The sequence below is a fragment of the Falco peregrinus genome, chromosome 6 (assembly GCF_023634155.1).
Source record: "Falco peregrinus isolate bFalPer1 chromosome 6, bFalPer1.pri, whole genome shotgun sequence".
In the NCBI taxonomy this organism is placed as follows: Eukaryota; Metazoa; Chordata; class Aves; order Falconiformes; family Falconidae; genus Falco; species Falco peregrinus.
In genome coordinates, this window is record NC_073726.1 from 45,985,631 (window position 1) to 46,257,656 (window position 272,026).

The 272,026-nt window shown below is 39.2% G+C and overlaps 2 protein-coding genes across 7 annotated transcripts; one reads left to right on the forward strand and one right to left on the reverse strand.

Annotated features, from left to right (window-relative positions):
* The first annotated feature begins 7,551 nt into the window (after positions 1–7,551).
* SLC5A8 (solute carrier family 5 member 8) lies at positions 7,552–34,745 on the forward strand. The gene is made up of 15 exons (XM_055808284.1): positions 7,552–7,884; positions 10,036–10,101; positions 14,015–14,066; positions 15,643–15,710; positions 16,599–16,753; positions 18,217–18,357; positions 22,095–22,224; positions 23,548–23,636; positions 24,953–25,065; positions 26,440–26,507; positions 26,807–26,893; positions 27,959–28,152; positions 29,359–29,462; positions 31,175–31,260; positions 32,766–34,745. The coding sequence occupies exons 1-15, from the start codon at positions 7,552–7,554 to the stop codon at positions 32,883–32,885; spliced, it is 1,806 nt and encodes a 601-aa protein (XP_055664259.1). The 3' UTR covers positions 32,886–34,745.
* Positions 34,746–34,900: 155 nt separating this feature from the next.
* Positions 34,901–232,967, reverse strand: ANO4 (anoctamin 4). Of its 6 annotated transcripts, none has more exons than XM_055809048.1 (27): positions 232,186–232,966; positions 172,880–173,086; positions 147,150–147,286; positions 140,431–140,589; positions 112,697–112,797; positions 109,472–109,516; positions 104,679–104,810; positions 93,956–94,062; positions 91,970–92,025; positions 91,297–91,418; positions 83,746–83,880; positions 82,905–83,001; positions 82,425–82,485; positions 75,740–75,822; positions 69,793–69,933; positions 66,997–67,161; positions 63,347–63,383; positions 60,080–60,191; positions 58,961–59,018; positions 56,160–56,257; positions 51,701–51,843; positions 49,875–50,027; positions 48,098–48,245; positions 45,554–45,673; positions 43,113–43,218; positions 40,098–40,293; positions 34,901–36,998 (listed from the first exon to the last, which is right to left on the reverse strand). In XM_055809048.1, exons 2-26 carry the CDS (start codon positions 172,947–172,949, stop codon positions 40,102–40,104), a joined length of 2,778 nt encoding a protein of 925 aa, XP_055665023.1. In that variant the 5' UTR covers positions 172,950–173,086; positions 232,186–232,966; the 3' UTR covers positions 34,901–36,998; positions 40,098–40,101. The 6 variants fall into 6 exon arrangements, with proteins under 6 accessions (XP_055665023.1, XP_055665027.1, XP_055665024.1 ...); XM_055809052.1 differs by adding an exon at positions 112,339–112,440 and having other exon boundaries at positions 34,904–40,293; positions 232,186–232,967; XM_055809047.1 differs by having other exon boundaries at positions 34,905–39,265.
* Positions 232,968–272,026: the final 39,059 nt, after the last annotated feature.

A 272,026-nucleotide genomic window follows, 5' to 3' on the forward strand; every position in this document is an offset into this window, starting at 1 on the left:
TGAGGGAAAAAAAAAGTCACTGAAGCAGGTAAGGTCCTCGTTGCTTGTACTGGGCAAGCACTTACAACAAGGGTGAAGCTCACCTGCATGACTATAGCCACCTGCTGCATGGAGGGCTATATTTGACCTGGCGTTCATAGCCAGTGGAAGAAGATGAGTACTTACAGGGTGCCACATAGATGAGTTAACAGGTGCTCCACCAGTGCCTGTTTTGAAGTGGAATGATGTGAGACCCCTTAAAATGGTGACAAGCTAATACTATTGTACAGATACAGAGCATCTGCTGTGCCAAGAGATGGATTCCCTTAAAACCAGCCATGGCCAAAATGCTTCTCCCCAACTGTCATTTTTACCTTTGTGCTTCCTCGTGCGTCATGACATTCACTGAGTTTGCAAATTGCTAACGCTATCCCATGATATCTCCATTACAGGTATTAACCTGACTGTTTAGAAGCTGTGGGGGCTTTATGATGCTGTATCTGCACCATTCTTTTTTGCATCTTCAGAAATGCATGTTAAAGTTATTATTTCTTCCCCTTTGCCTTAGCCCACAATACACATTTACATCAACCCCCCTCAGTAGCCTGTTTGAATGCATGCTAACTCTGGATACCAGTGTACCACTACAATAATAAAGACATTCACTGCAGGAGTCCCCAGTGTGCCTGGATTAGTAAAGTCTTCCTCCCATGGAGTCTGGTCATGAAAAATCCACATAATACATGCTCACTGTCCCCCACCCACCACAGATGACCCACCACTCCCCAGCATCCTGCAACAGCCGTAAGACTGTAGTCCAAGAGGCCACAAAAATTATGGTGTGTCCCAGCAGCATACTGGGAGAGACCAAGGATGATGGCAGTATTTCCACTCTCCGGAAACCCAGGGATTTTCTATTTGAAGTGTCCAGATAACATCAGAAATAGCTGCAATGAGCCCCATGTTATAGAAGAAAACAGAAGAAACAAACCAAACCAAAGCCAGCAGCTGCAGACAGTTGGACCTGAGGGGAAACGTCCTATCTACACTTGGAGGTGAATGTTGCTTTGAGGGTGTCTGACAAGCAAACCAATTAAACATATAGTGCTGGTGCAAATATACGTAACTGCCTTCAAACATTTCCAAGCGATGTATGCATCTGTGTGATCTCCAGTGTGGGCAGCCTTGACAGAGAGCGCAAGAGGGACTGAAGAGGATCAAAAAGGGCTTTAAAAGAGAGAGAAGATAGTCAGTTCATAGAGACACTTGAAAAATGGAAGAATGAACTGAATAGCAAACAGCAATTTTGGGGGAAATGCCTCTTGGGACTGGGGGTCCAAAAAAGAAAAAAAAAGATTCTGGCAGAAGAAATGTGAGAGAAGGGAAAAAAGAGAAAATTAATATGAGACGGGAGGATGAAAGGAATGAGGGAGCACAAGAGATTTAGCAGTTCAAATTGCGAAGAAGGATGGAAGGCAGGTAACCAGGGAGATGTCAGAACTGGTGATAGACACTCTGGCGTATGAATGGAAGAATAAATCAAAATAATCAAAAAGAAGAGCTAGTTAGGGCACTGGGACAGTGGCAGAAAACATTTTTCAGCATATTTTAAGTGCCAAAGTTAGCAGGCTCATTTCCAGAGGCTTCCTCTGTAGGAAATGGAAAGAGACAGGCTCCTTCAGGGAGCATATCAAAGCAGCAGTTTCTTTCTGAAGAGCCTATCTCTCCTTCAGTTAGAAAGGAAACGTAGGGAACCAAGCTGCATAACCGAAGTACATACACCGTACACCTAAAGCAAACACATCTCAAAATAACACCAACTAGTACATGTGAACAGAGATGGTTTGGGTAGCAGATAGTGGAAAAAGGGAAAACAGCAGAAATAAAAGAAGGAAAGTCTGGAAAGACCTACTCAGAAAAAAAAATAATTTTTCATTGATCATTCTGGTGAACATTTGACAGTCCTTTCTCATACATTAACTGCAAGTAAACAAACTAGTTGAATTGTAATTCTGTTGATGCAAAATTGAACACCTTAAATAAACAAAAGATCCCAAAGCCATGAGAATAAAGTTCAAGCATGTAACTTATTTATCCATTTGAGTTAAAGAAGTAAAAACTGTACCACAATTTTATTTCCATACTAATTGTTCTCTTGAGCACATAATTATGCATGCCACATTTCACTGTGTGGGCAGTCCATAAATAAATTTTGAGATTTGTTTTTTTTTAAATGAAAAAGCAGAATTCTCCAGCAAATACATTATAGGCTCGAAATCATTCAGATTTAAATGCCCAGTATTCAAGGATGACTTACTTCCTTCAGTCCTGAGGCACTGACTATTAATTTTAAATGGTGTGTTTGTATTAGGGATCTCAGTCTGAAGTTTCCTTCTCAAGACCGTTAAGCACTCATGTTTAAATTATTTTCCTTGCAAATTGCATTCGTTCAAATTTCTGTGGAATGCAAAAAATAAATAAAAAACCCACACAGCCAAGAAGTTTTCATTCAAAATGTCAATATTTATTGTCAATGTCAATGAATTATTTCTGGGACTTCTGTGCATCTCTCTGGCTCTTTTCTCCCTATTGGTCTCTTTCTTTGCAGGTCACTCTTTTTGTCTTTGTGTCCCAAACAAGCTAAGCATGAGAGGACAAGCACTTCAAGCGAACAAGTTGTTACCCTGAAAGACTTCCCATGATTAGGGTGTGAAGCAAAGAACTTTTGCAAACCTACACCCCTTCAAATTTAGGATTTGGATAGGATGAGGATTGGAAATGGTATAGACATAGAATTAGGGTACTATGCTTCTTCAGTTCTTCAGTGTTAAGTTTACTGTGGTGTGTTAAGGCGTAAGACCCTGGCAAATTGCATCGCATTCTTGTGGTTGCCCACAGACAGCACATAGTCTGTGCAAGAGGGCCTTCTAAACATACTGTTCTGAGCTTTGGGCACTGCAAATCCAACTAACTGGAAAGAAGTTTCTAAAAGTATACTTAGAAATGTGCTGTAGTGGTATTCTTGGAAATAAAGAGGTGATAATTGTGGGACATCTCTGTACCAAGAAAATCCCAGTGCTCATAATACAGGTGCCATGTGACTATTTCTAAAGAATGCAACCAGATTTCACAAGGAATATTGGTGATGATAATGGTCTTCTGAATAGCCTTGCAGAGTCATTTTGTCGTGTCCAAACACTATAAACAGAAGAACTGACAAGAAAAATAATTAAACAGACAGCTAAGAACATCACCAAATAACACTGTGGAAGATTTCTCTAAGGTAGCGTTAAAACAGGAGAAGCAAAGTCAATGCTGATGGTAGTCAGGTAACTAGCTATACTAAGCCCAGCAATTCAAAACAGCAGTGTATGGACAAGCACAGCCAGTCAGAGAGGTTAGAGTGGAGCCAAACGCTAACTGATCTTTGGTAACATAAAGCACCATCAGCAATGAACTTCCATTTCACCAAAATCTGAGCAGGCTTTTCAAGGTGATAACTGATGCTGTGCAGGAAGCAGTTGTGGTTTTATTAATTTCACTGGAATCAAAATCTTCCAGAAGTTAAAGAAGTGCATTTTGACTTAAAGCATTGCATTGTGAGAAAAGCCAAACTGTCTAATTAGAAGTCAATGATTAATGTCGATATATTATTCCTAATAATAACTACAACCAAGAGGAAATTTAACAGGCAGCTCCATGAACAGAGGAGAAAATGGAATGTGGATCCCCATTGCTCTGTGTCTTGGGGTTGGCTGGCTTGTGTGTTTAAGAAGATAAGAACCTTTTCCTGCAGTTGGATGTCTTTCAAGCCTTTCTTTTTCACTGTTATCTAATAGAAGTTCAGCTGCTGCAGTCTTCCTTTCAACAAAAACATTTATGGGATCCCTATTTTTTGTTCATCTACTTTCATGAAACTGGTGGCACCTTAATATCGCTGAGACCCTTACCCCTCTGTAAATTTGGTCACAGTGTTCAATGGTTATTGGATGGAGGGCAAACACCTTCCACATGCATACATGTATGATCCCATGCCCCTGATTTCCTAAGCAAATCATCCAAACAAAACTAAACAGAGTTTTTCACAATGACAAATCATAACACTGTTCCCAGAAAAGGCCAAATGGAGTACAAAAAGGCCAAAGATTTGTTTTGGCAGATTTTGTTTGCTTTTACCAATGCCCAGCTATTTTCTGATGAGGTTTCCAAACTGATTCCTGTGTAATCAGAAGAGAACAGAGCTCAGACTCCCAAACCCAGATCTGGCACTACACAGGAGAGTACCATTGAGCATGAACTGCTCTTCATCTGCAAACTCAGCTCAGCTGGTGCAGGTACAGCTGAATGCCACACAATCTGAAACTGCACACTCAAGCAAGGAATCACTGGAAGTCAGAGGGCTCCCAGGCTGCCAGGGCAAATTGCAAAGGGTCTTGCATCACTGCCAAACAGCATTCACTGTGCCTCCAGTGCTCTCCTGTCTCACTTTTAGTTGCTTTTGCCCATGCCCACATTTGCCTACAAGCAGGAGAACCCCTTAAAGTGTATTTCTGCAACTTAGTTCAGAGAGGTGGGCAGCATCTCTCCAAGTGCAGGGCTTGATATATTTGTCTCATCTACAGAAGGAAACCCATGGCACCAGTCCCTCAGTGCCAATTCTCTTGAAAAGGAGCAAGGAGGGACTTCCTTCCAAGCAATGCAGACACTACCAGTAACACCTCACAGAGCTGTCCAGTAATGGAAAGGAGCCTAATACCAGCACAAGGAAGGAACTGTTTGGACCCCATAGGGCAGTCTGGGATTTGTTTAGGCAGATTGGTGGCTTTTTTAACTTGAGGGTGCTGGAAGATGTGGATCTTTTACTTCCTGCTATTAAACACCAAATCCCACCAATACCGTCGGATCTACAAGAACAGAGTCACAGAGCCAGTGAGCTGAGGGACTGCATAAGACCCGGTGGAGATGGGACAATGTGGTACAAGAAAACAATGAAATAGGCTTTCTGAGTTTGGAAGACATATAAATATCTATTGTAGCAATGAGAAAAAGCAAACACTTGCAGTTCTGTGTCTGTTACACAGCACAAGCCCACCATGTTCCATGGAACTAATTTCATTTCATGTGTGAAAAATCCAGAAGAAAAACATTTAGCCTTTTCCTCCAGGTCCACTTACTGTGATTTAGGACATGGGTATCATACAGATTTGCTGCTGGTTCCTAAGATGGAAACATCCGAATGGGAGGATCCGGCCTTTCTTGCCATGTCAATCATGATGACATTTGAAAGACGATTTGCTTAACACTCCTGTAAAAAGAATCAGAGATGCCACCTGACCAGAGTGGCATGCATTTCCTCATAGCTGCTTGTGTTTAAGTTAAGAAACATGATCTGTTTTCCCATACATGTTATCACTTGTATTTACATTATGTCAAAAATGATAAAGAAGCAGAATCAAACCTGTATTCATCTCATGTAGTTAATACTTTAAGTGCATGTTATTGTTTGAATGGTTTAAGCAACATAATACCTGAAAGAGTGCAAACAAGTGACACCGAGCATGAAGCTCTGAGCAGCACAAGCTGTGGGTCTGGGCAGGAGGCTGCTTATGTCCTTCCTGTGAGAAAGCGGGCATGTTTTTTGACAACACGTATTATTTGCTGGACAACAGCAGTTCATTGCACTGTGTGGGAAGGTGCTGGTTTTGATTGAAGCTTTGCTGGGAGGGTTTCTCATTTTTCATGTGGTCAAAAGCTAATAGCAAATTAGGGCAACCACCTCAGATAATCAATAACTCAGTAGCCTAATTGGTAGGGGTACAGAATAAGTTTGTTTCTTGCTCTTCCTTAGCAGGACATCTAGAAGCTGTTATTCATTGTATAAGTAATTAAAGAGTAATTGAGCCAGAGAAACTGACACCCTGACCTGCTGTGGTGAGGTTAGGACATGCCCCTTGCAGTACAGTGGCCAGCTTCTGTATGTTTAGGGATCTTTATACTCCCAGATGGGCATCTAGAGGCCAGACTAACAGAGGCATGATTTCATTGCTCAACCCAATAACCCTGCCAGACCAGTCTTCCACATGTACCCCCTCCTTCTAACATGCCTTCGGTGTCATGGTTTAACCCCAGCCAGTAACTAAGTTAACTCTCTTCCTGCTGAAACCAGGACACTCAGAACTACCTCCAAATAGCCTGCCAAACCCAGAGCTCCCAAGGAGATAAAAAAATGCTCCATGAGCTCTGTTTGGCTGTCTGATGTATCTGGCCAATCATATCTGTCTAAGATATCGAAGGCTGCTAGAAACCATGACTGAAATCAGATGAAGACCTTGTGCCGAACCCAGAGCACTTGCAGCGAAAACTGCTTTTGGCAAATCCAAATGTGAATAAAAGCCAGGAGAGGCTGGACAGGAAAGATACTTACCTACCTGCCATGAAGGAAAACTGGGGAATTTTTAATCCTCAAGCTGGTGATGACTTTTACTAGGAAAACAACTCCAGCATAGCACTTTGCCAGTGCGCAGTTCAAGTGGGAAGGCTGCCGTGCAGAGCTACCGAGCCCTTGTCGCAAGGTGTGCTGTGTGTGCAGCTGTGCTGCTATCAGGCCCACCTTAGACAGCTTTGGCATCCTTACATCTTAAGCCCTCACCTGGGGTTTCTAACATATGGCAAAGAGGCCAAACGTAGTATTTGCTGGTTTAGTCCTGTATGTGCTGCTAGCTGTAGAAACAGGTGCATCTCCACCACTTGATATCCCTGGCCTTGAAATCCCATAGGTGTATTTGATGTGTTCCCCTGTGGGTAAGGTATGTGAGGCTCCATCTGTGATATTCCTGTGCACTTTGACTCTTGAACCTACGATTAGTTGAAGAGTGTTAGCAAAACTTCCGTGAGCACAGTGCAGGTAGTGGGGCTTCCCTGTCATATAACTGCAGTGTTCCACAACTCGCCTTGGCAAGTCTTCTGTGATACCTGAATCACTGAGACTGAGTTATCTTCCAGATTGCTCAACCCATAGAAATGTGTATATTAAACCATATTTTCACCTTCTTCTCTAGGGGAGTTGCTGGCATATGGTAATGAAGGAGGGTAGGAAATACCGCCCTGGGCAATTGTAGGCTGAATTGTCTTCCCTCCAAAAACCCTGGACCGCCACCCCCTCTGCGCCGTGGCTCTGCAGAGGACCGTCCCGCCAGCCGCGGCGCCGCAGGGCCCGGAGCGGGCGGCAGTGGCCCGGGATGGCCCGGCCGGGGCCGCGCAGCGGGGATCACCGCCCCTTCCCGCTCCGCGGGGGCGCTCACCGCCGCGGGGAGGAGCGGGCACCGGGGCCGTATAAGGTCCGCCCGCCGTCCCGGCTCCGGCACTCGCACTGCCGCGCCCGGCGCAGCCCATCCCCGGCAGACACACGGGCAGAGGTTTGCGCACCGCTCCGCACCGCACCTGGCCCGGTGGGGCTCGGCGCACCCCCGCGGGTCCCGTCCCCATCCCCTTCCTCCTGCCCTGCGCGGGCAGCAGCTGCCCCTCCGATTTCGGGGCAGCCCCTTGGCTCCAAGTGCGAGTCCCTCCAGTAGCATGGGGAGCTTCACTGTCTGGGACTACGTGGTCTTTGCAGCCATGCTGCTGGTCTCGGCCATCATCGGGGTCTACTATGCCTTTGTGGGAGGAGGACAGAAGACATCTAAAGACTTCCTCATGGCGGGCCGCAGCATGAGCGCTCTCCCTGTCGCGCTCTCCCTCACCGCCAGCTTCATGTCAGCTGTCACCGTACTGGGCACCCCTGCCGAGATCTACCGCTACGGTGCCATCTTCTGCATCTTTGCCATCACCTATGGCCTGGTGGTGCTGTGCAGTGCTGAGATCTTCCTACCTGTCTTCTACAAGCTGGGCATTACCAGCACCTATGAGGTAAGGTGGAGTAGAAGGAGCCTTTCCACAGCGTTCAGGGAGCTGGGGGGCTTCTCGTGCCTGCTTTCTACATGCCTTCCCTCAGTCTCTTTCCCCAAACACCCTGTGCTCTGTGTGCCACATATCTCCACTCTCCCAAGAGCAGGCTGCAACCTACTCTGTCCCCAAGTCTGCCCACACTGCGTCTGCAGACAGGAGATGCTCAGCAGCTGTGCATCATGTCAGGTTTGTTTCCTCACTCAGACACTTAGTTCAGCAGGTGGATTAATCCTCATGCAGCTTAGACGGTGACATGTGGTTAATGATGTGCAATTAATGTACCAAGAACGAAGTGCAAACACATCTACATAGGAACCAGAGTTCTCACATCATGCTCCTTCCAGACAGGTTTCTAAGCCTACGTGCAGCCACAGAAGGCCCCCTCTGCCAGACTATGTATTTGTGCTGCTACTAGAGATTTTGGGGAGACAGCCTTTTCACTTGAGGCTGTTCAGACAGCCTCCTGAACAGCCTCAGGTGAATGTCTTCTCCATCATGCTTATACAGGGAGGTCAGGAAGTACTGTGTGCCCGAGAGAGTTTTCCTACTTCCACCAAAATACGGCTGAGCTGATCTTCGGCTCAGTGTGTAAGTTCAAGCTATAGCTAGTGACACTGAGATGTCTGGGGTGGTGGTACAATCACAGGTAGAGTCTGATTGTTTTGGGGTGAGGAAGCATCTGGTCAGGACTTTCTTCTGATTTAGAAGGTCTGTTGAACCTGTTTATCTTCCTGTGTGGAGACAGCTCCTAGCTGCAGGTTTGGAGGCAAATTGCTCTTTTCACAGAGGACATTGGGAAAGGGGCATCAGTGCAGGTGAAAGTCCTTGGCCAGCTACTTTGGTCTTTAGCATTTTATTACACTGAACGAACACTGCAGCACTTGAGGCTGAAAACAAGTTTTCTGTTGGTGATTTAGATAAGAATTCACCAACAGAAATTACTGGTGGCTTCCAGTGTGTTTTAAACTACTAATCTTTGGACTGTCAGTTATGAAGATACTTAAAAATAGGGCTCTTTCAAATAAAGAGTTATAATAATGACCAGAAACTCACTGATAATCTTGGGGTTAAATCTGAGTAATGCACCTATAAAAGATATATCTTCTGTTTGTGGACAGAGTTCAGAGATTAAACAACTTTTTTGTGTCTGTCCAGGGGTTCAGCACTGCTTTCTTGCATGGACATGCTCACAGATCATGTTTTAAATGCTCACTTCATGAGTGAGCACTTTGAGATGCTTCAGTGTTTGCCTGTGCCAATTGAACAGATTGGCAGGCAAAGGAGATTGATTCTTTTTGTACAACCACACGCCCTAGAGGGTTATTAGGACAGATGGTAGGAACAAATCTGCCCTACAGCATGACAAACTCATTCAGAGGTTGTGCTGTCCCAGGCTAGAAAGAAAAGTGAGGGTTTCTGTTTTGCAAAAGGCTAAATTTCTACTTACTGGTAGACTACAGTGAGCTGCTGTGGGCAGTGCAGAAGGTGAGGTTACCATGGGAGGAAGCTTGCCGACTGCTGAAAACCTTCTGCCCTCTCTTGCAACAGTTCAAATGGACACACGTAATGCCAGAGTTTCCAAATTCACTAAGGCTTAGAAATAGCCATAATGCTTTCTTTTTCTTTCTGATTTCACAATGCAAGTGAGTTCTGCTGTTTGCTGGTATGTCATTGTGAACTTTTAGGTTGCCCTGTGCAGATTCAAGAGCTGGACTCTGTGATCCTTATGGGTCCCTTCCAGGGATATTCAATGATTCTGTGATAATATGTGCTGATCTTCACCAGGTCACAGTGCACAGCTCCCTGTCTATTGAGTGCCTTGAGGCTGCTGGGTAGCACCGGTTTCCATTCGGCAGACTCCATCATATACTGACTAGCTTACATCTACTTCACTTGCTCGTGTATTATCACCCAGTGGTGAGGTCTGTAAAAAATATCAAATTAAGTTGAAAGAGATATCAATCAAGGTGACTCTAAGGATTTTGGCCATTCGTGAAAATGTAAAAATGACACTATGTCCCTTCTGTATTGCTCATCTCTTCACTCTAGTCCTATCAATAGTGCCAAGTTTTGAGAAAAAAAACAACATTTGGTTTTTCTTCTCTTTTGCAGTATTTAGAGCTTCGATTTAATAAATACCTGCGCCTCTGTGGAACGGTCCTCTTCATTATACAAACGGCAAGTAAATCTCAAAGCTGTTCTGTGGTCCCTGTAGCCACCAGGATTCTTCAGCTTGGTGTAACTTGCTGTTTTCTCTGAACAGTTGATGAGGTTACCACAGTGCATGGGTGGCTGAGAGTGGGAGAAACAAAGCTCTTTCTGCTCCAAAGCAATGAGGTGGGGAGCGGATGCTGGGCTACCTGCCCCTGTGCATTGTGTCTCTCTGTGTGCATTGTTGAGCACCCAGAGCAGTCACTTGGCATCAGCACCATGCCAAGAGATGAGCGACCCTTCACTGCAGGGTAGCAGTGCGAAGAGCAGTTGTTTGCCTGCCTGCTGGAGAAACCCACAATGGGTTCAAAATGTAAACATGCCCCAATTATCTGCAGCGGCAGTTTTCATCCTCCAGTGCGTGGATTCTGGGCGTCTGACTAATTCTCAAGAGTCTGTGCAAGGTGACAAAACACTCAGGAGCTGTCATTTACTGCACAAGGGTTTATACCACCACCACTGGAAAAAACTGCGTGTCTGCAAACCGAGAAATAGCAAATTACTGCCTCAGGGAATGTTAAACTAAAGCAGTCCCTGAAATTATTGTTGGTGTGGCTTGCTGTATCCAGAGCACATTCAGGGAGTCGGTGAGAGACCACAGCTTTTAAATGTACAGTGAACATGCGTTAAATTCACCAGAAACAAGAATGTGTTCTTTTCACAATTTTGAAGTGGACTTTTGGGGGAATTCAAAGCAAGAATGAGTACACAATCAGAAAGCTTTTCAAGTTACATGCTTGCTTTGTTCCTGGTTACAGGGCAATCACACTTGCACCAGTTAAGATGGTGGTCGGTGCAGTGCTAATTACTTACTTGAATAGTGCTGCTTAACTGGCATTTACAGATACACAAGCCCATAGGAAAAGCAGAGTGCTACCAAGTGAGAATCCTGATGCTGTTTCACCGGCAAATACAAAGACATCACAGTTGCATAAACTGGAACAAGCCAAGCATAATCTTTCCTTGGCAAAGATCAGAAAAGTAATTCTATACAACCTAAATAGGTACTCAAGGAAATTAACTGAAGATCTATAGGTGTCTTCTATGTAAGTGCTAACAGCTTAACCTGAATAACAAAAAGAATCGTGAGGAGGGGAAACTCCCCAATATTTTAATGGTGTAATTTTAACTGTTCTTTGAATATTGGCATGTGTTTAAAAGAAGAAAAATAGGGTATGTAGTAATAAAACCTGAAAAACGACTGAAGAAGTGGAAAGATTGTGTAATCAGTCCTGTTTTAGTTTACACAAAAATGTGATCAGAGTTGCAGATTTTAATTTCTCATGATTCAAAGCTTCTGGCACTTTTTTGCTGCATATGAGAATGTCACTTTCTCATGCTGAATCCCTGAACTAGCAGGTTTGGAGAAATATGGGTTTGACTGATGGGCTACTACACGAATAAGGAATTGGCTGGATGGTTACATCCAAAGAGTTGCAGTCAACAGCTAAATGTCCTACTGGAAACCAGTAATGAGTGGTGTCCTTCAAGGGTTTCTACTGGGACCAATACTATTTAATACCCTCATTAATGACATAGATTGTGGGAATGAGCTCATCCTCAGTGAGTCTGTGGATGACACCAAGCTAAATGGTGCAGCTGATTTGCTAGAGGGAAGGGATGCCATCCAAAGGTACTTTTACAGGCTTGACAGGTGGGCCCATGTGAACGTCGTGAAGTTCAACAAGGCCAAGTACAATGTACAGCACCTGGGTCAGGGCAACCCCTGCTATCAGTATGGGCTGGAGGATGAAGGGACTGAGAGCAGCCCTATGGAGAAGGATTTGAGGATAGTGGTGGATGAAAAATTGGACATGAGCCAGCAATGTCTGCTTGCAGCCCAGAAAGTCAGACCTATCTTGGACTGTATAAAAAGAATTGTGGCCAGCAGGTTGAGGGAGGTGATTCTCCTGCTCTGCTCTTGTGAGACCCCACCTGGAGTATTGCAGCCGATTCTGGGATCCCCAGCACAAGACAGACATGGACCTGTTGGAGTGGGTCCAGAGGAGGGCCACAAAAAACAGAGGGATGGAACACCTCTCCCATGAAGAAAGGCTGAGAGAGTTGGGGTTGTTCAGCCTGGAGAACAGAAGGCTGCAGGGAGACCTTATTGCAGCCTTTCAATATATAAAGGGGGGTTATGAGAAAGGTGGAGAGGGACTTTTTACCAAGACCTGTTGTGACAGGACAAGAGGTAATCGTTTTAAACTGAAAGAGGGTAGATTCAGATTAGATATAAGGAAGAAGTTTTTTGCAATTAGTGTGGTGGGACACTGGAACAGGTTGCCCAGAGAAGCTGTGGATGCCCCATCCCTGGAAGTTTCAAGTCCAGGCTGGATGGGGCTTTGAGCAACCTGGTCTAGTAGAAGGTGTCCTTGCCCATGGCAGGGAGTTGGACTAGATGATCTTTAAAGGACCCTTCCCACCCAAACCATTCTATGATTCAGCAGCACGTGCTGACAGTCACTGTATAGACAGCAAGTCAAACATTGACTGGGCTTGACAAGTATCAGTTGTTGGCTGGGAAGTGATGCAGCTGGTTCTGAGGAGATATTCACCAGGGACTGGTCAGGATTGGCAGTTTTCTTGGCATACAAGGTATATATCAAAACCTGCAGAGGACTCATGTCACCGAGAAAAACAAATGTGCACACAGGGAGTAGTACACAGGTAGGAATAATTATTTCCCCAGTGGCCCTACCATCTTTGCTGACATGTGCTTGTAGCAGGTCTACAGCAAGGGGCCAAGGTAATCTGGTCATGCTGGGTGAAGCAGCCCCTCTGCTGCGTTTGGATTACCACTCACTCCAGTTACCTCTTGGTTCTCTCCCCAGAGTAGCCACTGGCTATGTGGCAGAGCTCTGCCACAGGGACCAGATTTGACCTGCTCAAAAGCCACAGTGAGTAATCCTGTGGTTAACCATCCTGCTCTGGTTTAATACCTGTGCCTAGGGTGGACTGCACACTCGTGGAAGGGGCAAAGGCTTGCTGAATGCTGGATGATGTCTGATTCTGCTGCTTTTCCACGTCCAAGTCCCAACCCTGTAAATCAGGGAGTTAGAAGAGTTTGACCATGGAAAGTTGATGCATGTCAGCTCAGGACCTGACTGTGATTTAGATCTTTTGAGTCAAGATCACTGACCTTTGCAGAAGTCTTTGCAGGCTGTATTGTCCTGAATCATGTCACAGCTGAACTTGTCCTATTATTACAAGGCAGTAATAACAATAGTAAAAAAGTAAACATGATTTAAAAATAAAGAAATTTAAACAAAGAAATCGTAGAGGATATCAGTGTGTGAATCTCATTGTGCCCACAAAAGTGGAGAGTAGCTCCTTCATTTGTCTGTATCTTTACTGTATTGGGTGAAAATACAAATCTGCTGATAATAAGGCATGGCTTTATAGGAGTGTAATTCCTTATAATGCTATTGATAATGACTAACTAATGCTGTATTTTTTGTTCTTATTCATGTGCATTGTAGTTGCATACTGAGAGGCAGGCATATTGATCCCAAGACTGAGAAGAGCAATTGTAATAGATGCCTTGGCAAACTGTGTGTAAACCTCATCAACTTCCTTTTGCTCTTGTTTCTGTCATATGACTGAAGTTTTAAAGCAATAAAATAAGTTAATTATAAAAGCTGGGAGAAGCTGAAGAGGGATGGTATTTAAGAGTCCTTGGTATTTAAGAACATTAGGCTGTGAAACTACAGTGTTGGTTAGTCTCAGACATTAGTCTTCTAACAGTTGGAATTATTTCGCAACATTTATGTAGGAAATACAGACCACATAAAGACTTGAAAAGAAATAATCTCAGAAAGCTATCACCTTTGCAAGAATTTACATTTATTTTAATCTTTTATCTTTTTTCCCTTTCTAGACTTTGTACACTGGTATTGTAATTTATGCTCCAGCTTTAGCACTAAATCAAGGTAAGATGAGGATACTGCAACTGTTCGTCTACTGTTACAATTTTTCCTGTGCGTAGTACGGTATGCTTTCTTTTTTTTTTTTTTTTTGTAATGCACACCTAAAAATATAGATCAAGGATTTTCCATGAAGTCTTCTAAGATTTCTGTTGATCCTGATGGGAACTCTGATAGAAGGCCTCCCATTTTTAATCCTGATCCCTTAATACCTACCTGTAAGGAATTACAGAAGAGGCTCAAGGGCAAAACCGGCTCACATTCACTCTACTTCTCATGCAATATCCTTAGGTAATGGCTACATTCAAAAAAGTTAAGATGACTTAAGTAAAGTTTGAAGGCAATGCAGAGACTAAACAAACATTTAATTCCCCTGGCTAAGTGCTCTTCTAGAAGAGAGCAAGGCAAAAGTTCTGTAAATATGGGTTTGGGCTGCCTGGAACTGCTTAACTCAGCCTATCATTTTGCCAGGAAAACCAATGTAACAGCAAAGAGATCTTCAACTTAAGATGTTTGTTGTGATATTTAAAAAATGAAATATTTCCATTTTCTACTTCAAAATGACTCTTTGCTTTGAAAATGAGCCATATTTATTTCTAAAGGGGAAAAATGCTTTTATCTGGAGCCAAATTAAACTTCTAATCTGATGCAATTAATTTGTCCACTTGGCAAGAAAAGGCAATAACAAAATACAAATAAAAATTAATAATTTTGTCTAGAATGAAAATCACAATTGTTCTGTTTGTTTGTTTTGGGGTGTTTTTTGGCTCATTCATTGAACAAAAAGGAAGAAAAAAACCCAACACTATCTGCATTGGTCTTCTCCAATGTATAAGACCCACAGGTTTTATATCCTTTATATTTGCCCTGCAAATACATGCTAACCAAGCTATGACCTAGCTGGCCCCCAGCTAGAAGCACTGTTTTTCATTGGGTTTTTTGCAGTATTTCTCATTAGCCTGAGCTATCTGTTTGGGGAGCCCACAAGTATCCTGCCAGGCAGCACATGAGTGTGCCAAGCTGGGGCAGTGACAGCCTGTACGCCAAGCACAGTACAGCATCATCTGGTGTAGGCATACTGTCATGTTTCCCTAAAAGAAAGAAAAATAAAAGAAAGGCTTTTAGTCTGACACATTTCTTCCAGACCGTTTTGAACCACCTTACCTCCATGGAGCATGCCCATGCTATTTACTTGCTTAAATCCCTGCCTAAGGATTCTGTGGGAGTACCCAGGCACTTCAAGAAAGGGCAACTATTTTAACACCTTTCTGAGTTGGGGCTACAAATATATTGGATGTTGTTAGGCATCATTCACATTAAAGACAAATAGCTTAAATCCTGAAATATATCCAACTTTTTAGCATTTTCCAATGTCTGTAACAACCGTTTCCATTTTAGAACTGGTTAGAGCGAATCCCCTGGTTCAGTCACCCTAGTCTTTTCATTTCCATTTTCACTCTTACTTTTGCATTTAACTTATTTCTAGGTTTTTTCAAAAACCAGATTGGGGGTGAAAAATTGACCTTGTTTGTTTCCTCTCCCAGTGCCTCAATCACACTGATGCCATTTCCCTTTTTTTCAGTTACTGGCTTTGACTTGTGGGGTGCAGTGGTGGCAACCGGCGTGGTCTGTACTTTCTACTGCACACTGGTATGTGGGCCCTTTGGCTAAGAAAAAAAATCTCTATTCCTTTCACCATTCACATCAAATATGGAATTTACTGAAAAGTAGCCTAATAACTGGGTTACCCATGGGAGCACATTTCACAGTGTAGCTCTAGCCACAGGGCCATATTCATCCAGGGACTTCTATGGATGCAAAGGTAGCCACTATGTGACTCAAGCCTTTTCTCTTTTGAAACATTCAAGCTTCTGTTGTAGCTGAAAGAACAGCAAAAAGACAATTTCCCCTCCTAAAATCCTCCTGTGATTTTTCTTCTAATCTAGTTTCCTCTAATCCAGGTTTAGTTGCATAATTTTTCAAGCACCTGCTTAAAGCAACTATAATAAGTCCTGTCTGTTTCTGAATAGAGCCACTGAAAATAGCAAGTACCACAGGAACAGATTGGTCTTTAGATTAGTGTTAATTGACCACATGTCTAGAAATTATTAAATGGAACCTCAGTGACAAATTTATTTGTGTAATTTCGGTTAAATCATGTTTATTTTTATTCATGTGAATGGTATGCCTTCTGGAGGCCAGTGGTACTGTATATATGTAAGGTGAACACTGTCTGCCAGTTTATCTTTTGATACAGACTTCTGAATCAGGTTATGTGATGAAGAAAATATTGGATTAAACTGTGTGTCTGGCCAAAGTAAATTCTACTGCGCTTCAAAAAAGGACCAGGATGTCCTGAATAGGTTCCAGGATGCAATTCCTAAACACTCCAGTAACAGAACAATTTCTATGAAAGAAAAAGATGAAATTGATCTATTATGCATAACACAGATTGTAACATTTCTCTTAGTTGAATGTGAGTACGAAGCAAGATTGCTGCTTCCCTGTTGTACCTGATACATGCTGTTCCTCATGCAGGGTGGTCTGAAGGCAGTGGTGTGGACAGATGTTTTCCAGGTTGGAATCATGGTTGCTGGATTTTCATCTGTGATTATACGAGCTGTGGTGGTTCAGGAGGGAATTGAACGTATCATAAACGATTCCTACTATGGAGGAAGATTAAACTTCTGGGAGTGAGTTTGTACTTGCAGATGATGAGCTGTTTTATTCCTATAAATTTGGCCCATGGTGACTAACTGAAATTAAATTGCTATTGAAGGAGGAGGAGGGGGGGAGGAGTTGTGACCCAATTTTTATGTATTTTTGAACAAGCTTACCTAGTTTGAGGGATATTTTTTAGGTTCTACACCATGCAAAATCCTGTAAAAAAGAACTTTTTACTTTGTCAAGTAGGTGTTTTAAGGATAAATTTTGGGTTCCACTGCAAGTGAACGGTGAACAGGAGAGGACAATCATATTTACGCTTAGAGTTTCCAAACAGCTGATTTGGCATTTCAGCTACTGAACCAAAACAACTGGGAAAATAACAGTTTTTGTCTAATCTGAAAAACCGAAATGTTTTCCTTTTTCCTGAAAGAAGAATTGAAAGTAGTTTTAATAGTATTTCACTCTTCATTATTGTAACTAATCATAGCCTAAAAATACAGTTTTGCAAGGTCAAGATTATTCATTCTGACAGTATTAAATCAAAAACCACTTTAAGATTAAAGAAAAAGTTATTGTACCTTTGGTGAATAGGTGATTCCTCTGAGATACTTAGAATCATGGAACCATTTAGGTTGGAAAAGACCTTTAAGATCATCAGGTCCAGTCATTAAACTTCACCCAGTGCTGTTAATGACAGTTTAGTGTGACAAGTATTACCTTTTTCTATCAGTTCACAATATTAATCAGGTTGTTCTGTAAAATTCTTCACCAAGTTCTTCAGCAAGTAATTCATCTGTGGGGTGGGTTTTTTTGCTTCTTGTGAACAGTCATTTTTTTCAATCAGTTTGGCTGATTTGCAGTGGTTATGCTGCATTGCTTTTCCCCCCAGTCATAGGGTTCACAGATGGAAAAAGAAAAGGAATAAAGACATCTAATAAGCAAAATAATATTACATTGTTCACCAAGATAAGCATAATTTATTGCTATATTAAAGTGTGATTAAAAAAAAAAAAAGTATTTATGGCCATGTAAAATCTCTTACTCAGAACTAAACCAGAAAAATGTTTTACAGACAGAGGCACTGCCCACAAAGGCTGGGCTTGCAAACACACCTTTATATTGGTGTTAAACTGATGTCCCTCTAGATAAGTAGGCATGTGAGACTTTTTACTGGAGCATCATTTAATCACAACAGTCACAGTCATCATATAGCTTTACTTAGGACTGTAGTGTATAGGCAAATAAATTAGTTAAACTTCACCTTTGGACAGATCAGAGTGTTTCACTGGATCAGCTCTGAGTTTTAAAATTTGCTTTCTGTGATTTCATGTGAAGTTGGAGTATCTGAATGTGAAAAATCTGGCCATATTCAAAGAGTTTGTATTAGGACAATTATGGGGAATTTTTTTCTCCTATGCATTAAAGTTTTCTCATAATAAGAAAATTTTCATATTCTGAATTTATTTTCTCTTTTTGCCTCTCATTGTAGCTTTAATCCCGATCCTTTGCAAAGGCACACCTTCTGGACAATTGTTATAGGTGGGACTTTCACATGGACTAGCATATATGGGGTAAACCAGTCTCAAGTACAGAGGTACATTTCATGCAAAAGCAGGTTCCACGCAAAACTGTAAGTCTGCCTACAGTAACTCTTAACATCTGAATTTAACAGTGACTGTTCTTTATAAGGGGGATATTTTTTCTTTTAATGGAATGTTTGTTATCTATATAAAATCCATTTGTAAAGTGTAACAGCTTTTGTTTTCTGGTTTTTGGACCAGGTAGAAGACAAATCAATACAATAAATACTGGTATTTGAATCATGTATAGTTGCTACAACATTGAACTTTGTGCCAGAATGTTTCACTATGCCTTGCATACATTCTTGCATACAAATAGCTCCATTAAGTCTATATGCAACCTAAAGACCAAATAATATAGTGCCTGTTCTGAAGCCGTATCAAGACAGCATCTTGAATTGCTACTCTACTAAACCTAAATCATTGTGTGGGAATTTTGCATAAGTAAAGACTAAAAGATTTTTCCATACCAATGAGTATAGGCATGAGAAAATGCAGAAGTGTTTTATTCAGTGCTGAGGAACTGAGGAATAAAAGTGCTGAGGAATCATATTTTTTTTCATAATAATCCTGACTCTTTTTTTTTTAGGAATTCACTATGGAAACTGGCAGAGAGTTCTGTTTTCTTGAATTCAAACATTTCTGATCAGCCTTTACTCTAGAATGGAGTATATTTACTAACTCTATTATCTTACCTTTATCTTTAGTATCATTCCAGTAGTTCCTAACTCAGGATTTAAGAATTACTAGTGAGCTCAAAGTCCATTTATAGGAGAAATATATAAATGCACATCATAACTACAGTCCCCATAAGTTGTATAATACAGTGACACACAGAGAAGGAATTTTATGAAGGCTTTCACTTCATAAATTTAGCAAAATACCCACAAAATCATGCACAATTTAGAACTGAAATATTTTGGTTATGGCAATAAATATCTACTTTTCAGCCATTTGCACTGCAGATTGGAATGAGCTGGTGCTCTCCACATGTGGCTTCTCCACAAGCTCTGGTACATGGCTGGGTTCCAGATTCTCAGCACTGCACAAGCAGGAGGTGCATCCCACATTTGTAATGCTGCCTGGCATGATTGCATATTGCTTATAGGAAAACAGCTGCATACATTGTGCTAGATTTGTGTGCCGGTGAGACTGTTCTTCCCAAGCACCTGCTCCAACTTAGCGATGTGCTCTGCTCTTGCAACCTCCCTGTCCTCTTTGTAAGGAGGCACACCTGCAGGGCAACCCAGAAGCAGCATGGCCAAGAGGAATGTGGTGCCATGGCAGCTTCTGGGCAGATTTTCTGAGCTGCTGCAGCAGCTTTAACCAGGGCTAGAGGCTATTTGGTTCTGGAGGGGTTTGAATGGGATTTATAGCTCATACCATATTAGTGGTGGCACAGCCTTAATCAGTAGAGTCCTTTTCTGCTGGTGTGTGTGGTTGGACTCCATGGCATCTTGCTTGTGCCTCGCTTGTACAGTGTATTTCCCCTGCATGGAGAAATCATCTTGTGTAATGGTTGCAGCTTGTCACAACTATAAATGCTGCCGTTCTGTGATGATTATCCAGGTAATTTCAAATGTAGTTAAACACATCTGGCAAGTCACCTTGGTAGCCTGCACCTCTTATTATTATTAATCTGTACATAAAATGTAAAATGTCACCAGGTCAGAGTAATAGGGTGTACCTCTGTGGCATTTACTGTAGGGCTTTATAAAGACAGCACAGTAATAGATCAGAGCTAAGAAAATTTTTTCACAGATCCCAACTTGCAGTTTTTGAGAAAGCCTTTAACAGTGGCACAGGAGTAGGAATTTTCTCAGGCTTTGGGAAAGGATTTCACCCCATTCAAGAAACACACCAGTAGGTAGAAGCACATGTTGTCAACTTCAAACAGTAACTAGGCAAATTGAACATAATGGTTATACAAGAATGATAACAAGCGCTTAGAGCAGGAGGAAAACATGGGCTACTAACATTTCTCTCTCCTTTCAAGGTCATAATCTAGCATGTTTCAGTGCTAAAACCTTAAAGCCAGCCTGAAACTACCAACCAAAAATAAGCCTTGCACAGTCATGGTGCCTATTTCTCACAACTCCACCCCATGTTATTCACCCAGAGTTAATGGGAACATGTCCCCCCACTAGTGCTACAATTACTATACTCTAGTGCTTAGTCATAGGGTGTACCATGAACTGGGATGTAAATCGGAAGAAAAAACCCACAGCTTTCTTTTCAGTGTCAAACACTGATGCAGTTTAAAAACAGGAATTTGTGGATTCAGACAAACAATTTATTTTGCTTCCATGTGTTTCTCTTGACTTTCTAATCTTTCCTGCAGGCTCTAGGCTAATACTGTTCAAAAGAGTTGTATTGATTTAACTCATTGGTTAAATCTTGCATTAGATCAGTTTGAGTGCCTTATATCAAGGCAGATTATGCCAATCCAGAACAGCTTCAGCTATATGGTCTTTTTTAAGAGTTAACATTGTGCTTGCCAAAAATTTTTCTATGGTATGAAACTGATAGTTCAACTAATTAATCTATGTTATGCCTTTCTGAAAATGTCCATTTCAATGCTTAACAAGGCCTATAAAGTTAAGTTTACTTTTTCATTCTCTTGATGGTCCTCTAGAGCAGTCTAAAGGCTGGTGTCCCTTACCTTCTTGGGAACTGAAAATACTAAAAGGCCTCTTGAAGCATTGCAGGCATGGATCTATTTGCACAGAAACCAAAGGTTCTCCCAGTGGAGGTCTTAGCAGTTGGCACGGGTCCAGGGTACATGATCTGTCAGGCAGTTAAATCACTGTTGGTGGATAACTGGGAGGCAACTGATGGAAAGGAACGCTATTTTTCAAGGCCAAGCTCCCAGAGGATGTGTTTCCTTGAATTGATCACCTTAGGTGAGAAGAACTTTGTGACCCAGGAGTCATCAAGAGCTGGGAAACATTTGAGAAGACTGGATAGTTAGATGGAAAGGAAAAGCCCTCACTGAGCAAGAACAACAAGTTAGTTTTCACCACCAGTAGAGGCTGCCTGTTGAGTATGGCAAAAGTAGCATTAATGCCTGGTGAAAACACATTTCTGCCCTCCGTGTTAGCTGAAGTTCCTGTCAGGACATAGGGAGGCAATGGGGATACTGGACCATAGCAGGCTCCAAGTTGTTTAGTTACTAAAGGGGAAACCCTGGGGTCGGTGGCCACCCCCTGCTCTCTGGAAGTGGCAGCTATAGGTAGCTCCAGACCAGGTCCTGGGTCCCAGTGCCTCGTGGCTGCCTCCCACTGAGATCGTTCCAGGAGGAAACTTTGGTTTAGTTGCTTTACAAGGACAACCCCACTGTTGCGTAAGCACAGCACTGCAGCTCCAGAGGCAAAGGAGTGCTGATGCTGACTAAAAGATACCCCACAGTTTGATCTGGGGCACCGCACCTTACAAATCTGTCTGGGGTTTGTCTTCACCAAGGTGTGGCAAGGGGGGAAAAGCATCTTCTTTCCAGCTGCCTGCAGCATAAAACCCACACACATGATAAAGCCTGGGAATTGCCATTTCTCTCCCATCATCTCCAGAGCAGACTGTCAGAGGACAGGCACTCAGACCGTACCACCAAAAACCAGAAGCGTAATTTGTACATGTAAAACCATGATCTCGCACCAGGTGAAATATTGGGACCTGTATCGTGACTCCCTTTCCAGTGGGCAGCCACCAGCCAGAAGGTCTCCTCAGCTTGCTTGCTGGACCCTGGTGGGGTCTTGTGGGGACATTGAGCTCTAACGTGGTGTTTCTGCAGGTCGCTGTACATCAACCTGGTGGGCCTCTGGGCGATACTGGCCTGTGCGGTGCTGTGCGGCCTGGCCCTCTACTCCATTTACAAGGACTGCGACCCATGGTCGGCAAAGCAGGTGTCGGCACTCGATCAGGTAGGGCCCCATGCTTCAGGTGAGGGTGGTGAGGGGGTGCCCTTCCTCTGCACCATAACTGCCAGGTGTGGGGGTTCGAGAGCCGAGGGTTGACAATAATGACATGCCCGAGTCCCTTAACAGTTGAGTCTGTAACAAAATGTGCCTGAGAGTGCCAACAGCGAGTGAAACCACTCCAGAGTGAAATGGGGGAAGAGGCTGCTGCGAGGGATGGCTGAAGCAGTGGTGCCTGTGTGAGTGACGGCCGGCCCTAGCGGGCTGCTTTGTGTCATTGCACCTAAACTGCTTTCGTGCCAAGGGATGCGAAAGCCTTTTCAGATTTGAAACATAATGGTGCCCAAAGCATACACCTGGAAGAAGGTTACCAGCAGGCAGCTTTTTGCTAGTGATGGTGCATCCTTCCCTCCTTTGGAGGAGAGCTGGGCAACCAAACAGCATTGTACTGTGCTGCGGAGAAACCACTCTGAAACTGACAGTGGCCTCCCCCTAAACAGATCCTGAGGAACAAGAGCCCTGGGAGCCCATAGACTGACCAGAGTCAGGGCCCAGGAAATCATTTTTTTGTATGTTTATGCCTGGGAGAATCATAAGCTCTGGGTAATGCCCCACAGACAAGAGCTGGAAAGCCAGGAGAAGAGCAGAGGTGATGAAGTACCTAAGGCAGGACCACCTGGTGTTGAAGGTTAGAATAAAATGAGATACAGAAAACCAAGGTGGAAACCCAAAGGAAATGAAATTGTTCCTGTCAGTCACATTCTTTTGGTGGAAACTGGAAGTAAGATACTAAAAAGACCAACTTGTCTGTGAAAAAAATTGGTTCTCAGGAAGAAAATCTTAAAATTCCTATCTCTTCCCAGCACTCAGATCTTGCAAAGGTCGATAAATGACACACAGTTTCCAATAAGGAAATTGTTCTCAGGTAACCTGAGGGTTATTGGGCTGTACCTACAAAGCCTTTTTGTGGAATTGCCAGCAGACATGAGAATCTACTGTGGCACCCAAGCCCAACAGTGATGTACAATACAGGCTACCTGCTGCCCAGCACTAGCTTCCTATACCATTATCACTCAAAACCATGCCTGATGGCATGGCTAAATGCTCATCTCTGCTAGGTGGTCTAAAAAATAGACTTTGCTGTATCTTAAGTAGATGTTTTAGGAGTGGTTTTCTGTGTAGAAAACCAATAAATAGTGCAAGGTGGGACATTAAATGCTAGAACAGCTGGGCAGAATGTCAGTGAGAAGGCTGTAACAAAAAGCATACTATGATAAAAAGAAAAATTAGGGCAAGACAGTAATATTTCCTACTCTCTGAATTTTTCAGCTAATGCCATACCTAGTGCTGGATATTCTCCATGATTTTCCAGGAGTGCCAGGGCTTTTTGTGGCTAGTGCCTACAGTGGGACATTAAGGTAAATGAATAATTTGCAACCTGTTGTCTTTTTTTTTTTTTGTTAGAGCTGAAGTTTCATTAATAGTAAAACTTTTGCATTTCGTCTCTGTCCACCTAATTTTTGTTCTTAAAGAAAAGCACTGTAAGATCTTTGACGATGCAGCTTAAAAAGCCCATAGTTTCCTACAGTGGCGCTCTGAGGTCATAGGACTTAAAGCTGTTTGGAGTTCCCAACCAGCAATGTGAGGAAATAGCTAGCAACATGCTATGTATGGCGCTAATCAGCCCTCCTCTCTGTACCTTTAAAGCCCCTTTGCTATAGGAATTTTTAAATGTTATAAATGGGTGATTGCACTACATAGCTATAGTTTGGGGGAATTTCCTACCGCTCATCCTTAATTTTCCAGTTTCAAATCTGCATAACTTTAAAGCTATCTCCCTTTCCTCATACCTGATCTTTAGAGTCTTGTTTACAAAAGGGTTCCTGGACTTCCAATTGTCTTGAATGAACCCCATGAAAATAGCAATCACTATATATTTTTATTGAAGGAGACAAATCAGTCCCCTTCTATCCCATAATGGGGAGTGTTTTGTTCAGTTTTTACAAGGAGCATCTTTTAGGAAACACTGCCTTTCAAGGAAGGCTCTGAACAATAATAAGCACGTAAAAGTGAGGAAACTTAAGAATGTGACACCAGAATAATTTTTTTGTTGAGTACTTGTAGCTATGTAAGTAGAGGGAACAGCCAAGATATTTGTTTTTCACATGCTAAGGAAAACCTGGTGGCTTGCAAGAGCAAGGTACACATAGACGCAAGATCACCTGACTACATTAGGAGTGCTGGTTTCTCTGGATGCCATAGGGAGCCTGGAATAGTTAAGTGTGGAGTAGATCCTTACTTTCTGGATGAATATAATTAGATTACCTGAATCCTCCTCTCTTCTCTCAGAGTGCGTTCAAAGTAATCAATGACCTGCACGTAGAAATTTTACCTACCCAGATATATACTGTGTAGATAATTTGTGAAGGTATCATGTACACCAATAATGTTTACAGTGTAGCCACATGTAATAGATATTTTCATTGACTTTTCCAGGACCATCTTTTCATCAAAATTTGCCTTGTCTTCACTAAGAGCAATTATTTTCAACAATTTTTGTTAGTTATTAACGGCATCACCTGGAATAATAAGTTATTTCAACCAATACAGCAGTTACATTAGTTTTCTGACACTGTTCTAGACAGCGGCAGTTTCTCTCTGCCAGTAACTCATCTGTTATCTATAATTTCAGCTTCTAAGATTAAAAAAAATGTATAAAACTTGCCTTCTGTAGTACAGTGTCCTCCAGCATCAATGCTCTGGCTGCCGTGACTGTTGAAGACCTGATCAAGCCATACTTCAGATCCCTCTCTGAAAAGAAGTTGTCATGGATTTCCATGGGGATGAGTATGTCTGGAAAATATCTTTTCCACTTTCATTTTACAAAGTGAGGGCTTGATTCAGATCTTGCTTATGGCAGTGTAAGTCAGGAGAAAGTATGTTCACACCGATAGGACTACATTGATGCAGTACTTGAGGGAGACAAGCTCTGCTGCATAGGTTTTGCACAGAATAGGGGACAAGGTATTTCAAGTGAGCATAAAGGAAAAAAAAACCAACACCATCTTGCTTGATCTTTAAGCAGGGAGGGATCTTAAGCAGGGAGCACTGCATCTGTATTCAATATTGATTTGGAATACTACAAAGCCAAATGCCTCAGACTAAAACACCTGTTATTTTTCTCTCATCTGTCAAAAATGAGAAGCACAGGAAACAATATTGTAACAAACTCTTTGAACTGAGTGATACACAAGCAATGGTGTTGTGTCCTGATAAAGTTCCAGAGAACAAGAAACTTCATGTCTTCATTGATGTACTCTCAGAGCCTCAGTTTGTTTAGCTTCTCTGTTTAATGTGGCTCAAAGGGGTCAGAACTAGGCTGAGCAGATGTTTAAATCTCTGAAATGCAATTGTCATCTCTGCTAGTTGTACTGTCTGTGACCAGCTGCAGGTGTAGCCCAAGACAGTGCCTGTAATAAGCATGGAAAAACCACAGTCCCAATATGCTGGCATAGCTCATACCAGTAAGCACAGCAGATTGGTGGCAGGTGACAACTATTAAATATTTTCACCTGAGAGCAGTTTCTTAAACATTATTGCAAACAATATTTGTGCCAAAATTGCAGTTGGTCTTATCATGAGTTGCTTAATATAGCACATTAAACAATGAGATTAACCTATTGCTTGTGCAGTGAAACTCTATTGGGGTGGAGGTGTAAAAAAAAACCAAACAGAAAACCCCAAAGCCCATTGTTACAGGCCCTAGGAAGAGACACTATATCCTAGTGACCGAGGGTGTCCTTTATCACAGTGTCAGCTCCCAGTAATCTGCCAGCATTTACCTTTTTGCTCCGAAGTTTTTAGACCAAGAAGCAAAAGTCATTCTCTCAAAATAAGGACTATGACACAGGAGATTAACTGAGAAAGATGAACAATACATTTGGTATTGCCACTACAGCTAATCCATATGGCTGCCATTTAGTAACTATAATAATATACTGGAAGAAGATTTTGTCATGTTTGCATGATCTCTTCTTAGAGCCTGACCTTTTGGCCAATTCATACTCTCTTAGAAAAAAAATACAACCAAAAACCAAAACCCAGATGCTAGCAGGTTTGTTTTGGAGACATCAGGGGTCATGCTGGGTTAAATGGAAACATTTCCACTAGTGATTTTCAAACTTTGGCAGATTTATGCATCATTCTGCCTTTCCCATGCAGGCCTGTTTTATGGTGGAATCTGCATTGCCATGGCTGCACTGGCATCGCTCCTGGGAGCCTTGTTGCAGGTAGGTATAGACTGCTTTTTCGTGCCCATGTTGAATGGCCCAGAATTAATTACATAAGAAAATAATTGCTGGATACCATTCTGAGATTAGTTTTTATTCTTTGCTGGGTACTGGCCTCAAACCAGCCCATGGCTCAGCCTCTGCTTTAAGCACCAGGGAACTATACCAAGTCCTGCCAGACAAGCACACACCAGTTAAGAAACCCCTCATAATTTCCTTCTCAATATTTTCCCTTCTTGCCGTGTTAGAGGCTTTAACCTGCTTGCACAGCACCTGATAACACACTCTTTCTTCCTTAGGCAGCGCTCAGCATTTTTGGCATGGTTGGTGGCCCCCTTTTAGGACTGTTTGCCTTGGGAATCCTTTGCTCCTTTGCAAATGGAATTGTAAGTAGAATTTAAAGCCCTGTTTGTCCAAAATTCATTGATAATTTTGGGCATCTCCTTCCCCCTCTCCCTCCAATAATTTTTATGTTGGGGTGATGAGGGACATGTCTTTGATACTTTCTGTAAGGACATTTTCCCTTGCTGCCTTTCCTCCTTATTACAGAGAAGTCATGAACAGGGCTGCACAGGAACTTGAGTTTCCATCCCATGAAGAGATTTACATGCCCAGAGGAGGGATCTGGGAAAAAAAAAAACCGACAAAAAAAAAACAACCAAAAAAAAACCCCCAGCACTTTGACAATGATTTCCAGAAAACAGTTTCAGAAGCAGGCAACAATGTGCCTGGAGATGTAGCTGAACACCCGGTGGACTCAGATGATGCTGGCCCATCTGAAAAAAAAAGGGGGTCAGGCTGGGAAAATGGGGCCCAAGCACTTGCAGGCTGGAGTTTCTCAGAGTGCTTCAGTATTATGAAATTATAATTTCCAGACAAAAAAAAAAGTATTCCATCAAAAAAAAATTATGAACTTTGGAACTATGGTCCATGGGTAGTCTGACAGGATTGCTATTTAGTAAGGTTGACTAATCACGAACCTTTATCTCTTTACAGTTGCAGATGTTAGGTATATATTAAAAATAAATAAGTCACTAGCTGTCAGCCAAAACCTGCCACCTGAAGTAGAAGAGACTTTTGTAAAAACAGATCACATGAGGAAAAGGAAATATTGATTCTGTATTTGTTCAAAGAGGGCCTCAAATGAAGCAATACTTTCCCATATACTATGCAGCCCAAAGCTTTCCATTGATTGTATGGACACAGTGGCAAAATAAAAGAAGTATGCTCAGCAGCTGCAAGTAAACACTGTATTTCCTGAAGTTGGAATGAAGCAAACTCCCCAGCTTTCCCTAACTCTACATTTCATTTTTGCTATGCAGCCTTACAGTTTAGATTATCTTGACTGTTTCTTACTCACGTGGGTGGTTCTTTTTTGTTTGTGTGTGTTTTATTTTCTCAAATATCCTTCTGCTTTTCATGTAAATCCAAGTTTCATTTTCTTTTTGCAGGGTGCATTTGTGGGTCTTGTCAGTGGCTTTGTTATTTCACTTTGGGTTGGAATTGGATCTCAGATTTATCCTCCACTCCCAGAGAAGACCAAGCCACTATACCTCTCAACTGCGGGCTGTAACATATCCCTGGGAAATTTGACATCAACAGAAAATCCATTAACAACAGTCTTCAGCACAACAACTGCAGAGAGGTATACAAGTTCATCAAGTGCGATCAACAAAGCATGTATTTGTTTTAAAGCAACACAAACATCTGCCTAGCATTTAGATGACTATAACTATCCCTCCTTGACTTACCTGCCAGACTGTTTAAGATGATGCAGTTCTCTCTAATATTTTTTTTCCCTTGTTAGAATGAAGTTTGTCTGAGTTATTGCAGAACAGAAGTCAAAGTGAATCTTTTATTGATCTGAAAAGCTTCAGTTCAAATATTTGAGTCTAAAGGCTTGGATGTGCCTTACTGGGAACCACGACGTTAAAGAAACCAAAGCATAACATTCATAGTTATTGGATTAACTTCCATAGCCTGCCACATGAATTAAAGCAGTATGCGGTTAAAGGGCCATTTGCCAGTTCAACAGCTCCAGCTACAAGAGCTTGTCTGTGCAGAAATAGTTCTATTCAGGAAATTTGAAGAGGGCATAATATAAAGGATTTTCTCCCCTCTGCAATTACCAATGTCTTACTTTGGACAATCATAATTAAGTGTAACAGTTATGAATGACATAGAGAACAGCAGGAACAGAAAGAAGCTGAACAATTCCCACATTTCTAGGGATTTCCAATCCTTACACCTTAGAGAGCTGTACAATCAACAGATACCCTGGTACACACATAGGTGCCCAACATCCAGTTTCATATATTACACCTCTCACCAAGGCCTCTGGCGTTGCTCACAGCTGCAGGGAAACAACTGTTACAACAAAGCACATTGTCAGGGAGAACAAAATAAGGTGTATCCTTAGGTGTGACAGTTGTCCTATTGTTTCTGGCTGTTTGGAGATGCACATGATTGATTTCCAACTTTTTTTGTGTGTGTCCATGTCCATCCCCTCCTTTAAATAATGTTGTCCCCCCTTCTAAAGAAGTTAGCACTTCATCTGGATAGCTGGAGTGCTCAGCTCTGCACTAGGCTCCAAGCCAAGACAGAACTGTTCTGTTCTAGCTGCTCTATCTCATGGATTGCCTCACTGTACCAACCAGTCTCCTCCCATACAAAGGAACTGCAAATTTTAGGACAAATTTTCAGAGTATATTTTGTAAAGAGGTAGTTCAAGAACTACCAGGTCGCTTGGTTCAGAAGTGACTCTGTATTTACACACTGTCTGGAAACAGACAACATTTTCAGGTTGCTTGGAATAGGAAAGTAGAGATTAACACTTTCTGCTCTTTTTCAGGCCTGCCCTGGCAGACAACTGGTATTCCTTGTCTTATCTTTACTTCAGCACACTTGGGACACTTATCACAGTAACTGTGGGAATAATTATCAGCCTCCTAACAGGTACTGGTTCAAGCTGTGAATGAACATGTCTTAAATCTCTTTCAAACTAAGATGGTCAGAAAGCTGACAGGAAGTCACAGGAAGTGCCAGTGACCCTATTGCTAACACGATGTAAAGGTTACTATCATAAATCTCATTCCTTCCCCTCAGCAACCCACTTTTGGTCTCTGCTCACAGCAAAAGTTACTTCAAATTTCTAAGGAGAGAGAAGTTTCAACAGTTTTTTAACCTGAGGGGCAAACCCCCTCCCCCAAACATCTGTCTTTCCTGTTTTATTAGATTCCAGCAGGGGCTGGAGGTTTAAAGATTGTCCCTGAACATGGAAACAACTCCAAGCAAGGAGATACACCCATGCTTCTAGAGTACTTTGAGTGAGTTCAGAGCACTCAAGGGATATTGTTTGTATCGGTACAGTGCATGCTTTTCACCACATCCCCCAAGCACATACCTAACGGCTGAAGACCCTGTGCGTGGCTATGTTAGCTTCTTTCTCAGTTTGCCTGTACTATTTGTGCAAGGAGAAAAAAGCAGCACCCTACAGGTAAGGGGCCAGGGGAATGAGATACACAACAACAACTTCAGTTCCAGACCGTGGCCTCACTACTTTTGCATCTAGGTGATAAGCAAAGTGCAACTGTTATCTGCGTGGCAAAAATAGCACAAAAGCAGGTTCTCTCTACAGCTTTCCCCAGTACACCCAGCCAGATTCCTATGACAGCCACTGTCTTTGAGGCAGATTTCAGACCTATTGAACTGACCTACAACAAGTCCAGATTATAAAACTCCAAACACAACAGACAAACTCACTTCTATTAGCTTCCCTGTTACCTTGCAACTAATAAGCATATTACACTTCTACCAATTTCTTTTCCTTATGAGTTTCTAGAGAATTTGGCTCCCCACCCCCTTTCCTTCCTTCGCTCTCCTCATTGCTATAGTAATGGTTGTAGACAAACTTTGCTACTTACCAGGCTAGGATCAGATCAGCTATGAAACAAAACATGAAAACTGAGAAATTCAGTAAATTCAGATGAGAAGTCCTCAGCCCAAGAAACAGAAACCCTAAAAAACTAACCCAACCACTATATCACCCTGCTCTCTGTGGTACAAGATGACATTTAAGCCTCAGGTGGCAATCAGAGCTAATTCCCAGAACCTGCACCTTCTTTCTTTCCCACACAAGACTAGTTAATCTTCCATGCCTTAAAAATGCCCAAACATCCCATTAACCACACACATGCACCCACCCCACCCCACCCCACCCTGGGGCTGCTCTTAAATAACTCACTATAAAAATTGCTGGTGATTTAGAGACAGGAGTCTTGATGGCTGAGGACTGGGGTGCAGGTTCCAGGGGAGCAGTTGGTATTACATCTCCTGGACTGGCAGGGTGGTCCCAGGTATTGTTGTTGGGATTTGTGCTTTTCTGATGATTGTCTCATGCTCTTTTACACAATAAGAAATCTGAGGATGATCTAGGAAATTTTGGGAAATAGCTAAGGCATTTCAAGTAGACTTTGAGGGATCATTTTATGTTTTGAGAGGTACCGGGTATACATCACTGTAAAGAAATCATCCCTAAGGCCTGTGATTGCTTGATGGCATTTGCTGTATGACTCTGTCCTGCTCATCTGGCCTGGTGTCCACAGCTGGGCTCTGACAAATCATTTGCATGTGGAAACCTGGCTGATTGAAACCTGCCTATTTTGCAGGAGGACTAAAGCAGAACACAGACTGTAAATTCCTGCTGACTAAGGAAGATTTCCTGTCCAACTTCTCATGGTCTAAATCTGAGACAGTAAGTGTAATCATGCATCTCTGATTTAAATCAATCTTTCCTCCTGGGGCCAAAGGCAAACAGTCCCTGGCTTATTTTTTCCCACCGGGATGAACAGTACCTGATGCTGCCTGATATGACTGTCTGCTTTAAGGCAGTAGCAGAGCAAAAGGCAGGTAGGAGTAAAGCAGCTGGCATAGGCAGGGAAGCTATGTTTAGCCACAGCTTGACTTCAGTGAACAACAGAGCGGCAGCTGAGACAAGGGATAGTTGTTCTCAGGTTTCTGCCAAAATACTCCCTCACTAGTGTCTTGGAAGCTGGCCCAAGGCACACTTTGGACTCAGCAAAGCTTCCTTTGTTTGTAAATGTGTCTCTGGATTCTTTTTCAACTTTGGCTACTGTTTGAGAGAAAACATTTCTAGTCAGTGTATCTGTTTCCTAGCTCCCTCCCTAAGATGTAAGAAAAGGGGAGACATTACTGAGTAAAAAAAATCCCTTAGAAGGGAGAATATAGGAGAATATTTTTTTTATTAAACTATAGATGATTTTTCAATTGGTATTATCAAGATGCTGAACATTCAAGCTCAGCTGTGTTCAGTGCTTTTCAAGTGCTGCAGTACAGGCAATGATCATATCTCTGAGATGGTCCAGTTTGCAAAATGTTTTTCCTCCATGATGACAACTCCTTTTAGTATGACCTCATGTATTTCAACTTCTGGATGTGAACACCAGAAAGAGAAAGGGATTTTTACAGTACAATTGTATGTGCTATTTGTCCATATCAGGACTGGAGACCATCTATCCAGTTATTGTCATTCACTGTCTTTAATGGACCAACAACTGTTTTCACTATCTAAGAATTTAATCCCTAAAGTCATCTTTTTAAAAAAACCCTCACCTACATGGAAGCTAATGTCCACAGCCATGCTATTTTATGCCCAGAGTCAGAAAGAAGTCGTCTGCCCTGTTATGCAGCTAAGAGCTGGATAACAAGTGGTTGACATCACAAATAATGCAGAAAGTTGCTAAGAAAAAAAATCAGGGGGAACCGAGCAACTTCCTGCACATGAAGAGCTCAACATCTCATTATGTTTAACAGAGATGGAACATCTAAGCAATCATGCATGTTAATGTACTCTTCATGTCAAAGATGAGGCAAGGACTGTGAGCAGGGAATCAATAGCTCAAGGAGCTGGTGGTGACATATTACTGGGCACGAAAACAGCAAATAGAACTTTGTGCACCTAAAAATACTTTAGACACTTTGCAGGACAGGAACATTTTATGTGACAAGAACATGTTGTACAACTAGTACCTTATGCAATAAGAAACCTTCTGTGCACCTAGAAAAATACTAGCTACTATACTGAATAACTGTTTATCATCTATTAGCAGCCAACATGTATTTTTCTGCAAGGCATCCAGTATGTCAGGCCTCACTCTGGATGCAGGTCAAAGAGGGGAAGACTGTTTCTTCCACTTCACAGCATGGTTTTTGTCTTTTGTTTTTTAGCCAGAGAAACAGGAGGTGTTGAACTGGAAACCATTTACCATGGCTGATGAAGGAACAGACAACCCTGCTTTCAGCCACATTGAAATGGATGTTGCAGATAGTAAGAACAAAGTCAATGGCCTTCATATGTGACATGGGGCCACGTCAGCCCACGAGGACAGTTTTGTTCATGTAAAGCACTGTTGACATTCCTGTGTCGGGTCAGTTACCAGCCCTGCTGGGGTCACGGGCAGGTGTCTGCTGAGCTTCATGGCACTGTCACCCTTGCATGACTTTGACATTAGTCAAGAAAGGAATCAGGTCTTTCTTGCACTTCCTCATTCTCTTACTCTGGATCTTGGTGACAGGGCTTAAGGCAATGTTTCTATGTGAAATATTTGCCTGATATTCTTGAGCCTCCTGGAAAATATCTGCTTTTAATCTCAGTTCACTCTCGGAGTAAATTTTTTACTTGATAAGAGCACTGTTCTCCCAGACATGGTGGTGGTTCTTCTTTTTTTTTTTTTTTCTTTTTTCTTTTAAGACATTGAAAGTATGAAGAGATTAGCGCTGCAGGACCATATCAGATTACAGGAAACAGTAGGTCTTCTTTATGTACAGGAGGTATATTTAGTGCCATCTGATTCCTTTGTAGAATTGATCTTGAAAGCATATTTATTTTGCTGGTTTTGTTGTATGTGTTCGTTTTTATTAAGGCACTTGTTCCCTATTTACCTGCACGTCCTCCTCTGTGCTCACTGCTGGAAGCTACAAGAATGTCTTTGGTGATAGGTAGAGTCAAGAGTCAGTAATGTCCTTCCCTTCACACCCCATCTCCCTCTTCTGCCCTGTCTTACCCTTACAGAGTTGGTCCTCATGAAGAAAATGAGCTATTTGGGCTTTTTGTTCAATGCCATAGAGCAGAACACAGTAGTCTTCTAGTTCATGCCCAGTGTGCTGTGCTGGACAAGAGGCGAGGCTGCATCTGCAGTTGCCACTGCTGTTATCTGCGGAGCTGTGACCTGAAACTTCACGTAGCCATTTGTGTTCCTGCAGTCCCTGTTGTCACTCTAGGAATTCATGGTCAAGGTTGGTCAAGATCAGGCAAGAGCACATTGTGTGTTTTGGCAGACAGTCCACTGCGCAGTGCCCCAGGATGGGGAAGGGATCGCAGAGGATGTCATTTGGTGAAGGCTTGTCCAGGGCTGCAGGGCACGGGATGGCTTATCCTCTGGCTGGGCTGCCAGGAGAGACTGAGCAGTACAACCGTTCCAGACCGTGTACGGTACTGGTGGTTTGGGAGGGTGAAAATCGCTATTGCTTCCTTCTCCTGTACAGCAGGGAACAGACTCTGATCCACTGTGTTGTTTTTGTACTGCAAACTTTTTGCCATAGCTAAACATGAGCATTTAAAATCTTCTAGAACAGCAGAATCAAGTTGGCAAATAAAAGCCGTTGCAGGAAAGTTGAGCTGTGAAGCTTAGAAAGCAGTCATGCTTGAGAATCAAATACAAAACTGCATGTTTTAAGTGCTTTATAAAAGTCATGCTGCATTTGAGGTGCTGAGCTGCTGTAACTTGAAATATGACACAGTGCCAGTTTATCTGCCTTGACTAGGGCCCTTTAGCATCTAAATCACTTTATTTTGTGCCCCTGTGACAGAGAGCACTTGATGGTCTACTGCATAAGATGAACTGACAGGATCAGAAAACATTAGGAAGAAAAAATGGGCTCCAAGGAGCATACCTCTACCAGAGTACAGGCCAGGGAGATGCTGTACGCGTTGCCACTAGAGGTACGTCTCGATGGGCTAACCAGGGCAACGCTACACGATGGAGCAGGTTCCCCCTTTGCCTCCTGAAGCAGTAGTTTGCACGATCCAATGCAGTGTTTAGGGCCAGCCCCTTGTCTCCCATTCCTCTGCTGCAGCTCTGTGACCACCAGGTAAGCGCCTAAAGCCACTGTGTGGAAGGGCTGTGAGTGAATGGGATAGAACCCATGAGTTGTGTCTTGTGTCCCTACATCTAAGATCTGAGACAAACAATAGCATGCTGAATAAAGTCTTCTGGGATTCAGGACAGGGGTCTCTGTTCTGGAACTATCCTAGTCACTCTGAGACAGCTAGTCCAATGGCTGAATGAGCTGCACTGTTTTTCTGAGACTTATGAAGCATAGCAAGCTGGTGCCTTGTCTTCATGACACAGAAACAGATACTGCGTTTTGTGCTATGGAATAGGTCTTGGGACTTGGAAGACAGTAATTATACTTACCAGGTACTTCCAGCCTGCAGGTCTGAAAGAGGGTAAGTACTGGTATCTCCATGCTGCTGCAGAACACTGATATGAAGAGGACTGGTGTGGCTCTGAGTACCTGTGCTTTATGGTACAAAGCAAGCTGTGGACAGAGAGAACAGAAGTCTGTGGCAAGCACTTGACCTGTGTGCCTGCTGGTCCAGCTACAGCCCTCCCAACACAAATGCTGAACTCCCATCTGAATGTGCTTCTCAGAAGGGTGACTTGATTACCGCTGTGCGAAGCAGCATCAGCGTGGCCTCCATGGCACCACTCAGTACTGAGATCACTGTTTGCACTGTAATTGATACTGCCTTAAACTGTCTTGGGTGATGTGTGACTTCTACCTGTTTTGTTTGTGGAGTGAAGATTAATTTTCCCAGTTAGTTAAAAAAATGTGGCACCACAGAGTTTTTTTCTCACTGCTTTGAATTCACATAGTGGTTTAAAACAGAGAAAACACGTAAACGACAAACTTACCTTCACTTACTGTTTGAAGTCACTATTTGAGCACTAAGCAGTCATTTAACTCTAATTTTGGTATGAAGTGAGTTTGGGCCGGGTGGTATCTATTGGTCCATAATCACAACATCAAGATGAGTTTTCACTGGGGAGAATATCTTGCTGTAAGCATTTTAGAGACAAACGTTCTTAAGCTTCGCAGGTGACCCCCACAACCACATTACTAGCTAACTAACCTCCCATGATTGCTGCAGAGCTACAAAGTGACTCTTTCTACTTTACTATTTCCTATATGCTTCTTGTTTTAATTGGCATCACTAATTAAAACAACTAATTCATTTTGAATAATGTTTTTTCTGGGACCATATACTGTCCTCTGCTAGTTGGACTGTCAGCCAAGGCCTTGTCTATGTAAATGCTATTTTAAATAGACATCTTACAAAATCTTTACATCTTGCAAAAGATAATTCTTGGTGTATCCATTACAGTCCTGCACCCTGATCCTTCATCATTCCCAGCTAAAAGCTCACCCGACAAAGAAACGCTGGATGCTCAAAACCAATTAATTCCATGGGAGTGGGAGCACTCCACACTGTCCAGGTTACATGCAGCATCTGGCAGGGTCAAGAAACAAAACAAGTAGGAACATTAAAAAAAGAACTAGAACCACAACAGGAACAATATTTGGCTATGTGAATCACAAAGGATCCACAGAGAGAAAGTAGGGATAGATTTTGGTCCTTTTTAGTCTGCATTTAAATTTGCTTCCACCTGATTGGTCTGTTTGCTTGCTGAACAAATAAGGTAAACAGAAAATAACTCATGAATGCCAAACAGCAAATATTTCATATGCATAATTTATTTTAAAGTTTATTGCATCACATTATACAAGCATTAAACATGGCTTTATGTTGATGGTTTTTTTTAAAGTGTGAAAACTTGACATTCTTCTCTGTAGGATTTTTCTATTTACAGATAAACAATCTCTCTATATACTTTATATATATATATATAATATATGGTAAATAACATAAGTCCCATCAGAAAGGTTTAAAATAAAAAAGAACTGATTTGTAAACATGGTTTCTGTTGTAATATTTAGCGGCTTGAATGCAGATGATGTTTTATACCTAGGATTTTTCTCATGTCAAAGTATCCAGGTTGTTCATTTACATTTTTTTTTTTATTCTAAGATCTGTAAAACCAACATGGGACAGAATGCAAAAAACGTAGCAAACAGGCTGAAAAAGTCCCAATATACAACTTTTTTTCCTTGGTTTTAAAAACTGATGTGTAACTGCCCATGAAGTACATGCTTGCTGTCAAGAGTGGTCTATGAAGATCAATCCTATGCTGATTGCAAGATGGTTTCATAGTAAGTCCTTTGATGTGTGCTGTAGTGCTTGCTATGTAAAATGTCTGTGGCATGCATTGAGGTTGCATTTTTTCTCATTCCCTTGAAGGTAGTGCTCTTGTGGAGCTGGAATAAGTAAACAACATATAGGATGATCACCTGGAGGTTTAAACAAAACCCATCATCAGATCAGAAAGAAGGGAATGGCATCAATTTGCTATCTAGAGACCATTAAAAATCCATTTATTATTATTAACCTATTATTTATATTTTCCTAATTAATAAAATAAATAAAAAGGGGTCATCTTTCCTGAGTGTTCTGCTCTGTAGCGCTGAAAGACTCAAGGGAAATCTATCCGGCAGACCAGCAGCACAGAAACCCTGGTGGGTTGACTGACAGGTCAACATTAAATAACAGAAATGTAGTCAGGGTCTGCCAGGGAGGTCAGAGCCCCTTTCAGCGTCATACTCAGCACAAGCCTGGTAAGCAGACAACTTGTGCTCTTATTTAGAGCAGAACAGGACGCAACTTCTAGCAATGTATTGTCATGAAAATTCATCATAATATAGCTATGTTGAAAACTAGTCTCAAAAGCCATTATCATCTATTGTATTTCTGCTGCGCTTTATTTGTTTTGACACAGTATATTGCAGTGGTTCCTCTGGAGTGGAAGTCAGTTTATATTCTACTAGGTTTTAGTTCAATTCTCGGAAGGTACTGAGATCTACATAGACAAAGCTATATTTTGCTGCAGGAGTTTGCAAAGGTTCACACTCATATGGGTGACACTGATTTTATGCATGACTCATGTCTCACTTTACTACTTAGCAAACAGTTTCTAAGCTCTTGTCATCTGTTGTTTTAGATATTAAACAGAGGGTACGCAAACTAATCCAGTTGCTCACATGAATTCGGTCTGAATGTGATTTTGCACAGCGATCCTGCCCGAGTCCCCAGACTGCAAGTGCAATACATACCCGTAGGTGGTGGATGGTAAACCCTAATCCCTCTGGCATGTGTGTAACGGAGGATGACATTGCCTAATCCCCGCCCCCTATTTGCAGAGACAGAAATACCCCCATTTCTCCACTGCCCACACAGGGTGTGTCCACAGCTGCTGTAAGCTGCAGCAAAGATGAACGGGTTCACTTCTTCGTTAGGCAGGAGTACATCCCACAACCACTAGTGGCGCTCCCCGCTCAGTTTGGCACTGTATCAACAGAGAACAGATTAGTCCTGAAATTCCTTCAGTGTTTATGTTGGTTTCCTCATGGGACCTTCAGGCTTGGGCCAGGAGCACCTGACAAACGGGAGCTGCTGTGCCATTTGTCCTCTTCATGTAGGGTGATGGGTCATTACTGGAGGAGATTCCTTGCTGCAAGGAAGTAAAGCTTAGGCAGGCAGTGGCCACACAGATGAGGGTGCATACATTTTCGTCCAGCCCTCTCCTTCCTCAAGACATATTACCTTTCATTAAAACCTTCTCCTGCACAGAAATAGCACAGTCCTCCCTTGCAGAGGAAAGAAGTTAATAGCTCTACCTTGGCAATATGGGGTCTTGGTGCAAGGGTCTCTGAGCTTGAGGCATCCATCCGTAGGGTCTTGCATTGCGTGGTCTGTCCAGAAGGGCACATTCTAGCTCTTCTATTGAATCATTTCGAGGAGACTTGTAGAAACAGCTTGATGAATTTTCCTCCCTCTTAAATATCTTCAAACTAATAAGGTCACAATTCCTTAAGATTTCTGAGAAAACTATATTTTTCATGGACCTCCACTTGGAAAAAGGCTAGGCAAATGAATCAGCTCCAGTATTTGTTTCTAGCTGCATCCTCACCAGGACATAGGCTTGCTTCCACTTGGCTTCTTACAGTCTTGGCTTTTGAACTTCCTTCTTTGTGATGTGGCTGATTATGCCACCGCAAGTTCTGCAAGAATTGCAGTGTTATCACTTTGAGGCAAAAGGTGGTAGAGCTTTCACAACACTCAGTATTTTGATTCATGTTGCCCCATCCAACACTTCTTCAGTCTTCAGACCTAAAACTCCACTATTTTGTGTTAATGATACGGGAAATTTTTAATTTCTTAATGCTAGAATTTGCAAAAGGATATAGGCAGTGGCCTACTTCACCCCAGTCTAATTCTGCAGCCTGTGCAGAATTGTTCTGCATGAAGGATTTCAAGCTGTTTCATACTACAGGTCTGTTGTTTTGTTTTTCCCCTCCACCCCTTCATAGGTAATGGAAGGACGAATAAAGAAAATGTTGCAAGTGTAGAGATTCTGTATGACTATGTTCTTCTGCTCTGCTGACCTTGTTCATCTGTTGGTTTTTTCTCTTATACTTGTGCAGATAGATCTTTAATACACAGGCTGTCTTCTGTTATGTGTATCATACACCCTAATTCCTGATGAGGCCTCAGTGGGATCCTGTAATAAAAATACACAGGCAGTTCTGGGCAAGATGCCCTAGCCTGATTTGTTTCCCTCAGAGACAGACAGTCCTATAGCTGAAAAGGCACTGTTCAAATCTTTAAAATATATTACCAAATTTTCACAGTATCATTTCCAAATAAATGACCCTACAGTTAGATACCTCTGGCCACATTCAGATGCTTGGTTTATCTGTCAGTGCTTCTGCACTCCTAAATTTTTCAGCATTGTTAGACTGAGTTGATTAGACTCATGATCAAGCGTCTCCTCCTAAAAAATATTTCAGCACTGTTGAACTAATGGAAACGGTCCACATAGGTGACCTTAATTCGTAGTAAATGCAAGCTAACACAGCTTAGTCCACTGTGGAAGAGGGCAGTGCTGCCATGCATGTGCTGCAAGTGGTGGCCACAGATATGGACAAATACTGCCATGTTGCCAAGGCGCAGTCCCTGGTTATGAAGAAGCAACTTGGTCATGAGAATGAGCCGTAAGATCACCGAGTTCTGTAAAGCATTGTAAGATATAACTGCTTTGAAGTTCAGGGCCTTGAATTTAAGTCAGGGCCTGGAAGCTTCCTGGAAAGAGTGCAGAGACTTAAGCATTGGTCTGAACTGCTCATGCTGACATTCTAGCTCTGGAGAAGACTAAGCCTTGAAAGACCTCTAATTTCACAAGGCTATGACAATATGCACCCTATTGAAATGGGTGCACATACGCTAAGTGCACACAACATTGACTATTCCTTTCAGTGCACTCTCCACTGTAGAAAACCAGGACATTTTTATAAACAGAATTCCTATCTTCTTTTAAGAAGTTTCTTCCTCACCCCATCATGGCCACTCATTGTGATAAGATTTTCCATTCTTCTTCCTTTCCTTCCGCTCTTTCTGCAGACGTTCTAGTTCAGCTTCATACATCATTTCCTGAATCAGGTACTTTTCTCTCCTCATCCGATCTCTTAGGTCTTTTGGGAGATCTGGGATTAGGTAGGAAATCAGGTGCTTTATGCAAAAGACAAGGTGCTGTGAAAACAAGGGATGAAAAATTAAAATCCTAGGAAGAAAACAAGTACTTTCCATATCTTCTGAAAACCCTCTCCTTCCAGTTCACAAAAAGATACTGTGTTAGAACTAAATTCATTAGCAAATTTGAAGAAACCAAAGCACAAAATTTTTTCCCACAAAAGAACTCCAGCAAAATCAGCGGAGTATGGATTGCAGCAAAGGTTATGAGCAGCTGGATTCAAGTAAGGCCTCAAAACTGTTGTATGACCTGTGTGTTCAACCCCCTGAGGCCATGAATTGCTGTAAGGTTGTTTGGGCAGGGCCTGGCAATTAGTGGATTGCTCTGCAGGAACAGGATGATCAAACAATATAATACTTTCCTGTTGCCAGAAAACCCTTGCATCAGTATTGGAACCAATGAATCACCTATGCAAAATAAAATATTTCTTATACTGTATCTCTCATCCAAAGACAGATTCCCATTTACTAAACATCATCATTAAATACAAGGTAGCTGATCCTTTGTCCCTCCTATTTTAGGCATGCCACAACAAAGCTTGAGTGTGATGGGGAAGGATTGCTTGAGTGTCCTTCTTCTTTAGATCAAAAACACTGCTTGGAGATTTTCTGACACTACTTGAGAGGAGCAGCAGAGAAACAAAAATCCTCCATCTAAGAAAGGACACTCATTCTAGATTGGAGAAATAAAAGTTTCTTCTTCTCCAAGAACCTTTCCTTGGAAAGCCACTGAAAAGACAATGTAACGCATTTTCCCATGTATTCTTCTTTCATGAGAAATAAGCCTGTGATACTTTGTTGGATTTTTTGCCAAACCTAAAAAAGAAAAAAAGCTTCTTTTGTCAGTTTAGCCTGGACAAATATTCCTGTTGCAGTGATAGGAAATAAATTGTGTGGTTTTGAGGGAGGTCAAGATAGCTATATAGATAACCACACCTGCAGGGCCAAAAAGGTGCCTGAGCTTAGGTAGTTACTTAATTTATGAAAAATCCCACCTTGAATCATTTATCTCGTAGTGCAATCTTTTACTGTAATTGCTGCAGCAATCACAATACACCCATTACTGTTTTCCACAGCGAAAGACAGACAGCAGAAAGAGAAGCAGAAAGAATGTTTCTGCTGCAATTATCTTTTTGATTTTATAGATATAGTTAAGGAAAGTTTGCAGTGCCAATAAACAGAGTGGCTGCCATTGAGGGAGCCAGCTATGAGCCAGCTTATGACTTTGGTTGGGGCAAAGCAAAGCCAAATGTTTTGTGCAGGTATTGGGCAGACACAGAAAGCTATTCCAAGGTAGGTCGCAAATTTGACTGGGCACTGAGACTTGAGTAGGGCTGATTTTTCTTGCCTCAGTCTTGCCCTTCTCCCATGCTGCCGAAAGTTGCCTTTATGCCAAATGTATCAAGAAGCCAGGCTCTCTTAAACCTTGTAACTGCTTAGGCTGACCTGCCAAAGCCATTCTTGTAGTCCTTTTTGGAGTCTGATACCCTGGCTTTCAGTACCTCAAGAAACAAAGAAACAAAGAGGTCAAGCCTAGCAGGCCTCTATCAAATCTTTCTTTCTTTCTCTCCCTTAATGTTTCCCTGAATGTGGTGCAGATGATGGAAGAGCCGATCTCATTAGGACCAACCTTTAATGAGTTAGCCCAGCGTAGAGGAAGGAGAGAGCCCAGCCTGCAGTGCCATATTCCCTCTTCATCTGGGAAGGGCTGAAAATAACTGTCAGGGGAAATCTCTGCAGGCCTCGGACTCCTGCTGAGCTGCCAAGACATTCCTACACAATAAATATTCTAGAAAATATTTCCCCTTCACCTTTCCTCTAACTGCAATGCTCCAGTTCTTGATCCAAAGAGGTGTTTCAAAAGCTCAGTTCAGAATGAATCTACACAGTAATGTGAGTCAGAAATGCAGTATGTGCTCATGAACATTATGCCAATAATTTATGGTGATTACAGCTTCTGTATCTGTGTTGGATGCCCTATTGATATGATTTCAGAGTAGCGGATTAAGTAAAGAGTTCTAAAAAATTATTTGTTCCCCATTTGGCTTCTTCACAGTATAAAAGGCATTTCCAACTGTTTGTGCTGGAGAGATGCTGAGCTCCTGGTTTCTGGCAGGTATATTCAGACACTTGAAATTCAGGCCTTAAGAGCTGCATTTTTTTTAAATGACCTCATCCTATCTATCTACCCTCCTGTCTCCCTTCTTCAAAACTGTCATAGGAATACCAGTTATGTGGAAGTTAGTATTATCTCCTCCAGTTTGTCTTAAAGATTTCTGAGATACTGACAGTAAGGACTAATATTATGAACGTTGACAAAGGTATTAAATTCTTTTCATCACCATCATCTTTGTGATGCTAATCATTCTGGGGAAATGAATGGTATTAAAAAAAAACAGAGAAAAAAATCTAAGTGTGTAAATACTGTAACTTAAACTACCTTCATTTTTTCAGTTCAGATTTTATCTTTTTATCTCATGTTCTTTCAGCCCTTCCTCACACATTAGTCAGCGTACAGCCTCCCAGCCTAAACAGGTTATGAATGCCAGACCTCAGAAAGTAAACAAAAGCTTCATTATTTCCCCTATTTGCAAGTCACTGTTATAGTTTTCAGAGTGCTGCACTCCCCTTTTTGTTGGAACCTAAATACCCGTGAATGTTGAGAAAACAGATCTGAGAATACAAAGCACAATATAAACAGTAGAAACTAACACAAAAAGCTCAAGAGCTGCCATCATAGATCAGCCTAATGAAAAACCTTCAAAGGGAAATTTGTTTAATTTTGTTGTTTTAGTTTTGCCACCTGAATGGTCACTGACCTCAAATACAATAATGAAAGCCAACCGTGCTGCTAAGACGTGCCAGAACTGCAGTGTGTAACCGTAGGGCACTGGGGAGTGCGGAGGGTCTCGGTAGTCCCTGTACCTGAAAGACAAGCAGAGTAAAGGAGTTAGCAAGCTCCTGCCCTGCTGCCTGGGAGCAAGGCAAATCTAAAATCCAGCTGCTCTCAGTCATTGCATTTTCTGCACCAAAATTATCTCGTTGTAAACTGTACAAGTTACCAGAACACTGCTTGCTTCTTAAGCTGGGCCAACACTAGTGTTTTACTTCAGGTGTATGCTTTTGAAGCAAGTGTCCTGATCACCTCCACTTGCCATGCTTTGGTTCACCCCAACGGGCTTATTTTCAGATGAAACCTAACAGTAAGACGCACTCCAGGAGCGCACTTCACGCTCCAGCTGCTAATGGAAATTCAGTGCAAAGGACCAGGCCAGTACCTGTATGAAGCAAAACTGCTGAAGCAAATTCAAAGGATGCTGGGTGCTCAGCACCAGCAGTTTGACCCTACAGCATCTCCCTTGCCAGTGCAACGTGTGCCTTGCAGCACCTCCTCAGAACATGGAGCAGGGTGGGATGCTCTGCTGTTTTAAGGACCACTTTCTTCCCACTACAAGGTCAATTTAAAACCATAAATGCCCTCAATTTTGTCATCCTGACAGTCCTCCCATAAAACAGCCTCATGGGCTTCATCTGGCCCTTTGTCAATTTGTTGGCCAACCCTGGTGTAAAGCATAACTTATCCTGACTTTAGTGGATCCAGGACTGCATGTCTTGGTATACCAACAGGGCAAGAGATGTGTAAAAAAGGGATCTATTGTCTTGTCCCACAAAAGTTTTTTTTTAAAGACTCTATGTCTCAGTAATGTAACTAGAGAGATCTATTGTGAAAGCTGGATCCAGGAAGACTCCAAAATTACATTAACAAATCATGAATCAAAGTCACACATTCTGGACTCCGTTTTTACTAGCAGTATGTTAATTCCAAAATGCTATTACAGAAACTTAATTTAAAAGCGGTGGAAAAATTGTTTTCTCCTTAATCTGTTTCCTGGATGGGACAGAAAACCCACTACAAAAAAAATATTGAAAATACTATAGTAAATGATACAATTAAGCTTGATCTCTGTTAGTTTTAAGAAACTAAAGAAAACTTAGATAAGCAAAAGAAAAGAAGTTATTTCATCTCTACGTTAATCTGTATTTCTCCCTGAAGATTCACCTTCTTAGATTGCAGAGGGTGCTACACAAAATGAAATAAACTGTGTCTTAGTCATCAACAAACCTCTCAAATTGCGCTGTCTCTAGTACAAGTTGATAAAACTGAGATTATCTTCTCTTTTTCAAACAGCATTCTGACTTCATAGTTTAGGATATTTTACTATATCCTAATCATCCTGAAAACTGAAGTCTCTGGACCAAGTCCCAAGTCAGAAGAGCATGTCTCCTTTTTCTACTTGCTAGGAACCAAGTACTACACGTGAATAAATGGGGAAACCTTTTATAAACAATGAGAATAACATGGCACCATGTAGGTTCCAGACAAGCAGAAAGTAACTGAATACGGCCACCGGTTTTTGCTCAGGCAGATTGCCTTCCAGGAAAAATGCCTACACTGTTGCACAGTAGAACATAATATTTCCTTACCTCACTATCAGTATCCGGCCTGAGGTGCAATTAAAATTACTGATGTTTTAGCAGAATTCAAGTGGATTAAGTAGCTGATAACCTCAGCGGAAGAAAGTAAGATGTTAATTTTCTTTCAAGGGTAGATACATATAACAGTTCAGTGTCTCCCAAAAGAACAGATTTATCTTCTAGAGATTTATTACACCAATTTTAATAGTTTTCTGTTTATGGGCTATTGAAGGGACAACTTTTTTTGTTGATGAGATTTCCACCACTGGCTTTAAGTAGCATCAGCCTCATGCTCATGCTTGAAGGTGGGGAAGAAATCAGTTAAAGAGGGGGAAAAGAATGATAAGAATTAAAAAAACATTACTAAACAGTGCTATGGCAAACAATGTGAAATGGAGTGTGGTCACTTCTGTGCAAACTTGACTTCCTCGTGTATGTGCTATGATATAATCTGATTACAGTTTCATCTCACTGGTACCTAAGTAATCAGTCACCTGTTATTGGCCCTTTGATACCACATTTCTCCATGATGGTTGTGTCTGATTCAAGCCATGACACCATAGAAATCCTGCATTAGGAACACCTGTCACTTTTTGGCTTCTCTGGTATCTAAGGAATCATACAGGTAACAGCAAAGCCGCACCATGAGCATGTCCCTGAATAGCACAGTTATTTCTGTTACTGTTTTTTTTTGTTTTGAAAATTAGTTCCAATCCCAAATTTATCATGATGCTTCTCCCTTACAATGCCTTAAAGCAGAGAGGTATTTTGATCAGGTACTTACCTGCAATATTTTAACGGTGAACCAGAGAATTCACTTCCATTTGATGTTGGCTCTGAACGGTTTTCAAAGTCAGACACCAGGAATACTGATAAACTGGCATTAACATAGCCAACCATACACCTAGAGGGGAAAAATCCTGTAGTCAGGACACAGCAAGGTTTTTCCATTAACTGTTGTACCCAGGAGGATGTTCTCTGGGTTTCATGAAATCAAGAGTATAACTGTGATGGTTATTAATATTTGAAAATGATGTTGATGCAATATAAAAGAAATACTCAAGTAGGTCAGTTGGACAATAAAAGTGAAACAATGGCAGATTTCTATGGCAGAAGAAATGGTGAAGACTGAGACTGGTTACTTTTGAAAAGAAAATCACACAATAGAGGTAGAGAAAATAATAATTTTTATTTTTAAGGAAGATAATCAGAATATTCCCACTGTTACCAGCACAAAGGGACTACTAGCAGAAAGTTGTGGTACTAGCACAAAGGGACATTAAATCAGATGGAAAGGCAGCACACTTAAAAGAGCTTTTAAAAAAATGTCCAGTTAATCAATCAGAGGAAATCAGTACTAAAAGATCCCAGGGTGGCTGAGCCCTGGGAGAGTCAGGCAGAATTTGGAGAACACTGAGTAAAAGAATGTATGTCGCCTAACAAAGGTCTGTGGGACTCACTAGAAGGCTCAAGTTTGGTGTTAATAAAGCTGAGAAGAGATACAGCAAGTGTGTTGTGCTGTTCACTCTGCACTGTCCAAGCACAGGTACGTCTAGGCATGCTGCTCAGCTTGGTGCAGAGTATAATGCACAGTAAGGGTTGGTTGGTTGGTTTTTTTTAACTATGGATTTTATAGTCTTTGAGAAATTACATTTAAACACCATCTGGCTTTGTCTCAAAATCTCCATACTGATTGGATTTGGAACTTAACTTAATTACAATATTTGTCTAGTATCACTGGGTGTCATATGGATCTAATACCTACAGATGGTTTTTTGAAAGAAAAAAGCACCTCTCTCGTTTAAATTATTCCTTAGCAGATGTTCTTGACTCCTGAATTCGAGAAAATTCAATATTCCTGTGGATTTCTGAATAGCTTCCTGCTTTTGTAACAGCACTTATTAATAACAATATCCAGAATGCTGACATAAATAGTTTTTATCCAAGTTGGCTCCTTCAAAGGATTACTATCTGATGGTTTCATCTAGAAATTCACTCAGAAAAGCAGCAAAGTGTGAAAACACTGTACAAGAGGTTTCTGAAAAGATAAGAGCTTCCCCTGTGAGCCAAGCTGCTTCCCCATACAGAACTAGTTTCAAAGTCTCTGAGTCATACTTGAGTCTTCATAAAAATATAATTTCTGAAGGTGGTGTATTATCATGCACAGTGGTCCTGGGAAAATCAGTAGCAAGGAGAGTTGCTGACAGTGCCTCCACGCCCTATGGATTTTCATAATGGAACAAGCAGAGGCACATGCTCAGGAGCAACTGGCAACAGACCAAACACTTTAACTCTTCATGAAAATAAATGGAACATTTCCCCTGGCACTGACTAAAAGGCCAAACTCCTTGCAGGACAGCAAGTTAGCAGCACTGCTAATCAGGAGCTGCCACACCAGCTGCCCTTCTTCTTCTGTCAGTACGATTAAACAGTATTGACAACCAAAAGATGGCAAAAAAGCAGCAACGGAAGAACTCGCTTCTTGTAGCAGGGAATAAAAATCCATCTGCCATACGTCTAATAGCAGAACGTAAGCTCTCTGTCACTGTCTACTGTTTAGCCTGGGTTTCTTTGAACAGTAGGATCCTTGCTGATGGAGCAGCTAGGAGATCATTTGCAAACCATGGCTATTTGTGTTCAGCTGGATTCAGCGACCTTCCCCAAGTCCAACAGCCTAGATTTTACAAGTCACCATGTAGCAACTATACCCGTACCTGCTGGTAGTGTGCACACACTAATGTAATCTCAGCGTTTAGCAACGCTGAAAGAAAATCCACTTAGGCAGCAGGGATTCAGTTCACAAATGTCTGCTGAAAGCTTTAATCTAAGGACTCTAGTTTTAGAAGAAAAACAAATTACTTTGCTCTGTAAGTATATCTGGATTTATTAGTTGGGAATTGCTTCTTGTTAGCTACTACTTTTTTTGAGCAATGCATGCTGAATACTACATTAGGGAAAAAAGTCTAGTGAATAAGTTAAAAATGCTCATTAAATCCATAACTGATAAATATCAGCATCGCTTCATAATGAAAAGAGGGTCATATCCATGTACACCAGCTGGGATGTGCAGCTTGTGCAGCATGCTGTTACACACCCCAAATCTCTATAACAGCTCTGCCATTTTTTCCTTGAATTAACATAAACTAGTCACTCAGCAGTCCATTCTGTGAATATGGAAAGCATCAGTGTGTATGGCTGAGATCTGTTACCTAAGCACAAACAATAAATTTGGGCTAATAAAATCAGAACATACACAGACAGTACTGCTGTATCTATTCTAGTAGTAAGTGATTTTCATGCATGTCTGTTTTCCCAAAGAAAAACTTACTTTTGTCCAGCTTCTCCTTGGCCAGCACAAGGCCCATATTTATAAGCATAAACAAGACGAGGGATGAAATCTGATGTCACAGCTATAACAAATGCATTTGTGATAACAGAAAGAATTCCAATGCCTTCCAAGATCCCGTACCAGATTCCTGTTCAACAAGGAGAATATGTTAGTGCCAGGAAAAGAAAAATCAAAGTGCCTGAGAGACTGCATGCTCTGAAGCAGTTATCCCCACCACTGAAGGTCTTTTTATGTGGTTTCTCTCCAAGAATCACGGAGTAAAAATAATTTTTCATATTGAACGGCAGGATATCAGTGGACCAGATTTTTCTTTATCCTGCAGTTATTTTGTTTATACTGCAAATAATCTCAAGGAAGCTGCAAAAATGCTCATGGAGGCCTTGCCTCCACCAAGCCACATCATCACATGAATAGTTTTAAGAAACACTGTAAGCCTCCCTCCAGCCTTTGAGGAGGGTCTGCCAGGGCAGCCATGAGTACATGCAATCCATGATCTGCCTGCCACAGCAGCCTTGTGTGCGTAACTTGTGCACAGCTGGTCAGCACGTACCTATCAGCATCAAAATCTTCCTGGCATGCTAATGCTATACAATGGCACACAGCCTCTAGGCATCACCTTGGCTTTTTGGCCCATCCTCAGCTGCCTGACAGATCTTGTGGTACAGGCACACAGCAACTCTGGTTGTGAGGACCACACCAAAGGAAGGTTAGGCATACCGGTTGATTTTAACGAGGCATCAAGCTGTCCCTGAAAACTTCGCTGAATAGGGAGCAAATGCAACCTACTTTGGGAAATCACACCTTAGCTGGCCTGAAAAAACAACATCTATTTTTCTGTGCTTTTATTATCTATGTTATATATGTTTTTCTTCCAGGAATTATGTCTGCAGTGTATGCTGTGTACCGGCTGATGTCCAGGCTTGTACCTAAACTCATAGATCCACTCTGTCTACATAAAAAGCTTTAGGATGCAGACTTTAGGTGCATGGTAGACCATTCAGAGAGCACAAAGGCTGGGCTTCTGCTATTTCATTGTGTGGGCTACTGGTTTTTGCAATGCAGATGGGCAGCAAGGTATCCTATTTACCCCTCCAAAGACACCAGGGTCTCAGTGTTGTGCAGATGATTTTGTTTTACAGAGTCCTTCCTAAAGATGTTCTGCTTTTTCACACTTCAAGGACATAGTCAAATCAAGTTCAGAGAGCCCTTGCAGTAGTGTGTGTGGCTAGGTGACCTCAAATTTATGTGAACCCTGTATTTAGCAACGTAGGTGTGCCTCACTGAGAGCAAGTTGTCTCTAGGGATCTAGACCCACCCTGTGTGACCCACCAGGGACCTAGCGGCCATAACCCCTGAGTCACAGGGTCACTTGGTCCCTTACAGGATAGTGGCTGCTTTAATTTGACTTTCATGTTTCAGCTGTTCTGTCTGGTTATTGAATTAAACCTGAGCAGCAGCATGTGTTCACACTGTGTCTGCCACAAGAAAAAACCTGCAGAGAACACTGATCACTTTATTAAAGCATCTTGGCTGTTAAGTCCCCCAGAAAATCATTAAAATACATTTTCTAATATAGACTATTAATTGCATAAGTAGATCGGCATCAGATACTTGAAGTTTTTTGAAACAATCAAATTGTGTGTTATTAATAGGGAAGACTACTGAAAATATGTTAATCTGCTCTGACTTTAAGTGGTCAATACTTTGCCTTAGAAATAACACACACACATAACAAAGACACATACAAATTGCTCACCTATATCTTTAGCTCTTGAAGCTAAAGGTCTTCTCCACTGGGTAACAAATTTGTATGCATCAAGCCGAATTTCAATAATATTGTTAAGTAAGGCCAGAAGTGGTGCCAGTGGAAAAGCTGCCACAAAAATGGTCGTGAACCCAAACTGAAGAACTAGGGAAAAAAATGAAAGATCACAGTATGACTGTTAAAATCTCACCCCAAGGTCTAAGATACCAAATCATACATGCATACAAACATTACATATAAATATACAAACATTGCTTATTATGTTGTACCATACAATGATCTAGTGACACTGTTACAGCAATTCCTTGCCAAAAGTTCAGAGCAAGGATGACAAGAACAAGTGCACATCTGTCCCTGCAATGGAGAGAACATCCATACTTTGTAATTTGGAATGTGGTTTGTAAGTAGACAAACTGTGCTTTTCGAAAGGGACATTTTTAGTCCAGCATCAACTAGGATCTCTCAATACCTGCAATGATTAGGGCTGAACACATTCCTCTTTATAGTACAGATCGGCAGCAGTTTGAAACTTTGTGTTTCTAGGGGCAGGTTTTCAGACTGCCAAATTTCCCATTAATTTGAAAAGAATTGTGTGAGGGAGAAAAGAAAAAAACAAACAAAAACCTGTGATGTATGCAGTTCAGTCACACAGGGCAAATGTTCTTTAACTTTGAGCAGTTACCCTCTGCTCTCCTCTGGATAGAGCAATGCCTTTTGACAGCAAGCTATTTTGTAAACATGAGGTAGTAAACAATGGTGAATTTTAAACATAAACAAACATGCAGATGCAGGTCTGTACCATGCAGTTTAAAAACAAAAGCCCAAGGGAACTTCCTTTAGTAAATAACAGTAATAAAGTTCTTCAGAAATGTATGCAGGTGAAGAGGTGGGCTGTGGTTTTGAAAACAACCTTCCCCACACAAAGCCAGAATAAGAAGTGTTTTGTGGATGTTTTTTGCTTATTGGATTTTAAAAATGTGGAGATTAGCAAACCAGCAGCAGTGTGGTTAGCTGCATTGATTTGGTTTGGTTCTCACAAGCTCACTCCCATTCCTCACCTGACCTGTGAGAATGAAAATCATTTTGCAGCCTCATTAGCTTCATGCAGGAATAATTAAAAGAATACACCAGACCACATTAAAAAAACTAAAAATGCAGTAACATTAAAATCTAGTGAAAGAGAGAGAACAAAGGTCAATGCCCGACTGTCGTGGTTTAACCCCAGCTGGTCATTAAGTACCATGCAGCCACTTGCTCGCTACCCCTCACCCTGAGGGATGGGGAGGAGAGTTGGAAGGGAATGTAAAACTCAAGGGTTCAGATAAGAATAATTTAATAGTTGAAATAGAATAAAAATGAAAGAATAATAATAACAATGATGACAATAGCCGTTATAATGAAAAGGGGAAGGGAAAGAATAAAATCCAAAAAAATAAAAAGAAGGGAAAGGACGAAAGGAATACATGGTGCACAGTACTGCTGCTCACTGCCTGCAGACCGATGCCCAGCCAGTCCCCAAGCAATGACCTGCCCACCTCAGCCAACCCCCCAGGTATATATATATACATATATATATATATATATGTATATATATATACATACACCGAGCATGTTCGTCCCATGGTACAGAATACCTATTTGGCTAGTTCGGGTCAGCTGACCTGGCTGCACCCCCTCCTAATTCCTTGTGCCCCTCCAGCCTTTTTGCTAGCAAGGCCTGAGGAACTGAAAAGTCTCACATCAAAGCCAAAACACAGCACCGTACTAGCTCCTAAGAAGATAATTAACTCCATCCCAGCTGGAAACAGGACACATACTCATTTCTAGGTATTCATCAAAGAGCCCATAAGCATTCATAGGTTGCAGATTGTAGTCCTTTTCCCACTGTGGGAAGCTTGTTTTTCTCTGTGCGCCATATTCTTGTCGTAGTTTTCTCCTGGTCCACCAGTTTTGAATCAGCCTATGTTTTCAATTAAATTAAAGAAACAAGGTAAATAATATTAGTGCCTATGTATCACAAAATTGGAAGAGGCTAAGTGTGCACAACATACCTTGTTGCATTAATTTCCCAATGCACAGAAAAATAAAGTGTTAGTAATATATGTGGCTGATGACATGTCATAATAGGTATGAAAACAGACACAGCTGATGAGCTGTAATCCAGGCCTAGATGTTGTTGGAGGTGGAGGGATTTTGACATCTTTACATTATTTATTTACCTCTTTTCTCTCTACACAGAATGGCAAATAACGCCAGGGTCTGTTTCTACAGCAGAATGCAATGCTGTGTGGAAATAGTTGAGTTCTAATTAAGAAATCAGTACACTGAGTGCTAATGCTGCTTGATCCCTTCCTGTGTGCCAGTCAGCATCTCTACACAGCTCTACACTCTGCAAAGGAACAGTCCCCAGGCAATCCCGGAAGGGAAAAAGCAACCTTGAATGGTGTCTGCAGCCAAATATACAGAGCCACAAAAGGCAGAAATAAGGTGAGGACTACTGACAACACATGGTGGCCAGGAGGTGGATAGCTGACATGACAGCTGTCTCCACCTCGAGAAATTGGGGAGCAGTACCTTCAGGAGGAAGGTACTGTTCCTGAAGAAATGTGTATGTAAGGGCACTGTGGGAGGCACCGAACCAGAAGAGAAATGAGTCCTCACATCTGAAATAAACACTCCTGCCTCTCCAGAACAGGGAGTTGTACTGCTATGGCCAACAAAGGACACGAGTTACAATTAGTACAGAGGGAGGGAAAAGCCCCACCACAACAGATATTTTCTCCAAAGTTTTGGTTGACCCCTTTGTCTCAGCAAGATAGAAGGCGATGGCTTACCCAAATAATTCAGTCCTTTCCTGGACTGTGCTTTGCTTCTTGCCTTCATAGTGGTCTGGTCTGGTCTGTGAATGGTAGGCCAATGGCCACTAGGTTTGGATAAGGGTTTGGCCCAATTGCTTGTTTTCTTAAAGCTTAAAGATTATTTTTCCATTCAGGCCATTTACCAGAGAGGTTATAGCTTTTCCTGTCTTCTCTAGAGAGGTGTAGGTGCAACTGCATGCAGGGCATTAAAATCTAGAGTTTAGAAGTGCAAGAAAAAAATTTAGAAGTACAAGCTTGGGCTCCAAGCCAAAATTTGGAAGTACAAGAAATAACTAAAATACTTGGGGTTAGTAGCTTGTGGCCAGTCACTAGGGTCGTCTCAAATGTAAATCCATTACCCAGTGTGTAAAACCAAAGAAAAAGTCTAAGAATGTAAGATATTGTTTTTAATACAAATTTCTGCAAGTTTGGGTGCTACATGAACTAGCACCCATTGGTGGCTTCCACAATTAGATTTAGACAGGATTACATGAATATTAATTTGTTAAATTCTGAACCTCTAACACTGATTGGATGGTAATCAACCTAATGCTTACACAATCTTATTGGTTCTAATGCTTACACAATCTTACTGGTTAAGTACACATGCTCATTGAGGAAGGATATCCTTGTGGGCCGGGGTATCTGGTGTGAGGGGTGTGATTTTTAGTATTATAACGAAGGTAGTTCACTTAAGGACATATCTTTGTCTATCTGTCCAACAAGTATCAGATATATCTTGATTGCAAGAGTTTTCTGTTGCCAACTTTCCAGGATGCAATTGTTCTTCAAAGTCACCTTGTCCTAAGCAGCAGCAATTACTTCAGTTAATCATCCTTGATAGTTCTTTGCATGGGATATCCTGAGTTGAAATAATTTGCGTGTTCTGTTTCTTCAAGAATATGGGCAGATTGTTAAATAAACCCATATGTCCATATGGTATTAGTTAGTTTATACATTCTGGTTACAAAATCTGATAAAACTAACGTATAAAAAGCCTAAAAAGACCTTTCCTGTGAGTGACCATGGTTGTGACTGATGAGCTGTGGAACAGGTAAGGGCACATCTTTGCAGTTTACAGCACCCTTTGGGACTTTGCCTCTCGTGTCCTGCCCGTGAGAAAGTGAGAGGGCTGAGAACTGAATTCCTGCAAAGGCAGCCAATTGAGAGGTGAGGTGGGTGGGAGACCAATACATGGAGTCAGATCCTAGTTAGCTTCCTTCTTTGTGAGAGGAGGAAACCCATAACCAGTGTTACTAAATATCTAAGACTCCTAGTAAAATTCAAAGAAAAGTCATTTTCTGATTTATGTGTGAGTAAAATGTGAGCAATACGATGTAATGTGGTTTTAATATGGATGTACATTGTTCTTCCAAGAAAAATATCAACTTGAAATTGCGGTTTTCCATCTCCAAATGAAGTAATAATTTATACTTTGTTTCTTAGTTATTGCACATGTATCCATGCAGGAGAGGAGAACTGATGCACTTTCAAAGGTTTCAGGGTGGTGTTTGTATGAAGTAGAAGCACCACTCCGACATACCAGTAGCTGTATTAAAAATGTAACCATTGAACAATCGATGCTCTAGCACATATCCTGGGGTCTCTCTGATAGCTTTGACACCTGGTTTTTAACTCTCAGGCAGAAATTTCAGAAGAGAAGCCAATGCCACATGTATCAGTCAGAAATGTGTCACCAAGGAACACCCACTGCCATCTCTGACTTGCCCTGCATGTCTCTGTGGTCCCTGTGGGAGCACATACCTGCACCAGAGCTGGGCTGCCACCCTGAAATGGTGCAAAAACCCTCTCCAAAACAGGCTGCTGGTGCTCCTCTCCTGGGGCTGTCTTATGGGGAAATACTCTGCTATTGGCTTTGGCACTGCGCAGGGCTGGCTCTGCCTGGGTCTTGGCAGGTAGTAGCCAGCACACAGGTGGAAGTGCTGTGATGTTCTACTACAGGCTATAGCATTGCCTCCAGATCCTCAGGCCATCCACATGGTATTGGGCTCTGATCATGCTTTTAGCAGAAATTATAATGATTTTTTTCACACAGAAAAGGAAATGCACTTGTCTGCAGAATTTCAGGGCTAGAAGGTGGATTGGAGAGCAAATACATCTCTCATCAGAATAGGCTGAAGCATCTCACATCGTTGTGACTGTGTTTTGCACTGTGATTTTCGTTGTGACTCTAAAGAGACTGACTGCACCTGAAGCAGTTTATTCCTATTAAACCAATTCTTCTTAAACAATCTCCTGTCTCCTCCAGTCACTTTTTTAAATCCCCTTCAGTGTTCTTTATTAAGTTTCAAAATCCCTATTAATAGGTAGCAGAAAGTTCTAATGAAAACTACACAAAAGAGACAGGGAGCAGAAGGAGAAGGATCAACACTGGCTGCTGCTGTTCCCTCCTCCCCACCCTGGCCAATTCCTCCAGCCCTAACAGCTGCAAAATCCTGGCCAGCAGTGCTAGGCACAAACCCAGAAAGACAAAGAGACAGCAATCTTTGAGTACCTGATTGGCAATTACTCTCTGCATTTAAATCATTTACTTCATTCTCATTACAGTTCGATGTGATCAGCACTGAGGCTGCCTGAAACTGCTTCTGCAACGTGTTTCTGCAGTTCAGGGACCAAATTCTGCACTAACTCTGCTGTGGATCCTGCAGTAGAGCAAATCTCTCTGAACTTTGCAAGGGCAAACTTTCTGACAACGTCAGCTATCTCTTGTATTTTCACACTTCCTAATTTCCCTTGATGACCTGCCACAATGTCTCTAGCATCAACTGTTCATATTAATCATATTAAACATGTTCATTAAATACTAATCAATAGGAAATGAACCAATAGGAAATTAATTACCATCAACCTTTTTAGCTAGGGCACAGCTCCATAATATCCTGAAGATCACCAGGGAACCTGTCTATGTACCGGACAGTATGTTTTTCCATCTCTGAGATTTTATATGCCAGCAGTGCATTTTTCTACCTGATACCAGCCCTTTCAGGCATCTTTTATCACCCAGCAAGGAGAAATCCAATTTAGAACTTGCTGGTATAGCTAAAAAATGATACATATAACATTGTGTATTCCTGTGTAAGTCATACAATGGTCCTACAGTAATTTTTAAGGAGTTTTAAAACACTGAATTCAATGTAGTCAGATCAACTACTTCCCATATATTATTTATTTGTTAATATTTACATTACCATTTCACTTTTGCAAACTATGTCCAATGTGAAAAAAAACCAGACACCATTTATACATTTGGAAATCTGTCTTAAAAGTTCTGTATCCTAGGGAGGATTTTCTATTGTAACGGCTACTGTGTCTTGCTTTTATGTAACCAGTCATAAGGAAAGCATAAACTTAATATTCTTCTGTAACCTACAGAATCATAGGCATTGTATTCACTTACGGGTAGCCCAGTTCCATGAAATTATTCCAGGTCTGCTTTAACACCATTATAATACCCATCTGCATACAGAGATCAATAAGGCATCCACTAGGGTGGCACTAAAGAAAAAAATAAATAAAAGTTTAAACAGAAATAATGCCGAGTTTTAAAGCACTTCTTAAAGACAAGAAATGGATAATTTATTTAAATAAAATTAAATGGCATTCTCTGTTGTTTTTGTTTTTTGGTTTTTTTGTGGGGTTTTTTTGTTGTTTTTTTTTTTTTTAAATATAAATGCATGGGAACATACAAGACTGCATCATATCTTCAGCCTTTTAAGCCCAACATCTAGTTCTCTGCAGAGGTCAGAATCAGCTGAAACCAATGGAGTTTTCACGTTAGTGCTTCTGATATGTTGTGCAGCTGTGGGTGGGACAAAAGTAAAGGCTACCAGGTTTCTCTAACGATCTGAATAGTTTTTGGGGAGGTTGACTGTGCATCAAGTCAAATAATGAAGAAAAAATTCCTCCTGGCTGTAAAGGCAAACAGTTTATGCCTAGAGGATATGCCTAATACTGTTTATTGAGTACTATTTAATGTCTACAACAGAGTGGACAATGCAAAGCTCTTATCTTCTTGAAGAACTAAAAAACTCTAACTATTGAACAACAGTTCTTAGTGTCTCTTTCTGAGTGATTGCTTTAGCAGTGGCTCCAGGCCTTGAAGAAGTGGTGCTGCTTTTGGGAGAGATGCTCAACTAGTACAAATTCAGGCAATTATATGCTTTTTCATCTAGTATTTGGAGAAACATCAAAGGACCAAAACCTTTCTGCCCTCAAACAGCATTTTGCACAATTGACTCTGCTGATTCAAACAATGGAGTCCAAGCTGTATTGTTAAATCTTGGGTATTATGTATAAGTTGATCAGATCACTGTCATAGAAGTGGAACTATTTCTCTAACTTTTAGGGAGAAAAATTAGTTAAGACCTGTAACAAAATATGATATGAATTTTTTATACATACTGCATTATATAGTGCTTAAAACCTGGATCCCTGTTGAGGTTTCTGTTGACCTCATTCAACTTCTTTTTAGATTAAGAGGGTGGCAGATAATTATTCATATAATCTTTTTAAATTAACTTTTCTGGCATTATTATTAAATCACCAACCTTGATTTTTAGGAATTATTCACATGAGCCAATATAACCTGAGAGACACAGATGCAGTATTAATAAAGCAGCAGTGATGTTACAACGATAACATCATTAATATATAAATTGTGGTCTGAATATGCCCATGGACACTGGACTATACTGTGTTATTAAATATCTTAGACTTGGCTTCATCCAACAGGTGAAGAGAGGGCTATTGGAGGGATATCTGGGCATTATATTCTAAAGTCTGTTCCTAATAAGTCCTAGCACAGATATAGTCAATAAAATCGAGACTTTTTTAGTAGATGTTTCTTTTAGTATTAGACTTTTTTTTGTTCTCTGAGAAAAGCAAAATAGCAGGGACTAATAGTAGCTTCCACTAACGACTGACCTGTAGCACCTCGCTGTTGCGTTTCCCTCCCAGACCTGGTTGTTTCTTCCTCCCATCTCTGCCTCTGCAGAGAGCTGAGGTTCTTCCCCTGTTCACTGATCCCTGAGATGATTCAGCCCAGTAGTTCGTTAGAAAACTCATTCAGCCAGAAAAAGGAAGAGTTTTCTGGGGATACAGGAACTGAATATGCTCCTCATAGGGATGGACAAGCCAGAGCCAGTGCAGAGGAAGAGGAAGGAACAAAGTTCTGGGGGAAGGTTCAAAGGAAGAGCAAACTGTCTTCTTTTGGCAGCAGCAAGCTGCTAGGTCAGCTCAGCCCCTCTCAGACTTGGAGGGATGTTTAGTGAATTTCTGTCTGCCCATTTATCAAGTTTCCTTGAATGTACAAAATTCACTACTTCAAAATTAGGATGACTTTTTCAAATTTTTCCTTTTTTTTACTAGTATTTGGATCACCTCTGTTAACCAAGATATTTATATATCTGTGTTTGTAAATTCACGTTGGCAGTGTAAGACCTGCATTTTCCACTTGCCTTTTGTCATATATTTGCAAAGTCCTTTCAGTTATTCAGCTGTGAAGCAGGAAAGAAACAATGGGATATCAGTGTGCAGATAGCAGCACTGGAAACTACTTAACTGGTCCAGAAACTGCTGCTGTTCACTTCCAATAACTGTCCAATGCTTTCTGAATTCTGAATGTATTGCCAAAAAATACCAGGAGTGGTCCTTGAGTGACTTGCAAATCCAACCTCTCATTGCTCTTCAAATCCATTTGGTCTTATAGATATGAAACACCATGCCAGTAGTTCTTTTGGGAAGTTTGTTCAGATCTTTTGGTCAATTTCCAAGTACATTTTATGTGTCTGAATTTTTAAGTTATTATTTTGTTATTTTAGCTCTCTGAGCAGCAAGGCTGGAAAAGCTGAGAAGAAAGGATTTCTTTAGAAGCAAAAAGTTGTCAGATTCATATCTGACTTTGATTCATTTCAAGGATGAAATATTTCCAATGTAAAAATGTGAGTGATGTTTAAACCATCTGATACAAGTATCCAAATGTGATGCGAACACTAAAACTGCTAGCCTTGAAAAGGGCATATATATCAATATGCAGATGTTTGTAGCAGATGTTGGTGTTAGTAGTGTGGAGCTAGACAGCAGCTGAAAACCCAATAACAGACTCAAAAATACCTAGATAGAATAATGTGTCTGCCTCTGCTTGCATTCACTGCATCTTTGGGCAGTAGATAAATCAGTGTGTAGTTAGTGAACACTCACCTCTTCCAGTCTCCACCGGTTTATCAGCCTTAAGTAGGCACCAGGGTGTCCTGTAAATCTTTAACACAGGAATATACATCAACTATGTTGTGTAAGCAGTCTGTTCACAGTAGCAGAAGAAAGCTCACACTGGTTTAATTTAATGTCATCTTAGCGTGATTGATACAACTATAAAAGATGTCATGCATCTTATATATTTTTGCATGTCTGCAAAATGTTTTTGGGGATTCCTGGAATAATTTCCATGAAGGGCTAAGTATATTTTTACTTCCAGTTTTATTTCAATACCAAATACTCTGCTGTTGGATATTCAGCATATGCAGAGAAGAGAGAAAATCTGAACAAAACTGTTCATGTCAGTTTGGAAAATGGTTTTCAACTGCCAGTCCACTTCCTTATGCTGTAACGGGGGCTGTGATATCTGCCTTTCTGTGAAATCAGTGAAAATATTAGTTTTCCTTAGGAAAACATAATTTTCTTACTATTCTCCCATGTTTTCTCCCAAAATGATGCCCACATGCAAATAATCCATACTGATGGGTTTGTCTAATTATGCTTTCTCTACTCAGAGGCTCTTCTTTTGCTTTTAGGGGTCTTTCAGAAAGAGACATACATATATATATATATATATATATGTATTTCATGTTCTGTGGAAAAATCCCAACTAGCTCATAATTCACTCTTAGCAGTACAAATTCTATAACAGAAGCAGCAAAATATTCAGACAGTTGGACTAGATGATCGTTGTAGGTCCCTTACAACTGAACTATTCTGTTCTATTCAGAAAGAAAAAGTTTTATTTACTTACCAGTACAAATTATACATATTAAAACAAAGTGAAGTGACTTGCATGTATAGTATTGTGGGATGCATCCGTTCAAAGTAGTGAAATTGTTAAAAGTTAGCATTGAGCCAATGTGGTGTCAGGAAATGAAAACTACGATTGTTTCTGGGTTTTTGAAAGGAAAATAAAACTTCAATTTGTCCTGCTTTGATAGTATGGAATTTGCGTTTTGAGATGTGTGATAATATGTGGTCGCATTTTTTTTCATTACAGATGATTTTATTTCTTCACCCTACTTCATTTTGCACATATGAGAGTGTGGACATCAATCCTACCTTCCAAGGAAGAATGCTATATAAAAGGTAGAGCTGTTCAAATTGACAAACTGAAAAAGAAACATTTTCAGAGTGAAGCTGTTCTCCCACTCGGATTCAGTACGAGGCTGCTCTGTGAAGAAAGAAAGCAAAGTTTCAGAGGTTTAATCAGATTAACAATTTCTATTGGCTAAAAGGCTGCACATATCTGTCAGGGCTGGCAACATAGTTGTAAATTAGCCTGCTGATTTCAAAATATAAGCTGACAGAAGAAATTGTATCCAAAAGCAGCACACAGCAGGTGAGCTTGTAAAGACTTAGGAATCTTTTCTGATACTGGATATGTATATTCCCGGAAGACTGTAAGAACGTGGTCAAGGTAATATGCGTATTAAACATCCTCCTGGATTCCTGTGTACTTTACAGGCTCAGACACTTATCTTGTTTCCTTTTCTGCAACCTACCATAATGGCATTGCCAGAATGCAGCTCACTACAAGCTATGAAAGTGCCTTTTTGTTAGAGATGTCACGATGAACTGGAGCAAATCTGCGCTGTAATTTTGTTTCATGGATTTGCCCACTGTGCTGGCACCTAAGGACTCCACACAGGTACCAGTGGAGCACCACTGCATGACTCCCTTTCATGAATCTCATGAAACTCATCACAGAAGACTGAGAAAAAATATTTTGCAATGGATGGGGTAAGGCAAATCGGAAAGAAACTTCCCTTCAGCTAGGCCCTTGATCTCCATCTAAAGAAATATCAAGACAGATATTAATAGAACAACTTCTAGGCCAACACATCAGTACCATGTCCTGGAACTACTTTCCACTTGAAAGGAGCTTGTTATTAGTCAACATTGCTGTGAACAGGAGTAATCAGAGAAGTGGAGTTACTAATGGTGATTCTGAGTACTGTAATTATAGTACTCATATACTATTTCCAAAGGAGCCCCAGTAAAGGCCTGGAAGTACAGAAAGAACAATAAACTAGATTCTCTTTAATTAGAGCTGCCTTACCCAGGAGGAAATTTCAAACAGATGCATCAACAAAACCATAAGACAAACCATAAATTAACACCTGTGTTAGTGATTTGGAAATGCCTGTCAGGAAACACAGGTTTGTGTGTATGCCAGTACATACATTTTCAGCTAAGCAGAAGGAAATAGAACATTGTGGATTTTTGATGCCAGTTGGTGGGAAGGACAAGTTTGGCTTTAACAAAGCTGCTGCAACTGAAGCTTTGCTCATATGCCCATTAGGGACAATGGAAACGCTTTGGAGGAACACAGACATGAGCTCGGAAAAAGGTCATGAAAAGGCTGAAGAAGGGTGTCCTGAATGTAGCTTTGCTGTCAATCCAGCTCTGAGCTTATTATGCTGATAAAGATCATTCAAATGGAATCAGCTACTCAGGCCATCCAGTCTGAAAATGGTCAGAACAGTTTGACCCACTGAGTTTTCATACATGTTCTTTCTGCACAGGCTACAAGCAGCAGACCTACCTTCTAGACAACCTGCCAGAAAGTAATCAAACTTCAAAGTCTCTAGACCGTATCTTACTGTCCCCAGGGTGTTACAGGCAGTAAAAGGGCATAGCCTGTGCAAATCACACACTTGAAAGTCATATTTCTCAGCTGTAACTAGGGGGTATCTTTTCCATGGGTACAGGATGGCAAAAATATTTTAAATCTGCAGCATACAAATGAGGACTCTCAGTCTAATAAGAAACAACAGAAAAAAATGCTGTCTTACACAGATGTGCTTTGAACATATCACCTATAACTTCCTAGATGTAGAAAAGCCCTGACACTAGCTAAAATCAGCTGTGTGTTTCCTCTGATCAGAGACAAAAATCTGTCCATCTGGTCCAAAAATATCTTAGTGAACATCAACAATGTACAGAGATATCCAGAAGCTCAAATCAATTTCCTCAAACCACTTCTACACATGTCATAATATGGTTTGCTTAATAGGCCTTCAGAAAGAGTCTCATTTCAGGTTTCTTGACACCAAGGAGCCCTTGCCAATTGCTGCCAACTACTGCAATCTTCCAGCATGATTAGGATCTCCAGAGACTGCATGAACCATGGATATATGAGTGATTAGCCTATTGCTACCGCAGTGAGAGTACGTGCTGTCCTTAGAAAACATGTCCTTACTCTAGCATAAAGATCACCTTTATAGGTGAGCTGAAAAGTTTACTCCAACTCAGAACATCATTAGAGTTTAGATGTTGGTAGAGCTGATAAATCAGTTATTTTGCCTCCAAATTACTGCCCCTTTTAAAGACACATATTTGATAGTCAGTAAGTACGTGTTTCAAGCCATGAATTTGGTTTCCAGATATGATTCCCCCATTTCCAAGTCTTCACAGAACCCAAGGGTTGTGAGTGCTTGTATTGGGTCTGGCTGAGCCCCCCAGCAGCCCTCATAGCGCTGTGCTTGTATTGGCAGCTAGAAAGGGGGTGACCGCACACCAGGGTTTTGGCTGCTGCTGGGCAGCGCTCACACGGCATCGAGGCTGTTTCTCCAGCCTTCTCCCTGTCCTCACCAGCAGGCTGGGGGTGGGCAAGATCTTGTGAGACATAGCCAGGACAGCTGACCCAAACTGACCAAACAGATATTCTGTACCATATGATGTCTGCTCAGATGTAAAAGCTAAGAGAAAGGAGGAGGAAGGGGAGACATTCATTATTTGTGACGTTTGTCTTCTGGAACAACAGCTATGTGTACTGAAGCCCTGCTTCCTGGGAAGTGGCCAAACATCACCTGCTGATTGGAAGTAGAGAATAACATCTTTTGTTTTCCTTCACTTCTGCACATGTGACTTTTTGCTATTGCTTCATTAAACTGCCTTTATCTTTACCCACATGGTTTTTTTCATCTTATTTTCTCCCACCCTTTTCTGCTGAGGAGGGACGGATAGAGCATCTTGGTGGGCACTTGACGTCCATCCAATGTCAACCCACCACAGTGTTCAGTCTCTCTGAAAACTCATGTTTTTTCTTCCAAGGTTACAATTTTATTAAGTTCTTAAAAGATAATGGTTTGGAACAAGGATCAGTCATGGTAGGTGGGCGATAGTTGTTCACCACTGATTGAATGGCACTATAGCTTAGTTTATATACTCCTTTATTATAAACTTCAGAAAAACATTATTCCTATAGATTGCAAATTAATCAGGATTTTTCATATTTATACAGACAGTATGAATGCTATCACAGTATAGGGACCAAAAAAAATCAGTACAATATCATTCAATTTTGTTTTTAACATTGCTTACCTAAATTTGTCAGGAAAAGAGCAACCTTTTCATACAGCTGTAACAGAGAAGAAACAGCCTCTTAGATATGTGACCAGCTCAAAAATAAAGAATTGCTTCTAGGTAGAGTAAATTCTCTCATTATATGTTAAATCTGACATCCAGATAGTCTCTGTGATGTTCTGATAATGATGATAATAAAACTATATAGTAATAATACAATAATGATATAATCAAACAAGGAACAGTAATATTTTAAAAACTTATACTAAGCTTTTTTCATCCACAATTTATGGAGAAAAAATTGCTGTCACTGTTCCTATTTTACATACACAGTGAAAAAGCGTGAGAAAACTTTTCCAAAAAAACCAAAGCAGAACAATAGCACAACTGGGAGTTTTGTTTTAGCTACGTATGGAACATTTATCTCACAAAAAAAAAATAATCACCCTAGTAAGAGCATGCTTTGGTGTGTTGGGTATTTTGGGCTTTTTGGTTTTGTTTGGGATCTATTTTTTATTTTGAAAGAGAAGATACTGGGGAAACAGGGTCACTTCAGAGAAAGTCTTTCGTAATCCCCATCACCAGACGCATTTCTTACTCTTAGTTAGTGGCACTGTTACAAATCTTAAGTGGTACTTTCTGTGCTTAGCAGATACCATGCTCTCAAAATCTCTGGGAGACTGCAAAGTTCATAAAGCTTACAAAAACTAACTCGGAGGGCTTTCACAATTAGTATTTGTGAAGGGGCTTTGAACCTATGAAGTACATCACCACCACCATCAGTATTAGTGTAAATTAATGCAATGATTTCCATTTTCTTTAAATGAGTCTGGATCCTGGTCCCACAAAACGCTAGATGTCCTTAACTCACTGATGTCTACAGGCTTACAAAGCTCCTCATATTTCAGGCTGAAGTACTTACTCCTAAAGTGCATATCAGCAATGTTTCTTCTCATTTTCAGTTATCCTTATAAACTCTTGCTTAAACTGAATTATGTACAATTTACAGATCAAACTGCCTGGTTAAGAACTGAAGTCATCCTGAATTATCTCATCCATGTTAACAACTACTTCTTGCTTCTATTAGCTTTTTGCTGCCTTTGGAGTAAATAGTTTTCTTTCAAGTAATGAAAAAGGTGGTTTCTTCTAGGTTCAAAAGGGTAACTGTAAAAGTGCTAAATATCTGGGTGGTTTATATCCTGATCCCAGCAGGGAGTGTACTGTTTTACAAATGTTTGTTGCTCTGCAGAAGCGGGTATCAAAGCTGTATTCTGTCACTGTTCCTCCTGGAACAGTAAAGACCGTGTTAGAGGTTCTGTTAACAATGTTTGTATCCAATTATCTGCAACTGCTGTTTATCGCTACTGGTCCCAAGGCACCATGTTTAGGATCATGTTCTGCTCTGTGTTCATATTTTCTATGGACAATATCACTGGAATTAACAGCTTTTATTAACCAAGGTAAAGCTAATGATTGTTCCCAGGTCAGGCTGCAGGATTATCTGGGAGACACATTATGCTTGAAGGTGATTTTTTTTTTTTTTGTTATGATGAATGTGTCAGTGTTAAGTACCTAGCTTTCAGAGCATCCGGTCTAGAAGTTACTTGTGGTCTAGACCTTTCCCCTGATGCTTAGAGAGGTTGTCATCTCATACCACAATCACTGGCAGTTTTCCAGGCTTCCTAGCAGTGAATTCCCTACAGTTATACACATCTAGGTCCATTCAGATTTGATTACTGCATGTTTACTTGCTCTCCTGCTACTTTTCTTGAGTCACACCTGAATTGCTCCTGGGGAAAAAAGTTGTTCTTTTGGGGGGTTTGTTTGGTTTCTTTTTCCCCAAAGAAATCTCATTACTGTCCTTTGGTAAACTACATTAATCCATCATGGGAAGTGAGGGATTGTTCTTAAGTCTTTTGCAAAACTCCTGCGGTTTCATATTTTGGGGATCTTTTTTCTCCATGAGTTATATCCAGATCTAAGGCTGTTGTGTTTATTGCATGGTAATAAGTATAAAGCTTAAACAATCCACCTTTGCAGTGCTCTACTTATTTGATGTATTTTATGAAGTAAAACAAAGTTTCTCAAAAGGCACCTTCAAGCCATTTTCCATTATTTTAAAAATTTCTCTAAGCTGTAAAACTCTTTGAGAACCAAGCAATTTTTTTTGGTGCAGTATTTCTTTGTTGCTACTTCACTGAATACACAATGACTTTTACTGAGAGCTTGGAAATGGATGTTGTACTGACATAGATATATCTAGTTTTCTTTTTATTTCTTTTGTGCTTATTGTGTGCTCTAGGTGGATTAAAGAAAACCCCTAAAAGCTGCAGACAACAAACAATAAATCAAAAAAACATAAAAGAAAAGAGCCCTCGGTACTAATTCAGACAGAATAATAGTTTCCACCTCTTCTTTCTGTCCTTTCTCAACATACAGACCCACATTAGGGAAAACACAGGAAAGTCGACAGTTCTTGACAGATTGTCCTAGCCACCAATACAGTCTTGCCTATGCCAAGGGGAGAAATGAAGTCCTGCAGAAAAGCCTCTTGGAATTTCCTGCTATATAAATGAGGGGCTGTTAAAATTAATTTTTAGATTATGAAAAGGCTTGGGTATTGCACAGAAAAGAAAGCAGTCTCCAGTCCAGCACCTGAAAATGTGCAGGCCTGAAATAACATCTCATATTTCCCCTGGGAAGTAAGTCAGCATATCTGCTGGAGCAAAGCCTAACATGCTTTTTGGAGAAGATGCTTCCTTCTGAGTGGATAGAGATACCCCACCCTGACTCCAGTACCTGGATGGTTTGTAGGCTGATTCCTCCTCCTCCCTGAGATGCATTCTTATAATGTCAGTTGACAAAAACCTGATACTAAAAGGCCATATACCTCTTGGCAAGAGCAACTAATGGAAGACATATTGCTATCACAGCAATATACAGAAGTATCTGCATCTCGATGGAAGGACGACACTCATTCCCTATCTAATCTATATTATGCTGTCTTACTGGGACTGTTACCACATAGAAATTCCATTTTTGTCTTTGCCCCAAGTCTAGTTCCAAATTAGTTCACAAGAATAGCTTGACCTTAGCCAGCCCCCCCTACAATGCACCCAGACCATGTCTCTGGTGTATCTTGGCAAAGGCCATAGGCAACTCATGGAACAAGTCATGTCTGCTGAAGCTTTGTGAAGTTTACAGCCCAAGGAAGTTCTCCTACAAATGGACATTATGTCTGTATATGCATATCCTCACTGGTAAACTATTGTGAAAACTGAAGCTGGAATTACTGAAACTAGTACAGGTAAGAGTTAAGATTGGCCACTGTATTTAAAAAAAATAAACCAAAACACTAATTAAAAAGGAGGATATTAATGAAATAGACTGAAACCTGCAAACATACAAAAGGAAAAAACAGGCAGAGGTTAAAACAGGAGTATGGACATGTTTTTAGAACATTCAAACGTGCTTTTCACTATGTTTTAGGTTTGAAATTGTACTTTATACGTACATTACTTTGCAGTCATTTATGTCCATCAACAATAATGCCATGTCTGGCTTAGCAAGACATTCCATTCCTGCTGGAAAAGGAACCTAAAGCACTCAGTGGTCTGCAAGCTGATCTGATGCTCAGGTATAACTTTGGATATGTTAGTTTTACTCACCACATTTAGTAGCATGATGATGCAAAAGTTGATGCACACTGCAGTCCCTGTAGTTGCAACCTGAGAGTTATTCCTGATTAAAGCCCACTTAAAGGCAGCAAAAGTGCTGACAGTCACAACACGGTAAATAACAATTCCAAAAACAGCAGCAATCACCACACAGATCTAAAGCGGGGGGGGGGGGGGGGGGGGGGGGGGGAACACAAAAAAAAAACAAAACCAAAAAGAGAGAGAGAGGAGAATCTGAAAACATTCAATAGAACAGGAGTTGACTTCTTCCTGCAAGTCTGAAAACTAAAACAAAACAAGATTTGAAAAATACATCCATTTTGATTTCAGAGAAAGGTTTCAACAAGAATATTCTTCTTATTGTGAAGTCATTTTTATTTTCCATAGTCAAAAATATCTTTGAAATCATATTAAAATACTCTTTAGTTTTAAACATTTTCTTGAAAATGTACCTCTTCCTTAGTATTAATATGGGAAACAGTGTTGCCAACTCTGGGAATTAGAAGTTTTCCTTACACGCATGTTCCCCAATGTGCAAAGGCTAGTCCCAGGCTGATGTCCCAACTTGATGATGTCACATTTGGGATGGATTTTGTGCTCTGATGGACTTCACACTTACAGGAAAAACTGTGTCCATCTGTAAGCACTGCCTCAACAACAACCCTGACAACGTACTCTAGCAAGTTGTTTCTTGCTACAGTTCTGGAAAGATTCTATCTAGGGAAGATATCTGGAAAGATTCTATCTCCTCATACCTCAACAAGGTAACAAATTCAATTGCCCTTGTAATTTCTTCTCTGATGAGACTTTCAGCAAAAGTGACAGTTATAATGTGAAAGCCATGCAGCTGAGCCAGGATGCTAAATTACTTGATGTTCTATATGCAACAGTTGAGTACTAAATGACAACTGTTTTCCATTGTGACCAATTTACGTCACAGTTTAGCAAGGTATCTAAAGGACAAACAGTTGGGAATTAGCTTGGGTGACTCATCTCATAGAAACTCTGACACAGGGCTTATTAGATAAGGAGAGTTACATACAGACAGCTTAAACCTATCAAACCAGAAATATACCTAAGCTAATTGAATAGGCAAAATTATTTTGAAAACACTGAATACTAATCAAGCTGGTTTAATGTTTTATTACTTACAACATTGATTGCCATAATCCCAGTGCAGAAGAAAAAGTGTGCATGAATGTGAAGGATTCTCTCTGGGTTCCCTGCATAGTGTTGAGGGGAAGGACCACTTTCCTTTGTTAACAGGGAAACACTAACCTGGTTCCAGGTGTATTAGTAACTGCACTGTGAGAGTCAATGCCATGAAATTTTGGGAACTGCTCTAGCTTGAAGTTTTGGTAAGCATATATCTCCTGTGCTTAAAGCTATAATTTTTAAGGAATATTTTTACCTGAATGGGGGAAAATTCAGAGTTTTTCTAACTCACTGGAAGCCCACGCTATGCCAACAGTAAAAAATATCTTCAGTGAACATAATCCTTGTCCTGTTTCAAGGACTGTTATGGAGACAATTTGTGGTGCATGCAATTCAGAGCAAGGCTACTCTCTCTGGCATTTTGAGCAAGATCTATCACTAGGCTAAGAAGATTAATGACGTTTGCTAAAGGTAGGAAGTGAAAACTGTCCCCCTTAGGAAAAAAAAAATAATATTTATATATAGGGAAAATATGCAAAATGTTGCAGGTGTAGAATCAGTTCTGAGCAGATACTGCAGTCCTGAGCAGACCTAAGTGTCTTCAAGGGCTGAGCCAGACAGTACCCTGACTCCTCATGCCCAGTGTTTCTCTATGTTTCTCTGTCCATTCATCTGACATACCAGAGCACAGTTCATCTCAAAAATGCTCTTGCCTTTCTTGTCCAAGATTGCTTTGGACAATTTTAAAGCCATTAGTTTCTTGCAAGCCCTCTGCCCTGTTCCCTCACATCTCATTCAAACACAAAGTTGCTGGGCTAGCTCATTTACCTGGCTCTCCACAGCTCCTGAAATTATACACATATATCTAATTTTCTAGCCCCCTGGAAAAGCCCTAGTAAACTCCACAAGGGTCTGAGTTGAGGCCAGTTGTGTTTTCAAGACCAGTCATACCACTGCTGTTGTCATGTGAATAACAGTGAGTAACAACAGCTTCAGTGAAGTTAGAGGATGGGGGCATTTCAGCAGAAATGCATGTATCTCTCTGTTAGGTGAGATTTCACTGCTGCATTTAGTTTTGCACTTCAGAAGGTGGGGAGATGTCTCATTTTACACAAGTAACATCAGTTTCTCCATTTCAATTGCATTAGGAGTATGAACCCTCTTTCCTTTCTTCCTCAATACACTGAAAAACCAGGACATATTAACATCATTAAGGCACCTTAGCTAGGTTCTCTGTAGAGTTTGCGAAGAACTGCCTCTTCCTTGGCATGTCTCCCCAGCACTCTGCACTGTCTACACAGGGAAGGCAAGTAAACCAGTGAGCCAGTTCCGTCAGCTGAAGCTGGAGCCTAAATGTGAAAATGTCACTATTCTGGCATGTGTGTTGCTACATAGTGTTGTACGTATAGCCTTGAAGGAAAGACTTAACTATCTGTGAGACTCAATGAAGAGTAAACTAGTGTAGCACTTTAAGAAACTCAGGTGATTTTCTATGTATTGATTTTCAGCCTGTGGTGAACACGCTAGAGTTTATTTCACTTTCAAGCAGTCATATCTAATATCCATACTCTCTCAGCAGAGGTAATATTATTTTGTATTTTTTCAGCGGTAAATAAATAAAAGTTCTCAAACCATAAAAAATATTCCAGATGCAGAAACAATGAGTCTGCTGCATTTATCTGCAAATGCTTGATAAGGCTCTGGCTTCCCGGATATGGGGTTCATTCGTTCTTTCTTGGAGTACTTGGCTTCAAACTGCGGACGTATTTCCTCCTAAAGAACAGACAGACAAGGTTCACATACAGCACAGGTAGGAAAGATTCTGTAGGAAACTTCATTTGTCAGATACTGTTGTTGGGAATTACATCTTTGAATTCAGCAGGTGGTACAGCTACTATAAAAGCTGAGCTGTGAAATCAGGTGTCCTTCATGGGGACTAGAATAAATCACTGTACACATGAAAACATATTGGAAGTAATTAGTAAAGTCATCTAGACAATGCCTTTTGAAACTATATGACTGTAAATCAAATCATTTTAAAGTTCATACCACAGAGTTTTCCAGCCTGGTATTATCCTATAGATACTGGAATTCTACATCAGAGAAAAAAAGAAAAAAAAAAACAAACCACCAACTTTTTTCCAAAACTAATTGCCATTTGCTAGGTAATTGGTTACCTTCCCATTATCAGAAAGAAGTTTCTCAGCATTTGAAGAAGCTGCCATCATGCCATCTAATACTGCTCAATCCCTTCCCAGCTTGGACAATATTATTAGCAGGAACAGCTTTCAGCAGCAGAAATATCAAGTCCTGCTTTGCCATGAAAACTCTCTTCTGAAATAAAACCTGGGGTTTCTTGGGGAGAGGCTTGGTTACATCTGTTTACAGCATTGTCAGAAGACAGGCTCACCCTTAGTTGCAATAAGACCTCACATTTTTCAGCTGTAGTAGGGCTACCCCACCACCCTGCCACCTGGGATGTTCACCAACAGCTGTATATCCTGTGCCACCTCACCCAAGTTTGACATCAGAGATGCTGTCAGAGATGAGACAAAGCACCAGGCTGTGAGGATGAACTGTCACAGCTGCTGGCAGTACATTTACATTAGATCAAGTTTTACAATGCTCTGATGCATGCTGGAGAACTGCTCCATGGTAAACTGGCTACAAGGGAGCACACAGGCAGCTATGGACTGTCTTTGCAGCTTTTCCACCAGGTCTCTGCTGTGTATTTCTTTATAAATGCCAAGAACCCAGCTTACCAATTTCAGTCACTTCCAGCCCTTCAACTGCATTTAATTTAACTTTGACTGAAAGTTGTAAATACCTGGACCTTAAATGACTGCATTGAAATAGGTGAATGTTAACTGCTCATACAAATATTTAGAATGTTAATAAAAATAAGATATCCTAAAATTCTACACCCTTTTAATAAAATTCTTCCCGGGGGGGGAAGTTGCATCTCATTCTCTCGAATTTTGAAGGCACTTTCTCAGTACAGTTAATTTCCAAACTCAAGCAGCAACCTGGTAACATAGCATTAAAAATCTGAGGCAGGTATGCTCAGTGGCAATGCCTGTGTTACTAATTACATGCTTGAGGAAATCAGCCCTACACTAGCTATATACAAAGGCTAGACATGTTTCTGTGGAGGCAGGGTAACACCTTGCTCTTATTCTACCTTGCTCAAGCTGTTCCTGTCATATCAGGGCTGAAGGTTGCTGAGCAGACCATAACCTAGCAAGAGAAACACTGCAATTAGTATCCCTGTGTTCCCAGGGACAAGCAAAAGGCCAGAGTGTGTTAGCATTGAAGCAGGATGCTTGAGAATGACACCCTGTAAATTGTGCAAGGGCTCTGCCAGCTGGCTTACTGAGTCATACAAGAAACCCTTTTTTCTCTACAGCTTTCTCTAAGACAAGGTTTGATTATGTTTTAAAATCTGCGCTAAGGGGAAGTCCTTGTCATATCCACCCATCCATGCATCTGGGTATCTCCTGCGATCTCCACTCAATTCAGATAATGCAAGTGCTGTTTTTACAGATACCCTCTACACAAAAATGAAACTCTGACATGAACCTTCATACCTGTTTAATGACACTTAGCAATGCTAAGCACAGCTTGGGGTAGGAAGTGACCAGTACTATATCTGTCTGAGCTTAATGACAGAAAGTGACACTGAAGAAAAAGGAAAAAGTACGCTGTAAACAGCAACAGAAGCCATATTTCAATGGAGAGTGCCAGGAACTCTGGTTGGTTTCTTGTTGTATGCCCAGCCAAGACCCAGTTACTCTCCGTGTCTCCCACCTTGCACCTAATTTACAAGAAAAGGAAATCCAGATATGCAGGTTGAGAGAGTCAGAACACATTCAGCTCATGTCCCCAGGCTCGGTGACCTGGACACTGCAGGGGCTGCTGCATGATTGCTTTGGGTGAAAATCTAAAGTAGTGAGGAATTCACAAGGTTGTATATCTGAACAACTTCAATTCTGCTTCCCATCATCTTCATTGTTTCATTCATTTGTCTCTTCATTTAGAGCAGAGAAGTGTTAATGAGGTGATAGGAAGCCTTATAAATGTTTCCCCCCCCCCGCCACCCCCCCCCCTATTGTTGGCAGGAATTAATAAATTTCCCTCTGTAGCAAAGCCTAATTTTTCAATTTGACAATGAAAATTAAAGCAAGCAAAAGCTAGACATAGCAGATAATGTTAATAAAAATAACAATCTTTATTATCAAAAGCTTGTGACTTAAAATGGCAATTAGAAGTCTTCAATTGATTTCTTTGAAATAACTAATAAAAGAAATCAGCTGATTTTTTCCAGTGATAACTGAATGGAACATAGAGAGGAAATTTAATTAGCACTGATTTTATTAGAAAGTAGCACTGTAGGAGTAAAATTTTTCACCTTATGGAGGCAAAATTCTCACTGACATCTCAATGACATGTACAAATTTATGATCAAACTCAACAGGATGTGTCTTTTTCAATCTACACAAAACAGACTGTTCTCCTTCCTACCAGCTTCTCAAATATGGATCATTTCAACTCTCTACTCACAGAAGAAATACTGATTTCAGGAGTATCAAGTATGGATTAATATGTGCTGCCTTAGGCCAGATCTTTCTGCACTAAAAGAGCTACTCTAAATCTCTTTGTAAAATATATCCTTCTCTTTCAGGAGGTTTCTGAGTCCCTCCAGTACTGGATTCTTGCAGGAGTCCTATCCTTTCTATCCAAGGATATATTGTCCTCTATAGCTCAGATGTAGAAAGAGGATTTATAAAAGACCGAAAATCTGAATCTTGATCAGATTGATAGAACCCCCAGAAGTAAGTCTCCTTGCAAAGCTTGCGGTTTGCAGGTCATCCTGCTTGCAGCTGAAGGCAATGGCAAAGTGAAGAGGTGGACTTCGAACCACAGAACAGGGAAATGATCTCAATGCTTTCTCACCTGGGCCACTTGCTTCCAAAGTGTGACTGTCTCAGGGGCAAAGTCCTGCAAAGACCCCAGTGCCAATGGAAAAGGTTAGCATTTGATACTCAAGAGGAAGAGGCAATGGTCCATAGAACCTTAGAGCAAGGACATGCTTGAGTTGTGCAGTAAGTATGGGCACTTGCAGCTGGAGTATTTTCAGAGAAGACACCTCTAAGTATACCTTCCTGAGATCTCACTGAATGCTGAACAAAGGAGGAACTGATGCCTCAAATGCCAATGAGATACTGATGCTCTGATGACTGGTCACATAAATCTTTGCAAAGCAGCCAGTTGAGCTCCTATTGGCATCTTTAACCTCTAACTTGGGAGAGAAAGGTACCTTCTGGCACATGGCTTCTGAAAGGACTGCTACCTCCTGCTGTAAAGACTTGAAAAACTCCCTCTAGAACTGTAAGAAGGTGCAAGGAATAGGTCTGGAGAAGTTACACTCACCACTGCCCCAGGGCACTTGACCAAGGTCTTGTTGACAGAGCTCATTGGAAAAAGTCTGGTGTGAGAAAGACCAGCTGGCCATCAGCAGGGAATGGTCTGCTGGTTCAGAAATCCTCTGAAAATTACCAACATGCATGTGTCACCCTGAAGCCCAAACTGAAATAATCTGCCTGCGGAACGTAAGCACCTCTTATAAAAAAATAGTGTTATTTGATAGACATCATGAAATAAACACACCATATTTCTATGAGGATAGTTTCAACTACCAGAAGCTCTTTCAGGCTCTCTGACTGGAAGAGGAAAAATGTAGCAACTGTATTCTCTTTGGTCTTTTCAGTGTTTATTTCAGCTAAAGACTTAGTTGCATAGGCATGCTAATGCTCTCCCAAAAATGCTTAGAAAGAAAAGAGTGACTCTTGCATGGGAACGCTTTCCTCCAGGCTCTGCAAGAGTAGTAGCAGCAAGGTTTGGGCATAAAGAGGAGAGGGGAACAGAATGGGGAGTGGTCCTGAATGGGCTTGAAGCTGTTGTGCTCACACCTGAGCAAAAGCCTCCTTCAAGCACTACCACAGCAGCCAGAAATCACTTAGTATTATTACATGGGAAAAAAAACCCCAACCAACCAACCAACAAACCAACCAAAACAAAACAAAAAACCAAAACCACAGCATCACTTAAGGACAACCTTACCAGGAAATTCAGTATTTGTAAATGAACTGATCATAGAAGATTCAGGTAGACTGGCTTTATAAATCAGCATAATCCCAAATCCACTTAGACTAAATGGTGAAAGGTGCAGATACGTAACATCCCAAACTATAAACATCTGCAAGACCAGGCTTCCTGGGAAAAACATAAAAAGGGCCTCATACTGTTCCTCCTTGTATATTTGTTAGTTTAAATTCTCCTTCTTATTCTGGGGACACTGAGCTATAATCCTGACTTGGAAATGGCATCTCTCTTTTGCCTCTTGACAGCAGCAGCAGTAGCTTTTTTGCAACCAGCCATGAGGGGCCATGATCACTGCAGGTCGATCCTGACCAGTATTTGAATGTCAGGCAGGACCACCGGTGTGGTCCCTCTGTAACTCATCAGCACTGGCAAAAGCAGGCTGCTAATCTCAGGAGAGTTAAATCAGCACTAGAGTATTTTCTAAATTTACGACAGTAGTCCTGAAGTGTCACCAAGAATTGACAGCATATATGCACAAATGATAATGTTCCTTTTGCTACAAAGAAAACAATTTCTAGTTGTGTAAGTTATTTTCTGTGATGTTCTTGGATTATTTTCTTAGTCATTAAGCATTAAAAAAATAATCCTATTAGCAAATGAGCAATTGTACAGTTTCATGTGTTCATTGAACTACAGTGCCTTGTAGAGACAAAAATCCTGTAAGTCAGAAGTCTGTTTCTCTGCTGGCAAGATTAATGAAAAAGAAATTCTTCCACAGAGGGAGAAATCTAGAAGTTCAACAGCACTGAGACCACAACAGCAGCCTCTTACAGTCCCTCCAAGACCTTCAGGACAGTCTCTGGAGGGGAAGGAGAGCAAACTGTGGACATCTATATGTCCAAATCCCGCTCAAGGAGCGCTTTTATGCAACACCCACTGAATCTTGCTTTTCTCCTGCATAATAAAACCTTCTAGTGGAAAAAAAACCTTAGACCTCAGCTCTCCATCCCAAAACCATGCTGTTTCTTTCTGGTAACCACCACAGAAAAAAATTCAAGGCTATTTTTTGCTGTTTAGTTTCCTCCCTAAGGGGACTTTCTCTATCAGCAGAGGATGAATTAAATCCTTTGAGTTGGTTCATCTCCCTCAGTCTCTCCACAGCGCAGTATACTTAGGTTACCAGCACCTGAATGTTCAGAAGCTGGTACAAGCCTCACAAGGATTTCTTCTCCATCAGTATTCTTAGTGGCTATTTAAAATGATAGATAAAAGCTCATTTGCCAAAATGAATAGTACCCTGTGTTGTAAAGAATTTCCTTGGATTCAAAAGTAAAAATTTTTATCTAAAATGATTATTTCCTATTTTATGAAGATTGGAAGAATGAATTTAAAATATTTAGAAAAGAAAAACATGCTTACATTTTTACACAAAACTTTTCATATTAAAGATTAAAGAGTACATTTTTTTTATACACACCTCTTCTTCTTCCCAGTCTATCAAGTCCCAGTCATACGCAATTACTGCTCGCCTTCTTTTCCAAAACTCCAGAAATACAGTTGCTGCAGCAAACAGAAAAAAAATTACGAAAATGTTTTTAAGTCAAGAAAATGTTAATACCTATCAAAGAACTGTTGAATGAAGCTGTTACATTATTTTAATTTCTTTGCATAAATGGGTTCCTTAGAACAGCAAATCATGCTGATGATCAAAACTGCTTTCAAAAAGCATTGCTTTCTAAGGATTACTTTGTGTGCTTCAAATATGATTGAGGCTTTACAGATTTCATTTAGTGCTAATGAGAATGTTTCATTTCTAACTAGCCAAGGAAGTACTCTCAAGAATAAAATTGTTCCTGTGAGTCATCATTACTAGATAAAGCAGATTTCTCATGAAGCTAAGGGTCTCTGTGAGCTATTGTAGATTAACCAGTAACCTTCCTTTTTTGAAGACCATTTACAGTACACAGAAAGCGGAACCCAGAGGAAGCACATTTTTGCATGTGTGAATCTGCAGAGTACTACTGAGGAAATGGGAACTTTTGTTTTACACCTTTCTAATCCAGCCCATTTCTTTTATACTACATGACTGTGTATATGTGGTGTGGAATTAATATCTGACAATTAAACATTGTGCTGTACAGCCCTTATTGACAGAGTTCAAGATGGTGTAATATGCCTCTACATGACTATGCTTCCATTTTGTGATGGAAAGAACAATTAAGGAAGCACTCAGTCATTAAATAATGTGTTCATATTGTGGGGATTAATACTGGGCCTGTTTATGGGTATATAAGGTTTTTTGATTTGTTTTGTTAAAAGACTGTAGAAACTGCCTAAAGCTAACACAATCAATGGGGAGGCTTCCTCTACCACTGTGAGGTTTGGCTCTTCCCTTTGTTGCTCACTAAAAAGCACCAGGCTGATAACCTCTTTGTTCATGAACTAGCACAGTATCAGCTGTAACAGTGTCACAATCGCCTGGCAATACGTTCCACATCCAGTCCTAAAAGCCTCTCCTTAACAGACTATCTGCCCTACTGCAGCATACTGATAGCGATGCAACATGATACTAAACACTAATATCAATTTGGTGAAAGTGAATTTTTAGCTAGTAAGAATTATTATATTTTAATGTATTAGCCAATGCAGCTAAGATATTCTTAGAAAATGAACACTGCGAGCAGATAAGGTAAGGTATCAAAAACATGTTTAAAGGGGCAGCTATTTGGTTTGAAGGCTTTTTCATATATCACATCATCCTTTTCCTGAAAGCTGGAGTTATGTTACACCAGGTAACCAGCTGCTTTGAGTTAATCTAATAAAGAAAGTAAGTTCAATCTCCTGAGCCTAATGTTTCTATGACTCTTTGTAACAATGTCAGTATGATTGGTTGGGATCAGCAAAACTAGTAAGTGCTAACCAGGCTCCACTGCTGCTGAAACACCACAGTGTTCATTCCTTGACTTGTCTTCTGGTGGAGCTGCTTCTCTCATATTAACTCATATTGAATTATTTTGTATAGGCTAAACAAGCAGCCCTGAACTTTTTGGAGACCTGGGAGAAACAAGGCTGATTGATTACTACCAGTCTGTTTCCATTCCAAAAAGCAGCTGGAAGCAGGACTCAAATGGGTGTATGAGTCCACAGGCATGAACCTCTCAGATAAGTCTGTGCTGAACCATACTTTTCTTTCTTCTTTTGCACACACCTGGGGTGAGGAGTATTTAGTACATTTAGCACCTGTCAGTGTAAGTTTGTTCAGTTACTGAAGCTTCTTTAGAAAGCTATTTTGAAATCATTAAGTAGCAAATAGGATGATCTGCATAGTGCTGTTTTAGCTTTTACTGTGCTGTGCTTTTCTTCCTCTACCCAGGTCAGTATGCACTTTTCCCTTGCTAGATATTTAAAATTGTGCTATAAATAACCATCCTTGATTGATTCACAGTACTACTGAGGTCTTCTAGAAACATACTGCATTTTGAAATATCTCTGCTTTTTTTCTAGTCAAGTAATCACTAATACCCTGTATCACACTTCAGCATTCTTTTCTGACTTTAACAGCTCAACAGGACATGGTTGTACTTTTTGTTCTCCCATTTTCCAATTGGTATGTTTAAACCAGATGCTAAGAATTCTCCAAAAATCCTGCTCGGAATTTTGAATTTCTTATAGGCCTTAACTCCCAGGTCTTCTGCTATCTTTTTCTATACTATGCTTGCCCTGCTTCAGAGCTCAACCTTGCAGCTCAGTCCTCAGCATCCACTTGTACAAACAGCTGTCTTGCCAACATTTCCTCAGATGCTTCTGAAATAAGCTGTGATTTTATCTAGTAAAGCAAATGGCCTCTTGCAGCAAATAGTTTAATCCTGATCTTTCAGAAATCCTGTTCCTGTTGTATTTCAGAACAGCATTTACTATATGCATCTGACTTCTGGAATATATTCTAAATACCAGGAATGTTGCTGAAGAATGTCCTTAAATTCTGTCTCCTTAGAGAGCAGATCAATGTGAATGTTTTACGGTAGATGCAAGGTTTGTAGGAAAGTAGTGTCTAATTGATATATTTAGAAAAAAATGTTTTATGTTGGTATTTCTTATTGCCTGAAAAAAGTGTTAAATTTTTCATGAAGGCCTTCCCCCCCGTGCCCCCCCCCCCCTTAACTTTCAGCAAGTGTTCTAAAGCTACTTCCTTTATCAGAGGAAACAGGCTTCCAGGTAGACAAGAAGAAATTTCAAAAAGGACTTTTCTTGTGTCCCTTAGTCTCCCAAAGATATATAGAGACAGAGAAATTACCATCAGCCCACCTTGTCTCTAGCAAAGCATAAGAAATGATAAATAGCTGGACTCTCCTGTTGGACAGTTACCAGTTACAGAACTTTGCTACTGAGCTTCAGGAAACATCTAGATAGCGATATCTTTGCACTAGCTTTCCCCAGTACTTCAGCTGGGAAAGGGAAAGCTGAAATTCCATCTGGCTCTACGGCAACATGTTGGGAGTCAACTAATTATCAAGTTTACCTAGATTTTTCTCTGAGAATGACTTTTTTTGCACTTTCACTGTCAACATATATTTGGAACAAACATCTTTCTTTCATTTTCTGTCTTTGGTAGAGAATCCAATTCAGACAGTAAAAAGAGAGGAGTTTTTCCTAGGAATGGGATCTACCTTTTCATCAAGCTCAACATATCTCAAGAAGTACGTAAAGGGCAAAGTGTAGGTGTTTCCCTCTAGCACAGAAACACAAAAATTGCCATTGCTCACCTCTTTTTGAAAGCTTTAAACATCTGGAAAATATAAATACTAGAGATTCTCAAAAGGAAGAATTCTTTTCCAGCTTCTGAGATGGTGACACCTCAGTGAGCATCAACAACAATCTGTTCACCAATAAAAATGCATTAGTGTTTATAGGGACTTACTGTTTCCTATAAACCACAGAGATTTTCAGCTTCAATCCTTTTGAAAGGGTTTTTCCTTTCAACAGAATCTCCAGTACAGGAAAGCTTATACAAACTACCAGTGAATTCCTCCTGTGTACCAAAGACAGTCTTATATTTTGTCCTTTGCTACGTCAGTCTAAAATGAAAGTTGTTTTATGTCTTTCAGGTACAGCTTAGTAAAATCATATTTTTTCCTTATTATATCAATTACTTTTACTTCTTATATAAAATTTTGCTTAAACTGGGCAGAAATACAATAAATGAGGTGATGGATCAAGATATTTTTTGGACAAAAGTGTGTTTCTATTCCAGTTATCTCCCAGTGCACTTGATAATTCCAACCTTACTTTGATGGGACCCACTTACCCCACAGTGAAGCATTGTAAAAGATGGGTCCTTGTGCTTCAGAGTCCTACAGCCAGATTCATTGCCATTCCACAAATTGGGCAGCCCATACTGATATTTGTTGTAATTCCTCTCCCTAGCCTAGCCAAAGCAGTTTGCTCATCATTTGGAGAAGTATTTTATTTCTATTTTAAAAGTGAGCAACCCACTTTGTCCATCAATTAAACATGTCTTTAAGAGTAAAGGAAGGAAACCACCATACAGATCACCTCATGCCTGGTTTTGAAAACTCCAAGCAAATGGCTGAGGCTCCTCCCTCAAGATGGGAGTTCACGAATGGTTCCACAGACAGTCAAGAATGTACTTTAGATAATAAGACAGTGGCTAAGCTCAGGCTAAAGAGGTAACACAATTCTAGCTGCCTTATCTTGCTTTCATTTTCTTGATTTAAAATCACTGCCATCATTATTTTGTATGCTAGTATCTGTCAAGCTGAACCATCTAGAAGGCTGAACTTTTTACAGCCAATTTGTCATGCACTTGCCAGTTGTTTCATGTTGACAGAAAACATTTCCACAGTCAAACTGCTATCGTTATTTCTTCTCTTCTCCTACAATTTGCTGAGATGATGGTAATGCCCACATCTGCCAGCAGGCCTACTGCAGCTTGAAAATCCATTTAAGACAGACGGTAAGCCAACTCATAAAAACAGTACCAGAAAACCCCTGGGAAGTGTAGCTTTCCTTGTTCTAAAGCTGCTTTAGCCCTAACTGTGTGGAAAATACCTCCACAATTTCACTGTTGTCTCAGAAAAGTCTTATTTAAGAAACTACAGTTTTGGTGGAGCCACAGAACCGCCCCATGCCCCAAACTCTTACCCTACACTCACAACCTCCGTCCTGTTGCTACCGCTACATGGCAACAAGCTCACAAGCATGGTGTAAGCCAACAAAAGTGGTGGGGAAGTCTCTCACCTCAGACACTGTCCAATAGTCTCTTCTCCACTAGCCAAATCACGCAGAGGGCAGCATTTGATATATTTTTTCTTATCTCTCTGTGGGCTTATGTTCTGGAGATGCATGGATGGGCAGCGCATTTCCCACTCCTGGCAGGCTGGTGGGGAGATATCCCCAGAGGGGATTGGGTCTGGGAGTCTAACAGTGATTCTGGAGGGGAAGGGAGGAGAGGCTAACCAGAGTGAGGTGCAGCTCCTGTCAACCAGGAACAGGAAAGAGAGAAGGCCTGCAACATTTTGTAGGCAGGCATGCTCAACCTGCTCAGCCTTCTCCCAGGCTGCAACCACAAGGCAGGACCAGGCATGGTTACCTAGGTGAGGGACTCACCTTACTTAGAGCTGCTTTTCCTACAGCCCTGGCTCTGGGCAGTGCTAAGACAGGTGCAGTGTTGTAAGCACAGCTATTTCCTGATATCAGTAACTGTTAAGGAGGAACAAAAGCACTTGTGCAAAAAGCTGCGCTCCAAAGATATGCTCACCAGCAGTTAGGAACAGTGACATAAATGTTCAACAGTGTTAACACATTGATTTTCTTAGCTGAGATGGAAGTCCCTGCCTCTAAACTGTCTTGGAAATTTTCAACTTCAGTGAGCACATAGAGAACAAGGTTGGAAAAGCTGAGTAAACATCTAAAAAAATCTTTAAATTTTTGGTGATCCTCAGCTCTGGTATAGCTCTAAAACAACACTGAAATACCAAGGAGAAACATAAAATCTGTGGATTTTTTCCTTAATGTAACTTGTGGTATTTTAACACTGTCAATATTACATGAAATGGCATGAATAGGCTTGATTAGTATACGACCTAATTTTATCAGTTAACTAAGACAAAAACAGAGTTTTGGAGCAAGGAACTGAGACAGACAGGTAGGCTAACCTGTGTTGTTCTGATGGCTCTGATGTTGCCTCCTGGATATCTCTTGTGCCTCAGTAAAGAGATTTGCAATTTAAAATGGAGATTATAAGAATTACTTGGACATCTTTCCAAAGCAGTTGGAGATGTTTGAGTAAGAACAGGAGAACGATGGCTAAATCAGGATAGGTCAAGCACCTGGAGCTGTGAGATGGATGCCATTTTTCAGGCACCTCATCGAGCCATTTTCTAAAGGTGTTAACCTTCTCTCAGAATGGCATGGTAGCAGCTAAGAGTCTGGGCATGCTCAGGGCATATTTGAAAGATTTTTTTGTGCTGCCAGAAATCATTGTTTCCTCTTACCTTCAATTCTGCTCACAAGACCACAGTACAAAGAATAGTTGAGCCAGAAATAGAATTGTCCTATGGGCAAAATTCAGCCTCCATGGCAACAGTTAGACCACTCTTGGATCAATTTGTCACTCAACTCTCACATTTATTTCACCAGTTTTGCTTTAATTACAACCGATTTACATGTATTGTAATTAAAACAAAACTGATGAAGTAAATGGAAGATTTGGTTGAATGGCAAACCAGCTTACATATATTTAAGTTTTCCTGCTGTTCTACAAGGTGGGAAAAACAATACATTAATTCATTTTAGTACAGACACTAGACTAAGCTGCCCTAAGCTAAGAGAAGCCCTGAACAGTAACAGAGAAAAGGCCTCAGAGCCAACAGATCAAAAACCAGTTACAGCCCACCCCCCAGAATATAACTATCTGCATAGACACTACATACTGCACTCATGTTTTTATTTTAATCAAAATTATCACATAACCTGATTTCAACCACTTCCATCTTCCTTTTGCAGAAATAGAAAAGAATCAAGCCTATATTGATTTTTTCAGTGTTTGAAAAAAAAAAAGTGCTAGAAATTACAAAGGCCTATGTTGCATCACAATCTTTAAGAAGATTGTGCAATTACTTAATATCAAAACAAAAACTTACCCCATACCGCCATGAAGACAGCAAAAAAGACAGTCGCTCCATTGTCAAAAAGGTGGGTTACCTGAGGAATACATATATTAATAGTGTGATCAATTTGTGATAATTTGTGCCTACTTGGCAGCCTGGCCTGGGACTGCCCCCTGGCAACACCATGCGTGAGCATCATTTCAGACCCAAAGCATTAGTTTTATGGAGCCACATAGAAAGGATGGATCATAAGATAAAGTCTGATGCCAAGGACATCGTAGCACGTGCATCTAGGACATGACCTCGGGGACTGTTGAATCTCTTAAGTGCAAATTGCAAAGTGTATTACAACCCACACTAAGTCTTGGTAAAAGACAGTGAATGTTAATATTGGCTGAACTTGATCTGCTCTTTCAAGATTTCAACTACCCAAGCTCACTAAAGACAAATGCAAAAGGCAAAATTAATGCTTTTACCAGGAAAGCATTTCTATTTGCATAGTTCAAAACATACCTTGGCATAAACACAGCTGTCTGACAACCTCATGAAGGGACAGTATTTATCACATATAGGACACATTATGATATCTGTAGCTTGACAGACTTCTTTACTGGAAAAATAGTAAAGATAATAATTAATAGTTTGATGCACAACAATCAGTCTTAAAATGGATTGATAAGTATCACTAATAATCAGTTACGTATTGAACAATACTGGGTCTGTAACTAAAGCCAAGATGTTCATAACTGCATATATATAATTAATATTTCTTGACTGTCTAAGACTTCAAAGTATATAGTCATAACTGCAGAGGCCAGATCTTCAGGGCCAGCTGAGAAGCATCTCTTTACCATTTCCAGCTTCTCCTTGAGTCAGAAGTGACCTTTAGTAGGAGGGTGAGGATGACTGCAGATAAAGTTAAGCTTAATGTGTTCTTAAGTGTGCAAGAACATAGAGGTGCAGCACTCAGCAGAAGGTCCAAGGCGTTCATCTGAAGCATGCCTCCCTGTGGTGCATCTTTGGGAGGGGCCTTAAAAACAGTGAAAATTCCCCACTCTTCTGCTGGCCTGTTACAATAGTAATGAAGTAGCCCTACGTTTTCCCTACTTCATACTGAGTTACCAGCATCATCAGCAACTGGAGCTGGGCAAGAAACATTGCCTCCTATCCCAATTCAGGAGCACAAAACAAGGAAAGCTTGATACTGGGTACCTTATGAGAACCAAGCACACTCTTTTCCTCAGTATTCATTCAACAGTTCAAAATCAAATATTTAAAAGTTCCTGTGAAATTCTCCTAAATTATTCATAATAACACACAGTTGTAATTTCCCCTGTAAAAGTGCCCACATTACCTGACTTGGCAGTGGTTCAAAGTGGTGACTCCATACAAAAAGACAAACAATCCGATGAAGGCAGCTGGGAAGAGCATCCCCGTGTACCAGCCTAACCAGGCAAAGTACAGCCCAATTTTCTCACCGAAGTACCGTCTGTTTTAAAGCAGAACACAGCAAAGTTACCTGCTATTTAGAATAAATCTGCTTAATCTTGCTTGTTAATAGAAAATAAGTATTTCTATCATATCCAAAGAGTAGATTAGAGAGCAGAGTCAGAATTCCCTGAAGAAAAAGCCTGCAACTAGGTTTCTAAATCCATGCTGAAGGATCTGCCTTACAAATGAACTTAAAACATTAATTTAAAATTCACTAACAACAGTTTACAGTGACATGAGTGGAGACCTCAGAAAGGAAACACTGAGCTCATTTGTAACTATGAAACACCTAGTTCTTTGTATCTGGGAAATTGATGGCTTGCCTTTCAGCTGTACTTCTGAAATGCATTGAAATCAGTTCCATCCCTAAAACTGGTATAACAGCAAAAATTATTTAGGCTAAAATTATTTCTAAAAAAAATAATCAGCCAGAGGTTATTCTCCAATCCAGTTCATTTTCATTTGATTCTTTCTTTTCTCAGCTCATTTCCTAGAAAACTAATCTCATAATTCTACCACAGGTGGAAAGTAAAGGGTAAATGAGGTCCACCAAATATCTTTATGTGTCATCTTGCACTCCTTTGAAGAAAATAGTTTGAATTAATCCTTATTTGTAAGTTATATTGCTTAAACGCTAACAGCAAAATGGCCAGGAAGCTCCTATTTGCTACATATTCATTAGCATTTTTGTTCTCCCAAACACAACCAAACCTTTATTTATGTGTTAAGGAATACATCAAGCATACAAAAAAACCTGCTGAACTCAGCATAGGAGCAGGCTCATGCATTGTCTTGTGCTTGATGGTCTTGTGCACAGTAGGCAAATGATCAGATTAGGATGCTTTACAAATCAATATGTAATTGTTGTGATAACAATGAAGATGACAGGAGATTATTTGCAAGATTAGTTTTAAAGAATGAGGCAATATGATATTCTTGCACTTCAGAGACTTTGCAGACAAACCTGCATACCAACTGAATTTGAGAATAGCTGCTGATGAAAACCCACTCTTATGCTAACGATGCAACTTCTGATATGTCCAGAAACAAAGAATGCAGTGAGCTACCACTGCTGGCTTCTTCAAGCTACCAGAAAACATCTTTAGTAAAAATTTCACAGTGAGGAGGAAAAGACCCATGATGGGCTTTAGGGCTGGAGGCAGTAGAGAATACAAACACTTGGTCTGAAATGGACAAAATCATCTGTTTTCAAATGGGTATAAAAAATTTCCTGTGGGAGCAATATCTGTCTCGGCTGAGCTCATGCTCTGCTGAATGATACTGACCACTGATTATTATCATTTGAGTTTACCGGATCTGTATGAGAAGCCAAATATTGTCATGTTGCTTTTATTCTGTCATTCAACAGAGACTCAAATTTACAGGCTAAAGAAGTGGCAAGATAACAATAACAAGGGCAGCAGGTCTGGCTGTAAAAAGACACACTAGAAACTGCTTTTGGAGTTCTGACTTACGAGTGTTAGTGAACCCTTTGGCCTAATTAGGGCTGACACCTAGGATGTCAAGCTGTGCCTGCTGCACTGAAAAGGCAAGCTCACACTTTGAACTTACTTCCACTGAGTATTTACAATCTGTTTTTCTCCACGTACATAGGTCACAGTAGTGAAGGAAACCTAACATACATCAAGATTTATTTATTTCATTCCCTACATTCAAGGATAAATGTTTCCTTGTTCCATTTGTTGAGCCTTTCCACCTAACAGTGCAAACCATAGTACTTTTTTTTGATCTAGAGATCAAACAGATTCATCCTAGATGAAGACCAAAGCAAGGCTTAGTGTGTGTATAAAGAAGAATGGACATGACGGCAGCAACCCAAATCTCTGCAACATAAGGAAAAGGTGTCTGAGGCCATTTGTGAGCCTGGTTTTTAAACCTAAGTGCAGCATGTTGACATTACTTTGATACATATTGGTTTAAATATGGACAAACAGCCTCAGTCTTCCACTATTGCCCTTTGCTTCACAGCTTGTATTCCACAGGTTGTACTATTGTAATTTGCATCAGGATAAAGTTAATATTTAATTTCTTCTGGCCCTGTAGCTAGCATGTTTTTTCTGAAAGTTTCTGCTCAGATACCATTAGGTTGAGTGCTATAGAAACAAACGATGACAGTAATAAGGTCTTTGGAGGCCTTCCTAGGTTCCATATTCAGAATATTTCCACATTCATTTCAATCCATAATTGGGTTAGCCTGGACCATCATCAGGAGATGAAGATGATTTAGGGATACCTTTGCCACTCTTTCCCTTCAAGTTGCACCAGATATGAAGAATAAACTCTTTATTTCTTCTCTGTTGCTATATGCAGAACAGAAATTTCATATAGCTCTCCACAGTGATGGCATTTCTCTTACCTGTATGCTGGCACTTTAGCCAGAACGCATTAATCTACATGAAGAATTCTAGAGATTTTTTTCCTAGGGTGCATCACTGTGCATTAGTTATACCTAAATTTCACTGATTATCACTCTGCTCATTGACACCCTCTTCAAAATTTTCCAGTGTTGTTAACACCTGCATTTTTGTTAACTTTGCTAACTTATTACTATCCAACTTTTCATATTGTTAATAATAATAGAAAACAATGTTTGGTATCTTTGATGGTTCTTCTGTCTCCCCTGAAAATTTCCTCCACAACTAATATAAAAAGCACAGACAAAAAAACCCCAAGCACCTAATAGAATAATCCATATCACCTATCCTCATATATGGTGCACCATTAGAACTATAAAAAAAATAAATAATATTCAGCTTCTCCATTTTATGCTAGTGTGTATACTAGCCCTCCAATATCATCTGCCTTAATCTGTCTCTCCCCTCACTGCATTCCAGTGGTAGAACTATCACTGATTTAAATGGGCCAAGATTTAAACCTCAGTATTATAAATCAGGCACATTTTTAAAAAGTATTAAGCTAGAAAGACAGACTTTAGATGCGTAAAACATGATACTGAATCATTCTGTATTTAACAACCTTCATTATATAATCTTTTGCTTTCAGGATACCTAGAAGGAAGTCATAGAGCTAAAATATAGACAGGTTTGGACTCAAGCCAAGAACCTAGTGGTGGGAAAATCACTCAGGGGAAATTAGAGAAAACTGGGGTCTGATAGAAGTTGTAGTATTACAGAAACCCTTTTAGAGTAAAACACAGTTGCCACTTTCAGGATGGTTGGTATGCATGGAATCTGCTCCACCATGGCTCCCTAGGCAGCACAGCCTGCTATCCTAGAGGTGCAGTGGAGGGTGGAGTGGAGTGGAGACACTGCAACCAGGCTCTGCTGTACTCCCTGCAGGATTGAGAACCTGATGGTACCACACAGCTGATAAGCTGCATAGTAGCTGTCAGCTGGGAAATACGAGAGAAGATGTCCATTGCTGAGGCAGAACTGTGGTGAAATCGTTTTCCTTAGGCAAACCTTGCTCATTATATTCTCATTATAATACTAACACACACCTCCATCCCAAAGTTACCCACCTCCAAGGTACGATCACCCCTCACCAAGCATGCACTTTATATTTTTATTGGCTATATCTTTAAATGAGAAGTGAGAGAACTTTACACCAATCAATAATAAAAGAACGAATGACTAGAGTCACTCAAGATCCACCCGAGAGTAAACAAAAGTATAAAAAGTAGACAAATGAGGGGAGAAGTTAGGGAAGACTCCATCATAACTTCCGGGATCGGTCGATAGGCTGAACCTGTCTTGTCCCCTATAGGGACGCCTATCAGGAAAGAACTTTATCTCATGCATGCTTAATAACTAACTCATGCTAGCCTGATTATAGTTTGGTTGTATATTACTTCAAGCTTGTTTTTGCAGATAGTCGCTATCACTGGCAATCACAAACCTTAATTTGTCACTATTTTATATTAATAGTGTTATTCTGTAAACTATCAGTGTTAGTCCTTTGTGTGTGCTAGCAGTCACCTGCAGTGGGTCACAAATTCGAATAAAGTGGGAAGACCTGCCGAGGGGTCCCTCTTGTGCTGTTGGTGAATTTCCCTGAACAAGTCAGTTGAATCACCCTCTGATCCAGCAGGGCTGTTCAGTGAAGGGTCCCTATAATGGGATGCTGACAGACTGGTTGGGCACAAGGGTCTCGGCTTTCCTGGGGCGCTGATAGACAGATCCTTTCACATGACACTATATCTTCATTAATTCTTTTTCAGGTCAGAATGAAATCCTATACAGAGTTTTTTACATCACAGAAACAAGTTGTGAGGGAGCTAGAACTTTCCAACGGGTGTTTTGGCCACATGAAGCTCTCATGTCAGGGGCAATGGGATGGGGAGGAAGGCTTGACAGGAGACTGAAAGGGAGTTGTCAGCTTGCAATCAAGTCATTTAATGTAAACAGAGTAAAACACTTTACTCAGACATTACACTTGCTTTCAGGTTCATTCAGGTAGCTTTACAATCACTTTATAAATAGTTTTCTCCTTCCCTTTATGTCCTGTAAATAACATGCACAAGCAGCAGCAGAAGCAATTTGTGTGCAGCTGAGAGGGAAGTAACTATGCACAGAAGTGTGAAGAAGGTGCTCCAAAGCTCCCGGGAATCACTGCAACAGTGTCTATTGATTTACATGGTCCCAGAGTATATAAATACAGTAAGTCCCGCCTCTTTCCAATTGCTATCAGTTGTAAGGATCTTAAATTATTTTTGTAAAGTAACGGTGGATCCTAAATTCCAACAGAAGTGTCATTAAAATCATGGTACCACATCTGTTGATTAATGAGAGCCTTTGCAATTGTGCCAAGTCTGCGCATTCATAAGTGCCATGTGTTTCAAAGCAGAGTGAAAGCAGAATCATACAATTCCCCTCAAATGATTTTTTCTTGTTTATTTCTAGCAACTAGTATCTCCATAACAGCCAGCTGATGAGATTAAATGAAATCTGGGAGGCACCAAACTGACAGCACCAGAGATGTAAGGCCTCATATTAATAGCTAAGGAAGAAATAGAACAGCACCAAAGTATGAATAATTTCACCGTTGCAGCAACTTGACTTTAAGGTGGAAATATCACATCTATTAATGAGACAATTATATTATCTACATCTAATTTACTCCTTAGCCTTTCTAAAGCATATAGTAAAGGGGAATGTCAGCGGGCAGCAATAAGTTCTGTCTAGATTTCTGTGAAAGAATTAACATCCATCCACTGCTTTTGTACAGATGGAAACACCACTCCCTTCAAGCACACCCCACGTAGCTGTTGGTATGGGAAAAAGGCAAAAAAGTTGCTCTTGATGCAGAACTGGTACTAGAAAAGCTTCTGTTTAAAATATGCATGCTGAGATGCTCTGAGTGAAATGAACAACAGGTCTCACTGGTGTTGTCAGCTCTTCACTTGACACGTGAGCTGCTGAGAGTGGCAGTAGATAGGAAAGATTCAGGAAGAGCTAAGGAAATGTGAGGGATCTATTATCTGTGAAAGGAGAAAAAAGGAGGCATTCCCTCCCCTTTCCTGTCACCTCTCCTTCAGTGAATTCATTGCAGCCACGCCAGGCTGGGCTGGGACGACAGCTTTGAACCCTGCTGAGCACTATGGCTACTGAGACTCACGCTGCTGTGAATGCTCAGGGAGCCTCGCAGCTCTCCCTGCCCCCTTCTCCTTGGTTAAAGACCTACTCTGACCCACCACAGAACACTCATGAGCTCAGCTAGGGAATCTGCTATTTTGATTGCTTTTTTTCTTTTGTAAAATATCTGTGGAAAAATCTGTGGATGTCACTGTCTGATGATAAGCTAAAGCATCTTACAAAATCTTAAATATCAAACCCAAGATACTCAAGAATGCTGCTACCAAGGTCCAGAACAATCATGAATCTAACCTTGCTCGTTCTGTTACCATTTATTCTCAAGCTTAAAAAAACTTCCAGATGCCTGAATGTTCATATTCATAAACAGAATTAAACCAAACCCCAGATATTGGGTCAAGAACACTTTTGCAAGCAAGAAATGTTGATGAAGAACAGTTGCCTTGACCACCTTAGACAAATGATTAAAATGTTATAAAAATAAGTTGTTTATACTGCGACATTAATATCTTCTTAAATACTGGAAAATTAAAAATTAAAAACTTAAGTATAACTATTGGCCTCTCTGTAATGTAATTTGACAAAAATTCCATATTTCTGTCCAGGCCAGTGTATTTAAAAAAAAAATATGCTTTGAGCTTTGAGGATTAAATTATGAAGTACAAACACATTACTTTGTTTTCTAAAGCATTTTAAGAATTACGTGACTCAGTAAAACTTTTTTTATTTTGTTTCTCTGTGAACCTTTTCTCCATGGAAATTGAATACCTCCTACTTTATGAATAGATAGTTTTTATACATCCTTAATAACACCGTCTGTCTCCAGGGCCACTCTGCACAAATCTTTCATCTGAAAGCAATTTTGAGAATCAATAAAAGCAAAATTTCCCATCAGTTACAGAACTTATAAAAGGAGAAATTAATATGCTGGACCAATTGTGTGCTCTGTATGATCCTTCCCAATGGCTGACGTATCTTCAGTGATCCCAATACATCTTAAGACTTCATTAATAGCGCCTTGTAGCTTCATATTCCTCTCTTCAAGTAGAAAAAGCCCATTAATGTGCAATAATGGTTCTGCCAACATGATCAGTAGAGGCTCTGGCTCTCTACATATGCATAAAAAATACCTAATCCTCTATGAGCACATGCAAACCTATTTGAAAACGTTATTTAAAAGGGCTATAAGAACTTGGTGTCACATCTGAGCTTTCTCAGTGTTTCTTCTTTGCAGGCTTCTTCAAGATGAATATAAATCCTGGCTGTGGTGATGTAGCTGGGCTGAGTTTAAGGGAGGTGTAGAGGAGAAACTTCCACCCATCTACCACTAGGGCTGCTGAACACAGTAGTACATTCAGTGACTGTAAGCTCTGCTCTGTGCCATTTGTAAAGATCATGAAACTTCACCCAGTGCTCCTTCTGTGGTTGCTTTTTGGGAAAAAAGAATATCTAGTTGATGACAGCCTGTTTTTCACCAAAGCCATGCTCTGCCGGGAAGAACTCCTCAGTGGACAGACATGCAACCAAGTTTACCCAGCCTCCAAAGGTTTCTCTCTTCCATGTTTTTTTCCTCTCTTAAATATTCTGCAAACCCTTCATTAGAAATTATGGTGTCAGGAAACTCTAGAAGGAAATTTCCTTCACTTTCAGGTCCTCCTACAAGCTTCTCTATAGATACTTTGAAAGTAGTGGCAACGTGAATTAAATGGATTCCTATGACCTCAGGAACAGTTTCTAAAAAACACATGAATTAACTGAGATTTTCATGGCTTTCTCAGAAAAGAAATAACCTATGCTCAAAGCACCTATAATGTGATGTACTAAAAGCAGGGAAGTCTTACCTCACGAGATCCAGTGGCTGGTATTTATACCACACTCCCCAGGAAGCCCAACATTCATAGAGCAGATGCCTGTGGTTTTCTGCCCCATGGGTTCTTATCGAATTCTTACTTCTGTAACTTCCCTAAAATACAAATCTGGACATTAATGAACAACAGCAGCAAAAAAAGAATATCTAAGAAATCTCTCTCACTCCCAGTATGGATAACACAATTTATGCAAGCCTCATACTTGTGCTCCAAAAGCTAAATAATGACATTAAAAGGACAATTTCCTCTGACTTCAATAAGATATGTTATTATTCTTCCTAAGGAAATTATGATAAATGGTGTTCAAGTCAAAGGCTATAAACTGGAGAATCTAAAAAAAAAAAAACCAAAACATCAAAGCATGATATTTTTTCCCTTTGAAAACATACTCACTTATCAAACCCAAATACTTTTTACAGAACAGATCCAGAACAACTCTCCTCATTCATCTCTTTTTGCAAGAAAAAAATCCCATTTTTTTTCCCAAGAAAAAAGCGCTTTGAATTGAGAGAGATGTCAGAAGGAGATGCAGAATGCAAGAGAGTAATAGCATTAGTAAGATTAAGAATAAATGATTACGCAATTAAGAATTTATTTTGTGGGAAATCTTGGTACAAAGTGAAAAAAAAAAAACTGAGAAAAATACCTCATGAAGAGGAAATGCAGCTTCATAGGAGCCATTACTGAGCAATCGATTCAGACCTAAGAATCAAAAGTATCCAATTATTTACCAATAGGACCAGAAAACTGCTAAGTAAAAAGCAAAATACATTTTCATAATAAGCTGGCTAAATGAAGTTTGAAGCCCATTGACAGTAAAAGATACATATAGAAAAATTCATCTTCTGTAGATTTTGATGAACTAAGATATAATACAAGGAAAGACTTGTTCAAATATTACTCAAAGTCTGTCATTTATTATGCTGGATGTTTAAAGATTCATTTGTCAAATCTATCTTTAGCATAACTTCAGTGAAATCAGGGACCTCACACCAGGATTGAAGCCTGACCTCATAAATTATTGTCTAAGGAAGCTATTTAGATGAAAGGCTGTATTTCCTGAGAGCTGAAAACTTCAGGGAAGATCTTTACATTTTTGAACTGCAGGCCAGTAAAGAAACTGAAACTTAATTTCCATATGATAACACTGTAAATGTTCAGTTTATGTCTTATGAAAGCTTCTGGACTAACAGGTAGAACAGGAACAAGACAGGCTGCAGTAGTACAAGACCAGAAAATATACTTGAACTTGAGCCAAACAGAGTGCTACTTAGCACAAAAAAGTAATCATAAACCCCACTCAGTCAGGCCTTGTCCCTCTTTAATGAGAACCTTGAGAGAAATAATGAATGACTGCTGAGATGTGGGCACTTTTCACTTGGAAAGTCACCAAAATAGGACTAAACAACCATCAGGCAATGCAAACCTAAATACTGGCACTAACAGCCTGAAGGCATTTGAACCCCATTGACCAAGAGGCAAAGAGTCCTGATTCCTTTTCTAATCCACAGGGGAATGATAGCAGCAAGAATACAGCAATGAGAAGTATTAATTAAACATAAATAGCACTTTCAGTGATGGCATTAGTATCTGCTTGGCAAGTATATGCTTTCTTCCAAAGTCTCTAGCAGAAAAGCAAAACCTGTACAGCTGAGCAGGGCTTTGCTCTGCCCAATGATCAATGCAAGGTTGTGTTCCTGGTAGGTACAACACAGATATGTGAGGGAGCTTGGGATCTTGAGACAGTCAGGGACTGCAAGTGTGTCTGCTAGATGCAGTGACTGCATGCACCGTATGAATTCTTCCCCTTCTTCTCTCCCCTCTGTTCACTGCCACTGCTGAGAGTTATTTCTGCCCTCATCCCAGGAACTTAAGAGGAAACAAGTGAATTTCTGGGATGTTTCTCTACCTTTTTAGGAAGGACAGGGTTTAAACAGCAGGGAAATTACATAGGCTGCAGGGACTGCCCCTTTGTGATGCCCCAGTCTCTATGTGGTAAACAAGCAGTATGTGCTGTGTATCACAAGACAGAAGAGGGCCACTGTTTTATGCTCTAGCCCTCCTCCGCCACTGCCTGCTTTCCAAAGTTCCACTTCACCCACTGTTTGAAAGTGGTGCCACAGTTATGCATGGCATCCTTTGCACTGAGGATATCATTGGTGAACTCCCTTTTGACTTACAGCAGCTACAGAGATACAAAACCTTCCATCTCCCTTAAGAATGGACAGGTATCCAAGGATACAGCTCTACAGGCTGAGATGTACAGCAGCAGCAATCTTGCCGTGCTTCCAAATACATTTTTATGAAGGAGTAAAAGTTTTTCTGCATGAATCTATCTGCTTCTCCAACGTCCTTAATCTGTACATATTTCTCACTTAAGTCAGTCTCTTTCCTTGCAGAGGTGATAAATCCCATGTGGTGACATCTGTGCCTGTGAAAACAGCCTGATATTACAGGGAAATGATCAAGTCTTCCAGGCAAAGCCTCTACAACAGCAGTGGGTGAGATCTAAACAGCTCAAAACTGAGGTGATTGAAAAGCAAGCAAGAGTCTGTTATGAGCCCAGGCAAACTTTGCTTTTTTTTGGTGGGACTTAGGACCCATGTTTAGAAGGACATTGCTCAGCACTTACCAATTTTGTTTTTCCCTTCTTCGTATTTCACTCTTTGTAAGATATGGTGTACAATTCTACTTCTTGTAGCATTATTGAAGAAAGTATCTTTGTTATGTATGATGAAGCTATATAAAAATAAAAAGGGAATTTCAGCAACATATAGTAGCATGTTTAAAGCAAATATTGAATTCCATTACTTTCTATAGCACACTAAAAATGTACAGAATGTGAGCAAGTGCAAGGAAGATTAAAGGACACGAGATTAAGTGAGATGATTCACCGGATGAGATGATATCAATAATAGTATTCATTCCCTAACAAAGAATTACATGGAGAAGTCTGGAGAAAGGTCAAAGTTATTTAAGCATTCCTTACTATAAGCATTCACTGAAAACTACAAAATATTTCCACAAAAATTTGCAAAAGCATAAGGTTTGTAAGTGCAGCTGTAGAAATTCACATTTGATTTCTATTTCAGGCTTCTTTATTATGCTTTACCATTAAGAGTCAAATGAAAACATCCACTTGGTAAAACCATTTAATTTCCTACTGAAAATGAAATACTATGTTAGAAACAGAAAACATTACATACTCTTATGTTTGGTCCTGGAGGCTAAAATAGAGCAGAAGATTAGCTTTCAGAAGCTACTTACAGAGTTATGTATGAATGCAGATTCAATAGTTTACACAGAATTGTGATGAGCCCAGGAAAATTGTTTTTTAAAAAAGAAAAGGACACAAAATAGATTGGATTGATTAGATTGGCTGGCATAATAAATTTTATATGGATTTCTTAATCCCAATAGACATACTCAAGGAAAACAAGATATTTTAGCATATCATCATAATTATAGGAAAAATGCAAACAATATAAGTGTTTAGAAATACTGTTTCGGCTTGTCAATCAAATACTGCTCAAGACTTCTTACAGTTGCTTGAAGTGTGTAGGTCTTCAGGATAGACTGTGAAACTTGTTTAGATGCTCAAATAAGTAGATAAGTAAAGGGATTTTCTGATTAAGTGGTCCTGCGCATATATTGAAGAAAGTAAACATTTTTTAAAATGTGGTCCTTAGTAACTGACTGAAGGGAAAGGTTCATATTTTTTAAAATACTTTGGATAGGAAGTAAGTTTGTTTTCCTCCTCTGTGTTGGTGAAGAGCTAGAGGATAGATAAATAAAATGGTAAATTCATAAAGATGTTATAGAAAGACCAGCCTGTAGGACTGCACACTAGACAAATCTGACTTTAACAGAGATAATCTTGACAGGGAGCTTGGTATAGAATCATGTCATCTTGTCTTCTGCACGACGTGGGACCCACTGCTCAGTTTTCCCCTCAGGTAATTTTACCCAAAGGAAAACTCGCTTTTTCAGAATAAATCTTTACCCATGGGAGATCATACATGGCTTTTCACCTCCACAGTCATTTGGAAAAACAGACAAGGAGTCCAGCTTCTGGACTTGGGGGGCTTCATATGCTCCCTCTTTACTATCAAAATTCTCTGCTGAATTTTCCATACAAGACAATCTGAAACCAAACATAAGGAACTTACAAAGGCAAGTAGTAAAAAACTTAGAGTAAAGGTATAAAACCCAAGTTGCTCTAAGAGTACCATAATTAATGAAACCTCATTTTCTAGAGGTTACCATCTCATGTCTCCTTTCCCACTCCACCCCCGATACTCACAGGTCATTTCTGCATCTGCAATCTACTCAGTACTGTACTTCTGGTTTCCTCGCACATCCCTACTATTCCCAAAGCCCTACATGTGCCCTGCAGTACCTACTGAAATTAATTTGATTTATGCATATTGGCTGACCACCAGGTCTGTGCCAATTTACCGATGGGCTGCTACCAAACAGGATATACAATTGGTGTGTACTACCAGCTGCCTTTTCTGTATAGGTACAATATTCTACTTCAAGCTGCTGATTCTTACAAAGTAAACAAGACTGTGCTTATCTTTGATACAGCTACACCTGTACCAAATGTAGCTGAAAGTAATCAGTATGTAAAATAGTAAGTATTAGAAGGATTTTGACAAAAAGAAAATACAGTCATCACATAAGTCTTAATGCTTAAGGATATTAGATGAAAAACCAACCTAAACTCTGAACCAGATAGAACAGAATTATTTCCAGCTGAAGCTGGAGCTCTGTATTAGGCTTTTTTAATAGCAGCAGAAACAAATTAGAAGACAGTAGTAGATCAGAAATGAACAGTTAGCATTTTCCCCACTTTGTTTCATTTTCTTTTGATATCTGACTTTCCAAGGTCTCACCTCCCAGACAGTGTTGAACATTAAAAACCTGTGAAGATAACTTATGAAATCAAAGTAGCGCAGTAATTTTCATTCTGGCTTAGCTACGAGTTCTTGTAGGATTCAATTGAAAGTTGAATCCCCTTATCTGAGAAACTAACAACATCGATTCAGGTAATACCAATAATATTAACCTATTTTCCTTGTAATGCAAGGTTATTTGGCCATCTGTTACCATGACTATGTCATATTGCAACCATAGGTAGTTATTTCAGCAATTTTTCTGGACAAGTAGGTTAATAGGTTTTCTACATTTAGACATTTCTGTTTTTATGAGTCATGAATGAAAAAAGGCAAAAATAAAGCATTATGCAATATTAAAAAGAAATAAGAACTACTTGTTTAAACAAACACTTCCATCATTTGCATGTATTTGTAAATTTAGCAATTTTGATCTCATGTGTCCAAGAAGGAACTGCCAGATGTGTCTGTGAAGCAGATGTCAACACCTCAGTATAACTGCCACAAAGAACTCTGCCTGTTCCAGAACCAGCTGAAGCAGTCCTAAAACATGTGTGAGTATAAGAGGTTCTTCTCAGCCCATCCTTGTGCCAGTAAAAGGCATCATCTGAGGGCAGGAGCGACAACTCACCATGGCTAGATCTCACCATGACTAGGCTAGGCCAAGAACATGTCCTTCAGCATTTTCCAACATTGCTCATGGAGACATGGATGCAGCAGAGATGCTAAAGTTCACCAAAGATGAAAAAGAAGTGCCAAAATGAGTCCTCTGGATGTCCTGTCCATCCCTAAAAATGTCATTGTTTTGGAATGGAATTGCATTTGGTAAAGGTTAAAAAAAAATCCTCACCTATTTTTCAATATAAAAAAAACCCAACTTTTTTTTTTAATCCATTTAATTCAAATACTCAGATTATTTCTGTGAAAAGGTCTGTAAAGTAGCCCTAGAAAGAGCAGTATCACCACAACCAAGCAAACAGGGAGCTCTGGCACAGGAAACAGAAATAGGCAGACATGAGTGGGAGGCGTTGAAAGGTTGAGAATTTCTCAAGTAGTCGTAACTATGTGTTACAACATCCCAGTTAGAGGCTGACATAAATTAGGACAATGCCAGAGAGGTTTCAGTTTATCGTGAAAATCACAGGAGCTGCTCTTGTCAGGTGAGAACCACGTGGGTCAGTGTAGGACTTATCCCTTTCTACATGCTTTATGGACATTTCTTCCTCCAAAATTTTTGTGCTCCAGGTTGTCTTCTTTCTGAATGTGGGTGGCAAATCCATACTCACAGAATAGCCATCAAGGCTAATTCATGGTCTACAGCATGCAATGAAAAATTCTGAGGAGAAAGAATTTCTCAGTCTATGGAGAATCTCACCCTTCAAATTTCAGCTCACAGAGGTCAGAGCTGAAGACATTTCCAAACTAGGTGTATAGAAACATTCATCACACATTACTGAGCTATACACTGCATAAGGCAGAGGCTTTCTAGAGATATTTTTAACCCTTGCTACTTTAAGATCGAACAGTTTCCTCAGCTCTTCTGTTTCTGCTGCCTTTGTTAGAATTTCAGTGTGCTCAAGGGTTTGAATATTCATAAGAGCAATACAGCTTGTTTTCAGGCTCAGTAAAGACTTAGACTTTATTTAGGAGATAGTTCATTGAAGGTTTTGATCACTTTGTTACCTCATTTGTAAGATAAAAAATAAGTAAGGATTAATACACTATTATTTTTATTACCTGTGAAGTTAATGTATAGGTAGATAATAAAGCCAGTGATCTGTTCCACAACAGTTATTACCATTAGCCTGGTCCTGTAAGTCTTATATGAGTGAGGTGTTCTTACTCAAAAGGAAAACCCAAATGAAGATAACAAGAGCACTTCTGGCAGGAAAGGTTCCAGAGTTGATTCCTAATTAAAGTCCCTTTTAAAAATGTCATTGTGGAAATATTGCTCTTACAATCACACTGTAAGCGACATGAAGACTCAGTGAAGGTTAATTGCTTTGAAATTATATTTGTAGCTTTCTTAATTAGAGTCTGACTGGAGATTTCAAACTGTCTTTCCATGGATAACAAAGCACAGCAAACCTAACTGTCATCTAAAGAAGGCCCTCAAATTAATTGCCAATGAATTCCTGTTTGTACATTCTCTTTGGTAATTTTGCAGGTTGTACAAACCCTTTAGGGGTAAATTTAGCTCTTGAATCTTTGTGTAACACCCATTTGGAAAAAAAAAAAATCAATTTATTTTTGAGAAACAAAAAGTAAGTACAGGCTATTTTCTGCTGTACTAGTAAGATATACAAGCTGCAAGCTGAACACCCATGGTCTGGTTATAAAGCCAGGACGTATGCATGCACATATCAATGGGCACCTTTTCTCCATGGGATACCCAGACACAAACATTTGATGTCTGACACTTACCATACCAAAAGGTATGTTCCAAGCAAATGCCTACTGCTGGAAACAGTACAAACTAAAACCACAGATGTTGTCTGAAGTCATAATAACTATATGAGAAGTGTATTCTTTAGTACAGAAAAATGCCCAATCCTCTGCACTCCCAGGGAAACCACTGGTGGTAGCTAGCTGTTGTTGGCTAAGACAACAGCAGGTTTCTGCCTTATTTAATATCAGAGAAAGAAAATCATCAGCTGTAGTAACAGCATAAGATGAGCTGGCAGTATTCCAGTGAGAATATTACCAAATGTCCCTGTTTATTTGTTTGAAAATGGGTGTATTATTATTATCAATTTCTGTTTATTTTCATTTTGCCTGAATTATAAGGCTGCAGCTGATCCACCTGTTTATATAAAAGAAAATGTTTATTAATGGTTATCAGTGATTTTTCACATCATGTGCCTAAAGCAAGATTGCTTTGGGATGAAGAATGTATTAGCGGCTTTGTCTGTTTCTTATTTGGCACATCATAACCTCAAAACCGCTGAAGTAAAATAGAGCTGTTAAAGTGCTGAATCTCTCCTCTACCTTCCTCTGCCCTTCCCCCCAAATCACCCTGCCACCCAAATCACTTCCTAATTTAAATTAGTTCACTCAGGAATATTCATCTGAGAGAGAATAAGCTTTATGTATTTTTCAGGAATGCCCTGTTTCATTCAGTTTGCCAGACAATTAAAACATTGAGAATCAGAGAGAATTAGAAAAGTCCATTAAAGGGCGTTTCCAAATTTTGTTGCACAAAGATTTGTTTAATGGCAGGAATCTTACAGAATTGTGTTTCCCTGCTTATAAAAAAGCTATTTGCAAATGTATAGTTATTATACTGTAAATGCATTTAAACACAAGAAGGACCATCCTGGTTCAAAACAGGTAAGTGTCCATGCAGTCCTGTGCCTCGTCTCCAGTGGTAGCAGCTCCCTGACCCATCCATGATCTTGGGGTGAAGCAGCTCAGGGGGACTTGGGCATAGATCATCTTGACAGGGATGGGATTTATTAGGGACGATCTGAGCATCCAGAGAAAGCTTAAAAATCTAACTCTTCCCTGAGAGACACCTATCTTAGAAATCTGACAAAGATACTGAACAAGATCCTTATGTACCCAAGGGAACATAGTATAAATGAGAATAACTCCATTAACTTCTGGTATGCAGGACCATTTTTTTTTAAATTAATCCAGATACTGGCCTAATCCTCCTAATTATGTGAATTTTTAATCTAATTTTCACTGAAGTAGTAAATATTTATTTTTAAGTGGTTCATCCAATTATATATTAGATTAATATTTAACCAAAGAGTTTATCTCCTTTGGAAGAAAAAAAAAGGTGGTGGGGAATAGCTCCTGATACAAAGTTTGAAATCTCTAATCAGGAATTAAAAACATTTTCCTATGTAGTATACAGCTATCTAAGAAATTGCAGCTAATTACTACTGTTACTATTCCCAACTGACTAGCAGCTCACTACATAAAATAACTAAGATGCAGTAGAAAAGTAACTAATTCTCATCATGTCTGATGGAAAACATTTTTCACATACTGTGAACTGTGCATTCATGTAATAAATAATTTTCAGAAGAAATGCTTTGGCGTAAATAAAGCCCTTCCCAGGCTGTGGCTGCAGGAGAGAAAGAATACTCTGAAGTCTATCTTAAAAATTATTACTTTGTATTCCACACAATTAAAAAGAAAATGTTTGCCTCAGCCACACAGAAGCTTCTTTCCTTCAAAAAGAGATTTCCTACTACTTAGGAAATAAGATTAATTTTGGTATTCTTTTTTACTGACAGCTTTGTGATATACCCTATAAAGTGTGCCATAATCCCTTTAAAACAAAACCTGAAAGCATGCTGCAAAAGTTATAGGAGTATCTTACAAATGTGATTCTTGCATTTTCTTCTTCACCTGTTTTGGAGGGAGGGCAGATGCTTAGCTGTGCCTCCTGAAAGAAATTTAGTTTTTTTCTGAAAGCTAGCCTTTCTCCACATCTGGCCTTTTCTATCTGAATAGGAAAGAAAAATGCAAGAAAGAAAAAGATCATCAATATGCTCTACTAAAATTGCACATATTCATTGTACATCAATATTTCAAAAATATTAATCCCTACTGAAAAAAGGCCTGATCAGGCCTTGCTGGTTTCAGTCTTAACTATTTTCCTTCCCAGACTCTGTGTGGTAAATATTGTCAGTCATCTGTCTTTCTATGCCTTTAAAAGAAGCTACCACAAATTAAGACCATGTTACAAACATCATCTGTATCAGACTGGAGACCTGGATGTGAAAACTGTAGCTGAATCAAAAAACATAAACTGCCAGTCTTTGATGAGGTGGAAAAAAGTCTGATGCTGCAAAGAAAGGAAGAAATGAGGAATTCCAGACCCAAATTGAAATACTGCAATATTTGGACAAACATCAGACATGGACAAGCTCATACAGATATTTAAGGAATAGTATTTTAAAAAATTAAAAGCACATGGACCCAGGAAAGAAGGATGAATTCTGCAACCTCTGGCTATGGTATGGGGCAAAACCTACAGCAAGGACACGGAAATCTTTGTTGAAAACTCAGTATATGGAGATTTATACTTCCAAGATGGTTGTATTTGTAAATGATTTACTACATGCTATTAAGCAATTGTTCAGCATATCCTGGAAAAACATTGATTTATGACAACACAAAAATCCTAGATATGTTCAACTGGCAAAAATACATATCTTGCTCTCCAGAAATACTTGTACAATAGCCAGAAAAATCCTCATTAATAGTGTAATTAAAATACTGATTATACATTTTAGGCTTCTGTGGCTATTTCTTAAATAAGTTTAATGTACTTCCCCATTCATCTCTTCTTCTCACTTAGGATTCCAGTTTTGCACGAAAATTTTATCTTTTTAGTATAAATTCAAAAACTGTACATAAGACCTGATAAAATGCAGACACTAGTGAAGTTTTTCAGCTACCACCTTAACACAGTACACAAGGACTGAAAGCCTTGCATTTATTCTCCATTCTCTGAGGACTTCAAGTACTCAACATGTTACAAATATTTGCCTTCCTCAAAAAATGGCCCTATGTTGGATGAAAAGTCTTGAACAGCACTGAGGTCAGTCAGCTGAACACCGGTGTGGTACTGGGACCCTCCCTGTCCTGTGTGTGTTCTGTCTGAATCAGTTTTGTCACAACTGTGTGGTGGAAGGGGATTACATAGTCACATCTAAAAGCCCAAGTCTATGGAAGAGACCGTTACTGTTATTCTAGCCTACAGGATGAGGTACTTGAAGACAATGTGAACTCCACAAGTAACTGCCCATGACAATTATGTAGTCTCCATTATAATTGCATTTTAATGGCAATATGGTATGGTAAGAGCACTCTAGCAAAACCTTAACTACACCAAACATAAAGATGCATGGACTTTTCTTACCACCGCCAAACTGCAAGCTAAATTTTTGTAACATTATTGTAGATGATAGTTCTTCATTTCTGCAGCTCAAGAATTCCAGTAACTACTTATCTTCACATTCCTAAACCAGTATTGTGGGTCTCTGGGTTAGAAATTTAAATAAAAATCCTGAGAGTTGTTTTTTTTTTAAAATCATTTTATATTAAATTACTAACTTTTTTAGTTGTTAAAAAGCAAGTAAAAGCTTATGTAAATGCAACAGTGACAACTGAAAACTAAAGCTTTAATCTCATAAAGAGGCAGGATTTTATCAGCTTTGGAGCATTTCTGTTACTGTTCCGAGTAGGTGACAATTAATTATCAGTGCTGCACTTGTGAGGATTACTACATTTAGCAGTGGGTAGAGGTGAAAGAGAAATAATTTTCTCAGTGATCAAACCCTCATCTGGCACAACTGACTCAGACAAATAAGGTGCCACTCACAGTAATTGCTACATCATTTAATAAGTTTTAGGGTAAACATAAATGCAAAAATCCTTTTCTACTCATACTGATATCATAGGTGGGTATCTTTACTATTGGCTTGTTATATACAGATCTTTCAACAGGATGTTTATGTATATCTTGGAAGAAACAGCAATTTTCGCAAAGTAAGCAGAAATTTTGTACAAATTGAACTCCAACATAATACACTTCTTGACTGTTAACTGATACCGATAACCTTATTCTTCTTAACTCTACTTTTTCTATCATTTGATACCTGTACTCCACAATCAAAGATCAAAAGCACATACTGAAGATGTTCCTGAAACGCTCTGCTTACCAACAAACCCTGAAATTCTTGAAACAATTAAAACGCCTGCATGCAACTCACTGTACAAATATTGAACAAGTCATTATATTTCAAAATTCTATTGAAGCAGAACAAGAGACACAGCCAACAGGCTGGAGCACGATGGGAAAACAAGAATCCTGTCAGAGCCAGCACTTTCTGGGAGGAGGGAAGCTCAGCCAGCATTTTTTCAGTCCCCACAGAGAAGGAAAGGAAGATTATACAGAAAGCAAAATGGAAAATGTCAGACCTGCTGGGGAGTAGAGCTTCAAAGTCTGCAATGATGTAAAAGAAGTGTCAAACAACAGTGGGGAATGTTAATGAAACTAACACAGTATTTAATAAATGCCTCCTGACAGTTTACCAACACAAGCAGGAGCAAGGCAGAAGAATGAAAATAACATTCTGGATCGTATACGCCAATTCTCCTTCCAGCTACAAAACCCCTTTTTTATGTGCTGTAATTTTAAGGGAAGGTAGTAGTTAATATTACTATTAATAAAAATATCAATCCAGACATCCCATTTTCTTTATTTTTTTATCATCACTGATATATTCTCAAACTAATTTGCACCTACTTTTCCTCTTGCAGGACACAATAACTGCTCAAGTATTGGAAGGCTCTGTAGTCTGAACCTGATTGTCTGTTCAGGGCACAGACATGTAATGGAGATAACCATGGCTGGTGACTGGTGCTAGGAGCAGAGTTCTACTGAAATCTGAAATTCCCTGGAAATTTGCACCTGGGGTTTTTTTGTGTGATTTTTTTTTTTTTTCCTGCTGTGTTTGGAAAGACACTACTTATGGCAGAAAATGTCTATTCACTCTGAGGCATTTAAGAGCCTTACACCAACTTGGCTCCTCTTTGAATAAAATCACATATTTCAGATTTTTAGACTTTGAGCTGCCTGTAACTCATTCTATGTTTTCTGTTAGTACCCTGGTCTGCTGCCTATTCTTCGTGATTTTGCTCCCAATTAGTCAATGATTGTTTCCCATTTCACAAACACTGTAACTACCCATAAGACACCCTCTTTCCTCAAAAACTGACAACCTTGAAAGTCAACATGGGATCTGAAAGTCAAATGGGGCTTCTTCTGTTTTGCATTTTGCAAGTGAATGAAGGCTTCTAGTAGTCAAATGATTTCTCTAGTGACATTGGTGCAACACCGGTGCCATTGGTAGGCTTGAGCAAGTGTCACTGGTAGGTCTTAACACTAGAATTTTGCAAGCAATTTTGTTTCCATAAAAGTGAAAGACAGAGAAATAATGCATCCCCACCCCCTGACATTCTCTGCTTTCTTTAGAGTTCTGCTTGTTCTACAGTCATAACTAGAAATGAAATGCAGTATCAGTTCATTTTGACTGTGCTAGAAGAACTGATTTTGATTATGCTAGACATAGAAATGCTGAAAAAAAAGTTTTATCACATCTTTAAGAGACAAAGAACAACTGCAATTCTGACCCAAGACAGAATTAGACATTTGACTACTCTAGGGATGTAATTGAAATTCCAGTGAAACAAAATTAATTTTTCCATTGATTTCCTTTAGCTTTGAGCAGGACATTTAATTATTAGAAATGTAGACATTTCTAGATAGAGACTTTATGCTCTCTCAGGACTCTCTATCTCTCCCTTTTTGTGACAAAGAACTGATTTGAAGCCACTAGTCTTTAAGACATGGACTAAGAAATTGATTTTTTCCAAGGTGAATCCAGAAGGAAAAGTTTTAATCTTGTAATTAAGATATAATAAAATACTCACTGATGGATCCTTTGTTGGCTGAATGGAGCAGTATAGCAGTCATTCTCCTCCAGATCTGGCAGTGTCTCCTTGTCCAGTTTCATTGGCTTTCTAGGTAACCATCCTCGAAACCTGCTTATTTGTTTCTCGATCCTGCAGCATATGAAAAGTGTGAGCATTTGAGACAGTGGTTTTTTACTACATTACAGAGCACTTACAAAGAACACATGCTAGCAAACTAGGCCACTTAATATTTACAGCTAGAAAACATGTAATATCTTTTGGACTTTTTCAAGGCAGACCAAATTATACATGCCAAACTTGATTATTAATAACCAGCTTTCAGAGAGGAGCATATTATTTTGTCTCAATGGAAAAGCAATGCTGATGGTACATGCTGCTGTAAATCTTAAGCCCAGTAAGCTCTTGGCAACTGTCTAAACCTTTATTTCTCAGCTTTTCAGTTCATATTTCAGGCTTAACTGACACATTAGGCTTTGGACATATAGACATTAGAATAGCAGACTGTGACAGAGAGCTTTGGCAGCTAAACCACAGCAAGTTACATCTTTTTACTGCTCTTTGTGTGGATTCTTACCTTGATGCTATCAAAAATAGGCTATTTTGTTCATTTGGTTCAATTGTAGTGTCTTGCAATACTACAATCTCCATAAAACCAGAATACTCAGTGCACAGATTAACAGCTAAATGCTACACAGATTCTTACATTTAGAAGGTGAAAGCAAACCAAGATCAAGCTGGAGAAAAGGGAGATTTAACTGCAACTTCACTCATGCAAATATGCACACTGAAATGAAGGGAAAGGGAATAATCAGAGTTGATTGGAGAAGACAATCTAATTCAAATCCAAACTAAAATGTTATAATGAAAAATACATAAGATGAGGTATGTCTGGCACAATAAGCCCTACTCTCTTAGAGATTCCTAACAACTTCAAGTCCTAATCAGTGATCCCTGACTGTGAAAATCATAGACTACAAATTATGGACTATGCACATACTTCAGTCACTGGATGAATCTTTCCAGGAGTGGAGCTAAAGGGTGTGAAACAACATCCTTTGAACTTTAAGTCCAGTTCTGTATGAAGCTCAAGGACTGGAAATGTAGTTGTTTCTTTTCTTGTGACAGCAGTCAGCACAATAACTCTATGACCAGCAAACGTGAGCTCTGCACAGTTACTTTGAAGGAGGGCAATCCATACCCAAGCATCCGAGTGTGTGGGAAAATGACATGAAATTATTACCTACTTCCAATTTAAATGCATATAATATTTCCTGGAATATTCAGCCTTCTCCCATCAGGTATTTTTATTTTGGATAAGAAAGCTAATGCTAATTTTTAAACATGGGCACATTTCAAAATTGTAATCAAATTAGCCCTAATTGTTTTGGTACCATTTGTGTATTCCTGTTCTGGGAAGGGGCGGGGGCAAAAATCTGCTATCAGGACCATTTGAAAGAACTAGAATGTGTATGGGAGCATAACATAAGACATACTAAATTAATCATAAACTCTACATGTACAGTGTTTGCACTGGCCCAGCAGTTCAGAGCACAAGAGGAGGTAGTTTGCAAATGTCTGTGTCTGAGTGCAGGCAAGATGTCGGATCTCAGGGCTGTAAAGGCCCTGACCAACCGTAAATCTCCAGTTGCAGCATCCAGTTGTCAGCCTTAAGCTAGGCTGTGCAGACACTGATAGGAATGTCAAGGGGAAAATAACTTCTCTACAGAGGAATTCCCTTGTCTCTTGGCCTCCAGATTTTCCTCTGTAAAGTCCACAAGCTCTGCATTACTGCATATTTGGCAGGCATAGTGACTCTGGATATGGAAAAGGGAAGAAAAATCAGGCAGAAACATTTTCTAAATATCCGTGCTTATTTGTTAACTGAAAGCATTTGAATTAATACCCTTGCTAACCTGCAATCCTTTCCCATTCATCCTGCAAATCAATGTGCACATTTGAGATACCCTTGCTGCAGGTTTATCACACCATGCATGCATGCACACCGGAACAGAGTGCTTTCCCCACTTAACAGCAATGCATTATTCATGTTGGCTTCTCACTGAGTGTACCCAGAATTTGACTAGTTTGCCGCTCCCAAGGCTCAGATTACTTGGCATGCTCAGTGAGCCTGCTGGCAAACAGGTCTGTGAAGGTTGTGAAGCCTTTCTGCAAGGCCCAGAACATACAGTACAGCCATCCCTAGGGAAAAAAAACTAGTTATCTCCTTGGAGAAGAAAAATGACCAGATTCTTAAATTGCCTCCAGCTCACTCCAACAGTGCCATCAGCCAGCAGCACAGGCTTTGTACTCTACAGGAGCATCTCTGAGAAAAAAAGCTGAAAGAGTGGTGTTGGTGCTAACAAAAACAGACACACAGTGTTAAAAATCTACTACACTTTATCACTTCAAGTCTTATCCGTGCCTCACTTTCCCTTATGTAGAAGTTTAAATACTGAATAGGGGAACAGTGTTTGGAAAGCAGAGCAACCTACACAAGAACAATGGAGTACATGGAATGATGAGGCACTGCTAGCCACAGTGACAGAGGAGTGGAAGATATGGTAATAATCTCCTTCTTAAATTCCTTCTTTAAAAACACTTGTTAGCCTCATAAGGCAAAATATTATTGTCTTAATTCACACAGTGTCTCAAAGACAGTCTCTTCAATCCTGCCCCCGCTTTCCAAGTCCAGTGTTTACTCAGTATCCTCTTTCTGAAGATACGTACTGTGCTTAACTCACACAAAGAGTTTCACAAATAATTTCAAAGAAACTGTTTTCTCACTAGGAAGTGGGGTAGGTATAGAATAATTTTTCAAAGGAAACAGGAGGTTAGGAAAATTAAAAATATGTTTTGGATCGAGACAAATTTTTATCTGTGGGTCAGCTTTGATAGAGCTTTATGTATATTGTAGTGCTAGATACTGTCTTAGTTCAGTATTTAACCACTGTTAAGGTTAAATACTGTATAGGTACCTGACAACCCTCCTTGCCTCTTAAAATGTATTAGGGGAGTTTTGTTATTTTAAATATTGAGATCACCAGAATTTTTCAGAAAGAAAATTCAAGTCAGGTTGACAAGTTGCAAGTGATCCACTTTGGGGTTTGCCTTGTAAAAAAAGTCCTCTTTAAAATAAATATTGCCCCAATGTCAATATAATGTTCAGCATAGCTCAAAAAATGGACCAAAGCTTCAATTACTTGTAATCTTCACTGAACTAGGAGTAGAGGATATATATACACTTTTATTGAAGCTGTATATCTCAATTTCACATGTATGAAAATAAAGCTGAATATGTTTTCTTTTTTCCCCACTGGGACTATTTGGTTATAGCTTTTCCACCTCAAGTAGCTATTTATAGACCTGAACATAAAATAAAAATTTAATTTAGCCAAGTGTTCTCATCATTCAGGAACTCAGATACCAGCAAAAGATCACACCTCTTCCCATACTGCCTTCAAATCACATCCTGACTCATAAGAAAATGAATGTAAAGCAAAATTTCATACACTACACATAAATGTTAGACTCTTCACCTACTCCTTCCTATCTACTGCTTTAGTCAAAGCAGCCATGTCTTAATTAAAATCAAGACAAATTCCAAAGTTAACAGCTGCTATAGTAATTATTGTAAGGTGGGGATGGAAAGTGGGGGAGCATCAACAAGCTTCAGAAGAATTGTGTGCTGACTAGGTAAAATGCCTTAGCTCCACAAAGTGTCCATTTAGTGCTTAATAATATAAGAAAGCAAATACTATAATGTGAGATCAATGCTGGTACTCTCAAGTCACCAGCACACTGTGATGGAATTTAATATACAAAATGCTTTTTATACAGAAGAGTGAGAATATGTGATTTACTTTCCCATGGGTGTTCATCTAATGATGTTATCTGCAAAGTGATGCAGTTGTTTACTCTAAAATGCAGATTTTTCAGATTTAATTTTTTTCTCTCAGAGATTCATGGGAATATTTCCACTGACGTCAGAGTGACACAGTAAATCAAATGCTAGAATCTTTTGAAAACTGCATCAACAACACTGTGGCATTAAATGCCAACATCTGATCTGGTCTTTGCCAAAGCCTATATATCTTTCAGGCTTTCTGGAGACATTTTAATTTGATTGTCCAAAGTATCAAAAAGAAAATGCAAACTGCAGCATTGGAAGTTTTTCATTGCATTAAGTCAGACATAAACCAGACAACAAACATAACCTTAAAGATATTTAATAATTGAGTGAAAACACTTCAGAGATTCCTGAAAAATACTCATCTCTCAAGCTCAATAATGTTACACCAGAGATGAACTTGGTTCATTGCCTTCCTATCTACCAACAAAGTACTAGGCACCCTTACAGACAAAGTCATAAATAAATAAATAATGCCACTGCTATTACAAGTAAGCAAGGTGCATGGAAATAGAAAAAAAAAAAAGCAAAAAAAGCTGTAACTGTGGTATTTTAACCCCAAGAAACTCCCTAATAAGCCACATGAAAAGAGATAGTGTTTGCATTAACATACTTAATCTTCTTTAGAAGACTCCATCAATCAAAAGATATTTCCTTATTCCTAAAAAAGGCAACACCAATAAAATTAACCTCTTTCACAGTGCAGGTGCCTTAAAAATTCAACTTCTGTATTTGTTTTTGAAGGTGTCATAGTGTGTAATTACTCCCTCCACCCTTTACACAAATGCAGCTAAAAACCTTTTCTTCCAGCCTGACATCAACCATTATTTTTATTATTGGGTCAAATGAACATAAACTGGACTGGCATCAGACTTCTACTCACCTATTCATGAACTTGTATCGGCGGTGCAGGTAATAGATTTTTCTCCTGGAAGAACAGCAAAAATGAAGCCAGTCGAGAAGAAAACCCATCGTCAGTTACAGTATGAACTAGCAAGGAAGGAAAGGAGATTGAAGACAGAAGCCTGTAAGAGGTGGAGGAAGAGACTAAAAGAGAGATTAACAGAACTGTCACAGGAAGCCACACAAACTCTGGTGGCATTTGAATTGCAAGATCATCATAATTTTCCCATTGTCTTCTCCTTTTCTGCTATTTGTCATGTGTGAAGGTTGGGGACCCAAAGATGTTTCTGTTTCAAAGTAGTCCATAAACTGCTGCAGGAATTCTATAAGACTGATACAAACATGGATAAATTATCTCACATCCACTAGTGAATTCTTAAAGCTGTATTTGGTGAAAAACAAGGGGGAATCACTTAGAAGAGCCAGGAAAGCAGTACCTGATGCTGCAATATGCCATAACACATGCAGTACCAACTGGAACCAGTGCTTGCTCTTGGAATAACATCCCTTGAAACAGAATATAGGCTACACAGGCAAATGAACATGTTCTTGGCACTACCACCACCCCTGCCATGTATGCAGCCATTCCCTCTGCCCCCTCATACAGGCACAGCTGATTTCTGTTGTCAGTGCAATAAGCTGTGTGGGAGTACACGCAAGTGAGCAGACAAGGGTGCATGAGCAGACACATGCTGACCACACTCTTGGCCTGCTTCCCAACCAGCCCTGCAGGGCAGAGTGGCCCCTGTGGAGATTCAGAACAGCGAGTCCACCTCACAGCCTACTCTGCTGCTGGCAGCTCTTGTTCTCCTCACACATGCCTATAACACCACAGCTGTCAGGATTTCACCCTTCACCTTCAGCAGAGAGATCACATCTTTATGAGAGTTAAGAAAATCTGAGGGATTTTAGGTGTGGGTTTGGCACTGATAATCCTTGCTGGAAGATTAGGGTGCCTGCCTGAACTCCAGTTACCTCCTCCAGAGGTTGACTTTGTCATCCACTGAAGGTCATTGCTAAATCAAGGTGGTTTCTGTGTATTCTGAGAGGTTCCATTGTGTAAAGTTGAACCGTACCATGTCTGGAAAATGAAGTGCTCACACCACACATATTCTGAATATTCTTGTGTAGTACATGCACTGTAGGAATGCTGTTAGTGCCTTGGAAGCAAGCATGCTTGGGAGCTTTCTATAATAAGATAACGATGCTTTCTGAACTATGGAAAAAAATCTGATTAGTATTCCAGGTTAATTTTCAGACTTAGAATTTAAATAACGCATAATATTTTGACATTATTTTTTGTTATCAGTGTCCATATTGTGCTGGTAAGGTGAAATTTGTAAAACAATTTAATGTTGGCCGGTCTCCAATGTTTGACCAACTCCTCTACAAGATGGTACTGTTTATCTTGCTCTACTCAGGAGGAGCAGAGACAGGTCAAAGCTAAGTGTTTCTGAATATGCCATCCACTTCTTGATTTTGTTTCAAATATTCAGAGGTAGCCACTGTTTTGGCATCCCTGTTTCGAAACATCAAGGATTTTATTCGCTGATGCACGGACCTTGGACAATTCCAGCCTAAAATATCAGGAACTGTAAGTAATCAGCAGCCTTTAAAACAAGGGGTTAAAGAAGGGCACCTGGAAACAGGCAGTCTAGACTAGTGGACATGTTGTAAAATGCTGGTCCTTGGTTTTAAATGATAAACAGTACTGTTGCTCTTAAAATAAAATCTAAGAGCCTGCCCAGCAGACATTAATAAATCACCATGATTTCCTCTTAGCCATACTGTAACAATTCTCTATCTGTGGATGTGAAAGCCATGGTCCTGAAACAGGTAAAGAAACCTTTAGTATTTTCAGTGCATTCTATATAATCTGTAAGGCATCTACTTTGTTATCTGCTGAGAGTTAGATTTCAAAAATGGGACTTCAGATCAGGAAAGAACCAGCTGCTCACAGTGACCAAAATCTGAGTTCCTGGTGTATTTCTTAATCACAAGACCTTCTACTCCTATGGGGCAGGTTAATCTCAAGTGCTGCAGAGGACAGAGGAGGTGCACTTTCGGCTCAGCCCATTTTTTCCTATGGCTAGAACACTTTTTTAAAATAATATCAGTATCTTGAAATGGCTTGTGATAGTTTATCTATTTTTCTCTTTAGCACTAAAAGCACAAGAAAGAATACTGAAGATTTGCTGTGAAAATGAAAACCAAAATACATACAGAATAAGCCTGCAATTTTGTCCTTAATTCGTATCCATTTTTCCTAGCAAGTTCTGTACTGCTACAGCTTGTATCATACCAGAGACACTTTTCATCCTTAAATAAGAAGAAAACAGAAGAAATCCTGCAAAGGACACCAGCTCTCTAGTTGCATACTCTGGGTATGATCCTTTTCTTGCTCAGGAGTAATTCCATTAAAATCAATGGAGTTACACATCTATAAACCCTGCTAACTGAAAGAAGAATCAAAACGTCTCAGTTCATGGGTTTTTGTCAGTTCCGGTGGAAGTCTTTATGCTATTTGAACAGTTCCAATAACCAGCAGAATAAAATCAGTATTTTACATAGAAAATTTCATAGTCCAACATGCAAATAATATTAAATAAATTATAAAAATAATCTGAATAACAATGTGGAATGAATTTGGTTATCAGTAGCATTTAATATAAGTTTTTTTATTTTATCCACAGAATAAAGTACTTATATTCTGATTTTTCTCCTGTTAGGTGGTATACTTATTTATAATCTGTATTTCCATAATTACACACTACGCAAGCAATTTATAGGTGCTGAACATACCAGATACGTCCAACAGACATGCACCTTCTGTGCTGCCTTACGTACCTGGATCTTCTTGACTTCCCATTGATTTCAATGAAATGTCCATTTAAAAAACAGCAGCGCACAAGTATGCAGGGGGCTCCAGCACTGAAGGGGTTAAAGGGCCTAAGGATAGAATACCCCATGAAAACAGCTGCACTGCTACAGCCCACCTCAATTTCAAACCAGTACTGTACTGAGACTGCAGACATTGAAAAGAAACAGCAATGAATATGATATCTAAGATACTCCATTTATATTTTCTGAAGACGTGTGATATTTTATAGAAGAGCTTTTCCATGTGCATTTTGGTATTATTATTACATTAGCTTTATAATATAGCGTGACATTGGAGGTTGAGATAAAATACAGTTACACCTACCTGAAAGGCATTCTTACATTCATTAGTTCAGCGTATTTGCCCAGGACCTCCCAAGGGGCATGCAGCTTCACAAAGATGATATCACTGTTTGTTAGAGATGACTGCAAAAGAAAAACAAAACAGCCACCAGGGTTTACTTTTTCAAGTAAAAAGAAAGAAACTATGGCCAGTGGTCAATATCTATTTTTCTGGTCTTGTTTCACCCCTCCCGCTTCCCAATTCTTCCTCAAACACATGTAGTTCTACCAGCATTTTGTCAACTCGTTTTCCTTCTGGTTTTTCTGAAAGCCATGCTGTGACTCCATTTTGGCCTGCGTGTGGCTTTCTTCATGTAGAAAAGAGGGCATGGAGGGGAGGCTGACATGCAGTTGCAGGTTACCCAAGTGTAGGGTGGAAATAAGATTGGGGGGTAAATCTGGGTCTGAAAGCTTGGTCCTGAACTTCAGCTAAAAGCAAAGTGGCAAGTCAGGATCTGATTCTGCCAACTGACCTGATTTTCTGCACTTACACAGAAGTGCAGCTGTGTGGAGGCATTATCTAGCAATCAAGGAAAGTTTGTATGACAGTGTGATCTTGTTGTTGCTCCACATGGTCAAAACAATGAAGTCCCAGCTACAGAGCCATGGTCTCCAGGTTTCCTTCCTCCAGCTCCCCACCTGGCCACATGAATTCTGAATGTTAGAACTAAAGTCAGCAGGAAAAAGGAAATCTGATGCTGCCCCAAGCATAGTATTGTACAGATTTGTTGCCCTTGAAGATCAAAAGCCATGACTATGAGAGCAAGATCTCTTCACAGTGCTACCATCTTCTTTTCCAGGGGTTGTATGTAGTGTGAAGAGAGCTTTATGTAGGGTATGCACACCAGAATGGCTGTTACCTAGCAGAAGGCTGTTTGACAAAGAATAGAGAATATGAAGTAAAGAGGAGAAGGGGAGAAATTTAGCTCTGTTTGCACTCAGGAGGAGAAACAGTGCTTTAAAAGAAAGCTACAGCAGGGTTGGTTGGAGCTGATGTGAGAACACAACCAGCCACATGTTAATAGTCAAAGATGAATTGTTCAAATTCTAATGAAAATCAATTAAATTCTCATAAAATTGCATACAATACAGCTTTAGACAACTGAATGGATGGCATTAACAGGCTGTTACAGGCTGAGTTCAAGGAATACCCAGGAAACGGGTAAAGGTGTACAAGGTATGAGAAAAGGAAAGTGTGAAGGCTGAGAAAACCAGGCAAGAAAATTGTTGGCTTTAGGGATGATTTCCTAGGCTTTTAGACACTGTACTATATTAAATGTTTCTCATACTAATTCTTGATTAATACAACTTTCCAGGAGTTCTTAAATCTGATATTGTTTATCTGGAAGCTACAGTGGCTATATGGGAGGGAGGCTGGCATTTATACCTCTGATGCCTATTTGATTCTTCCATCCACTGTCCTGACAGATGCTGAAATGACGAATATTTCAACATGAAACGATGTAACAGCAACAAAATGTCCCCAAGAGACTTGCTTCAGAGACAATTAAATCAGTTGTACTCTTTCCATTGGCTTTTATGGATTCTAAATCAAGCCTCTAATTATGTTTTTCTTTATAGGTACATTTCACAAATTAGCTTTTATTTTCCCATGAGACTTTAGCAAGTAGATACCAAAACCCAAAGACTAAGTTCTGCTAATCCAAAAGTTTCCTCAAACTAGTCTTAAAGATGAGGTTAACTGAGCAGTGAACTGGCAATTTGATTCATAATTCATAATTCAAACTAATAAATAGCTCAGATTTAAAAAAAGCAACATCAAAACTCAAAAGAATTCTCTAATAAGCCAAATATACAGAAGGAAATATGGAAATATGGCCCTGACGCACCAATAAAATTTGAGAAATGGAGAAAATTTATTAAAAAGAGCCTGTAAATTTAGTGATGGTTGTTAAACAGGAAGCTTATAGACATTTTCCAGCACATTGTAGTTTAAGCCATAGTAGATATGGCAGACACAATAACATGGGCTTGTAGAGATGCCATTTCAGAAGTGAACATTATCTTCATCTAAATTTGATTTCTTATCTTCTTTTCACATAGAAACACAAAAAAACTTCCATATAGTTATCACAATACAGATGTTTAAAGTATTTTTTACTTGATATCTTGTAACGTTATTTTATCAGCTTTCTCAAGAGAAGATCTAGTCTGAAAACTTTTGGGAGGTTCAGTGATTTTTAAGAAGAAAGAGATAATAATGCTAAATTATTAAATAGAAATCCATTTCTCTTGGGTTTGCTCATGGAGTGTTTGTAAAGGAAAGCACTAAGAAAGCCTAAGAAAATCAAGATTGCAAAGAGAACAAGGCCAAATGGATGAGTAATTGAATGAAATGTCACATTCACTTAATCTAAGGAGAAAATAGCTAATCAAAATACCTGGGGAAAAAAAAAAAAGCATCAAGAGCACCATCTTAGTTACAAACATACTTCAGTGAATGAAATCTCCTAAACTCTCTTTGTTAGATTAGTATTTAGACACAGTATCCTTTAGCTTTAAATGTCTCATTGAGAGGAGAAGAGCATTCTTCTGTTGTAACTGACTTTCAAGCCTTGGTTCGTTAAATGGTTTGGAGAAGTAAACTCAATTTCACATTACGGGAACATGCAAACAAGTATCAATGTAACATTACTCCCTTTGGAAATTTAAATAAGACAACTATTGACATAAGCAATCTGCTAGAAAGTGATAACCAGATGATGAAGGAAGAATAATAATAATGAGGGGGACAGACAATGAGATAATAGACTTTGCAAAGAAAAAATGGAGTAAGTGTTTGGAATTGACCTGTGGAACCAGTGCCTATAGAGTTATCACCATACGAGAATTACCAGGTCACCAACATTCAAATAAATTGGTTGTTTCAAACTGATTTCTTGAGAAGGAACATCCATAGCAAAATAGATTTTCTTCTGGTCAATAATAACATTCTTGCTGGTCTTCAGAGCAAAACCCAGTGTGACAAGAGACTTATTAGAATCAGAGGATTACAGACTAATCTAGGTTGGAAGGGAACTTTAGGGGTCATCTGGGTTAACACTCTAGCTAAAGCAGGGCCAACTTAGATTAAGTTGCTCAGCGGCTTGACACATTGAGTCCTGAATATCTCCACAGGCAGAGATTTCACAGCCTCTAGACAACCCACTTACTGAACTGGCTGGAGAAAATAATATTTTCTATAGAAGAAGTGTACTCTTCTCCATAGAAGTATTGATTGAAAACTAGAAGTTTCTAGACATGAAAATTCATGAAAATTCAAAATGTCAGAGCAAAGATGGCGTTCTTTATAAAAAAACTTCTTACAAGAACTTTTTTAAAACTATTTTTTTGATTGAGAAGCACTGGCAAGTTGTATTTAGTTTAACTGAACTCTAGATCACCAGAGTCTGGGTTACAGAAAGTCGATATACAGTGAGTACAATGAGTTTCAGTGATCAATGACATTGGTTTACCATTTTTCACAAGCTGTAACTTTTCCCTCCTTCTTCTTTCCACTCCCTAACCCTCTTCTACAGCTCAAAATAATATTCCATAATTTCTGAAAATATTGGATCAGTATTTGATAATGAAAAGTTTCTATAGCCCATATCTCTGTATCTGAGACACTAATTCCCAAACTTTCTGCCTTCATTAACAAATCACTTTAGTACCGTATCGTTGCGGCCAATCCTAGAATACAGGCACAATACCATAGGCCCACACACTATACACTTGCCCTTCAGGTAAGACTACCTTTTTCTTTTACCATTAAGTTTATACAGACATTGTATTTCCCAAAGAAAAGCCAACTACAAATGTGTTTAAAAACAAAGCTCCACATTCTTTTCTAGTATCACTATATAAGGAGTGGAAGGGACTGAAGTGGAGGCCATCTATGTACTCCAGAAGGTGAGTTACAGTCATCAGCTAGGCCAAGGAAAACTGGTAAAGGGCAGGTTCTTATTCCTCTTCTGAAAGCGGGCACGGAGTGCTGTTAACTGCTGTTTAAGTCCTGGCTACAAAACTCATATGTCCTCCTGCAGGCATTCTAACTCCTTCTGATGGCAGGATTCAAATATATATATTCATTATTGACCTGACTGTGTTCATTCTGAAGTTGTCATTAGTCCGAATGGAAGCAAAGTTATGCTGACATTGATTGTCTCTTAAAAAAGCTCACATTTTGCTGTATTTGCAGGCTGTCTTCCCGGATAGAGGCTGCAGATTAGTATCTTTTGTCAAACAACGTTTAGAGCATTCTTCTCCAACAAAGACTTTTTTTAGTTCATTATCAATAATATTGTGAAGTCATTTTAAGACAAAAGACTGTCAGACCCACCCTTAATACAATCGTTTCTTGAGTCTAAAAGTTAAGAAAGTTGAGAAAAAAGATTCATAGCATATAACCTTGAAGAAGGATAAAATTACAGTGTCTCCAACTTTATGGTGTAATTGCTTATTTGCCTTGAGGCTACTAGGCAGACAACTACAAAAAACCAATGCTCTTATTTATGTATGCATATCAATATGGAAAAGAAATCAGGATTTACTATTAAGGTGTTTTCCCTATCATCATTTAAGAGAATACTCGAGACTGGGGAGCTCCTCACATTTAAAACCTTCCTCATAGAAGTAAAAGGAGATAAATAAGGTTTTGAAACAGATCCAACAACCAGAATTAAACGTTGCCTACTTTAACAAGACCCTGCAAGGCAATTTAAGAAGCCAAAAGGGGAAAAGTTCTTTAATTTTTGGCAAACAGTTTATTTCTGTTAACACTGTAATGCAGGAAAAGTCAGAAAATGAGAGAAAATCAACATAAGTCCTCTAGTAACTATTCTCTCTATAATCAAGCTCCATATGATGTCTGAATGCAGAGTAGTAAACAGTAACTGCTACAGGTTCCACTGTGTTTGAGAATTACTCTGTTATGTTAACAGCACAGATTGATTTGCCATGTGGTGTGAATTAAGTGGAAAAACAAAACTCAGTAAATTTTAGTTGATTAAACCATTCTTCCTCTGAAAGAACAAAGTAAATGTAAATTCACAAGGGTAATTCCATACAACTGGAAAAGCTGCAGTAATATGCTGCCAATACTTTCCAAGAGTACATATATTACCACTGGATAGTTAGTTAGATACTGTCAATATATGTCCAGTTTCAGGGAAAATGTTACATACTCACAAGCATTAACCTCCACATGCATGGATCAGAGTAATCTAATAAATAATAGCCCCAATATCTTTCACATAGATACTTTCAATCAAAGTACAGGTTTTGTGAAAAAGGGGAATATGCTGCTGACATTTCAATTAGGATTTTAAGAAGCTGTTGACTTACAAGAAACTGTAGGGCAAAAGCAGTAAGGATGAAAACAAGAGAAAAATAAGCAAGCCTAACTAATAAATAGGAAGCTGTTAAAACAATTTTGACGTAAGAGGACACTGACATATAAAATAGAGAATGACTTCATATAAGAAGACAGTCATAGAATCATTTAGGTTGGAAAAGACCTTTGACATGATTACAATTAAAAATTACTGTTATATGGAATCTCATGACAAAATTTGATGATGGGGTAAAGCTCTGTTTTCATTCTGCAAAATGCCTCCAGAGGTTCAGCTCCAGTGGAGTTAGTAATGCAGGCAGGTGGCTGCCTGTTGCCAGCATTCAGGCAATGTGTCATCTAATGCAAGTCAGAGCAGGTGTCATTGTTACAGTGCTTAATTTCTGGCAGCAGTTGACAGGATCTCAGTGCCAAAACAGAACAGAGTTAGTAACAAGGGGGAACTTTGCAAATGTCCCTTCATGTAAACATAAATGTGTGAGTGGGCAGGTAACTTCAAGAACAGGGTAGGTTACTTGAGTAGAAGTAAAATGCAAATACTACCTTGTTGCTCAGGTTTACTGTGCAACAATGAACTTACAATCTGCAATACAGAGATAGAAAATCCTTCGAGATAAGAAACAACATAAGAAAGGATGTCAAGGATGCCTTTAATTTTAACTAACGTCATCTGAATCGACAGAGTGGATCTCACAGTAAGGTAACTTAGATGTAGTAAATCTACCATAGAAACAATATCTTCTGACTTGGACTCCACTTTCTAGAGAAAAGGATTAGAAATACCTGCAGCATGGCCATCTTAATGGAGGAGGTTGATATGACTGTGAGACAAGAGTAAAACACTTCTTGATAATCCCTTTAGTAAATACTGAATGAATACAGGTTTGACCCATCTGGTTAAAATTTTGTGAGAAAACAGCTAATCATATGGATTTCATCTGACAAAGAGATAAAACGTATCTTTTAATTCCTCTGGACTGGAAAATTACTAGAAAACTGTGAAATTAATTATTTGGAGATTTAAAAACACTTCTGAGCAGAACACATTATTTGACATTAAGTCTCTTTTCATGAGGCATCAGTTATATGCTGCAATTTCAAATTAAAAATGTCAATATTTTACACAGTGATAGCTGAGATCATCAAACCTTGTTGACTGTACTATGGACCAAAAAAGTCTCTTACGTGCAGCATTTTACTTTTGGCATCACAAACCATTAAAAATACATCATACAACTGAACCACATTTTATCAAGCACCTTCCTTTGCAATTTATTCTAAGTGTAAAATATAAACCAAATATTTTTTTCAGTACAGATTTATGTCTCATTAATAATTTTCTGAAGTAGAAAATGCTTATATTTAATGATTTGTCTATTAAATATTCATGTTTGCTTTTAGAGGCTTATTGGAGAAACATTACTTTGGCAAAGAAAAAAGCAATTTATTTTCTGTCCAACAGTTAATTTCACAAACTTAATAATCAATCAAACACACAAAACATGCAGGCAGGCTTATTATAGCTTTTGCATACAAATAACCTAGATGAACTGTACAAGCTGCTTATCATAGCATCATAGAATAACAGAGGTTGGAAGGGACATCTGGAGGTCATCTAGTCCAAACCCCTGCTCAAAGCAGAGAGAACTAAAATGGTTTGTGGGGAATCTCTCCATGGATGGAGACCTCACAACTTCTTTGGGCACCACAGTGTCTCTGGACAGAAAGGTCTCTACTGACCTCCCATGTGGCAAAAGCATTTGCAACAGCCCAGGTTCTGAGCACCTGACTATTCTCCAGCAAGGTGAAGCTATTTGGTTGTTCAACTCCTTCTTGAGAGACTTGTTTCTCAGCTCATAAATCAAGGAAGACAAGAACTACTTGGTGACTATCAACCTAGATTTCAAAGTCAGCACTTTTCAGGATGCAGTGAACTGTCCTGCAGCTCTCTCTTAAAGTCTGTATACCTCTGGATTTGACAGTGTAATGCAAAATTCTTTCTAAAGAGAAACACCAGTGAACTCAACAAGACCACAGCTGAGGAAGAGTCTACTCAAAATGACACTATCAGGAGAAAGAGACTTTAGTTCAGTTCACATGGCACAACGAAACCAAGTTCTTCAAGTTAGCTACATATCCACAACATGAAGAATTACAGGGAGAGATGTCAGCCCTGGCTGTGGAGGGAGCAGCGGGGTTAATGCACGTGCATGTTAGCATGGCTGATTACGTCGGGTGCTATCCCATGCTGATGTAACTTCAATACCTGCTAAGTTACTTGGCAACACCTGGTTGGGCAGACATATATCCCTCTGCTCTGCAGAAAAGGGAAAGTCACTGGAGACCACTCTGACAGCACCTTCTCAGACTTAATGTAGGTCCCCATTTTGCAGGAAAGAAAAGGCACCAGAGACAATGCAAGACCCAGTTAAATGGAGGGGAAAGATGCATGTGAAGAATGTGAATCACTCACAAGTCTACCAGTTACAGTTCCCCATAAACTCTGGTAGTCTGGGTGACTCAAATGCCTGTTCCCTTGACTCGCATCTCAGTTCTCTGTGCTTTGCTTATTTTACTGCTAGGATTATGAGAATTGGAAAGAGTCTGAGCAGTCATCTTCTGATAATTCATTTCACACTGTTCAATTCAGTGCTGCAAAACTCTTCTCCCTGGCTCATTTTAAGGCAGAGGCACGAGCGAGCCATTTTCCCTTTCCTCTTCTCCATTATACAAATAATTGTTATATTTGTTTAGTAAGATGGTGGCAGTGAATTTTTGAGTAATGCACTCTGTAGTCTTACTAAAGGTACTCAAGCGATCCGATGCATTGGAAGGATGTAAACAACAATTTTACAAGAGAAATTGCCTTGGAAATCTGCCAAAGCATGTGGTAGAGCCACCATCTCTCCAGATAGGACTTTCTCACCAAACGGAAGTGCTTTCCAAAGCAAAATAATATGGTGAGAATAGGCTTCATTACTACTGTTCAGCTCACAATTCAGATTAATATAATTAGGTAGATTTACCTTTTTCTAAACCCCAAACCATGCTCAGAATGCTCACAAAAATTTCAATACACAACACAACAAGAGAAAAAGACAAATCCATCTTAATGTGATGGCTTCACCAAGTCACAATTTCAGGCTGATCATGAAAAGAAACGTTACCATCTAGTGCAGAGAGGAAATTCCTAATAATTGATGTCTACGTGAGTTTTCATCTGTCTCTGCTTAGCTAAGCTCAAAGTAATTTGATTTCTGTATATAACTAGATCATCTGATGTTACAAAAATACACATCGGAAACAGGAAAAAAAAGTTTCTTAAGCAAAGGTAGCATAATTATAATTTAACTAGAGACAAGATGAAATTGAAATACATAATAATATCTCTAAACTAAGAAGGGAGAATACTGGATCCTTCGTGCATCTCTGTATAAATCCTATAATTTGATGGATGTGCTTTAAACGAAACAAGGCCAAATTATGATTTTACTTCGGACTGTTCTGATTTGTTGTGATAAGGCAATGTCCATACATGGCATAATGTACTGATAAGGCAGACACCTAAACACAAGCTCCACTATTGACCAATTATTGCCATTACCAGTATGTCTATTGACACAAGGTGCTGGAAGAAAACACCTCCTGTGTGACACAGAAGAGCAAAGCAGCACCAGATGGAGCTCAGTATTTCAATGCTTCAGATAAATGTGATAGAGGACAAAGATGATTTGCTCTGCTATTTCAGAGCTCTTATGTGAAGATTTAATGAGAGGAGTTACAGAAAACAAGCAAGTCTTCTTTTGCTTGAAGGTCAACTTCACTATCACATGAGGTAGCATTAGTTTTGATCTGATTGCGTATGTTGCAAAGTGGTGATACTAACCCTAAATTTGTTTGCTGAATAATATTGAAATCTGAGATCCCTATGATGCTGTGAAACTAAGGCCACAAGTAACACATACACTGACAAAGAATCCCCCTTTCCAAATTCCCCATCTCCAAAGAGATGAAGAAATATTACTTGTTTTTAAGAAGTTCCCAGCTAGCAAAAGGCAGATTGTTAAGAAAGTGCAAACATCTTTGTTATCTATTGACAGAAATAACACTATGTGTAAATGTTCCTGGAATTTTTTATTTTGCCCATTTTCCATAGAGGGCTATGTCTCTAAGAGCTGCAGCAGAGAATTCACAGTTCAAAGGTGAAACATAAGTTACCAAAGTGTATTTTAGCCCTGTAAAACTATTCAGATACTTTCATTCAGTGTAAAACTTTGGAGTAGAATTGAAATTCTCACCTATCATACCTCTGGAACTAGTATACTTACAGCAATCTGTTTCATTCTTTTATGTGGAGAAGTGTAAAAATGCAACAGAAAAATAAGATAAAAAAAGAAAAATAAGATAAAATCTCATTTCAATTAATAATCCTCGTTTTTCTAAGACTTTGTAGATGCACTATTACAGACTTTTTCTTCTTTTAGAAAGATTTCCTGACAGGAAAACTATAATTCCATTAGATCTTTTTTGAAAAAGAAATCAATATGGCTTATACATCAAGGGCTCTATAGCTAATAATTCAGTGATTTTGCTGAAAGGAATTTGCTTATAACCAAAACAGTTTGGGTCCAATGAATATTAGAAAAGATATTTTAAAAATGGGGGAAAATCCTTAGTGTTACATCACTAGACAATGGGAAAAAAATATCAAAATAGCAGAACACTTTCTCAACAAACCACCACTTAGGGAATTATAATTTTTTTCATACACTGCAGGCTGTAGTTCCTGTCAAATATGTACAATATAGTGCCTAGCGTGTATAATAAATAGAGTGTAGAAACGTGCTTTTCATCATTTGATGCAACTTTACAGAGTCCCTATAATTACTTCTGCTGTACAAACACACATACATCCTTCATGCATAACCTCTTTCAGGTATCAAAACCAGACTGGTGAGTTGGTTAGGGAAGAAATGGTATTAAAATTGTATGGCACGTCCTTTTCTATGTTCTTGCTACTAGCTACTGAAAGCTGTGAATTATCATTATCACAGTGAGACAACTGATAAATTTATTTCCTATAATAAACTTATTGCCCTACTGTCCACAATTGCCATACTGCTCTTCAATGAGGAAAGAAAAGTTAAATAAATAATGATTTCTGCAGCATAATATTTTAAAGCAGTTCCCCCTCTACCTTTCTCTGTCTTACACACACACACAACTGACAAACTGGTATGTTTGTTTCAGCTTCCAGAATGCCTTCTCTCTGTATTGTTTGCTTGTCTCCTCCACTTCAGTCAACATCACTTTTCTCTTACTGGGTTCCCTCAGACAATCACAGAAGGCAACTAGTCCTACCCATCACTCTCTGACTGTGTATAATATACAATGGAGGCATTTCCAATGTCAAACCTCTGCCAATTACAGCCTTTGGAGTACAACAAATTACAGATTTCTATATTTTTTCAAACCTCCGTTTGAGAAAGTTAAGTAAAGTCATCTTAGCCTTTCAACTGGAAGAACCTTGTATAAAATAAACATATAAAAAATTCCACAGACTACCAAGGGAAGAAGAATGTGGGAATTCTTGATTTGCCCAGATAGTATTTAAGTACAAAATGGGAGCAAATTGAAAGTTTTCAAAATATTTTTGTTTCTAGCAGCATTTAAGTGAAGGGCCCATCTAACACTGATGCCATCTCCCCTTTAAAACATGAAAGGTTAACAGGAAAATATCAAAATACCAACAAGGAGAGAGCTCTGAATAACAACTGAGCAATCACCACTACTGTACATAGCTGGTGGAAAGTGCAGTGACAGCAACACTGATAAGAAAATAGAAGTCTAATGTTGGAAATGTCACCAAGTGCCTAAAGTGATGAACTTATCTCAGCATATGAAAATTTTTAATGTATAACGAAGAGCAAAGAAAAAGGAAAGAAAATAATTCTCTGTGTTTAGGAAAATGGCTTCTCTCATATGACACTCTAGGTCTGACAAACACACCATGGTGGCACAGAAAGCAGAGATAATGAAGAGATAGAAAGGTAAAAAAACGCAGAAAAGGTGAACACACAAAATGTCACTGTTAGGATCAAGAAGAGAAGTTAGCAACAGAAGCCAGAGTAGGATAAGGTGCATGAAGAGGAAAAATAATATCGAATTAAGAGCGTATAGGGCTTAAATTCCCTTGTCCTTTATTTTTTATAGCTATTCAGCAGGGGATAAAGTCCAGCCTGAGTAAGAAATATATGGATCGATTTGGATCCATCTATGGAAAGAAAGATCAGAACAGGACAATAAGAATAATCAAGAGTTTGGGGAAATGACCTGGAGTAAAAAATTGAAAGAGCTGGGGTGATTCAAAATACAGAAGAAAATGCTAAGCAGATAACACAGTAATACTTTAAAAATAAGTAACAATTGTTATGAATAGGAAGAAAATGAACTGCTCTCCATGTTACTTCTGGATCTGGCAAGAAATAACAGGATTAAATTGTAGCAAAAGAAATTTAGATCAGCTACCTTAAAAAAAAAAAATAAGCTGAACAATATTGAAACATTAGAGTCTGTTGGCAAGAAAGGCTCCTGGCATTTAGGAAAAAGTTGGCCAATCGGCAGTTCTCAAGGCCCTTGGAGCTATGGAAGGGACTCCAAGCCTCTTGAGACGGATCCCCCACCCCCAGTCTCCTCTATTATGATTTGCAAGACAATCAAGCAGTTGTAAAGCATTATGCAATCAAATGTCCCTTATTTAGCACAGCTCACCTTCACTCTGCCCCAGAAGATGTGATAATACAAGATCCAGGAAAAAAAAGAGTATTTCATCCTGAGAGACAGTACAATAAGAAAAATAAGTGTAGAATGAACCAAGTACCAGAAAAAGAAAACAGGGCAATTCAGAGACCAAATACTGGAGTAACTTCCTTTTAAAAGCCAGAAATCTGGAAGAGTGGTTCTATGCTCAGTGCAAGTACACATTGCATCTGGCTGCTACAAGAAGCCATAAAGTCCAACAGTGTTCTTAGGACTGAATTAATAACTAGGGATTACATTGGCAATGGAAACTCAAAGAAACTTCCAAAGAGGGATTAGAACAATGAAGAGCAGGGCTGGGGACTGAGACCTTATTGGCATATTTTGCATAAATCCCTGGTATTCCTACTAGGGCAGAAGATCTAGAAGAGAGACACAGAGGCTTCTGAAAAAGAATGGGAGCTTCAACCTTGCCAAAAAGGCAGGGTTAAGAAGCAATCTCAAAATGCTCCACAGATCAAGTCAGTCCTGGGAGACCTGGAGCAGGAGAAGCAAGACAGACAAGACCTCCTTAGTTCCCCCAGCATGGCTGAGACAGTGGCTCAAGCAAGGAGAGCTTTAAGTTTTAAGTATGAGCTCAAAGTGGTGTTTGCTGTATTTTATTCTTTAGTTCTGGTACCTAACCTTTTGCTAAAATAAGATTTGTTTGCACATTAAACTTTTTTGGTGTTTATACTAACCTCAGGTGAGTATGAAAAGACCAAGGCATAGCACCATCCCAAAGGCAACAGATATAACTAATGTGGGTCTACAGATCCCAACTAACACCAGCCTAGGATTTCCCAGGAATTAGGATGTGGGGCTGGTAAGGATCATATGGGGGCTGACAGTGTCTAGTCTGGGATAAAAGGAGAAGCCCTATATCATGCTCCCATGTGGACGTTACTGTAATAATCTCTGGCAAGAAAGCAGCAATGAAGAGAAGGTTCCTGCCTTTAGAAAAACTAAACCCATCATCCACACACACACAGCCCCTCCTCATTTTGCTTTCACAATGCTAAAATCAATCAATCAATAAAGAGCTATCGGATAAAAATTCAAGGTGAATCAGGCAAAAATGGTACTTAAAGTATAAGTTTCTCCAAACCCATCCAATTTCCTTCACAGATAATTTTAGGTTATTTTAAACAGTATTGCTATGCAGCACTTACTTTGGAATATACTATTATTTCACTTAAAATAAATTGCTGAGATCTTCAGGTTCTATAGGCTTCAAGATCAAAATTAAGCAGTTAAGGACATTAGAAACATGTATTACCTTTGTTGAAGACATACACTTAATTCAATTTACAAGAAGCAGGTACTCAAGAGTAATACAATGAAACAGATCAACCCTTTTGGATATTGATAATACCCACATATTGTAATGACAGTGCTCCAGGGCTTTACTGTTAGAGTTAGGGAGAATGTCTGTCAGGCATTTAGAGAGGTGCATTATGCACTTTTTAAAAAACAAAAAATTCTAGGTATTCAAGAAAACCTGAAACATATTCATTCATGTTCCCGCTGCAGATCTTTAGGATATGACTGTGATAATCTCTGAACGCAGGAAAAGAAATGTAAGTGCAAGTAATCCACTCATTTCCATGTATACCCTGATGAGATCTGAACCAAATTGTGGGCCTGGCAATGTGTTCCAGGCTGCTGATCTAATTTTACTTTCCTGTAGTCACAGGAAGTAAAATGCCTGTCCGGTGAATCTGACTCCAAAGGCTGCTGTCAGCTCATTTCTGCATCAGAAATCTAGTAATGAGTTTAGGAAATAAGGTTTTATTTTTTGTTACACAGTATCTGGCAGAAAATATCCTTGACTATGAAATAAATGTAGTCTATGAAATAAATTAAAAACAGAATCAGGAAATAAACCCCTTTGCTAGCTAGCCATAGTCAGTCCTAGATGAACATTTCAGTGATAAGCTGTGAGGACATTTAAGACAGAAACACATTTTGTTTCAACACCAAACTGAATAAATTGTATGAAAATGGAGTAAATTGAACAAGATTTCTAAAAATTTGTAGGTAAATACATGAAAAAATTCTATTTGATTTAAGCTTAAATATTGTCCATACAAAAGAGCACGCATTGGTGTATTACTGGATTATATAATCACTTCTAAACATTTTCTCTTCCTTTTTGTTTTCTCTTTTGTAAAGCTAAGCCTTTCTTATCAACTAGTATGGCATTTTAATACCAGGCATTTAATTTTTAATCTGTTTAAATGAAATGTCTTCACATTTTAAAAACGTTTCCCTCTTTCCTCAGCTAAAACAGTTTCCTGAGTCTAATCTATATAAATGACTATTCATTCCTTGTCTTTCTCCTTCCCTGCCTTCTGTTAATCATACTCCATAAATACAAAAGATTTGTTTCAAGATGTTAAGGACTTCTGTTGTATTTCTAAAGAGATGTTACACTCGGATTTTTATAGGGGGAGTTATACAGAGTTATACAGTGAGAAAGCATCTTATCTGCTGTGATTTAATGTGGATATGCCTCCACATCCTGATACTAGCTTCCTCAGTGCTTTCTGACCATCATCCTTCTCCCTCTCTTTCCCCAAACTCTAATGCGCTCACCTTCCCCATATCATTTTTAGATTGTGCCTTTTGGCTGTAATGCATTAGTAAGATACATGAATTCTGTTTCCTTTCACAACATAGACAAAAACCAGGCCACGATGGAAATGTAAATTTTGTCATGGCAAGAACTCATCAAATCAGAGTCAAAACAGCAAAGAACAGAAGATGTCAAGTAATGGAAAATCTGTAGAAGCATTAATCTATTCCATAGCTTGGGGGTTTTAGAATTGAACTTTGAAATTTTCACACAATTCTGTTAGTTGTTTGCTTTACACTCCTTCAGTATTAGGGTTGATCCTGCAATCCACAGATCTACTCATGTAAGTCCATAGATGTCACTTGAGCATAGAACAAACAAAACTGCTTGTCTTCAGTAGTATATAGGTGTGGTGTGTGCCATGTATCTGACCCAGTTTCCCCTGCTGGACACTGACAGACTGCTATATTTGTATGAAAACACTGGCACTATCATGGCTCTGAGCCCACTGACCCTGAGAAGCTGTCTGAAAGCTTATTCCCAAGGAGCAGACATCACAGGTGTGATTCAGGGCAACTATGTTTAGATGTCTGAAGTGGAGAGGAACAGGCACCTTCAGGGTACAATTAATTTGTTCTATTTTCCTCAGGCTGAGAAGAACTACTGCCCAGAAGCGCTTGTTCCTCCCCAGCCAGATATCTATATTATAAACAGCTACAGTCAATAAAATGGTTCTTTTCCCTCTTGGAGCTCTGCAGCACAGCCAGCCTCTTTTCCCTGGACTCCTGTCACCTTCCTCACGACTCACCCCAACTTCTGCTGTAGCGTAGACACATTACTTCCTACAACTGCACCTTCATGGGTAGCTCTAGTTCGCTGCTTAGCTGTCTGGGACACATCACAGTGACAGTAAGTGATTCAGAACATTTTACAAGGTCTTGGCTGCCACCAATTTCCCCCATCCCCCCATCCCACCTTATTCATTCTAGCCTCAGAGAACACATAGGGAAATACAGATCTGTAAGTAACAAAGACTCCCACTAGTGTCCTCTGGACTTTAAAAGGCCTTTTGATTTTGGGCAGTACTTTCTTTATTTCATTACTTGAATTCTTTCCTGTGAATTTCTGAAGCTAATGATAAAATCCATAAATTTGCACAAGACTGTTGACCTGGGATGTTCTATGTACCCCACCTTCCACTCAAGTGTTGTTTCAGGACGTTTGTTTAAATCCAATCCTGTCTCAGAAAACCACAGTTTCCAATAACAATAGCACTCATAGTACAAAATCAAGAACTCTGGAGATGAGGGACCAGGCTGTAATCTGCACTGAAATAACAGATAAAGAAATAAAAAAAAAAAAAAAAAAAAAAGCGCCATGGCCATCCTGACCTGGCATTGGTGACAGTTCTTCTTCAGGAAGATGACTTTCAGAAGTGCCTTGCCGCCAGCACTTCTGTGGTGGTAGGAAGCCTGAGCTTCTCCAGATTCCTCAGAAAATGAGGTCGCAGGCCAGATTGTTAATTTATAAGGCACAGAAAGGCACAGAAGTCTAGGTATGGAAAGACACATTTTGAGTGGAGAAGAGCATACAAAGAGCAGTGCAGTAAAACTCTGAGTTACGGGAATTAGTGGAGGTTAGGCTAACCCATATGAAAACTGAGTATAACATGTGCCTTTCATTTAAGATAAATATAAAAAGCAGCTGGGCTCCTTTATGGACTGGAAAGATTAAAAAAAAATCCCAAACATAAAAAATGAATATATGTATTGACCTGGAAAAAGGCACATGAAAGTCGTAAGCAATACTCTTGATCTCACAGCTGTCCCTGTTTTGAGCAGGAGGTAGGAATACAAACATCCTGAGGTCTTTTCCAACACAAATTATCCTATGATTCTATAAAAGGGCAAGGAAAGAGCCAGTCCTCTGGAGCAGCCAAAAGCACTTTCTGATTTGCTAAAAAACTTAGATATGGTGATTTCACTACCTCTACCTACCTAATCAACACACATACGCTGGAAGGAGAAAAAACCTAAAAAAATTAACCTGGTGAAGAAAATGATCTTAAGAAAAACCTTTATAGAGACACCCTTTTTGTTTTGAGTTGGTTGACAAGTGCTCAGTATTATAAGCAAATAAAGTATCTTTCATGTGATTCATCCTGTCTCCACTTTACAAATTCCTTTTTAACAAACTCGATTGCAACAACAACAAGAAAATAATCTTGCTTTTCACTCTAGTCAAAATAACGTAAAGGATCCTGAACTGGAGCATGCTTGGTGTTACTTGGTGAAGGGGCTTTCAGATCTAATCAATCAGTACACTCAAGAAGAGTAACTCCAGAGGTGCTAAATCTTCTTCAAGCCATCAAATAGAGGTCTATATCCAAAATTATCTTATATGCCTATGCTACAAACAAGTCAGCAAAAGTGATGCTTGTAAACATATCTGAATAGCTTTCTTCTAAAAATGGATAACTTATTCATAGCTTCTATTTTAAAGAAATGAAAAATTAGATTACAGAACTTTATTTTTATTGATGTTTGCTAATTTAATAAATCAGATTTGCATAATTAGTGGAATCATGAGAATGTTGTGTCTCATTTAAATAGCCATTTTAAAAGGAATGACCTGAATAAAAGAGTTTCTAGTAGATTGATTAAAAGACTTTATGCAATTTTCCTCACGCACACAAAAAACCAAAAGAGAATGTTAAAAGTGGAGAAAAATATATTCATTGGAATTTAGCAAGTACCAGTTAAGCAAATAAACTTGCTGATACACTTCTTTCAAAAATTTCTGCTTCTGAAACTAAGCCAATTAAACTAAAAATGTGTAAAGAATGCACTAAAATTAGATGGATGGGTTATAACAGCTTATTATGAGAGATAATTTTCCAACCAATTTAATTTAAAAACCTATCTAATAACTAAATACAAACCCTTACATTTCTACATGAAGAAATTGTGCAAACTCAATGTTAGATATGTTATTACAGACACAAAAAGATATAGGAAAAATGGATAATTCTACTCTTTATGTATAGAAGTATGTGACTGAAAATCCCCAAATATTCTACTGTTATTACTAGCCTACAATGGCAGTTTTTCAAAACATGACATATATAAGCTAACCTAAAAGAAGGTCAAATAAACACATCAGAAACTAAGAGGAAATGTCTCAAATCTACCAGTCATGAAAAACAACATGAGTTTTGCATATTGCAAGAGAAAGTATAGACTTATGGTTTCTAGATTTACATGTCTCCATTTTGCTCTTCTACTACATTTTCACTGTGGAGGTTTTCTTTTTTTTATTAAAAGTTTTGAATTTAAAAAAGATATAAGAAATGGTTGTTAAAAAAAGTAAGCACAAAGTTCTTATGTTAGAGCTTGACAGTGAAGACTTCAGAAAGGGGAATCAATCTTATTTGTTATAAATGGAAAGATCTATTTGAGTCTATTAACAGAAACAGCAACAACCTGTATCTAAGTAGTAAGTACAGTACCATGAAGACCTCCAAGAGGAAAGAAAAGGGCCTTTACACTGTTTTGCCTAAAAGGCACTTTTAGAGATTCGTTTAAAAGCTTTCATATAAGAATACAAATTATATTTGTGCACAGAAGAGTTTGTAAACTAGATAAGACTTTGAACAGGGGGACATGACTAACTGGCTGACAGAGGTTTCAGTCAATGTGGCTATCTCAGGAGCATTTTTCCCTCAGGTCAAGCTTTATTAAATTTCATTTACAACATCACTTCATTACCACTCAAACAGCAAGAAACAAATATGTAAATATGCAGTGGATAATGCCCATTTAATTTGAGCCCAGAGAGCCATAAACTGAAACGTCTTTTCCAATAGAGTCTGAGCACTGAGGTAATTTGTCTAGCTCTATTTGTGAGGCTCTTACCACAATTAAAACACAGTTAATCCAAGGCACACAGTGCCAATGCTCCACTCGCTCCAGGAAGTAATCATACGATGAGAGGGCCTGGAGACATTGTGCCAAGAGTGGGTAAAGAAAGGGAATTGTCCTTTCCAGATTCATGCTTCCCTCCTGGGACTACCCACTTCATGCTGCAGGGAAGATGCAAATGTCCCCTAGACCAAGAAGGCACTGCAGCCATTTCAAACGGTAACTATTTGTTTCAGAAGCACAGTGCTGTAAATACAATGCCATCTTTTCAAAACAAGTTCAACACCAAAATCATTAACATGAAATGAAGACATAAAACACACTGCTGGTGTTCTTATATACTCTGTCTTTCTCTTCCCTACAGACAACTCTATATTTCTCCTTATTAGGCCGGTACTATCAAGGAGTGTTTTAGCAAACCGGTCATGTCACCTTTGGGCAATGAAAACTCTCACTGTGCATTAAGTGATTGTAGCCTTGTGCATTATGTTTATTCCTGATGTCACTTGAAGGCAAACATTTCAAAAATAATTGCAGTTTAAGACTAATTATTTTAAAGGAAAAGGTGACTTTGGACGTATAGGGGAGAGCTCATATGTAACCTTCATTTTTTTTTTTTTTTTCATCTATTGCCTGTTTTTTCCTGTGAGGCTGGTATCCTACAAAAGGTTTTTGACATTCTGAATTATGAAGACTGGTGACAGAAAACTCTTTGACAAAAAAGTCCTTGTCAATATTCTTGAAGGAAAAGAAGTATCTCAAGTGCCTTTTTGTCGTTTTTCAGTTATCTACAGTTTTTCTGTATTGCCTCCACACACCATGAAAAAGCCATACTTTTTTTCAAATGTAGATCAATTTTTCAGCAACAGTTCTGTTAAAGGCTGGGACTTGTCTACTCAGAAACATTCATTTCTAGGCTCCCTCAGACAATCAATAACGTTACTTTTACAATCTGCACGCTGAAATTTGAGTCCAGATTCTATCCATCCAGACTTCCATGCACCTCCTCAAATTTCTCTTCTAAATTGCCACTGTGCTGTACAGTGAACATAGTATGTAAAATGTAAAACACTTTCCCTCAGAAGCGCAGACAGCTGGAAAATCCTCCACTGTTTGGTGACAATGCTTTTTGGTACAGAGCGCTCTGGAAAAGGACATTGTTCTGTTCTTACCTATTCTGTAAAACCCTGCTGAAAAGACTCTACGTGCAAGGTGCATTAAAGAACTAACGACAAACCTTTGGAAGACCTGCCTGTTTTTAACTTGCTCTGACTGAATTTGGATGAAATGAACAGCCCAATGTTTTAAATTAAATAGCTGGAAGCACTTTCACTTATAATGCATGCAGTGGGCTTGCATTTCAGTCTGGTTCTCTTTCTGCAGGCATAGTTTATGTCACTTTGATGTCTCCATCCATGATTTGTGGATGCAATCAGACACAGTGCTTAAACATTAAATAACAAACTGCACCTGCTAATAATGGGATATTATGCTGTTTGTGAAACCACAGCTCCTTCAGGCTGCATAATTTGTACTGTAAGTTCATTAGCTGTAGATATTTACATATTGAATAATAGGATCAGAAAAGTGAGAGACTGAAACAACTTACTAGAGTGCATGAAAGCTACTGAATGCTTGATATTAGCTACAGTAGTAGATTAACACTGAGCTACATCTGTGGTGGGTTGAACCTGGCTGGATGCCAGGTGTCCACCAAAGCCGCTCTATCACTCCCCTCCTCAGCTGGACAGGGGAGAGAAAATACAATGAAAGGCTCATGGGTCAGGATGAGGACAGGGATAAATCACTCGCCAATTACTGTCATGGGCAAAACAGACTTAACTTGGAGGAATTAATTTAATTTCTTATCAATGAAATCAGAGTAGGGTAATGAGAAATAAAACCAAATCTTAAAAAGACCTTCCCTCCATCCCTCCCTTCTTCCTGGGCTCAGCTTTACTCCTGATTTTCTCTACCTCCTCCTCCCAAGCTGCACAGGGGGATGGGGAATGGGGGCTGTGTTCATTTCATCATATGTCTTTGCCACTCCTTCCTCCCCACACTCTTCCCCTGCTCCAGCATGGGGTCCCTCCCATGGGAGACAGTCTTCCATGAACTTCTTCAACATGAGTCCTTCCCACAGGCTGCACCTCTTGACAAACTGCTGCAGTTGGGGTCCCTTCCACAGGGTGTAGTCCTTCAGGAACGGACTGCTCCAGTGTGGACCCCCACTGGTTCACTAGTCCTGCCTGCTCCAGCATGGGCTCCTCTCTCCACAGGTCCTGCCAGGAGCCTGCTCCAGTGCAGGCTTTCCACAGCATTGGAGCCTCCTTTGTGTATGTTCACCTGCTCCAGCGTGGGGTCCTCCATGGGCTGCAGGTGGATATCTGCTCCACTGTAGACCTCCATGTGTTGTAGGACAGCCTGCCTCAGTATGGTCTTCATGACAGGCTGCAGGGAATCTCTGCTCGGGCACCTGGAGCACCTCCTCCTTGCCTCCTTCTTCACTGACCTTGGTGTCTGCTAAGTTCTTTCTCTTACATGCTCTCAGACCTCTCTTCTGGTTGCCATTCCACAGAAGTGTTTTTGCCCTTCTTAAATATATTATCACAGAAATGCTACCACCATTGCTTATAGGCTTGTCCTTGGCCAGCAGTGGGTTCATCTTAGAGCCATCTGGCATTGGCTCTCTCAGACACAGGGGAAGCTTCTAGCAGCTTCTGACAGAAGCGAGTCCTGTAGCCTCCCTGCTACCAAAATCTTACCATGCAAACCCAATGCAATGTCTGATCTTCTCCACAGACCAAGAGGGCCTAGTTTTGTGCAAATGCTGGTTCGTCCTAAAGAGAAGTCTGTTAGCCATAGACAGCATCCTCCTTGTGGCCTGGCCTACTATACCTGCACAGTATGGATGATCATCACACACAGAGCTGTCCTGGAGCTTCCTAGCACATATCTCACATAGTGCATGCTCACAGATATCTTTGTCTCTGTAAAAAAAGCTCAGAGGGCAGCAGATGCAATTTTCATGGTGGAAGCTTTCCCTAGCCACCCTTTCTCTAGCAAGTAACGTTTTTTGGTATGTGCAGAGTAAGCTTAACTTGACAGGGAAAGGATATGAGCAACCAAAGGGAAACTAGCAGCCAGGAGAAGATTCCCCAGCTGACCTGGAGCTTGCTTCTGGCCACCCCACAAATTCTCCTGGCAAGCTGCAAATAGTTAGCTGGCCATAGGCTGAGCGTTCTGTTATAAACTGTATACCTGGTTGGTTAAATTAATATTGATATCAGCAACAAATTACAAACAACTTATTTTTCTTTCAATAATTGAATAAACTGAAGTCATAACTGAAAAAGAAACTTCAGAGTCAACTCCAAAGGCACTGAGATTTTTATGTGCACTGCTTCTCAGAGAACCAAATTACGTAAGCTAAGTTTATAAAACACCTTTCCTCACTCAGATCTGCAAACATCACTTGGGGTCTGGAAGTCAGCTTAATTCTTTTCTGCCTATGAATCACAATCAGCAATAAAGTTTATGTAACGGGAGTCTCATGAACAATTGCAGTGATGATGCACAAACTAGAAAAAAGCAGATCAGTCTTACATAACTGTTTTGGCTTTGCAGCACTAACAAGTAGATGTCATTTTTGCCAGAAAGAAAGATGATAATATTTGACTATGCTCAGGAGCAATAGCTGTAGATTATAACATCTCTTCCACAACATCACTTTCTGAGCACAAATGTATTTAAAATTTCAGTCTTTGAAGCTGGGTTTTTTCATATTCTTTCTTTATTTCTTTTACCTTACTTTAACATGGTCATAAGTCTATTTTGGTTTTACGCTCAGGGATGAGTCAAGAGTCACAGAGATACTATATTGTGTGCTTTTTCTGTCATCTGTAATTTCTCTCAGCATTCATCATTTTAAACCAGGCTCCAAGTTGCTGCTAAATATAAGTCTCTTACTGAATACATGTTTCTAGCCTCTGAACTCCTGTCCCCTAAGTGCAAAGATACAGCCACATTAAGAGAAACTGCTTCATATAACTCCTGCTACCTCGCCATGAACCTATCTACATCTGTTTGCAAACTTGAAAAGTCATGAAATAGTAGTATCCTGTAATTATATTGCACCAACTACTGAAAAAGATCTCTAAACATAACTTTTAGTCTCAGATTAACATAACTTTCAGATTCAGATTATACCTGCTAGTAGATACTTGTTCACAGAACAAAAGTGAAGCTTGTACTGTGCTTTTCTTCCCTGTCTTTTTGGTTTTCTCCAGAGAACACATATTATATATTTCTACTGCCTATTGTATACACCAGCTGCATATTGGCTGCCAGATGTCCCAGAAATGTCAGCTGCTGCTTGAGCAGGGAGTAAATGCAATTAGAGATGCCCTGGTGACAGCTTGACACTTATGGTGGCAATGTTTAAAGTTTTAATTGGGCAGCACACAATTTGGATTGTTCCTGAAAACCGGACCGTTACACCATAGTAACATCTTTTATCTGGGAGATGCAAAGATCAATATGTGGGCAGATGCCAAATGGATTGATAGCTTTTTCTAAAATATCTGAAACTAGTTCTTGAAACACATTCCACATCCAGTAGCTGTGAGGAGACTTCCTTTTTAAGGCAGTAAGGAATGCTTTTGCTTTAAAGCAGTTCATTGCTTTTATACTGAAACATTACTATACATAAATATGCAAAATATATAAAATAAAGGACCTGAAGACTACTTTCACTACTTATGTGATTAGTTGCCCTTTACTACATCTATCTATCAATTACTACTGGCACGTCAATTGTCTTTTCAAATAAACTGTATCTAATCAACTTACAAATTATAAACTTTGGACACAAAATACATCAAGTACATTTAGTAGCAGAGCTATTCTGTATGAATTACTTTAGTGCAGTCATAAGAAGCAAAAAAACTCCCCCAAACACGCAAAGTTCAGACTAAATTTAGTCTTTTCCTAGGGCTACATGACCAGATCCTACCCAACATCACATTCATTCTGGATACACAGTATTTTCTTAAATCTAAGATAACATCTTTCTTTTTTACAAATTACAAATCCAAGGGTGGTCTATGTTCATCTGAAATAGATATCTTTGAACTACCTTGCCTGTATCCTACATTTGCCTTTCATTATAGTCCATCTTAAATAGGTTGCAAATCAACAAGGTAGCTGCTCCACGCTAGCTACCTCTGTGCATGTTTATTGGGTAGTATAATTTAAAGTACTTTACTGAAAGATGTCTGTAATACTGTATCCATGTACCAGTATAGTGCAGTTACTGTTCTGTACAGTACAGCAGCTTAGGTCTACTTGATCATCTAGGACAGGGATTAAAGTACATTAATTGAAGCTGCAGGCATAATTTGGGATAAGGGAACTTAGCTGGATTTTAGCCAAGAGGTTAAATTTATAAATCTTTATTCTTGTGAAAAATAACATAGGCCCAATGCAATGCTGACTTCATTCTTTCTTGAAAAGATAGGTTTTCCAGAAAAATGCTGGTTTTTTACTGTCCCAGAGGGATGAACTATATTTTGAATGACAGACATTATCAGCATTTTCCCTTTACATAAAAGTGATCATAAGTTATTTTTTTATGAGTGTCAGTGGTCTGATCTTAGTCTCAGGTTTGCCTTGTATTTGGATAAATACGCAACGTACCCTCAGAATGTGGACAGTAATATCCTGCCTCCTGTTAACCATTTGCCAGTCAACTTTGGAAGGTATAATGTAACATTTACAGAAGGTATGAGTGCCTACAAACTGGCAATGCTCGTAGTACCTCATCTCTGATAAGAACTTGCTCCATTTGAAGACTGCCCTCTCCATTTTACCCAATACTTAAGTCTGTTTCAAAGAATATTAAAAAATGAAAACAGTAGGATCATCAATAATCTCAGAGCCAGATAATCATAGTTCTCTCACTTGTGAGACATTGTAAAAAAAGGATAAATCAATATTGGAAATTTTATATCTGGATGAAAAGAAAATAAAGTCTCCTTTCCTGGAATGACCTATATTTCCAATTAACTCACCTAGAGGTTCTATGCATATGGTCATGTCTTGGACGTGATCCATGTTGGACTGGGACAACACAGTCATCCTATCTAGACCCAATATCCACTGAAAAGCAGGGAGAAAGGTTAGAAAATTGTTTATGCTGTTCCACTCAATTATCATTCATTCTTAGAGCTCTGTTTTCCATACCTTCACTAAGTCAATAATCTGTTTCTTGGTCTGGGATCCCCTTGTCGTTTACTACTGGATATACAGAGCATCAAATCAGGCAAAACTTCCATGGGAGAGTGGTACGGTATAGCTGAAGAATGTGAGTGTAAATTCATTGGGGAATATCTGCAAAATGTTATCACCTTTTTCTAGAGTCAGAAACATATACCTGCTCAGACCTTTCTCAGCTACATGTTCTTTACATTGTGCCTGAAGTTATCTCAACATTTTCAGATTCATTTCAGATTCAGTTTCTCATCTCATGCTGTTAAGTGAACACTTCGCTTCCTGCACTCATCAATTCCTAGGTATTTTGCTGTGCAACACTTGTCAGCAAGCCACTGCAATTCATTTTTTGCTCTGAAGTGTTACTGAGGAATATGTTTTTGAAATTGCAGTGTGAACAGCTCTGAAAGTTTTCCTCTCTGTTACTGATTTCAATTAAAAAGGCAGGACTAACACAATCAAATGTCAATATATGAACAGCCAGAAGTCAAAGGAGAATAAACCAACAACCACACAAATTCACAGAAGGAAAAAATTTTCTTTCAGACCAGCAGTTACAGCCTGTTGCCTCTGTATAAGTTTTGTGGCCAAAGCCACAGATAATTCTCTCATTTTATCTGGGAGAAACTTTTTCCAGTGGAAGCAATATATTATATATGAACAACTAGAAAACAGACCTGCTGTTGAAATCTTCCAGAACTGAAACTTAGAAAGATGCATAGCCTTACCAAAAAAAGAAGTAAAAATACTGAGAAATCATCTAGGCATTAACTGATTACACCATTTAGTTTAAACCTAAGTGTTAAGCAGCACAGTTGTTACTCTGTGGGGATGGGGAGGGAAGTGTACCAAGAATATTCTTATTTCTTTCAGGATTATGATTCAATTTGGAAACTAACATGATCATAAAATATACATGCTAGGGTTTAATTTTAGGTCAGAGTCATATGTTAAAAAATATTACTACCCTAGATTTTGAAAACATTAGCCTGAGTCATGTAACATAACCTCATTTTGATCATTCTGAGTTTAGAAAATGTACAATTACTGATGCTGACAAGAAGTCACACCAAGGCCAAATGAGATTAATAAGGAATAAAACTTCATGTCAGTAGCATAATAGAAACTTAAATGAATAATCAAGTGGACAGAACAATCTCGCAGCCTTGGCAGCAAAGTACAAATAAATGGGCTTGAAAACCACAAGAAAGCTTTACAGAAAGCAGTTAAATCATCAATTTGAAGAAGTTTTATGTGCAGAATGTCGCAATAAGTTTCATAATACTTAAAATATAAAGTAACTTCATAGCTTTCACTGCTGACCTTAGCACAGCAAAAAAATCTGTAAAAATCACAAAGTAGGAAAAGATTGGTTTGAAACCATTGGGCAGGTGTATCAATAGGGAGGATTCATTCCACATTCATTTTCTACACTGCCCAAATTTCAGAGACTTCTTCAGCCTCTCTCCTGGCAGATAGCAGGGCAGAATTCTAGGAAGTGAAGTTGAACAGATGCAGCAACAATCTTGTATTCTTGGATGTTTGGTTACAACTCCTTCAGACAGTGGTACATTTATGGGAGACATGTAATGAACAACGGCTGACATTGAAAACATGTTTCAACTACAGCAGCACTAAAGACGCTAACTTCCAGGTTATGTGAAGGAACAGTTTATGGTAAGGGGTTAATGTCACCAGTGATGTGCTTTTACAAACTTACATCCACCAGTACCCATGTTCTTTCAAAACCGTTTAAAGAGAGGAAACATTTTCATTATTCTGGAGAGAAACAGCTTCCATTTTTTCCTCCCCAGAGTTCTCCAAAGCGTGCCTTTCAAGTACATGGCAGAATATCTACACATGTACCAGGAATTCAGTGAAAGAAAAGGAGATAATGTACAACACCTACATAATTGACCAAAGCCTATAACCTGAAAATTCCTCTACTGTTTCCATCAGTGGCAGCATGACAATGCATGTTAGCATGAGATGATCAAGCACAAGTAAAGCTAAATAATCACCAATACCTATTCTGTACAGAAGTGAGAATTAAGCCCTATTTAAGCACACTTAGGAAGGTTTAAGAAAAAACATGGTCTAGGCAAAAGAAAGATAGTCTCTGTAAGCCTTTTTCCTACTACCTATCACACCAATGCATTTTTAGACTCTTTACATTCCGTTTTACACTTTTTCTCAGAAAAGATTTACTGGTTAGAGCACATTGTGTTGGAAATAACATTGATATAAACAATTCACGTGTACTGCCCAATTATTTCAATGTTCAGGATTAAGACAGAAGGAGAGACTTTAAGCTGTTTTCAAAATACCAAAAAACCGCTCAAGTCTCTATGCCTAAGCTTACAGGAAAAGGAAGGCAGGTACCTAGTTAGGTCTCTGGAAAGAGCACCAAGAGCCTCAGCAGAGTGGAGTAGGTAGCTAAAAGGAAACATAGGTGCAGAAAGGTGGATTTCACTCAGTAGAATTTAGGCCATCTAAACCCAGCACTTTTTTTCTCTATTGCACAGCACAGTGGATGAAATTCTGTGGCCTACTTGTGCAAAAGGTTGAAAAGGATGACTTTAATAGCTTGTTTTGGTCTTCAGTTCATGTGTCTGATTTTCCTTTAGGCTACACTTTCCCCCTGCTCTGGCAATAAATAGCCTATATTTAGGAATGCTTAAAAGCATTTTCCCACTGCTACAACAGAGTAAGGGGATTTCAAGAGTAAACAAATCTCATACCCTCAGGCTCTACACAGCTTTAAATGTTGTAATTTTTTTTCAAGGAAGGTCTCTTACCTCTTTTTCCATTTGAAGTCCTTCGGCTCTGATATTTCTCTCAAATACTTCCCTTTTTTCTGTCTGTGGATTGGATTTTCTATACACCAGAATGTAGTCAATCCGACATTTTCCATCTCTAAAATATAGTCCATTGGTTTTGTTCTTATCAGGTACTTCCTGTAAAGAGAAAAATCAACATTTCAGTAACGATAGTTTGCCTTGATAAACGTTTCGTTGCTGTTGGCATCATCAGTTTTCAGTAATACCCAACAGGAAAGATAAGGAATTGGAACAAGCTGTTCAAGTTTTTAGGTGCTTTATATACAGTGCCTCTGAGGTCATCTGAAAGCAGTACAGACTTCCCCACCTCAAAACCAGGAGGTCTCCTTAGACAGATGGTCATATAGCCATGGGATAGGAGAGAACAGAGAACACAAGCCAACCTTCCTCCCCCGTTGCCCTCCCTAAAATTAGGAATACCTTCTTACATATAAAACAAAGCAGAGAATAGTATTAATGAAGCATAAATTTAAAATTAAGAACTTAGTATGGTAGAATGTCTTTGTGCATGTGAAAAGAATAAACAAGGAAGTAAGCATTTACTGCAGTGAGAAACACTAAAACATGGTGCTCATTGCTTTGTGATGGCTCTAGTACCTCTACCTCATAGGACAGAGACAACAATACGAAGGTCCTGTACCTACCACACTACACCTCATCAGATTAACTACAGAATATTTTTTGATTAAGGAATAGCTGAAGAAACCCACTGGATTTATTAGAAAATAATTCCTGGTGTTTCATCTAGCAGTACATAAATGCAATAAATACTGTTTCTTGGATATTTCCTGCAAAGAATGTGTGTGTTCAAACATTTGCTCTGACAGAAAGAAACAACTTGATTTCACTGTTAATAAAAGGTCAGGCAGGTCCCTCTCCTGAAATGTAAATACCAAACTGCTGGCCTTTTTCCAGAAATTCAGGAGATGAAACCCTCTACAGATCTGCCTCACAATTTAGCACTACTTCCACATAATCCAGGTCTGTCCAGGCGTTAAGCTTTCACTTTCAGAGATGTTGAAATTGTGTGGCAGTTTGCAGGTTGGACTGTTTCATACAAAAAAATGTACACTGTGAATGATGTATGGGAACAAACAGCACTCACTCATAGCAGTATAATGGACAGAGACCTTCAGGGACCTCAAGATCAGTCCAGCTCCAAGCTACAGCAAGGGTTAGGCTAATTTCTCTGTGTTTTTCCAGAATTTGCTCACGCATTCCTGCCAGAAATAACCATGCCCTGTAACACATGATCAAATCTCTGAAAAAAAATAGTATTTTGCCTTTCACATCTGGCAAAAGTAGGGAATTTTCAAAATACTTTCTCCATAGGAGAACTGCTTCTGAATTTAAATCGCAAAAAATGAATGTAGTAATAGGAAAAAATGACTGTTACAGAAAAAAACCCTAACCAATATTCCCATTCAAAGATTTTAGCGTAAGCTATCTTCCTGATTCTCAGCAGGCATTTTGATTCAATGGAAAAACCAATGAAAGGATCATAAACGTTCCATCTCCTTGGTACATCCAGTTTACTGAACGCAGAAAGGGAAAATTTTCTAAGATTCTTTTATTCCAGTTCCTGACTCCTGACACAGCCTAATGCAGACTTGATATAACGGAACTATTCTTTGAACTGAACAAGAAGGCAAGAAGATTTAAGCCCTAAGGAAATAAGAGTAACAAACCATTTATATCTATACTGCATATGATTCTGACAAATGATATTACCAAGATATCAGAATATTAAATATGAAGACAGCTCAAGAAGCACAAGAAGGTTTTTTCCCCATAAAAAAATCTACATTGAGAAGATGTAAAGAAAACCCAAAAGGGTATTTAAGGTTATTTAAATAAAGGAAGGGTGCAATAGAATATTTAGAGACAGTGGGCCAGGTTGGTCGTCCAGTTCTGATTTCTAAGCCTCCTGGCGAGCCATCCTTCCTGTTCTGTAGGTCCCAGAGTCTCTACATGTATTTTAGCAAGAAAAGTGCTGTAATAGGAAAGGATCTGTAGATCAAAACAATTTGTGCTGGGCATCTGCTGTCCACACTATGTAGGCTTGAGGGCTTACTTTGGGCCTACTCTAACCTGGTCCAGGAGACTCATTGGAGTACATCTCATGATTTATTTATGAAGGAATCCACATTTAAAACCCAACACTACTCTGGAATGCAAACAAAGCATGCGTAGGGGCAATCAAGAGATTCACTTGAAATGTATATTCCTGATCTGAACTAAAACATTAGCACAGACCCATCCATAGACTACTACAAGGAATGTGTCTTTCTCATCATGCAGTAGTGACGCCACCGGAAAAATAGATTTGCCCTTTATGCTTCCTACGTTTCATCTTTCTCTGAAGAAAATTGGTTTGCCCTACACTGACTCATCAGTGCATGTAGAACCTTATATTAAAGAGCATCTATGAGATTTAGCCAAGTTATTTGACTTGTAGGACTTCTTCCCCTATAAATATGACTTCCTGAGACAACTACTTGCTCTTAGCCTTGTGAAACACTCTCAACTACAATATTGTAGTTTTTTGCTCTGAAAGACAGCTTGGACACCCTTATCTGTACTTGAAGGTTCTTTTCATTTTAGGAACACAGTATGTCAAATCCAGACTGATAAACCCTACTAGATTGGTATGGCCTCTGAGAAGGAAGCCTTTCTGCTGCCCTCTGCTATAGCCTGTAAGTCAGCTTTATAGACTGAGCCTGGACTTGCAAGAACTCTGAGGACCTAACATGATATGGAGACAGTCAGGGCTGGCCCAGCAATGTCAGGAAATAGCAGCTGCAGGGCTTTTGCATTGTCCACAGTATTCCAGGCTTACACTATTCCAGACAGAGACTTTTCTCCTATCTTGAATTTTGCTGACTCTCCTCTAGACATTGCATCTCCTTTCCCTGTGTTATGACTTCAAAATTCTGTTTTCCTAAACTGATTTAAAAAATATATCTAGAACCAAGTCTGACCGCAGTTTTTGGTGAGAAAGTAGTCTAGTCTATTCCTTCATCTGAAAGAAGATGCTAGAAAAGGAAGAACAGGGAAGACTTCACTCTAACAAGAAGTTTAGCATTTCTGGCTATCTTGGCAGCTTTATTTCTAATACGCCTATCTGAAGTTGTATAATCAGGAATTCTTTAACCAAGGAATGCAGTAGTTTTCTAGTTTTCCTATTTTCAGGCTTACAATTGGGAGTCATCAACATTCATTAACATACAACTCATACACACATACATACTAGGAGAGCTTTAGGCTAAAGGGTTTACCCGAAAGTTTCACTGTTCAAAATGAAAGGATTTGTAAACCTAACAGCTACAGAAACTTTAAATGGAAATTTTAGGAAATCAAGGAAATTTAAAACTTTACCTGCAGGTCTTTAAAAAAGTAAATCAGAAGGGACTCCAATGTTTACTAATTTAATGAGAGATTATATTCTTTCTTCATTCCTTATTATTTCAGTATATGGTTATTATCAGTGTGGAAGTTCAATGAAGATAGGATCTTTGAATTCTAAAGAGAACATATTGTCCTGTTGTTTCTGGCTACTTGAAATTAGAGTCCCCTGCATGCAACTTCACAGCTGGTGGGGAGGGTTAACACCTCCACCACTAACAGTGATAACTTACAAACTTTTGCAGAAAAAGGAGAATCCCAGAACCCCCCAGTTTTTAACGCACAGTTCTAATCAAAGAACAAGTATATTTTCTCTGTGTGTTCTTTTTTCTTAATATTCTTTTCCCATTTTGATTATAGTTTTGTGGAAGCTGCAACTTCATTTTTCCATCTATCTTCACTGGTTGGTATATTCTTCTTGACATCATAATATATTTAATTACATGGAACTTTTCTAATAATGAAATTGTGTAGGCTGCAAAACCAAGTGCTAAAAAGTTAGGAAGTAACAGATTTGTAGTCTTCTCTGAAAGCTTGTATAATCTCTTTTCATATTCTTCCTGATCACTGAAGAAGACAGGGATTTGTTGGAAAAAAATTAGGTACTTAGCCTGTATTTTACTAAGTATACACAAGAAAACTGAGCTGAATTTGCACAAGCTGTCATTAAGTGCCACAAAGAACATAAAAATTCTTATTTTTCAACATGAATACCTTTTTACTGCCATAATTTTCAGTGGAAGCACTAATTTATAAAAGAGGTGGTTAAAACAAACTCTATTCTGCACATATAAACTTACTTAAGTAGAAATCAAACCGTGTTCCAGCTCTATCATTTTCCCTTGTTTGGATAAGGACTGATTTATTGATCCATAGAAAGAAAGGCAGAATAAATGCATACATAGAATACAGCCTCTAAATAAAGTTTCCTTTAATTGTTATCTTATTTCTGCTGCTACTCCAGTTGTCAGAAAATGAAACTTCAGTGGAAGTAATACAATATTTTAGTGATAATATGTCCCTGGATATAAATTGTAAAGTATATATCTAATTGTTATATTGGCATATGTAAAACACATTTTGATCAATGCAAATAAAGCAAATGTGATCTTCAACTTGCTCAGACTGTGGCTGTGTTTGAATGAAACATAGAACAAATTAAAAAACCCTACCAAACATCTTTACCCTAAGGACAAACTGAATCCCAGTATGGCTCTGCATCTGTTAAGGAACTTTTGATAAAGCTCCATCCATAAAGCCTTCATTGCGTCTTCTGATTGACCACAAAAAACTAACAGTTGAAGCAAACAATATTTCAACTTGTCAGATAAACAAAAGTGATAAAAAACCTTTTGTATGTCCTTGTAATTTATTTCGATTGTAAATTCATTTTAATTAAGTCAGCCACAAATAATATTAAATAATTCTGCTGCAATGTTAGTTTCAAAACTAAACCAAACATGAGTACATTTAGAGACACTTTTATCAGTGCCGGATCCACTGTTCTGATGACATTAAGGGAGATCCACAGTCTCTCTTAGCTATTAAACTAAACTGAAAGAATGAAAGGAAAGACTTCACCCCACCATTACATAGCTGTGTTCCTATATTTATCCATACAAACTGCAAAACATTTAAACAGTGTTATCTTTTCCGTCTGGAATTAAGCAGAGGCCTAGTACTTTGAAACTTCTTTTTATAGGCTACAGCATCCCTCAGCTCCCATTAAGACTTCCAATTTTCTGGGTTTTTTTCCCCCTTTTATACATATACGTGACTTACATTGCTATTTTCCTCAATTATAGTTATGCAGGAAAAAAAGATAATTCAACTAGGAAAATACTTCCTTTCCCTTTTTCCCTTTCCCTTTAAAAAACAACAAAGATTACATCAAAGTGAAAAAAAAAAAAAGGTTTTACAATATTGTTAAATTAACAGCATCATAATTTGCTCTATGTCACCCTTTGTCCTTCTGACCACTTTCTGTTCATTTTTCCTCTTTAACTTGCAAAGATCATGTGGCTTTTATCTGCACCATTTTGTTAAAGACCATATGGTACATGATGCCAAAATGTAACACAGGAGTATCATGTCAGATTAAGCTATTATAGTGCAAACAGGCAAAGAGGGCCCTTTGTAAGTTGTATGGGAAGCTGGGGTAGAGCAATGAGTAAAGGGGAAGATGAAATTGTGAGCAAGGTCAAACGTATCTCTGGCGCCCTGAATTTTGTTGCTTTTAATTATCTGTCTAACCACTCCAGGAGTGCAGCTCTCTATGGGCTGAATTTCTAGCACAATGAAAATCTGTGACTCTTTTTTCAGCAGTGCTTCACAAAAGAACAAAAGAACTTGCATCACAAAACCCTCTAGCTCCTGCAAAAGACATGATCTGTAATTGTATCTCCCAAACTTTAACTAAACTAGTAAACAAAACACGATCAGGGCAGAGCTTCAGCAATATCTTATAGCTTCCTGTGTTTTTTAATTGTTAGTACAATCCCTGCCAGAAAGTTCTCAGGCACAGCTTGCAGGTAACATTAGATCACTCCAGTAATTAGTCTGAACACGGCCACATTTCTGAGGTGGGGAAAAGGAGACAAGTCCCTGGTCTCTTCTCTTTACTCCCTGAGGAGACAGCCCTAACATCCATGGGTTGTAAGGCAGCTGGAGGCAAAGTCAAAGGGTATCATGTTCCTTTCTGCACAAAAGACACAAAAAGGAATTTAGGCCCAAATTTTTATCATGGGTCCACAATGCTTTGCCTGCTTTAAGACATAATTTAAAAGGGACTATGTGCTGAATGATTCCTCCATGGTACGTTCTCAGAATCATCATTATACACCATCAGGTCGCTTGTTCTTCACTGAAAGGGAATGTTTCTCACACCCAATGCCCAGTGCTTCTTAAGAGAGATTTATGATAAATTCTCCTCCTCGTCCTTCCTTCCCCCCAAAGGAATAATATAGGGGAAACTTTTCCATTCTTAGAAGCTGTGAAGCTTTAGACTCAGACGGTTCAGAAAACAAGCAGACAACAAAAGCTTGTATAGACTTTTCACTGGGGGTGCGTGAAATCAATAAACCCTCCTTTTAACTTGAGCTATTTTATATTTCAGCATTATAATCTTAGAATGGAAAACCAGTCCCCATGGGAAAGGTCAGATACAAGTTGACTTGCAGAGAATGAGCTTTTAAATCAAATTACATTTATTTCCTTTTTATAAAAAGCACAAAGTATATAATTATTATATTAATAATTCTGTGTGTTCTTACCTCTCCCACAACTTCCAACCTGCTGGCATCATCAGAAGTACTGGTCAAGTTACCATGGTGAAGCAGGGAGTCATCATCTTTGGAAGGGCTGTTCACACCTTCTAACTCATCAAAAAAAATGTTGACATCCTTAGCTACTAAAAACAAAAATAAAAATATACATTCGAATCACCATCGAACCAAACAAAGACACCAAGTGTAATACATTATCAACAATCCTACTTTTTAGTTCTGGTGTAAGTATATACTATATTAAGTTTAAAATCTGGTGTGCATTGGTGGAGTGCTTTCTTCACCAATGAGCCATGTAAAGATTTAGGATACCACAATACCTCACTGACGAAAAATAAATGATTTTCTGTCGCAATACGACATACGTTAGCTACCTCTTTAGCTTCTCTTGAGGTAAGTGGCTTAAAAGATTATCTTCTGGATTAGTATGGTCTCTGAAAATTTGCTATTATAAAGAAGCAGATTTTTTAACATACTACATAAAGTATTAAGTTAGAAGTTGTACAGACCTGTGGGGCAGCCAGAGGCAGGAGACTTCAAATATTTAAAAGGAATTGAATAAGTGAGCCTGGGCAGAAGTTTGTCTTTGCACCATTTGGAATGTTTTAATGCATGTAAATCTGGAATAATCACATCTACCTCCTGCACAGCCCTCAGCTGTGCACGAAGAAATAGTTTAAAGATACAGGATGCTATAGTAAACCCAACTGTCATAAAAAGTGACACTTAGAAGGGCCTAGAGCACATTCCTCCACCCTGGGGATCTGGCGGTTGGGCTTGGGGCCAAGGCAGAGCCAGTGCAGCCGAGAGTGGCCCCTTCCCTCCAGACCCCCAGACAGCACTGTGGGGACACCTGGTCCGGGCATCCCAGGGCTCTGCCTGACCCTGGTGCTTCCCACTGGGGCTGATACAGGTGTCAGCCCATGGGCCTGGCCTTGGCCCATCCCTGTCCAGGGCAGGGCCTGGCTGCCTGGGCCTGGCCCCCCACCCTCCTTGCCCTGGCTAGGGTGGTGTGCCGGACCCAGGCTGCCAGGCCCTGCCCTGCCCCCCACCATGGGGAAACCCTGGGCCAAGTGGTACCCTGACAGGAGAGATCTACTTGAGTAAATGGGTTGAATTTCCTCCACCTTTCATGCAATGACAATGTCATGTGATAATTTTACTCCAATTGAAAAAAACAACACCACTAGAAGGAGTTAAAGGTTGGCACTGTACTCAAGATTAAAGCAGTGCTAAGTTTAGGGTGACATTCCCTGCTCTGCTGAGCAAGGAGGTGATGAGAAGCTGTGGGCAGAGCTGGTGTGCAAGTCTACAATCCCACATAAGCACCACTGACCTGCTGACCAAGCAGCTGTTGGATGGGCGACGCAGGGTGGGCAGGCTGTGGCCAGCGAGGTCTACCTTTGCACCCCATACGCTGCAGGCCTGGTGCAAAAGGGTGATAATGGGATGTGTGTGGGGAGAAGAAAAATGCCTTGGCTGAGGATCAAGCTTCAACTGTGGATAGACTTCATCTCTCCGACCTCATGCTTCATAGGCAAAATCCAGAATTACGACAGTAAAGTCATAATTGCTAGAAGGGGCCCCTGAAGGTCACCTACTGAGCCTCCTCCCCTGAGTAGAATAGGATCAAATATCTATTACTCTTGACAGAAATTTCTCTCGCCCACTCTCCCTCACACTTTTTTTGTAAACTTGACTGACTTCTGGAATCATTCTTCTGTGCAATAAAACCTCCTGATCCTTTCGCTTCTCTGCAACTCCCCTAACAGTGACAGGCACTTGTGACTCCTGTTGATGAGAATTTGTATTAACAGGGAACACGCAAAATCTCTAATTGCTGGTGGCAATTTAGTACCATTTCTAACTACAGGCTGCAGGTATAAAAACCCACTGTGGAGAGACTGAATAGCTTGCCAGAAATTAACAGCCGTTAACTGTTCTCAACAAACATAAGCATTTTGTAACCTTTTCACCATTCCCTTCTGCAGGGACTATAGCCCATTTTAAGAAACCTTTTTAAAAAATCTCCAATGCTACCAACTCCACAGTCTCTGCAGGTGACTTGTTTTTAACTATCACAAGCAGAAGAAAGTTTTCTTCATAATATTCATCCTGAATATGCACCTATGTTGCAATTTAAATATATTATTCTTTTCCTGTCAATCATGAATATGGGGAAGAGATTGCTCCCTTTTTCTACATGTCTTTCACAGTATCTAAAGTCTGTTATTACAGCTGTTGGTAGATAAAATAGAAAACCCTACCAAAATATTCAAGAACCCTTCTTCTTCATTTTCATGCATAAATTAAGGACAAGGTTAATTACATACATTGTATTTTTGATTGCAATACTTATAAAGCCACTAAAAATTTCAGAAACAATAGAAAAATCTTCACGTCCAAATTAATCCACTCTACACACTAGACTAATGACCTAATCCAAGCAGCATCATTTTTCATAGAGATTCCGAGTTTTAAATACTTTCATTATTTTTTTTCATGTAGACAGTATAACAATAAGAAATTCTGTGCTAAATCAACAATTTTTAGAATAACATACCACTACTTGAGTGTAGCAATTTTGGGATTGCATAATGACTAATCTAGCTATCATTCTTTGTATCCCAATATTATTTTTGCACAATATTTAATCCCTACTTAACACTTCATATCATAATTCATCAGTTTTACATAGCACCCCCTGTTCATCTTTTATGGAGATATCGAAGTAACAGCATCACCTACTTCACTTTCTTTTATATTGTGTGTATCATTATAGTCTGTGAACACAGAGATATAAAACCTCTTCTTTTTTTTTTTTTTTTTGCAGATACTAAATTTCTCTTGTCATTTTAAAGCTGTTTTTACTATCAGTCCATTTATTTTACTTATCCTGCTTTTTTGAATAGTGCCAGAATACCATTAGAGACAAATACCTAGGATGGAGTTTTTCACTTTAAAACCAGCCTTGGCCTCACACCATCCTGTTCCCAGCTAGGGATGAGCTTACTGATAGGGTTGGCGAAGAGCATCCTGGTGGCATTTTGGTTTATGTGATGGGGAGAGCCTGCGGTCATCAGTGTCACTGTGGCTGTATTCAGTCTGTCCTAGGATGAACTACAGAGGGTTTAGGAGACTTAAAAGGCAAAAAACACACTCCAGTTTGTAGCACATGCAGCAGTAACATTAAAGAATTACTTGCCACCTTGATCCATTTCAATCCACAAAAGCCATACAGGAGGTGCTTATAAAAGACAGAGGAATTGCTGCAAACAGCACAGTCTAACCACCTACTTCTTCACTGTCCCTACAGTTTCAAAGGACAAACCTGGAAACATTCCACCCCATCAGATAATAATCTGGATGTAGGTTCATGAACAGCTTTTGCATACATGTTCATATGAGAAGAATTCTTCTGAATACTCAACTGAAAGAACTACTGAAACAGAAAACATTTTGAATGACTTGAAATTTCACTAAACTGAAACCCAGAAGAGTGCCTCCATGAGAGCAACACATGAACTTGTATGTGATCCAACACCTCAATATAGTCTGAAAACTACTGTGGAAAATACAGAAATAATTAAATAGTGAAGCTCTCTGGGGATTATGAAGAAATTTATCTGTTGCAGACAGGGGCAACGAAAAATGTGAAAATGAAAATTCTGCCTGTATGCTATGCTCAATGGAATTTGAACTAGTATTTTCCTGCCATTGAGTATAATTCTTCCTGCCATTTTATACGTTGGTGCAAAAGATGAGACCTTTGAGATACCAGAATTGCTGCTTCCTGACATGCTAATAATGCTTTGGGTTGCAAAATACATGGTTTTTAAGTGAGTGTTTTGAGATACACAACTTAGTGTAAGAGAATGAATGTGTCTGGGGGTTTCAAGCAGAGAATTACTGGATTATTCTGAGGACTTGTGAGGAGTAAAAAAAAAATAATCTTATTTCAAGGTCACTTTAAAATCCAGCTCATCTCAGCAGCGACTAGAAGTTGTGGAAGCAGTGAATCTCAGCTGGTTTGGGAAATTATCTACCAGGACCTGTCCAGATTGCCTGTAGAAGAAAATTGCTTCTATCAGAAGTATGCATATAACTGGCATGCTGGTTGGTAACTTCAGCAAATAGGATAAGTAGTGACATGCTGAACTACCTCATCAGCGCTAAAGGTATCTGTTACCTTTTTCCAGTTGTAGTAACGGTGTGTTGCTGGTGAGACAGCAGAGCTCTTTACACTGTAGTTGCCTTGATGCATATGCTTTTGAAAATACGCTTTTAGTATTTCATTTGTCACTGACACTAAACATGGGGCCCTAACATTTGCTGAGACCATTTTTCTACCTTCAGCCTCATTGGATACTTAAAAAAATAAATCATAAAATACTGTTGCACAAAACTAAATAAATAATTTAAAAAGCAAATTCTGTTTACTTTACTTTAATAATGGTGATGGTACTTCCAAGCCAACTCTCGGGTTGCCTGTAGATAGCTCAGCCACTCCACTCCAATGGACATGACACCTACATGGTCAAATGTTGCTAAAGGCATAATCAGGGCTCAGTCTTTCCTGTCTCCTTCAGATCATGACATGCATATATCCACAAATGACCTTAGCAAAACAGTGTATCGTAATTCTACCATATACACGTTACTTGGAAGACAGTCTGGTGCTATTGTATAGTCACATCTTTTTAAGCACTGAACTTTAACAGGAATACAGAGCAACATGTACACTATTGCTAAAGGAGATACTAAGAATTCCCCCTCTGGTTTTAGAACAGCTTAAATATGCAAGTTCTTTGGTCCCCCTCATGTTCCATTTTATGGAAAGCAAAATGTCTTGATAATCCAGAATCCCTTGAGGAAAAAAACCAAACGTGAATGCACAAATATTTTTAATCCAAATATAGTAGAACCACATATTTTGAAAACTGAATGCTGGGTAAAGTCTGAATAAGTGTCCATGCATAATCTCAGTAGGTCCACAAGCCACTGTGGACCAAGAGGCTGATTTTGGTAGGGCTCAGAGATAAGATAACTCCTTTAACTTTCTGAAGATGGACACTCAAAACCTGAGGTGCCTAAAAATAAGAATTTTCATTAAAAAAATGTGACCTGACTAAGTTTTTGCATGACAAGATGGAAGCATGCTCAGAGAACATGTTTCTGTTCATTAATTGTAATTTTATTACCAATCGTCACACCAAGCCATTGAATATACTGTAGCTTTGGATAATGCAAACTGAAGATCAATATTCCAGAAACTGCTCTTTGGAAGCTTTTATAACTATCAGTAACACTGAAAAGTGAATTTCTTTAAAAATTCTTAATGGCAATGTTTATAATAAGTATAAAGCATTTCCACATGTTAATGGCGGTAGAAAAAATGATTGGGTTTCGGAGGATCAATATTGTAGAATACCCCTTAAATACCTGTTTAGCAGAGACTTGCAAAGAATAAATGTTCCAGTACAAAAATCCAAGAATCCTTCTGCATCTTGTAGTACATGTTATGTTTCTACAGCATTTATTTTGATTTTTTGATAGAAACATTTTTCTGCACTCATAAAGCTGGCAGATACAATTTAAATATCTTTGCTTCAACAAGGCCTTCCTACAGATGCTATACAGCCCTGAACTTTTTATTATGCTAAATGCTGAACTCAGTAACTACACAGTGGATCAGCAACCCCATCTCAGGAAACATGCTGATATCTGGCTTCCAGATTATGAGAATTAAAACGTTAGAATCAATTTTTTTTATTAAATTTAGTGAGAGTCAATGTAAACTGGATTTTGAAAAATATTTTTAAAAGCCAGAGATTTCTTAGAATTTTAGGTTTACTGCATTGGCAATAAAAATAAGTTTCATACATTCAAGCAAGTTATAGGAATTCATTAAAAAAGCTTGAGATCTGACCTTTTTAAATAAAGCTATTTACTGCTTTTCCATAGGAAGTCCATCTTCTCAGTGTAATAACTAGGAAAAAGCCATGAAAGCCTTTGCTAGCTTTTGTCATGGCCCTGAGGTCACCCCCAGCCCTGAGTGTCCTTGCCTGGACCCCCAGGGTTCCCCCCACCCTGCCCAGGTTCAAGGACCCCATTTCAGCCCCCCAGGACTGCCAGCCCCTGCCCAAGTGATACCACAGCAGGGCTGCTCTTCAGCTCCCTACAGCCCTGCCCTGCCTGGCCACGGCCCCACCGCACCAGGGAGGTACCTGATGACCAGGGCTGGGGCTGCTCCAGATGCCCCGGGCTGCTCTGCTTCTGGCTGTGGCACGTGTACAGGCTGTGAGTAGGCAGCAGCGGGTCATTCTGGTTTCTACCTGACAGACCATTCATGCAGAACCTTGACACCTTTGCTGTATAGTTTACAAGTCTGATTTAGGGTCAGATGCATCACCCTGTTTTGTGTGCCTATAGCCATTTTCAGATTAGTAATTATTGTTTCTGGATGTCTCGGACTACAGAATATTTCTGAATATCATGTGGTCAAGAAGAAACTGTTTTATAAAAGACTCACCAGAAATCTTTAGAAAAATGTGTTTAACATTCCACCATGAGCTATGATACTTAAATGCAGAATTTAGCTCTGATGTAGAAATTACTTTTAAGTCTTTTATAATAGTAGTATATTCACATAGCAGTAAATAAAGATATGGTAAATCTTTATCTTCATTTGCAGTCTACGTCAGGTACAAGCAAAAAAAAAAAAGTAGCTTTAGAGCAAAATGTTTGTTTTAAGTAACTATAAATAAATAAATCTCTGCTGTTGAATAATCACTCTTGGCAGCCTACCAAACAGAAACATGTACCAGCTAGCTAAAGTTGCACAAGGTACCACCTGAATAGAGAAATGCTCGGTAAACTCATGCTGGCAAGAAATAATATGTAGTCTTTAAAGGCATTGTTAGCTTTTTAAAATTTTCATTCAGTGCTAACATCAACTGGAAATAAAAATAACTATTCAGAGCAACCACACTAGAAAAAGTATTTAGGCATGTTTATCTTAATTGTGATATCCCAACAGACTGCAGCTGAGAAGGCATTCTCCTGGACATGTAACAAGCCTTTGCAAACCGAGTTGTACAGTCATAGCAATCCTTTTGTCTTTCCAGAAGAAAATGCAACTGAAGGACATACAGATTAACTTCCCAACAGCAACCATATCTGGTCTGGATAAGGAAAAAACAGTGTCCAAGGCTGTAAAAGTTGTATCCTTCTCAAATGGCTAGAAAAAATTCTATGAATTAAAATGTTAGTTCTTAAAAGACTCTTTGTTTAATGCTATTCAGTTTTGCAATTATATTCAAATTGCTAAAACAGTTTGAGAGCCTACTTCTTTTCAGTTTATATTCATTAATCACTAGCATATATTTGTTTTACTTAGAGTAGCGTTCACCTACATTTACTCATCCACAGTGCATATGTTTGTGTCTAAGCTGTGGTAGTGATTCAAGTTAGGTTATTTCCCTAAATTCCACCTGCAGGCAGCAGAGGCAAATAGCCATTTCCAAATTGCAGATCATCTAATCTATATTAGACATCTACTTTCAAATGAGACAAACTGGGCTGTAGACATGCTAGTTGTGTTCTGTTGATCGCAAAGGGAGCACAGACAATGAATTAAGGTCTTAATACCTTCATTGCAAACCCCTGTGTTCAAGTCAGAGGAACACCACCTTTATGGCCACAGAAAATTGGCATACTTTTAAAAGAAGCAAGGGTTTTAATCTAGAAGTGTATCATTTGAGGTTATAAGCAAATTTGTGTCCTGTTGAATGAAAATGTGGGATTATTCAGCACAGGCATATAATCAGACACAGTACCCAAGGGAAGCTGAGATATGGCCATTTTAAAAAGAAGTTGCTTTGGGCAAACACCGTTAATAAATTTAATCTCAACATCTAATCATTTTAGACAGATAACCCATTTTTATTCTTCTCAGCCATTGCTTGAAACTGAGAAGATAACTGTTTCTTACATTCCAGTATGGCCTCTCCCATCTTTAATTTGCTTATCTATCTTGTCTATTCAGCCTCTGGAAGACTCTAATGCCTTTTCAGCCTCTCCAGTCCACATCCCAACTGCCCCCAGGCCTGTATCTGGGCTGTGCAGGTGTGGAGAAGGGGAAGAAAGCAAAATCTCATATTAAGGTTTTCTGACAGGAAAAGCTTTTTAAGTCACAAAGCACAGGGTTCATCCTAAACCTAGATCTTAAATAATGAGGTGATTAGTTATCAGATTATTACCCTTGTTATCCTAATCTGAGAGTTTTCCCTTTACCCCCAAATAATACCAACACCAAATGACCTGACCCTACCACTGTATGGTTCCTTCTTGATAAGACAAAAATCAGGCAGAATGCAGGGGTTTACACATTCTTATACATCCTTTATCATTCAAGAATATATGTTGCTGTTTTTCACTATAGAAAATTGCTACACAAAACACCTAGTTTGAAATAAAACTGAAAAAGGGAAACCAGGAAGCCATGCCATGCATTTTGATTCTCAGCCTGTCTAAGAGTCTTCAATCTATTATGGAAAATTCCCACTAAAATTCAAGATTCTTTTGGACTCTAGAGTTGCATCGGTTTTGGTAGGGGGGGTGTCTTCCGCTGTTTACAGGAGTAATATTTCTTCTAGCACAAGTATTGAGATCATTCTGCAATTTGATTTAGGAAGGGTGGACCAATCAATTCTTAGTCCACAGCACATTACATGTGAACAGGCCTTCAGTTCTTGTGACAAGGTCGTCACTTCCGCTCCCCAAAATTACCATCTGCAAAATTGTGATTATACTCCAACACTTTGAAATGGCTAGAACTTTAAATCCAGTCTTAGATCCCAGACTGCAGCATTTGCACGACATTATTTGTTCATGCAGCCATTCAAAAGTGTAAAGAATGGATTAAAAATAACAGGAATCTTAATACTTCTGATTACTTCTGCATAGGAAATATATACTGCTGGAATCCTTAGGCACAAAATAATTCAAATTCTTACTAAGACTTCTCTGATACTAAAAGGTTTCTTACTGGCCTTCAATAACCCATTGATTTTTCTCAGAGATTTTATTGATACATACTCACTTATCACTCAGTTCATCACTTTGTATGTTCCTTCGGTTATAATTTCAGTGCATCTCAATTGATTCTTCTACCATAAGCCAAATTTTGCATCCAAGGAATAACTTACTTTCTTGTATTGCATTAAGAATTTCTGAAAAGTCCACATCTGTCTTCTGTATGTCTGGTTTTATCCGTATTTGCATTTCCAGCTGGTTAACCTGCAAATCCTCTCTTCCTTCTGAGGAAATTGAAGAGATGGATGGGGTTTGTGACAGTGCAGTAGAAAATCCAGCCAAGGGGCTTTCAGGTGAGGGAACATACACATTGAATAAAGCTACTTATTTTCCTCCCCCCCCAGCAAACCAATTTTTCTTCAAGCCAAGCAGCTTTAGATAGAAAATGGACCGACTTAAAGCTAAATAGAATGAAAACAACATTTTCTGCTGTCAGCAATGATGCAGAGTCACCACTGGCAAGTCCCTCATTCAGGTGAACATGTGCCATCATGCCATGAACAACCCCTCACCATACCATCTACAAAACTAACTCCAAAATGTGAAAACACATGAGAAGTGTTGTTACAAATAACACAGCACTACAGGAACAACCAGGCTAAAATAAAACACACAAAGGATGAATTAAGTCTCAAGACAGAAAACAACCATTAGGACAAAAAGAGCATGGACAGCATGTTTCAGCCACAGGACATCATAAGTTCTCACATGCCAAGCTGATGGCATGCCTAGGAAGCACCCCAGTACTGCAGTCCCTTTCGAAGGGGGTCACACTGGTATATAATGGTTGCTGTTTAAAAACACTGCAGAATAAGAACAGGCTAGTGGGTCATAGTTTCAAACCTATTTGCTCATGTAAATAAGCACAAGATTTGCCCATTTCCGTGTTCTTACAACGTGAGCAAAGAAAGCAGGAAGTTTTGATAACATACTCTTTCCATCCAGAGAAAGATAGCTGTACATCAAGATTAGACAGGAAAAGGTACTGGGCACAAGGGCTTAAGCTGCTGGCTACAGAGTACTTAGATACAGCCCGGGAAGAAGAAGGCTGCTGCTGGTTTTTAAAGAGTGGCAGCAAAACCTTTCACAAAGGCATCAGTTAGAGATGATGCTCTTGAGAGTAACCAATACACGATTAGCAGATAGCTGCAGCAGTCAGGGAGGTATCTGGGAAAGGACTTCAGAACAAAAAGGCCACGGTGGAAGAATAAACCTTCAGGTCATTTAGTCTATTACTGTGCCTTTACTAGAAACTGTCTCTCATGCTTTTGATGGAAACATTTTCCTTTACAGCCTTCCTATAACAAGCTGGTCTTGTTTTGAATTTGCTCCTAGCCCACTGTATCTTTCCCCTCCCCTTGCCAAGTGATCATCGCGCAACTGCCTTGATGGCACAAAATTACTCAACCCTATTTTAAAGACCCTTCTTCACTTTCTGGAAATACAGGTCTCAAAATGGGTATACATATGCCAGCTTCAGCCTTTTTTATTTCCCACTGTTAAAGTGTAAGTTCAAACCATCTCCTGCTTGCCCCAGCATGTTCTTTTGTTCCACAGCAAAGACTCACTGTTAACATCAGAGACAGCTCCCCTTGTAGGTTCCTGTAAAGTGATCTGTCATAGCAGCAGCAGGAGTCAGCATTTAATGATGTAGAACAAAGAGAATTTCTTAAGTAAGACAGCTGATTATTCGTATAATAACAGCCTAGGGAAATCTGCAGATGGCCTCAGAGGTGGGAGGCTAGGATTTGCCCCAGAAGAGAATTCTAGGGATCAAGGAAAAATACTGCATCTGCTGGAAAAGACATATAAACAATAGGGTGGAGGTAGAGAAGTATGCAATGGACAATAATTGTTAAGCAGCTTTAAAGTAGTGTCATTCAGTTTCTTGTTAAATACTTAGCTATCACTTTTAACATATACCATTACATATTTGCATCCTCAAATCCACTAGCTTCTCTTCTTCATTTCAACCATAGTTAGCACAAAATAATGACAATATAGACAAACATAAAACACACTCTCTTCCCCCATACCCTCCATCCTTCTTAAACCCAAATCACTGCTCCTCAGAACACATGAAGGTAGGATCCCTGCAGCATCTCCAACAGATCTGAACTAATTGGGCCAGGGAGAAAGGACGTGATAGGCAGCCAGCAACAGTGGTCCCAAAGCGTTGGTACCTGATGGACTGTCTAACCACAGACCTGTTCATAAAATGAAACTGTTTAAGAATGTACACATTCAATTTCAAAGCCATTTTTTAATTTATGAAAAATACTGTCAGAAAATGTCCGGCCTAAACGTGACTGCTGTACAGCTATGAAGCCAAGGCAAGTTTTGCTGCATTCGAATCCCTTCTCCTGTATTTGACTTACCTGAAGAATGGGGAGCTTCCAACAATCCACACAAATGACAGTCCTATATGCTTCTCTGATTCACAGTAGCCTTAATATCTGACCTCACTGCCCAAAATCAGATCAACAACATCATCCAGTCTGATTTCACTTAAAATTGTAGACATATTCTTCTACCAACCACTTGTGATACAATACATGGCTAATCAACTTGCCTTCACCAACACACGGAGGAAAATAAATGCATCTGCCAACAACATAGCTTTTACATAAGTGGTTGTAGGAACACTTTCTTCACCCATGATCTTCGTGGTGTCAATGAGCAGAATGGAAACCACAGCACATTTGCTTCTACTTTCCTTCCTCTCCCTCAGCACCCACTTCACAGGAGGGAGTACTGCATTTCCTTAGCTGAGAGAAACCGTCCCTCTGTGGTGAGTTACGGACTAGCCAAATTGGTGATTGCTGATCTGTTAGCAGACAGAGATTTCATCCTAGCTCTTCAGATTGTGGGTATGTCTCGCATCATACACCACATCAGACAATGCCGCAGTGTTCTCTCCTGCATCCCAAAGAGATTAATTTTCTTTATTGTAGCACAGATCCCCAATATCACAAACTGTGCCACTGTTGCTGCTGAGGGATCACTAGCTTTAGCATTTCCTTCTTACTTCAGCAGCTGCTGTTTTATATAGTGACACATCCCACTGAGTAAACACCAAGCAATAATGCCTGGGAGGCTGGGAAGGAAAGACCCTCTTTCCATAGAAACATGAGAAATAAACAAACACAAATAAAAGTGAGGTAAATATTAGGATTATCAAATGTTACGCAATTTTATTAAACGATCTGTCTGGGATTCTTCTGAACTGAGATGTTTTAGCTCAACTCAAGTCATAGTTTATATTAGCTCATGGCGTTAACTCTGATTTACTCATTGATGCATAAAGTAGTGCATGAAATAGCATCCTTTTCCCTTTGTTTTGAAGGATCTCTGCTAATTAGGTTAGGGGAAAAAAAGATATTTTAAAAAGGCATTTCATTTTTAGAGGCTGAACAAGATGGCTTATTCTAAACCAGGATTTTAACATACTTCTATATATTGAAATTATAACATGTATCAGAGAAGCAAATTACATAGCAAAGTATTTTATATGGCACTAATGTTAAACAAGGTCATTTTGCATTTTACTGCAGTGAGAGAGGTTTTGCATCTGCTTAGAATTAAGAACATACTCAGATTTATTGCTCGATGAGGCCTTGTTACATGTATCTAGTATCTAGCCAATTATCACAATCAGCTTTTTAGACATTAATTTTACAAGCAAAAGTCTATTTTTTTCCACAGTAAACGCCTGGAGCCAGATTTTGAAAGCCTGTACACTTTTTTATACATGCACTGTGATGTGCAGATCATATTTGTAGATGGATACCCTCATATTGTGTTCTGAAATTGAGTATGAGCACTTGGGTGCACAGTAAAGTAAGCACGGTTTTGGTATTCAGCACCAAAATAAAGAATATAAAATTAAGCTGAGGAATAAGTGCTGCTTGATCTCAATGCACAATAAATGGCTCATATTTACTCCATATCTTTGAATGGACATGTGAGAACAGAGCTGATCTTTATGACTTGCTGAGATAGCCAGTGCTTCTTGAAGCGTTTTACCACTTAGGTTCTGCTTGTGGGTCAGAAGGTTCTGCTCATTGGTCAGAATAGAAATACTTGCCTCGGTTGCTTTCTGAAATCATAGCCCCTTTTCTTTGCTGTCCCTGATTTGCAATTAACTCAGCAAGTGAACACAAATTTTTGTCTACCGTTCTAGAAGTTTCTAAGATAAAAATTTACAGCTTCAAAGGATCTTTCTGGAAAGGCATCTAGCTAACAACTTCTATCAGAATAGTGATCCAATTTCTTTTTTTTTTTTTTAAATAATTTTGGCAGCAAACATGTATTTTCACAATGGTTGCAGTTCAGCATGGACATTAAATATGACTAGCAAATAACTAGTACACCATGTGGGTAGATGCTCCTATCACAGGGCCATCTACCTCTAGCAGGACAATATTTAGCAAGAGCAAATACAATTCCAATATGAGCAGTCTTGTTTTGCTACATTAAGTACTGCCTGTCGTTTCTACAGAGAAGTTGCTCCTTCTCACCAGAGCCTCTTCGTTAAAGCAAGCTGCTGCACATGATGCCCTTTTCACTGGAGGCAAACCCAGTTCAACATGGGGAAAAGATCACCCCTGCAGATGCGTTTTTCTAGTGGCTTCTCACTTTGAGTGTTTGGCAGGTCATCTACTGCAAAACCACAGTTTCAAATGGAAATTGTTTAAGGTGTTACCTATACATGTGAAATCCATAGCTTTACTGATCTCAGTTCTGGCATTTCCCATTTCTGTGACAGGAATGAAAAAAAATGTACACCATAGTGGGTCTCCCCAGTACCTATCCCATAACTGCACTGGATAACACACTTCAATGCATGAAAAACATATTGGTTCAATTATTGCATCAGAAAAAAAAGAAGCTGTTCTCCAAGTCATAGAATATATGCAAATATACATGCCTTCCCAGCAAGATAAAGCTGGCCTCAAAGCAGTGGCTCAGAGTTAGCTAATTATGTATCAGGTGGAAGGCTGATGTGTCTCATAACGAGTCTTTAAAGGAGAGCTGCTTTTGCTGCATTGGTCAGAGAGAATCTCAGATTGTTTTCTGTAAAAAAATCCTATATCATATTCTATTTTGTTCCTCGCCAACTAATATTGTAATATTCTTTCTGCCTAAGCATTTTTCTCTACTGTATGCCAGACTGTTACTCTGTGCATCATTCTTACTGCAGTGATTATATTAGATATGTTTCCATATATTAAAATTATGAAATTTCTTGATGTTGCTCTTAAAACTGGTGTGTATAGTAGTGCAGTTCCACACTAGGGAAGTATTGTTGATAAGACAAACTATCACATAACAAAGAGAAGAAACAGATTAATAAAGAAATAGAGCTGTAGGACAAGGAAATACTAGGTATGTTTAAAATATGTGGTCACTTCGTGGGTCTGTAATTACAAAAGTCAAAAATTTAGTATCAGCAGGATCATTTGATCAGCTTCATACGAAACATAAAACATTGGTTCCTCTTGACTATCTTCAGCGTAGATATTGCTTTCCTCAATGGAAATAAAAAAGAGAAAAAAAAAAGATATTTTTTTTTTTAGTTTCCTTACAACTATTTTTGTCCAGGTGGAAGGATTTGTCCTCTCTATGTACAGCTAAGATAGTTCCTGAAAGTACAGACTGAGTCCACGTAGTTTTGCGTCATGAAAGATAACTCTGTCTTTCAGTGTTTGTTTTCCTCTTGTACAAACATGAAAATATGCAATATCAGCATTTTTCAAGATCTATTTTTTTCCCTCCCCACAAGCATTTAAGAACAATTGTCTCTGGAAATGTTAAAAGGTCTTTTGGGAGATCAGGTAAACACTGATGATCTGCAAGCCACCAGTGCATAGGCCAGTTACACTGGTGAGTCATGCCCACCACTCTCCTGCAGCCCTTGCTCCCCGCATGAACTGTAGTCACTCACTAGGCCTCACTCCCAGCGGAGCCACTGCACACCAGTAAGGTGGCTGCCCATGCAAGAGGGCAGTTCCCTCAGACCTGCACGGTTCTCCACCAAAAGTTTCACTTAAGTCAGGGGAAAGGCTGCATGTCTTCTTTCACAAGTATCTTCTCAACACATGATGCAGAAACTTATCCTACGTCCTGCCTCGAGCTACCCCTTCTCTGCACAGAAGAAAAAGGTTCTGTTTTCAACCTGCAACTCTTTTAGCCCATCAGCTCAGCATCTGACTCCTTTCTGGAACAAGACCATTACCCAGAAGCTTTCTTCTGTCCATGCTCCTTACCAGTAGCACTAAACTTCCTCTACCTCACAGCTTCAACACAATTTCAGGTTTCTACAAGAGGTGCGGGGGTGTGTGTAGGGTGGTGATGAGTTGCCTTTTTCTTTCATTTTGATGCTTGTTTCCATTTTGGGGTTCTTTTTGAATATGGCAGTGGGGATAAAGACAGGAAAAGTCATCTGTTTAATTCTCTGTTTCTGAGAACTTGCTGACATATCTGTATATTTAAGACAGTGCAACATACCAGGGTAAGACCAGCTCTCTGCCACACTTGCGGTAGTTTCCGCATGGTATGGCAGTGCCAGCCCATACATACTTGTAGTGACAAACTGGGAGTATCTTAAAGGCCCCCATTTTCCCTGATTTGACATACTTACTTTTATCTGTATAGGTCATGGGATTTATCCCCATCTATCTACAAAGCACATTCAATTTCGGAAGAATCATAAATAATAGGTAATGATACATGCCTCTTGAAAAAGAGGCCTTTAGAGACTTCTGGTCTAATTCAAAACACTCCATCATAACAGCATTAATACACAATGTGCTTCCAAGACTGAAAAGATTGGGTACCCTGTGGAAATATTTGCAGACCTTTGAAAAACCTCTGACCTGGTAGTTTGCCATATATGTCTATAAATATGTAAGAACTTGGATATAACTCTTGATACTCTTAATTGGATTACCAATTACCTTAAAAAAAAAGTGTATACTCTGTCACTATTCAGCATAGCTAATCAAATCTTCCACTATGCAAAAAACACCATTTATCTTAATAGCTTTCTCACTGTTTATGGATAAAATAATGTGTCTGCATGTTAGTGTCCAAGAATCTAAAGCTGTGTGTAAAAGTAGAAAAATGCCTTGTTAGTTTTGAAAATCATTGGAATTAAGACATAGGGCTACTTCATTTTCCTAAGAAAGTCCAATGAATGTTGGGGTGGGGGGAGAAATTCAAAACCCAAATCATTCTGTTTAGCATGAAGAACCTATGCCATAGCTATACCTGTGCATGGTCATGTCAAGGGTATGGTGATAACAACACTGGAATTATTTATAAAGGCAATTTAAAAATAGTTTCCCTTTGTATTGCAATACACTGTAAGGCATGACATGTGTTTAATTATGTTAATACAAACTATTTTCTTATCTTCCAGAAGCAGCAGTAGTGAAGGGAAGATTTCTAAACACCGAATAGTACTAACTTATCAGACTAAGGTATTTTGAAGGCATAATGTCCACTCTCTCCTCTCATCCATTAAACCCTGGCTGGCATCACACATAAAGAAGTCCACTCAGCCAATTAATTACAGAGAAGTCGGGAGTCCTACATTCAGCATTTTTGTTCTTTATCTCTTTCTCTCTCAGGCAGTGTATGCCTTTTCCACAGATGACCACAGACAAAATGAATGGATAGCCCTTGGTGCAAAGCCATACCTTAAAAATCTCCTCTACTGCCGAAATAGCCTAAACACTAGACTATGGGGACAGGGTCCTGCTAGCCCTCCATTCTTGCATTCTAATTCAGTCACTGCCCAGAATGGACTGTGGGCATGGGACTGTCAAACCCACCAACACTGTGCTCTTATCATCAATAGGGAGGCACCTATTAAGCAGCAATTTCAAATGGGACAACAGCTGAGGTGAAATGACAAGCTACATTACCCACATGGACAAGCACCCAAACCACTCGACGACTGTGCAAAAGCGCACAACCTCTTTCTTTGTTTCCCATATATGTTCAGGGGATGCCTCAATGTTCTGAGAGTTGAAAGGACCCAAATGTCCACACAGAAACCCCAAGCATAACATGTCACACCTTCCTATGCCTAATATTTCCAACTACCTGGCTCTACGTGGCCCCTGTGTAGATCCTTACACAATCAGTAGAGGGACAATGTTGCACAACAAGACTTTGGAATTACTGCCTAGAAGCACTTCACCAATAATACAAAGGGACAGAGCACCAAATTGTGTGCTTTCCTATTGGGAACAAAATGATCCTTTTCAAGTGCCACAATGCCTGGGATAAGAATCCACAGGAGACAATCTGAAAATGGCACAAAGCCACAGTATGTAACTAAGCAGAGACATGTCTGCACGGTTATGTGTTGCAAATGAGAATCTAGAAAGAAGTCTGAAATCTAAACAGACTGAACAATTCAGTCCATTTCTTATTACTCTTATTTATATCAAAATAACAGTAGGAATGATTGCCTTTTCGTTCTACCTCTTTCCTCTTACACTGTGAGTGCACATATAAAAGCATAGCTATCAAAGATCACTACCATATATGTTCGAACATTTGCCCGTGTTTGAAAAAATCTAACTACTTGTGAATGATAAATCCCTTAGTTACCATCTACCTTTAACAATATCAGAGTTGTTAGCAGGCAATTCATAAAGAGCAGATGAAGACAACATTTGCTGAATAAAATGTTTATTGCAAAAAGCTTGCCTAGGACTCAAGTGAGCAGTTTCCTGAAGAGACAAGCAGAAAAGCTGGCTGCACAGGGATAAGTGGCATGACCTAGCAGATAACTTCAGGGCGCCAAAGATTTATTTCACTATAACACGGAGAATCAAGACAACTAGATTTATCTTCCAGGTGGATTTTATTGTAACAACCAATTATAGACTGATGTTATACCATAGCCTACCACTTCCTTCACAGTCTAAACACATCCTGGTAATTCATTCCTGCAGAAAGTACCAGCAGGTAAACCATTTTGGGAACTTCAGCTGTCCTGAGACCACTGAGGAATGAACATAACATAGGAATGTGAAAATGATTAACCTAAAGACAGGATAGCAGAACAGAGGTCTATCCAGCACAGGATTCTATTTCTGACAGCAAATGATTAGGCAAAGGGAATACAAACAGGGCAAGTGCATCCAGTCTGTCCCCAGTCTGTCCCTTCCAGCTTGCAGAAATTTAGAGGTTTCTGGAGTGGAAGGTTTCATCTAGATGATAACCGATTCATGGCTATCAATGCCCTTTCTACAAATCCGTTCATTTTATACTCACTGTCACTTGTGAGCTAACAGGTAGCCATCCCATTCCTCCCTCCTCCTTTTTACTTACCTTGTTTCCAGCCTTCATGGGCTAGCAGGTCTGCTCCTCAGTCACAGTGTCATAGTAAGTCCCAACAGCCAGGCAAAGGCCATGAAGCCCAGAAATTCACTATCACCGCAAAGCCTTTCTTATTTTAGTCTCAGACAAGAGCTATCATGCTGACCTCATGAAATATGCTTCCCATACAGAAGCTAAACATGAAACAGTGAATCCGACTCTATCATAGGGAGAGGATATGGTTCTAGCCTACCTGTCTGACTGTGTGGAGACCTAATTAGGGAGAGATTATAATAAATATCATCATTTAGGTACAAACTGGAGCTGAAGAATGAGAGAATTTTTATTCATCTTTGAGAGTACCTCACAAGCAGCAGGAATCCTGTCCCTCGTACTGGTACAGTTGGCCTTTCTTACAAAGCCCTGCAACCTACTGTAATTACCAAAACCCACTAAGGAGAAATAAGAGCACTTTGCCATTAAAATGCATGGACTAGTTTTGGGATGTTCACATAGGATGCTTATCTAAAACAAGTTATCTCAGAATGAACCAACAGGCTTGGTGTTAGGAAAGAGGTCTTGCTATCTTTTGGAATGGAACAAAACCTTTTGTGGAAATTTGTAGCACCATGCAGCCCTATTACAGTCAAATCCCTTTTCTGATCTTAAAAGCATCTCTGCCAAAGCAGAAGCTAGTTTGTTCCATCATTTGATAGTCTACCTGCAAGAATATTTCCTTGGAATATATGAAACTTATTTCACATTAGAAACAGAGGCTTATATAATACTAAGCCCCCTTTAAGGAAGAACTACAGAGCTAAGAGAAAGCCTCATTTTTCAGTCAAGCATTACAGGAACATAAGGAACTTAATAACTGATTATTCAGTGTCTCTCATGGCTTCTTGAATCATAAGCTATTTTAAAAACAAAATAGGTCATCATTTTCTCAGAAACATTGCCAGATTTTATATATATTGTCTATTTTCTTCAGCATAAGCTTGAGCAGTCAAGAATTTTCTCTATTTTAAGACAATTATGCTACACTGGTCTCAGGACATTATAACTTTGCTTTAGGATCAGCAATATTCCCTGCTTGGTGCTGAGCCACATCTGGCTGCCTGTTCCTGCATTGGACAAGTTTCCCTTTGAGAGGAAACTCTCTGAGGGTGGACTGATCAAGAACATCCACAGAGAGTGACATTTTGCAGTCTTTATGAGATGACTACGTGTTATAAACTAACAGCTAGGAGAGCCAAAATCTGAGGGTGAGCTGTACTGATTTTAAAGTAACCATTCATAATTGATTGCAAGAGTGAATGGAAGACCATATTACAACAGCAAACAGGAGACTGATCAAAGCAGGAAGGGAAAAAAAATAAGTCTTTGAAAAGAGATTGATTTATAAATATATACTCCTCAGAGAAGTAGAACGCCCTCAAAGTCACCTTTTAAAATTATTAATATTATTTTTGAAGGCCCTTATTAAAAGCGTGGACAGGTCTAGGCAGGTTCAGTACTTCTGTGTGTCACCTGTAGCACAAATTGAGGGACGCAATTAAAATATTTTTAAATTAAATAAGATAGTTAACATTGAACAACAGTGATTTATCCTCTAATTTTTTTATTTCTATTTTTCCACATGCTGTTTGCAAAACTGTTCTCCGAACTGCAAGAATGAACATTTTAGGAGGCTTTAGCTTAGGAACAGGAATTTTCAAAGAAGTGGCTTTTGCCCTAGAAAAGTGATGTGAAGAATGAAATGGGCTGAATGATTAAGCAATGTGATAGAACTCAGGCTCTGCATCATCTGCTAGCTAGTTCAGCTCGTAAGTTCAAAATACTTCATAATCACAATGTGACACTTGTCACTCAGTCCAGTGACAAAAAGTCCTCATTGTAATTGAGACAAACTGTTCTCCTTAGGAGCTTTGCAGAGGCTCCAGAGCACCAACAGTCAGGAGAATGCACTGTCTCTGTGTTCAGCAGGGAGGTATTTCCAACTCATGTTTGAGGGACAGATTTGGGAGAAATTTTGTTTGGTGCATCAAACTTGCATTGTATTGAACATAGGCTATAGATAAAGAGAAAAGTTAAGCATGCAGGCTATTTTCTTTGACATCAACGTTCCTTCTGCATAGGGACATTTCTTGTAAGCATATTTTTTTTAATATGAAAATTAGCTTAATGAAGGGAATATTAATTTTTTTTTTATATTGGCTTGCTTTTTCCATGCTTTGTTCCATATGTGAGGAAGTTCTACATACACATAGCAGAAGGTATATTGAAAAAGATTGTTCCTCTAATAATGTTAGACAAGTAAGATAACAGCACACTATTCTCAGTGTGAATTTAAATTTTCAGGTGAGTTTACATTAGCCATTCCCACACCATGCATGTGTTTGCTGCCAAGAAATATTTGCATGACAGAGCTTTCTGGCAGAATTATTTACAGGGTTTTATTCTTTTAATCTGAAAGACATGTCTGCCACAAGTCCTGCCAGTCAGCAAAGAGAAAATGTGATTTAACCAACAAATCACATCTAACACAGATCTTTTAAGGACCATTCGCAACCAAATGTGAATGCTGACCAGTATGTGCACATTTTGTGATGAGAAAAGGATATCTTTGGCACAGTAAATGGTCATTTTTGAAGGACTCAGTTCCAGCTTCCTTGATGATTCAAAGTTCATTACGTTGTGACTAAGCTCATTAAACATGATTTACTTTTTTCCTTTAATTTTGATTGCCACAGTTTCAAGAACCATGCATTTTTCCCTGCCTCCTAAGTCAGTTGTTCTGTTGGCCAACACCACTAGCTCTTTCTCATTTTCATACCCAATAACTACAGGCATAAAAAAAAAAAAAAAAAAAAAGAAAAAGAAAAAGTTACAGTTTGATGAGCAATAAAAAAGAGGATCCAAAACTATAGAAAAGAATGCCTAAGTCAAACACATTTTCCTTCAGCATTTGTACATATCTATAAGGTACTGTTTGTCATAAAAAGTGAAGAGACTTCCAAAAAAAGATTCTCACTGAATTCCAATGACCCTGCTAGACTTCCACTGTAATGCCAGAAACCAGTCCTTTCAGCAGGTGTTTCCTTGCCACTGAACATCAAGTTCTTCCAGATATTATGGACAGACCTATATCTTTCAGGTAGCAAGGAATCTCCATTCCAAAATGTACTGTTCTTTGCATTTGAAGGAGATCTTTTTGAACAGTAAACTCTGAAAGCAGAAATGTCTACAATATTTTTATGTGTTTCCTGGAGTGAAGGAAACACATAATTTACATATTTACTGAATTCTGGAAATCAATTACTTCAAAGACAACCCTTCTTGCTGGAGATGTAGATTGCCTGCAGAACTAATTTGTACAAGTGATATAAATGAGTATCTACATTATTATATATACACTTCTATATAAACCTCAAAATGTATTAAAGTTTAACCAGAGGCCTTTACAGGAAGCATAGAGAAAAAAAACCTTGCTGAGGAATCTTTGAATCCCTGTTACTACAAAACAGGTAACAAATTTTAGGAAGCATTGCAAGTATAGAAGACCTAAGAAGGTTCCAGAGTTTCACACAATAAAAAAATTCATTTTAGTGCTGCTTAGACTTATTTATTTAGGCAATTTTTCCATACCCGGGAAATTTAATGACTCCTAGAGAAAGCAAGTTTGACAAGCTCTGCAGAGTCTGAGAATAAAGAAATTCGTCACCAACAGGAAGAAGTAAGGTAACACTATCCTGATTTGAAACAGAGTATCAACAGAAAGAGCAGGCAGAAACCCAGAACGTAAAGGCCTGCTTATTCCATAGCGAAGGTGCAACGCTGTCAGAAGTGACGCAAGCATTTTTTTTTTTGTCCCCATATTTCCTAATCCTGACATTGAGGGAACGGACTGGGATGACAGTTTAATCCCCCCAAAGCTTGTTCGGTGCGTGGTTCTCCAGCTCTTACAGACAACCTGAATGCTGATTGTTATTGCTTTCAAAATAAGCCTCCTGTGTGCAACACAGATGCATCAATCATAAATCATCTTCAGGAGAGTTGAAACAATCTACAGCAGCCAAAGGTTTGCCCCAGGCACTTGAAATCTTTACTTCAGTAGCCTTATACTCCATTAGCCACAATATACCACAACTGCTCACATAACTGGAGGTTTCTCAAAGCTAAAAATACTGTCCCTCCTGGATTCTGGAAGCAATGTGTATTTGCCTTAATATCACTGCATCTAAATTTACCATCTGATTGCTTCACCTGTCTTGGCTTTTCTCCTTTCTAAGAGGAACTTCCCTCACACAGGTGTGCCTGCAAAGGCATCAGGAGTCTTCGCCTTTAATAGACATTTTTTTCCATTGCAAAAATTTCTCCATTTTCCTCTGTGTTTTGATTGTTATTTGATACGTTCTGATCTGCTTAAAATAAGAGCTCGGAAGTAGTGGTTCTGCTTGTGGGTGAGCAGTACTTCTTTGCAAGATTGCACAAGACAACTTCTTGTAAGTTTTTTTTTTTTTTATAAGCCTACAGACGACTTACTGCTTGCTAGCCACTCTAACACACAGGGTAACAGTAGAAGTCATTAGTCTCAAGCTTCTTACCAGCTACAAACAAAACTGGCAGGGAAGCAAGCCATAAAGGAGTGCTGTAACATGGAACAGTATCTATAGTTCCTCCTCCTTAGCATATAGCTACCTATGAACTTGAGTCAAAAGAAACAGTTGTTAATTAGAAAGAATCCATGATAAATAATAAAAGCTGTCATTCTAGAAAGAAGAAAAGTGGCCAAGAGAAACAAATTGACATGCAGAAAACAGCAGTCTGATGTTAGAGGTAAAATAACCCCAAACAACTCATTCATAAGTGTCATTTTATCAAGAATCTTGTCTTTCTGTAGTTCTAGCCTCTCATTGTTAAGAATTAGAAATGCCATTTTAAGTCCTCAAAATACCTTTGTGCACAATCTATTATGCTAGACTGTCTCCATGTTTGGAATATTTGTTAACTGGACAAAGGAAATTTCAGACTGAATATAATGTATACTACTCTGAGACACACTTGATTATGATAACAGCACTCCAGTAGAAGGAAGACCCCAAATTGTATGAACTATTTAAAATTAGACTGAGCAAAACCCTGAGGAATTTACTGTATGTAATAGCAGGAGGATAACTTGGAGAATGGTGGTGTAAGATCTGTTACCTAATTAATATACATCAGAACATTTTCTCTCTAAAACACCAAACTATTTAAAATGTTTATAATGTCTTAGATAAGGTAATGCCATTGCTCAACTAGTGTATTAGGCTAATTATTTATGAATCTACTGCTGTTAATTTGTGGCTGAGTAAGAAAGAATAACATATGATTTTAGGTTTAAATAAATACATTTTTTAGGATTGCTATTTATTACTATTGCTGCCTGACTATAATCTTTCTTAGGCTGTACCAGATCAAATGATTGTAATTTAACCTGGACATAGAGACAAACTTTGTGTTCTTATATAGAATTAAAAAGTGAGTTCCAAATCACAAAAACATTATTTCATTCTAGATGAAACAATGACACTGTTAAGTTGGTTAAGAGAAGACTCCTGTCATGTGACATATTTATAAAAATCTGCAGCCTTTAAGGCTCTGGGTACTATTAACTCCTGTGAACTTCAGTGAAGCTCATAATATTAAACGCCTGCTTGAACCAAGCTGCCAAGCGTGTTCTCTGTAGGTCACAGATGCTCTTATTGTCTAAAGAGTAGAATATGATAGACAAAACTAATCTCATATTACTGTGCTGAAAGCTTAATTCCTCAGAGGATCATCATCCAAATGATGCTCACTAATGAGCTCCATTTTAGGAAACCTCTGGTGTCTACCTAAAAAGATCTTTTTCTCAATCATAAGCCAGCTTATACATTATTTAGTATTAAACCACAGGCCATATCTATCAACACACAGATGTAGAATGCATAGAAGCTCAAAATGAGCATAGTTATTGTGCACGTTCAAGATATTTTTTCTGCCAACTGTAATGCAGGGTTTTTTTGTCAATCTTTTAACATGCTGTGGTCATGATTATATATCTTTAACATCAAAAACATTTCTGTAATAGTAATTTTTTTGTATTTCAAAGAAGAAACATAGAAACAGAAAAAATAGATGGACAAACAGTGGAAATGAAATAGACAAAGCATATGGTTATGAGTCACTATAAATCCTTAATTAATCTATGTTGTCAAAGATTGTGGTAACTAAATAGTATGGGTGCCTGAAACTCATGGCAGTAGACCTGCATAGCAACCCACAGTAATTAATCTCAGTTTTTAACTTTACAAAAATTAAGCCATTTACTAGATCTACAAGGTAATGGAAACATGCTGAGGGCTTGCAGGCAGAACTGTCTGTCTCACATAAATAGACTGTGCCCCGTGGCACCCAGCTAGCTGCAAACAGGGTGCATCATGCCCTTTCCTGGGCAGCTACACTGGAAGATTATTGACACCCTTCAACACAGAAGCTACAAAACTGACTTTATGGGCAGCCGTAATTTGCTCTACTCAGGAAAGAAATCTGGAGTTTAGTTTTCCCTGTGAAGAATGACTGAACATGGCCACCACAAATGTACTCCCCTGTTATAACAAAAGATACTTCTAAAATAGCTCTGGCAATTAACATAACAAGGAATGAACTCATGATGTCAATTAGAACTTGATGGTTCCCAGGAGATTCTGGCTTTCTTTTAAAAAGTTTCATTTTGTTAACCAGTTAACATATGTTGTAAAATCTCCTTCAGATCTAGAGTTTTTGTTTGCATTCCAGCAGCAAGACTTTGATCTACACTCTGGATCATGCCTTTGTTCACATCCAATGTTAATGTCAGTTACAGAGTTCCATGGGAGATGCCTGTAGCCTCTAGAGCATTGCCATTAGCTCAGGACTTAGCAAAATAAAACATATATAAGGGGAACAATATTAAAAAAATAACCCAAAGCTCTCTCTACATTAAAATTTTGGATACCACTACATGTTGTATGCTTTTTTTTATGATTAAACTTACATTCTTATTTCCCACTTTCAGCTGCCCCATCTGTTGTTACTCCCTATAATCTATAATTGACAAAAACATACCAAACATAGACGAAACACCAATTGATAGCTCTGACAATCAATAGATTGATCTCCATGCAAGCATGATCTGATGCTGTTAATACCAGCTTCACAACATCACGGCACATCATACAAGAAATGGAATTAAAGAAGGTGTCAAAGCAATCTGTTACCTGGCTGATGGGGTTTTGTTTTTCCACCAGTGCCTGCTGAAATACTAGATCCAGAAGATGAAACTTCCATTTTTATTGACCCTCTGACTTGTGGGAGTGAACGATGCCCGACCACAGGTGGACGCTGTGACACTGGGTAGCTTGCTGCAGTTCTCCTCTGACAGATTTGTGCACGCTTTTCAGCCCCATGAATAGATAAACTTACACCTGACAGGAATAAGAATTAGTACTATTAGATAGAAGAGACCAGCACAGAATAACTAAAATATAAAATGGTTTAAAATGGGGTTGTAACAGTGTTCTTGGGGAAAGAAAAAAAAAAAAAAAAGAACTATAAAAACATTAATTTTCTATGAAAACGAAAAATGTGAACATCTTTGCTGCTGTGCTGCAGACATCAGAGTCAGCTACACCAATAGATATTTAAATTAATACATAGTCATGGTTTACTGCATTAGTGGCCTGCAGGAAGAATTATCTTCCACTCCTTCAAAAAACCCAAGAGCTCACACAGGACACTATTAATGAGTTAACTACCACAGAATCTATTAAATGACAGTTTTCTGATTGACAGACTAAGACTTGGCAATAATATTTTCTTTGTTTTGAGCATTCACAAGTGTTAGAAGTGTTAGAATGTTACCACTTCACATGGTAACTACCTTTTAAAGAAAAAATAAACGTCTGTTTTGAGGAAAACAGTAAGGCTGCAAGCCACAATAACATGATCTTAAGCTTGAAAAAGATTCCACTTTTACCAGTCCTGTGAAACATTACTTACAACACTGGAAATAATCTTTCACACCAAACACTTGCAAATTTGTCACATAGCTAATTTTTAAATAGAAATTGTGATGAAAAACAAGCCTTACTTTTCCAAAGAGAAATGCAAAGCTGAAATTTCTTATGTGTCTATTGTACAGTCTTAGAAAGAAATACTATCTTACAGTAACTAAAGCTGCTTCTGACTTCCTTACATTCACATAGATGCAATTGCTGCAGCTTCAGTTGAATCACCTTTAGCATACTGTGGTGAAAACCTTTAGACAATCTCTTTCAGGCTGCAAAGCTGAATGATAATACTATGATACACTTAAATTTTACACTTAATTTAATTGTGACTCTTACTGCTTTTATCAGCAACCTATCTTCTAAAAAAACAAATTAAAAAGCAGGTGGAAAAGCAGATCCTAAAACCCAGAAATGTGGATATTGCAAGCACATTGTAAGTTGCAGTCACTCAAAATCGTTAGACATCATTGATTAGATTGCTCATTTTTGTGAAAGGCATCCCTCACTGAAATGTCCAAGAATGCCTTAACGACTGCTCTTCCAGTTCCACTGAAAGTCAATGTATGCAAACCACCAGGTCACTGGAGAGGTTTTGAATCTCTGAAATCTTAATATACTTTGATCCATAATATACTACCAAGGGGAAAAGAGCTGCCACTTATATGGGTGAATTGTGAAAACAGTGGGATTGCACACATAAGGAAAGTTTGGGCAAATTGCTCTTTGATTTTGAATGCATAAAGCCACTTTAAAGCTGTATACTTGCTACCTGACTTCACTGCACTTTGCCAGAGCTGATCTCCTGCAGGAAGCGTAAAGGCACAAGGGCTCTCCTGCAGCAACTGCTCACAATACCTCCCAATTACAGGGCTAATGTATTTGTCAGCTGTTTCTAAAGACTGTAGACATCACACTTTCTCTAGCACAGACAGCAAGTCCCAGCCACCTTATTCTTGAGAAAGGCAGCATAGTAATCCCCATGAGCAGAATGACGAGTATGCCTGGACAACACATTTCTTTGACCATGTTAGCCATATAGTGTAGCCATAAGGGACTTCAAACAGTGAGAAGCTAAGCCCCAGCTGTAAAATGAGCTTTTCACTTCTTGTGCAGTCACTAGAAACTTGTGATACTCAAAATATTGTGCAAATATCCCTAAGGCATTAAAAAATTAACCACAACTGTTTCATGTACTGGTCATGAAATGAGTGATCTATTTTAGGAACGGGCTCCAAACATAGACTGACGGCTAGATTTCTCTGAGGTTCAAGTAAATTGCTTTTTCGCATTCTGAAAATTCTATACGCTCTTGTGAAGCTGTGACTCAGCTTCCTAAACTATTTCTGCAGCACTTATTTTCAGAGATCAAAATTAAGGATACTGCAGCCAGATCATTATTCCCAAGAACTGCAAAATTTGCAGCTTGATCACATCCAAAATTATGTTCAATCAACAACTTGACTCTGGTTACATGCAACCTTTTATTTCTTCCACTAAGCAAAAGCACTATGAAATTGTAACACCAAACTACAAGAGGAAGAATGTGCCAGCTTTACTGAAAATTTTACAGGTTAATCTTTAGACATATTTATAGCCTAAAAGTGCTTCAAAACTACCACTGTTTACACCAGAGGTGTATCACCAATATATTCAATATGATTGGGAGTTCTTCACTCCACTTTCCTTGGCACTGCAGTTATTTCCTTCATATAAGACATTCTCTTGACTAGGAGAGTGAATTTCCATTATTTTCATGAGAACCAGGCACAGGATAAAGACGGAAGTATCCTTTTTAGTTATCATTTCTGATTTTTCCAGAGAGAGACCAGAACTTTATTTTCTACATGTTTTTCTTTTCCTAAACTAGAAGTCTGCAAAATCATAAGATAGTAATATTGCAGCAAGCTGCAGTATTACCTTGCTGTTGTATGTGAGAGCCCTTTGAAAAGAGATATTAGCAGTTGAGAATACATCCCCAGATAACGTGCACAAGAACAAAGAGAAAAGGAGGTGGAATCAGAAGTAGAAAAGCTATTGGAAATAACACATATACCTTATGGGAAATGAAAACCTAGTGAACTATTGACACTAAGCAGAATCTAGAGTAAACCCCCCCTATTCTTCCTGCAAATAACCCACACTGCTGCTGAATCCTGGGGTTTGTGGGTCAGAGATGTGAGAAAACAGCACAGAGACCTCTGAAGGGTAGCTGTTAACGTTGACACCAATTTTTTTTTGCAGTGTGACAATACCCACACAAGACATCTAGAAAAAAAGACAAGTTCTCCAGCAGTATGTTGCTGGCTGGGTCTTCAATTAACTACATTTGGCGGAGTTTTTCTCCTGCCTTCAGTCTTGGCCATATAGTTGCTGACACCAAAATGCCAGTGCTGTTGCACACTTGGTTACATGGCCTTTGACCGTACCTGTCCCTGCAGCATGGTCATTTTTAGGTGAGCTTGTAGCCTCAATAGCTGGGTACAAGCACACTGGCATGCTCTGACAGGCAGTATTAGGTGCTACAAAACCCCAGGAATTTCTCGCACCGCTCCCTCTGGCTTAATATAATGGATCACAAGTACCATTTCAACTGAGGGCTGCGGCGCAAATGCAAGTTAAAGACTTAAACGTTGGCCAGTAGACACAGCTGACTGTTCACTTTGCAGGACTGGCTTTTGGACAGGGCTCTGTCATCTGCACTTGGCGGGTTGCAAACCAAGTACTTAAGAGTGGGAAGTAGAAATTTTGTGTTTTGATGCTGAATTAGATTTGAGCCTTCATGTATTATATGTGTCACTCAGCTCTCTCACCCCATGCCTGCATGCAGCAAAAGTCTCTGTATTTTCAAATTTTCATGTGTCTTTCTCTTCCTTATCTATATTTCTATCTTTTTTTCTCATACAAGCTTCTTGTCTCCATGAGGAGCTGCTCATCTTGCTGCCCTTCTGTTCTCCTCTGATGCTTCTGTTTGAGCTTGCAGGTTTATGTAGGAGAAATACCTTAATTCCCTTCCTACCAAGGCATCTCAGCTATGCAGTTTGCCAGCAGGGAAGAACAGCTTCTATACTGCTTCTGGCTAACTATTTTTTGCTCCCAGCTATGTCTTTTTATTACAATTTTTTCCAAAGCCACATTTCTTTTACATTGAGCATATTTTGCCTCTTATAAAGTGGTAGTATGCTTATGACACTAAAGAATTTATAATGCTCCAGATAAAACTTGCATATGAGAACATTAAAACTGGAGTATTAAAATACTTCCAAGTCAGGAAGCAATAAAATCAAACATAAAGAAGAAAAAGAAGACAGAAATTACCAAAAATAGAAAACACTATAGTGTGCCTGCATGCAGTTTTATGTGATGGTGGTATTTGTTTTGTTGGCTCATGAGATGCTACAGTGCTGAACGACATCCTGCACTACTCAGAAGTCACTCTGCTAAGGCATCTGATGGGGCATCTGCTTTGGTCATGTCTTAGTCCTGGTTAGCAGGTGTTGTGCACCACGCATCTCTGTACAGAGCAACACTTGTATTCAGTGGATCTCATCCAGCACGCCTGCACTATTCAACTGAGCATAGCACAGCAACTCTGGTACTGGTGGAGATCGCTTTAGCATCAGAAATGGGGTCAGCAAACTGTATCCAAATTATATTGTGCTGGGACTGACACACTCTCCACCTGGGGAGGCACCCCCCTGTAGCAACTGTCAGGTTTGGGTCAGCCCTAGTTACATTCCACCCTGTACCACTTTGGGATACAGGCATATATTTATAGGTTCCTTCCTGATGTTTCTGTCTCTAGCCAGAGATAATATGAACATGAATAAGCAATAATAATGCAATGCAGAATTACAAAGCTGTATAAACAATCCATTAACTAACAATGGTCAATTAGCTTCAAGTGCCCTGACCTGCTTTGTAGATCATCTCTGCGATAACAGACTGCTGCTGGCAGGGGCAGTAAGTCCTTTCGGTTTAGTATCATCAGAACGTCAGTGCTCATGTTGGAGACAAATTACTGCAGCAATTGCTCTCTTTTTTTATGTGGCTCTTCTATTCTTTTTAAGCCTTATGCAGAGGCCTTAGGAGCAGATCGAGGTAGACCTCTTCTTCAATGACTTTCTCAGAGCAGAGCAAGTGCAGGGGAGCACAGACCAAGAAGTGAGGAGGAAAATCTCAGATGCAGTGTGATGTAGAGCCACAAAAAGTAAAACAGCTCTAGAAAGCCTGCAGTCATTGAGGCACAGATAAGCAAGCTCATAAGAAAGCACTTTGCAAGCATGGGCAGAGACTAGAAAATGAGGCTTTAAGGTGCAGTATATAAATAGGCAAATGACATATTTAGTTCCTTTCAACTTTTACACCCAGGGAAGTTCACATTAAAAAGCTAAGCACCCTTTCCTCACCTTGTGCAAACTGCCACATTTCCTGTTAAAGTCAATGATGCTCTGTAGACAGCTTCAGCTTTTTCACATTTTCAAGCTAGCCTTGGTAAGGGGCAGCTCAGAAAGGGCAAGCAACATAAAAGTTTTTTCATGCAAACCCAGTTTCATCTGAGAGTCGGAAGAGACACCTGTGTTTGATGCCATCATGGACTCTTCTGCTTGCTCTGAGTCCTAGGTGGAAATGAATGAGCTTGAGAGAAAAATTCACCAGCTGCCCTCTGTACACATACCTGAAAGCACAGTCTAAAGGAGGTTCCCTTTTTCCCACCTAGTGTGCCCTACTTAGATAACAAATACATCCAGAAAAGCATGGTTATCTTTCTCTGTGCCTTCGGGAAAAATGTCACAACAACATTAGGATTCCCACATTAGATTAAGTCATTTTCCAGAAGCTTAAATATCACAACTCTAATACAGCATCAAGTCCCTTGCCCCTGGAAACAAGTGATTTCATGAATTGTATGTAAGCCCAGATTATGCTTCAAAATACAGCTCTGAAAATGTTGAAACATTTCTAACTACATCAGATGTAAAAACACCTCACAACTGTAAATCTTTAAAGAAGCGAACAGAAAAGCTAGTAGTATCAGACCTTCCCTGGAATTTGACTGACTGGAGAGAACAACTAACACTGCATCTTGACAAATTACATGTTTTCAGTTTGTTGAGGCTCTGCATGACCTTCCCCCCGAGTCCCTCCCAAATATTGGAGGGATGACAGGATTTTCAAGGCCCATAGTAGTTTCAGAAACTGTTACTTTTTTTGCCATTTTCTATCAAAAACTTTGTTCAGTTGGCTTCTGAATTTACTTTTTTTTTTAGCATATATAATTTTCCATAGAGAGAAACCACAGATCTTAAATTTACAGCCTGTGAAGGAACAGCTGTTTCTTTGTCTGAAACATGTCATCCACAAAATTTTGTATTGAAAAAGATCATGAATGACCACTCCCTTTACCTCTCTATTCCATTCATGATACTACAAGAGCTCTATCGTATCACCTCTCTGTTGTTTCTATTCCCAAGCCTAGGATACCTGGTTTACACTGTTGTTCCTCACCAATAAGCTTTTGTATACCTCCCAGCATCCCTGATCACTCCTTCTCTTGTTCCTTTGCTTTTTCAAGAAATTAAGACCTGAAATGCACATTAGGAAAGTTTGAAGAACTAGCACCAGAAACGCCCATGATGTTCAGGTTGTGCCTTCAACAAGGATTTACAGTAGTACAATGATGTTTGTGGTTTTGTTCTTTCCCTTGTTATTTCATCTGCCCCAATACACTTTTAGACAGGCTCTAGCTCCCTCTTGCATTTGCCAACTCTTCAGGCAATTTTCTGGTCAATCAGAGATCTCCCTCCTAACCTACCTGCTCCAGGCCCTTGCATCAAGTGAAGGCTGCAGGAAAAAATACTGCATTATTTCTTGCATTTGTAGGTTTCATCTTCTTCCACTTCAGTTGCTTTCTAGGTCTTATGTTTATCACTACTGCAAGAGCATCACTGTACACCCTTTTGTATCAACAAATCTTCACAAATGTGTATTACTTGTCACTGCATTTATTATTTTTTTTCCCAATTACTCTCCTTCAATGGGAAGAGAGTAGCAGCATACTCTGCCTGCTAGTCACTGGTGATGTTATTAGGATCTTCATTTTGAACTGTGATCAAAGGCATGTCTGAACTAGAACCAGGACTCCATGAGGGGGCTTGTGTACACACTAGGTTTATGCAGCTTTATCTGCATAAATTTAGAAATTAACAGTTTTACACTAGCAAACATGCTTTAGGCCAGAACAGCTTATTCTCCCCTACAAAAGTGGCTACATTACCTGTGGTATAACTGCATCGAGAGCCAGTGTTAAGTCTGTCAAAGTCCTAATGAATAAAAAGATCATGCTTACTTTTGGTCTACCATCAAAGGGTCTTTTTTATAGCCCCGAAGGTGGTTTATTACAACATGCTAGCATTCAACAGTGATTATTTAGCATGGCTGGAAAACTCCGTAATGCTCACAGAGATGCAAGATAACCACCTGAAGTCATGAACATATCTTAAAGAGAGTCATAATAATCTTGTTTTAATGGTCTATGTGACAGTCTGAAAAACCACTTGCCTTCCTTAGGCATGAGTGAAGAGAAAAGCTTAGCTAAGTGAATACAAAGCTCTTTTTGGCTACTGTTGACTTATCTGTCATTGTCATGAGCATGTTGCAGGGCCATGGTGTCAAACACAAGATGCTGCCTACACAAGTCATAAGAACGCAGGTGAGTATAATGGAACTTTCTTCCCCAAGATGCCTAAATTTGATTAATTTATAAGTATTACATTTTTATTTCTGTCTAACAATTCCTTATTTAGTTCCTCTCTGCAAAAAGAAAACTATAGTGCATGTATGCTGGGATAAATGCCTAAGAATTGTGTTTATGTCCCTCTTCAGTTTGCCCAGCAAGCTGCAATCAGATTTTTTTGTCACCATCCCAGCTGACAGTTTTCTTACTGGGGTTGCCTGCATTTTTTATGTGTGTGTGTTTATTACTTCTCTTTTTTTTGTTGTTTGTTTTAGTATCTACTTTGATTTACATTGTTGTTACAACTGGACTTTTAATAGTATTAGAACCACATGAATTCTGAAGAGTAATTTGAATAAAAACTTTTTTTGAAAAGTTCCTTTGCTTGATGCAGTATTAAAATAGAAGTGAGAACACCTTGTCCTGAAACCTGACAGACACAACAGAAATCAAAAACTGAGGCTGATAAAACATTTTCAGTAGAATGTTTCTCTATCAAAAAAATTGTCAGTTTGTTAGGAAAAAACTTGTCCCAAAGTCAAAAGCTGCTGTCAAAAATTTTGTTTAGAAAAGAAATCTAACCTTATCTTGACTGGGATATCCTGGCTTTTTATTTTGTAATGACTTGACACTTTGAAAAAAATGCAACCTAACATATCAAATAGGATACAAGTTATCCAATAGAATACAAATTATCAATTAGAAAACCTGTTGCCTCTGAGCAAACAAAAACAAAATTATAATTTCAATTACTGAAATACCATCTGTAATACCAATCATCAATTAATGTTACTGTAACATACAAATAATAAGAAATAATTCAAAACATAAAAATTAAAACCAGAAAGCAAAACATGTCAAATAAGAAAACAAAATGCAGTAAAAACAAGAAGTCCAACCAAGATGAAATATTTCAACCGTCCAGAAGCAAATTCTGACATAAATATTTTAAGCATTATTTTGAAAAGTGACTTCAGAAAGTGCTCAAAAGAGATTGAAAGGGAAAAAAATTGCAAGAATTTTAGAATTTATGTGGATTGGATATTCTGGCTTTTTACTCACCACCTCTATAAGCAACTGGAATACACTCGCACTAGAAACAGGTTCATACAAAAAAAATAATAGATTCATATCACAGTTTCCGTCACAATAAGTAATATCCTGTCAATACTTCTTTCTTTAAGGCAATATCTATTTCTCAAAAAAAATTGGAAGATTGGATCTGTCATCTTAAGTGGCACTTACTGATTTGGAAACTATGCGGTAACTCATCTTATTCATTTTACTATATATGCACAGCATTTACTAGCCAAAAATAGAGCACTGAGATGATTTAAAACTTACTTTCATTTATGTTAAGTACTGTGTTCAAAATTGTTTTCTTTCTTAACAATTAGCTATCACTCTGATTTTCAAAATCAAGAGCATTCTCATCAAAAACTTTCTGCATTGATTTTGAGGCTTTTGCCCATACACATATAGTAAAATGTAACTGCACACACAGCAGTGATATGCAATACAAACATCAGGGCAAACTGCAACGTCCCATGAAACAAAGCACCACGCCAAGTCCCAGATGCTTATTATTGGCCAAAGAACGAAGTGAAGCACTAGCCATGCAGATATATTCTGAGTGTAGGTAGATTTAAAAGCAGAGAACTGGGGTTTTTTTCCCCCACATCTTAATGTGCTGCCTGAATGTCAACTGCTGCATTTCAAATACCACAAGTCACATTTTATCTCTTTTAATTGGATATTCTTTATAATGCAGAACAGTGCAATCAATCTGAGAAATCATCTGTGAAACAGGAAAAAACCCAGGAGACTTCACAGATGGGAAAAAAGATAGCTCAGGGTACGTCTGAATGTGTCTGCCTCCACGGCAGAGACAGTAACGATTTTCAGCACAGTAACTAGGCTTAATTTAACTTTGTGTTCTTGCGTCCTGTTTCAGGGGACTGGTTCGCCATCAGCACTCCTACTGCTCTAGCGACGGGCCAGCCCTGGCCATGCTTTCTGGGGAAACTGCAAGCAGCAGGTCAAACATACACTCCTGCCTTCACCCAGCCTATGCCCCAGCTACAGGACCTTCTATAGGCTTGGCATCAAAATGCTCTCTGCCTGCAGATAAGTTTTATTAACCATCAATTAACTTTTACTTTGATGATAATTTAAATTAATCCCTCTACAGCCAATGTCTTCAGGGGCAGAGCTTAAGACAACAAAAGTTACTTCTTCTTCTCCACCCACCCCACCCACCCCCCAAAAAAATCATCTTATACCCCATATTGTAGCAAAAAATAATACTTGAATAAAATGCCTGTAAAGTAAACATGCATCTGGACAGGTGTATATCTGACTATACAGGTCTTACATGCTGGGTCAAGCCCAATACCTAGGAGGGATTTTGCTTTCCAAAATGACCGTCCATTGCGGACATACAGGCTGTTCCTACATCCTGGGACCCATGGGCACATCTGAGGCCCCAGCACCTCACATGTCCAGGGTCTGATGTTAGACCACAGCTGAAGAAAGGCCCAGAAGCCTCCCACCCGCTCCTGGGGAAGGGTCTCTCACATGGGCTGGAAGCACATGCTGTGGTATGCTCTAGCAAAGCCCAGGCAAGCATCATTCTGCAAGGAAGGAGCACCAGCCTCCACAGACATGCTTGCTGAAACCCCGAAGTCTGCCATCAGCCTTTTCTATGGAAAAGACATGTTTACAACGGCCAGCTGTATGAGAAATTTTGAGGCACGTGTACTACTTGTCCTCCTTTCACGCATCATTAACATCCAGCACATTCTTTCTTGGCAAGTAACGCTTTTGGTTGTAATAAAGCCTATGGTGGCAAGCTTTCTAAATGGTCATAAAGCGAGGGCAATCCCCAGAGGAGACAGCAACTGTAGTGGGCAGCAGATGCCAGTGAAAAATCTGTATTCATCTGCCACCTCATCTTTCCGGCACGACTCCAAGCAATTAACAATAACAAGACGCTATTGTATGCAAACCTGCCGTGTTTGTGCATACATTCCTTATAGGGATCCAATTGATTGTTCTCAACTTACTCTGATCTGGATTTAACAAGGCACAGGTATTGCTTATTTCACTTCTGAGCTAGATTGCATTTCTGATAGAAGAGCAATAAGTACTGAAAGACAACAATAATCACATAATGATTGCCTGAATTTAGCAGATTAATAGAGATGGAATGAAGTGTTCTACCAATTGATACCATTTTGATTTCTCGAGCTCTTCATAGCAGAGTCAGAAGAAAAGGTAGGAGGCTATAAAATGCAGTGACAACATTGGAGGATGTACAGTCTACGACATACAGATTTGGTTTTGTAAAAAGCTGTCTGTGCTCCAACTTATTTACTGAATAACAGCCTTGTGCAAGCACAAGGCCCACCATTCTTTCACGTGTAAATAATTCTCTGATACATTAGCAATTCAGAAAAGCATGTAAAGTATGTGAGATATAATTCAAGCTATGTTTTATGCACTACATAAAACAGTGAATGTTAGTTGGATGTTCCTAACAGTTAAGATGAGGCACAGGAGAGACACAATTTTTTGAATACACCTAAACCAGCTTAATTATAGAAAGAACTTATAAAAAGAACCATGTGCCTAAATTTAACTCCTGTGATGTCTTTTCAGCGAAAGGACGTTCACAAATACTCTTTCACAAAAGTTTTCTTTTCTTCACTAATACCTCTGCCACTCAATGTCCCATTACTGTTCATTCATTTTCAAAACCATGAACAGAAAGTAAAGAAAAAAAAAAGACAATATACATGTAACAGGTACTGCAAATATTTGTAAATTGTATGTTGTAAGTATTGCAAATATATTGAAAGTTACATTTGTAAGAACGTTCCAGTCTAAGAATGATGGTGAATTCGTTCTGAATATTACAGGAGGTTTGAGGATTCAAAACAACCAGATAGTCAAGGAAGAGAGACTCTCTTCACAGATACCTTTTTTCTCAGAATCAAGAACATGCAGTTCAACAGATGTGTAGACCTCAACCTTCACAAACAATTCCTAAACTGAAATTTCATCACCAAAACCACCTATACAATTCTGAAACATGTTAGTAGTGATTCTGAGAAGAGCTTAACATGTCATTAAATGGGACTGTCTTTGGGGTTTTTTTAACTGACTAGGCTGCCCTTTGGTATTTTTAGGTTTAAGTGACCTACTAATGGACTTTATTATTCTCTTGATTTCTCAGTATCCTGCTGCTCCTGTATTTGAGTTTCCCTTTGTGGATGGTATACCATCATAGCAGCAGGGTACACAACCATCTTTAATTGTTCAGATGCTGTGTATTGCTCCTTTTTTTTTTGTTTAAAAAAAAACCAACAACCAAAACTCAGCAACAAAAAGACAACCAACCAACCACCTACCTCATTCCTTCCCTGGGTGAATGCCTGGATAGACATAACCACATAAAGCTGTCTTCTATACTCCCTGAAAGAGAAATGTGTACTTCTGCATGTTAGATCTGAGCCCCAGAATCAAAATGGTACCAAAAATCATGGGTCCCACAAGATTCATCTCTTCCTTCTAATCCTTTATGAACACAAGCTTAAATCCTGAAAAGACTGGTTATAGAGATAATGTTCTTGTTAAATTTCTATGAGGAGTTAACTATCAACCAGAAATATTTTTCTTCATTTACAAAGTAATATGAGCCTGCTTACAAAAGGCTATTAATGGATCACAGCAGTCATAATTACAGTTGCACGCAATCTGGAAATAGATTTCCAAAGATGATTTTAATATCTCAAACAATAAAGTACATTATGTGCCTAGGAGTGAAAGAAGTAAATGAGCTAGAACTGGAGTAGATGAAGGTTTATGAGAAAATGAACATTAGATAACAATATAATCTGTTAAAGAGTATTTCCTCTCAGTTCCTGATAACGTTCATGTTTTCAGTCCCTTTATGTGACATGTCTCCTTGTTGAAATTTGGCATGGCCTTCATTTTACGTCTACTGACAATACTTCCTTCAGTGAGCAAGCCATGGCAAGGAAATGATTGTTACACTTCCTCCCTTTCTCATGAACTGCAGGGTTTTGGTTTTGCTCCTGTCTTTGCAACTGTCAAACTTCTTTCATAATGCATTATGGGTCCCCACCTGGACTTTAAAAAGTGTAAATCTAAACCAATAAAGAAAATGTCATAGTTGTCAATATTGAACCTTTCTTTATTTTTCTTCTCAGCTTTTCCAGTTAGCAATCCATTTTATAGATAAATATATCAGAACCTAAATATTAGACCAAATATAATGATTCCTAAGAATTCATAAATTCTAAAAGTTGCTGTCTAAATATGCTCAAGATACTTGGTGCTCTTATCAGTTCCGTAAGTGCTTTTTCCTTCTTAGAATTTAATGGTATATGTCAAAATGTCTTATATATTATCTTCAATTTAAAATAAATAATAACAAACTAGTTACTTTAATCCTATCTCTGTGAATATCCACAATTTAGAGTTCAGTGATTATTCTCCCTGACACTAAATTCACATTCAGTAAATACAAAGACCATATATGCTCTTAATTCATGCAGTGATAATTTCCTGACTGCTTGCTTTCTGATTTATACAAGTGCAAGAGACTATAAATGTATGAAACAAAGTTCTCTTCTCCCTCCCTTACTGAACTGTGTCACAGCTCATCTCTTCTAAATTTTAAAAATGCACTTGTTATTTATAGTGCATAAAGTCTGTTGTTCACTCTGTCTTCAGAAATGAATGCATACTTCTGTAAAAACATGACAATAATGACACACTTTTGAGACCTGCAAATCCCAAATCCAGCTTTCTCAGTAAAAATACTATTTACCAGGTTTCACTACATGCTGATGGATGGTATGAGAAATATTTTGACCTAGCTATAATCCCGTCTATCAGAAGTGTTGGGGAAGGAAATCATCTGACAACCTGCATAAGGTCAGTCCTTCAGCCAATTTTTCAGAAACTTGGTCATGGTAATTCACAACACACTTTTTTTTTTTTTTTTTAATATTCTAGTTCAACTTGCAATTGCTTGGTATGACCTGCTATCAGCTTTCTTGCAGACTCAATCCCATGTCTTAGTGGTATTTTGTAAATGTATTGCTTGCTGAGCTGCTCACTGACCGAACACTTTGTCAAGCGTTTAACTGACTTTGGAATTTAAAATAAAGTTCTTGACAGGACCCTGTACACATGAGAAAAAAACAGCCCTTTAGATCACACTGATCCTATTCTCCATTACAAAAGTACAAAAAGCAATCTCTTTCTTACCCATGTTTCACATGAAATAAAAATATCATTGCAGGATGGCAGAGACATCTTAAATGAACCCACACTTCACATAGCAGTAAAGTTAGTAACAGTTAACTTTGCTCCGAAAGCTAAACTTTTCTAAAGATGTTACATAACATGAATAATTCAGTAATTGAGTTTATTTTCAACTGTGTTTACTTTTAAATGAACTACTGAGGCATTGAACTTAAGGCTGTCACCTTTAAATTATTTGTTACATTAATAAAATAAATACTTTTCAAAATAATAATAAATAATTTCCAAAACATCCCCTTGCCTAGAGGTGCTTTACAATCTGCTTCTTCCAGATATGCACTGTGTGGAGAAATACCTCTGGCAGGCTGACAGCATCACCCAGCCCTAACTCCAGCAGAACTGGCTTGCTTTCTCCAAGCTATGGACAAGACCAGTGAAAGACAAATGAATTGTGGCCATAGGGCTGAATAAAACCAGGCGGTGATCTCATGGTCAAAGCCCACCATGCTCACTCCAGATGTCAGCCAGCTTAGCCAGCCACCTGCGGGCAGCTCAAGACCTCACAACTACAATCACAGATAGCATGAAAGGAGAAAAGTCAAGTCCTCTGCTGACCTGCCCTCCTGCCCACTACATGCAGTGCAGGAACATCCCCCCACCCTGATACACTTCTGAATCATTAAATTCAACCTTGGTAGAGCCAGTTGCATCTTTTTTTTAAGCAGTGTGTTTTCCATGGTATTTTTGCAACTTGATTAAAAGCATCTGTCTCTCGCCAGTCCCTCAGCCTCCTAACCATACTCTGAAATCTGCAGAGACTGAGGTTCTCTGTCTCTAAGCTCTTTCTCCCAGTCTCACACATTCTTTGGACATGGAAAGTTTCATTCTAAAATGGTCTTATTCTGGCGATTTCAGAATGAAACACATGAGTTCTCATTTCAGGGAAAGTGTCAATATGTCATATGATGTACAATATTTTCACAGGGGAATTTCCAGTAGGAAAAGAAATTCCCTATTCCTTGGATCTAATACACACAAATAATGTGATACAAAATAATCTAGCTGTGTCCTGAGAGAAATCAGAGGAACAGAGACATGAGTGCTAGAGTTACATTTCACTGAACTGTAATGTCTGATGGATTTTCTTTGTTAATGCATGAGCAGCTTGTTTTCTCCCCCCTCTATTCTGTCACCTCACTTCCTTTTTTAATTTTAAAAAAAGTATTTCCCAATAAGATTCTGAATATGAATATCAATAAAAAGATAGCCCAGAACTAGGAAAAGGAAAAATAATGTTTTAAGTATGAGAGAAACGTTGGCAGATTTTTAACTATAAATTCATCTAGATGATATCTAGTGATATCACAAGTATTACTGCCAGGCTCTATCTAGTTCTCCAAGTCTATTTTAAGCCAGCATTATGATTAGATAGTTAGCATGCAGCATCGTTTAAAAGAAAAAAAAATTAAAAGAATGATCAGGATCATATAACTTTTCCTCTCTGCATATAGAAGTCCCTATAACAGATTACTGTAAAAACTTAAATTCTCTGGGAACATTGTTAGAAGCTGTAAAAACTCACCTTTCTCTAAGACGAGCATGTTTCTTAAAGGCAACTTCCTATGTTTGGAAATTCACTGTAAAGGTTGCCATGGTGATTAATTTTAAAAGTGAAATTCTCCCCTTTTAAAGTTTTTTCTTTAAAGAAGAAATGCTATGTACTAGGGACCAGACCTCAGCGAGGCAAACAGGAACGAAAATCCCATCGTAATCTTGAAGATTAAAGGACATGGTCTCTGTATAACTGAAACTTCAGCAACAAAGACATTTTCAGAAATATATTGGAAATATCTATTTTTACCTAAAAATGATAAATACATCCATGGGAGTAAGAACTGAGGGAGAAAAGCAACATCTTCCAGTTGTCAGACTGCAGCAAGCAGGCCAGGTTATACTAGTGAGAGGAAGGAGAGAATTGTACTGCTAGCTGGAGCTCAGCAGAAAAAACAGCAGAGTCAGCTGATATAGTGTCATTGTGTGGCAAGAGAGAGAAAAGAAGTGCATCACCAAAGAGCCTAGAAGCCAAAGGTCATTAATGAACAGCTCTTTACCTAAGGCATCTTCAGTTTTCTTTCCATGGATGAAGATGGAATAGACGTCTCCATCTATTGACTTCTCCTCTGCACAATGCTACCCAGAGCTACATCAGACCTTGGCTTTCCACACAACTGTTAGCGGCCAAGGAGCAGACAAATGCACAGCTCCGTTCCGGCAGCACGAGATGGGTAAGTACCATTTCTTCTCTAAAAAACATACAATGTTCAACATTACATCATGCAACTTGTCACTGCATAAGCTGCCACTGCAGAAATAATAGCAAGTGTTGTGCCAGTTCAATACCCAGGCAATTTATGACTTCCTTATTCATATAAAAGATCACAGTACTGTGAAACAGCTGCATTATTCATTATGTGTTTAATATTTTATCCCTCTAGACAGAATTATCTGAATAAGCACAATTAAAATGTCTGACGTAGACAGAGTTTATTTTAATACAATCAATCAAATCTGTTTCAAAGACCTGCTTGACCTTAAAGCTCCACTGTTTAAACAGAGAGAAGGAGAAACATGCTGAGACTAATGTGTGCAGAGTCTGGGTGTCACTCATTTTGCCTTGAACGACTACCCAAGGAAGACTTTTTACTTGATCTACTACTACATCAGTCATGGTAACTGTAAGATGTTCTAAGTTATATCAAATTATTTTAAGTTAAACACATAAGGTCATGATTACAATGAAAGAAATTACCTTTAAAAAAATGGCAGAACACATGAATAATTACTACTGCTGCTCTGTCATGACCATAAAGTTTAATAAATCCATATGCTTTGTATTTACCCACTGGGACTTCTAGGGGAAAAACTAGTATCTGCATGGCATCAGTTACAGCTATGAATGCAATGAAAGTTGGGTAGGAAACAGTGACATTCCTGTTCCCCAGCACCCAGAGCAGCAATGCTGATCCTAAATTAGTGGTCCTCATGCCTTTTTGCTTTCTCTTACAGGAAAGGATCGCACCTATTGGCAGCTCCCTCATCCCTAAAGGAAGTCCAGTTTGGTTTCAATGTATAAGAAGTCCCAGAGAACTATATTTTGTAGCACACAGAGTTTAAGCAATGAAAACCACATTTGATGAGCAAGGAGAAAACTGGAGTCCAATGTGTAAACAGCTAAACTGGTACAAGCATTTCAAGGTTGTTATCTATGTCATTAACAGGTGAGTTAATTCTTTTACACACTAATTTTTATAGACAAAGTAAATAGATGAAATTGCAACTATTCTCCATATTTAGTCTTGAATAAGGTTCTTTTTAAGAGCTATGGAGACAAACCACACTCCAGAAATCCAACCTTAAGACTTCCTAAATCTCCTTAGAGATTGCTAGTTTCCAGTGTTCCTCTACTTTTTTGGAAATAAACTCACAAGCCTTCAAGATTATTTAAGATAGTTAAGAAAAAACATTTATCAGCATCAGTCCTGGGAGAGGCAGTGAGGCAGAGATTAGACATAACAAGAACAACCCCATCCCTTAGTGCTACACTGATTTTCATCAAAGAGATTTTGCTCCTAGCCCTGAAATCATGTGCACAGGTTTTAGTCCAGTGGGAAAAAGGGAAAAAAATAATTAAAAAACAAGTTGTCAAAAGGTCATTTCAGGAGTGCACATTCACACAACGGAAAAAAACCTATAGATTTAATGGGCACAAGGCTTCTAAATTCTACAAAGCTCCAGAAACAAAAGAATTGAGATCTGTGAAAATTAGGTAGGAATTTTTTCCTGAAATATTAGAAAGGATAAATATTAACTCCTTTAAATTGCAAGAGTTGTCACATTCTGAGAATTTGCTCGTCTGAAAAAGCACATTGCTCTGTTTTCTTCTTCATGATTGTATTTGTCCCAGGAAGCACCAGAAGAGCTTCTCAGAAGGATCATCAGCAACCCCATGCTGATACCATTGTATGCTTTTAAACTTCAGGCACACACAATACTTTTGCTGGGCTCAGAACTTGTGGAACCGAGAAAGAAACACCAAAAGAGAGATAAAGGACTCCAGCCACTACTCAGCTTTGCTACTTATTGCCAAAGGCCATCTTCCATGTTCTTGATTAATGTTCATTTAAAGATACAAAGATTCACACCGGACTTGAAAAGCACCGTATGTCACTGGAAGAGACTAAGGTGAGTTGGCGAGGAGTATTTTTTCTAGTATCCCTCTGTAACCATTTTCAGTGGTCTAAAAGCCATTCAGCCCTTGCCTGCTGCTTCTAAACACAGGGGTCAAGCTCCACCTGGGGGCAAAGAAGTTGCTGGAGGTCTCCATGTAGCACCTTTTAGCTCAGAACAAAGCTGAGAATGACCAAAGCTAAATCTCCCTATGACCTGTCTTTGAAAGGTGAGACTAATTTTCTGTGCAGGAGTAAGCTAAGCTAAGCTAAGAACAGTAATGAAGCATCATTAACAAGCTTTGTACCTTTTTTCTTTCCTTTTCTCAATGTTTCCTTTCCCTTGACTAGCATTTTCCTTAGGCTATGACTTGCTTCTCATTTACTCCACTTCAGCAAATTGCAAAACAGTTTATTCCTAAGCAGAGTGTTTGTGAATTACTTTTGAAACACCACTGCTTGGAAGGGATATAAGGAAGGTGGGAACTAGTCCAAATACTGGTCAATAAAAGACCAGCAAAGCCTGTTACAGGCATTTTATTTGAAAGGCAACAGTGTGCCTGCAACAGGCATCAGATGATGCACAAGTTCAAAATCACAACTTGCAGACAAAGCACTTTGAAGAATTTTGGTGGTCTGGCAAGCTGCATTAGCTGGCAGTGAAGGAGAGTGAAAGAGAGATCAGGCCTTACCTGCTGGCCTGGGACTCCCACGAGTGTTGGCGCTAACACTAAAAACAGCCAGAAGAAAAAGTGGAAGCTTTTCCAGTCCCTCACATAGTGCTGTGAACCTGTTGTGCATTGAAAGCATAAAACCAGTGCCAACCTGTTTAAGCTTTGGCATGCAATAGAATAAGTATGCTAAAAATGAACAAATACATTCTGTATAATTATCCTCTATTTGTAATTTGCACTGGGTTTTATAAATAATAATGCCCAGAAAGCTTTAATTTAGAATTTAATCTAACTGACACTGTTGTCTTTAAACAGTCAAAGACACACAGAGAGAATAATTGAAGATTATAAAAGCAGTAAAGAATTTGGTACCTGTCTGCTTTTGAAAGAAAGTGGGTGAAAACAGTGTTGGCTTTTCAGTCCTTCACTAGGATGGTGTCAGCATTCAGAACAAGCAGGAAACTCATGAACATGCTGTGAAGGATGCTGGCTGTCAAGGAGAGCATAATAACTGGCTAATTCTTGACACTGTAGCAGAGCAGAATCCCATAAATGTTGCCTGGAGTTGGAAGTGTGTTTTTCAGTTAAGACAAGGCCAAACAAACCAAAAAAACCAGAAGAAAATGTTGTGGGTTTAGCTGAACCTTCTCTTTCAGCACCATTGTTCAAGCTGGGTATTTTGCTCATGACTTCACCAACATTTTATAACCAGCTCTTTACACCAAAAAAAGCAAGTCAAGGGATCCCAGCACATAAAGGAGGGTAGAATGGCAGCTAGGGGCAGGTGGCTGAGGAATCAGCCAGAGAGATCCCTGGGCCTCCACAGGCAGACATACATCAGCTCAGAATTGTGTTGTGATCTCCCTGTCCTCCTTAAAACACATCTGAGGTCTTCCCAGGAGCTTACCCACCTGGAAATGAAGGTAAGAAGCAAATGAAGACAAAACTTCTGAGTATAGTGTCCAAAACATTTGAACATATGGTAAAAGTTCTGGACAATTTTTGATAAATTGGAATAAAAAGAGAAACTGGATTGTTCTACCCTCCTCCCCAAAAGAAGGAAAGACTCAATATGAGGAACAGAAACTTTCATTATAAACTTGGAAATTCCATGCTATAAGTAATCTTGGAAACACAAAGAATCATTTAATTAGAGACAACGGTTTTATTGATGTTTTCAGTTTACAGGAAGGCACTGCAGAGACACAAATCTAAACATAAAGAAATGCTTTCAGATAGGAAGGCCATCTGAGCTGCTGAATCCAAAATGAGGATGTGCTAGTAGCACAGAATAAGGAGATCAGGCTTAAACTAACAGAATCCAGAAATGAGAAGAGAGAAACAAATTTCTCTGTAAAGGGAGACCCTTCCTCCAATGCCATTCCCATGAGCACTGGACAGTGTGACTGGTCAGTCTTTCCCTCTCTAATTCAGAACACAGTTGTATATCTATCCTATCACTTCCAGCTGAGAGGGAGCTGCTGTGTGAATGTGGCGAATGACTCAGTATTCTGCAGTACCAGAATAAGCTGCCAGTAATTCAGCTGCTAAATTTGCAACTTTGCTATTAGGTCAATATGACCAATTCAGTTCCAGCTGGACAGGGGAGCCACTGCAATGTAATCTCCTGCAGCACTACTAAGTGGCACCATTAAACTGAAGAACTGTGGCCAAGTGTTATTAATATGCCACAGAAGCAATGTGTGACTACTACACAAATGTATACCCACTAGGATATCCATGAAAGAACAGACATTGCCATTCAGAGTCTGTGGAAGTAGACACGAGGGACATCCTCCAAATTGCATGGCAGAAGTACAGGGTAAGCCAAGGTCTGAGAGCAGTTTGGGGAGATGATGGCAACATGGTGGCCCCAAGGCGCTGGATGCTCTATAGCTCAAGCAATAAGTCTTCTGTTTTCTCTCTGTGCAGTCCCAAGCTTCCTGTAACACTTGATTGTGCCAACCACAGCGGAGTCACTGAAAAAGTAACTGGCCTGACTGTAACGCAATTACTCCTGAAATAGTTAGCAGCCCAGTTCCAGGGATGAAGCCCTCTGGCAGAAAGACTTCATGGGCCTAAAACCAAGGACCAAAACACTGAATGTAAATTCCTATTCAGTAGGAATGATTCCTATTTAGTACCTGTCAGGGACACAAAGACCCATTTAACCTAGGACAAATTTACCACTTTGTGTAGCATTGAGGAGTCCCATCATAATGAAGGTGGTGATGAGGCTCCTCAGTATATTTGACAGACAGGTCATAAGTGCTGTTGACTTCGATCTACTGCAAACACCAGCCAGAGTCTAGAGGTGAAGTGTAAATTGAAACAAGTGTCAAAGCTTCCTCAAGGACACTCTTGTAGGAGAAACAAGCCACGGTAAAGACAATCCAGGAACATGATATTAAGTCACATTCAATTCCTAACAAGTACTTGGAGCAGAACGCCAAGGGAGGGCGGGGCTGCGTATCCATCAAACATCAAATATGTGAGGGCATCTGAAAGAATCCAGCTGAGTCATCCAGGAAGTGCTCAGGCCAAGGAGAGAAAAGAACTCAAGTAATGATAAGTTATATCTCCGTACCCTTCATATAGTTTTGCATACCCCGAGGGTGCCCAAGGCAGCTAGCAGATGCCAGTGAACAGTGGGGACAGTGCAATACCTGGGACCAGACATTTGTCTGTGTAGATAAAGAAATAAGCAAAGCAGTGATTCTAGCATATTACTTTATGATTAGTGATAACGAAGAGCTCCCCCATGAACTAGCCAGAACTGTACCACTGTGCTGGAGAGGTCAACCACAGCAGCCTTAGCACAGTGCCAGTAGCTCAGCACACAGGACAGCAAGTCTTGACGATACAGAAGGTGTTATACAGAGACTGAAACCAGCTTGCTCACTGTTGCCAGTAGAAATACCAAACAGCATGTACTTTCTACATTGCCACACCAATAGTTTTTTGGAACAGATGATAAAAACTTTAGCCTCGTTCAATAACTTAACATGCCTTGCTGAAGGCTAAAGGAAATCTAGGAAAATGGTGAAAATGAAGACTTGTTATGGGCACTCAAAAATTATTCACGCTACATGACTAGGCAGATTGCAAGGGGTAAAATGTACCTCCTGCTTCTCCTCCTGCCAGCTGAGAGATGAGTCCCCCCTCAAGACTGGATTTTGCCTGAGTGGACTTTCATACTGTCCCAGCAGAATTAAGAGATGAACGTGAAAGGACAGAGAAAAGCAAAGTAATATGTCATGGTACCAGTCCTGGGGCATGATGTATGCCTGCATCATACAGTGCAAGCTGAGGAACAGAGCAGAAGTAGGATTCATCAGACTGGGAGAAAACAGAAAAGGTCTGTTCACTTTCAGTGGCAGGAAGCAGTAATCACAGCACATGACTCCTTCAAATTCCGAGACCTTGGCTACGCACAGGCATTGTGATCTTTTGGCTAACATTATCATATGTAAACAGAAGCAGGTGTTGTACTACCCAACATACTACCTTCAAAAGACAAGCCAAAATACAACATTCTATAATAAAGCAGTTCAACTTCAAACAGAAATTTATGCACACATCTTCACCTGGATATTCAGCAATAAAAAGAGCTTAGTGGCAAAGTCAAGCCAAGTATGAAGGAATCAACATCTTTTAAACTTTTACAGCTCCTCTGTAAACTCCCAGGAATCGCACAGCAGCACTGGAGAAGTAAGAAGTAAGTCTGTTTGCAGGCAGGGTGGTGTGTTGAGCTGTGAAGCACACGCCACAGGAACAGCTGGGAGAGTACGAGTGGGAAGATGGGCTGTTACAAGAAGAGAGCAAAGGCCACAGGCTGCACAGAGATGTACCAGTCCAAGCACAGTTGTCAGGTAGCCACAGAACAGAAAGAGTAATACTCAAAAAAAGAAGCAACTGTAACACTGGGAGATGGCTACTGGTGCAGGAAAATGACAGAAGCAAAAGCAGACAACTGTGAAGTAGCTGCACAGTAGCTGTACCATATTTGCATCAGTTAAACTCAGAGCCAGCCTTCAGCTTGTCCAACATCAGCAATTTAGCCCCCTGGAGGGCTGGTGCGAAGCTATTCAGTGCCATGCAACCTGGCAGAGAAACTCTAAGATGACAGAAGGAACTTTACTATCTCCTATAAAGACAAGCTAGAAGTGGGAGATTATTGAGAGTTTATGTAGAGGAATTTGAAGCCTAGCAGATAGTCTGGGCTGACAGGCAAAGCACTGGCAGCCTCTGACCTCAATAAGAAAGTGAACATTTGTAAAAAAAAAAAAGGAAAAAACCACAACCAAAACAACAACAACAAAAAGAAACAAACAAAAAAACCAAACCCCACCCTGCAATGAAAAAAATGGAAACAGAAACCTTAGCAGACTGTGTAACACTTGGAGGGAAGAACAGATCTTATGGAGAAAGCAGATTGAGGACTGATCAGTCTACATGCCTCCACAGACAGCACTGTAGCTATATTTCCAATACCTCTGTAAATAGTTAATTCAGATGCATGCTGTTACATGACTCACAAAATTTAGTGATTTTTTTTCCCTTGCTGGGAAAAATTAAAACATTATTTCTACATACTCAATGCAAGGAATACTGAAGTTATTAAAAAAAAAAGTGACCTTATGTTTTCCAAAACAGGGGGTGGGTGTGTGTGTGGTCCCCTTCAGTGTTCTACTTCTGTAGTTAGTCATTCTTAGTTATCAAAAACAAAATGAAGAAAAGTTTTCCTTCCCTAGTTTCATGTTTACTAATCATTATCAAATACAATAGAAAGTATGTAATCTGCTTTAAACTTTAGTTATGTATGTAGAAGTTTTGGAGCTCTAGTAAGTTTATACTAAGTACAACAACTTAACAACATACAATGTCACAGACAGTAAGAATAAACTTTCTTGTATTAAATATTTAAATTATTATTAATAATAATACACAACACTGCAGCAAAGTTAAGAACAAATGTAGACTGCAGTCACCACAAATCCTTTTCACCAGGTTTACCTGGAATCACAAGAATCAGAAAATTACTGCAAAACTACTTCGGAAACAAGAGAAGCAACAACAATGAAGGTGAAATTCTGATAATGTGTCTCACACATCTTCCTTTGAAAGTCACCCACCTTCTAAGTCAAGAGGGGGAGACACACAGACACATACACCCCCAAACAGAGGGAAACCTCAAAGAAAAGCAAAATCCCTGGCAATTATATGTTTTGCTAAGAAATTTCACTTGTCTGAGAGCTTGTTAATAAGAGTCATTTTTCCTCAGTAGTTATACCATAAGCAATGTCACATTGTAATAGATTATGTGTCACCACTGACACACTCTAATTTGCTCTGAATGCAGACATTTATGGTTTTATACAGACCTACTTCATGCTAATGGTATAATAATGTTGACCTGTGGTTTTTACAAGGAAAAAAGAAAGTAACAAATCATGGGGAAATGACTGTTGTTACAGGCAGTCATGTTTCCCAGAAGAGGCTTTGCTCCTACTGTTAATGATGCCACCTCCTGTTAACCAGCCCAGACCTGAGAAATACTGTTTAAACAGTGAAGTTGGCAGTCATTCTGGGAGGTTCACTGACCACTACCAACAAGACAAAACTCATCACACTTAGCAAAGACATTGCAACGAGCTGCTGACAGCATTGGGCAGCCCTCCAAACTGATGCCATCCCAAATGTGAATGTGACCTTGGGCTGGGCCAAGGGAGGGCCAAACCAATCTTGAAAAGGGGAGAGCTAAGGTCTGCCAGTCTGCTGCTGGCCAGGGAATGAAGGGATGGAGTAACAACCTCATTTCTGAGAAAACTTCTTAACCTCCAGTGTTACTGCTTCATGTCCCCTTTTCTTGCTCACAGGCTGCTTTTCTAGGTCTCTGGGTCAAATGCAGAAAATGCAAGGCTGGCTGTTCCCTCCTGCAGCCCTCAGCAACTGTCCGGGGTACCCCTGCCAGGAGCCAGTCCTGCCCTCCTGGCATTTAGACCCTCACTTTACTCAATTTCAGCCCACGCTGCATCACCTCTGGGGCTACTTGGGCTTCCTTGGCAGCTCCCCCTCTTGGGAGCCTGCCATCCCTTCCCCATCCAATCCCATCTGTCACTCAGAAGATTTTCTTTCTTTTTAAGAAAGTCCCCCCATCTTACTTATTCTCTGTCTCAGTTCCCTTATAATGTACTTTCTTCTATTTCCTCTATCTTTGATCTTTTAATTAATCTGGTTTTGTTTGTTCAAGTGTAGTTCGATATCTTGACAGCATTATTTTCTGTACTGTATATTGCCTCAGTTATTTGATTCTCTAAAGCTTTCTGGAGATTACTTATTTACAGGACATCTTATAATTAAAGTTTTTAGATTACGCTGGAAATGAAGTTGTCATTGTGAAAGTAACACTGAAATATGCTGTAGATTTAATCCACTGTTTAATTCTTACATGCAGGTACAAACAACACCTAAATGCCAAACCCATGAACATAGTTTCATAGTAAAAACAATTTACTCCCAAACAAAACAAAACCATCTTCATATAATTGCACCCACTAACACTGTCTATTAATTACATTTTAAAATCAGCATTCAGAAAAATTGTTCCAGCAGGTAGTAAACTGTATGCCATTCACAAATATTCCGGTATGCCAAATGTTATTTAGGTATAGTAGTTAATGAAAGCAAACTCCTGCTTCTCCTCTAACAGCTGGGAAATAGCACTGCTGGGACCAGCGTAACACAGGACAAAAGTCTGTTCTGCAGCCTGTGTGGCCCATACTGGCAGCACTGTCCTGTTCCCTTGGCATGCAGGAAATCCTTATGTAGCAAATCCATGTACAACATATTTCTACCTCAGGCTGCAGCAGAAAGCAGAGAAGATCAGAGACCAACATTACTTTCTTTCCAGTGTGTTGCTGTTGACTAGAGTCAGTAGATTAATTTCTCCACCAGAACACCTTCTGCACAACTGCAGACAAAAGGTGTCAGTGAGAGGACTGATATGATACACACTTATGGTTTCCAGCTGCAGGACTCTAGGACTCCTGTGCCAATGCCATCATTCTGATTACTAGCTGGTGCCTTACACCAGTTGAAAGACATAAATGCAAACTTAACAGATGCTTTTTCTGGACAAGGATTCTGCAGCAGCTTACTGTTTAAGTTTAGGCCTACAGGTTTCTGTATGTTGTGTACCAGCTTGCGTATGGAGTTGCCTAATGCATCAGTTACTTTAGTAGGCCAGATTTCAAAAATTCAATGCAGACTCCTTATTTAAACATCAGCTTTCACTTGGGACTTTAAGGCCAAGGTTTCTCTGGTATCCTCATGGTAAGGTTAAAATTCTTACTTAAAAAGCAAAAGCAAAAAACCCAAAACCAAACCAACCCCCCCAAAAAAACAACCCCCCCCAAAAAACCAGAAAAAAAATAAACTTGCTTTAAAGCGTTTTTTAAAGAAGTAATTGTAGTTGACTTAGCACATTAAATAATTCAAATTTCACCTAATTATACCAAATCTGGGGACTACATACTCTGAATTCCATCTACCATCATGCTGCTCATTAACTTCACTTTGTTAGGTCCCATCAGAGATTATTAGAGTCTTTTCTAGTTTTGCCTTACCTAAATAATTCTTTAGCATGCGTAAATGTTGTGCATTGTTGTTTGTCCTACACAAAGACTTTCAATTTTCTCTCCCAACTGCATCTGCTCTGTTTCCTGCTTCCTCATGTGCATATAACAGCCTTTGACATACAGTCATGACTCATCTCCTCCTGCCTCGCACCTTTTACTATGCCGCGAACTACCTCAGAAGTGTGTATTTTTGGTCTGTCCTTTCACTGCGAACCATCTCTCTTTCCTAGAAAAGCAATCTTGCATCAACAAGGCATCAGACAAATTTTGGTAGTTTTTGTTCACAGCTTCCATGCCACGCTGACCCTCCCTCATCTCTGTCTTCTCTGTTCATTCCCAGAGGCCAAGACTGCACCTCCCTTACTTTTCATCAAAATGCCATAGCAGTCTCTGGCATTACAGACAGAAATCACTTAAGTCTCTTACAGTCAACTAAAATGTTTCATAGTTGTTGCTTGAATAAGCAGTAGTTAAGATATTGCAGAGTTACAAACATCATGATCAGACATTTCCCTGACTGTGGTGCCCCAGAGAACTCCAACCACAACATGTTTGATTCAGGAGCCATCTTCCAACAACTGGGGAGGTTTGCATAAATGGCTTCCAGAGAACACTTGCACTACTGACATTTCTTTAAATGAAAGCAATAAAGACCCAGCTGGTTAAAAAAAAAAAAACAACAAACAAACCAACCAACCAACACCAGCAAAACCCCCCAGGTAACAAGAATAATTTACTAGAAGTCTCTGTCTTGCCCATGGGAAATTAATCAGAAAACCAAACCAAAGTGAATGTGAAGAACAAGGATTTTTCTGTATCTCTTTTTCTATACATTTGAAAAAAGCCACATGTATTTAACAAGTCATTAGTCATCATAAGCATTACTACAGTAGCAGTCATACTGGCCATCTCCACAAAATAAAATCACAATGATATTCTAAATCTAACATTAACATTCCTGATTTCCCTAGGAAACAGTATGGCAAGAAAGAAGATCTTCAGGCTTCAGTAAAATACAGCAATACTGCACAATTCCCCCAGGGCAATCTGTTTCAATAAAAGTTGCAAAAATAATGACACAGAAGGTAGAGCAACACTTCCAAACAAAATCACACAGGATAGCAGAGCTGAAGATTACCCACAAGGTTGATAACCTGGGCAATGCAGACCATTTCTAATGACACAGGTACATTCAACACAGCTGTTGAGCGACCGGCTGCAACAAAAGTAAGTTCAAGGCAGAAAACTGTGCAGTTTGTAAATAAGCTCACCTAAGCTAATAAAAAGTATAAAGACTAAGAAAAGCCAGGGAGGCAAGTGGACAGGCCAAGTAAATACAAATCAACCTTTGACTCAACTGTTGCCCTGCAGGTTTAGGAGAGATGTGCAGGACAGGTCTGAAGCACATGCTGTGAGTCGGAAATCAATGACACTATGGGCCACAAATAATGTAGCTAAACACTGCACAGCCTGCCAAAACTGCAAACTAGAGAGTCCATTCAGAAGCACCTCTGTGAAAACTCATCAAGATCCCGCACTTTCATAACATCAACTCTTCTTCATTCACATATTGAAAGCACAACAGCAAATCTAATATTAGCATGTTCTGATAATTCAGAGTCTATGTGAATCTTTGTATCTTTCCTTCAAAGTGAATCTTTCAGCCTCAGTACAGCCTTTATTTTGGTCACATATTATCTGTGATTTATTTCCTAATCCTGTTTTCTGAATTTCTAACAGTGAGCTAGTTGGCAGCTAAACAACCAAAGAATCAGCAATTATATTCTGTAGCCAAGAAAGAGATCTCACTACTTAATTCCAAATTACATTTTCTTTGTAGGAAAATAATGAAAAAGAGATCACTCGTTTGTATCTTCTGTGTATAGCAAACTCCCAAAGTACATTGACTTTTAATTGTGTTTGCAGTCATACTATATCATGAATTTCTTATTTTTGTTATATAAATGTGGAAAAGGTTTCCTCTTTAGAATAAATTGAGGGGAATATATCTATCTACACATTAATCAGAGGTGAATGAGATAAAAGGTGTAAAATGCCAGGAAATGAAGTGACCTGAGGAATACTAATTTCAGTATAAACCAGCTAAGCCTCAGTCAGTCCCGTGGTTATCTGATTCCTGTCTTACCATAACAGCAAACATCCATCCACGTTACATTTCATTATGTTTTTCATTCAGTACTTTATTTTATCACATGAAAGCTGTGACATCAGTGCAATATGGACTGCAAAGCCCCCAACCACATCATCAGTGACACTCGTGTATGTGGAACAGTTGAACACACACCTGATATTTTTGCAGGAAGCTGGTAAGAACAAGCAAAAGCCCTCAAAGATATCATGATACGTTGTGACTCTCAGTGGAGATACAAACAATCTTATTTTTCTCTGCTTTTGACTGTGAAAGTCCAGGTTGATCTGGCTGGATGTCCAACTGTCGTTGCAAAAATTGTATCTTAATAAATCCACGTTTTCCCAGCATAAGACACAGACAACTGCTGTCTTACTATACATCAACATTTTTATTATTATTATTTGTCTGAAGTTACCTTAGTCTATGGCCTTTACTTTAAAAAAAAAGAAAACAAAACCAGAGCCCACCAAACCTACCAAACCTTTCTGTCTTTCAGTGTTTTCTTTGACTTACAGATGTAGGATTTGAAATGACATAATAAAAAGCCACTCATTTGGTGGTAAAGAATCTGGGAAAATAGATCATTTTTATATGATATCCCTTCTTGAGCACATTTTTTCCTCTAGCATAATTGTGTCAAATGTAAATAGAATAAAAATTACTCTCCCCAAATCCTTTGCAACAAAGTTCAAATGCCCTTGTGAAAAATGCTGTTACCTGGAGGCAATGAAACACAAGGAACTAATGGAGCCCTCTTCACTCATCAGTTGCCTTAAAGAGGAACATTAATTTTACTTTGACTGGAGTGAGTTTTGACTACATAATTACCACCTGGATTGCCCCTAGCATGATTTTGCTATACTGTTCTTGAAAGTGTCAGTGCATTGCTTATCTAATTCTATGCATGTTATAAAACTTTCCTTCAGATTCACAATAGCAACCCAGAGTTAACAGTAGATACTGATCCTAATACAAGAGTGGAAGGCAGGGAAGAGATGGCAAGTGAGCTCTTATTTTTTTCTCAGCACAGATCTGAATTAAAATGTCACCACAAGTTCATTGCACTAGGTTTTATGTCATTTACCACCTCATATCCTCAGAATCCATCCTCCTTCTTGCATAAAGCGCATAACATTGCTAATAATTTTGCTTAAACCTATTCAGTTTTACTGAAGATATACTATGACAGCTTTTATTGGATGATGAACTTTTTGAAATTGTCAGTTAAAATATGACTGCTTTAAACCATACAAGCCTGACTGAAACACTGAGTTATATTTGCTCAAATAACAACAAATTGTTGTACAGTGGTTTAGCAATGAGGTGCAAGTGACTGCAGATGCATCCAAGCTTTCACTCAGATGTTCCACTGTAATATTTCAGGAAGACACACTTTCTTATCCCACAGATGTTCTCAGATGTAGTAAGAGACATTTAAGAAGACATAGGAAAGATAAACCTCATTATGTGAAATGAGGTTACATAGTAACTGGAGCTCCTTTAAAGTATTACCTGGAGACACGTATCCTAAAGAGGATTCACACTTAGTAGCCTTGGAAAACATCAGCAGGAATTAAAAATCCTAATCTTAACAGACACAAAGCATTGCAAGGACCACAGGCACGAAAGTACACCTAGATCAGAGCCTGACAACTTGTCTGGATTCAAAAGGTCAGAACCTAGCCTGACGTAAAGCTGTTTTGCAGCACCATAAAAGATGCTTTGAGATGATGTTCACTTAATAGGAGCAGGTAATGCCTATGACATTAAAACAGTGCCCAAAACCTGGTGCCATAATGACCCTGACAGCACTAGCTGGGGTGATGTCTGCATTAAACTGCTTCACTGCAGACCTCAGCAGGCAACATGGCTCTGCAGTGAAGTACAAACTCTGCTTCATCAGGACAAGTGTCAGACAGGAAACAGGGTAGAAAGGAGCTTGCGAGGTCACCCAGCCTCTCCTCTACCTTCTACATTGGGACATCTAAGTCGTGCATGACACAAGCCACTTTAACCCACCCTCGAGAGCTTCCAGGAAAGACTACACAGGCCCCTGCCGCATCCCCAGGCAGTCTCCTCCAGCCTCTCACTCTCCTTACAATTAGAAAGTTTTCCTTAATGTCCAAAGCTCCTTTGCTGCAGCTTAAGGCCTCTTCTTGATCTACTCACTGTGGATAGATGGAACAGACTATTCCTTTCCTGTCCACCACCACCTTTGATGTAATATTAACTGAAAGGACAAAACACACCCCCTCAGTCTTTTCTGTGCCAGACTGAGCACCAACAGCTTCTTGGCTGTGTGTACGCTTGCACACCTTTTCCAGGTCTTGACTACTCTTGCTGCTCTCCCCCAGAATTTCTTTCCCCATCTTTTCCACCTCCTCCTAAAAGGGTACTGCCCCAAACTAGGCAAAATATTGCAGCTGACATCTTCCTTGTGCCAGCAACAGAAAGAGGATTTCTCCAGGTATCTTCCAGACAGCTATCCTCCTCCTACATCCCAGTATGTTGCCTGTTTTGCAGCAGTGCCACGTTATTGGCTCACACTCAGTTTTTGTATCACAGTAACTCCCCCACTCCCAGCTCTTTTTCCAGAAAACAGCTACTTCTTGATCCCCATCCTCCACAGTGGCAGTTGATTTTTTCACCTAAATGCAGTCATCCCAACCGAATAGCATCCCATTATTTTTTCCAGACCATTTTTCCACTTTATCATGACCATTTTGAGTTTGACTCCTGCCCTTCAACATATCTGCATCATATCTGACAGGTTTGTGTCATGTGTAAATGTACTCAGAGTATATAATATTCTATCTTTTCTATTTTTTCTAAAAAAAACTATTGCATAATACCAAACCTTCCCAAAAAGTCTTGTACTGCACAATCTTTCAGGATCACAGGTTTAACATCTATCCTGTTTCTGTTTTTTTCAGAACAATGTTGTACCCACCTTGTAAGAGTTTCATGAGTATCAGGCTTCAGTAGTTTCCAAATGAGTGTCATGAAAGACTTTGTCAAAAACCACTACAGAATCCAAGAAATATGTCAACTATATTTCTCCCATATCCAGAAAACGTGTTACTCTGTCACAGGAGAAAATCAGATGGCTTTCACACAATTTCTTCTTGACAAAATCTGATGGCTGCTGCTCCTTGTTATATTCTAAATATGTATCAAAAGCTTACTTGCTCAGTAACTTTTCCCAGTTTTTCTTCAGGGATCAATGCTAAACTAACTAGTCAACAGTTTCCGGGTTCCCCTTTTTCTTCTGCTGTAAAGGTGTTAAATTCCACCACCACCACCACCCTTTCCTCCCCCTTTCCCCAGGAAAACAGTCCTGTACTGTCTTGATGTACTGTAATTCCTCTTTAATACATTAAGGTCAAATTAACTTTTCTGTCTGCACTGTAAGACAGGCAAGCTGCCCTGGCAGTATTGTGCTCTCCCTGTCGTTACCCTAAATAGGTCTTTTTAACCACCCTCTCCTCTTCTGTTCTTTCTGCCTTTGAAATTTTCTCTCTCCCGGTTGCTTAAAATGTAACCCCTTTCTACCAGGGCTCCACACTGGAAGGCTGCTTAGTTAGAAACATCTGAAAAAGTAGCAGACAACTTTTAGACAGGGCTGGTGAGGCTGATGGGTTGAGTTTTGCCCATTTGCAGCTGTGGCTGCACATACCCAGAGCTTCCATTATCATGGCATTTTAGCCTGGCTTAGCAGTGCTTTGCTCAGAGATGGCTTTACTTAATTTGTATTTAACACTTACCCATAGCCCTTACCTCTGAAGTGACAGAATACTGACGCTCTGGAATTTTACATGGCAGATATTGGGAAAATAGAGACATATGGCTTCCTTTAAGTATGCAAATTGCCCTCCAGTGTAACCTTTTTATATGAGTACCTGGGTCTGGGAATTTGGGGAGGGGAGGCATTTAAAAATTATCTTTGTTCCACTTGAGAACATATCATCACTCTGATGCTGAAGTGAATAAGGCAATGTTGAGGGGCCTCACTTCTGTTCAAACAAGGCACTGCCATCCTCTCAAATATTTTCCATTTGTTTCATGAGGCTCTAAATGCTGAATTTGATGTAAATTTTCAGATCATTTACATCAGCCTAAAATTACATGTGCTATCATTTATTTTGGGGCAAATAAACTCTGAAATGCTTGCTTTGTGTGCATCTGTTTTCTGTCACAAAGCACTTTTTCCCCAATTTTTCTTTGCCTACAAATTAATACTGATTTTTATAAGGTTTTATATCTTAGCAAAACATGGGTAGTTTTTCATCAGAACAGTGACATATCACCCTGTCAAAAACCTTTTGCTGCAAAACAAGATTTGCTACAAAGCAAAGATTTGCAAAAGCTGCTCACAGAATTATTATTAAGATCTTATTAACATTAACAAAACAATATTTCTATAATGATATATAAAATAATTTAAACACTTTATCAGAATCTTCAGAGAGGTAAAAACACCTGGCAAAAAATATGAGGGATTTTTTTTTGTAATCTGCCTTCTTCCTTTGCCCTCACTTTTCTGCTGCTGCTCAGATGTCACATAACAAAAAGCTCAACAACTCACAGATGCACAGATGAGTTTTACCCAGACAAACAGCTGCTCAGTGCCATCTCTAATACTTACTTATCTGAAGCTTTTTCCACCAAAATTTCAGGGCATCAGGCTAGTACTGTTCTGTTGGTGCTAACAGAACAGAGCAGCTGTGAAGACACATGGGTCTTAAGTAACTATACAAGAGTGAGAGAGGCAAGTAGAAAAACTTAGTTGTAATATCAAGGTTATCAGTAGAAAACACAAAGCACTAATCTCAGGTTTGATCTGAATTTTCCTAGTAAATGTTGGGTTAACTTAGATACTTTGCATTAGTTTTTTTCATCAGACGTTTTAATTCTGTGGTCTGAAAGTGCCTGGTTTTGCAGAGCTTCCCTCCCAAGCCATTTTCATCCTCATCACATCATATTGACTTAAATTTCTATAAAGGTATTGCCAAAGATCTAATGGTCTTCCCTATTTATTTATTTTACTTCTCACTGACTAAACAGGATTCTGCTTGCCTTCTGCAATGTTATATATAACCTTATATTTATTTACAGCCAAGCTGCCTGAGGGAATAAATTCTTGTTCCTCCTGGGAAAATATACATGCACTCTACAATACATAGCCCATTTAATTGAAAAAAACCCACTAATATAATTACAAGTTTTCAGGACAGTGCAAAAAACATATAAATGTTTTAGTCAGGTATTGACAATGAATAATTTAAGCCCCAAATATTTCCTTAGGACATCTTGAGGGAGAACAAATTCTCATGTGTCAATTCATGAACAAAATACAGAAAACATTCTCACAGGGTAAGGAGTAGAGTTCAGCAATACTCTGTTGTCAAAGACCTTCATTGACAGATTGCAGTGTGATCAGTTTATTATGAACCTTACATGACATATTGATCATTAAACTGGAATGTCATGGGTAACTCCTTGGTATGGGAGTTGGGGGGAGCAAAACCGAAAGTGAACAGGGAAAAAGAATGAGATTAGATGATGAACTTGCCAGGCAAGAAAGGAGTAACACAAACAGTTTAACAGCAACATGATTACTGTTGTAATTGACTAAGGACATAGCATTTTAGTTACATTCACATTTCTTAAAAAAAAAAAAAAAAAAAAGGTAAAATTATTGATTAGAATAATGTATACTGTACTAGATGAGTTTCTAAGAAATTTTTCAACTGTCATACCTGCACAAAGAAATAGTAAGAAATCTGGTCTTTCTAAAAGCAGAGAGAAAGTATTTTCAGAAGTTCCTGAATTTTCAACACAAGTTTTAACAAACAGAGAAAAAAAATAAAAGGAGTAGCTGTAGAGGGTGCAAGAGAGACATCAGAGACATCAGCAGTGCCAGCTTTCCTTGAGTTCTCCCCTGAATAACCTGTGGTGTTACACCTCAGGAAGCCCTGACGGCAAAAAAAGTTGAAGTAGCAAACTAAGTCCCTAATGCTGGAATTAGAGAGGCAGAATAACAACATACTAATTAAACTCTCCACCTTTCCACTGTGTTTTGGCCTGCTTCATGTCATCAGCATTTGTTTTGCTATGGAGTAGAGGTGAGATAAAGCTCTGCTGAATTATGGTACCACTGCTTTATGTCCAAAACCAAATATATTCATGTTATTCATGTTCTAAATAAATATTTAAAGAGATTTCTGTTTCCAGTTTATTCAAATTACCACTGTATTTTCTTAGTCCTGCAACAAATACATGATCTGCTCACAGCATATGGAAGGGTTGCTTGCGATTTAAAAAATACTGTATTGAAAAAAAATACGAGCAATATCAAAATCTAAGACTTTCTACTCAGTTAACAAAAACCTCTCTCTTCCAACAATTGCTGCTAAGCTACTCATAACATCATTTTAAGCACCTCCATGATTACTATCTAGATGCCTTTCCAGCCCTGTGAACTTCTGCACCAGGTAGGTATTCTATTCAATACTAACAATAGTACAAGTATTCTTAGTGCTTATTTGTAGCTTGCCTGCAATTTTTGTCTCATCCCTTCCTTTCTTTATACAAATTTTCTGTTAGGTTTTTTTCTGGATACAATAGCCAGATAAAGTAAATCGCTATAAGACCACAGAGGTTGAAAAGGCATTTTGGAGCAGTACAGAAAACAAATTCATAGGGAAATCAAAACACAGGGGAAGGTAGAAACCACCTACCACGCACGGTCACAGTTAATAGGAGCAGCAGCTGCTAAACCCAGCCCCAGGTTTGGTGCACTGTCCTCCTCGCCAGGGGTAGCTGGGATAAGCCCTGTGACAGCCTCCAGTAGTGGGACTAGCAATCACCTAACCCACAGCTCACTGCTGACAGCAGCTGCCATGGTTGGACCCTCATAATCACTACCTGAAAATAATTTTGTTGCTAACTTACAAGAGAAAAGACTTTCAGAAAGTAGCCCTAAGAGCATTTGCTACAGAGAGCTAAGGAAACCCCCTCTCTCGTGCCATCCCAACTACTGCTGATTTTGCCTCTGTTTCTTGGAGTGCTGTCTTGAGCATCAGGTCAGCTCTCTTGAGTGTGGGCGACCAAAAACAAAGTACATAACAAATATTTGGTAGAAAAAGCACCAGGCATTATCCAACTTGCCTAGGCCTGCAGGAACAGCCTAACATAGGAAACAAATTGCTTTTTTATTTTCTCCTTCTTAATCTACAACTTGCTTAGGTGAGTAACTTCAACACATCCAAACCTCATTACTATGAGCAAACAGCTCAAACACAGATCTACCACACCAATCCCTGAAACTGACACCAAAGTTGCAAAGCAAAAAAAGTACTTCCAGAAGGATTCCTAGTCTGGGAGAGAAATTGATACTGCATTTTCCACACATGCTGCAAACTAAACAGTAGGTACCCAAACCTACTAGCCTAACAATGGCCACACTACATTGAAGTCAATGATCCATTTCCTCTAAGACCCCTATGACTGTTTATCCTGATGGACTTCCCATATACATGCATAAATCAAATTTTTCTTTCTTAAAAACTGACTCTCAGTTTAAAGTCCGCAAGACTGATAATGCCCTGCATAACCTGTTCCAGCATATTAACTCCCCACAGGAATGTTACCTTCACATGCTGAGCAAGGTAGACTGAGGATTACAGGAAAGAGGTACCACAACAAAACACAGAAACCCAGAACTCCCCTTCACTGTGCCGGGCAGTGAGGTCCTGGATGCTATCTGCCATCATGCTCAGCTTTCGAGTACACGTGGTCTGGCGTACTCATAAACATAGGAGTAATCCTGGCTAATACAAAAGCAGAGGGAATATTCACGTGAATAGGAATTTCCAAGCTCAAGATGGTTATTTACCAGAGTATGCAGCTGGTAAAATCGGTCATCTTTACGTTCATGAGTGAGTCCCTTAGGCACTGGGCCTGCTGTTACTATTTTTTTTTTCCTTTGGCATAGACTCAGTTTATTTCTTTGAATCACTTAGCTTTTGAGATAATTAAATAATAAAAATGTTCTGTTTGCAAAATTACGCTGTGCTGCCCTCACACAATGCAAAAAAACAGATGGGCATTTGTTTAGTTGCAAAAGGGTCTATGGTCGTTGTTCGTTGTCTTGCTCTCACTTAAAAAACTGCTAGCTTTGGGGCATGTTTTTTGTCAGGCCCAATCTGCCAAAAGCAGTGTTTTCAGACTGCAAGACTGGGGTCTTTCAAATGCCCTTAGTACAGAGCTAATTGCTCTCTAGTAGAAGTCTGTGAACAACTCTTAAGTGTTTGGCTCTTTTGAGAATTAGACTATTTGCTTAATCTCCAAAGATACAGACCCGAAAGCTTTTCTAGAATGCTGGGTTAATCAAATAAAATACAGACAACTGTGCTGTTTTCAAAAGTATTTATCAACATTTATCCACCTGTTCTTCAATCTCTAGTTTTCACAGTGCTAAAATACTTAACCAGTGTATTGAGAGGAAAAACGCAGTGATGTGATGCTGCCACTTGTGCTGGAAGTACAGAAGAAAATTAATACTTCCAAATCAGTATTGGGCACCTAGCATTTGTTGACCAGAGTGACATAAAAATTCTTACTCCTGAGGAAAAATGTGAGTACTTCACTGACAACATAATATATGTGAAGTGGTGAGTACGCATCAGAAAATATGAATAGATGAGATAACATGAGTTATTAGAAACCCCACAAGGTAACTACTGTTTTTTAAAAGATAATAAAGAATTACTGCAACCTCATGAAATGATGCCACAAAGGGAGATAGTACTTATGTTCCTAGCATTAATCTATCTTAAAGCAGTATATGGCTCAGCCCCACAGAATGTGAATGACTTGAAATCTTTAATGGTTTTATCCTCATAAAGAAAACATGAGGCAGAAGAGTTACTGGCCTTATCCTACTAGATGCACACAGGCTCTGTGATACCCCTGTGGTCACCCTAGAAGACTATGGGCAGTCCAGAAATAGCTACTGTAAGGGCCCTTTCACCCAGCTTCCTTAAATTTATCACTTTCACCTATAGATCTAGCAGAATGAAAATGATAATGTTCAGAAAAGTAAAAAAGTTCAAGGCTGTGATACTAATAGCTCGTCTACCACAAAGGTCAGTTGCAGGCCCACCAACACAGTTAAAGCAGCTCTTGACTCCCAGTGTGTAGTTTCAGTTGCAGCATTATCAAAATGCTAATAAACCAGTACACTTGATCTCACTATAAATAAACTAGTTAATTCTCTGGAATAAGCTAAATTAATTTGTGCTTCTGTGTTTAAATAATCCATAGGTACACATGTGGTTTTATGTCTGCGTGTGCATAACTTCACTTGCATTTCAGATGGTTGTCCTTCAAAAATTGTCCCATATTTAATGTTTTTCTTTACCTGAAACCAGTATATTTCCTGAGAAGCTGGGTATTTTGTTTCAGACCACGCTGCATGTCAGTCACAGCCAGCGTTGGGACTTGCAGCCACCACCTGCAAGTTTGCAGAGAAGTTCTTTGTCCATGCATGTTCAGACTGTGTTCCTTCTGCTTCTTCTGACCTTCCAGTCCCTGCTGGACACGACTGTAGATTGAAGGATTGATTGCCACGTGATGTTAATGAGTTCGGTCCACAAAAGGATGTTTAACAATTCCTTCACTGCCATCACTGACTATTTAAATGAAAAATGAAATGTGGATTAGACCCATAAACACTTCCAGTACTGTAAGGCTATGCCTTGGGCTTAAGAAACATTGGATACCACTCCTGAAACAGAGGAGCTATAAATTGCACAAAATCAAGGCTTAGACATGAGTGTGAATTCAAAGTAAAATAGTGCCAGCTAATTCAATAGGATCACTGCTTCCCACATTTTGCTAGTGCGTGTAGCTGCCTGGATCCCCTCTAGACACTTAAGATTCCAAACAGATTAAAATCTGGATGTGTTGACTTTGGGTACCCCTGGTATGTACTTTTTGTGGTCTGTAGCTATACTCTGTAAGAAAAGCAATGGCCAATGTCTTATTTTCACAGGTACATATAAAGAAAAATACAGACTAAGTATTTTCTGAAAAGTTCACAGTACGTTGCCAACAGAGCTTTAATTACGTCAATACTACTTTGTAATCCAGGTTCAATCCACTTTTTTTTTTTTTTTTTTTTTTTTACCTGAAGCTCTTATTTCACAAGGCATACTCAAGAAAAAAAACCTCCAATTCTCTTTTCTGGTCTCCAGTTCAGAAGACAGCAACATAGGTTCTCTATCTTATTCTCTCTCATTTTTCTTTGGGTGCTTCCCCTCTATTTGATGACACATTAGGAATTAACATCTTGGGGGAAAAAAACAAACCAAAACACACACACCAAAAAAGAAGGGAAAATATATCTTTTGTATTGTTCAATATTTTCCCTATGTTCTGAAGCCTAGTAGCTTTTCAGGAGTAGTAAATTAGCCTGCAGCACTGATTTTTCCCCAGACACCTCCATTCTTTTTGTTTGCATCCTTATCCTGTATATTAAGTATGCCTGTGCATCACTGTGCCTGAATTTGACTACAAGTTCCTTGCAGCAGAATACCTTAATTCTGTTCACAGCACTACATTCAATCTTAATTTCAAATAATAAAGTAACATAGGAAAAATATCGGCCAGAAAAGTCAACCAAAATATGTTTAATGCAAGATTGACTACAGGTCTAACAGCTACTAAACAACAATTGATAGGCAGTGCAACTTAAATGTTCACAGCTGAAGACTTACAAAAGTAGCCCCACAAACTTCAGATGATCGTTTCTTTTCATAAACACGTATTGTGGGAGCTCTTCTACCAAGGGAGACCAGCTCTTCTCAAAATAACTCCCTGCATAGAAATGCTTGTTCTGAGATCCTGAGCGTTAACTCCTGTTGCCTTTTTCTGACTCTCTGCAAGGCATGGAAGGGGCCCACATTCCACCTCAGGGCTTGGCTTTCAGAGGGCAAGGGATCCCCCTCCACGTCTGTCACCCAAGGGTGTGTGGTGGCAGCAGGGATACTGTTTTCAGCTCAGTGCAAGGTAGCAGGAAGAAAAAGTCCCAGGAGTTTTCAGAACTGCATGCAGAAATCTTAGAGAAGCATAAGGAGGAGAAAGAAACCCTCTTTCTCTTGAGCACAGAGCAAAGACTCCAGAAAAAGGAGGCCTGCCAGCTGAGGCAAACATAGAAAGCTCACGAGAGCCATCCTCTGTGATTTGTTCTCCTTTCCCCTTCTTGACTTTTACACTTCTGATGACACTAAGAACTGCTGCTTGAAGCCACTGAGCTCAGTAAGGGGTTTTTGTCTCATTCTAAATCCATTACACTGACAACCTCCAGGACTTGCCGAGAAACAAGCACCAACAGCACAAAATGATTCCAACATGCACTGGATCACTTCAACTTATGAGTAATTTTGCAAGTTCTGACAACGTCACATGGGAAAATAGACCTTGTCCTTCACAGAAATAAACTAATCACCTCAAGGGGTTAAAAAAGGCCTTATTTTCTCAAGTATCACCATAGTACAATGTTAACCAAATGTATCCTGAGAAGCTTCATTGTTCTTTATAGCATTAAGAGCAGCCCATTGCAGAACTCAATGCAGTAGATGAGGAATGATCTGATTTAGCACTTCATGCTCCACTTTGTAATCCTTCATAGATTTGCTTAATCTGCTTTACTGACTTGATGTCAGGTTTTCCATCAGGACTTTGGTTTTTGGAGGTAAAGAGACATTCTATAATTGCACTGCTCTATATTGAATTGGCATTGCCCCCAGCCATGCCTTGGATTAGTGAAAATGAGCAGTATTAGAGGAAGGAAATAATATTTTATGTCTAGTCAGAAGTTTTATTCTTTTTGCACTGGACAGCCCTCTGTGTATGGTTTGCCTCCCAGTGGTGCCAAGTCCTTTTCCCCCCCCCACTATCTGTTCTCCTGCAAAAATCCTGCTTTGTGATCTTGTGAGTCTTGCCTTCCCAGCACAGCTGCAGCTGTCCTGGACAGGATACAGCTAGATGCAGCTCTCTCATTTAGCAAAATGGGTTTTTTTTGTATTTATTCCTGTGTAAAATTCTGATGCATGCTGCAATCCTTATGCAGCAAACACAAGTTTTATTATATGGAACTGATTCCTTACACCTCACCACACAGAGAGGAATCAGGAAGCAAATTAGGTGGGAGGATGCATCCTCATCTCCCAGCAGTGTATCAGACAGCTGTGTTTCCTGCTCTCTTTCCACCTGCTCTCCTGTGGTTTCCCTGCTTGGAGCTGAGCAGAGCATAGGAACAGGAAAAGGTGCTATGTCAGCTATCAGGAGATAAAGCAGTTGTTTCAATGACAGCAATTCTTTCAAAATAGAGAGCGGAGCTTAATCAGCAAATAACTAGTGACCTGGAAAGACAGGTAATTTAGTGCTTGGTTGGAAGATGAACACGTAATTGAAGCTTTATCAAGTGCTTGCAGAACTTAGTCCCAGAGCTTCAAAACAGGCACAAATACCCCATGAAGTGAAAGGGATTGTGTTATCTTACACCATCCAAACCAGTTACCTTGCATTTCTGAGCAGCCAAAAAATCTGGATGGAAATATAGGGGCCTTCCTTACACTTTACTGATGTCTCCCTTCCTGTTGGCAATTTCCAGTAATGTCAAAGCTGTCACAGATTAAGCACTGCAGTATAAGCACTGGTGCTCAAATTCATTGGCTGTAATCTAGAGACATGCGAATGTTCAGGCAGCTCTCAGGTTCTTAGTTTAGACCATACGAGTACTAAACATGACTGGAGCAGGGTTAAAACCACCAGTCCATTTCTCATCTACCATTAGGAAGGTGACCTTCAGCCTTGGCCAGGCTAAAAGACACAACAGAACAGAAAAAAAAAAACAACAAAACAACTATCCAGAAACCAGTTGCCCATAAATGCTATCTATTCTACTAAGTCTACTCATATGCATGAACCAGCTTAGAAAATTGATCTTTACACTGTAGATGCTTTCATAGGCACTACCATAATGTCTCCAACCATCTGTACTCACCTAGAGGCTGCAAACATGCCCCTTTGTTTTCCTCACCCTTTTAAACATGTAAAGAGAAGTCAGAGACCTGCTAACTGCACCATGTTCCATGTGCTGCTAAAAGCCATTATGTTGATTTTTTAACGAAATAAAGAAATAATAAATTAAAAGAATGAATAAGAAATGTTTTGGATCAGCCCCTAGGGTAGCAGCACGCCCCTGCGGAATAAACCTCTGTCATCAGTGCTGTCAATCAACAGAAATGCCAGGCTTCGCAATGGTTCTGACCAAGCTAAGCATAAATCTGCAGTATCAGTTCTTTTCCCCTCTGCATCATGTACAAAGAGTACATAACTTAGTCCTAGCTGCCAAATGGACATCAGCTGCAATCAAGGGCAATGCTCAGCAGGCAGGAATGCAGCCAGCACTATGCCCTATGCAAGCTGGGCAGAGACAATGGGTTACAGCAGAAGGCAGAAATCCTTGCCTGAAGTTTGCTGGTGCTGATGAAGCAGAGGCACCAGTTAAGTCAGGTGTCTGGATGGGGCAGTGCAACAACTGGGAACCGTTACTCCTACTGTTTTTGACCCTTCTTCCAAGCAAAGAATAGGACTTGAGAAAACCTACATCAATACTTTAAATATTTATCCTTATGAAGACAAGAATCTGTTCACACTTCAGCAACAGACTTCAGCGGTAAAAGAAGCTTTGTTTGATCATGCCCCTGGACATATTTTTCAGAATACAACAGTATGATAAAGACAGAGCCTTCAATACCTTCCTCAGTAAGAACAGTGTAGTGATTGAGACCTTAGCAACAATATGGCTATAAACAGCACCTGACTGAATTTGTCAGAACAGCTCAGACAAGTTGAAAGTCAAAGCAAAACCTCATTCTCCTGGAGGTTCATTAGTTCTAAGACATCATGGAAATCTTATGGCCTTTCCTCATGGTTCTCCTAAATGTGTATTACTGTAGCAATGGATGAGACACTACACTCCAGCTCTTCTGAAACTTTTGCTGTTGTTGCAAAACACACAGTCAATTTAGCTTACTGCTTTGCATTAGAGATAAACCCGCTGACCCAAGAAATGACCTTCAATTTCTTTTTATCAGAAACTCAGTTCTTGGATGTCACTGGCTTGACAGCAAGGCAAAGCATTTCTTTAAGTCGCTTGCAAACATAAGTAAAAATGCACTTAAAGTGAGGTGATAAACTCCAGTTTGAACTCTAGGATTGTACTCGGCACAGTGGACACTGCTGAATGTGCGCACTGCATATTGCTTCACCACCAATGACCTGTTTCCAACCCTCATTCGCATACTCCACTACAGATGCTAAATTCTGATCAGTTAAATACCATGCCTGTAGTCACATAATAGAGCAAACTGGTGCTATTTTCCCCTCAGTTTAGAAAAAAAATACATTTCAATAAAAGTTTACAACTTTGAATGTATACATTTATCATCTGTTTCCAAACTTTGGCTACTCCATCTTTCAAACCTCTCCCACAAGACAAACTTCATTTTACACACAAGAAAGATGATATGATGGGCTGCCTATGCTTCAGTCATCAGTGTAACGTTATTGACGCATCCTCACAAGATGCACAAGAAAGACTGTATCTTGCCCCTGTGTGCTGCTCACTCCTATACAGATCTGGTGCAGTTACAGCAACAGCTGTAACTAAGCCTAATCAGAAAAGTAGTAGGCAAGGCCCAGGTGATTTGACCAAAACTGAAACTGCAATATATGGGCAAAATCAGAAAGGAGGTCCCCACGTTTCAGACGTACTATGCTGACATCAGTCTACTACCTCATTTTATGTTTCTCTCTAGAATAAATATTTAAAATAAAAGAGCAGTTAAGTAAATAAGAAAAAAACATAGTCATTTGCTACAGTTCAAAGCACTGACCTCACTGTAATGGGAAATCAATCTAAAGAAATCTACTAACAATGCACTTGGCTGAAAATATTTACTTTCTATTAAAGTAGCCCAAGGAAGCCCATACTTAAAAATTCAAGATCTTCCTGCATCTAGAGAAATACTAGGATAGTTTTTTCACCATCCTGTTCTGACAGAGTTTCATGCTGTTTGATATAACTGTAGTATTAATGAAGTCTTGTCTGAGTTGGTCATTGAAGTCTACAGACCCACAGCAATACACACTGTCTCTATGTTCATTTTCTCCAGCTAACAGAACCTAAATGAATTATCTCAACATAACACAGTAGGCTACCCAAAGTGGACAGTCCTCCGCCAAGCCACTGCTTTTCGCCCCTAATCTGCAGACTGCCTGTGCAGTGTCCCTGCAGCTCCTCTTGGTTTGGGTTTCAAGAGCAGGATAAGGGTTCTGGTTGATTTGCACTGCAGTTACTCAGAACCAAACACACACTATAAACTCTATTGAAATTTATTCAAATCATGCTAATTTATTGCTATGCTTAGGGATGAAATCCTGAACAAGAGACCACTTACTGTACCCATCACTGGGTCCCACTGATGGGCCTCCTTGATTGTTGCATATAGCACATCCTAGAGGGTGTTGGATTTTCCTCTAAAATTCTATGGATGTAAACACATCTCACATGTAGTTTCATTAAGCAGTTAAAAAACTAGCACTACCTATATGTCTTGCTTAAATGTCAATATTTTTCTTTTTTTTTCTTTGAGAAGTTGCAAGCCAGCATCATGTTCTTGGTAATTTTATTGAAGTATGATCATCCTGAACTGTTTCTTATAGTCAAAGAGAGAAGTTTGAAAACACGAAAATTTTATCAGAGTTGCTCTGTGAAATGCTAGAGAAGTAAACCTCGCCTAATCTAGATTTTCAAGAACATTTACTTTGACAATTTGTAAGACCCTTTGCTTGAAACTTGCACTCATATTTTATATTTCCTATGCTATCTTGTTATGATTCTGTTGAAGTCAGAAGGTGGGACCTGTGGTATTTCTAAAAACTGCATAACTGTATTCCACTTTTCTCCCTTTTTTAGTTTATTCACTACATAAGCAGAGACATAAAAATGTGTAACTCCTCTCCAGATCCTTTGAGCTGTTTATAGAAATAAAATGGTTTTTATTGAATCGGTTAATCACAATTTTTTAGTGTCAGATTTGTCCCTACATATTCATTTCCACAGCTGACAGTATAAAAATGAAAACACTAAATAAAGTGAGACAATCCAAACCTTGTTTTGGATAATGTTGAAAAATTACTTGGGGGGGGGGGGGGGGGGGGGAGCTTAGCCTCCTTGTGATACTACTTAAATTCTGTTCAAATTGATTCTGTGCAAGTTGAATGCTGGTTTACGCACAACTGAATCAGCATTGAACCTGCTCAGTTTGAATAGCACTTTTGGTCATGCTAAGGTAGCTTCACTTATGGGTTATTAACAAGTGTCAGGACTGCCTCATCTAAGCATGGTTGGCATCAATAGCTTTAGAGATGGACACCTTTCTCCTCAGTTTCATCTTTTGGTAGAATCAGCTCTTTCATTTGTTTGCAGTTTCCTAAACTGTCATCCTCATAAAGGCTCCTCAGAGACTCCACTGTTACAAACCAGGCAGTCCATGGCTGCTCACAGATTAAAACATGGGAGGAAACACTCCCCGCTTCAACCTGAATTAGGCATTGCTCTATGTTAATCTCCTGAAAACTGTCACATAACTAAAGGAATTCCTTCCAGGTAATCAGCTAGCTAGAATCAAGGAGCTTTTTCTGCCTGCAAACTAATGTCTTGCAGTAAAAATTGATTGTCAAATTAAACCGTTTATTAATTCAGGGCTCTTTCTATCCAATGATCTTGAAATAATAAAATTATTAAAGTAAAACTGCATTTATTTTTTTCTTTTCTTAGTTGATCATTCTACTAACTTTAAGCAAGGCATTGTTAATTTCTAGTTATTTAGCCTTCAAACTCAATATAAAATTCAGAGCCTATAAAATCCATGGGGTTTCTGTGATTATAACTTAAAGAAGATATAGAACATTTATTTGACTGTAATAGCCTAATTATTTCTCTGCGCTGGCTTGAGTATGTTTCTGAAAGAGAAAAATGTACCTCAAGGAAAAATTAGAGCTTCACAGCAATGGACAATGCAAGTTTCAGTAAGCTATATCCTATGCTCATTCACACTTTGCAATTTTTCTTTGCAAATGTTATATCTAAAACATACCTCCTATCCTATCCTAGTTCATTCTTCTCTACTTTTATTTCCCCTTTAAAACAAAACACATTTCTTTCTAAAGGGGGGTGGAACAACTCCCTCCACTTTTTTTTTTTTTTTTTTTTTTTTTTTAAGTCTGAGGAATATAAAAACCTAATTAAACACAGAACAGCATAGTTCTGAATTTTGAACTTCCTGACTTTATGCACTTACCCTACAGTGATTAACTGCTCCAAACAAACTATTTTGGTATGCCTCAGAAAGTGTCCTGTCTCCGGGGCTGTACAGTAGGCTGGGCTGCTTCTTAACCCAGGAGTCCCAGAAAGTCCAAGAGGCTGGATGACCAGTGGAGTGAAACCAAATCATCACCATAAGTGCTAATTAATGGTCCTCCTTCCAGCGTGGGCAAGAGGAATTAAAAGAACCTCTGCCTGCTTCCCACCTACCTGATTTCTTGAATGCCCTCAGTAAGATCCAGCTCCTCACTCAACGCATCTGCACTCCTCACAAACTGCAAACTGTGCTGAGAAAACTCCTGACCCTGCTACTTTACATTTTCATTTATTACTGCCATTCGCTTCTACTGTGTTAGCAGCTTCATTCCTCTTCAAACACCAGGAAACAGAGTCAAAAATTTGCATGGAAACAAGGAGATATTTCACATCTCAGCTCCACAAAGAATTTCTAATTAAGGCAACTGTCCGTTGTCCAAACCAGACACAGAGTGGCTCTATCTCTGCCCCACTGCACAGGATGCTGTACTCACCTCTGTATTATTTGGGACTCTCAATAAGCAGTGGATATTTCTCTTCCAAAGCTTTGAAGTTACCCAAACCAGCCTAAAATATTGTATGAGCTTAGAAATCTGCACAGGGCACACAAAATTATTTGGTTTCCAACTGCATTTAGGATCCCATAATCCCAGATGTTAGGCATCACATGCTTTTAAAAAATCAAAATCTCATGTCTCAAATGATTACTGTCTTTGTGTAAAGGAGACAAATCAAGCAAAAGAGTGAAACTGGGATGCACTTAATATGATAAGCCGGAATTGGAACAAACCTTATTTGCTTTCACTCATTCCCTGCTACTGTTAATTGTATGGACCATTTACTATAACTTTAGAAATAATAAGATGCACTTTATAAGAACTGATACCAACCCATTAAGGAATATGTAACTGCAATAAAAAAAATAATATTACACCAAGTCAGGCTTTGAATTTTAAACTTTTTTGTAAGTTTATTCTAAAATCAACCTGACAGGTATCATTGCAGGCTGCAAATTCCAACAATTGGGATGCTGTTGACTACAGTTGAACAGCAGCTTCTGCTTGAGCCAGGCAATAGTCTGGTGCAAGACCAAAATGAAAATGGAAAGCATGTATTTTTACTTATGATTGATTTCCTGACACACTGCAGCACTGGATTCTATTTCACTCATTCAAAGATTTTTCAATTACATCAATTGCTACTGATATTCTTATATAAGATGAGAAGATCTGCAATGTCTCTTGCATGACTCCATTTATCAAAAGCACCTGCTTCTGAATTATTTTATCGTACTGGAGCAAGCTCAGACTGCAGAAAAATAACAATACTAAACCCAGAAGAATTAACCTTGCACCCAAGTGCTCAACATCTGACAGTTAACCGTGTGTATTATTAGTGGCATGCCAGATTTTTCACGTGAAGAGTAAGGAAAAACTTCTCCAAACTTTCCCAAAGCATGAAATTAAATGCAGAAGTGACCCTTTGTACAGTTATTGAAGGTTGCAAGCCTGACTTTTCCTAGATCAACTAATAAATATCTGCTTATGCTGAAAGGGTAAGTCTTTGTGGGAAAATGAACATTTTTTATATCCTTCAGTGGAAATCAGTAAGTTTCTAATTTCCTTGGCATGAAATTAGGTACTTTACTGCCTTAAAACTGCCATGTAGAGTAACTAAACCTCCCATCTTGCTCTCCACACGTCTATTTATGCAAATGGCTGCCTCCACCTTCTGAATGTTAGTATTTTTAGCACACAATCATTACTGAAATTACATGTAAAAAACATTTAAGTGATATGTTCAAGTTATACTTTTAAGGGATAAATGATAATTAGAGGAACATCCTTCGTATGGTTTCCTGCAGTCTGCAATTCTCTGTCTTTGGCTTCAGAGTCTGTTAAGCCTATGATATAACCACTGATAAATCCCAATCTAGAAAGCATCTAAAGTTATTGAAAGAAATTATTTTAAAGCATAGAAGATGTAACTCATGGTTTTCCTTCAGGTGAAGTCAGAGTAAGGTGTATACTGAAACCCAACAGGCAGAGACAAGGTCAGGCCCTTTCCAGTGTTTATGCATTGAATGCAGTTCTTGTTCTTGCCCTGGGCCAGCAGAGCACAGGTGACAAATCCCCACAAAGCCACAGGCATTGTAGGACACCACGCTGTGACATCTTCCTGCCAGAGGCCAGCAGCATTTAGCAGGCATTGCAGATTCAAAATTTGCATTCCCATAACCTTGCCTTATTGGCCAGACCCTATGGCAAAGCTTCTGAAACAAGGCAGTGCCTGCGTTATTTTCAAGGGCACATGAGGAAAGTATTAGTTGCTTTATTCATGGCACTTAAAACAGGATGAAAGAAGATTTTTCTGTTTTTTTTTTTTACTTGATTGATTGCAGTTATACTATTTATATTATGTTCTTTACTAAAAACTATGTTAATGAGGTGGAATGAAAACATTTTCACAATTTAATTGGATTTACTTGTAATACTGAAACTCTAAAGATAGAATTTGTGCTCACATAATAGCTAATCAACATTGACTTTTCTTTCTAAAAAGCAGTTTTAAAGTATTAACCACATTAGTGAATATGCTATAAAATCACTAGCCATGCATATACAAACAGAGGGGCCTCAAAATTTAAAATGACATTTCTGATTTGGGACATCTGCTTTGACAAATTTAAAAGCGACTGGTTGAAATTCAGAGGCAGAACATTAAATATTTCAGGTTATTTTAGAACATTTTAGCTACAGAAAAGCACTAGTCAATTTTGAAGAGGTATGCTATCAATATCTACATATCTGTATCTAAAAAGACAGATATTATTGTAAAAAAAAAAAAGATTACCTAAAGTTATAGGCTGCCTAATTTTTTTTCCCTTCATTTGCCTCTCTTATAGCTCAAGGGGGTCCCTGCAACCATAGAAGAGCCAAAACCCTCTCTGCTACAATCCCATAGCTAGAAGCCACACCACATCACAAAGAAGGAAGAATTACTCTAATGACAAGGTAGAAAGGTCTGTGGCAATAGAGGACACTTACTTCCATCAAACTACCCTCAACAGATTATTAGGGAACTCTGTAGCAGAAGATGCACTTCCCCCTTCTGACTGGTCTACCAGTCACAGAGTGACAACTGTGGCTACCAGGCTGACTCCACACTATGCTCAAGCCCAGGAAGAAGCTCTTAAATATCTGTCCTACATATATAGCCAACATTTTTCTCAATATCAGAGGATGAAATGTCAGGATTTTATATTGCCTTTTAAAATATTTATCTGTTGACATATAACACAACTGTATCAGAAGACTGTCAAGTTCACGACATCAAGCCATTAGACCTAAGAAGTGCCAGGATTAACACTGTATCTGCAAAATAGGCTCAGCACTTTTGTGCTTATGCAATACAATATGAGTTTTAATTCTAGCCCACACAGAATTTTTATCCTCAGTGTGCACTTATGATGGACACTTCCACGACAAACATCAGCTCTGCATGGCCTCTCCCCAACCTCAGCACAGAGGGGAAGCTGCACAGAAACACAGTTTGAAACTGCATGAACAGACATGTTTGTCTCAGGATTAAAGAATTTGAATTTTAATTTGATGTACTCAATTGCATACCCACCTCTGCCTTCAGTGCTGCTAAGGAAGTGATTTCAGTGGGTGTATGTCAATGTCCAAGCACCCAGCTCACAACACCTGATCAATCAAAGATAAGGCTTTCATAGCTGTGGTCAATTCAAGCCTTATTCTGGTTATAGGAAATGCTATAATGTGCTGAAGACATGGAAAAAACCATGCCTTTGGCATTTCACATTCAGCACCCTAAGCTAATGAGCATTTCTGTCTTTCACGCTGAACCTCAGCTCCTGTCCATGAAGTAGTAAGAACCAACATCATGAGCAATGTAAATAATATCATCTGAACTCATAGTTTCCATGGACAATAATTAGTTATCATGTGGACATGAGCAGAAGTTGTGTTGATTGCCATGAAAATACATATATCAAGAAATAATTGTTTGTTTTTTATTTGGAGCATGGTTTGAATCATATACACTAACTATGAGACAGAATAAAATACTTCAAAAGGAAAATAAAAAGAAACAAAGATAATGCAGTGGAAAACACTGCATGTGAACATATGACTAATGTCTCTAGGATAATGCATAAATGCAGCCAACCAAGATTCTGGCATTTATTCTTAAATGCTTCAAAGCTGTACTCTCCCATGCTTTTTAGTATAATAAAACATCTCTAGATTATGCAGTGCTAGTACCCAATAATGCAATGAAGTACTCACAAAGCCATACCCCAAGTTTAAAACCTGTTTGTGGGCTTACAGATGTTTCTAAAAATGCAGTTCAAAAGATCTAAGTGCTAACAGTGTGGCTCTAGAACATGGTTTTCCCCTGGAGTCCATAAGGCAAAGAGGACATATGTTTGATGACAGCAAAGGAAAAACACCACATCAATTGCAAGTCACTTAGCCAGAGTGTACTGCAACCAGAGTACATCAAAATTTAACCAGATGTCATGGTATGCCCTGGAAAGCAAACAACTGGGAATTTTCAGACAGGCAATGACAAGCAGCAATGATATCAAAGTTATTTAGCAAACATCCTAAGTATTACTCCATATTCTGTAGCAATATTTTTTTTTTTTGTTAAAATTTCTCTGAAGACTTTTACCTGGCTTAAAACCTAGAAGATAAGTTTTCTTCTCTACTTTTGAGTATTTGAATTTAGTTTATTTATTATTATGTATTAGTATGAAAATTCCTTTTTCCCCCTGTACTGTCCATGTGGAAAAACAGGTTAGCCTGGCATGAGCAGGGTACTGGCACAGGTTTCAAGAACCCTGGGTTAAACTAAGACATACATTTCTGTATGATCTTGAGTGAGACACTGAAATATTTGATAATTAACAAGTCTCCATGCAGTAATTGTCATGCTATCACATGATATCTAAAAGCACATAGCATAGATGTACAAAGTTTCTTTCATCACAACCTGATCTTGAAGCAAAATGTAAAAAAAAAAAAAATAAATCAGTGAATCTGTGCTACATCCATCTCACTGCTTCTCACTTTTCTCCCTCTTGGGACTGAAATGAAGCACAAATCCTAAACCTATTCTCCCTTTTCCTCACTATTTCCCTTCTCAACATAACTCATGAGCAGAGGTAATACCATTCAGCAACAACCTCACATGAGGAGCATCAGGACAAGCACAGGGCTATCATCCAGCCTCACTGTAACATGTATTAAATTTTAAGTGAAACGTTTAACCTTAAATTCAGGAAATGAGATTATCATGTTGAAATCTGACACCACACTTCTGCTCCAATATGTCTGCATTGTAATGTCACCTTTAACAGCCTCACTGCATTGCTACACAAAAGATTGATAGACAAATGCTACTGCTGTTGCAAAGAATGCTAACCTGTGCAACAAGCACTGCTGAAGTACCATAATTCAACGGTCTGAGTTAGTTTTTTCACAGCTCAGAACTCCAGGGAAAAAAATAAATACTGGTATATAAGTTGGACACTGAACACAGAACTAGCCTTGAGGAGCAAGGAACAAAAAAAGAGATGTGCTAGAGGAGGAATGGAGCAGCGCCTGGAAGAGAGTTGAAGGACAGGCGGCCCAGCAAACAGCAGAAGCACAGAATGAAGAATTAGAAGGAATAAGATCAGAGACCAAAGCTGAGAAAGAAGAGTCAGAATTAGAACTGCAGAGGAGTTACCTGAACAATGATCTAATTAAGCTTTAAGGAAAGCAAGTGGATAATTTAGGCCTAGAAGTTCATTACAAATAAATTAGGTCGTGGTATGCTAACATATAAGTCTCTGCACTAATAAAAAATGATCAAGTCATTACTTTTTTGGTAAAAGGGAAAATGAAGTCATATTTTGCTTACACAAGAATGTTTGGATTATTTGCAGAACTGTTCCTGGTACAATCGTGCAAGAAGTTGCAGTAACAACTTCACCGTGGGACATTGAGTACTGATGTAAACTTCACAAAAGTTGTTTGTACAGCCAGAATTTTACCATAATACATTTAAGCAGCGGGGTTCAGAATCTGGTATTACTAGAAATGTACACTAAACTTTACGGAGCATGCTGAAACAGAAGGTTATCCAATCTTTTGCCAAGGCATTTCTGAAATCAATGTCACACAAATTCTACTTTATCAAGGCAAATAAATTCTGTCTACGGCTTAACAGCAGTTTCAGTGTGACCGAAGTTCTTTGTAACTTCTTAGACTTAACCTGACCTGGTGGTTAACATCAGGACAATTATTATCAACACTCAACATCATACAAAAAAGAAAAGTCTATGGATAAAAACTTGACTACCCTAAATGTAATATGAACTGGGATCAGGAATTTCCCCCATCTCTTGCTGGAAGAATTCTTTATCTAAATTACATCAGTTAAAAAAATCAAATACTGCAGGAGTTTCTATGGGAACAGAGGGCAATAAGAAATTAGAAGAGGTATTCTTTTCCTTCGCCTGAGGGCAGAGCAGCCTTCAACTTAATTTTAGCCTTCTCATCTAAAATAAATAATTTTTATAGCAATAACTTCAAAAACATTAAGCATAAACCAAAGCAGTGTTACCTGCACAAAACTGCAGAACTTGAAACAACTCTGACCCCTATTGCCTGTCTAATTCTTCTTTGTTGTGGTTGTTTGACCTCAGATTCCACAACTACAGAATATACTATTTTCCTAGCAGATTCAGGAAAAGAATATTCATGTTAATGAGGCTGACATTTTATTTGGCTCTTAGGTTCCAGCCCTTTTGTTCTGCTAAACTTGCTTATTCTTGCCTCCTGATCTCCATTTTTCTACACAAGCTTCACAATATCTTACGACTGCAGCCTGAGCTCTTCATTTACAAAAAAACCATTATTTTCTGTCCCCAAGGCATTGAATCAGAGCAGGGCTCTGCCAAGACTGAACACAGTATAGGATGGCAACTACTATGGCAAAAAAACCCCAAAAAAACACCTGACCAAAAAACCCTAGAGTAAGAGCACAATCGGGGGTGGGGGGTGGGAATATCCCCGACCAACCTAACATGGATGATATCTCTATGAAGAACAAAGAGCCACCAACAAAGGAAAGCCAAAACTAAGAAAAACATGAAGGAAAATCAATATGTGAAAAGGCAAAAATTTAGGTGTCAAGGGAAAACAATGAGAGACAGTGACACTGAGCACAAACAAGATGATCTGAAATGAGCCTGGGGCATAGATGAAAAACATGCAGAGAGGTTGCATGTCTGCCAGGATACGTACCAACAGACTTCACAAAAACATGGGTTTCAGCTGGAATTTTCTAGGAAGTGGCTCTCCAAAAAGTACCAAGGTCATTTAGAAAAAAGTCTCCAGGAGTCTAATACAGCATGTATGAAGTATTATGCTTAACTTTAATGAAAAACAGTTTTGTCAAAGAAAATCATCTGAAATGGGACTATATCTCCTGGTGATCCAAAACAGCTAATCACCAGGCTAGCTTTTCCCTACAGCAAACGAGCTCAGAGCAGAGTCAGTCTTGTCCTTTGCAAGTGATATTGTTAATTAACTTCCTCCTCCAAAAATGAATGGAGGCACAGTTATTTTTCTGTATTTGAAGGCTATAAGCACCATATAAAATTATGAATTAACGTCAATATTGCAGGGGGCTATAAATAAGAGCAAATGGATGAAGTTAAAAAAGCTGTCATGAAACAGGCATTTATTTCAATCATCTCCCAGCAGTTGTGATGTAAACCCTACAGATAAATTATACAGCAGCCTACTCTTTCTAGCTTCATATCAAGCAGCAGTAGGCTCCTAAAGGAGATTTGGGACACGTATGTTAGACATGTTTCAAACCATGCTCTACAAGGACTAACTTCTGCTATTCTGTCTCTGAGGAGAGCATGAGGAGCCCACCTCCTATGATCACCCATCAACTTCATAGTCCTGGGATCTTAGGGCACACACAGCCAGCATGACATGGCTCTAATCCTGGCTGGTGTCATCTGAATATCAACTGTTTGAAAATGGTTATTTTTATGGTGCCAGGCTGGTGCCCAGATGTGCTGGTGGCTCTAATTTCATGTAGATGACCTGACAGCTCAGATCTGACATGGAACAACCACTACAAAGAGCTAACACCAATACTGAAGTGATTCCAAGGAGTGCATTCAGAACAATTAACTAGGTTTATCTTTTAAAAAATACTGTTCCACAGGTAGTATGGACTTTTGAGGGACCAAGTTATGCACAATTCTTGGACAGCGAGCCTGCCCTTGGACAGTCAGATTGTAAACACCAAGTCTGGAAATCTTTGAACTCATGTTCAAACTTCACTATTTGGTGAGGGCTAGCCTTCTCTCAGGGCTGGATTTGGAGGCTTGCTTGCTGTAGCCTCTCCTGAGGTGGCAAAGGGAAGCTATTTTGAGAGACAGGCCTTACAGCATTTTAAACGTTTAGAAACAGGAGGCTTTCCTGAATATATTCTCTCAGACTTGTTCTCTCCTAGAGTATGACCTATCCATGTGCAGAAAGCCGTGCACCATTAGCTCCCCTATTTGCAGACTTAATTGCAGCTTCAGTGATATTCATCTTGTTCAGAGGTGTTGTTCATTGAGACTGAACATTTGCATTACCTGCTCCAGTACCAAGATCCCTTTCATTGGGATGCTGAGGAACTAGCCCATAACTTGTAACCACATTATTATTTTGCTTTATACTGCAAACAGAACAATGTCAGTTTCTTGATTCTAGTAATCTCAGATTACCAGAACAGGACCACTTAAAGTTGGTTGAGTCAGTTTAGGATAGAGTTTTGCCCTCTCCACAACTTCCACCAAAAAAGGCTACAAATGTTTCCACAACTACTTGAAAGTAAACACTTGACCTTCAAAATTTTTCGTTAAATTTCATGTTCTGGTGTTAAAGAAGCCTATGAGACAGAGTGGTCCCTTGAGAATGCTTCAGCCCTTTGATATTTCCCAAAACAAGCAGGTCTAATGCTGCTCCATTATTACCACATTGAATCTGGAACAACGTAATTGTGGTGTAGGCTATGCAAGAGAAAGTTCTTTTAACATACACATGACCTCTCACCTTACTGTCCAGTATTGCCTGTGCAGAATTACACATGAGCAAATCTGCACAACACAAACGGAAAGGCCACAGTTTCCATGAATGATGAGATAGGTATACACAAGTGCTATGCAGTTGTACAAATGCCGAAAATATGACACACACATCTACACACACACACAGATGATAGGTGTAGAGTGCAAGCACTTACTGAGAGTTCAGCTTTTGCACAGAAGACACGAGACACATTTAACAATGCCTGAAAGCTAATCCTTCCCTATAGATACAGAGAAAGCATGTATCACATGAACACTCTGCCCAATACTTCCTCAAAACACAAAACTTCTGACAGGTTATGTAGCACAGCATTCATGCACAGGACTTCAAGACATCCATTACCTGCAAAAGTAGCAACTGGACTGAAGACAACTCACCTGTTAAGGTCTCCAGACATATAGAGACAGATTTTTAATACTTGCAGTATTATATAGCTATAAAGTTCTTGAAATCATCCTGGACAAAATCTGCAGACTAAACAAGAGAAATGTCCAGGAAAACTGTAAAAGTTATCTCAATGAATGACAAAGAAACCTAGAAACTGCAGTCAACTTTTGATTATCCATGCATGCTCATGATTGGGTCAGTATGTATGAAGAAACAGCCAGGTAAAACCACTATTATTATAACATACAATCTACACGTAGAATATGTATACTGTAAATTACAATTACATATGCTTTGTAAAAATATGATGTAGTACCTTAACTTTGAAAACATTCATAAACAGTTTTCAAAAGTAGCTTAAAAAAAAAAAAAAAAATCGCTTAGCAGAACACTGCCCGGTACTGATGGCTTCAGCTCTGCATCATACATATCCCAGTATCACTTTCCAGTCTGGGACAGAGAGAGAAGTTGGGGTACCACTAATCTACCACCTGGATTCTTCAACCAGTGATAATCAATACCTGCCTTCACAGGTTTTGTCAGAAAGAATATGAGCAGATAGAAAGCATAAAACTACTGAAGCAGTATGGAAAAATTAGTAAAAATATTCCCAATAATATTCACAACATAAATGTATATGGTTGAATATTTGTGGAGTGTAAAGCTTTAAAGAATTTGCTTCTATGGACAAGTAGAGTGAAGAATACATACTGAACATACACAGGGGAAAAAAACAACAATGCAGTGACTTCATCACATCATTGGGTGATTTTGGCTGGCTAAGGAACAGAGCTGCTTGCTTTTTTTTTTTTTTTTTTTTTTTTTTCCCCTGCAGTTGTTTTCTATGCAGTCTTCAGCCACCCTGCAAAGGAATTAACATGACACCATGCTGTGGAACAAGGAAGTACTATGCATGCATTCCCCTATCAGAGCATTCATAGGATTCTCAGAAAATGAGAAGCACATCTATCTACTTTAATTTCATGTTATCTGGGGAATTTCACTCCTCTCTCTACTTCTCAAGGCTTTTATAGAGGACTGCATTTTTTTTTTTTTTTAAGCCCTCAGCCTGCAACAGGATGTGCTGACAAGGATTTTGGGTACATAGACTTCTCAGCTGCAGTACGTAGAGGTCAGTTTTCAAATGTAAACATCCCACTGCAAGCTTGCATGGGTTAAAATGGAGAAAACACTTCAGGATTGTTTTTTCCTCCCTTCCTTTTGCCTCAAGGATATTTAGAAAGCACATTACATTATGCACTCTGGCTTTTAAACTTTTATTGAATAAGATGGATATGATTATGCACTTAGACTATCTTGCAAAAGCTAATTTTTAACCTGGCTGAGAAATGAGTCATTTTTTGAATAAAAACAGTCCTTTCAAGTAAATGCAAGGTAAGAATGTAGATTATTTTAAGGCACAGGAATATCTGACTTTATAATAGTTTTCAAAATAAAAACATGCTGTACCATACTTAACTGTATCATCTTCAGATTTATTTAGATTGTGCATGCATTTTGCAAATCCTCTTGGTTTTTAAGTTTATGGGCATTATATATGGAACAAAATGGTACAGTAAACAGCTCCACATGCAGATGCACACACACAATTAATGGTTACATTTAATCAAGAAAAACCTAAGCCTGGTCTCCCCAAGGCAACGTCACAATCTGCAGGCGCTGAGGACCACCTCCCCATCTGTGTTACCAAGACCACTGCCAGTCTACTTTCACAGCAAAAAGTTTCTTTGCTGCTGTAGTTGTCTCAACGCTTCCTGAAACTGGAGGAGAACAAACTCTGGCACCTTTGTTACCGATTTAAAAAAAGTAGCACCTAGACTATACATAGTGCCAAAGCCTTTCGGTAATAGACAGTGGGAGGACTGCTCTAGAGGTAAATGTTTTTAAACAGTTCTTTGAGCTGCACAGGTGCCAGGATAGATCTGCACCCTACCGGAGAGCAGGAGGGAGGCAGCTTTGCAACGTGTCCTCACCCACAGCAGTGACAAGGGAAACGGGTCTCGGCATCAGCTGTACTGGCAGGTGCAACATGGTACCAAAATGTATGGTCTGATGGGAAAGATGACTTGGACCACTGACATCTGGGCTACGTGCTGGCCGCTACCACTTTTTTCTGCGAAGGCAATGCAGTAGGTACCTCACTGCACCATGAAGTCCTCTACCTGCAGATCTGTGTAAGCCACCTCCTCCTCCTCCTCCGCCCAGTACCTCTTGCAATTGCCTAACCCGGCCTTCCTCCCACAGCACATATGCACGCTATCAATACAACCAGGCATTACACCCAAGTACAGAAAAGAAGTGGAGGGTATTTTAAATAACAGCGGTGGTTTAGTTTTTGCTCATTTGCGAGGGGGAAGGAGGTATACAAACTCAGTTGAACTAAACAGCTCAAGTGAAGTAAAACCCTCTGAATTACAGGATAAATCAGGAACAAACTTATTTTATTAAGCCACAACATAAGACACATTAAACAAAGAAAACAGTTTCCAGACAGCATATCTCTTGCTTAAACCCAGAAAAGGCAATGCAGAGACAAAACAGAAGCTTTATTCTTATGCTACCTCAGTAAAACAACAGTATAAGAACACATCACCTTTTTGCCTTGCTTTGAAGGCAGAGCAGTCTGTGACGAGTTTGAGCCAATATTCTATCTATGCCTTCAGTGGACCTTTGAAGATTTAGTGGTCTTTATTGTGCCAGCAGTGTGTAAGGGCTATGCATAGTCAATCTACATAATGGATTCACAACATGAAACACATTTAAGTTAAAAGAAATACTTTTGTAGTTCTCTCATACCAAAAGCAAAGGAATATATCTATCTATAATCATATTTGCATTTGCTTTAAATTTCATGCAACAAACTAGAGGGGGAAAAAAAAAGGGATGTCTAAGGGCAGAGTTTACTGTGGACTAAATAATGACCTTCCCTATTTACAAAAGCAGAGCTGTTAAAATAGCTTAGAGCATGAATGAAGCAAGCACACATTTTCAAACATTTAAATGCACTACTTCTCTATTGCAGAGTTGTAAAAGCACTTCAAAAGGCTAAGATTTGCAACAGTATAGACCAGCGAGGGATGAGTGTTATTAGGCTGCCTATTCTGTAACTTCTTGTCCCAGTCAGTCTGCACTTGTAAGATGCAAAAGGTCCAATTTTGAAACACCTGATGACATAGGCTTATATTGAAAATGCTGAAAGAGCCCATCCTTCCTATGCCAATGACAGTAAGTATCAGCTCAAACTACATGTATGCCCCACACTTGAACACTGAGGAGCTTCAGAGTTTTCTGGATGGCTAGTCAAGCTGGGGCTTTCTGTGCCCTTTCAGCACAGTGGTACAGACATGAGTCACCTTTACCAAATCCGTAATTCCAGTTCCCCAGAACCTTATCCCGTTGCTGCCACAGGCAATCGCAAGCAATGCTCAAGCCTCCCGTTTCAAGGACAAAGAGGCAGTACTCAGATTGCAATCACTTCAGAGCTCCGGGTCAGAAAGGGGAAAGAGCAAAATAAAGAGAAAACTTGTATTTTAGCTAGCCAACATCTGCTATGAAGATGCTAAAAATGATGACTAGATATTGAGTGAAGGTCACGAGGCTTATCTAAGAATATAGGGGGAGAAAAAACAGATGGGGGAAGGGGGAGGGGGGGGGGGAAGAGCACGAGCACTGCAGCAAAGAAGCTATGCTCAGCCAATACATGCTGGCACTTACCATAAAAATAGAAAGATCCAAAGAGAAACAGATTAAGGATCCTTTTTATCTCTCTTCAATAGAAAGATTTCCACATGAAGCTCTGAACACAGCTGTCCAGGGAAAAGCAAGGTAATATGATGATACATAGAGAACACTAACACAAATAGTAAGTCCTTTCACAGCCTTCCAAAACCTGCAAGCAGTTTGTGCTAAAAAACCAAAGGTAAGAAGTCTGAAGACGACTCCTACATAACACTGCAGCTAAAAGAGACTGCTGTATTTCCAGTCACTCAGACTGCACTGTTTTCATCTTCATCTTCTCACCATTACTTACATTCTAGAGGTGGGCTTGGGGGTGGGGAAAAGAGATTTCTCCTCCAAGTGGAAAGGAGCGTAGAAACGGCATCAGCATTTTTAATCAGTCGCTGCGAGTACCCAATCAGAGGAACCGAGTGGTGCCAGCGTGACAGCTGTCCAACGCAGGGCAGCCTGGCGTGCCAGCCGCCAGCGCGTTCCTGCTTTGCACAAGACCACCGACGGGCTAATCCGCTTCACTACCCCAGCAAGGTTTTCTGTGCCCACACACACACAAACTGCCTTCGTGCACTGCGTCTTGTCCTCCGAGGAGCAGCACTTTGAAAGCTACAAGCTTTTCTAGGTTGCTGTTCTGACAGGCTGTTTTCTACATCTGTGCAACAGTACAATAGCAAGAGTTTGGAATATCAGCATCATTTAACTTGCAATATATCATCTGGTAGCTTCCCTATATAAAACATACATTAACCATTGCTTCCTCTTCAAAGTTGTTGGTTTTTTTGTTTGGTGTTTTGGGGTTTTTTTTTTGGGTTGGGTTTTTGTTGGGTTTGTTGGGGTTTTTTTTTGTTTGTTTGTTTTTATTTTTTTGAGGAAAAGGAAGTCAATAAGAGATTTTTCAGCCCTGCTGCTGTGAACTGCCTTGTTAGAGCTGGCACTGGTTTTGACATGACATCATAGATCCCTGACAGCACCAGATCCACAGAAAATAGACATCTAAGGTCCTTCTCCCCCTATCCGCCAAGATGACAACTAGATTACATGTTTGTGTTGCTGTCTTTTGTGGTGTTATCTATCCTACTACTAGACATCAAAACAAAAAGGGGGGGGGGAAGGAAAAAAAAAAAAAAGACAGACCTCAACTTAATTTACAGTAAGGATATCTGGGATCTGGAGGGAAACCCTTCTATGGTCGGTCTTTAACCCATTGAACCAATCTGCACAGGGAAGTTATGCAGTCAACATTAAAGCTGTCAAACAATGGCAGCTTTAATCCAGATGATGCTCCTTATTCTAAAATACAAATGCCTACATTTGACTATGAGGGAGAAATTCTTCTGACCCTACTGCACAATGCAGCCCACAGGGGAGCAAACCTAAATACTGCATACAAATTTGTATTTACTTAAAGCAGACACTCCTCCGGTAGAAAAAGTTAGACACTTACCTTTTCAAAAAATGTTTAAAACAGTCAGCCCTGGTTTTCTGCCACATCACAACATTAAAATGAGTATCATCCACCCGACACCCATATTTCAGAAGATGAAAAGGCTATATGAGAGGGGAATGCAGGGAAAACAGACTTAAAGTATTCCCAGCAGTGGTACTCATATTATTTGGTCAGTATTAAGGTACTTGTAGAACATACCAGGTAACAACATAAGCCCATCGGCAGGGGGGGATGTGTGTGTAACAAACAAAAATCAGAGGTTCTACTGCCTGAAGTGCAAGCTAACAATCTAAACTGCAATTTCATACAACTAATCTGTTCTGAAATGTCTGAAAGCATGAATATAGCGCAAGAGCACACAAATTCCACTAGCAGGCAGCAGTGATTTTCACATACCACCAGGATGACACACCATGCTGATCACAACCAAAATTACCTTTTTCTTTTTTAAAAAGGTTAGTTTCTCCCCTCAGATGACAGGACATTGGAAGGTCCATTACTGTCTTCCATTTTAGTTTGGTTTTAATAGGCATGTTTCATGCTATCAACAGAACATGCATAAAATTTATTCCTCCCTTTTCATAAACACCATTAGTACAAAAAACGCAAGATAACTGGTATGAGAGATAGAAGGCACAGGTGAAGGACAGATCAAAAGAATAAATAAGAAAGGAAGGCAATTGCTATATACAAGTAATGCATGTGGGATATATACAGATAACAGCACATATACATATGGATAACCAAAATTAAAGACATAGCCAAGATAGGAGTAAGAACAAGAAAAGGAGGAAGCAGAAGAAAATGCATTTAAAGTCTGCAGTAACCTTTCAAAACATACAGCAATGCTAGCAGGAAGATTACTATTTGACATACCACATGCCTGGTGAAGTAGGCAGCTTCTGTTTCAGGACTCTGAGAATGGGAGACCTTCAAAAAGTGTCTCAAGATACTTGTTACGGAAGAAGGAATACCCACATGCACCCCTACGTTCATGCTTTAATATTCATTCCACAGCCAAAAAATAATAGCTTTTCTTCCCCATGTCATATAGTCAAGGTCCTGAACTGGGCAATAAACAGAGGAGAAATCAGAGACAAATCCCTTGTAAGCAAAGCACCCAATTCCCTTTGTTTCCTATAAGGATGCATGAAAAAAACAGACATTATTGTAGTAGCTCTCTGGAGGTAAGAAAGCTAGGTCATAGGCAGATTTTAGTGGACAATGCTATGAATAATTTGCAATGAGCCTTAAAGAAAGAAAGCTGCACCTGAACTTCATAATAAGGAAAAGACCAGGGCGGGGTCTGTCCTCCACTTTTCCCATGAAAACATGGGATGTGTGAGAAGAGGCTGTGCCCACAGAAGTAGGAAGAGCTGCTGTGATTCCACCCGCATGCTTTCTGGTGACAGCTATAATGAACCAAAGATATGAACAAATGCTAATAGAGTAATTAATTCAAGCTTTCAGCTAAGAGCAGAGGATTTAACACTCAAGTAATTTAGGTTTAAGCTCCTTTTGAGGCCACCTTTGAGAACTTGGAAGAAATCTCTGACAGATGTTCAGAGTGGATTTAGTGCAGAGTCTATGATTCTGGTGAATAAAAAAAAAAAAATCCCTATTTCTTTGTGGTGCTTTGATTATAGCTGAGGGAATGGTAGTAAATTCCTTTGGAAACCTAATTTTTCCTCTTCTTTATTAGCACATGGTCCTTTCAATATGCCTCAAGCTGTGATTGGTGAGATCATGACCGTGTGCTAGGGACACTGGCAACCTGCTTAAGCATTATCTTTCAAACCATTTCAGAGATTAGGAGTAACGGGGGGCGGGGCGGACGGGGGACGATGACGACACGACCACATATGTCCCCAGAAAGAAGGTAATTTTCTCTTCCATTTCAGTAAAACAACTGCTGCCTGAAAAAAATTACTGAAACCAGCTGTTGTTCTACATCTAGTTAAAGAAAAGAAAAAGCTCATGTACTTTTCTTGTGAAAGAGAGCCAAGAGCATGATGCCAGGTGGGGCTTGTTTTATCCTACCTATCTACCTGTTTGTCCAGCAAGCAAAACAAACTCAGGACTAGGTGGTCCAGAGCTGTTCTCTCTGTTCCTCCCCAATAGTTTATGGAACAACAGTCCAAATCCTGAGCTGTATGGTGAAGTTGATACCCAGAATTTAATAGAGCTCCTCTCTCACCACTGGAGCCTCAAATAAACTGCCAACTGCTCAGAAGGAAGGTACAGGATAACGGAGTCTACCACAATGCAGGTCCCAGCTCAACAGCACACACCAACATGTGAACAGGACACGTTGCAGACAGGAGAGGGATAAAGGAATTAAACATAGATTTCATGCAGAGGTGTTTAAAATTTCAGTGGGTAATTTAGGTGCAAGTGTTTCATTTCTCCATGCTGTCAGGATCACTCCTGCATACAGAAGATTCCCACGATCTGAACTAAATGAAGCAGACAAGAATGAAACAGTAAAACCAAGAAGGTAAGAAATGCATGACATTCCTTCCCTGTTTGGTCAGGGTGCTTGTGAGCCTCCCTAAGGCATTCAAGCGCAGCTCTGGTGCATGATATTGTGGAGCTTGAAGAAAGCAACAAAAAGGAGGAAAGTTTCTGCTAACTTGATCTTGGCTGAAGGTGATTGAGGAAAATTACCACAGTTTGAACATACTTCAACTTTCTGATTTTAATGTTTTTATAATCCATTAGATTGAAGTGCTTTCAGTTGTTAGATTTTTAATCTCTATATTGATCTACTCAGCATTGACAAAAATGTCTCCTTAGTAGTCATCTTGGTAGGCTTAGGTGTTTTCCTGTCTATTAGTCTGTCACATGATTCTTTTATAATTTTTCAGGACTTTTTTTGTTTGTTAAGTAGGAATTTAGCCAATTCTTTTAAAACACATTAAAAGAAAATACCTTTCTTCTGATTCTACAATAATTTAATTTGTGATTTCTAGTTAGAAGCTGTTGAGTAAAGTACTGAAGTATTTCAGGTTATAATATTTTCCCTCTAAAGACAGAACTATTTACTGAATATTTCTGCTTTTAACATTATTATGAAAAATTCTACTATTTCTACAACAGAACTATAACAGACCAACATATTTTATGTAAAAATTCAATTTCTAACATACTGTAAAGTTTTCCCTGTTTTTCATAGGCCCCTTACCTATCTTCTTCTGTATTAAATGTACATTAAAATTCATGAATGTCGATACAGCAACATTTTTTCTATTAGATCATTTTTATCTTACAGTTGTGAAATAAATATATTTTTCTTAGTAAGACTTCACTCTTCAAAATGTCATTTACTTGGGAAAAGTAAGACACTATTAAACTACTTTCAGATAAATAAACAATTCATAATTATAAAAAAATTGATGTCATTTTTCAAATCACTTAATGAAACAAGAATTAATCAGTTGAAGAAGAAACTTTATCAGTCTTTGTTTTCTAGAAAAGTGGGAGTTTCACCACCCTTTGTTCATGCTGCTGGTACATCACTTGAAATCGGATAAAGAAGGTTCTGAACACCACGTACAGATGGAAAGGAAACTAAAAGCATGATGGACTTTGAGAAAAAGATATTGGTTAAGCAAAATCAAAATGATCACTAATGATTTCTATCTTACATTGTAATTTTTTTAAAAGTCATCCATACAGCCATTTCTCAAGTACTAAAAATACCCAGATAGAAGAAAAGAGAATACATTATCATATAGAAAGTCTTTCATTTCTGCAACATAAATTTAAACCTAATGCAGGTGGGAAGCAATACAAGTAACTGACAAGACTATGTGGATAGAAACAGCTACTGCTGACTGGCATTTCTAATTCTAATTAGCTTCTAGAATTTATTCTGTTAGAATAATAAGATACAAGCTTTTCAATGATGAAGCGAAAATCCCTGGAAGAAAAGCAGTCAAAAAAACAACAAAACAAAACACCTCAAAAACCTCCAAACCTGTGTTTCTTGGCCATCATTTTCCAGAAAAATGTGTAATGACCACGTCTGCATTCTAGAGAACTGGTCTAAAAGGAATTTAGCTAGGTAATAATAAAAAGCTGCCCACAGGGATTTTTCTCACTTACGTAGAATTTTCCTAGCTGTTTTATATAAAAGAACTTATAGCAGATAGCTTCAACGTGAGAAAGGGGTATAGGCTTGTGCACCCACATTTGTAAAACAACGAACCAAACAAAAAAAAACGCACACCAAAACAGCCACAAATTCTAACAGTTAAGGCATAAACATACAGTATTTTTCATTTTACACCAATGTGAGAACATTGCCCTCACCTCCTTCCTAAAAGGGACAGCAAAATCAAAGCAGTATAGAGATAGCCGAGGGACACAACTCACACCATTACCAGTTCCACCATCTACAGTTTCGTATTTGGTCTCTTAACTCAGGACCTCAGAATAAGCCTTTCTAGAAACCAAGTAAGAAAATTACATACAGGTAATATTTCTTTAAGTATAAAGGACAGGTTCTATTAACGCATCTTCAATGCAACTCTAACAAAAAACAATTGCAGCCTTAAGTGAAAGCCTAAAGGTATAAGCAGAGAACATACAAAGACCACCAAATTGAAGTCTCAATCTAATGTTGCTTTTTAAAGTGGGAAACCATACTAAATATTTAATGATTAATTATTTTAAAACCTTTTAAACTTAGTTATGCTACTGCTGCATAACTCCATAGTAATGATATTTTGTGCAATAACTGTAAAACATTACCACGGACCTTACCAAAACAGAAATACCAAAACACATGAAACAGTTAAAACACTCTTAACAGATCATAATTTCATAGTACAGAATATTCCATTTGTTTGTAGCTGTTTCCTTAACTAATAAAATTAAACTTCTAACAATAAAACAAGTCTTTTGATAGCCCATAAAAATTACCTCTCTTCTGAAAAAAAATATTGATACTTTTATCTAAACTAAACCTAGAACATATGAACAGGAGATAATCTGCTCAAAATAAAAAAAATAATTAAGGCTTTTCCTTAAAAACCACAGTAAGTCATTTTGCCACACATCTTTGTACTTTGTTGTCAATGCAAACAGAAAAGTTTGCTGTTCATTTGAAACAAAGACAAAAAGGACAAACCTTTCCAGGATGGTTCATTGGAGAGAGAGGAGTTAGACAATACAGAGGACATAATCTCATGATCAAAGCCTAACCCATGGGTTAGTTCCTAGTATGGATAACCACAGCATTAAGATGACAGTCTGTCCAATAAGGGATTAAACTGAGATCCACTTATCTTTTACTGCCAAAACTTAGATGTGCTTTCCCACCACCCCAACAGAAAAATAAAGGAACATTTTTAAAGCCTGTGACAACATTTTCTGTCAACAGGCTAGGAATTCAGGGTGGGTTCTACGGAAGTTTTTAAGCACAGAATTACCAGTAGTAGAAGATGGCAAGATCCAGAAGTTGGTGAATATTCATAGATAACAGTGTACTTCACTGAGCAAGCACAACAAACTTTTACTAAAGCATGTAAAAGAAAACTATATATTTATACTCATGTATATATATAGGCTTCACATATTGATCCCCAGATAATTCCTAAATTTTTGATTGTGGACCAAAGAGGGAGTGGTAGGAATTTTTTTACCTGCAAGGAGATAGGCATGTTATATCAGGTCACACAGCAGGGAGAGGCTGCAGTACTGAGCTTCTGAGAGGAATAAGGAGAAAGATGCCACCTAGAAAGCGTAAGGCTGGATGCCAGGAACAGACAGGCCCCTGGATACTCATGAGGGCTTTCCAGACCACTGTTAAAGCAGGTGGCTTAAAGCTGTGCCAGACCATTAGTCAAATCAGGGGGGATCATACACTAATCATTCATCTTCATGAAAGCAGAAAAATGACCTACAGTTAATGCTGAAGCAGAGAGGAAGGACCCAGCATGGGCAGATATATCAGAATGGGCCTAGCAAAACAACACCTGTTAAATTGTGCTGTCTCCAGCGCACTGCCAGTTCTGTGATATAGTTTCAGTGCTACATCCAACCTTAATTCTAGTGCAATTTGCTAAGTAGATGGTGAGAGCTGTTGCAAACAAAATATTATGAACATAGCACAGGGATGCGGGAGAAAGCATTAGATGCTACAGACAGGCCACTGAGATTTGGAGGGCAGGTCCATTGGGATCAGACACCCCAACATGATGAAGCAAACACAATACCATCAATTAGGAGATGTATGTGCACACCTGCACATGTATGACAAGCATTTGAGAATTTACAGTAGTAGAGAGTGTTGCTGAGCATGTAAACACTTGGCACCTTCACTGCTAACTTTTAAGAGGTTTAGATCAAATAATCATTTAAAATAAAACACAGTAACAAAGAATGCATTATAACTGTGAAGAGATAGTGTTTTATTAACTCTGTTTGAGGTTTACCATTCCATTATTAAAGGATATGAACCTAATTTTAACTAATCAAAATCTAAACTGATTTAAACTGATGTAAGCTGTTCCCATTTTCAGTCAGAGGAGGGTGGACAAAATGATTTCAAGATGACTTCAAACCTAAGAACACTAAAAAAACCAAACAACTAAAAAAGTCTCTCAAATAGAAACAAAACAATAGCAAAATTTATAATGATAACCACTAATAATAATCATAATCACTGATGAACATGCACACATCACATCATAATCAAAGAGCCTGAATATCTTTAACAGGTATTTCACACAGAATCAAGAAAAGGAGGGAATTTTATGTGGGGTTCTACCTCTTAACAAAGACCTATATAAAAGGCTGCATACCAAGTTCCAAAAATTGGCTCATCAGACTCTGGAAAGTAACACTATCTAATAACGACCTTTTAAATACCAAAACACCTACCAAGGCTGGTATGAGTTCCCCATGTCCTAGGTCTTCATTGAAGTTTAAAGGAGTTTTTCTTCTATAGAAATATTTTAAGTGCATCATTGCTATTTTTTATATTAACTTAATACTCATTTAGTTGGTCCATTATTTCTGCTCATTCAGAAGCACAGACCATTTAAACTGGTCCTATTTCTGGACATTCAACCTTTGAAATGTTAGGAATGCAACACAAACACAAAGACTCATGATTTAAAAAGTCAAAAAACTTGAGTAATGACGTTTTTAATGTAAAAAAAAAAAGAAATTCTAGAAATGTCACCATTAATAATCCTGTTGGATCTCTGCAATACCAAAAGCATGAGGAAATGAAGAGAGAAATCCTGAGGCTGTTGATATGGTTGGAACTATACTCATAAATGCATCACTCCAGGCCACATTCATAAATACTGCCAGCCACTAACAACTGCATTTCAAAACAACCTTTTAACAGCAGCCTGCATCCCCTTGCAAAAGATCTTTTGAAAAAGGCTCAGAAGAATTGGCTCCCCATCAAGAAGTAAATGGTATAACATGGCACTGAAGACCTACTATAATGGACAAAATGGAATAAAATGAGTATCTGTTTGTAATGAACTCGGTATTTTGTGCATATTTACTGTGACACATAAAAACATATGAACTAAGATACACAATGTAATATTTTTAGACCATTGTTGATTCTTCAGTGTAGAAAGTCACAAAAAAGCAAGAGACTAAAGATACCAACACAACTGTTTCTTCAGCTTAGCAAGTAAACTGAAGAGTTATAGTGAGGTAAAACAAAAAAGAAAAAAGATTTTCTACAATGTTTTTTACAGGTTCGGCTGGCTTAGTTAAGTAAGGACGCTATGGGACAGTGTAAGCTATTTTAACTGAAGCAGACACAAGAGCTTTATTTAGTCCTTTTGGCTAATGAAATCCCTGTATTGATTTCCGCTACCATAATTTAGATGGATTTTTTTTTTAATTGGGGGATGGGGATCATTTTGAAAAAAAGCTGTTCGACAACCGGTTTTCAAATTTTCAGAATCTATTTTTGGAAGCAAGACCTTGAAAAAAGGAGTATTTGTAGTGTAACACTGTGCTCTGCACATCCACCTTCAGCACCTATCCTGGGAGCCTGGTGGGAAATTAATAACCTCAGGGCACTAAGCAGCCAAATGTACAGTGCAATAGGTCCTGCACCTAATCACAGTACCAGTCAAGGAAGTTTGGGGAGATCTGTCACATACCTAAAATTTTAATCTGTGGGGGAGGGGGAAGTACCCAAAATGTCAAAAATTTGTGAAATAGCAATATTTCCAGAGTGAAACACCCCAGTCTGAAAACATCAAAAGCAAACCAGCACTGAGATGACAACAGTTCTGCTTGAATAAGATTATTCACTATATTTCACCTGTATTCACTGTTTTAACTTGTATTTCACACACACATCTCCAAATGCCTTCTGGTGGTAAACTTACAGTTTATTATTTTCTTATTATTAATTTTGAAATTTTTCATCCACTCTAGAGTGCCTTCTCATTTGTAGCGAGGAAAAAGCAGTTCAGTCTTAGACACTTGCTGGCAACGTGGAAGACAGCTACACATTGGCATACCACTCCTGGAAGACAGTAAAAGTACCAAGTCCTACACAGTTCAACAGAAAGAGTCAGGAAGAAAAATCCAGATGTAGTCCAACAGACCTGCTCCTGTAGCTGACTACAAAGAATTGATATTGATACCTGGAATTAATCTTGCTTTAGGTCTTAAGAAACCAATGAATCATATGCAAGGAAAGAAGATTCAAGGGGCATGAATATCCCTGGTGGAAACTGCTGTGTTACTTAAAGATTTGATAACTGCTGCTATTAGATGAAACTAAGACTGGGTAGAAAGATTGCTGACTTGGGCACTGATTACTCTGCTGCTCAAGCATAATGCGAGCAGCAGTGTCCAGCTGGTACTAATGACATGTTGCAATGCTCCACCTGTAGCTCCCCATGCGCAAACTGGGGGGGGGGGGGGGGGGGGGGGGGAGAAATGTCCTGTGCAAAGTACAGGGGAAAATTGGGCAAGAGAGGCTAGAAATACAAAACAAACTTAGAATACTTTTTGCTTATTATGATCCACCTTCAGCTTCTCTAATACCACCAAAGACTGATTAATGACCAGAGCACACTTTTTTCAGCTTAAATAGTATTATCATCTGTAAAACACTATTTGAAGACAGTCCTGAGAGCAGGGAGAGGTTTTGTGTCCAAACATGCTCTGGCTCTCTTTTCCTGTCTTAGCCTGAAAGAAGTTCCTTAAAACCAACAGATTGCCCAGACTGAATTTGGCACAGTCCACACTTCCTAAAACCACAGATTCAGAACGACAATTTTCTAATGTTGCTGGTTTGTCTCATTTTTATACTTACTAGTTGTGGATTTGAAGTGCTAGTGTGGCCCTGAAATAAGTGATTTTTTTGTTATTCAGATTAATGGCCATTTCCACCTTAAACAAAGACCATCAGGAAGTCACTTGAGAAAAAAACGATCACCATAAGTAGTTGTAGAGCAAGAAGTAATTGATAAGCCAGAAAAAAGAAATTTTTCACCTACATATATGGAAAACCAAATGAGACTGATCAATTGGCTAAAGCGATCTATGACATGCAGAAAATAAATCAAACAAATGATTAATATCGACTCCTACTATAAAACTACTCTTTTTCTTTTCACCTTCCTCCCTCACATTTCATCCACTTCATTGCCTGGGGCTCAGAAGGGAAGATTTTCTTAGATTTCCATAAAGCAGCAGAACAGTCTCATAGCCATAAACTCAGAAAAACACACTGCTAAGTTAAAAAGTAATCAGACTCAGCATACAGTTAAAATCAGAAAAGCAACTTATATTTACACTTCCATACATCCCCGAGACGATGTGAGGTCGTGCTGTCCTGATTGCTGCCACTACAGAGTGGGCTGCAGGAAAGCAAAATGGGTTTTGCTCCCCAGTTTATCACCAGTTTCCCTTTCAGACGTGCTGGTTCAGGTGATGAATTCCTGACTAGACGAAACACCACCATTTTCTCACCTCAGCCTGAATCAGACCAAAGCAATTACAAAACCACCCTCCGCCATCAAGCCAGGCTGTCAGCCTGCGGAGGGCCCTCACCAGGCCTGATCCTGTCCTCACCACAGGCAGCCGTCCCAGCCCAGGCCTCAGCCTGTCCCCAGGGAGATGCCAAGTGGGCAGGGCTGCCCTGCTTCAGGGTATTTATTCAATAACCTGAATGCAGACATGAAGTGCCGAAGGATGTACAGAGCAGCGCAGCCTTATGCCCTTACACACAGTCATCCCCCCTAGCAGTCAGGCCAAATCCTACAGCCATTTTCTCTCCTTTGTTTGAGGTGAGCTGTGCTGCCCCTTCCATGCGCTTGCATTGAACAGCTGTGGTTTTGCCATCTCTGTCTAGGCAGATGTGGGAGTGAGCCAGAGTAGGTTGCCATGGATCTACTCACAGCTTCATAAGCTGCAGGGCCAGGATGCAGGTCTCCTCACAGCTGCTGCTGCTGCTCCTCCTCCATGGCACCTCCTGTGCACCTGCCCCAGGGGCTGCCATGCCTCTGCTGAGGCAGTGGCACTGCCCTGGGGAGAAAGGGGCTGCAATCTGCAAATCCCACAGAAGACACTGCAGTGCCAGTGTCTCCTCAGTGCAAAATCAATGTCTCTCAACAGGCCATCATGGAAGCAAAGCCAATTCACCTTCTGCATCACCATTTCAAACACAACATGAGATGGCCAAGGAAGACTGGCCTGTTTTTCCACCACCTCTGCTAGCGAGGACAGAGTAATCTATGCCAGGCAGTAAAGCTCCCTGTAACTTGGCCTCTCATGACACCAGTCCTTAAACTGCCCTTGCAGCTTGGCAGAAGGCATCCATTCCCTCTCTTACACCTCTCAAGTAACCACCTATATGTATTCACTGCAATTGGAGGAGTAATATACATTAAGTTTGCCAGCTTCATTAGGATTCTTTGATAATAACAAGATTGAAAAGGTGAAAGCAATACAGATTTATTCTGTCAGAGCCAAAGGCTCATTTCCAATGACAAAGTGGCAGAGGAGAACAAAAGAACCAAAATATGTTTTATAAGATGACAGAACCTTCCCTGAGCTGAAGCATCTGAAACTCCTGAAGCACCTTTTTTGCCATAGTGTGTGTGTGGGGGGGGGGGAAATGGGGGAGCTGACCCTGTCAAAGCGGAGCCCTATGGGCAGCAGAGGCACTGCTGCACCAAACCACCTGCCATCTGCCCCAGCAGAGCCTCCCCTTCCTCGAACCTGCATTTATCCACAGCTTCCTGCCTTTCCATTGCTCCTGCTCTCAACTGCTTTCTTAACGAGCAGGAAAGCCACTCTGGGCTTCACATTCCTCTTCAGCAATGAGGCTACCATTTTCCAAGTCTTGTCCCCAGACTGAAATACAAAAGCACAGGAGCGAGGCCCCTGCTGTATCTGCAGCCTCTATGTTTCTCCAAGCTTAGGTAGCTTTTCAGGTGGTTCCAGTGCCCTTTGGATCATCCCGCTTTCTCATAAATAACAAACCATGAGGAATATTTGCCACATGCTTACCTTATAAAACTTTCCACTTTCAGTTTGCTTTCAGCCCTCCACAGGGATCAGCCACACTGCAGAATTAAAAATGTAGTAGACAGGCCCAGCATGCAAAAAGAGCCTTCCAGGTGTCCCACCAAATCACAATTAGAAGTCTGGTTTTCTTGTTAGCTTCCTCAGAACACTTCCCTCTGCACACAGCAGAGTCAAGCACAGAGTTTCTCAGCTGCAAGTTGTTATTGAATAAAATTAAGAGGAAAAAAATCCCTTCTGAAGTCTGAAAGTGGAAGTCAATCATCAGAAGACTTCAAGATTTTTTAACTACTTGCAGTTTATGCAGGTACCCAACATTACAGAATGTCAAAGTTGCTTAAGAATAAATGCATTTTGAGACTAAGTCCAAGCTCTTGGCAAAAAGTAGTAGCATCAGTAAAGGATTTTGTTTCTATTTCAATGAAGACCAGATTATTTCATTACTTAAGCTGCCAAATCAGGTTTTCTAAATAAAACCTCCCAGGAGTTTCCTCCTGACAAGTTTCCCTACAGCTAGCAAAGGTGCAATAGGGGGTCACATGCACAAAGAGCAAAATGCCCTCACTGGTGGGCATCAACCAAGACACTGAGCATTCAAGACTTAATCGATCAAAGCATTTTTAGCATTAATACTAAAGCACATGAAAGCACCAAGTAAAAGGCACACTGAAGTAAAAAGGTTAGTCACATGTTAAAAACCTCACATCAGCTAAATTATTTTGCTTGATCATCCATGATGGTCTCAATCATATGTATGGTTAATTGGCTTATTTATCGAAGAAAATTAAGTGCCTTTTCAGAGGACAGAACTTCAAATATGCTTACATTTCAATTTGGTCAGAAAAGAAAAAACAACTATTCTAATAACTTTAAATAATGTAAACATGAATAATCTGGTATTAGTATTTTCACACTGATTTACTACCACATTTACACTGATCGCTATTTACTTTTCCCAAAAATGCTCTGCATAAATATATATTAATATAGAAAATTAGCTGAGCTTATTAATACATTTGTCACCATCATAGAAATTTCTAGATTTATTAAGCAAATGTGCTTTAGAAGACAAAAGTATTTTTACTTTGTATAAGGAAGGAATAGATTGAAAGTAAGGGAGGAATTTAACACAAAAACAAGTGTCTTAAATGCAAAAAAACCAAATACTTTTGTAAAGATGGTTATTATATACAGAGCTGGAGGGTTGTGGGGGGGTTATTTTTTTAAAAAAACAGCCACACACAGGATCTGCAGAGTCAAATGAACGTTTACCACACAGTTGCTGAAACAGGTATAAACATTTTTTTAAAAATGAAATATAAAAATCTGCAAATAATCACATATGCAAGCAATTTCTAGACATCTGGTATGCTTGAAGTGCAGCACATCTCTAAGTTACTTGAGAATGAAACCTAAATCAGTGTAAAACAATGTTAAGAATAAAATATATCTATCAAGTCTTGCAACATTGTTGTCACATCTCCTTTGTTGCCACAGAGAATTTTAAACAGTATGCCTGAAAATAAAAAATGAAGCTTTTGCGTGAGCCAAACCCTTCTCTTTAAAATATCTCTATGAGTCTCACGCATGTAAATTACAGAACAAGTTACTATAGTCTTCCACCAAAAAAAGATTTCTATCAATAAAAAGTAAAAACATGTTTGACTACACTTGAGCTAGAGGTTAGGGGAGGGAGAAGGGGGCAACTCGGTCTACAGAACCTCAACAGACCCTGTCAACTTCAAAAGAATAGTGTGGCAATATCCTACAGTACTTTCCACAGCTAAAGAAGGAAGACGAGACTTTGAGTACACATAGGAAGCAGTGAAAGAAGATGGTGCCATTGTCAGATACAATTCTGATCAGCAGTATCAGTATTTCTGGATCAGGAAATACTGTATTGAAAAGTACTGTATTAAAATTATAGTAAGATATAAATCTAATAAGCACCAATAAAGAATTTATTGGTAATACAAAATCCTTAAAGACAAAGCATATATATTACCCATCAAGTTTACATGCATTAAAATTTGCATTTACCTTTCTGCAGAGTTGGATTTGCTATTACTTTAATATTCAATTAATAAGTTTCTCTAAATAAGAGTGAACATGGTTCAAGAACAATATCACTGCATCCATGAAACTGCAGACAATGGAAAGATTGCATCCTAAAATATGCACTGAAACTACCTCAGTCCTGTATCAGTTCTCTTATATACACAAACTCATTAAAATAGAACTTCAGAGGTCAGCCCTTTTTCTGCGAACAAAACATTATTTGACATTTTCCTGAATTGTCTCAGAATTTGTTTCACTAAGGTTTACGTCAATCCTCACATTTTTACATATAGCTATTTTTATTCAGCCATTGATGGTTCTTCTGGTTCATCTTTCAAGTATTTACTACCCGATTCATATACCTGAGCCCAGACAAACCTTGACTCACAAGAGTTTCAATAATATTTTTAATCAAACCTTCTAAGAAACCACAAAATTCAGGCTTGGCAAGTTATATGAAGATAGTGTTTCTGAACTAAGAGCCCACAGTGTGCAGACATGCATGAATAACTTGACTGAGATCATGGGACTCTGCTGGATGCCTACAAATGCAGAGGCATTACTTCTACAAAAGGCCAGTTTTAGCCACTGCTTTATTGACAGAATTTCCCACATGTTCTTTGAAGTAATTGGCCTTTAAACTTTACCTATGTCCAAAGAAATGTTAAGCACTGAATTCCGTTACGATAGTTTCTATTTACATATTATGTAGCCTTACATAAAAACCTTGCTTCAGCAAGATGGGTTACTATTTTGCTGAAATAAGTATTTTACTGTACTTTAAAGACAAATATCCGCGTTTTGCAGTTTTCTCCTTCCTATCATCTAAAAAGTAAACTACAGAGCAGAAGAAGAAATGGAAGAAGTTGAAAAAGTAATGTGGATCTTTATTGTAATCAGAACTCAGTATAAAGTATTACCAGATATGCAACGTCTTCATCAAAAGCCTGGTTTCCATGGTGATCAGCACATCCTCTGCTGGTTGGGGTTTTTTTTGTTGTTTTTTTTAAAGACCTTGCTGTTTAGTGTCAACCATATCCACAATTGGGATGCAAAATAAGCTCAGAGAAACATGATTTGTTTCCATCCAATATCTAAACCAAGTGGAGGACTTGGATGCCCACATAGCATCAGCATAATACATGATGCTTTCATCTAAAGCAATGTGATCTGATTATGAAAACCCACCTATTTGACAGTTACTAGTAGCTACTCTACTTTGATGAAAATGTTTGTCAAAGAATTCTTTAAAGCTACCTGGATGACAGTGACAAACAGGTGAACTACTGCTCAAGCTCATGCTCCAGCTTGAAATTGTGTAGGAGCATAATTTAAGACTTGGTGTGCTAACTTAGAGTAGAAGCCTTCTAGTCCACTTGCTGAAGCATTTTAACCCCAGTGACAGTGGGAGGTCATAATTTCCTGCCATCTTCACAATCATTGTGATCACTTCTTCCCTCACCCTACAAACTGAACCATTGCATCCTCCCAGCCATAAGACAAACACCATTCTAGCCAAGCTTCAAAACAACTTGAGCTCCTAATATCCTGTATATACACCAATTTAGCTGCTTTTTAATTTTGCCATTTCTGCTTGGCTTATATAGTCACTTCCCCCCTTGCCACTCATGATAATCAATACAAAGAAAGATTAAAAAGAGTTGTGCCTCATCTCCTTGCATAGGAGGAAACACCTATCACTGGACTGCTGGTCAGATGTTCTTCTGCCTGCAGTACCGGTCATGACACCATACACAAGTCCCAGATTATTTCAGTTTTCAAGCAGTTTATAGAACTAATTAAAATCACTAAGAACCCTTAAGGACTATAAGTTTACCTAGTTTTCAAAGTTTAAGTAGTATAGACACACCCTATTCCTCACAGCAAATTGCATCCTCTATCCAGCTGCCCAGCACACTCAACATCTAATTCAGAACCACAGACTATTTTTAACAACGTCTTATTTAATTTCATCCTCATCCATTTATGGTCTCAGTTCAAGACTATTATACAACTCAACCCACCAAAATATATAGCTAAAAGTTTTTACTGTTAAATCTTCATTGCTTGCTTATAATTTATGGCAAAGATGCCTTTTACTCCAGTGTTAACAGAGGACGTTTACTAATACAGGTTCTAAATTATCAGCTCTACTAATAACAGAACAAGTAATACTTTGTTTAATCTGTATCCCGAAGATCACCTAGAGAGGTCTGATTTCTGCTCTATGAAACACTGCCCTTGTGACTTTGCAGAGTAGCTGGATAACAGCTCTGCCTTTGTTTCATCCTCCCTCACCAGCCATCCAAAGATCAGTATAGTGTAATACCTGCCTAAGTGAAAAAAAAACAAACAACCAACCACACACAAATAAAAACCACACCAACAAAAAGAAAAGAGAGCGAGAGAAAAGAGAGAGCGAGAGAAAAGAGAGAGCGAGAGAAAAGAGAGAGCGAGAGAAAAGAGAGAGCGAGAGAAAAGAGAGAGCGAGAGAAAAGAGAGAGCGAGAGAAAAGAGAGAGCGAGAGAAAAGAGAGAGCGAGAGAAAAGAGAGAGCGAGAGAAAAGAGAGAGCGAGCCTGTTTTCAACAAGCTTTAGGTGCAGCACATTCTTATATTCATGTATGGAGCTGCATTAACACTCTTCTTTCCCCCACAAATTTCATCTGCAATAATTTCACTCTGCAGTATTTTCACCTTAAAGACTGAAGTTTTCAAGGATGTGAATGACAGTATTTTTGGCAAGGGAGAAAGAAGCCCCCAGGGTAAGTAGTTAAAAGAATTAAGAAAGAAGCATGTAGGTATTTGTGCATGATGTGTGTTTGCCTTTTTCAGTCCTGATTTTGAGAAGATGACTGTGCTTTGAGAATTTGTCCTTTGCAAAGCAGCAATTACCTCTGTAACCTCAGAGCGGTAACAGATGCGTGCATAATCCCCACGCGCCCCCACCCCGCAGATTTCTGCGGCTTTATTTCCAGGACAGAAGGGAAGCAAGGGGATACAAAACAACCGGCAAAAGGAAGCATAGACAGTGCAGAGGCAGAGCAGTTGTCTGACAGCAAAATAAGGCTTGTTCTATAAACATAGTAATACCAAAGGGAAACACATGAACTGACAGGAGGCAGCAGGAGGTGGTTCTAAAATATGTGTAAACAAGTTATGCTATATTTGAATAACAGTTTTGTTCATCCTGGGCTAGATTACCTTACACTGCAGTGTAAGTAGGTCTTTCCATCAGTTTCTATGGAGTTAAAACAAAGTTCTGAATTTCAAACTAAAACTCAAAGTCAGGGCGCCTCTGCACTCTGGTAGTTAGAATTCAGCTACGAGCACATCTGTAGACAGGAATTCTGTCCAAGGTTTTTTTGCCCCCTGCAATAAATGCTTCTCAGTCTTCTCAACCAAAAGACATTGCTTAGACATAAATGCCATGGAAATATTACAACCAATCAGACACAAGCACAAAGCAGCAGATAATCTACTGGACACTAGATCAGCAAGTGCCAAATAAGTCCCCTGCTTACTTATAGAAACAAAGGCTTGCAGCTGGAAGCTGGCCATGGACCAGCCCTCTGGAACATAGTGATCCACTCTCCCCTTGGCCCTAATCCGCCAGTTCAGCAGCCTGCCACCTCCGTGGGCCCATGGACATCCATCCTGACCAAGTGAGAGCTACAAGCAACACCATGGTTTGCTCTCCTTATTGGTCTCGATTTTAACCTTTTAGTTTCTTGAAGCCACAAGCTAAGAAAAGCACCCTGCCTGTGAGCCAGGGGGTGGGAAAGCTCTGCTCTTGCAGCAGCCAGCATGAGACGAGACGCCACATGGAGCTTTCATCAGCTTTCTCCTCCTCAGAGCTGAGCAGAAGCAGGCTGAGGGCAATCAGAGATACATAGCAGTAAGTGCCTCTTTCCTGGAAACTATATAAATGAGAAAAACAAAATAATAGGTAGAAAAAGGTGGACAAATTCACAGCATGTACATAGAAGGAAGAGCTGGACAGGAAATTAGGAAGACATTTTCAGAGGTATGGAATGCATATTAGGGGAATGACTAAAGAGGAAGAAATATAAAAATGCAAGGAAAAATGAGCAAAGAGAAGGGAATAGAGTTAGTGAAAGAGTAGACAGCGTTGCATTTTTCAAATTAGCATGTCCAGGCTTTTTTTCCTGGAAATTGATTACCCTTCTTTCAATGAGGGGAGTGATGGAAAACAAAGCAAGTTAACTTAAGCCAAGGTTTAAAGGTGGTGGAAGAAAACAAATAGGGGCTTTATTGAAGCTGTTCTGCATAATTCATTACATTTTAATTATACATCTCTTGCTCTCTGTCTCAGCTTCATACTGCAGTGCTACACAGCAACGCTTCCTACTTAACATCTGAATTCTAACACATGTCCTTTTTCTTTCAAAGGACCAAGACTTTATTATCCACATTAAATTCAAAAGGCTTATTAAAAAAAAAAGTGTTTTCTTTATAGTTTTCTTTATAGTTTTCCAACATTAACCATGGTTCACTCTCTTTAACATGACTATCAACAGGAGCTTTATTAGAAGGGGGTTTTGTGTTTGGTTTTTTTACATAGGTTTTTCCAGCACAAGTATGTATTGGATACTTACAGATACAACACTTCAAGGTTTAACTGTGCCATATTCTCTAATGAGCAACAAAATAATAAGCATTGTATTTGAAGACAGTTTCTCTGGAGATAAGTTGGGAAATGTTAACTTTACAGAATTAAAATAGGACAAGGAGATATTAAATAATAATTTTATGCTTGTCTTTTACTATACACTAGCATTTTGGTTATGAAATATGCAAGATAGGCACACTGTTCACAAAGAAAGGCATGTCATTGACAGAAGAGTGCAACAGATTGCTGTTTTGCACAGCATCATTAAACCCCGATTAGCTTTCTAAATCTAATTAAACATTTCCTTCTCGCATGAAGTCTCAAAGATTTTCTAGCACTAACAGGCTGCAGCTGGAAGAGTTGTACAGAGGCATATCCTTGTGTAAAAAGTAGTTCTTTTGTTACTGACCAGAACTCCATCCTAACCCTTTTCTGCTTTAACTGACTACCATACAAAACCAAAATATTGCCCAAAGAAAAGGAGTCTTCATGAAATCTGATATTCAAACCAATTCTTGTTGCACCAACTGTGGTCAATAGATATTGCAGAAACATACTCAAGAAAGAATAAGGCAATCAAAAAGAAGAATAACTTATAAATCCACATCTGTGTTAGCTAAGTAGCTATTTGAGGAGACTGTGTTACAGGCCTTCCTGAATTTAACTTTGCATGAAACACCAGCAATGAGAAAATGGTGTTTGCATCAGATTCCAGTTTAAATTTTTGCAATAATTTGCCAACCTTAGATCAGCAAAGACAGCCAATATCTACATTCTAGATAAAGAGAAAGGCCAGGCCTTGTAGTTAATGTCAAAATTAACAGAAAAAGAAGGCTGGAAAGTAAATGCACTTCCAGCTCTAATGATGATCTGTAAAGACAAGATTGAAGCACAGCAAAACAGCACTACAGGAGGCATGTGTTAGCATTGCCAGTATTAAACGCCTTCAACCAACACAACATGATCAGTGCGTTCCTAAACACACATTGTAACAGGATCTGCCAGCTCATTGTGCTTAGGAAAATTTTGTTTTCTTATTGGTAATTGGTAAGAACCATTAAAGAATCAGATAAATTGATTTCAATGGCACAACTTTCAAGTCCAAAACTAAGCATACACTTAATTGCTTTCCTGGATTAGAACCAGGCAGCTCAGCAGCTTCTAGGCTTGATCTTACAATAAGGTCAGGAGGCTACAGAAGCTTCCAAATTTTTATTTCCTTTCTTTTAAACATGAGTTTTTTTTCAGAATGATCTGTGCACTTAACATAACCAAAATTTTGAGTAAAAACTATTACACATCTTTGAATCATAAAAGCTATCCTATTGACAGCCACAGCTTTGAAATGGGTTAAGTACACCTATTTGAATCTTTGGAAGCATAGATATAATGGCACTCTCTGTTCCAAGAGTCAGCAAGGACACTAATACTACCAAAATACTTAATGTTCTTTTTAAGATCCTAATTCATCATACTTATTGAATGCAGTATGCTTTTTTAGCCACTTCAGGCTTAGACTTCAACACATTTAGTCTCATTTTATTCAGGGGAAAAATGCATACACTGCATTTCAGGAACAAAATATGACACAGCACTGCAGGAAAGGCATTCCATAACAAACTGCACTCCCCTCTAATTTTGATAAAAGTAGTTAGCAGTTGCCATTCATAACACTAGGAGATTCTGCTGATGGCTGAATGAAAAAAAATAAGATAAACCTCTCCTTTTTATGGCCACACTGATTAACAAACAGAGACACATTACCTGTGTTAGCAGACAGGACAGTAGCAAAGGCAGGCTGTTGGCAGTCAGGGCACCAAGGTAAATCTACACAACCATCAACTGGGCTGCACTGTTTCTTGGGTTCAGCTGACTTCTGAGTTCATTTTTGCAAATAGTATTTTTCCTCTTTATAAACCTCACTAGTAGCTACATTGGACAATCATGAACTGCAGAAACCTATCTCTATTCCACTCCTTTTAAGACAGTGTACAGAGAATACGTGACAAACCTTCCAAAATGGTCCCTGCCTCAATGCAAACAAAATAAGAAAATAGGCAGAGAAAGACGAGTAGTCAACAACACTGTAGGCACAGCATATTTCACCCACAGCAGTTAAAAACATAGAAATTCAAGTGAGGATTCTAATCAGAGAAAACACAGATGTGTTTTCTTCCTACTTTTCAATTTTGTAATTTCATCAATCCCTTTGTAGCTGAAAACCAAGCAAGAAGAGTGTACAACCTCAGAAATAACTGTCTCCTTTCCAATTCCCTTCTTTCTGTCTTCACCTCCCTCTTTCCCTCTAATATACAGAGTATTAGGACTCCTTAATAAACATCAATGCATAACTACAAACTGTTGACCCAGTTGAGCCACTGACTTTATTACTATTTTACAGGTTAATACTCATTGAGCTCCATGGAAATTTTGCCTGGTTACACCCAGGCTACTGCATGTTGCATGTATCTTTGATAATGCTTCCAACTATGATGAGGAGTATCAGCACCATCTTGTGGCTTTTGTTTTTGTACACAGGCCCCAGGAATTAGGCAGTTTATGAACCTTCAAATTAAGATTTGCAGCTGGAACTCATTAACTCTAAGTGCTAACACCAGCAATTGCATCTCTGGGGTCACATAGCAGTTTCTTCAGACTTTGAAGACTGATGGTCAGGATAAGTGAACAGATCAGATACCTATTCTTCAGAACCAACTATTTCCCAGCCTTTATAAACTTTAAATAAACAGAAACTGAGCACTGTCTTGGAGGGTTTGTTTTCTTGGTCTTTTTCTTAATAGCTTTTGTTTTGCTAGTCTAAACACAGCAAACTTTTTTATTCTTCTCTTATGAGTCCTCACACATACTATTCTAGTAGTTCTCTGTTTAAGCTTCAGTACTTCTCTATCCTTTTTGACCATCAATAGTCAATTTGGATAAACAATTTTAATATCTCTCTCTGTGGCAAATATTTCACCTGAGACGTCCCAGGCTTCCATTTGCTTTTTCACAGGTGCAGCCCACTTCTGACTAGTAGCTGCATTTATCTTCTATAATTTCCAACTGAGGGCTCACAGAAGAAAAAAAAAAAAAAGATAAAAACCTGTATGCACAGTCTTGGGGCCTGCACCATTGTATTCTATCAATTTTCCCTTGTTCTCTTCCCAGAAGCCATCCGTTTCTTCCCACCTGACATCCAGATTCTTTGTAGTGATGATGTCTCCCAGCTCAGAGTCATCAACACATCTCATTAATGCACTCCGTCTTTCCAGGCAGAAGTCATCCATAAAAATATTAATCTTGTTTCCAAACCAGTACTGGGAAAACTCCACTATTGATCTTCCTCACATTTAGTACTCTCCCTCCCAGAACTGTTGTCATGTCCCCCTCAATCATCTCCTTATTCACATTACAATTCTTCCAAGTTTCATCTTTCTCCAGGTGAACAAACTTCCTAAGCAGGCCAGTACTATTCCTTTTACAAGATTCAGCTAACATTAGATCTATTGCACTCAATTCCTTTGCATCTAGCTTATCAAATACATTTAACTAGAGTCCTAACTATACTAAAAAGTAGTCAATGTCACAAATTATTTCTTTGTATAACTTTTTTCTGTTATTGTGTGATTTAAAACAGACCTTAAAAGCTGCATGAGACAAGACAGCTCTGTCAAAGAATACATGGAACTTGCAGAATTAAAGAACCCATTTAAGTCTGCACTTACATACGAATCAATACATAATAAATTAATTTGATTTTTTTTCTATGCCACGTACAGCATTCACAGCAGGTGGCAATATCTTGTGGTGTAGAAAGAAAGGGAAAAGGTTTGATGCTATGTTTACACCAGCAAAATAAAATGGAGAGGTCATGGGAATTTACATAAATGAAACAGAGGACTCGAGCTACAGCCAGACTTCAAACAGATTTGAGCAACAAAGCTGCAAAACTTTTAGATTTTCTGAGGTCTGCAAAAAGTTTTGCACCACAATCGTAACAATACTATTTTTTCCAGAAGTGCATGTTTCAGACCAGCTACAAGACAGACAGGATCCCTAAAGTCCAGCTGACTCAAGTCTTCTGCATTTTCCCTGTCTCTGCTGTGTGTACAAGTTCTCCTGAAATAGCTTTATTCCATACATACACACACCAGGGATCAGACCCAGGCCCAGAAAAGACATGTAGACCCTTACTTCATATTTCAGTTGCCTTACTGGGATTTAGAAACCTAAGTACATTTTAAGGAAGACTATCTAAGTAAGGATGGAGTAAGGTCCCATAACAATGGAGAAGGGCAAATAAAGTACTTTAGGTAATTACAGCCCAGTCAGCCTAACATCAATATTTGAAAAGAGACGGTGACAAATTAGTAAGCAAGCAATAAATCAAGCAGTCCGTAAGAACCTTGAAGAAAACAAGATGATAACAAAGACCCAACAGATCTGTCAGGAACAATTCATGGCAAATCAATACAATTGTTTTCAAAACAGCTGATCTAGCGTACAAGGGGACAAGTCCCTGTAATGAGCAAACAGAAATGCAGTCTAGATGAAGGTGCGCTAATTTCAGATCAGAAGTGGTTGAAAAGTAAGATTCAGATTATTACTGGGATTATTAATGGGAATTAGTTTCAAGAAGACATAGTGGTCTTGTTATATTCAATATTTCAATAAACTGTGATATTTTTAGTTTCTTTAATATTTGCAAATGACACAAACTTGACAGGTATTGTTCAGCTTCTGACTCATTTCTACCCAGTGCAAATCTATTCCTCTCAATCCAGCTCGTGTTTTCTAGCAAAGTCTTCTGAATATTCTGGAATGTATTGTTCAATGTAATTAAATATTGGATAATGATCCTAAGAAACACAAAGTTAAACAATAGGAACTCTTCAGGACTCAGTTCAGAAACTAATGTGTAGTTATGAAATAGTTATCAAAACTGCATTCCTCTCTGTTATTCCCTCACAAGATTTCCAGGTTACGAAATCAGTACAGAATAAATCCTCATGTTTTGTTCCATTCTGAACAGAAACATAGTCTTTATTAACCAGTGACACCCTCTCAAAAAAACATTATTTCCAATCATAAGTTCAGGAATTCCCTTCCAGGGTGCATGAAATTGATTCTGACAACAATTGTACTCCTATATCCAAGGACAAAATTTAGTACTCTCTAAATTATCTAGCATTGCAGAATACTGCAAAGAAACAAAAGCACTAACCTGAGGCTACTGTTTCAAGTAGGATGCAAAGCACCCACTAAGACCTGCTCCCTGAATACTGTTAGCTGCAGATCTCTCTCTTTCATACTGTGTATTCCAGTACATAAAGTTTTATTGTGTCGATATGTTATTTTCTGCATCACTATTTTGTTGCTCTGAACGTTGAAATTTGGCTCAGACATCCCCAACCACACCTTATTAGAAGGCCCCGAATATGCTCTGCTCAGGAGGAAGCAGCCAGAATTTTCCCACCATCAGTAGTTAAAAAAAAGAATGTATAATATGTGTTATATATTGCTGGTTCAGCATAATTTGTTTTTTAAGAATTTGTTATTAAAATGTTATGGAGTTTGATGTAAATTCACAAGAGGGAGGCAGCACAACAAGCCTGTGGCATGGTATTCGTTTGCATATCAAGTTCCTGTAAATGAGCTGATCAAGTAGTCTTGGACATAAATGAGCCTAGATATAACTTTAAAATATGCCCTGCCTCATTAATCAATCTCTAAGTTACCCTCTTTCTTTTCAAAACTTTCCCCATTTCAGCTGATGCAGTACTTTTGCCTGAGCTGCCACAGACGTGCTGTATGCTGCTGAACAGCTGTTATCTTCCCTACAAACAAGCTTTTCAATCATGGCAAGACAGTTCCTGAAAACCGATTAAGTTTAAAAAACTTCAGGAATCTTTGCATTAGAAGCATTATAATAAGGCCCAGTGATACCGATTATCACTGGTGTTGCAGACACGATATCCAGTCATACAGAGAAGCTGCTGACACAACACCCTTCTACCCCTGTGCAACAGAGTTAAGCACTTGTAATCAGTATATATTAAACACTTCACCCTGCTTACATACAGTAACCTCTCCCCTGCTGCAGGATTTAAAATAATCCCATGGATTCTCAGTTGTTTCACTGGATATAGAAATCAGTACATTAATTCCTCGGCATGAAGATTATATCTTCTTGTGCTATGAGTCATGCTTTGCACCAGGACCTCCAAGCCCTGTTGGAAATGGACATTACTTCTGTGCTGACCTGTCACCATGTTGCTACGCTGCTCTTCAGTGCAATACATTCATAAACATCTCCCTGTGAACTCTTCAAAGACCTTGTAGCTTCTTAAATTAATATCAAAATTAGGGCATTTGTATTTGACTTGCTAATACAGTATCATACTGGCACCTTTGGCCATATGCATCCATACTTTAGAACTGGGAAACTGTTCTGCAGTGTTAGCAGCTCCTTATCAAGTTTTATTACACTACTACTATTTCAATTTTTAACTAACATTTTTCCCCTTCTCTACATCACTTGTAGGTGGTAGGTGCCTAGCTCACTTGACACCTCACTGTCCCAAAACAACTTCACAATTAAAATCAGACTTTTCACTGCTCATATGGGAAAATATTAAGTATCTCACAGCAGTTACAGTATTTCTATCACTAAAATAGGTGACAAAATAAACTATGTCACAAATTAAGCTTCCAGCATATAATCATAAAATTCATACAAAGAGCACTGGATTGTTTGCAGGAGGTGCAGACTTATACTGCTCTTAACTGGAAACAGAAAAAAAGATAAGTGAAAGTCACAACATTTATCCTTGCATGAATTGTTCAGCATTTGCCCTAATACTCCTGCTTTGCAAGCATCACCATCAGATCAGGCATTAGGAATGATACTTGAAGTGCTGGAGCCTGGGATTTTTGGCTGCCATGAGCATTCAGCCAGCTCTGGAGGATAAGCCATTAGATCAGAAGATTCTGGGAAGGGAAAAGTCAGTTTTGTTTGAATTTCAGCACCACCACAGAGTTTCAGGCCCATTATTTTTGGCAACATACAGTAATGACTACATCAGCTACACTAAGTTACATTAATGTATTGCAATATTTACAATGAAAAAAGCAGTAATACAAACAGCAGTAATATCCATATTCTATTACATCTACAGATTATGTTCAGCAACTGTTGTCAGCAGTTATTATAAATTTAAGAACTAGGTCATCACTAGGTATTTAGACTAGCCCTTTTCCAGCATTACCCCTTTCAGTACTGGATCCACTAAGACCCCACTCTCCACGTATATATTTTTCCTCTACTTGGCATCTAGGCAGAACCCTTGCAAATTCCTCCCACTTAGCAACACAAAAGAGGCAGCATGAACTAAAATCTTTTTACAGAGGTTCAGTCAGGAAGCATGCAGGTCAGGGCCTCATTCACCAGTCAAAAAAATTCACTGAGCTCATGACCCACTTCTTATCATCAGTGTGATCAAAAAGTCTCAAGTGCAAATGGGAGCAGACTATGGGTCAAGTGATTTGTCCAACCACACAACCTTTTATCAGCCATCATCTTTCCTACAGACCCTTAGAGACCTTCAGACCCCAGTCTGGAAGCACCTTATCACTGACAAACGTGCTGCTGTCTCTGATAGCTTCTGATAGACATAAACCTTTTAACAGGGTGGGAGCACAAGTTTGTTCCCATGGATATAATCAGATGCTCTCCTTGTACATCATATTTTGTGATTAGCCAGCTGCTCATAGCATTTTGGATACATGATGGACATATAGGGCATCCTCCACCATGTAAAGTTTTATGACAGGCACAGACGAGAGGATATGGTCCTCCAATGCCTCCGTATGCTGCCATGGATCTACCCTCATCAAACAGTTGGTCTACCAGTTTTAAAGCAAACATACATTGATTATGTTATTGTGGCTGAAAATGTGATGCTCTCTGTTTCTGATACTTTTTAAACCATGAGGCAAATTGTTTGAATAAGGATGATTTGGCATAAGCATAAACTCTTGCATGAAGTTTCTGTGGTCTAATCCTTCCTTAGGAGCAGTCAAAGTAGTCTGACAACAGAAACAGCTGTTTAACTGGAGCACTTAAACTGCTGGTTAAACTAAGCTCTGACATGTAAAAAAAAAGAAATAACCACTTACCTGTAGAGTCTTGACTCAAAGTTTCTTGACTGCTACTGCTGTAAGAAGGCACTGGAGTGATAGAAAGTGAAGCTGGGCAGGATAATGGATATGAGAAGTCATTTTGTGTAGCAAAACATTGAAATACAGGAACACAGGCATCTTCAGAGAGGGTGAGGGGGAGGTGAGGGCTCCCGTACATGAACAGATTTTTCCAACGAAGCAGTCCTATTGCAAGTGGACCAACAGCATCAGAACCTGACAACAAACATCAGGAGTTAAAACCTGTGCCCTTGTATTTTAGCAGCTTCCAATTTTGGAAGCCGTAATAAGATAATATCAATTCCTGTTTTGATCATTAAGTTAGTATGCTTTTGAAAAGGAATGCCATATTTTATTCTGTTCCACTATCAGTTAAATGTTGGTATAATGCTGAAAGTATACTTTCAGTACATATTCTTCTCATACTGAAGAAGACAGCAATTAACATTAAATAAATCATCATAATTCCAATGTGAACCTACAACTTGTTGTGGACCTGGTTATATACAGATTTCTGCAGGGCCTCAACTCACACTTCACAACCGGAAGGTTTCTCAGCGAGACTGGAGAGCCAATGTTGATGATTTAATTAAATTTATTTATTTTTAAATCAACACCTTGTTGCCATTGTTCCAAACCCTGTGAGGTTCAGAGCCCAGTGGAAAAGCAGGCAGTGGAGTGGCTGGGCCTCCCGCTTCCCTTTCAGATCCTGCTCTATTGATTACCTATAACTGCAAAGTAAGGGGGCTTCGATGTGTGTCTCCAACAAGTACTATCTGATTTTTTAACTGTCAGGCTTATGATATTTGCAAGACTGGCAGTATCTGAATACAAAGTGTCCCATACCCAAAACTGGACTCTCAAATGCAGACAAATGCTTAAAATCTGTGGTGGTCCTACAAGCACCCCCAGGCAATTATGGCAACACTCACTTGAAACAATAAGTGCTGCTCTGTCAAGCACTGAAATATGATGCAATACCTCAGACTTCAGACTTGATCATGTAATTAATTTTTCTACAGAAAACAAAGTATTCAATAGTAGAACATGCCTGAATGGAACTGGTAAGCCATATTACTGGCTCATGACTTTTGCAAGAGCAATATGAGACTATCTAATTTAGTATTATATTTTAGTTGCTCTAAACACAATTCTGCCAGGTACTGTAACTAAGCATCAAACAAATGCACATGAAGAGTGGCAATTGTCTAAATGTAGATCCCTTGGAACAGAACAATAGAACAGAAATAGTTCATCCAATCTTTCAGAAGAGGAGCTTCTAGAAGTTAGGAAATAAATCTCTAAATAAAAGTGTGTATGAAGAGTTATTTGAGCTACCCACTAGACAGACAGATATATACATCAAGGACTTTCAAGTGTGTCCACTCCAGAAAAAGAGCTGGGTGGCACTGCAGAAAGTGCAGTGAACTGTAGTAAAATATTGTTCAATACTAGCCAGTACTGCGGTAGACGTCATGTTTAACAACAAGCCCTCATCCTCCCTACTTTCATACTTTTATTTATATAAAACTCTGGCTTATGACTTTTTGGAAAAATAAAATTGATGGATTTTCTAGAGAGTTTGCTGCCAATATGTTATTATATTTCTCTTGCAAACATACAGCACATACAAGCCTATCAATAATACTGAACATGGAGTTAGCAACACGTAGCTTTGTCTGGCTATACCTAAAAGGACACAGCTTTTTATTCAGCTTTCCTAGTTGTAATTTGGATTTCTTTGTAGACAGACACTCACTAACTAAAGACTATGGTTATCCTGTAGTGCCTGACTCCTTTATCATGAATGCTCAGGAAAATGTGAGCATTAATATGTACCTGTGTACATAGGATATGAAAATGATAGCTGGTTTTAACTCTTGATGTAATCATGAAAAATCCATAAGCACTTCTATCATCTTACTTTATGTTCAGATTTTGTAAATATGCTTGCAGTCACTCCCTTCTCCAGTATCATTACCAGCAGACACTGATTTTCACTTTTACCAATAAAAAGACATTCCATAAACTAACCTGCAAATACATGGAATTGATAATTTCTGAGAAAAAAAAAAAAACAACACGGATAAATCACATCGAAGAGAATATTAGTTGTTTGATTTATCTGTTCACCTGTGCAAGGCCATTTTGCCTATACTAAAACCTCCAGCATCACTTACAGTTTTGTCTGCAAGTGAGCGTATGCTGCAGCTGTAAGCATACAATGTACAGACTCTGCAACTGAAAAAATAATCTAGACTATAAAAAATTTATAAATAAAACTGCTCAGAACTCTTGAGTGAAGGTGGCAAGCTCTCCAAGTTCTTGACTTGGTTTAACCTCATTAGTCCCATTGGTTAACAACAGCTTTCACCATAACCACTTCTTGTAGCCAATTTAAAAAAAATATCTAAGGGAACTAATACAAACAGAAATGCATATATTGATAATACATATAAGTGCACCTTAATATGAATAAATATATATACACACACAGAGCCATGAAAGCACAAAAATTTGTGTACGTGTGTATGAGAAACTGGGACACTGAGAAAATGAATGTAACAGTTTAAAATTATTAAATGGCAGAGCCATAACAGTAGATTCTGTTATACTTGGTGAAGTTGCAGAAAGCTTTTTTGTTGTTTTTTTGTTTGGAGAGGGAAGCCCTGAAGATGTTTCACTTAAAAAAAGCAAAAGCCACACACACACACAAAAAAAAAAAAAAAAAAAAGTTGTCAGAGTACAAACACATCTTCCAAAGTAAATGCTACACCACAGATCATTGCAAAAGGCAAGGAACACTGGCTAACCCTGCAGCAGTATAGACAGATGCACTTGACTGCACGATTCATGCACAGGCTGTTTCTGCCTGCTTTGCTTCACAAGTTAACAAGCCAACCAACAGCTGAAACAGAAGAAAGTATCCAAAAAAGAAACTTCTGCAGCAATTACATATTTTCAAAGTTGTGCCAACAGTTTCAAAATTGTAACAGAGGCGGAAAGCAGTATCTAGGTCACAACACAGCTCTTTGACAGCAAGGCATGGAAAGGGTTGCTGAAACCTGCTGAAGGAGACTGCTTAGCAGCCCAATAGAATTTGTGGATGGAAGCACAGGGACACCTATGAATCTGCAAACAGTGTTCCTGCCGCAAGTTTAATGATGTTCCCAGGTGTTTAGATATAACTATGCTTTGCAGAAAAACAAGCAAATGAACTTTTTATTAGAAATATGAAAATTATATTAAATTGTAATATCCTGGAACTGTTTCTTCTGGTGAAAAGGACTGTAAGAGGCTTGATAGTCCCCAAGAGTTTTGCAGATGCAATGCCCTGAGGAGTAAATTTTAAAGCTTTCAAGCTTTGCATACATGGATACGAAGTCCCTCAGATTACCCGATCAGACAATTGCTTTCTATGCACTTGCTTGACTGTTACAGATGTTTCCCTTTCTCTCTGCAGTTTTCTATGAAGCGGTTGATTTGCATGTCCGAGTTTTCTCTCTGCTGTCCCTGGATTGCCCCCAGGCTTGTTCTCTCACAGATGCCAGCATACTCAAAAGTTCTCCCCAAAAACATAAATATCCTCCTGAAGCAGTAACCCTCAGAAACAATCCCCTAATATTCCTCCTCCCTAACATATGCAGTAATGCCATATAGTCACCCCAGAACTGAGTCAATTCCTACCTCTGCTCCCAAACATCATGAGCCAAAACTACCTGAGAAAGATGAAAAAATAATTCATACTCTGCATAGTCCATGCATTCACCCTACCTGGGCTCCAGGCTGAGTTTGCTGCAGGGTGACAGCAGACCGTCAGTCGTGCCCTGTGTACCTGCAGACCCCTCCTGTTTGCTGGTGTCCTGGAATCCCCCATCCTGCAATGACTCTTCTCCTCTCTGCTGCTGCCCAGCCGGAGCATCCTTTGTGTGCTCCTGCTGCCTCCCGAAGCCTGTATGGCACATGCAGGCCACATGCTATATGCTCAGTCTTGCCCTTTAAAGCTTCTTTCCAGCTCCCCCCTCCTCTTACTTCTCCGCTAGTCCTGATCCCAGCAATCAGGCACACCTTCCCCCTGCTGCAGCCGAGGTGGAGAACAAGCTGCTGTCTCTTCACGTGGTGCACATGGCTGCTGCTCCAGCCAGGCTGCTCCGTGGGGAACTGAACTCCCTCGAGGAGGGGGGAGCGGAAAAAGGCACCAACACGCGTGGGAGGATTTACAAAGATACACATGTATTTATTCACCTAACACCTTCCCGGTGCAAAACCCTCCCTGAGCCATGGTGCTAAGGATAACCAGACACAGCTGCCTTGCATGAGGACGTGAGGCTACTGCAGGGTGGGCCAAATGCATCTGTACAAAACATCGTGCATTAAAAAGAAGTGTATATATGGGGAGGAAGCCCCCACATAGTACATACTGCAATAGGACAAACCTGAGTCCAAGAAACATAGGGGACAACTTTCACTGCTACATTACCACCCGAGATGCTCTCCCACCTCACCTGCCCCTGTTCAGAGTGGGAGGCCCAACAGATTAGTCGGGTCTGATGTTTAGTCAGGGTCAGGACCCTGCCAGCTCCTCTCCTCCACCAAGGCCACAGGAGGGGGACTGTGGCCACCTCAGTCACACACCCTGCAGCTTTCCTCCAAAACCTAAAGCCCAGCTGTGGATGCCCAGCTTGCAGCTTGCTGAAAACTCCTAAAACCACTTCCCAGACCACCCCAGTGAACCTCTTTAATGGAGTAACCTTCTGAAGGACCTGCCACTACTGGTCACAGCTGGACCAGGAGGCAGGACACCCCTTGCCTCCTGGGTGAACCCCCCCCACCCCCGGTGCTGTAACAGTTCTGGGTTTGTCCCAGGAGGCTAATTAAAAGCTCTGCAGTGCAGGGAATGCAGGTAGAACAGGAGCAGGACCATGCCTGGTATCAGACCTTACCTTGCTGCCTGCTCAGCTTGCTTACAGACTTGACCCGAAATACTTCCTAGGTGTACCTACTCCAGAAAATGTTCTCTATGTTCTCTGACTCTTCTAGGCAGTTAAAGTGGTTGAGACATCTCATTTCCAAATTTAGTTTCTTTCTTTGAAATATTTCTTTCTGAAAAAAACTTTGCATTTCTTTCCACTGGGAAGATACATTTTGGGAACAGATGACATACAGGTAACATGGCAACAAAAATCACAGTAACAGACCAACAGTACTATTCTTTAAATAAAAAGACCTCAGAAGTCTATATCAGCATGTTTTAGTCTTGCATATTTCTGGTATGTATATAGATATATTTAGCCAAATGGAGTGACAATAATTACTTTCAAGAAATTCCGTTCCAGCTAAGCATATTTGATTTTTGCACACAGCATAAAACTGAAAGTGCATATGTGGGATTTTTTCAAAGTCTGGGTTAAGCAGAAAAGCAGCTTTTAGCTTTATACTATCTATATGTGCCCAGTTCAAGCTTTTGAGCTTAACATCTGCTTGTCCAGCTTTCAAATACTGGTCTTAGCTGGTAGACTGTTTAACACCAAGCCACATACAAAGAGCAACTTGACCATGTTATTTTAATAGGGATTTGACATGACTAATTTCTTTTCCATCTTGGCAAATCACTCTGTCCTTTCTGCTTTGTGGAGTTATCCTTCAGCTGCCTCTCATTTGGATACATGCTCTGAAGGGTGGGCCAGATTTCCCATGGCTGTTATTAATTGCTTCACATCTAGACTAGACAAGAACTGAAATTTATGCAAACTTTGGGTAGAAAAATAAACACAGCAATTTACATTTCCTCTACTAAATATCTAAGGGCCATTAATACGTATATTTAAGAAAAAAATTAATAAGTATTATTGTTGTATACGCTGGCCACATTGACCCTGCTGACGTGTGAGTAATTTCCTATGGTTCAAGTTAAGACTACACATGCACATTCAAGGACAGAGTTTTGCATTCAGCCCCAGAAGAGGCATACAGCAGACCATACAGCATACAGCAGACGGGCATATTCTCACTTCAGTGAGCTGGGTTAGATGGCTGGTCTCCATAGGTTTCTCTAATGCATGGAGAGAGCAAGGATCAACTCAAGAGTAGCTTGTAGTAAGATCATGACTGTGGTCTGTGAATCATTCCCAATAAGCGCTTTTCTCTGTTTCCATTAAGTAGATACAGCACAAGGGAATTAGCTACCTAATTTAGCTGGCTAAATTAGTTTCATGAAGATGGGAAGTATAAACAATGACCCCAAGTAGCCATTTTGTAATTCAGTCTCCTTCCAGTTTTTGCTGGATTCAATACGTGCAGAAAAGCTTATTGCTGAGAGGCAATTCCGTAAGTGCATTTCCCAGTTCTGTGGAAAGAGCAGCACCAGCTCCCACCATCACAGCTTGTCCTCATCTGCACAGGGGATGCACCAAGATCAGGACAAGAGTGCAAATCACAAGCAGATGATGGAGATCATGCTGGCCATCTATACAGTTCAAGGCAAAGTACGGTATCAAGGACAAGGTGTTGTTTCCATAGGTCTCGTTGCAGAACGCTGGGCAGAACACTTGGCAGAGCCACAACAGCCCAAGGGCTCAAAAACTGCAAAAGAGTTCTTTATCTTCTTACCTAAGGATTTTAAGACTGCTTCCTGGGGAAGGATATAGGGATATATATTTATATATATATATATATATAGGATATAGGGAATAGCAGTTCTGAAAGCATCTAAAAGTAATAACAAGAACAAATTTTGCTCTGCTTGCACACAGAAGGATCTATGTCAGTAACAAAAGCCTTGGTCTTCAGCTGATCAGCTCAGACTTTTTTTCTGTCAGGTGACTCCAACTCGATTGAGAACCTGTTGCGACGGAGGGAAGACACAGTCGCTCAATATGAGTGATCAGCAGACTTCGTTTATTGTCCCTTACAGTCACCTTTTATGCCTTGTTATAATTAGCTCATACATATTACAAAAGTTAAGCTCATTATTGGTTAGTTGCCTAAAAACCAAGCCCGCCCCTAGTTTCTCTTCTGTAGTTATCTGTTCCCACCTGCAACATTCTTTTCCCACCAAAATCTTCCTGTTATTGTGTAACAAGAACAGCCAAAGACAGTTATTTTTGCTTTACTTCAGATAAGCTGAGAGCAATGTGCATTTTTGTCCAGCCAGCTGGACTATGTCTATGTGAACTAGCCAGTTATCCACAAGAACCCTTGGTGAGTCTTTCCATGTTAATGCAATAGACTGTTACAGATGTCCACTGTATCAGTGATAGGGTTACCAGGATGGATTTTTTTGATAGTCTGTTTAGCTACACAAGATGCAGTAGGAGCACTGCAAATCATTGCTATAGACATACCATAGTTAAGTGACTGGAAAGAGTTTGAGCATACTACATGGGGAAAAGATTTAATTTACAAAAACAATTAATATCCAGTAAGGACTGCAACTCCATTAAAGATCCCCACTGCAGAAAAAGCCCAGGAGAACAATCATTAAAAACATCTTCCCTGAAAACGCTTAATACACAGTTCTTACATCCTTCATATCTCACCAAGATAGCAAAATCACTGTGTAACAGAGTCTCTAAAAGCTTTTTTCCCTTCTCCTATGCTGGACCTAAAATCCACTTAAGTCTCCAGCACTGCAGGCAATATCAAATATTTTCTGACTCTTGCTTCCTCCCAAATATTTCTCCCCTTGCTGACCTATAGTCTCAAGTACAAGCCCAGGCATTTTGCTAGAGCCCAAGCAGGAACACAGCTCTAATTCTTTGTCTGGTCATCACTCCACTTGTAGATCCATGGCTTTTTCAAGCATTTAACAGGAAAAAGCATTCTGCTACTTATATTATCATTCTCTTTTGTTCATGTTCTTACACATGGCAAGTATTTGCTAGGTGCATTCAAGTAAGGCTAAGGCACTGAAGGACAGGCTCTAGCAAGAAGTGTTTAGAGAGTCCGGAACCTGGATGACTCAAGTTGAGGAGTTCTCACTTATCCTCTTTCCCAGTAGTGGGTTATAAGGGTTTCAGTAATTTGTATTATTTTTTAAAAAAATATTCTACTTTTTAAATGTATTAACATTTTAATGAAAAGACAAGTAGTTCAAGAGACTGGCTTACTGTGTTTTGTAGCCTACACAGGAAGAAACTTTCAAATGCTTTGACATCTAACACTACTAGAATGCACAAGCTTAACAGCTTTTCTTCTCATCAGTAACTTTGATATTCTAACTGAATAAAACGTAAATTTATCCTAAAAGCTTTACTTTTTACTATGAAAGCAGAGACTAAAAGATTAGACTTCACAGCAGCATGAAATTCACCCAGGCCTCTATTTAAGTTTTCATATCTAGAAAAAGGAGAACTGTGTTCACTAAACAGCCTTGTTGCAAGTGCTGACAAATGGATAATATAGGGTTTGCTATAGACCCTGACAAAAAGAAAAAAAAAAAAAAAAAGATAACGTCAATCACAATCTATTTGGAAAATCTTAGTGTAGATTAGATGCAAGTTATGAATGCACCTCCGTAATTCAAGCATTCAGTCAACAGGAATGAAGAGACAGATGCAGAGTGCCAGCTGCCTAAGATATATAACCTAACATCATCACAGATTATTTAAATATCAATTTAAAATTAACTTTTTACTTAAAGAAAAAGAAATTCTTCCTTGGCATAAATTCTTGTGTACCTTGAGCAATTATCATCATCAGCTTTTTTCCCCTCTGACCTCTTTTCACTGAGATTGCACTTCCTTTGCATTTTTAACCAAGTACTACTAACCCTAAATGTTTTTTTTTTAAAAAATAGAGAGTAAAAACTTAGAAATTAATCAGACTTATTTAAGCATCTTAAAACTGAGGAGCAAAATTGTGTTGGGAGAGTTTTAGAGGGTTTTGTTGTTGGGGTTTTTTTAGGTAGCCTTCCTATTTTTGTACCTGCAAGGGGAGGTTAAGGGTACAATAAGAATTCTAGATCCAAATGTTAAATTTATTTACTTATACAAAGGGTGAGTCTTTTATTCTCCTGCTTGAAAAGGAAACTCCTCTTTTTCCTTCCTCAGCTCCTGAAATACAGTCAGCTGCCTGTGCATTATCCTCTCCCCTCCCTGATTTCTTTCATTTGCTCCACATTTTAAGCTCTTCCATATCCTTTGTGGTGTCTCAAAGTCATTTTTCCAACATGAGTCCTGTCCCAAGTCCCAAAAGCCTTGGCACCATAGGTCTTATCTTTGCCTGAAAGTGAGCATACACAGAGACACAGAGGGGTTTTCAATTGCACAGCAAAGTTCCCTTGTAGAAGATACGAGAGACTGAAGTACAAGCCAAGCCTTTAGGGAGACCACTTTGCCAGCAAGACAGGCTAAATAAAGCCTTCCCATTGCCCAGCGTAGACCAGGTCCTCTCCTCAGCTTAACAACTTTGACCAGTTTCCTGGCTTGCCACAGACTCCACGCAGCTCTCTACAAGCTCATAAGAGTCTCTGTTGCCTCCAAAGGCTCAAGTATGTCTGCTCCACATTGCAGACCTTGTCACTTGAATATAGGGCAATCTTTCCTCCTCCTCCACAAGAGGAACATCATCTGAATGTAGCAGGCTCCATAAGGTACCATCCAGGTTTGTCAAGCTAAAATAAGGAATTTGATAGGTGGCAAATGGAGCAGCATGTTTTTCTTTGTTGTTGTTGGGAAATGCAGTCTTACTGGAAATTTCATCTAAATTTGAACAAGTATTCTGCTTTTCTGAATGCTCTCCTGATCTCAGCACACACCCACATACAGTCTCCTAATCTGTGACATCTCCTAATTTATATCCCAAAACATGTATTTCTGTCCTGTTATTCCATCTCTTAGCCCTAAATCACTAAGTTTTAGGTAGTTTTCATTGTCAAAAAACAAACCAAGTGATTTTTTTCTACTTCTTGGTATAGGATTGTGAGCAAAAGAACAGGTACCTACAATAGCTGCTTTCATTTTAACAACCTCTCATTCATTATTACTGACTTACACCTGTTGAATTTAATGGCAAACCTAAATTTTCAATACATTTTATTGCACATGCATCACTCCTAGGAAAAAGATGAAAAGAGTGGCTGACTCACTTGGCAGATTGCTCATGAAAGTACATTTTTGCAACCTTTTGAGCATGAGCTTAGCTTTATGCATGAAAGGATCCTATTGGCCTAAGCACAGCTGGCGAATTCCTGCTGTATATGAACAAAGCATGCAGACAAAGAGCCTGAGCTTTGTTTCCAAAGAGCCCATCAAACCACCAGTACATACCCAGCTCCACTTAAAACACTGGGTTGGGATAGTATCAAGAGACATCATTACATTTCATGTTTGTCTTATACTTTATGAATTGCAGAAATCTGTGAAAACTCAGGCAGTGTAACAGGACATGCCCTTGAATTTTTATTAGTCTGTGCAGAATCAGATTTTACAGAAGCCAGTACTTGTTCAGCTAAAACCACATGCTTTTTTGTCACAATGCTGCTTATTTTGTTTTTACAGACACTGCAATTTTTTTTCAAAATCCAGATTTCTACTTTATTTTTAAAAATTGCTTTGTGTTTATCTGTGTGTTAAGTGAAAGGCAAGCTAAGCCAAATGCTACTTTAATTCATTACCTACTAGGACATTTGATAATGAGATTTCCAGAAAAAAAGTCTTCCCAAAGAAGCAAAAAACCTGAGCTAAGAACAGGAATGAGCTCACCTGCAAACTACATGCCTTTACTTTACAGAGATTTTACTCAGTCGTCCTGCACCATGAAGCAACTTCCCTCTAATCCAACCTGTTGGCAGTCACCTGGTTGTTCTTGGTCAAGATTTCTTATTTTATTATTTTTGTGTTTTCAGAGTTGCTATAGAGGTACAGCTTTTTATATCTTCCGAGTGTGACAATGCTTCTTGTCCCAGGGAACAGAGCATGGTATGTGGCTGAGGTGGTTGTAGATCATGACTGTTGTTCTGGGGTTGAGGAAGGACAAGGCAAGATACGAACAATGTTGTTATAGAAACTTCAACATTGTATTTTGAGACCATAGGTATGAATTTCTGACTGATTAATACAATTGCCTTACTGGGGAAGTGGGGGGAAGCAGTAAAAGACCTCAAATATTTACATGGTTTCTTTTAAGCTTTATACATCACTCTGAAACCCAGTTCTTGGAAAACCAATCATGCAATGCCTTTCTGCACAAGCACAATAAAAGCAATAGTCTCTCACTAATTACGGTTCTCCAGGTACCCTTTTCTGTTAGGATGTTCCCAAGAAGTTTGTTGACTAAGCTGGTAATCACTGGCTAAGAAGATCAATAATCCAAAAAAAGTAAATAATAAAATATCAGCTGTATGTTGTAGCAGTTACCCTTTCTTAATTATTTTTTTTCACCTTTGGCAGAGGGACTGTACTGTCCCCTTATAGCCCAAACCCATATGAATAACTCAAGCCCCGTCTGAATCTACCTTAATGTTTCACAGACTCCTACTTTCACTTGATTTGAACAGGAACACTTGTGACAGTGACCTATGGAATAGAATAGCTTAGCTGGAAGAGCCAACAACAATCATCTAGTCTAACAATGCTTACAGCGTGATCCAGAGCTTGTGGAACAGAAGTACTTCACGCTTCTATAGAGAAAAATACAAAACCTTATTAAAAAACATAAATTATGTTGAGGAACCAGACATTATAAATTGAGGAAATAACAAAACTAAATTAATTGGGTAGAATGGCTTGTAGCTCCTGAGCTCAGATCTCTTACATGCATCTAAAATGAGCTGAGCTGTAACTTTCTGAAGGCTGATTCTGCTTCCATAGGACTGATAGGTAATACCAGAAAGCTGGACGTTTCATCGCTTGCTTCAGGCAACCATTTTCAGGCTCTAGGAATGAGGATCATATGTTCTTTTCTTTTTTGCTCTCCCTTCCTCCATGACACCAGACAAGTAAATTAAGCCCACCCTTTC

Coding starts and splice junctions, on each gene's coding strand:
- ANO4 (XM_055809052.1), bottom strand. CDS start 172,949: ATGGAAGTTTCATCTTCTGGATCTAGTATTTCAGCAGGCACTGGTGGA. Junction 56,258..58,960: donor ACCGGTGGAGACTGGAAGAG/GTGAGTGTTCAC, acceptor TTTTTTCTTTAG/TGCCACCCTAGTGGATGCCT. Junction 45,674..48,097: donor CAAGGAGAAGCTGGACAAAA/GTAAGTTTTTCT, acceptor TTTCCCCTCTAG/GTGTATGGTTGGCTATGTTA.
- SLC5A8 (XM_055808284.1), top strand. CDS start 7,552: ATGGGGAGCTTCACTGTCTGGGACTACGTGGTCTTTGCAGCCATGCTG. Junction 23,637..24,952: donor GCCTACAGTGGGACATTAAG/GTAAATGAATAA, acceptor TGCCTTCTGTAG/TACAGTGTCCTCCAGCATCA. Junction 26,894..27,958: donor GCTCCTTTGCAAATGGAATT/GTAAGTAGAATT, acceptor TTCTTTTTGCAG/GGTGCATTTGTGGGTCTTGT.